Source organism: Dipodomys spectabilis, unplaced genomic scaffold (assembly GCF_019054845.1).
Source record: "Dipodomys spectabilis isolate Male_0828 unplaced genomic scaffold, ASM1905484v1 ptg000188l, whole genome shotgun sequence".
NCBI classification, from domain to species: Eukaryota; Metazoa; Chordata; class Mammalia; order Rodentia; family Heteromyidae; genus Dipodomys; species Dipodomys spectabilis.
This window is the reverse complement of record NW_024870865.1, coordinates 5203523-5443535: the sequence shown is the minus strand read 5'-3', so window position 1 is coordinate 5443535 and position 240013 is coordinate 5203523. Positions and strand designations below refer to the sequence as shown.

The following is a 240013-nucleotide window of genomic DNA, read 5'->3' as shown; positions in this document are numbered from 1 at the left end:
CCCGGGGACCCCAAAACAGCTGACAATACCCCAGGGACCCTGAGAAACCCCCAGACCCCGCCCTGGGGACCCCAAAGCACCTGACCCCGCCCCAGGGACCAGAGAACCCCTGAGACCCCGCCCGGTGACCCCAAGATCTTCCCCGAAACCCGCCCGGGGACCCCAAACCACCTGATCCTACCCCAGGGACCCCAGACCCCATGACCCCGCCCCGGGGACCCCAAGATCTTCCCCGGAGACCCCGCCCAGGGACCCCAAACCATTACCTGACCCTGCCCCGGGGACCCCAGACTCCATGACCCCGCGTCCCGACCCGGGGGCCACAAAATTCCCCGGAGACCCCCATCCCAAGGACCCCGAGAACTAACCCCGCGATTCCCAGGGCGTGAGCCCCGCCCCGGAACCCCGCGATCCTCTGGCCCTGCGTCCAGTCTGGTGAACCCCAAACTTTCCCAGGTCCGGGAGACCCCGCAACCCCACGACCCCGCGCGTCTCCCGGGGGCTCCGAGACCCCGGTGACCCCCGCTGGGGCCTGCGCAGCGACCCCGCGGCACGACCCCGCCTGGCCCCTGTACCATCATCGGTACCCCTAAAGGGGCGCCGCTCCGCCCCTGCGGCCCCCACCGCCCCGCCCCACCCGCACCCAGCCAGCCTGCGCTCTGTGCCTTGGAGAACCTCTAGGCCCGCCTGTGGGCGCGTGGGCGCTGGACACGCTGGGCCGGCCCGCCTCCTCCCAGCCCTCCCTGAGCCTCCGATCTGAGAGCCGGATTCTGGGTACCGTGGAGCCACCATGGCCGGCCGGGCGGTGTGCACAGACCCGGTCCCGGCCCTGCGGTCTCTGCGCCGCATCTCCTCCTCCTCCGCTCTGCCTGGCTTGGAGGGTGAAGGCAGAGCCTGCTGCCCTCGCCCCTAGCCCAGGCCTGGCCACCCAGGGCGCCGGCCCCAGGCTGCTCCCCAGCCCCCAGAGCACCCCCGCACCCCGAGGTGTGAGCCGGTGAGGCCCTCCGCCGCCCTCCGCGCCTGGCGTTCCAGTCACCCTCCAAGACCTCCACGAAGGTGGTGCTGCCCGTGCCTCTTTTGCTGGGGAGACTGAGGCTGGGTGAGGAAAGGTGACTGGCTGGTGCTGGCTGGTGCTGGCTGGTGCTGGTGATTCAGATGCCCCCCCCCCCCTCCCGACCCTGGGTCCCAGCTCCCCACCAGAGACGCCAAAAGGAAATAGGGATTGGAAATGAACACTTAGACCAGGGAAAGGTGCGTGGAGCAGACCCAAAGGGGGTCCAGAGGGGAAGGCTGGGAGGAACCGAACCTGGGGAGCAGAGACAGTCTTGGGGTATCAGGCGATGCCTGGCTTTTCTTGCAGAATCTTGGAGGGGGGGGGGTGTCCAAAGGACTTTAGTTCAAGGTAAGCTACAGCTCTGTTAAGGTGGGGGGGAGGAGGAGGAAAGAGGAGGAGGTGGGGGGAGAGGTTGGTGGGTTGCACAGATGGGGAGCTGGCCTTAGCAGAGGTAGCAGAGCTGGGAGCTGGAGCTCTTTGTTGGGTTATACCCGCTGTACCAGGGTTCAAATCCCAGTGATCGGCTGTGTTACACGGGATGTGTAACTGTGTCGCTGGGCCTGTTTCCTGAGCATGATACAATGATCATGATCATGCGAGTGTAAGTTGGGGGCCTACTGTGTGCAGCGCAGGCTGGGCTCTGGGGGTGCTTCTCTAGACCTTGCATTGGGCATGAGGGGTGGACAGCAGTGGTTGGGAAGATAGTTATAAAGGAAGGATCCCAGGTGTGGGCACCAGAACCTGAGCAGACCCGGGGATACACTGGCTCTGGGGAGCCCCCAAAGGGCTGTCTGTCTGTCTCCAGCTAACAGACCCCAAAGGGGCCAGTGAGGTTCAAGCAGGCGGCCCAAGGAGCCACACATCCACCGGGGGCACCAAGGGTTTTGGAACAAGTGGAGCTGGCTACAGATGGCAGGGAGAGAGGGAGCGCCTTGCCTTGGGGAGTGAGCAAGGCTTCGGGGTGTGTGTGTGTGTGTGTGTGTGTGTGTGTGTGGTCATCATAGCTCTGCCCTTCTGGTAGGGTCACCATCCTGGCAAGTTCTATGGAAATCATTGGTCAGGCTAGGAGCGCCCCCTGCTGGTTGTCTATGGCACTGTGCAGCCCCTCAGACAGCCCATCCTCCCTGGGCCTGGGGGGGGGGGGTCGTTCCCTGAAGGTCACGTTGTAAGTTCACCCAGTCACCCTCCCTGGGCCTACCTATCTACACTCAAGTCACACGCTAGTACACCCAGGGTCTCCCCCCCCAGGGGCAACTCCCAACTACCTAGATACCTGTTGGCACCTCTCCTGACACAACTCTCACCTCCCCGTTGTACCACAAAATCACCTTTCTCCGAGAAGCCCTCCCAACTCGCTCAGAGTGAGCAGAACTGACCTGTCCTGGCCTATCACCCTGATCACACCCATCCTGCACTCCTTGCTTTCAGTGTGGGAGCACTTCAGTATCCATAGAGAACAGTAGCTAGAGCTCGGAGTTGGTCCTGGGCCCCACCCGGGTCTATACACCACATTCCCGTAGCCCCATCCCCATTTTCCAGATGAGAAACCAAGGCCCTTCTCCCCAAGTAAAGCCAAACCAACCTAAGCCAGTCTCTGACCCGACTCTCAACAGTATCTCCAGCACTAGAGGTGTGCTGGGAAGTGTTTGATGAATGACAGTCACACACCAGCCCAAGGACAATCTCAGAAACTGCCTGGCACCCTTCCAGTTCCCACCAGCATGCCCAGTGGCCATCTCTCCACCCCAACCTCACCCTGGCAGGCCTGGGCCTCCTGGACCTAAGAAAGCAGCGGAGGGGGCGGGCACAGAAGACCCAGCAAGGAAGGGCTGGGAGGCTGAGCCCAATGGGAGCTCCTCCCTGTTCTTCAGTAGGGGTGGAATTTGGGACTCAAGAGAAATTGAGTCCCTTGCCACTTGTCTCATAGCCAGCAAATAAGTGAGCCCCAATTGCAATGAAGCAGTGTGGCGAAGCCCAGAGGCCTGGGGGGGGGGGGGGGGGGATTCATGATCCTAACACACTCAAGGCCTGCCAGGTCCTGGAATGGGAAACACATTCCTATCCCTTGTGGCCATCTCCACCCCACCCCCACCCCAGCCTCTCCCCCCACAGCGGCATCAGGGCCCCCACCTCCTACCCCCAACTCATTTGCTTCTGAGAAAATCGGGGGAGGGGGGTACCAGCAGCCCTGGATGGGGAGGGACAGGGAGCCCCCAAACCCAGGAGTAAAAGCAGGTCCTGGCAAGACTACTCCAGATGGGGAGACACCAAGAGCCCTCTGAAGTCAGTTTGGGGGTGAGCTGGAGCCTCGGGCTCCGGTGGAGCTTGTGCAACCCCGTGTATGGGAGCTGTGGGCTGGTGGGAGGGCCCGGGGTGGGGCACAGACCACCCAGGAAGCTGACCTGGAGGGAGGATCTCAATCCCAGAGCTGGCCAAAGCAGGGGCCTGGAGGACACCCTTGGGGGGGGCACGGCCATTGGCATGGGGTTAGCGCCAGGGGCTAGGCATCTCCTGGGGCTGTTAGCTGAAGACAGACAGACAGAGGAGCCAGCAGCGTTCAGGGCCCAAGGGGGAGAGAGGAGCAAGCCGGGTTCTGAGCAATGCCTGGTGGGGCAGGCTCAGGTTCTGCTCAGGCTAGAGGAGCAGGGGGGAGGGGGCGGGGGGGCGCGGGGGGGAGCGGTCTCCCTGAGGGGAGAGGGACCTCCAGCTAGGGTAGGGTGAGACAGTGGGTACCTTGGCACCTAATCTGCCCCTGATCCCAAGGGATCACACATGCACACCTGGTAACAAGGCCGGGGACTGCAGACAGCCTGATTTCGTTTTACAGCGATTTGTTTTTCTCCTCCAAATGGTCACCTGCCCCACAGCCAGACATGGGGTCAAGGTCAACAGAGTCAGAGGCCAGGGCGGGAAGAGAGGAAGGAATCTAGGAAGGCTTCATGATGGTGGTGGCGTGCGCTGTGGCGGGCAGGCCTGGGGAGGCTGGCGCACCCAGCCTGTGAGTGAAGGCGGAGACTTCTGGAAGCTCGTCAGCCATGAGAGCGGGCAGAGCATGCCCAGCCTCGTCCTGCTGCCTGTAAGTCCCATCTGCCCATTTTACAGGTAAGGAAAGTGAAGCCCAGAGAGAGACAGGACGGACTGAGACTAGAAAGCAGGAGTCTCACTTCTGCCCTGGCACAATTCTTTTTTTTTTTTCTCCCAGACTGGTGCTCTACCTCTCGATCCACAGCTTCACTTCTGGCTTTTTGCTGGTTATTTGGAGACAAGAGTCTCACCAACTTTCCAGCCCAGGCTGACTTTGAACCTCCATCCTCAGATCTCAGCTCCTTGAGTTGCTAGGATTACAGGCCGGAAATTCTTGACAGGTTTTTTTTTTTTTTTTTACTTCTGATGGCCACAGATCGTCTACCTGCTCATCCAAGGTCACACACAGGACTCAGAATGCCCAGTACACTACCCACACATGGGCCTAGTCGCCACTGAGGTGTATACCCTGACTTGAGTTGGGGCTTGGAGGACTGTTAGGATCACCATCTCTGCTCCGAGGCGCCGGGCTGGGCAGTTGTGGCATTGAGTTAACATGGAAGGTTGGCAGGCAGATACTGAACATGTAACTGCACCCCAACTGCTCTGTGCTAGTGGCTAATTCTATCCATCAGCCCCCTCTACTCACCCCAAGACACAATCGACATCAGAGGAGGCCTGTGGCCAAGTTCTGGGGTCTGGCACCTTCAGCCTAGCCTTGGGTGAGGTTTTCCTCAGCAAGCTGATCAGAGATGGCTTCAGGGGCCCCGGGCGCCAGGCAAGCCCCTAAGTCACTGTTCTTTGTGGAGCTTCAGTCCCCTAAGGAAGTAGGGGGTAGCTGGGGTATCTTCCTATTTTTTTTTTTTGCCTGAGCCTCTTTGTACTCAAGGCTCGCTCTACCATTTGAGCCACAGCACCAGTTCTGGCTTTTTTGAGTGGTTTATTGGAGATGAGTTGCTTTGAACCATGATCCTCAGCTCTCAGCCTCCTGAGTGGCTAGAATTTGCGCCCGGCTTGAGGTGGTATCTCGATTGCTAAAGTCAGGGCGCTGCAGGTGTCCGGAGACTCAGCTTCTAAAGTGACCGGTGTGTGTTGCACATTAATCTGGGGGTGGGGTGCTAGCAGCACTCAGTTCCTTCTAGTTGAAGGTTACTACAGTGCATTGTGACCCAGACTCATACTTCCCTCTTGGACAAGGCCTTGTTGTAGGCCAAGACTCCACAACAGCAGCACTACACACCAGAGAACTCGAGGGTTGAAGCTTTTTCAGGGCAAAGCCAGACTTCGCTCTCTGTGCGAGTCAGGAGTCTCAGGTACCAGGAAAGCCAGCCCAACCTTGGACCTTCCAACTTGAAGGGCTAGGGCTACTGGCCAAGTGTTTGCTTTAGGGTGCAGCACCCTCATGTGGCCACAGCTAGTAACTACATGAAGTCACAGGTTTCCTAATTTTTTTTGCCAGTCCTGGGGCTCGAACTCAGGGCCTGAGCACTGTCCCCACATTTCTTTTACTCAAGCTAGCATTCTACCACTTGACCCACAGTACCACTTCCAGCATTTTCTGTTTATATGGTACTGAGGAATCGGGCTTTATGCATGCTAGGCAAACACTCTACCACTAAGCCACATACCCAGCCCATAGGTTTCCTTCTTCAAGAACATGCTTCAAACTCTTCTCCATCAACCTCAGGAGAGGTGGGGCCTCCTAGGTGTCATAGAAGGTGTCAAGAGCAAGATGCATCAACAGAACACTCTACTGGGAGTCAGGAGGCCTCAGATAAAACCTTCACTTGGTTACCAACTTACAGCAAGCATGGGTCTCAAACCAAAGCCGCAGGCTGGAGCAGATCTGATCAAAGATGCAGCAGAAGCCTGATCCTTGGCTTCCAGATGTTTGAGATGGGGATATCTGCCTGTTTTGCAGCGCTGCTGTGGGAAACAGTGCCAGAGCACGTGGAACTACTTCCTGCGGGTGTTATAATAGGAAGGGAGGGGCGGGGACTGCTGGAAGTGTTGAGACAAGGTTTTACTTTGTAGCCTAGGCCAACCTGAAAGTAATCAAACTACACCTCCCAGAGTGCTGCGATTATGGGACTGTCCCACCATGCCAGGCCCTAGTTCTTTTACTCACCTAGATCTATGCGTAGATATTGGGTGAAGATAAAAGAAGGAAAAAAAAGGAAGAGTGTATTTTTGCTTTGAGACTGCAAACCACTTGTTGAAAAAGCTTCTCCAAAACAGTTGATTTAAAAGAGGATTAAGTCAGGCGCCGGTGGCTCACGCCTGTAATCCTAGCTACTCGGGAGGCTGAGATATCAGGATTGCGGTTCAAAGCCAGCCCGGCAGGAAAGTGCGTGAAACTCTTATCTTCAATAAACACTCAGAAAACTGGAAGTGGCGCTGTAGCTCAAGTGGTAGAGTGCTCACCTTGTGCTGAAGAGCTGAGGGACAGCGCCCAGGCCCAGAGTTCAAGCTCCAAGACCGACAAAAAAAAAAAAAAAAAAAAAAACGGCCATTGGTTGTATCTAGCTGGATGCTAGTCAAAGTTACAGAACTTAATCTCACTAGTCTGCACAAAGGTACTAGTCTATCTCCCCTTTTATAGAGAAAACTGGGTCTGGTCTCAGAAATACCAGGTGAGGCGTTGCATTAAACCAACCAGGCCTCGAAGAGGGTAAGGCTGGAAATAAGAAGGGTGACAACAGTCACATTTCTAACCAAGTTTTCTTCTCCGCCACCACTGAAACATACACAAGATGAGACACTAAGAAGAAAAAAAGAAAAACCCCAGAGTCCCAAGTGTGAGCAGGCCAGGGGAAAGCAAGACCACCAGCACATTAGTGCCTGGCATAACAGTGGCTAACTTCTCCACTTTGCCAGAGCTCAAACACCTTACATGAGAAACAGGACACAGGCTTCTGAGACCAGACTACAGGCAAATGTCAGAACACAGACGACACAAATAGAAAAACCCAGAGAGGACGGGGCAGGCTTTTAGAGGAAGATGACTGTGCAGACCCAACCCACGGTGGAGCCTGAGCTTCGTGCAGACAGTCTTTATTTTGAAAGCCCTTGGATTTTAGAATTTTTTTTTTTTTTGGGGGGGGGGGGGGGGGGTCCGGTCGTGGGGCCTGAACTCTGGGCCTGGGTGCTGTCCCTCCGCTCTTCAGCTCAAGGCTAGCGCTCTACCACTTGAGCCACAGCGCCACTTCTGGCTTTTTTTCTTTTTGCTTATGTGGTGCTGAGGAATCGAACCCAGGGCCTCAGGCATGCAAGGCAAGTGCTCTACCACTGAGCCACCTTCTCAGCCCTTGAAAGCCCTTGGGCAGGCCAAAACCAACATCGTGTCCCATGAAGCGGAACAGCCATGGGCTTGACACTGCTGCCCTTTACTTATACTCTACCTGTCCATCCCCTCACCCAGTAAGCAGAAAGAGGCACAGGGAAAGGGGAGATTAAAATAAAGTGCAAACTCAGATTCCAAAGTTCTGTATTTTTCAAAATAAAGATCACACGTTGTTTAGAGACAATCTACACAAGAGTTACAAAAAATAGGTGCCCAGGCATAAGCATACACAGGTTTGTTAATTATACACATATGGTTACAAGTGTGCTTGCAAAAAAGTTCATTGGAAATATACACAAGGCTCTGGAAATGTACACCGCGTAGTGTTACAATTCTATATTCAAACGAGGAAAATTGACAGTATGTTACATTCACTTACAAGTAGACAAAATGCAAAATACAGTTCATCTTCTGTACAAAAAGAAAGGGCAGTTCACACTTTACAGGTAGGTGGGTGGAGGGCTCTGATTGTAGGAAGGCTGGGCAGGGCTCAACTTTTGCACGTCCTTTTGACTGTCACAAAATAAGCAAAACATTACTTTTGTAGGGTAAAAAAGAAACAAACAAACAAAAACAAAAACCCACTATAGTGTGAACTGAGTCATCCTGAATAATATTTAGAAAGGATCTTGCTACCGCCTCACTAGCCGACAAATAAAACCAAGCTAGGTTTATCTTCTTAAACATTAACTAGGCTGTATAAAGAACATTTATTCCTTCAAAAGAAAAAAAATTTACTTCTGGTTGAAATTACAATTTACAATATACAACACTATATGCTACGACCATAAAAGGTGAGAATATACACTGAGTGCACAGGGCTGGCTAACTCTCTGTTCTTACCAAAAAACGGGTTTATGTTGATTCAAACTTCTCCACATTTACATTACAGGTATACAAATGTACAATTGTACAATCAAAAGTATGTTCGACTACTAGGGTACATTATAGATACAGATTAGACATCAAAACAAGAAAATACTACAAATTTGTATATATGCAAAGTCTACACCAAGTATACACTATGTATTTATAGAAGCAAGACCAAAAGCAGAGTTGGATTTTTTTTCTCATGCTAAAAGAATCAGATTTTGCCTTTCCATGTTAACAGAAAAAAATCCAGTAGGCAGTAAACAATGCGCCCGGCCTGGCCCGGCCCGGCCCGGCCCGGCCCTGCCTCGGCCTCGGCGTCCCCGGGCCGGCTCCTCCCCAGTGGCCGGACTACCGCCGTCAGCCCAGCGCAGTCTCCAGCAGAGCAGTTGCTGGCAAGTTTCATCAACAATGTCATAAATGGAGGCTTTAGCAACTCTGAAACATTTTCATTATATATACATATATATGTATGTATGTATATATATATATATATATATATATATATACCGATTTTTTTTATAAAGTGTTAAATTGTTAAATGCCACTTTATGGCCATTTAACTAAAATTCAAACTTCCCAGGTTTTTTTTTTGTTTGTTTTTGTTTTTTACTAAAATGAGGAGATGGGGAAGAGCTATTTGCAAAACTTGCCCATGAGGCAAATGAGTTAAAAACCTTTTTTTAAAACTTTTTTTTTTTTTTGTTAAACCAACCACCCTGAAAGTTTCTTCACATGGAATATAGATACAACATTGAACAAAATATGTGGCCTCCCATGTACATTGGTCACCTATGTACAAGTATCCTATACACCAGTAAAACAGCAGGGTAATTAGTCAATTAAAAAAAATAATTAGTACATGTTATGTGTAATAAAATTAAATTTACAAAGGCTTTCCACCTGCGGAGTTGATTGGTTTCTGGGAGGGCACAACCCTGCAGCAACCACTGGCCCGAGACGCCGGCCTCAGGACCCTTGCGGCTGCTGGTTGGATCTGCCGGGGATCAGCGAGGTCAGCGGGCTCGGGAATGGGCTGCACTGCTCAGATAATACCATTCGGGGGACCACAGATGGGCCCCAAGTCCACACCATTCTTCATGTAGTACTTCTCCAGCTTGGCCAAGATGTGCTTGCCATAAGTGTACTTGCGTAGAGTGGCGATGTGGGGCCGGATCTGTGGAGCAAGGACAGACAAGCTGTCACCAGCCCAGGAGAGATGGGTGGGCCAGAGGAAGCTTTCACCAGTCAGCCAAGCCCCTGAGCTCTCTCTAGGGAGGGAAAGGAAAGGAGATGGGGGAGGGGAGTGAAGGAGAGGGGAGACAAGCCGCTACCCTGACCCCTCAGCTAAGCCCCAGTTCTACAGCTCTAGTTCCCAGTGGATCACAAAAAGCTACAAGTGACAAGAAAAACATGCTGTATCAGGAGCCACCCCTCCCTCTGCGGGTACTAGAGTTTGAACTCAGGGCCTTATGCTTGCTAGGCTGGCACTCTACTGCTTGAGCCACACCTTTATCCTGGCTTTTGGTCATTAGTTTAGCTAGGGTCTCATTGTTGTTGTTTGGTTGGTTTTTTTGGGGGGTGGACATGGGGCTTGAACTTAAGTCCAGGGAGCTGTCTCTGAACCTTTGCTCAAGGTTAGCACTCAAAGACAGCACTACTTCCAGTCTGTTGGTGGTTAATTGTAGATGAGAGTCTTACAGCAGGTTTTGAACCTCAATCCTCAGATCTCAGCCTCCAGAGTGGCTAGCATTACAGATGTAAGCCACGCGCACTCAGCTGCGGGTCTTAATTATTTTGTGTGTGCCGGTACAGGAGCTCGAAGTCAGGACCTGAGTACTGTCCCAGAGCTCTTTTGCTTAAAGCTAGCACTTTATCATTTGAGCCACAACTCCACTTCTGGTTTTCATGATTCATTGGAGATACGAGTTTCTCAGACTTTTCTTGCCTGGGTGGTTTTGAACTCCTAAGTAGCTGAGCTTACAGGTGTGAGCCAGGGTACCAGGCTAAGGGTTTCTTCATTGGCTGGCCTTGAACTGTGATCCTTCTTCAAACAGGACTGTCGGTATGAATCAGAGTGAGGCCAACAACAACAACCAAAAAAACCCAAAACCCTGCAGAAAGCAAGCTGCAGAGTGGTGGCCTCTTAGTCAAGGGAAGGCTGCAGAGCGGCGGTCCCTTAGTCAAGGGCCAACGGTTGGTAAGGGCGGCACAGGCGTCTGAACCCAGTCTGGCTTCTCACCATCGTCTGGCGACATGCTGTGTGGCACGTGTCCCTCTTGCTCTCACTGGCCTGGGCGCTGGCTGCCCTCCACCAGCACTCCTCCCACTCCCTGGATACACTCCTGTGCCCCCACGCAGTGCCAGCCGCCCCTCCTGTGGGCTCAGGGGATGTTCTGCATGCTCAGCCATCCGTCTTTCTACATGGACCATAGAGGATCATGGCTTATGAGCCTGATCCCCGCCACAACGCCAAACTTCCTTTGGGAGAGCAAAGGCTGGGTACACGGAAACCCTGCGGTGAGGACTTGGGGCTGGCGACCCTTTGTGTGTGGTGGCTCTCCTAGAAACGAGTGCACCACTCCTCACCTCCAGCCCGAGACTGGCTGGCTGGAGAGTGGAATCAGTTCTCCTGAACGCGCGCACGCACGCACGCACGCACGCACGCACACACTGCTGTCATCCTACGCTCTACTCTCCTAATGTTCTAAAGTGAAGAAACCAGGATTATGAAAACTCCCCCTTCCCTTTCCACTCCTAACTCTCCTGCTCCGTCCCAGGCCATCACCAGCCGCGAAGCACTATTTCATGGCATCTTCTCTCCTCTGGCCAGCAGTCTCCTCCACCAAGTTACCAGGCCTGCTCCCCACGGGCAATTAAAGAGACACAGGTGTGACGTCACCGTAGTCCTGCCATCTGCCCTCCTTCCCCTTCCCAGGGGAGGTTCGTGGGACCCCCCCCCCCCCCGCCCTTGCAGTCTCCGTACTCACATTCCTGCACACCCATCACTTCTTGCCCCCAGTGGTTGGGGGTGAGGGTGACCAACAGAACCCTGTTCAGGGAGTGCCTGCTACAGAGCACACACTCTTGCTGAACAAATGACAGACCTGTCTTGAACTCCCATTCTGCCCCGGCCTCAAAACTAACCCAAGGGACTCAGGATCCCCCAGCCTGCAACTGCCATCACCAGCCCACTGGCTGCAGGGTGGGTGGCTCTGCACCAGAGGTAGCAGGGTCTTGTCTGGCTCAGAACTCGAGTCCATAACAAAGGTTCTCATCACCCAACTTTGTTCTCAGTGAGGGCAAGTGAGTCATCACCGCCAGACAGTGGCGACCCTCCACCGAGGAGCCCAAAGGCCGGGGACTCAGGTCAGAAGCCCTCCCTCACACAGCTGCAGTGGGCCATTCTTGCCCATGAGGAGCCCTGGGGTCAGAGCCCTGTGGGGAACCTTCCAGGCAAAACCTCTAGGTGGTTCCTGTCAGCTCCCCATTCACAGCCGCTAACTAACTGATCAGACTCCTGCCCGCCCTCATCGAACTCCTCTTAGCCTTGTGCTCCACAAAGCCTTCCCTTGGAGACATGGGACAGGGCCTGTGTGCAGCAGCAGTGCTTTCCACTGCTTTTCCCTCCAGACTGTGGGGCTGTGTTGTCTCTGTGCCCCCAGGGTCTGACAGCAGACGCGTGTGAGGTGGATGTGACAACAGCCAGGCTGACTTGCTGGGAGTGTAGATGTATCTCTTAAAGCCCAATCAGAGAAACAGCTCATGAAACTGTCAACTGGCTGAATGCCAGTGGCTAACACCTATAACTCCAGTTCCTCAGGAGGCTGAGATCTAAGTATTCTGATTTGAAGCCAGCCTGAGCAGACAAATCCATGGGCTTCTTACCCAGCAAAACTGTAGGTGTGGTTCAAGCAGTAGAGCAAGTCTTGAGCAAAAAGACTAAGCAAGAGCACAAGGCCCTGAGTCCAAACTCCAGTACTACCCCTCCCCCCCCCCCACACACACTTAAAAAATTGTAAGCTGAGGGTCCAAACTGGAATACTGCAGTTTGAAGTCTGCTGAGGTAGAAAAGTCTGCAACTCCCATCTCCAAAACAACAACAACCCCCCCTATCCCCCAAAAAAGCTCTCTCTGCTCTTTTCTAGCTCTTTCCTTCTCTTTGCCAGCTCTCTTCTCTTTCCTAGCTTGCTCTTTCCCACCTCTTTCCCAGATGCTCTCTTTTCCAGCTCTTTTCTCTTTTCTAGCTCTTCCCCCACCGGATGGAGGACTAAGATGGCCTGGTGCCAGCCGGAACGATGAATAAACCTACCCCTTACCTGAATACCACATGTGTGGTGCTGTTCTTACTCAGCTACCTCTTTTTAAATAATAAAATTAAAAATAAAAACAAACAAACAAACCTGAGCTAGAGGCGCAGTGGTAGAGTGAGTTTTAGCCAAACAAACAAGTCAAACAAATGCAAAGTCCTGACTTCAAGCCCCAGTACAGCTGGAGGGATGGGGAATGGAGGGTTCTGGGCACAAGACACACATAGGCAAATGTGACAGCATAACCCTGATGCATACACCTGTAATCCAGCGCTTGGGAGGCCAGCTTGGGCTACACAGTTGCCTCAAAACAGCAACAAAACATAAAACCAAGACTGACCCTGTGAGTTGCTGATGGGGTTGGCAACACCTAAGTGAGAGGTTTGTGACCCAAAAGGACCCAGGATGGGAGGTAGTCCAGTGACTACCGGACTACTGTTCAAAAAGCAGGGCTGTGTCTACCATCCTTTGTAGTCTAGAAGCAAACCCAGCCTGGCCCACCTTCTCTGACTGAAATTCTGCCCAGCCCAGCCTACCTTATGCATGACGATCTTCCGCTGACCAGGCTCTGCCACATCGATCATCTTCTGGACCACATAGTTGGCGTACTGGTCCTTCATCATGGTGTATAAGGCACTGTGGGGACCGTCGTTCATGGTGCACACCTCATCGATGAGCACAGCGCGCTCCGTGCGTGACGCGTGCGTAACACACTTCTCCACAACATTGCTGGAATGACACAGAGTGGGGACAACTCTCAGCCCCTGCCCCACCCTCAGGAGCACTCAGCACTCAGTGAGGGACCCCTTCGTCCCTGGTCTGAGCCTTCGGTGGTGCCCACCGGTAATTGCAGTCAGAGGTCAGGGCTCCCTGGGGAGGCGACTGGCCACAGCAGCGAGTTAGCTATTACTATGCCTTTCTTCCTGTGAGCTCATGAAGCAGGAACAAGGCTCCCTGCTGCCATGCAGAGCCAATGTGGAGCATGAGTTCCTAGGCTGGAATGTTTTGTCAGACCACTGCATGCTGCGTCTGGAGAGGGTAAGCACAGGAAGGACCGTAATGTCTGTCAGCACTGCTAACCACTCCACAAACATCTCCTCTTCAGAAGGAAATCACAGTTTTACTAGAATCCATGCAGGACTCGAGAGGCTGATTAAGTTCTAGGTAGCCACAGTAATGGCTACTTACTTACTAAGAGTGATCACTCACTGCTGTTTGATTTGCATTTTGGCTTTGTTGTGTCAAGGAACACCTCACAGTCTCTGCATATGGGCTGTTGGCCGCAAGCCTACTGCCTGGAAGAGATGGGGTGAGAGGCACAGAGGCTCTGGGTCCTCAAGGAGAAAAGGAGCTTTAAGACAGGTGTCGGTGGCTCACGCTTATGATCCTAGTTACTCATGAGGCCGAGATCTGAGAATTGAGATTTACAGCTAGCATGAGCAGAAAAGACCACAAGACTCTTATCTCCAGTTAACCATCAGAAAACCAGAAGTGGCACTGTGGCTCAAAGTGGTGGAGCACTAGCCTTGAGCAAAAAGAGCTTAGTGGACAGTGCCCAGGTCCTGCGTTCAAGCCTCATAACTGACAAAAAAAAAGGAAAGGAAAGGAAAGGAAAGGAATGAAAAAAAGGAAAGGAGCATCAGGGGCTAGGAAGGTGGCTCAGTGGTAGAGTGCTTGCCTAGCATGCATGAGGCCCTGGGTTTAGGTTCGATTCCTTAGCCCCACAGAAGCAGAAAAAGCCGGAAATGGCGCTATGGCTCAAGTGGTAGAGTGGTAGTCTTGAGCTGAAGAGCTGAGGGACAGTGCCCAGGCCCAGAGTTCAAGCCCCAGGACCAGCAAAAAAAAAAAAAAAAAAGGCATTTCAGAGTACATGTCTAGCTAAAACAAGATGGCAAGATAGCTATTCAGCCATGTTTTCAAAATTTCTAATTATTCTAAAGCAGCTCCCCTCCAGGGCAACATACTGTACCAGTGAGTGGCTCTGTTACACATTCCTCCTTATATACTACATCACCACATCTGGGCGCTTCTACTTTCTCTATTTTGTATGCTGCTATCCGATAAGCGTTCACAAATTAAAAGTGAACATTAAGGGGCTGGGAAGGTAGCTCAGTGGTAGAGTGCTAGCCTTGCATTCATGAGGCCGTGGGTTCAATTCCTCAGCACCACATAAGCAGAAAAAGTTGGAAGTGGTGCTGTGGCTCAAGTGGTAGAGCAGTAGCCTTGAGCTGAAGAGATGAGGGACAGCGCCCAGGCCCAGAGTTCAGGCCCCACGATCCCCCCCACACCCCTCAGAAAGCAAGTGAACATGAAGTTAGCTGCCTCTTGCTTGTAATACTAGCTACTCAGGCAGAGATGGAGAAGATTGAGGTCTGAGGCTAAGCCCAGGCTAAAAAGCTTACAAAAAAGCTTATAAGGCCCTCATCTCAACCAATAAAAAAAGCTGAGTGTCATCCCAGCTATGCAGGGAGCATAAATATATAGGAGGACTGTGGTCCAGATCCAGGCAAAACGCAGGACCCTATATGAAAAATAACAAAAGCAGAAGAGGCTAGAGAGATGTGATTTAAGTGGTAAAGTACCTGCTTAGCAGGCTCAAGGCCCTGAGTTCAAACTCCAATACTGCTCTCCCCAAGGTGTGTGTGTATATGCATACAGTCCTACTACCTTGCAATCTATTCAAAAGACCAAGAATGAAAATATCCTGAAACCAGAAAATACTCTGCTGTAGGGCAACAGGACAAACAATGGACTTAGAACAGCCACCCCAGTATCCCTGGAAAAGCCTCTGCCCTCACAGGATAGTCACCTAGCATGCCCGTGACAAGCTGGAAGTCACTAGCGGTGAGCCTGGGAAGACACTAGGCCTACATGAAGTAATGAATATCTTATAATTCCAAACAATAATCAAGTTATTTCAACATGCAGTGGACTGACACGTACTACAAAACTCTAAGGAAATGAGACATCCACCGAAGGATTTCTGAGGACTCATACTTTGTAGAACTATTTTGACTTTTAAAGCTATGTATACTATGAAAATAATAACAAAAAACTAAGAAGAAAGCAGAACAAACATTCATCCCCTCTTTATATAGCCCAAACAGTACTTCATCCTCTCTCCTGGAAAGCAGTCCACCTAACTCAAAGCACATACCTTGCAAATTTGTGCTGACTCAATACAAGCACATTGCCTCGGATCTCTGCTACAATTTTGCTTTTATCTTCAGGGCGACCATGCTCCAGTACATGTTGGATGACATAATTTCCATACTGATCCTGTTTGAGGAGCAGAAATCAGGGTGTAAATGTATGTAAATACCAGGTGTGTTACCTATGTCCTTCTTTTTTTGCCAGTCCTGGGGCTTGAACTCAGGTTCTGGTCACTGTCCCCAAGCACCTTTTGCTTGGAGCTAGCACTCTACCAACCTGAGCTTCAGTGTCACTTCCAACTTTTACTGTTTATGTGGTACTGAGGATCGGACTCAGGGCTTCCTGCATGCTAGGTAAGCTCTCTACCATTGTGACACATCTCCAGCCCTGTCCTTATTTCTAATTAACACCTATATTTCTTGAAGCACCATGACAGCTTATTGGATACCAATGAGCATTCAAGACTTAGTTTAATGAATAGGTAATAACTATTTTCCCTATTTTTATGAAACAGGAACACACTGTTATTAGATAATGGAATAGTTCTCTCTATGGATTTATGCCCCCAAGTTCTTGATGAGTTCTTTGTAAATAACTATAACAAAAATCATTTTGGAGGGGAGGAGGAGAGAGTTCTATCTCTGGGGAAAACTGTGAAGATTTATGTTTAACAACATAGGCACATCTAATTATTTGATCAGTAGCACAAGCACAGAAAGGAGAAATCGACTAATACACATAGTTCATTCAACAATGAGGACACACGTGGGATTACAGTGCTTTTCAAGTGACTGTGTGTGTGGAGGCGGTGCTGAAGCCAGCCTCCTGACTCCAGGACTGGGGCCCTATTCACTGCAAATATTCATGACACACAGACCAGGCTGCTATGCAAACATGCCCAAAGATTCAGTGGGCATCTAAGACACAATAACATCTTCCAGAGCAGATACCTATGCTGACAAAACACACAAGCCGGGCCTACAGGAGCCCACCGGTGCTGCGGCTCCTCTATGGCAGCTCCACTACCTGCACAAGCTGCTCTGTGTGCTGGTGAAGCTCCTCTAAGATAGGAAGGGTCTGGTCAGGGAGACAGTGCTCCAGGATTCTCTGAATTACACGGCAGCCATAAGGATGTGTGGACAAAGCAAATACCTGCAGGAGACAAATACAAAGAAGAAAACCCAAATGACACCCACTATTTTCAATATTGTGATAACTTTTATAAATACTAACCCATTGATCTTCACAAATGAATTCAGTTCTCTTGGAATAAGAGGTATGTAACTACTGTGTGTTAATAGACCCACTTCATTATTTATATATAGGAATTTCCAAAAGCCAGGAAGTAGCAAATAATTAGTGACCACCATGAAAAACATACTTAGCGAAGGATAGAGAATGTCAATCAATGGATCTTCCCATCAATAGGGCTAAAGACAGAAAAAGGAACAAGGTAGAGTGACTCATGCCTATAATCCTAGCTACTTGGGAGGTGGAGATGCCGAAGACTGCAGTGAGGCCAACCTGAGCAAACAGTCCTGAGATCCCGTCTCAACCAAGAGCTGGTGTGGTGGGAGGCACCAGCCATCTCAGCAACACAGGAGCTATCCAGAAGAGGCTCCATTCAGAAAATAATGGAAGCTAAGGGCTGATGGCTCAGCTCAAGTGCCTGCCTGGCAAGCTGAAAGGCCATGAGTTCAAACCTCAGTAACAGTACGTTGAACTCCCACTTCCTTTATTGGGAGTTTTCTAATTCTCTCTACTTGAATCCTGTAATACTGGAATAAATACTTTTTCTGTTCTGCATAGCTAGAAGGCATTAAATCTCAAATTTGTAATCTAGAATGACAATGCCGGATGTGGTGACACATTCTTTACTCCAACTGTTCTGGAGGTCCAGGTAGGAGAACTGCCAGTTTGCAACCACCTTGGGATACACAGTGAGACCCTGCTTCAAAAACCAACTTTTCGGACCCTCTTTATGTCACCTTTACAATAATACAAAAAACCTGCCAGCTGCCAGTGGCTCACACCCGTCTACAATCCTAGCTACTCAGAAGGCTGAGGTCTAAGGGTCATGGTTCAAAGCCAGCCCAGTCATGAAAGCCCAAGAGACTCTTATCTACAATTAACCACCAAAAAAGCTGTAAGTAGAATTGTGGCTCACGTGGTAGAGTGTTAGCCTTCAGCACAAAAGCTCAGGGACAGGGCTCAGGCTCCAAGTTCAAGCTCCAGGACTGGCATGTACGTGTGTTCGTACATACCCAATCTCCTCCCATTTCCTGGTATAGTTTTTCACTTTTTAGTGTGTATTTTGAAGATCCTATCCTAATATCAGACAGTGGTGCTAAAAACACACTTTCCACATACAAATGAGGAGGAGGAATTAGGAGTTATTTCTGGCAGTTTCATACTTAATTCAATTCAAACCAATGTACATCAATTCTCTCCAAACAATTTTACACAAAGACTACCTTGTGATTTTAAATATATCTTCACACATGATCTGCAAATTACTGAAAATGACCTGATTTAAGAAGCAATAAAAACTAATAACTAACCAAGGAAAAATGATGCTTCACACATGAGACTGCATCTGAGCCTGATTCCCACACAAGCAGATGAATGCACGAGCGGAGGCTGGCACGGAGCAGGTCCGTGGCACTTGTCCATAAAGACCTGGGAGCCTGGGAAGCACGTGGCACATATGGCACTGCTCCCAGGGGGGATGCCTACCACTATTTTCCTTACTTTGTTCCTATGTCACTTACCTGTCCCTTAAATGCATCAATGATAAACTGCAAGGACTGGGGCTGCACACATTCAATGCACTTCTGGACCACATGGTTGCCATTCTGATCTTTCACACACTTGAGGACATGGCCATCTAGTTCCCGAACCATCTCGTTCTATTGGAGACAAGGAAAGGAAATACCGCCATAATCACAGACAGCAAACACTGTGATAGCCCACACTCTCCTAGCTAAGCATCAAAGCGAAAGCACATCTGTGGCAATACCACAGCAGGGAAACACCTGAGAGCTGAAGGTCTTCCGTGTGTTAACAAAATAGTAAAATTTACTACACAGTAACTAATACCCAAAAAAGATGTCTACCTTGGAAACTTTCACAGAGGTTTAAAAAACATAGGCGGGGGTAACAATGCTCAATAGGACATGTACTCATTACTCACTCATATAACTGTAACCCCTCTGTACAGTATCTTTACAATAAAAAATATATATTAAAAACAAAAACATAGGCATCAACCAGACATAGAGACATACCATCTGCTGCTTATGTTTACAGAGGGCACTCTCCTTCCAAAGGTATATCTCTAGCAGTGAATCCCTGAAATGAATGAACAAATGCCTATTCTGCTGTACCCTAAACCCTGCCCCGGCCTCCAGGGCATCTCCACCGCCTGTCTGTGGAACTAACCCAAGGGGCTCAGGATCCCCCAGCCTGCAACTGCCATCACCAGCCCACTGGCTGCAGGGTGGGTGGCTCTGCACCAGAGGTAGCAGGGTCTTGTCTGGCTCAGAACTCGAGTCCATAACAAAGGTTCTCATCACCCAACTTTGTTCTCAGTGAGGGCAAGTGAGTCATCACCGCCAGACAGTGGCGACCCTCCACCGAGGAGCCCAAAGGCCGGGGACTCAGGTCAGAAGCCCTCCCTCACACAGCTGCAGTGGGCCATTCTTGCCCATGAGGAGCCCTGGGTCAGAGCCCTGTGGGGAACCTTCCAGGCAAAACCTCTAGGTGGTTCCTGTCAGCTCCCCATTCACAGCCGCTAACTAACTGATCAGACTCCTGCCCGCCCTCATCGAACTCCTCTTAGCCTTGTGCTCCACAAAGCCTTCCCTTGGAGACATGGGCAGGGCCTGTGTGCAGCAGCAGTGCTTTCCACTGCTTTTCCCTCCAGACTGTGGGGCTGTGTTGTCTCTGTGCCTCCGGTGTTTGACAGCAGACGTGTGTGAGGTGGATGCTGTTCAGTGAATGAGTGTTCAGTGACTGCAGGAACAAAATGGTAAAAATAACAGAAATAAAAATGGAATAGATAGCTTCTGGTTTGCCGAAATTCTCAGTATAGGTTGAAGAAAATGACAAGCTAACATTTTAATTGCTTTGACTATCAGGAAATACAAAGACTCACTTATAGAACCAAAAGGTAAGCTCTAGTCAATGAGAAGAGTGTGGAAACGACTGGTTTTAACCTAAGACACGACCCACTAAACACGTACAAAACCAATTGTGCAATCATGCTTGCCATGCACACACGTCACACTGTACAGACTGACGGGTCCACAGGCTTCACTGCACGTACCACGGAAAGACATCGAACACCAAGAGAAAAGTGAAAGGGGAAACTTACAATTACCTGCTGGTCTGAGGGGATAAATTCAAGAGCTTTCTGGATAACTCGGCAGCCATACATCTGCAGTGCCAGTGATAGGACATGGCCTCGAATCCGTTCTGCCAAAGCCAGCTTCTGTTCATGGCTGCCAAACTAGATATAATGTGTGGGTGAACACCATTACTTAGGTAGAAGGGAAGAAATCAGAGAGAGCAAAGTATTCATTATTCTGCATCAACAGTTGGCATACTCTCTTTTAGCCCTGTTACCTATGATTAACTAAGGAACCGTTGTTACTTTCCAGCTCTGACTGAGGAACCCTTTTCAATCTTAAAAAAAAAAAAAAACAAAAACAGCCACCCAGATAGCCAACACTGCCAGATTTTGCTAAACAAAGCCACTAGTTTATAATGGGTCTATACTCTTATTAACCAGGAGAATACATGTAAACTAAAATGAGTAATGTGTGAGAAACCCTTTGAGCTCACAAAGCAGATTTTGCAACAAATTCATAGCCACTGGAGTATCTGAGTCCCATGGGTTGAAAAGCTCCTTTTTATTCTTTTGGGTTCAGGTTTGAGATTTGAACTTGGGACCTCAGTGCTGTCCCTCAGTTGTTTTTTGTTTGTTTGTTTTTGGGGTCCGGTCGTGGGGTCTGAACTCTTGGCCTGGGCACTGTCCCTCAGCTCTTCAGCTCAAGGCTAATGCGCTACCACGTGAGCCATAGCACCACTTCCGACTTTTTTTTTCTTCTGTTTATGTGGTGCTGAGGAATGCGAACCCAGGGCCTCATGCATGCAAAGCAAGCGCTCTACCACTGAGCCACCTTCTCAGCACCCCGTCCCTCAGTTTTTTATACTTAAGGTTCTATCAGGTGAGTTACAGCTCCACTTCTGGCTTTTTAGTGGTTAATTGGAGTTCCCTGCCCAGGAAGGCTTAGAATTATGATCCTCAGATCTCAGCTTCCTGAGTAGCTAGGATTACAGGTGTGAACTATTGGCACCTAGTTTGGCAAACTCTTTTCTGTGGATGAAAGTTATCAAGTTCAAGGGAAGCACATATGGTCACTGTGTTATGAATTAGTGCTTTATATTCTCCAAGAATGATTTTTAAGAATTTAACAGAATTTGGATGGCAAAGTTAGTAAAATCAGAGAAAGCATATACAATGTTATAGAGAATGCTTTTTCATTCTTGGCTTTTTGTTTTCATTGGAGGCAGTGTTACTCTGAAATTAGAGAAGAATTTATGAATTATCAGCCTGTCCATTCCCAACTTGTCCATTAAGGGAAGGCACTCAGGTGGAGGGTTGCTCTCTAGTTTGCTCCAAACCCCAGCTTTATACCACTGTCAACCCAAGCTGCTCCAGCAGAAGCTGTTTTCATTTCTGTGCCAAAATGATAATACAGAGATGTCCTAAAGTCTAAAAGGGTTACATTTGAGATTGGATTTTTAGACTCTGGGTGAAGAATTTATTTTCATAAAAATGTTGAGAAGAGGGGCTGGGAAGGTGGCTCAGTGGTAGAGTGCTTGCCTTGCATGCATCGGCCCTGGGTTCGATTCCTCAGCACCACATAAGCAAAAAGAAAAAAGCTGGAAATGGCACTGTGGCTCAAGTGGTAGAGTGCTAGCCTTGAGCTGAAGAGCTGAGGGACAGCGCCCAGGCCCAGAGTTCAGGCCCCATGACTGGACCCCCCCCCCCCCCAAATGTTGAGAAGATAAAGCCTGTTAGCCAATTTTCATCTTTATACAAATGAAACAAAATATGATGTGAAAAGTTCTCAGATTTCTTCATTGGCAGTTAATTCTGAGTCCCCAACTTTGCTCTCCACACCAGATTCTTCATCTCAGTACTCTGGGCCATTGTGAATTTATAACTCAGAGTTGCCAACAATGGTAAGCAAAATATCCCTGCTTCTTGAAACACAAAGCATAACCTCATTGATTCTTTCCAAACACAGTAAGAACACACATTATTCAAATTAACTAAGGATCTCCCAAGTGTTTGGCAATCCTTGTGACTCTACTTTTATGATAAAAAGTATTGGACTTGGCAGACAACATGTCTGGGTTAAAGCTTTTACTTAAAAAGCAAAGAAGTGCCTTCCTCCCTCTCCCTTCCTTCCTTCCTGCCTACCTGCCTGCCTGCCTTTCTAAGCTGTTTTTTTCATCTGATCTCTTGATTTTTTTTCATGTTATTAGTTGACACTTTTCTTTCAACTGTTATCTACTGATTTCTACTATAGAAAATCATTCATGCCTGCCTTGTTTGCTATTAGTTTTTATATTTAGTGACCTTATAATCTTGGCTAAACTTGTTATTTTATGTACATTATTATAGTTGTGAAAATTTTTATTTGAGTTATACAGTACTGCTGAGTAAATTTTTTTTTCTGATAAATGTTGTTTTCTTTGAAAAAAAAACAAAGAAGTTCTGGACTTGGTGTTCAAAGACACCAACTACATTCTCCATAAAGGGTTTTAAGATTTTGTTTTTTAATGTTCACAATACGATTGTGGTGCTAATTTCCTCATAAGAATTATTTCCTCCATGGGCTGGGAAGGTGGCTCAGTGGTAGAGCGCTTGCCTTGCATGCCTGAGGCCCTGGGTTCGATTCCTCAGTACCACATAAGCAAAAAAGAAAAAAGCCAGAAGTGGCGCTGTGGGTCAAGTAGTAGAGCACTAGCCTTGAGCTGAAGAGCTGAGGCCCAGAGTTCAGGCCCCATGACCGGACCCCCCGACCCTACCCCCCAAAATTATTTCCTCCAAAAGTGACATGGTTAGTGAAGTTATTCTGACAAGTGGAAATAGTGCTGGGTCCTAAACAAAGACAATTATCAAATCACATTTCCAGAATAGCCTGGCAATATCTGCTTGAATATCTATCCCATATCAAATACACTGATTACTGCTAATGAATTGGAGAAAAAAAGAAAAAACAAAAAATCTAAAAGGCTCTTCAAGACTGTACTGGAATCACTAATCTTTAAAAATTCTATGAAAACAAATGCCTGCTGAGGAAATTCTCTAGTCAAAGGATAGAGAGAAGAAGGCCTTACTTCAAAGAACTTCTGGATGACATAATTTCCAAACACATCCACCATAAGTTGGTAAGCAGCCTGGAGGATCTCGTTGAACACAAGCTGGCGCTCGGCTGCTGTGGCACGCTCTAGCTTCAGCTGAATGAATCTGAAGTACAAAGTAAAGGGGTAACGCAGCTAAGTCACCTTCTGCATTTGTTTCATAGTATGCATTCTTATTAGCTGTTGCAGTGACACGTGATTGTCATCCCACACTCTGGGAGGCTGAGATTGGCAGCCCTGCAGTTCCAACAAATCCATGAGATCCCCTTCTCATCACAAGGAAAGTGGATATGTAGTGGCATGTGTCTGTGATCCCAGCTGTGGCCGTAAGCCTGACCTTACCTCAAAAGTAACCAGAGAAAAGCTGTGCTAAAAGCATGGCTCAAGTGGTATAACACCAGCTTAGCGAGCTTTAGGTCTTGACCTTAGTTTAAACTCCAGTAGTCACAAATGAAATATGCACTCACATGTACATATTTATCCTCTCACTAAACTGAACTTTAAAAAGTACATTTACATTTCAGTAGATTTCATTACAGCGCATATGCACTTAACCAAACACTTGACTTTTGCCTGTATGGTCCTTACTATATTAACTCCTATCCCTAAAAAGTGGTATTCATTATCTTCTGAAATTGTAGCTAGAACTGCTTTGTTTAGTGCAGGTGACTATATTGAGAAAGCTTTGCAATTTCTGAATCTGGTCTGTAGAATTCCAGTATGAAGAATCCTTGTGCAGCAGCAAACTGATAGGACTTATGAGAAGTGACTTCACTGAAGTCTGAGAGAAAGAGACAAATGGGAGCCTGTAGGAAAGGATGAGTGAGGTCGCCTAACTGTGCTTCACTGTAGCCTAGGCTCGCCTTCTTCTAAGTCCCTAGAGCAGCCAAACAGGAAGGGGGAAGCCATCTTCTACGAAAGCTAGTCTCATTTCTACAGCATGGGAACAAAGACATACTTGTTTCACTTCTAAACACTTAGGATCCAATTTTTATATGTGGATGTCTCACTGAGGGGGAAAAAAAAATCGATTTTGAGTTTTGTTTGGTTGTTCTTAAAGAGTCAGTATCTGGGCTTGAACTCAGGGCCTCTCACTCAGCTTTTCTACTCACAGCTAGTACTCTACCATTTGAGCCACACCTCCAGTTCCAAACACTGCAAAAATGTGTCCATGTCTTCTGATGCTGTTTCTGTTCCGTAAACTGCAGTGTTTAGAAATTCTTGTGAACCAGAAACACAGTACAGAAAGGTAAAAGGTTTGCTTGAAGCATGTGACCCAGGCCAATAAAGGTTTTCCAAACATGTTTAACTGGGATCTTCTTACCCACAGCCCTCTAAAAAACTACAAAAACAAAAACCTGAGAGCAGTATGAAAGGGACACTTGGTATGGTTTTAGTATGGTAGCTATCTAAAGCACGGGACTGAAGGCATTCATTTCAGTGATCTAAAGTGCCAAAGCCAAGTCCTCACCTGGAACCATGCTGGTCTTGGGAAAATTCCATTATATGTCCAGCAATCTCGCGCAGTTGTAAATTAGGGTACCGGTTATTTCGAAAATCTTCCAACAGTCTGCTCCTGCCAGAGGGCATGACATCAGACATTCCGTATCTCAAGCGAGAGGAAGAGAAAAGGGTGCTGCTGGGGCTGAAGAGGCTGGAGGCACTGCTCGCACTTCGGTACTTGGCTTCGGCACCAGGAGCAGCAGAGATGTATCTTCCACTGCCGTTTGTGAGTCCTCCTGTTGGTTACAGAACAAGAGAACTTAAGACCATTCTTAAAGAACATCATTCAAGGGAAAATCCCCCACACCAGAAGCCAGCAATTTTGTGTTAAGATTCTACTGTGTTGCTGCTATGATTTCCACAGGCCAACTTACCCATCTAGGAAGAAGAATGCCTTGACTTCTGATGGTAGACTACTAGCAAGAATAGGCCAGCAGCAGTGTAGCTCTTAGTAAATAAAGTAAGGAAAATATGCCCACCGTGTGAACCCAGCAGCTGAGCACTAGCATGAAGGCCCCAGAGAAACACAAAACATAGAGAGGCTGCAGTGCCTTTCAACTATGCGGAGATGCCCAACATTCGTAAATAACGTTCATTCAGTCAGTATATCCAGACCAGTATTTACATACAGGGATCTCTGGAAAAGCTTTCTGAAAGAATACTTTTGCTGCTAAGTAGAAGTTTAAAAATCACAGGATAAGCAGGTGCTAGTACACGCCTATAATCCTGGCTATTCAGGAGGCTGATCAGGAAAGTTGACGAAACTCCAACTAACCAGCAAAAATCTAGAAGTGGAGCTGTGGTTCAAGTGATAGAGTATTAGCCTCAAGTAGAAAAGGCTGAGAAAACCAGGGCCTGAGTTCAAGCCCCAGTACAGCATGTAACTGTATAAATATCACAAAGACACCCAAAGGCCAACAGCAAGCTCCTATAAAAGGAGGTACACTGTGAAAACATTGGTTATTAAATTCTTCATCACAAATGGGTAGCTCTTAATTGCAGTAGCAACAACACGTTTCCACCACAAATATGGCTATTCTAGAGCTATGACCAAAAGCTTCTCAGCAAGTCCAGCAGGGCTGGGGTGAGCTCAGTGGTGTCTGCTAGAGGCCCTGAGTTCCAATCTCACCAGCATCCAGCACAGATGGCATTTTTATTGATTTTTTTTTGGGGGGGCGGGGGGGGGGGGGTTCATCACAGAGCTTGAACTCAGGGCCTTGGCACACTGCCCCTGGGCTCCTTTACTCAGCGTTAGCACTTTGAGCCACAGCTCCACTTCTGGTTTTCCAATGGTTAATGGAAGGTAAGAGTCTCATAGCCTTTTGCCAAGACTGGCTTTGAACTGTGATCCTCAGATCTTAGACTCTTGAGTAGCTAGGATTGCAGGTGTGAGCCACCAGCACCTGGTTCCCAATGGAACTTTGAAAAGGGAATTTTAAATTCCCACTTATATAGTTGGAAGTTTAATAAGTTCAGAGACAAAGTATTCATGTAAAGATGAAATACCCATAATTCTCATGGCCAGTTGAGAATTAGGCCCTTGACCTTAGTGCCAGAGCCCCTGCAGTTACTTTCATTTTCAGGCATAGATATTTCAGATTTTCTTGTTCTCCACAACACTGCTAGGCTTGTCAAATTCCGCGTGCACGCACGCGCGTGTGTATGTGTTTCTGCTGATAACAGGTGGAACTCAGGGTCTTGCTCTTGCTCAGTTTGTGCTCTACCACTTGTGCTCTACACCATTCCTGATTTCTGCTGGCTAATTGGAAATGGGATTTAGTGGACTTTCGCCTAGACTGGCTCTGAACTTCATCCTTTAGCTCTCAATCTCCAGAATAGCTAGAATTACAGAAGTGAGTCATAGGTGCCCAATTAAAATTACATAATACCTCTATCTAAAAAGACTTATTTGGAAAGAAAACAGCAACCATGTCTGTCCTTCACTTCATTTCACAAACCACCACTCTTAGGACAAATGTGGAGAGGTACAGTAAGGCAGGGGCAGCAGGTGCTGAGTGAGAGGAGAACACAGTATGCCAAAGAAGGAACGGCACAAAACAGCTCTGAAAGCAATTTCAAGTAAATATATACTGGAAGGAAATATACTGGAAGGCAGCCGGGTCATGGTTGACTCTGCTGACTGATGGGACACACCAATTCTGAACAAAATTGCACCTCCAGCTATATGAAAAGATGATGACACTACTTAAGCTACCAGTAGCTGGGTCATTGTGGCCAAGTAATACTAATCTGAATTACAAAAGGCCAAAGGGGAAAGAGCCTGTAATGCATCTACAATACAAGTTTATACAATTGCCCCAAAGTTTTGAATTTTGGCTCTGTTTTCCACGGACAGCAGTCACAGTTTTCTGCCTTTCTGGGTATTTTTGAGGGGCTTATACTTGCTAGCTAGGTACTCTGCTACTTGACAAACACACACCACTAGCCTTTTTTGCCTTTGCTATTTCTTGAAGGTCTTGTGTGTATGCCTGGGTCACTATCAGCAACAATTCGCCTACCTACACTTCCCACATAAGACATGAGCATGCTTCTACATCCAGATGGAGGGCTCACATTTATGCCCAGGTTGGTCTCAAACTTCATCCTCCTGATCTCTGCCTTCCAAGTCCTGGGATTGTTCCAGATGTGAGCCATATACACAGGCCTAACAGATACACTGCTTTTATTACTGAGAAAAGAAATACATAAATCTCTAAACAAAGAAAGGAAATTTCCAGAAATGTACTCATTATCTTGCCCATGTAATTGTAACTCCTCTGTACGGTATTTTCATAATAATAAAAAAAGGGGGAAAAAAAGAGAAAATTTCCAAGGTACTAAATTAACTTGGCTGATTCAGACATAGTTTGTGTATACCAACTAGTATTTCTTTGAACATTAAATTAATGCCTAAATTATACCTTAAAATTAAAACTCTCTGGCTGTTTTCTGAAAAAATGCCTGGCAAATATTAGCCTCTCAGTAAGTACTTGGAAACTGAATGTTAGATTAGCAATGTGACAAAAACTTTCTAGTTCTTGTATTCAGCTATATTAATTACTATAGTTCTGAAAGTGTAAGTTGGATTTACAATGTGCTTTAAAAGGAAGCCTTTTCATAAGGTCTTAAAAGCTGCCTCTTGTTTTTCCATTTTCTACATAAAGCTGTGTCTTGTAGCAGCTTCCCAAGGAAATTTAAGGATTTAAGTGAGTTATTTAAATTAATGTGCTCCAGTTTACATAATTCAACAAAAGAGTTGTTTTTCTCATTTGTTTGTCTTAGGTTATTTTCCAGGGCCTTGTACACACTAGGGAAGTACTCCACCAATGGGTTACATCTCCAACAAGGATTTTCTGGCAGTGGGAATCTAGTCTTTGATATACTTGCCTTGTTCAATGTTCTTGATTACTAATCAATCTTACCACCTTAGAAAAATTCATAAGGTGGACACCAGTGGCTCTCTTCCTACAACTCTAGTTACTAAGGAGGCTGAGATTTATAGAAGCAAAACTGTAGAAAAGTCCATGAGCTCCATCTCCAAATTAACCATCAAAACAGCAGGTCTAGAGGCATGGCTCAAGGGGTGAAGTACCAGCAAGTACGCATGAGGCCTTGAGTTCAAACCCCTTGTGTACCAGAAAAATGAAAAGAGCATCCATCAAAATAAAATTAAACTCTCCTCAAATCATTAACATCACATCAAGGTAGTCCTAAATTAAAACAAACTATCTCTAGTGCATGATAGTAATGTAGCCAAAAAATACTAATTTTCATGTGATTTTCAAGTTAAGTTACATTCAGAGACTCAACTTAAATAGGAGGCAGCCAAAAGCAGACAGGACTTTCACTAGGAGTTGGTGGCTCACACTATAATCCTAGCTGCTCAGGAGGCTGAGATTTTGAATCTAGTCCAGGCAGGAAGTCTGTGAGTCTCCTACCTCCAATGAACCACCAAGCTCAGTGACCACTTGGGAGGAAGTGATTCATGCAATCTTGATCTGAGGCAAGTGGGGGTAGGAGGGGGTAGGGGAGATGTACCATCGGACCCTATGGCAACCAATATGCTGAACTTGGTAGTATGCATTTGTCATCTCAGCTATGACAAGAAGCGTACATGGGAGGAACAACATCCAGGCTAGCTGGGACAAAACCAAAAAACAAGATCTTATCTCAAAACTAAACCACCAGAGCAGCAAAGGGCTGACTATATGGCCCAAGTGGTAAGTTTAACACAAGCCAGTCACAGCTCACACCTGTAACCCTAACCTCCCAGAAGGCTGAGATGTGAGGGCAGCCTAGGCAGGAAGGCCTGTGAGACGCTCCAATTAAACACCAAAAAGCCAGAAGTAGAAGTGTGGCTCAAGTAGTTGAGTGTCACTAGCCTTGAGCAAAAACGTGCAGGGACAGTGCCCAGGCCCTGAGGTCAAGCCCCAGGAACAACACAAAAATGTGTAACATAAACCAAATTTACATTCAAGCAATTCCACTCTCTACACAGAGAGAGATAGCCACAAAAAAACTTACATGCAAACGTTCACAACAGCATTATTTGTAATGGCCCCAAAATGTCTTATTGGCTGTTAAGTAGAAAGGCAAAATGATTTTTCTATAAAGTAGAATACAATTCAACTAGGAAAAGGAACAATTTATTGACATATGATATATGATGTATGAATCTCCAAGTATAGGAAAAGGGAGCTGGGCACAAAAGATCAAGCCTGTTATTCTAGGTATCAGGAAGTGGAGACATGACTGGAAGCTAGTCTGAGCATAAGAGCTGGGCACCTGTAATCCTAGCTACTCAGGAGGCTGGGATCTGAGGATCATGGTTTAAAGCCAGCCTGGGCAGGAAAGTCTATGACATGCTTATCTCCAATAAACCACCAGAAAACCGGAAGTGGCGCTGTGGCACAAGCGGTAGAGCGCTCGCCTTGAGCTGAAGAGTGCAGGGACAGCGCCCAGGCCCAGAGTTCAAGCCCCACAACCGACCAAAAAAAAAAAAAAAAGTTTAAGAGACTCCATCTCAACTAAGAGAGCCTGCCATCCCAGCTACAACAGAAGCCCAGTGACTAGGACTAGGAAAGCAAGTGCCCGTCATCTCTGAATGAAATGGAGAAGCACAAGCAGGAAGGTAACAGTCCAGCCTGGCCAGGCACAAAGCAAAACCCTACTTCAAAAGCCAAGGCATACCACCTTACCCCAGTCAGAATGGCCCACATCCTAAATTCAGCCAACGACAAATGCTGGAGGGGATGTGGAGAAAGAGGAACCCTATATTACACTGCTGGTGGGAATGTACACCTGTACAACCACTTTCGAACGCAGTCTGGAGGGTCCTCAGAAAGCTAAATATTGACCTTCCTTACCCAGTCATACCACTTCTAGGCATCTATCCTGAACAACAGGCACCAGTATACAAGGACACTTGCACCTCCATGTTTATTGCAGCACAGTTCACAATAGCCAGGATATGGAAACAACCCAGATGCCCCACCACAGATGAATGGATCCAAAAATTGTGGCATCTATGCAGAATGGAATATTATGCAGCCATTAGAAAGGACAAAAAAATGGCATTTGCAGGGAAATGGATGGAGCTAGAAGAAATCATGTTGAGCAAGGTAAGACAAGAACAAAGAGACAAACGGTACCTGGTCTCCCTGATAAGTGGATGTTAACTCCAAAATGTAAGGTGATACGACAAAATTAACAAGACTTAAGAAACAAAGGTCTTCCACTCATCTGGTCGAATCACTACTAAATAACCCCATGCTGCTGATCACATATATGGTATATATGTGCTCACCAGTGGGAAATCAGGAGGACGACACAGAACTAGAGGGAATCAGGGAAAAACATACAACAGTGGGACCCATCAGCTGCACTGGACATTGGTCAAAATGAACTAAGCAACTCAATGGCAGCGATGGGAGGGAGGGAGCGAGTGGGAAAGAGTGAACAGTTGATGCTATGCAAAACAAAAGAAATGTACACACCACCCAGTGTGGAAGAAATAACTGTATTGCAAAGCTCACAGAACTCATAAATGTTATAGACCATGATAGATAATTTGCCCCATGGAGGTTAGAATGTGTTTGTAACTTTAACTAAGCATCACTATCCCACAATACTGTGAAATTTGGAAAATTATGTAACCACTTAATCACAATAAAGAATTTGAGGAAAAAAAAAAAAAAAAAAACCTCTACAAAACGAACAATAAAGAGAAAAATAAAGGAAAGAAAAAGCCAAGGCAAAAAATGGATAGAAGCAAGGCTCCAATGACAGAAGACCTGCCCAGCAAGCAGGAGATCTTGAGGGAAAAAGAACATGCACCGGGCAAAAGGACAGACATAAGAGAATATAAGAGAAACGTGACTCCATTTATATAAAACGTCTCGAAAATTCATATTCAGGGACAGTAAGCGGATGGTGTTGACTGGGGCTGGGGATGGGATTAACTAAATGGGCATAAGGGATCTTACTCAAAGGATGAAAAGTTTTGTTTTGTTCTGGTGCTGGCACCAGGGCTTGAACTCAGGCATTGGCATTTGCTTAAAGCTGGTACTCTACCTCATGAGTGATACCTCCACTTCCTGGAAATGTTCTAATGTAGAGGTTTTATGACAGTTGTTGTAACATATAGTTACTAAAATGCCTGGAACAGCATTTTTAAGTGGGTCGGTTGTGTTTCAAATGTGACTCAGTAGCCCTCTCTCCTCCCCTTCTGGACTCTAAATAATCAGCAGTTTTTCACCCACTGAAGTGGGCCTGTTCAGTTACCACAGGACCTAGGACTGTGTTTGCTAGGCAAGTGGTCTACCATGTGGGCCACACACCCAGTCCACTGATTTTTTTCTTTTTCTTTCTTTTTTGGGGGGTGGGGTAGTTGGTCGCGGGGCTTGAACTCAGGGCCTGGCCATTGTCTCTCAGCTTATTTTGCTCAAGGCTAGTGCTCTACCACTTTGAAGCACAGTGCCACTTCTGGTTTTCTGGTGGTTAATTAGAGATAAGAGTCTTACAGATTTTCCTGCCTGGGGTTGGCTTCAAACTGTGATCCTCAAATCTCAGCCTAGGATTACAAGCATGAGCCATCCAAGTAAACAACAGGGGACAGATGGGTAAGGGATGGAAATTTGCTAAGCAGCTCACTGAATCATAAGCCTGTATTTTAACAGGTCTGCCCACTGGAGGAATGGGATCATGACATGGTAGAAAAAGACCCACCCCAGTACGACAGGTAGGCTGGTTTGTGTTGTCAGACTCTTAAGAACTATGTAGAGAACTCACTCATTAAGCCAAATTGAGCTTAAGTTTCATGTGGAGTTATTCTGAATCTTCAACACACAGAACACAGTTATCAAATTCCAGTAACTCTCAGCAGTAAAGTCGTATTAACAACAGAAGCTTACGTAGGTGCAGGTGTTTGTTTATATTCTCTCTCTATCAATTTTTTGTACCAAAGTGTCCTTAGACCTTTGTATGGACTGCAGCCTTTTGTCTGAGAAAAGCTAAATCACACAAGAAGACTTTTCTCAAGGAAGCAGTTGGAGCTGAAGCAAAGCTCTTGCGGACTAGCACGTGTGCTACATATACCTGCAACAGTGCAAGCCTAATGCAAATGCACAGAAACACATTGCTTTAAAACAGGGTTAATTTGTTAAAGGAAAAAGGTTAGCCACAAATCTGCATAGGCAGTAAATCACTAAAACAAGAAATAGCACACAATAATTGTTCCCTACTTAACAAGGGAAACTTGAAGCAGAAAGAAATACATAATTTAATAACTGAAGCACTGGGAAGGGGTAGGGCATCATGCATACAAGTAATATTTCTAGTGCCATTGTCACATGCCAAGAGCCACAGCATTTAGTTGAAGACTTAAGAAACTATAGCCCACAGGATAAATCCAGTCTGCCACTTACTTTTATAAACAAAGTTTTAATAAAGGAAACTATGCACAAGTCCATTTACAGTTGAAATTCCATTAGACAAACTATATGGCCCACAAAACCTAAAAAATGGCTCTTGAGTAATAAACTAGCTAACTAACTTTAAAGATTCAGTTCAATTAGTACTTAGCATGACTGAATGACATAACTCAAATGTTTAAATAAACAAAATAAAAGGCAGTATTTCTCGCTGTGATAATATACTGTTTCAAGAGATATTCTGAGCACATAGGGTGAGGAGGGTAATACACTGAAATTCAGACTTTGGAGTAAAAACTGTTACAACTATGAGACAACCTAGGACAGATATTTAAATTCTGGACTCAGATTCTTTCCATCTGCACTGTAAGGATAACACTATTGCTAACAGGTTAAAATTAGGTCCATGAATGTTCATTCCTCCCTTCTATCCATCCATCAGCCTAACACTTTCACCTGTGCCCTCCTGATTTAGCATTAAGACACTGCTCTGCAGTGTAATACGCCCATCCTCCTCTTGCCCACTGTGGACGACTAACTGAAGAATGTCCCTAAAACTTTCCTATACTTTAGAATACACTCGAACTTAAACATAAATGCTAGTGCATTTAAACATACTTTGGCCTTCAAAATCACTGCTTTCAAACTCAAAAGGTCCCCAAAACACTCTATTATATATACATTCTAGATTTTACTTGATTTTTATGAAGTGTTTACATTCTGTTTTTCTAAATGAAAACATCCTACTCACTTTTATTTAGCCCCATTTCTGAGTTCATAAAGCCCTATCTAACCTCACTTTAAACAAAGATATAAAGGCAAATCTTCTAAGTAAATTAGCTACTCATGCTGACTTGCTCAGGACAAGTCCTGATTTAGGCCTATCATCACACAGTAATTCATAATACCCCAACTAGCTCATCAAATATGTCCACAGCCTACATTTCATCTCCCTTTCCTGCCCCCAGTCTGGGACCTGAACTTGGTATCTGATGCTTTTGCTCACTGGCTGATCCTCTACCACCTGAGCCACACCTCCAATCCCATCTACTGCATTTCTAAGATTCAGCTTTCCCTGTCTAGAAAACAAATCTGGTATCCAAAGCTGATAAACATGTAGGGGAAGGAAGTGAGAACCATGGTCATTGCCCACATCTCACAAAATTTAGAGATCCGCTCCCTAAAATTCTAACCTAACTTTCTTCTACTCTTGCAAGCTGATGCTTAGAATCCCATTCACCCATTCATTTTCCTAGGACCTAGAGAATAACATGTTGAAAATCCTGTACATAAAACAATATAAATATATGATGGAGAAAAATCTACTCACTAGCGTATTGTGTAGTTTAAAAATGTACTTACAAATATTTAAAGCATTCAGTAAGAAAAAAATTAATACAATGCTGTATGTAAAAAAGCAAGATATTAACAGCATATGTGAGACAAAAAATGTAAAAGTAAAGTAAAATACTAACTGGGGAGGCACTACAGGGTTGACAGTGGGGGATAAATTCATTCTGCATTTGGGCCCTCCAGCCTCACTGCAATGAACCTGCACTGCACTTACAGTGAAAGACTCCATAAGCAGTCAAGCACAGAACGCTCATACGAAAGCGTCAGGTGAACAAATGGGAAGTGTACCCAAGTGCTAAGCAGTTCCAAACTACTACACTAGCTACAGGTACAGCCTGAAAAACATGAGGTATTGACAGAAGGCACAGAACACCCTGGACACCTCTAAGAATAAAGGGATTGTTGTCCTTTGCTTATGCAAAGTACTTGCAAGGTGGTGTTAGAGTAATGGTTCTTACCCAGGTTTAAGCTTGAAGAGGATCCATGTGAAGAGAGGGAAGGAGGTGGTGTCTGTGAATGTCCTGGTCCCTGACTAGGGAGAGGCATGCCCACGGGTCCAGGAGAGGAGGAAAAGCTAAGGCCGTTATAAAAACTGTGTCCAATGGGGGTCAAGCTGCTCGATGTCCTCTTATAAAGGTCACTGCTGCCAGTCAGGGAGTCACGGCGGGAGCCACTGCCAGTGTTGGAGTTTGCAACTAAAATGGAATTAAAACAATGCAGATAAGAAAAGGCCTGTTCTTTGAAGAACAAGCTCAGTGACTTGCCCCTAGCACCCTGATCCAGACTCCTTACCACCGCAGATTTGTCAGCAGAGACAGCCTACTGTTAATGTAGCAGTTCTGGGGGCCGATAAAATATTAAAGAGGACATGGCTCAGGTTAACATGAACCTTATGCTCAAACCATCACATGTATATGCCAAATTTACCTTCCTTTAGTGTCATATATTCTGGGCCAGGGATGGGGTGGAGGGGAAGTTTTTAAAACTCTGGACGGCCACATAAACTATGGAAAAAGGTGAAAGGAAATGGACTAGAAAGAATGCCTTTCATTAGCCAAAAGGTTCTAATAGAAAAATGGAGTACAGAAAAAGATCCATACATGGGGTACTGCTCCACTCTACAAGACTTGCAGATGAAAGCCAGTTGTCTCAGTGGGCTCAATCAAAAATATCTATTTGCCTCCAATTCCAATTTGGCTATTGCTCTTCTATTTAGAGAACATATTGTTTTATAACCACTGCAATTATCAAACTGTTCACTGACTGCTTTCCTGCTTTTTTCTCCCATCAAAACATTGACAGAATCTTAGTCTAACATCCTTCCTCCCAGTGTTCTACAATGTCTACCTTAGTGTTATTTGAAAGACTGGAGAAAACACCCAACTCCTTAAGGTCTGCAAATCAAGCACTGGGCACAATCTCAAATGTGGAGTACGTAGCCCTGGAAACTGTGCTAAAGGCCTCCTCCCTCAGTTTAACACCCACATTTCTATAGTTCCCTCCACATGCTTCCCCAATGCCTGCAAAAATGTCTGGTTCTCAAGTCCCTGAAACAAACTGATTATGTGAATATAAATAAGAGCAACATGAGTGTGGGCCTGAAATAGGACCCAACTGCAGGACTTGATTTTCAAAGTGTATCATCTCAAAGATTATGTGGGCTGCTGGCTGGATTCCCGGGGCCTCAGTCCAGATCAGCCTGTGGTTCATACATTGTCAGGATTCCAGAAAGATAGTAAAACTCATGAAAAATCAGTTTTCACAACAGTGTCATCGGTCTAATTTCTACCTGCGGTTCCAAACCCTCCGAGGGCTGATCCCAGGGTCGCGCCAAGTGAACTGCTGCTTCCAAATCCCAAAGACGTATTGGCAGGCTGGGCAGAGCCCTGGGAGAAGAGGGAGCTGCTCTGGGAGTTGCTGCTCAGGGAGTTGTTGCCATAGAAAGAGCTGGATGCCAAGTTGTTACCAGGCTGCTGCTGGGGCTGGGGTTGAGGCTGCTGGGTTCCTAAAGGACGAAATGGTCCATTTGTTGTTCCAGCAAGACCACCAGCGGCTCCATTTGCTGAAGCTGCGGCCGCTGCAACAGCTATGAGGAAGAAAGCAAACCATTTGGCTATAAAAGAGACTGGCCACGTTTCCACACCACATTTTATCCATTTCTTTAAACACTTTTAATGCTGCCTATCTTTTCAATGCAGACACAAACCTGTAAAAGAATTGAATCTGTCTCTGAACCTTCACCTGAAGGTTCTACTTTTCATTTCTACTTCTGATTTGAAGTCAAAATTCCATGGGTGCAAGCATACTGTGTTGGCAGCTCATTGAAAGTGTCTGTACTTTAAAGAGGAGTCAAACATCAAATGTACCTATTAGATACAGCCGCTTCCTAAATCTCAAAATTCTACACATACCCATGGTGATATTTTTCTCCAAAAATTATGTCCTTCAAATTCTTATTTTAGCACACTGTTTTTTGCCAGCTATTCCCTCTAGGGTTGCTAATTTTTTAAGAGTGCGTATAGAGCTTAATATACATTACATTAGCCAGGCATGGTGGGGCATACCTGTAATCCCAGTACTCAGGAGGCAGGAGGATGGTGAGTTGAGGCCAGCGCAGGTAAAGTTAGGGAGACCCTATCTCAAAATTAAAACACAAACAAAAAGCCTCGAAATGTGGCCCAAGTATTATGAGTGCTTGCCTAGCAAATAGGAGGCCTCAAAAGCACACACTAGTATGAATGGGATTGGAGAACAACTTAAGGTAAAGATATATTGTCCTGCTAGTTCTTATAATAACTTCCTCTACCACTACCACTAAATCAAATAGTACACACACACACACACACACACACACACACACACACACACACACACACACACACACACTTTATCTGAAAAACCAATCAAATGGGTTTCTGTGAGATTAGCCTTGAAACTCTGCCAAGAGTGCCATGTTACGTGAGTAATCCAACTTCCTACGATGTCAATGGAGCCGCTCCTTGCTTCTAACCAGGTGGTACATGCCAATCAGCAGAATCAGAATCCACCAAGGTCATTTGCTGCTTCTGATTCTTTCTTTGAGATATTACAGGGTTAGATAATGCCAAGAATTATTAAATAAAGTACATTTCATCCTATTTTAAGAATACCTTCACCATCTCCCCCTACCTTTCAGACCCATCACAGGATCCCTCAAAGGAAGCTCACCTGCTTGTGCTGCTGAGGAACTAATGATGACTGGAGCAGGAGCTACAAGCCGAACAGGAGCTCCAAGGCCATTTCTTGCTCCTGCATTCACCACAAGAGCACCAGTTTGGTCATAGTAAGCAGCAGGAGCCAAAACTGGATAGCCTAGGAATAACAAGGCAAACACAAAGATATAAACTGCAGTCTCCATTTTGTCCACCATTTTACTTACCCACAATAGACTACCACGTAAAAGTATTACACAAATGATTTCTAAGTTTTCAATTTCTAAGTTTTCAATTGCATGCTCTTCTGGGAAGTACGGTGAAATCTCACAGCACTCTGTTGCACTTGCCAGGGCTGTAAGTAATCCCTCTGTCCAGTACATCAGGGCTGTGAATACTTCCCTCCTGTCAGTCCTTAGGAGCCTTCTCAATAACCACATCTGTTAACACATCAATTTGACTACTACTATTCAAGAAACGCTTACTGTTTTTGATAATGGTTCCAAAGCACAAGGAAATAATAGCAATCTGGCAATTCATAAATGCCAGAAGCCACCACAAAAAATAAAAATTCTTGACTTAATAAAAAAAGAATAAAAATTGCATGCTCAAAACTCTACAATAACTATGGTTACTAAAGTTGTGTGTGTGTGTGTGTGTGTGTGTGTGTGTGTGTATGTATTTGGAGAAAAATAGTGGTAAGAGGTCAGGAGTAATCACTTTCAGGCATTTCTACAAGCTTAGAGGCTACAAGGTTAAGGAAGCACTTACGTACTTAGGGGGAAAAAAAGTGCTTCCTGGGTACCAGTGTATTGCAAATAGTCACAATCTCAGCATTGAAGTCAGCCCTAGGTTTATATCCTGGCTCTACTGCTTAAATAGCTACAAGGCCCTGAATCTCTTGACATCATTTCCTGATCTGTAAAAGAATGATGATAACAGTAACATCTCCTTCGCAAAGAACTCAGGAAGCTGCAGTTGAGTTTGAAGGGTCTGAGGCCTGGCACACAGGAGTACATAAGAAGGGATAGTGCTATCCACTGCTGCTTGTGAAAAAAGTATTTACCTGTGCTTGCCACCAGAAAGCATGCACTACAATTTTCTGTTTTCTTTTCTACAGAAACAACAGGGGAAGGGGCTAGAAAGGTAGCTCAGTGGTAGAGCGCTTGCCTTGCATGCATGAGGCCCTGGGTTCGATTCCTCAGCACCACATAAGCAAAAAAGAAAAAAGCCAGAAGTGGCGCTGTGGCTCAAGTGGTAGAGTGCTAGCCTTGAGCTGAAGAGCTGAGGGACAGCACCCAGGCCCAGAGTCCAGGCTCTATGAACCGACCCAAAAAAAAAAAAAAAAAAGAAGTGGGGCTGTGGCTCAAGTGGTAGAGTGCTCTCCTTGAGCTTGAAGAGCTGAGGGACGGTGCCCAGGCCCAGAGTTCAGGCTCCGTGACCGACAAAAACAAAAAACAAAAAAGAAATAACAGAAGCTACTATGACCACAATTACAGTATTTGCATACCAAATAGTAATTTAAGCCCAATATCCTGTAAATCCACAGGAAAAGGCTAGACATTGTTCAGTTAACAAGGTCTATCATTGCAACAGAAGATAAAACAAATTTTAAAGATACACGAGTAACTACAGGCGATTTCCAAAACAAGCAAGCAAAGAAACCCATAAATGTTAGTAGCTAACAAAACAAATGAAGCTATGTAGGGTTATTCATAACTGAATCCGGAAGGTAGCTGTGCTTCAGTCAATAAACTGACAAAATTAAACTGAGATCTAACAAGAACTTGTTGCAATGTCCAGCCTCATACAAAGCACAGGACAGTGAGCCAAGAACACATACTCATGATACATGCACAGAGTAAACAGCAAAATAACACCCCTAGTATTTGGGGGGGATAAATCCTAGAAATGCAGAGAATAATCTTTACAAAGGATACAAGTAATTTTCTCCTAATTATACTATTCAAATACATAAGCATAAAGACTAATGGAGTAATGCTAAGCTATGCTAACAATGATGCTACCTATCCTTACTCCTCAGGGCAAAAACTGAATGGACATTCACATGACCTCCAGTAAGTAAGACTGTCAACTGGCTCAGAACAATGCTCTCATCAATGAACTATCGTCTAAGTGAGGGCAAGTGTCTATCATCCTTGCCAGTTTCCAAAACACAAGAAGTCTGGGCAAACTGAAAATAGTGCCTACTCTCCTGCATTCATCCCAAAGAAGTAGGCATCCTCTCTTACCCCTCCCAGAATTAAAAACTACCATACAGCTTTACCTGGCATGCCTGCAGCCAGACCCTGTCCAAATGCAAGTGCAGAGTTCACAGCTGCAGCTGCCACTAGTGGATCTGTTTGCTGTCCCTGCTGATTCTGATTTGGGGTCAAAGGACGCTGGCTTGCTCCTCCACGGAGAACCTAGGAATGGGAGACAGAAATAAGTTAATGACTTTCTTCTCAGGCTAAGTACTTAAAATTTATCATACACGCCCGTTGACTTGGGGAGGGGGGAGGTGCACACAGAAGGAGAAGAATCAGTCTTGGGGCTCAAACTCAGGGCCTAGGCACTGTCCCTAAGCTTAATATTAACATTCCACCACTTGAGCCATAGCTCCACTACAATAATCTCCAATCAACCAGCAAAAAGGCAGAAGTCAAGCCAGGTGAGGTGGCTCACACCTGTAATCCTAGCTACTCAGGAGATTGAGATCTGAGGATCACAGTTCAAAGTCAGCCTGGGCAGAAGAGTCTGTGAAATTCTTATCTCCAATAAACCACTCATAAAACTGGAAGTGGCACTGTGGTTTAAGTGGTAGAGCACTCGCCTTGAGCTGAAGAGTGCAGGGACAGAGTTCAAGCCCCACAACTGACCAAAAAAAAAAAAAAAGGTAGAAGTCTTACATATTTTTCTTCCCAGATAGCTTTGAACCAAGATCCTCAGATCTCAGCCTTCTGTAGCTAGGATTATAGGCATGAGCCACAGACACCCAATCTTCCAGTTGAGTTTTAAAGATTAACAGTTCTGAAAGTTTCCTCATACTGGTTTTATATAGCACAGCTATAAGGATAAAAACCCAACTACTAGCATGGTGAAATTGTGTTCTACCATTTTTAGTTATCACCTTTAGACACAGTGAGAAGTATGTAACAAGAGCTATTTGATTCCTACCATGTGGCAGATACTAGAGGGAGAGCTATGGACAAGGCAGGCAAAGCCCCTGGCTTTGTGGAGTACTTGCTCCAGTGAATAGGACAGATGACACTGAAGAATTACAGATCAGTGTTCTGACAAGAAGCCGAGAAAGAAGAAAGAACGGGCAGAGTAGGAGGGAGCCGTTTGGTAAGACGATTAACTTTTAAAATATCTGTGTTTAAACAAACATATGTGAAGCTATATTCTTTATGAGAAATACGAGAACATTTCTCTACCCTTCAACACTGTTCCTCTTTAATCAAATTCCAAATAGTGGCTAGGCACAGTGGATTATGTCTATAATCCCAGTATTCACCAGGTTAACACAGGAAAACCAACAGTTTGAGGCAAGCCTGGGCTGCACAGTATGACCCAAACATTAAAAGAACGGAAAACAAAAAACAAAGCAAGGAACTAGACACACAACTCAAGTATGCCAGACAGGAGTGAAAAAGCTAAGCAATAGCACAAGGCCCCAAATTCAAAGCCCAGCACTAACACACATGTGCATATATACACAGAAAAGCTTTAACTCATGCTACCAGGCAGAAAAGCCTATGACTCAATATTTCCAAATCACTAGCAAAAAGCTGGGAGAAAAGCCAAATGAGAGCAAGTGGCCCCGAATACAAGCCCCAGTAGTAGCACCAAATAAATAAATTAATTAATTAAAAATAAAAAATGTGAGCCAGGCACTGGTAGATCACGCCTGTAATTCTAACCACTCAGGAGGCTGTGATCTGAGGACAGTGGTTTGGGGAAAGGAATGGGGGGGGGGGGGGTCCCCCATCAGATTCTTATCTGCAATTAACCACCAAAAAAAAAAAACACAAACCACCAAAAAAGCTGGAAGTGCAGCTGTGACTCAACTGGTAGAACACCAGCTTTGAGCACAAAAGGCTGTCCTCCTGAGTAGCTAGGATTACAGCTATGAGCCAACCCCACCTAGCCTAATGTTAGGTATTTTTAAGTAAGCATTTAGGGTGGGATTTCTTTCTTTTCTTTCTTTTTTTGGGGGGAACTTTCTACTTTGCTACAACTTATAGCAATGAAGAGATATTCATCTAATAATAAGGAGGAGGGGGAAATGTTGTATTTGAGAATAGATCAACTGCTTAGCAGTTTTTCCAAGCTCAATTGAAAACTCCTATAAGTTAACATATGTATAATATGTTTAAGATTTCTGATTAATTCAATAGTAATGGTAAATAAACAGCACACATGGCTGACAACCCATCAAGCAAACTTCAATGTGATCTGAAAATTCTCAAGCGGGAACTAGAGAATGGTAACTGGAAAAACATCCCTACTACTCTGAAGACTCGTTGTTACTTGCTACCAATGTAACCTTATCTGAACAACACTTTTAAACAACTTTCTCATATCAAATTGAAGTAATATCACCTCGTCAAGTTATACTGGCCAAGAAGAGGCTGATGCTTAAAGATGTTATGCACAAAAAATTCACTCTGGGTCCGGAACACAGATACACACACAAGGAAAACTCATGTATCCAGAGGTTTCCTAAAAGGCACCACATCACCTATTAGCTACAGACAACAGTAAAAGTCATACTTGTTCCCTTTACCTGCTGCCCTCCTTGCTGAGCCTGTGGGGTGGTCTGCTGGTTAGCAGAATTGGTTGCAGCTGCAGCAGCAGCAGCTTGCTGCTGGAAAAGACTGGCAGGGTAGACTCCCCAGGGAGTGACGCCATAATACTGGTGAGGGACCACAGCGGGGCCTAAAAACAGCAAACAAAAGGTAAAGTTTATAAACTCTTAGGGTGTCCAAAGACTGTATCTGACCCAACAGGTCCTACTCTGATCCAAAATCTTAAAGTATTCATGAATTCACTGATTTGTGCTATGTAATTATTAACTGCCTTTGTAAAAACAGAAAATACTGTACAAGACCATGACAGCAAAGACTCCAGGACTACTGGACTAGAGAAAGACAAAGGGTCACAATGGTAAAGATACTGATAGGTGGATAATAAGTGCAGCAAGAAACTGGAAGTTGGACTTTAAAGATAGAGCAGAGATACAAGTGTGGTCATTTGAGAGAAAATATATGGAGGGCTTGTAGGCCTAAAGTGGTAGAAAAGAACAAAATTCAGTTGTACCATTTAAATGGTGAGCATGGCACCTGAAAGGATGGGAAAGATACCATGACGAAGTTGCATCACTAACTCCAGAAGCATGGAAACCTACCAGTCATTGTATCACAAAACCCAAAATTCAACCGAACCACTGTTTAATTTGAAACATTTGGCTGTGTTCTACTTTCTATTTTTAAAGTCACAAGAGTTATTCAACACAAGTATATACAGATGTTAATGTATGATTTCATCCCCGCTCAAGGCTAACACTACCATTTGAGCCACTGCTCCACTTCTGGCTATTTTAGTATCATGGACTTTCCTGTCCAGGCTGGCTTCAAACCACAGTCCTCAGATCTCAGCCTCTTGAGTAGCTAGGCTTACAATCGTGGCACCAAAGCCAGGTACTGGTGGCTCATGCCTGTAAGCCTAGCTTACTCAAGAGGCTGAGATGTGAGGATCATGCTTTGAAGCTAGCTCACGCAGAAAAGTCCCAGAAGTGGCACTGTGGCTCAAGGTGGTAGAGCACTAGCCTTGAGCACAAAGAGGCTCAGGGGCAGCTCCCAGGTCTGAGTACAAGCCCCAGAACTGACGAGAAATAAAATCTCAGTAAATATGAATACCAATACCAAAAAAAAAAAAAAAAAAACCACAAAAACAAAAACACAGTACCTTGACTTGTTACAGACCAGCAGAATATCCTAAATAAAGTTAAGCATACTGCTTGAATCTAAATGATCTGTTCACCTTCTTTGGCAACAAGCTACATACAGGTCCATTCTTTGCCAAATAGGGTAGGTACAGACACAGAATGTTTACCCAGACAGAAACTTAGTTGTAGCAGAAGTCTAATTCATATAATTCTCTGATGAAGATGGTGATAAAGAAGACAGAGGGAAAGTGGTGCTGTGGCTTATGTGGTACAGTACTAGCCTTGAGCAAAAAAGCAGCTCAGGGAACGTGCCAGGTCCCGGAGTTCAAACCCCAGGACCAGCGCCGCCCCCCCCCCCAAGAAGACAGAGTGTGCATGCAAATTTGCAAATCAAAAATAACATAATAAAGCAGTAATTTTGCTATATGCATTTTAAATTAGAAAATGCTATAGAAAAACACGCAAAAAGACTCAAAGCCTGCCTCTCAAATCTGCTAAAATACATCTCTAATTTAAACTTTCTTAAAGCCAAGTTCAACATCTGCAATTTGTTCATTAATAAGCTGACACTGGCATTCCACAAAGTTGCTCAAATTATAGCTATTTTGAAATAGCTAATTCTCATCAAACAACTACCACATTAAGTCAAGTAAGCTGGCTCATTTCACTCTCTGACCACATTTTAAGCTTCTAAAATAGTCTCATTGTACCGCTACCCAATAAGCTGTGACCCTGTGTATGCATGCATGCACGCGCGCACGCGCACACACACACACACACACACACACACACACACACACACACACACGCTGTTAGTATAACTTGAACTCAAGGCCTCACCTTCTTGCATGGTGTTTCCGCTCACTTTTTCTACCACATCTTTTTGAGCCACATCTCTACTTCTGGCTTTTATGACATTTCTACTGGGCTTAGCTAAAATTAACTAATTCTGTTCACCAGCAAGGGTGCCCATGGTGAAATTCAAAACCTGAATCAAAATGAAGGTACTGTTTAGAAACTATGTTATCTATTGTATTACAATAAGCAAGTGGACTCATCAGAACCATAATACTGGCTGGGCACTGGTAGCTCACACCTGTAATCCTAGATACAAAGGAGGTTGAGATCTTGGGGGGGGGGGGGGGGAGGAGACAAGACGGGACGGGACGGGGGGACACAGTTCGAAGCCAGCTTGGGCAAAGACTCTTATCTCCTGTTAACCACCAAAAAGCTGGAAGCAGAGCTGGGGTTCAAGTGGTAGAGTACAAAAGCTTAGGGACAGCACCCAGGCCCTGAGTTTAAGCCCCAGAAACAGCAAAAATAAAAATACAAACTGTCTCCAAATTGAAGAAATTGTGTTCAGACACTAATCAGGTAAAGAAAAGAATAGGGGGTGCAACCATTTTGCTGGTGCTTCCAGAAGAGTGGAATTGCCGGCTGGGCTGGGCTGGGCTGGGCTGGGCTGGGCTGGGCTGGGCTGGGCCAGGCCAGATAGGCCCCGCCGCTGAGGCCGAGGCCTGATAGGTTCCAATGGTTTCCGCCCAGTTTCTGCCCCTCTAAATTGGCTTATCTTCGGCCCACAGCTCTCCGAAAACAGGACCTTCAGGCTCTGATGAATTCATGTGGCCACTTCACCTATAGATACATGCTCTAGAACAGTATGGCCTGATGAAACTATGGGATCAAAGATTCCAGCTTCCAGGAAGCAGGTTTTGATTGTCACCTCAATGGGACTGCTATCCAGAAGAAAAACAAGGTTTCATAAAACTGCCTGATGTTCTAGCAGAACCATTACCCACAAGACCTGAGTTTGTGATAGCACAATATATGAACGAATTTCAGATTCTGAATCACTATTTCCAAAAGCGGCCAATAGCAAACTAATGATTCGAACTATAACTCAGAAAACTAAAGAATGATATGACTGGAGTGAAGGGACAGAAGCTCAAAGAGAAATGTTGCTAGAAAAGTTCATTTAACAGTACTAAGAAATGTGCTATGCTCTTCGACTTTACTGACCTGATCTGGTTTGACATTTTTTGGACCATATATAAACAATACTCTTTGAAACAGATGAACATTGACATTTGGGATTTTCTGTTGATGATCTTGGCTGCTGTAAAGTGATCTGTCATAGATTCCTGGGGTACCCACAGGTTGTAGGAAGTATCTTTACTAATGCAACACCAGACAACCATATTATGAGGAAATTAAATGGACACTAGAAGTAATGTCATTTTGTTTACAGTACTATTGAGATAACAAAAAACTGAGCTATACTTATACTTTCAGACTTCAGCATACTTATATTTAGGCATTTATTTCAATATGTTTATTTTTAGGCATTTATTTCCACATTTAAGGACTTCCCATTCACAAGTGACTTGAAATTTTAAGTGTTAATTATTCATATAAGTGAAGACATATTAACTATATCCACATTCTGAAGAATGTAGTAAAGTAACTCAGCATATGATAGCTTAATTCTACATTATTGCAAAAGCCTTGCGTTTTTTTCCCCCCAAAATAAGATAACTTATGGTTTTCACTGCAGAATTTTTATATACTTCTTAAAGATGTTTAAAGGAGATATTACATCTTCAAGCTCTTAAAAAAAATAATGCAATTGAGAATTACAAATCTGTTAAGCATCCTGGTTATCAGTTTGAATATTACTTTGAAATAAAGGTGGGCAAGTAAAGAATAAAAATAATAAATTACTATGCATAAAGTATGGAAATCTCATTCTTAGGCACATAAAAAACTTTTTTTTTTTTTTTTTGGGGGGGGTGTCAATCATGGGGTCTGAACTCTGGGCCTGGGCACTGTCTCTCAGCTCAAGGTTAGCACTCTACCACTTGAGCCACAGTGCCACTTCCGGCTTTTTCTGCTTATGTGGTGCTGAGGAATCAAACCCAGGGCCTCATGCATGCAAGGCAAACATTCTTCCACTTAGCTACCTTCCCAGCCCAATTCTTAACTCTTGATTGAAAAAGTAAGTATTTCTTTCAGATAAAACTCTGAGCTGCCAACTCTACTAATACCAACGCTTAACTCCATTACTTTACAGAAGTGCCTCATTTGTAGTTTAGATTTTCTTCTTTTAGTTTTGTATGGAGGTTTGAACTCAGAACTTCAAGCTTGTATCCAGACACTCTACACCTGAGCCATACTTCTAGCCCTTAATTATTTTTGAGACAGGCATGCACCTGGACTACAATCAGCCCTACTTTAGCCTTCGTGTTGTACCTGGGATGACTGTCACACCACCACACCCAGCTTCTGCTGAGGTGAAGTCTGAGCTTTAAACCTAAGCCTTCCGTTCTCAGCTTTCAGAGTAACTAGAGTTACAGGCATGAGCCACTGGGGCTCAGCCTTGTCTGAGTATTCTAAAAGAGCTGTATTTCACCAGTGAGTCACTTGCTAGTTTAAAAGAAAAACAAAAACTCAGGAGAAAAACAACTTCTACCAAATGACTTATTTGAAATGAGTTTTTTCTTTATTTAATGAAATGCCTACTTTCAAGTTTATTTTTGGCTACAAATGGTTGTGCACAGGATTACAATTTAAGGTGTTCGTTTATGTATACAGTGCATCTTGATCAGAGTCACCTCTCCCACCATTCTCTCTCCCTTCTACCTCCTCCCCAGCAGGCGCAGTTTCCGTCTCACTTCCTTTATCAAGTATGCACATGAGTATGATGAATTAATCCACCATTCCATTTTCCATGCAGCCACTCGCTCTCATTACTCCATTCAAAATGTTTTACCTTCCTGATACTCATGATAATAACTGTGTGAAAATTGCTCAAAGGGTTTACACCACACACTGTGCTTCAGTCTGCTTGGTACATATATATATGCATATGCCCCTGTGCATATTTACCTGGAGGTTGTGTTTTGTATCTGTGGTCCATATTTGAGGAAAAACATGCACCATTTGTCTGTGTAAGCCTAATGTACTTCACACAGTATGGTATTTTTCAGATCTATATCCTGGCAAATGAAAAGATTTTATTGTTCCTAATAGCTGAATAAAATTCCATTAGATATAATGTATATAAAATATGTATATAACTGGGTGCCGGTGGCTCACGCCTGTAATCTTAGCAATTCAGGAGGCTGAGATCTGAGAATCACAGTTCAAAGCCAGCCTGGGCAGAAAAGTTCGTGAGACTCTGATCTCCAATAAACCACTAGAAAACCAGAAGTGGCGCTGTGGCTCAAGTGGTAGAGCACTCGCCTTGAGCTGAAGAGCTCAGGGACAGCGCCCAGGCCCAGAGTTCAAGCCCCATGACAGACCAAAAAATAAAAAAATAAAAATAAATTAATTAAATATGTATATATATATATGTATATACGTGTCTATATGTATATATATATATGTATGTGTGTATATATATAATATAAAGAAACAGTAAGAAAAAAATCAAAGGCTCAATCTGTACTTAAGTTTCCTCACTATACAATAAATAGGTATACTAAGTGCTGGCAGAGGAGAGGAAATGTAACCACCTTGAAAAGATGGTGGGCACCTGCAATGGTAGTTCTATGGCTCCCCAAAAAGCCAACAAAGAACACCCAGTACTAGCACCACACCAGCACTGGGATAGTACCATAAGCATTTAGATTTACCTTTACTTATTTTAAGTGGCACGGGGCCTACAATTCAAGTAAGGAAGATATCTCAGAGCTATTAATTGCTGTGTTTAGAGCATCAAAATTCCTGCTTCCATTCCTGTGTTATCAATACAGAGGTTCCACATTTGGGTAGTTAATATTTCCTGTTATGTGGAAAGTATGCAGCCTGGCTCAGATGATGACTACAAAAAACAAGGTTCTCATCATCAAACTATCACTTCATTGACTGTCAATTATGTTATCCCTTGTTCTTTGTTTCAAGGAATATATTAATATAAAAAAGGACTTCAAAAGAAAGGTAACTCAAGATAGCACAGCCACTCTGTATGATATACTGAAGTGTAAGCATAGACTGTATGACCTCACATAAGACAGCACTCCAACTCCCAAACTGAAAATCACCATCTATGAACTCATGTGAAAGGCAAGTATGTAAGACTATGTCTGCCAAGTGCGTAAGTATGAGATAAATGTTAATGGAAGTTAACAAAGGTCACTCTACTAGAAAAAACTATTTTCCCCCAAAGGTAGAGGTGAGATCTACATTAAATATGCTCCCCTCACAAACCTAAGAAAGGCTATTCTGTACTGTGCTCATAGTTGTGATCATGTCTTATAATAAAATCAGCCATGGCACTTTCCAGGGAAAAATTGGGGAAAAGAGTCTACTAGAAAAGACTAAGAGTGTGAGGACACTGAGCTAAGCTGGAATCTGATGGGTATTGCTAACAGTGTGTGGTGTGTGCCAATGGCAGCCACTCAAGAGAAGAAAAAAGTGGCACCAACACACAAATGATCCCAATACTAATCATCAGATTATATACATTAATTTAAAATATTAATTCAAAGCTGGGCACTGGTGGCTCACACCTGTAATCCTAGCTACTCGGGAGGCTGAGATCTGAGGATCATGGTTCCAAGCCAGCCCACGAGGGAAAATCCATGATACTCTTAATCCTCAAATAACTACCAGAAAACTGGAAATGGAGCTGTGGCTCAAAGGAGGAAGAGCACTATCCTTGAGCCAAAGAGCTCATGGACAGTGTCCAGGCCCCGAGTTTAAACTCCATGATTGACCAGAGAAAGAAAGAAAAAGAAAGAGGGGGGGGGGGGAGGGAAAGGGAGAGAAAGATGGAGGAGAGGGAGAGAGAGGGAGGGAGAGGAAGGAAGGAAGGAAGGAAGGAAGGAAGGAAGGAAGGAAGGAAGGAAGGAAGGAAGGAAGGAAGGAGGGACTGAGTCAGGAAGGAAGGAAAAGAAAACCTAGAAATGAAGGGAACAAACCCAATAAACATCACACTCCAAATAGGCTATAAGGATGAACCATGTCTGACAGTAATTGATGTGTACTACATCTGAAGAGACTTTAAAAGAGTTGGGATATAGGGTGGAATGAGGAAGCTTTGTGTATATTTATGGTCAATTTAAAGAAAGCAGAGGTGGGAAAGAAGCAAGGACATTAGGGGTAAGAGACGAATAGAAAGACAGAACTATGACAGAGAAGCAGCAGTAGACCTGGTTGAGAGATTCCATTTATTTATTAATTTTATTTATTTATTTTTGGTCTAAGACCAGGACTCCAATTCTGTATCTAACATTTCTGCTCATTGGCAGGTGCTCTACCACCTGAGCCATGACTCCAACTGGAGTGGGATTCATGAGCTCTGAGAACTGGTGGGTGATCACCTCCCTTTCAACATGCTGGAGTCAGAAACACCTCCTGTATAACAGCTAAGCAGAGTTATCTAGCTAGCACATGGTTACCAATGAAAAGCAGGAGATATTTCTATTGGATATACGATTTTGGAAGAATATAAAGAATGCATGCCTCTGCCAAACAAAGAACTTTCTCGTATTGAGAAAAGTCCTTCTGTGCAGATTATCTCACCAAGCGTAGCTGCTGCAGCCAATCCAGCTGTGTAGGGGTCCGTCCCTGGGGGAGCAGCGCTGATGATGTATGGATTGGGCACAAACGCGGCAGGAGCTAAACCTGCTGAAAACACACTTGTCAGTAAAACACACCAAAACTACAGCCTTAACAAACAAATACCTACATGGTTTGGCTACCATTCTAGGCTGTACATCAGGGGAACAGAAGACAGGCTGAAACAGGAATTTTACAGGGCTTTTACAAACATAAAATAACGTTCAAACTACCAATTTATGGTAGTAGTGTTCAGCTAGTGTTTTATTTGTTTTGAAATAGGATCTTGCTATGTAGGTGAGGGTGGCCTTGAACTTGGCAATTCTCTACCTTCATCTTCTCAAGTGCTGACATAATAGCTTGTGCCATCATGCCCAGGTTAGCCTTCATTTTCACTATGGGCTCCCCCCCCCCCCCCCCGCTTTGAAGGGTAATAGTATATGCTGAGATTTGAACTCGGGATCTTACGGTTGCTAGGCAAGCACTCAATAAATTGGTCCTTTTGTACTCAGCCTTTTTGCTTTAGTTATTTTTAAAAACATGATCTACTCTTTTTCATTCCCCTGAACTAGCCAGCTTCTCTTCCTACTTATGCCTCTTTTATAGCTAGGTTTATAGGTATGCATTACCTAGCTTGTTAGTAGAAATGAGGGCTCTCATTAACTTCTTGCACTGGCTGGCTGAAAAACCCAACCTTCTTGATCTCCATGCCAGGCCCAGATTTTTGGATTGTTGTTTACATTTTTTAACTATTGCTAAGAAATACTTAAACTGGCCTACTTAACAAGTGCAAGGTCCTGAGTTTAACCTCAATGGAGGGGGAGGGGGGAGGGGAAGAAAGCTATTAAATTTTGTTTTCTAGCTGAAACCCAGGGCCTCACAAATTCTAGATAAACACTCAGCCACTAAGCCACACCTCTAGTTCCTATTTATATAGTCTTCAACTCAGTACAACTTCATCATTAAAAAGTTTTGACAAGCTGGGCGACGGTGGCTCACACCTGTAAACCTACTCAGGAAGCTGAGATCTGAGGAATGCAGTTCAAAGCCAGCCTAGGCAGGAAAGTCCATAAGACTCATCTCCAATAAACTACTCAGAAAACCAGAAGTGGCGCAGTGGCTCAAGTGGTAGAGTACTAGCCTTGAGCTGAAGGACAATGCTCAGGTCCAGAGTTCAAGCACCATGTCCAACCAAAAAAAAAAAAAGAAGAAGAAGATAGAAAAGTTTTGACAATTAGGCCTGGGTGCTGATGGCTCACACATACAATCCTAGCTATTCAGGTGGCTGAGATCTGAGGATCACAGCTCAAAGCCAGCCCAGGCAGATAAATTCATGAGACTTTTTATCTCTGATTGGCTACCAAGAAGTCTATTGTAAAGCTGTGTCTCAAGTGGTAGAGCTCAGTGACCATGCAGAGGCCCAGTACTGGCACTAAAAAGGCAACTTTTTTTTTTAATTGACAATTCATTTTATTGTTGAATTTTATTTGCAGTGCTGGGGATTGAACTCGGGGCCTTATATTATGAATGCTACGTGATCTATAATGAGCTTTATCTGTAGCCCTTAAACTAGTTTTAATTTTATTATTAAAATACAATAAGAAACATGAATCAAACTGTGTTTTCTGTAAAACTAAACATATTGATAGCATGAGAGAATACTTTGCTTAATGTGGACTTGTTTAGTATAACAATAGAGTCAATTCAACTCTCAGTACCTGCATAAAGAAGAAAGTATAAAGCTCATGAGTCTTTGATAGAAAACTAGTCCTAAGACTGGGAAAGTGGCTCAGTGGTAGAGTGCTTGCCTAGCATGCATGAAGCCCTGGGTTCAATTCCTCAGTAACACAGAAACAGAAAAGGTTGGAAGTGTCACTGTGGTTCAAATGGTAGAGTATTAGCCTTGAGCACAGAGAAGCTCAAGGACAGAGCCCAGTCCCTGAGTTCAAGCCCCAAGACTAACAGAAAGAAAGAAAGAAAGAAAGAAAGAAAGAAAGAAAGAAAGAAAGAAAGAAAGAAAGAAAGAAAGAAAGAAAGAAAGAAAGAAAGAAAGAAAGAAAGAAAGAAAGAAAGAAAGAAAGAAAGAAGAAAGAAGGAAGGATGGAAGGAAAGAAAGAAAAAATACAGTAAGACTTACAGAAGGAATTTTCCAATTAATATTTCCAATTAAGGCAGTTTTCCATATAGCATTCCATAAAGAAAATGTATGGGCAATAATTAAAGATCTACAGGTGTGCATTAGACCCAGGCAAAGAGCTTTATGCTTGGCCTTAAATTCATCCAGTACACAAGCAAGGTTTGTTTTCTTTCTCACAGCAAATCACATCTAAGACTGCTAATCTCCTCTCCACTCAATCACAGCATTTGGCAGATAAAAAGATTTCCTAGCTCTAGTTGTCTACAATTATGGTGTTGTTTGGAAAAACAAGAAGAAGGTCCACTCGGGATGAAAGCCTAGGCAACAAAACTAAAATGTCCATGAAAACTTTATTGCTACAAGAAAAGGGGACAGCTTGTTAACTTTTTCAGTGCTTTAAAAATGAATTTATAGGTCCTACTTGTTACTTAGTAAGATGAGAAACAAGCCCAATTTATATAATCGATGTTGTCCAAATGTTACCAAATGAGCGAATACTAGTCACTAATCATTTCTATAGCAAATACTTTTTAAATGCTCAAACATCTCTGTTGGAGAAAGAGCTGGATAATAAGGATATCTTGTGAATTCTGGTTCCAAAAATGTAGAATGTGACTAGACAAAAGGAAAACTCATGGGCTGGGAAGGTGGCTCAGTGGTAGAGTGCTTGCCTTGCATGCCTGAGGCCCTGGGTTCGATTCCTCAGCACCACATAAGCAAAAAGAAAAAAGCCGGAAGTGGCGCTGTGGCTCAAGTGGTAGAGTGCTAGCCTTGAGCTGAAGAGCTGAGGGACAGAGCGCCCAGGCCCAGAGGTCAGGCCCAACGACCGGACCAAAAAAAAAAGGAAAGCTCATTTACTTTGTATAGGGGATTCATGGATTTTTTTTTTGGTGGGGGGGGGGGGGGCGGTTTGGACTGGATCTTACTGGATGTACTTACTCTGTGAGAATACAAACTCATTATCCAGCCTAGGCTGACCGGAATTAACCATCTTCTTGCCCTCACTTCCCTCCCAAGTGCCGGCATCCCATCTAACCCATCAAGCATGTCCTGTGTGGCTTCTGCTTTCAGTCTGAACTACCAGGGGTGACAGCATCCAGGAATTCTGAACAGAGCTGGGCGCTGGGCTTGGGACTCACCAATGTGTGGCTGGTGTGCTGCTGCAAGGGCATACTGCTGCTGCTGAGCGGCCGTCAGCTGCTGGACTGCGAGTGCGTTGGGTCTTTGGAACAGCTGCGATAAAGAGAAAGACGTGGCATTGTGGTCAGAGGAATTGTCATCCAAAATCACTTTAAAGTCTTATTAAAATTTTCAATAAGCTCCTGTTGAGGTATGCTACCTTCACAAAACTGAATGTTCTCATACTTCATTCCCATGGGTTAGACACTTCGCAGTTCTGTTTTCCTTCCCTATCTCGACCTGTTCTGACCGCATCAGAGACTTATATGTTCCCCAAACCACACACATAAGTGCAAATACAAAAGCTCCACTCACATGACTGGTTCGAGGAAACCTAAAATGTTGAACAAAATGACTTGCCATGCTGCCCCAAGTGCTATCATCTCCCTTTTCAAGATCCAACCAGTACTTTCAATTAACTCACCTATTTGTGTTTTGGACAATGTGGAAAAGGATTTACTTTTTTTTCCCCAGTAGTCTGCCTCTACTGGAAAAATGGTATTATATACCTTCCAGATCTAGTAGCTTCTCCTACTAAATAAATGAGACAATTACCCAACTTCTGATGGCTCCTAGGATACCCATTACATACAGTGAAGAAAACAGAAGCAGAGCTACTAACAATACCTGGATTATGAGCTCATACCTAGCACACTTCTTAGTTCACAAAACAAATCAAAGACCTTACCACTAAAAATACACCACTATTTATCTTAATAGTCATTAACTCATTCATACAACATTTATGAAACAAGTAATTCTTACAGGACACTGCCCAAGGAGCTATGGATATACCAGGGAATAAAATACCTACACTGGGGGAAGGGAACTACATGACTACTTTGAATTACTTCACTTCCTAACATAGGTACAGCATCAATATTTGATGGATTATATTGCGTTATTTGATATGGACATACCAAATACTCCATAATCTTAGTAAAGCCATGCCTTCCTCATGTTCTTAGAGCCTGGTTAAGATTCAGATATATCTATCTATCTAGATATATATATCTATCTATATATCTATCTATCTATCTAGATAGATAGATATATCTGAGGCAAGCTAATGATTTCACCTTCTGTCAATTACTATTTTCTTTATTTTCATCCTTTTGTAGAAAAGGGATATGAAATTTTCAAAAACCTAACCATAGCCTTCTTGAAGATTTCATGTTAGCCTGAGTAGTACTGATACAAGAAAAGGTACTATGATTGCCTTCATAAGAAGCCCTGAAGGGACTGCCCTGAATAGGACCCTCTCTTTCTATATGAGTTTTCAACTGGCATTACTGAATGATATAAAATTATATGACAGAACATGAATTGCATCTATTCATTAAGAGATTTAAGTGCTTCAAACAATAAGAAATAAGGTCATTCTACCAGCTCAGCATAATCATCATCATCATCATCCTGGGCAAGAGAAATAATCCAAACTCTATGCCTCAAACATAAAAGTAATCTGAGTTTAAATTAGAAGGAAACAAAAGTTGAATACTTTGAATATATAATCAACTTCACATTACCATTTTCTAATAATCAGAACCAGTCTTCGCTTTTAAAGTACAAGTGTGAAAAGTAACCATAAATAAATTGCAAAAGTTTATATTACATGTTAAAGTAATGATGGTTAAAAAAAAAGGGGGGGGGGAGGTTACTACATTACAGGCATTGTTAAATATCAAGTGTTAAAGTAGAGACACTGAATCTAATGACAAGCATAGAAACATATATGGCCAGCCAGGTACTGGTAGTTCACACCTAGCTACTCAGGAGGCTGAGATCTGAGGATCACAGTTCAAAGACAGCCATGGGAGTTAAGTCAATGAGAATAAACTCCTGAAGGGAACTGGCTCAAGTGGTAGAGCACTAACCCTGAACAATAAAGCTCAGGGACAGTACCCAGGCCTTAAGTTCAAGCCCCAGGACCAGCAAAAAAACCCACCACAGTAGTATGGCCTTGAGAAACTGAGTCAGTCACTACATTTTGCAAAGTGCTTTCCAAAGCTCGCTTTCTGCTAGCTTAGCAGGAGTGAGCAGTCTACCCAAGATGGGCAGGCAGGGGACAAAAACAAAAAGCAAAACAAAACAGCAACAACAACAAAAACACAGCAAAAGCTATTGTTAAAATTGTTCCCACAGTTATCAAAATACTTCATGGTTCTAATACACATCTACTGTCTTGCTGATAGATTTCTGGAATTTTCCTGGCCTAACATCTCAGACATTCCTGCTTGCTCCTCTCTCCCCCCTCCCTTCTTTCCCCCCACTACCTAGTTTATCCCCACTACAAACAATGTAACTCACTTCACTGAAACTTTTAATTTTAATAGGTAAAAAAATAACAAGCTAAGTATGGAAGGGGCTAGGGAAATAAAGGTGGTTGAGAGTTAACTCTTGATGTTAACCTGACTTATTTTTTTCCATTTCCTGGAGTTCATTTCTATAAATATTTTATATGATCAGAGGCACATAGGCATTGTGTCTTTGTGTTCCTCCCCCTAAGAGTGTCCTCCTTTGGTTTCACTGTGTGTGAATGCCCTAGAGTCCCGTATAATTTATCATGTCCCAATGTATTTTTAGATCTAGCTTCCCCATATAAGAGAAAACATGCTCCATCTGTCGCTCTAACCTGACTTATTAATCAAAAACATAGTCTAATGCCATTCCATCTGCTTGTCTTCTCTACATACGCTTTTAATTCTTTCACATATATGTATGCTGTACCTCTCTATATAGAGGATTACCCACAACAGTAATCCCGTATTAGTGAAGAGTGGTTCTCACCATTTTGTGCTACAACAGTAATCCCGTATTAGTGAAGACTGGTTCTCACCATTTTATGTTACCCACATTTCAAAATAGGAAGTCATTACATTTCATTAAACAGACTAGTCTTATAAGAACCCTAGATCTTGTGGGTTTTGTGGGGAGTTTTTGTGGCAGTCCTGGGGCTTGAACTCAGGGACTGGGTACTATCCCTGAGCTTCTTTTGCTCAAGGTTAGCACTTTACCACTTGAGCCACAGTGGCACTTCCGGCTTTTTCTGTTTATGTGGTACTAAGGAATCAGACCTTTGGCTTCATGCATGCTAGGCAAGCAATCTACCACTAAGCCACATCCCAGCCCTATATCTTGTGTTTAAGAGATGATTAAGGGGCTGGGAATGTGGTAGAGTGCTTGCCTAGCATGCATGAAGCCCCAGGTTTGATTCCTCAGTACCACATAAACAGAAAAGGCTAGAAGTGGTGCTGTGACTCAAGTGGTAGTGTTAGCCTTGAGCTGAAGAGCTGAGGGATAGCATCCAGGCTGAGTTCAAGACCCAGGACTGGCTGGGGGGGGGGGGGGAGGGGAGAAGATTAGTATGTTTTTAGTCATTATGGTGAACAAAAGAAGAATTTTTTTCTTCTGCAGTATAAACAATTCAACAAAAGCAAATTATGGGTGCACAGCCAGTAGATTTGATTAAAGCCTAGATTATAGCAATTCTGCCATATTCTCTTTATGTAAATGGTATAATATTAACTAGAAAAATGGAGTATTCAAAATAAAATTGGGTCATTGGCAAGTGGCAGATTCCAAAGACTATTGAAAAAACTCACACAAATGCCATCTGTGGGGTATAACACTGAGGTCTATTAATATGATGGTGATTTTCAACAAAGCAAACCAACCGTGAGGTCACTATAGTGACAAATGTGTTACTGCTGAGTGCCATTCATTCAGATGGAATTCCAAAGTAGTTCAAGAGTACGAATGAAGGGAGATATGTATCCACTACTACAAGCATATCAGAGCTCCTACTCAAGGCACAATGGGAAACCTACACACTGGTTTGACTTTCTTCTCTGACCCTTACTATATGACTTCTCAAAGATAACCTATTACAGCCCAAGAGAGTGAAGATAATGCCACTGGCATCTTAAAAAAAAAAAAAAAGTTAAGGCCAGCCTGGGTTTAAAAAAAAAAGGTCCACGTGACCTCATCTCAAACATAAAAAGCTGGGTATATGGCATATGTCTATCATCCCAGCCATGTGGGAGGCTCATACAGGAGGAAAGAAGTCTAGGCTGGCCCAGGAAAAACTTGACATGCTAGATAGGCACCAGTAGCTCATGACTATAACCCTAGCTACTCAGGAGGATGAGATCTAAGGATTGTGGTTTAAAGCCAGACAGACCTAACAGGAAAGTTCGTGAGTCTCTGATCTCTGATCAACCACCAAAAAGTAGGAAGCAGAACTGTGGGTTGAGTAGGAGAGTACCTGAAAGAGCTGAAAGAACTAAGCAAAGGAGAAAAGGCTAAAAGCCAGAGAGGGAGGCCCTGACTTCAAGCCCCAGTCCTAGTACACACACACATGCATATGCACAGACTCACAAAATCATAAGACTATTTGAAAAACAATGAAAGCAAATAGGTTTAGGGTGTGCAGTTAACTGGTAGAGTATGTGTCTAGCAACTTATAAGGCCCACTCCACTGCCACCCAAAAATAAGATTCTGGGTCAATAATAATCTTTATGCCTCAATCTCCTTCCCTTTCTAAGAAGACAACAACAAAATATCTAGCTCATAAAGTTGATGGTGTTTTAAAATGAACACATATGAAGAATTACAGTTCTTTATACCTAATTTTTTTTTCTGATTAATTTAAGTGCCCCCAGACACAAGTCAACCCAGGCATGGCTTTGTGGGCAAGAGGTCTAATGGTAACTGCCACAGAAGAAGCTATCCTATCTTCACATCCAACTTTATTTATAGCCTTGCCTGAAACACATACAATGTAAAAAGTATTCCCAAACAACATTAACTAAATAGGTTTCTTCCCTCTTGGTTATTTTGTAGCCTGCTGACAGCAGTAGGTGCTCATGCTGCAGTAGTGTTTGACACTCCAAACAGACTAGGTCTACATAAAATATACAATCTTGGAAACATGCTACATCAGGCTATTTTGGGATTAACTGAATTCTAAATAACACATTACCAACAATGCGATTAAGTCTGGCTTTGTGTTTTGCAATATGGTTGTAACATATAAAATCTAACAAATCTTCTAAAATATATTTGGGAAAGTATAAAATAGGCAACAATGTAACACTTCATAAAAAATACTGCATAAGAATTATAACACAAAATGACATAAGCATGTTATGTATAAACTATGCCTGGCTGTATCCAGGACTGAGAAGACAATTAGGAAAGCAAAAAGGGCGAACAGGTCAAAGATATCAATGAGCATTTCAAGCTAAGAAAATACTCTATGCCACAGGTTCTTTATATACAATGATTGTGCTTACATAGACAATATTGCACTTCTACTTTCACAAAAGTCTATACCTGAAATTTAGCATACTCTTCTAATTACGATTATAGGTAAAAGCAGTAATATCAGCCATTCACCCATGATTCTGTTACGAATAGAAATATCATATGTGGGGTTTTTTTTGTTTTTGTCAGTCATGGGGTTTGAACTCTGGGTTGGGTGCTGTCCCTGCGCTCTTCAGCTCAAGGCGAGTGCTCTACCGCCTGTGCCACAGTCCCACTTCCGGTTTTCTAGTGGTTTATTGGAGATAAGAGTCTCATTGACTTTGCTGCCCAGCTGGGTTGGCTGAGAACCTCTATCCTCAGATCTCAGCCTCCTGAGTAGCTAGGATTACAGGCGTGAGCCACCGGTGCCCGGCTTCATATGTGTTTTCTATGCCACGTTACCTACTTCTATTTCATGCATCAGGAAGGACCAAATGTAACAATGAATTTGTTTTTAAATATCTTGGCAGCTTTTTTTTTTTTGGGGGGGGAGGGGGAGGGGAGAGGAGTTAGTCTTAGGTCCTAAACTCTGGGCCTGGGCGCTGTCCCTCAGCTCTTCTGCTCAAAGCTAGCGCTCTACCACTTGAGCCACAGCGCCACTTCCGGCTTTTTTCTGCTTATGTGGTGCTGAGGAATCAAACCCAAGGCCTCATGCATACACGGTAAGCACTCTACCACTGAGCCACCTTCCCAGCCTGGCAGCTATTCTTTTTTTTTCTCTTGTGGGAGGGGGAGGGACTAGGGGAGGGGTGTCGGTCGTGGGGCTTGAACTCTGGGCCTGGGCGCTGTCCCTGCGCTCTTCAGCTCAAGGAGAGTGCTCTACCACGTGAGCCACAGCGCCAGCGCCACTTCCTTGGCAGTTATTCATATATGACTGTCTTTGTAATTTTTCTGTATAGTATACATATAAACTTTATACAAACTCTGTGTATGTGGGGGGTTGTTTGTTTTTTGGTGCTGGTCTTGGGGCTTGAACACAGGGCCTGGACAAGTCTAGTGCTCTAATACTTGGAGCCACAGCATAATTTCTGGCTTTTTAGTAGTTAACTGAAAATAAAGAGTCTCATAGGTTTATTTGCCTGGGCTGACTTGGAATCAATCTTCCAACCTCAGCATCCTCAGTAGCTAGGATTATAGGCATGAGACACCAGTGCCCCAGAAAACAATATATTATTAAACATTCTGGACCAGTAATGCAGATGAGCAGTAGAGAGTTTGCCTGGCAAGCACAAGGCTTTGGATTTGATCTCCAGAACAACAAAAACAAATAAGAAGCTGGGCACTGGTGACTCACGCCTGTAATCCTAGTTACTCAGGAGGCTGAGATCTGAGGAACATGGTTCAAAGCCATCTGGGACAGGAAAGTCGGTGAGACTCTTATCTCCAATCAACCACTAGAAAACCGGAAGCGGTGCTGTGGCTCAAGTGGTAGAGTTCTAACTTTGAGCTGAAGATCTAAGTGAGAAAGCACCCAGGCCCAGAGTTCAAGGCCCTTGACTAACCAAAAAAATAAAAATTTTCTGGGCAGCAGCCCACAAAACTGAAGGAAGAATTTATTACACACACACACACACACACAGCCCACAAAACTGAAGGAAGAATTTATTACACACACACACACACACACACACACACACACACAACACACACACAACACACACACACACACACACACACACACACACACAGAGTTTGGACCACATTATGGCAACAAAAAGAAAAGTAACAGTGACTAGATAAGTAACTTAACAATCCAAACCCAAGGTACTGCAAATGCAGTGAAAGTTTGCAGTCACCTAAAATAAAATTGCCTTTCCTCTACTTTCAGGCCACTCCATGCTGTAAGTTGATAGTAATTTTTATAAAACCAGCTTATTACACCAGCTTATTATTACCTGACTGAAAGGAAATAAGGAGAGGTTGGGAAGACAAGAGGAAATTAACCAGAATTAACCATTCTACTCTTTGTAGCCTCTAAGAAAGATGGTCATCTTTGTTGTTCATCAAAGAAACTCAAACCAAAGAGAATATGAAAAAAACACATGCCACTATAGATCCCTAGCTCCACTATCTCAGATATAACTCTTATTGTAAGACTTATACCTGGCTCCTCTTCTCTACAGTAGTCAGCCTGTACCTCACACCATCATTCCTCTCCCCATACCTCTGCTCTCTTATCCTTTCCAACTATCCGTTCAAGATCAAACCGGTCACTGTACAGTATGTAAAAAGTGTATGTTATATATAATTTATATGTGTATATTTAATATACATAGAATATGTAACACATAGGAATATACTATGTATGCAATGTATACTATGTAAATAATTGTATATTATATAAAAAATGAACTATTTAACGAGGGTAGGGACAGAAGAGGAAAAAATGGGGGAAAACAAAGGAAAGGGTAACACTGACCAAGAAACACTGTACTCATAACCTGACTTATGGAATTGTAACTCCTTTGTACAACTATATAATAATAATAATAACAATAATAATAATAATGGGATGACACCGAAAAAAATAGGTACCAAGTAAGAATTCCAATTCCCTGATGATGAAATAAAGAACAAACATTTACATGGAAAAGAAACTTTTGACTTTTGTTCATAAAAGACTGGAGACAAACTCTTCTTAAATAACAATGGTTAAGTTGGGTAAGCCTGAGGATATAAACATTGTACAAATAATGGCAAATAATGCTTTTGCATAGAAAGTCGATTTTTATGGAGATAGGCATAACTACTTGGAACTGCACAGAGAATAGTGTACTCTCACAGTTTGTTTCCTATGGGGGAAAAAGGATTTTAATGAAAACTTATAGACTGGTGTAGTGGCAAAGGTCTGTTATCCCAGTATCCAGAAGGCAACAGTCAGGAGAATTATGAATAGTTCAAGGCCAGCCTGTACTACACAGCAAGATCTTTCTTGAAATTAAAGAGAAAAAAACCTAAATACCTATATAGGCTTGGGAGTGCAGCCTCAGTAGCAGGGCAGTCTCCAGCATGCACAAGACACTAGGTTTAACCCCCAGCAAAAGCAAAAACCATCAATAAAATATGATAAATGGATATATATTTGCATCATTCTTCAAAGGATTTTTTTCTTCTTCATTTGCTGGTCCTAGAGCTTGAACTTGGGGCCTAAGCACTGTCCCTGAGCTTTTTTTCTCAGAACTGATGCTCTACCACTTGAGCCACAGCTCTACTTCCAGCTTCTCCATGATTAATTAGAGATAAGACTCTCATGGACTTTCCTGCCCTGGCTGGCTTTAAACTGCAATCCTCAGATCTCAGCTTCTTGAGTAGCTCGGATAACAGGCACGAGCCACTTGTACCTAACTTTCTTCTGGTAAATGAACTCAGGGCTGGGGTGGTGATGTACCTTTGTTTTTTGGCTCAAGGCTAGTGTTCAACCATTTGAACCACAAAAGCTTCTGGCTTTTTGAGAGTTAATTAGAGATAAGAGTCTCACGGACAGACTTTTTTGACCAAGCTGGCTTCAAGCCACAGTACTCAGAACTCAGCCTCCTGAGTAGCTAGAATTACACACTGAGCCATAGGGTACCCAGCTATATTTTGGCAAAATGTATAATTTTACTGTCACTCAATAATCTCCAAAAACTACTAGGTAATTACTTAATGGATGTGCAATTTCTAAACTTCTGGTTGAGATTACAGTTTCTGAAACCCATAAATCTTTATGTTCCAGTCCAAAACTAAGAATTAGCAAAATTTATGGTCCATCAAACTTCCATTACAGAGAAAATTGGTAGTATATTTCAAGACTGTGGTAATTTAGCTAGCTAACTTCCTTAACTTAAAAAAAAAAAAAAGGAACATACTGAAGCACAGAACTTTAACAATGAAATCTCCCGCTACAAAACTAGAGCAAGCTAATAAAAAAAAACTAATTAATAAAAGCTGAATAATTTGATGGCAGACCTACTTTGTATACCCTCTAATCACATTCTAACTCTTGTAACAAGTAGCAGACCTTCTGCCACATTCTAGACTGTGCATAGTAACTAATGTAACATTAAGACATGACTAATAGGATGGTTTTGACACTACACTCCTCAGGCGGCAAGGGAGAGTTCAGGAAATGACATAAATCTTCAGAGTAACTGAGCTTCTGAAAGTTGTGCATTCTGCAGGCTCAGGTGAGGGAAGAACCACAGAAGTACGTCAAGCGGGTGCCCTCCTGTCAATGCTCTGGCATGTAAATTCGTTTCTTAAGAAAGGCTCTGTAACCCCCTTTTACTACTTGGTTAAGAGGAGCTGGCTAACGACAGTCCTCCCATCCCCTCAATCTTAGTTACTGGAACAAGGTGCTGTCTGAAAGGAATAGAAAAGGGTGACAAGAGACACAGTACCTGTTGTTGAGAATTGTAGTCAAAAAGTCCCACAGTTGCGGCTGCTGAGTCCACAGGTACCTGCGTGCCTGAATAATCAAACTGCAGAGGCTCCATGCCCACATGTTCCATGGGGTCCAAGGGGACACTCTGGGACTCCATGTTGGAGAAATCCTCCACGGGCTTGGCACCATTGGTGCTGGTCAGCTGGGCTAAGCCCTCAGAACCATTCTGGTTTGGACCCAGAAGATCCACTTCATTAGCAGAATTCTGGCAATTACCAGGGGTACGGCTAAACAGAGAAAGTAAAGGGCATTAAACCATATTTTGATTGGGGAGGGACACTACAGCAACCCCAACTTTAAGGATAATGTCCTTAACATAGCTTTTTATCAATAGTACTTAAAGCAACTTCAACAAAATAACCAAAGTTCCTTTACACTGCTTACAGGTTTATAACCTCCAATATCATCTGTTACTTGCCTTCCAACATGCCCACTTCTTAAATTTGCATTACCCACTATAAATTCATATTTCTTTATCAAAAGAGTCTAGATTTGAAGAACAATGGACAATTGAAAAAACTGCTATCTATAATATTCATAAAAAGAGACTGTCTACCAAAACATATGTAATGAAATACACTTCCTCAGAAACATATTTAAATGCAGAGCTAATGAACCTGGTGCTGGTGGCTGGTGCCTTTAATCCTATCTATTCAGAAGGCTGATATCCGAGGATCAAAGTTTGAAACCAGCTGGGACAGGAAAGTCCATGAGGCTCTTTATCTCCAAATAACTAGAAAAAAAGACAAAGTGGAGCTGTGGCTCAAACAGTAAAATGCCACACTTGAATGAAAAGGCTAAGCAAGAGATCAAAGCCTGGATTTCAAACCCAGCACATGCAAGGGAGAAAAATGCCAATGGAAGAAGCTGGTTTCCATGTCTTGGAAACAAGACACACATCTGAGCCTGTGTTTAAATAGTAAGTTAAAAAATTACAGCTGGGCACCAGTGACTCATACCTGTAATCCTAGCTACTCAGGAGGCTGAGATCTGAGGATAACAGTTCAAAACCAGCCCAAGCAGGAAAGTCCGTGAGACTCTTATCTCCAATAAACTACAAAAAAGGTAGAAATGGAACTGTGGCTCGAGTGATAGAATGTCAGCTTTAAGCAATTAAGAAACTCAGGTCCTGTGTTCAAACCCCAAGACATGTGAGAGAAGGGGGGGGGGGGGGGGAGAGACAGGGAGAGGGAGAGGGAGAGGGAGAGAGAGAAGGAGAGGGAGAGGGAGGAAGAGAGAGAGAGAGAATGAGAGAGAGAGAGAGTGTACAAGCAAGACCTGGTTTAGATTGGTTTTGCTGGTTCTTAAGACTAGGTAGAAAGCCAGCGCCAGTGGCTCATGCTTGTAATCCTAGCTACTCAGGAGGCTGAGATCTGAGGATCACGGTTTAAAGCCAGCCCAGGCAGGAAAGTCCGTGAGACTCTGATCTCCAATAAACCACTAGAAAACCAGAAGTGGTGCTGTGGCTCAAGCAGTAGAGCGCTCGCCTTGAGCTGAAGAGCGCACAGACAGCGCCCAAACCCAGAGTTCAAACCCCACAACTGACCAAAAAAAAAAAAAAAAAGACTAGGTAGAAATAGCTGGGCACCAGTGGCTCACACCTGTAATCCTAGCTTCTCAAAAGGCTGAGATCTGAAGATCAAGGTTCAAAACCAGCCCAGGCAGGAGTCTGTAAGGTTATCTCCAATAAACTACTCAGAAAAGGCCAGAAGTGGCATTGTGGCATTGTGACTCAAGTGGTAGAGCACTAGTCTTGAGCACAAAGAAGCTCAGGGAAGAGCCCAGGCCCTGAGTCCATGCCCCAGACTAGCCCCCCCAAAAAAAAAAAAAAGAAAAAAAAAGAAAAAGTTCATTGATAAGGAGAAATTTTAATTCTCAAAATGACTCTAATAAAGTTTTAATGTATTACTAACAATATTAAAACTCTCCCCTAAGAAACCAAAAGAAGAAAATCACTTCAAAAAATAAAAAATTAAGCCGGGCGCAGGTGGCTCACACCTGTAATCCTAGCTATTCAGGAGGCTGAGATCTGAGGATCACAGTTCAAAGCCAGCCTGGGCAAGAAAGTCTGGGAGACTCCAATAAAGCACTAAAAAACTGGAAGTGGTGCTGTGGCTCGTGCAGCAGAGTGCTCACCTTGAGCTGAAAAGCTGAGGGACAGCGCCCAAACCCAGAGTTCAAGCCCCACTACCGAACAAATTAATTAATTAGGCCAGGCGCCAGTGGCTTACTCCTTTAAACCTAGCTACTCAGGAGGCTGAGATCTAAGGATCATGGTTCAAAGACAGCCTGGGCAGAAAAGTCTGTAAGACTCTTATCTCCAATAAACCATTAGAAAACTGGCTCTGTGACTCAAGCGGTAGAGCACTCGCCTTAAGCTGAAGAGTTGAGGGGCAGGGCAGCACCCAGGCCCAAGAATGCAAGCCCCACATCTGACCAAAAATATAAATTAATTAACAATTAATTAATTCAGCATTGAGGATACTCTCCTACTCATAAGACAATCCTAAAAATTAAAACTTATATAAAATTTATTGTCCAAACTAGGATACGCCAAAAGAACAAAACTGAGCACTACTGGTAACCTGGGACACAGGTATAAATAAGGATATGCCACCACCTTATGTAAAAGCACCATAAGATTATATCATGTAAATCAAACTAGTAATAATTAACATTATAGTCAGGGAACATAGTCTATGGTTGCACTCAAGGAATATTCCTTTATATACCATCTGCCCCATCCAAATACAACAACATATTGTCATAGGCTGACTGAGACCCAGAGAGGAGAGGCTACCTGAACTCACACATGAAATATCTCAGGTGTTTGTTACCATTTGCCTCAACTTTGAAAGACTGTAATTCTTTAGGTGATCAAGATACAAAAATTAAATTAGGATTATTAAACGATTGCCACTTGTTCTACAAAAGCTGATTTAAGAGAATGATTGTGGTAGATATTAAGGACAAGGCTGTGTGCATATAAGTGAAAATACATACCCATTAGCTTTAGACTGACATTAAAATTATTATAATTTTCTACATATGTACCACTGAACAAGGATTTTGATAGATTTTTTTCCATTGTCTGCCATATCATCTAAAGTTTACCTTTATAACTGAGGAATAGTTGCCAACAGTTGAGACAAATATATAATATTATGTTAAATTATAGGGTAGGGTCTGCAAATCAATCATAACCAGAGAGAGGATGAAAGCCATCTATGAAAGGGATCATGATTAAGAACAAGTCATTTGGTCGGTGCGGTGCGGAGGAACACACCTGTAATCCCAGCACTCAGGAAGCCAAGGAGAGGACAAGATAAATTCAGTGCCAGCCTGAGCTACACAGCAAAACCTTGTCTCAAAAACATAAAATAAATGAATCAAAAAATCATTTAAACTGCCTCTCTAATTCTTCAAAATGAGGGAAATGATCCATGCCCTACAAACCTACCTGAAAGGAACTTAGGAAACTCAAATGAGATAATACACAAGTTTTCAGCACTTTTACCCCAACATGTCAGAGGGATATTACACTCTCACCACTAGTAACAGTGCTGCTCTAACATAGCAATGTAGAAGAAACATGGGGAAAGCCCTAAGGCACCTATACCAGGTGATTTCCATACTCAAGAATTACTGAAATAATCTTAGCAGAACCATTCTTCAAATTCTGGAGATCTATACAAACATAAAGCCAATCTTTTTTGCACAATACCAAGTATTAATAATTCTTTTAAAAATTTCACCCTTATCAATTTATCATTTTATGTCATGATCTATTCTAGAAATAATTCTTTTAAATAAAACAAAATCAGAATGAACAAAACCCACTGCCCACATTCCAAAACCAGAAGTGTAAAATATACAAACCTAAAATCTTTGACGTCTGCATCAATCCCATTCTGCACTGGTAAACCATTGGTCTTGTCCATCACATCACCCTCCTCCTTCAAATCTCCTAGCTTATCTCCATCAAACGCACCCTTGTTCTTCTTTTCACCTTTGTCGTTTTCATCACTGTCTGCATCCCTTGGGCCCTGTTTAAAAAATAGCTTCAGCTTCACTAATCATCAACTAATAGTGGGCAACCACTGTAGACACCAGACTACACTAGATGCTAATTAGAACAGGACAGTGTCCATGCCCTTGCAGACATTACAATCTAATTAACAAACAACACAGAGGGAGGAACACTACAGAAAGTCTTGCCAAATGAGGGAAGAGACAGACATACATTTAGAGAGTTTAGAACAGTCTTATCATGCCCACTGTCTCTAGCACCCTGTACTTTTCCCACAATATACCCATTTTCTCCCAAACCCCAGCCTAACTTTGTACTGCTCAGCCCAACTTCTCTATTCCAAATCTCTGTCTATATGATAGCATGACTCCTAATAAGTCCCAGGTATGTGAGGTAATAGTACAGAGGGAAAGTGTTAAAGTGATTAATTCTCTCTTACTTCAAACGTAGTCCAACATCATTCCTACTCAATTATTCCATTATACTTAATCTTGGGAAATATGCCCTGCCAATTTGCACCATCTCCTCCCCATATAAACCTTATAAACCTTACAGCACATGGCACTAACAATTAAATGGCTTTTTAATGCTTCAAACAAATTAAATCTAGCTGTGAAATCCTATCAGGAAAAGGACTCAGAACTATTCACCATCCTCCACTACCTGACTATTTCAAGGCAAATTAAATTAGTCTTGAGAAATAATGGGGGGGGGGGGGGTATCCTGAAGCATGTGAACTCTGAGAACGCATCTTAGGAAACACTGGACATAGCAACACAGAGCTAGACACATTTATGTTCTGCCTTCTAGGGAAAGACGTGTCTCTCTATTGGCATAGAAGGTTTTAAGTACTGGATGCATAAAGCAAATGCAATGTAATTATCAAAAGGAAAAACTCCTATGTTGATACAATAGAGAGGTTTGTAGAACCTTACAGTGCAAGACTTAACTAAGTAACTTTAACTTTTATCAAACTACAGGGAGATAATCTTGCTGTGTCTCACCTCTGATTCCTGATTTAAAAAGACGTGTACAGGGTTTCAATTCAAGCTCCTAGTAAATGCCAAGACCAAACAACAGAAGATGAGAGCTTTTGCACAGCATTTCCAGTCACCAAACCCAAGTTTTGGTAAGGGAACATCAATAATGAAGTAACAACAGTTGTGAACAGAGCACTCCTACAACACACTGACTGTAGGCAGGGGCAGGCCTACAGAGCTAAAACCAATAGATGCCTTCAGACTAGTTCTTAGAGATCACTGGCTCAGAAATAACTCTGACATTCGTATACCTTCTGGCAACTAGATCAAAGCCCATTTTACTATTAAGAGTTGATCTCTGTTCAAATGCAATAAGAAAAAGAAACCTTGCACGGATAATATGGATAAAGGAACACACAACAAGGAATTAACTTAGAAAAAGATATACACCTGGGCTTCAGGTGGCATCAAGATGGCTAAGCACAGCATTGGCAGAAAATAAAATGTGCTTTACAGGGTAGAGCTTTAAAGATGAGGGTATTTGTTAGTGATTCAAAAGGACTGAATAAAAGTCAATTGAGTATTACACAGAGATCCCAAAACAGAGATAGTAGTATGACAGAATTCTAAAGGCAAAAGGACCTTTAAGATAACCAGAAACAACCCCTGTACATCACCTTTACAATAACAATGAAAAATGCATAAAAAATAACCAGAAACAATGCCTCCCTCCATAGTACAAAAATAGAACTCATAAAATATATTCATTTTTACTTCTCTAGCACTGAATATAATGTGTGGCTTAGAAGCTCAATAAATAAGATTACAAAAAAATCAAAAAGCTAAAATATTCTATAAAAGTTCTACAAAATTCTGTAAAGTTTACCTGCCAAAAGAAGCATCTTCTTGTTGTCTTATTGACATCAAACAAGAGTCTAGACAGTGGTAACATGATCTAGATTAAAATAACAACAACAAAAACAAAAAACAGCTGGGAAGGTGGTTTAGTGGTAGAGTGCTTGCCTAGCGTGCATGAAGCCCTGGGTTCCATTCCTCAGTACCACATACACAGAAAAGGCCAGAAGTGGGACCAGGGCTCAAGGGCAAAAGCAGCTCAGGGACAGTGCCCAGGCCCTGAGTTCAAGCCCCAGGACTAGCGGGCCCCAAAAAGCAAGCTCTATTTTAATGAAAAAAAATCACGTAAACAGCAAAAAATATTACAAGAAACAATCCATTTCTACATATAAACAATCTTCTACACATCTAAAAATGAAATCACAAGTGCAAGAGAAGTAGTTCAGCTTCACTATCTGACAAATAGTTCAAAAGATCTGTGGCAAACTGCAAAGGAAACAGTGGGAAAATTCCACAAACAAGAATCTGGTAGCAAGGCATAGTCACTGGTCAAAGCAGTGCTCTACATCAGATTTCCTCAGTGACCTTTTTTGTAAGGAAGGACTTACTGAAAACCTGCTCAGACCATCTATATGCTGACTGATCAAGCTGACTGGTATGGTACGAAAAATTGGCCACTAATCACTGCATTCTCAATTATATAGCCTTCGGTTACATTTTCAAAATATTTCCATGAATGGGTGGTATTAGTTACTACTACAAAATATTGCTACCTTGCCAAGTTCTGGTAGCTCATGTCTGTAATCCTAACTACTCAGGAGGCCAAGATCTAAGGATTATGATTGGAAGCCAGACTGGACAAGAAAGTCCATGAGACTCTTCTCTCCAATTAACCACCATAAAGCCAGAAGTGAAGCTCTGGTTCAACTGGCAGAGCGCCAACCTTGGACAAAGAACAAAGAAAGAATACATGACTCACAGTCCAAACCCTAGTACTAGCACACACACAAGCACACACATACAAAGTCAGTAAATTAAAAATAGTCCTCAATAAAAGTGATTGGCCATCAAGTCTAATTTCTGAAAGTTATTAAGAATACAAGTAGAAAAAAACTAATCAAAAGATATTAAAGATACTAGTAGATTTGGATTCATAGAAATACTAAGAGCCTATAGTATATAGGAAAGGTGTAAATGGGCAGATAAATTTTAAGGTCATTTTCATATTTTATGGTATGTAAAATACTCATAGCTAAGTGGTGTTTCAAAAAATACTGATACAAGGTTCACCAAACCTATGTTCTATCTCAGCTACCAACACTTATAGGTCATAAAACTTAGGACAGGTCATTTAATCTCTGAGCTAACAACCTTAGCTAAAATAGTGGCTTCTCCTATGTAACACTTGTTTTTGACAGGGATAATTTTGTTTAGTAAAAAGTGATTAGGTACACCAATAAAATAATGCATGTGTGAAAGTTAAATATAAGTCATTTTAAACAAGTGTAACATAAATATAAGTAAAAAGAGGTGCATGGGGGCTGGGAAGGTGGCTCAGTGGTAGAGCGCTTGCCTTGCATGCCTGAGGCCCTGGGTTCGATTCTCAGCACCACATAGGCAAAAAGCCGGAAGTGGCGCTGTGGCTCAAGTGGTAGAGCGCTAGCCTTGAGCTGAAGAGCTGAGGGACAGTGCCCAAGCCCAGAGTTCAGGCCCCACGACGGGACCCCAAAAAAAAAAAAAAAAAAAAAGAGGTGCATGGAATGGTATTTCTTATGTAATACTATGTAAGGTACAAATATTAAAAACTTTAAAAATCAAAAATTACTTAGTTTATCATGCACATGTATAGAGCCTTCCTAAGGGAAGTCATTTTCACAAAGCAGTGGTTCAATGGTTAGAGCTGATCATTAAAATCTTTTTTAAGAATCTAGTTTAATTGGTCTGCAGAAGATCCCACAACTGTTATAAAAAGCTTTTTCTCAAATAGCTCTGATAAGAACCCACAACTGAGAACATAATTAAAGTCCAACATAAGCATCAAAAAAGGAAAAGTCCTATATAATTTGTAGGTGGGGACAGCAGGAAAAACTGTAAGAAAGCAAGTGATACAGTGACACTGTCCAAAAAGAAATGTGCTCATTACCCAACTTATGTAATTGTAATCCTTCTGTATATCACCTTTAACAATGCCCCCACCACCACCACACGCTGGTCTGCCATGCGTCCTGAACTCTGGGCCTGGGCTCCATCCCTGAGCTCTTCAGCTCAAGGCTAGAGCTCTAACTTGAGCCACGGTGCCACTTCTGGCTTTTTTCTGCTTATGTGGTGCTGAGGAATTGAACCCAGGGCCTCATGCATGCAAGGCGAGCACTCTACCACTGAGCCACCTTCCTAGCCCCTAACAACAATTTTTTCAAAGCAAAGTGGTACTTTAGTTTTTCTGTCAGTAAAATCTCCTAGAGTACACAACAGTATTAAAAAGCATAAAAGCAGCAGGGAATGTGGCTTAGTGTTAGAGTGCTTGCCTAGCATGCATGAAGCTCTGGGTTCAATTGCTCAGTGTCACATAAACAGAAAAGACCAGAAATGGTGCTGTGGCTCAACTGGTAGACTGCCAGCCTTGAGCAAAAGAAGCTCAGAGTCAGTACCCAGGCCCTTGAGTTCAAGTCCCAGGATTGGAGGGAAGAATAGCAGGTAAATGAATGAAAAAGGAAATAAGGAGTAACAGCATCTTTTTAGTAGAGGTTTCCTAAAGATGAATAATCCCAAATCATAAAACTGAAATATAAACAGCAGTGGTCACTTAACAGGCAAGGATAGCCAGGCACCAGTGGCTCACACCTGTAGTCCTAGCTATTCCAGGAGACTGAGATCTGAGGATCACGGTTCAAAGCCAGCCTGGGCAGAAAAGTCCATGAGGCTCTTATCTCCAATAAACCACTAGAAAACTGGAAGTGGCGCTGTGGCTCAAGCAGTAGAGCGCTCGCCTTGAGCTGAAGAGCGCAGGGACAGCGCCCAAGCCCAGAGTTCAAGATCCATGACCAACAAAAAAAAAAAAAAGGGGGGGGGGGGGCGGAGCAAGGATCAGAGCCCAACCATAATCTCTACAGTGAGACCAAAATCTCTTCTGAGACCAAAAAAGGTGCTGAGATCCCAGATAGTCACAGTGGGGGAAGAATGTGTTCCACTGCTGTGTATCAAAGCAGCCACAGGAAGAAGAGTGACTGACACACCTCTGGGGTCAAGGCCAGACTCTCGGCTCCACTTCCTCAAAAGACTCCAGAGGGAGGATCACTTCTAAGTGTGTCTCTAGTTGTTTTATTTTGGATTGTCTTGGGGCCACCCTTTTTCAAACAGTATTCAGTGGGCTTCAATATACTATTTTGTGTAGTCTCTTAGTCCATAATGAAGTCAGACGTAGAATTTCAATTCTACGTGTTGTGTGTGTGATTTTTTTTTTTTTAATGGACTTCAGTGGTTTAAGAACAAAGCTCCACATGGCAGAAGTCATTCAGTAAGATTAGGACTTTTCCTTCCTTTTTTCTAAAAGAGAGTATTTTTGGTTATCTGCTTAATCCACTGAATTGGGTGGGGGGGGGGGGGGGGGGGGAGAAGGGGAGAACCTGTAACAACTCTAACAACCTTAGCTGTAAGAGTGGCTTCTCCTGTGTAACACGTCTGTTTTTTGACAAAATACCAGAAAATTTGAATTTTAAATTCCTTAAAGTGCAGCTTAAAGCATTACTAGAATTAAGTGTGTATGTCACCCGCCAATCCTGGGACTCGAACTCAGGGCCTAGGCACTGTCTCTGAGCTTCATTTTTGTTCAAGGCTAGGGCTACTGCTTTATCACTTGAGCCACTGCTCCATTTCTGGCTTCTTTTAGTAATTTCTTGGAGATCAGAATCACATGAGGGCTGGGAATGTGGCTTAGTGGTAGAGTGCTTGCCTAGCATGCATGAAGCCCTGGTTTGATTTCTTAGTACCATATAAACAGAAAAGGCCAGAAGTAGGGCTATGGCTCAAGTGTTAGAGCTTTAAGCAAAAGAAGCTCAGGGAAAGTGTACAGGCCCTGAGTTCAAGCTCAGAACTGGCAAAAAAAAAAATTGCATGAACTTTCCTGCCCTGGCTGGTTTCAATTGATCCTCAGATCTCAGTTTCCTAAGTAGCTAGGTCTACAGGTGGGACCCACCAGTTCCCAGAGTAGTATTTTTCTTTCTTTCTTTCTTTCTTTTTTTTTTTTTTTTTTTGGGGGGGGGGGGGGTCCGGTCGTGGGGCCTGACCTCGGCCTGGATGCTGTCCCTCAGCAATTCAGCTCAAGGCTAGCGCTTTACCACTTGAGCCACAGCGCCACTTCCAGCTTTTTTCTTTTTGCTTATGTGGTGCTGAGGAATCGAACCCAAGGCCTCAGGCATGCAAGGCAAGCACTCTACCACTGAGCCACCTTCCCAGCCCAAGAGTAGTATTTTTATTTTTTTTTTATTTTTTTTTATTTTTTTGTCGGTCGTGGGGCTTGAACTCTGGGCCTGGACGCTGTCCCTCAGCTCTTCAGCTCAAGGCGAGCGCTCTACCACTTGAGCTACAGTGCCACTTCCGGTTTTCTGGTGGTTTATTGGAGATAAGAGTCTCGCGGTCTCTCCTGCCCGGGCTGGCTTTGAACCGTGATCCTCAGATCTCAGCCTACCGAGTAGCTAGGATTACAGGCGTGAGCCACCAGCGCCCGGCAGGAGTAGTATTTTTAAATAAATAAAAATTTTAGATTGATAGCCATATGAAATACTTTGATTAAACATTAAAGCATGATTATAAAAAAGGGAACCTAACTCACTAGCCAATAAAAAAAGAAAATACAGCTCAGATCTAGAATTAAAACTTTGAATTCAAGCCCCTACTTTGTAATCTTATTTTTCTCACCTGTAAATTAAGAGACAATATCTACCTTAAAGAGTATCCTAAAGATTAATTAAGGCAAATCATAAAAGTATAATTCCTTTTTTAAGTACAATTCTTAAAAATAGAAAATTCTTTAAGTACTTCTAATCTTCCCAGTTTTTCCTCATTGCGTCTTTAACAGAACATACAAGCCACCTTTAATTCCACTTCCCCAAGGCTTCAAAACAACTAGTCCTATTTATTCCTAAGACTCTAATCATTAGACTCTTGACCCTACTGGTTTTTCTGACCTATGTATAAAATCAAGCTACTACTAAATTTCATCTGTCTAAGATACTATCATTTATATGACAGCAAAAAGCAAACACTAGAAATTCAAGTATGACATGAACTCATTTGAATGGGTATCATTGTGTGCAGAATCGCCCACAATTCCTAATGTTGGCATATCTGCTGTGATTCCCATGAAGAAAAGAAAAACAAAAGGAAGTGTTTGTTTCTTTTTATGGTAAAGGAATTGTAAAAGGCTGTTATTGTTTTAAGTGATCTAATCAGCAGCTGAAAATTGTATATTACATACAAAGTAAAACATGTAGAATTATTTAAGACAAGCTCAAATCTGAAAACTAAATTTATGTTTTAAGTTTTTAATAGCTTCCTCATGATTCAGTCTTCCAAGGAAATTATATCTTAGTCGAGTGCTTATCAAACTTTAATATAAATCATAAATCATTAGGCATATCTTTTCAAAATGCAGGTTTTAAGAGCCAGGCGCAGTGATGCAGGCTATAAAGCTAGCACTAGAAGTCTGAAACTTGTGAATTTAAGGACAGTCTGGACTACATAGTGACTACTTGTCTTATTTTGTCTTCTTGAAGAAGAAGAAGAAGCATGGTACTGGTGGCTAATCCTAGCTATGCAGAAGATGGAGAGATCTGAGGATCACAATTCAAGGCCAGCCTAGTCAGAGAAAGAAGTCTGAGAGAATATGTCCAATTGCTGGACTGGAGGTCCAAGTGGAAGAGCAACACTGAGCATGAGGTCCTGAGTTCAAGTGCTAATGTCAATTTAAAAACAACCAGGACCTCAAGTGCTAATGTCAATTTAAAAACAACAACAAATGTAGCACCCCAACAAAAGGCCAGATTTTGATTTTGATTCTGTAAGTCTAAAGGACCCTAAGAATATACACTTTTAAGCAGGGCTCTGGTAGGTCACACCTGTAATCCTAGCTGCTTAAGAGGCCGAGATCTGAAAATTGCAGTTCAAAGCCAGATCAGGTAGAAGAGTCCATCAGATTAATCTCCAAATAAACACCAAAAAGCTGAAAGTGGATGTGTGGCTCAAGTGGTAGAGAGCCAGCCTTGAGTACAAAAGCTAAGCCCCAGTACGGGCACAAACGCATGTGCACACACACATACTCTCTCATAAAACAATTTCTAACAAGACTCCCAGGTAATGCTAATGATATTGATGTTGATGTTTTAACTTCCAGGAGCAAGACTTAACAGGATTTTTTCAGATGAGGAAATTAAGGTCCAGCTGAGATTCAAACCCCTGATTTTCTATCTGTATTACATTTTCCAAAGTTTTTCAACAAAAATCAAAGTCATAGCATTGATTATCTAAAATAATACAGCAAGTCTAGCAAAGAAAACCATCAAGATTTGTGACCCAAATGAATTAATAACCAGGTCAGAAAGCAGATACTTCCTACAGAATACAGAAAGATCTTTCAAGGTTGTTTTTTGTTTTTGTTTTTGGGGGGGTGGGAGGTGGGGAGGTGTTGTCTGGTTTGGTTTGCCTTTCCTGGGGCTTGACCTCAGGGCCTGGGCACTGTCTCTGAGCTTATTTCTGCTCAAGGCTACCACTCTACCACTTGAGCCACAGCACCCCTTCTAGCTTTTGCTGTTTATGTGGTACTGAGGAATCAAACCCAGGGCTTCATGCATGCTAGGCAAGCACTCTACCACTAAGCCACATTCCCAGCCCTCAAGGTATTTTTCTAAATATCTTTCTTCTACAAGATTAGAACAGTCTTTACCATAATATGAATAACTGTCTCATTTCTTTGGGTACTATAAACTATTAAGGTAAAAATTCTGATCCTATATGTTTATATTTATTGGCAGGCTTGGCTTCTATTCCAGAAAAACAGCAGGGTCCTTTGTTGGGCATCATGGGCCTCCACAATTCAGTTAATTCCATTTCAATTTGTAACCATTCTGAACTGGGTTGGGGAAGAGAGGTAAAGATCTATGCTACTCCAAGAATAAATAAATTTAAAAATACAAAAAAGGAAAAAAATAGTTGCCATTATTTTGTCATTATTTTAAAAACTGCTATTCTAGTGGTTGGGATTCATATGCAGAACACTAAAAATTTGCAACAAGTGCTAAAAACAAAATACGGTAACCAGATTCTTCATCAGTATGAACATATTCTTATCATAGAAGCCATTTACACAATCAAAGTGAACTCAAGAAGGCACAGAGTCAGTCTTAAAATATTTTCAATCATCCTATAACCAGAAAACCTCATTAAAAATGGAAAAGCTCTGGAAATATTAGTTACAAGCCTAATGTCTAGACTATCTGTTATCCTATCTGAAAGTAACCTTCTAGTACTTGCTTTGAGGTCTACAATCACTATGTCACCAGAGGTGATGGTTTCAGCTCTCAGGAGATTAACACAAGGTTCCCAAGCTTACTGGAGGCACTGGCAGTAAAGTTAAAACACCTGAATGCTCTAACACACAAACTAACAGTGTTCTTTAGAGCAATTATCCACCACAAGCAGACACCTTATTGTCTTTCTTTTCTAAATTGTGACAGACTAGATTTGTTTTCAAAAGAAACAACTACAAAGTGACTCAGGTTTCCATAAACATAGCTTTAGCCAGGTGTCAACCTAACCAACAGGCAAAGTAAAGCAGCATTAGGTATAAAATCAACAGAATATAACCCCAAAGCCAATGAACAGTTTAATGATCTTCATCCATAATGGTCTTCATCCACAAGAGGATCGTACAGGCCAACAGGCCTGATGTTACTGAGCAGTTAGGCTTCCTTTATCACTCTATAGATACAACTAAAGTCAAATACAGGATACCATTTCACTATCTGAAAGTTTCCTTCTAAGAAGAAACTAGAACATAGATTTGGAGAAATTTCATCTCAGAAGCTTAGCAAAAACTCCAGTATCCCAGACTACAAGTGTAGCCCAGTGGTAAAATGTTTGCCAAGCACATACAAGCCCTAGGTTTGATACCCAGTATCACAGGGGACAGAAAGAGAGAATGAGGGAAGGAGAGGGTAGTGGAGAGGAGCACAGGGGAGCGAAATGGTAGGGGCAGGGGGACAAGGAAGAATCCAATTGTGAGGCCTAATCTCCTCTGGACACATACTATAAAAGAGGTAACAATTATCAATCTCACGTGACAACTAAATATGAAACCCTCCTTTACAAAAATAAATCCAAGATACTAAATCCAAACATATTTAGAATCATTTAGAAAGCATGTTTAACAAAATATTAGCAATAATTCAGTTCCACCATTTTATCAACCTCATAATTCCAGTGATTCTTCTGCCTTCCAGAAACTCACAGTAATAAGGCAAATGTCTCCTAGCTAACGTCCGCAAACTAGAAACTGGTCACATACATATCAGATAGTTCACAGCCAGTTCATAGAAGGTCCCATTCATCACCACACTAGCAACTCACTAATACAAAACACTAATTTTTCTCCTCCAACAAAAGCTAAAGATGGTGTTTTAAAGGCAGTATTTCCTCAAACGAATTGATTCTTGGAAGATGAGGAAGAAAGAGTGAGCTGGGAATCAGGTAAGAAAAGTAATTCCATTCTTTCTGTTATACAGCAGGCACATGATAATTTGCCCTGAACTCATTCCTCACATCCAAAGGGTAGCTCATGTTCTTCCCAATAAGTCTCTTGGGAAGTTTCGAACATTAAAAACCAGATTTCTACTTGATCCACAAGCCACCAAGCCTGATCTAAGTCTTTGCAGGATCAAAAGACCAAGAAGCAATCAGGTCAAGCTATAGAATGGCTAGAACTCAAAAGGTATATTTGACACTTCAGGAGGCTACACCAAATATAAACTACTGTTACTTGAGTAAGTTTTAAGTGAAAGTACAAAAACAGGACCAGTGTGAAATAGGTGTCAAAAAAAAAAAGTAATAAATTTGATAGATAAATCCATAGATAAGAATATGTGTGAGAGTTTGGGGGTTGAGGGGGTGCGCGTGCGTGTGTAGAGTTACGGACACAAAGTCTTTAGTATGATTTGAGGGAAAGAACATCTTTTTTTCTTAAATGCTTTTTACCATCAGGTGGTATTGGTCCAAATGAATTTAGGGAAAAAAAGAACACAAAGTGAGTTCGAACAAAAATAAGATATAAGACATTCTAAGGATATCTGATGGCCTTCCTAATTGTGAATTACAACATCAAAGTAGTCATGAAATACTACATTAGGAAGCTTTCCATTGCTAGGAAGTTGATGACATAAAGAAATCCTTTTGAGAAAGATTACCAAAGATGCTTGAGGAAGGCTAATAAGATTCAGTACGAAGCAGCAGTAGGTAAATACTGCTCTGGGTAACATTTAACATAGAGGTCAGTGACAAGGAATTAAAAACAAACAAACAAACCCTATAGATAAAGAATTAATAGAATTTCTAATTACCTAACAGGCCAGGTGTGAGAAGCAAAGCTTTATTAGGAAGGCCAAAGGTGATTTTTTTAATTTTTTTTTTTAAATTAAAGCCTAGCTACAAAACAAGAATGATCCCACATACCTGGTCCATTTTAAGGTTCCCTGGGTACTAGCACATTATTATTCTCAGGTCTGGAATTCCCTGTTGATACCCAGTTTGGACTTTCTTTTAATTCTATGCCTTGTTTGCTCTATTGTTTTTGTTTTAAACTAAGAATGCTGTTTTCTAGCAACCAGTGAACTACACTGAGATTTAGATTTCATTTTTTACTTCACAGTACTATGTCCCCCAAAAAACACTACTTCTCCACATTTAAACTTTAGTTTACATGTACTGTATTTGCTGAGCTACATTTGCAATAAGTGTTTAAAAACACCCTGTAATGAGTGCTATGAATAGCTAACGAAACTAAACAGGCATTTATTGCTTTAGGGGGAAAGAAGAGAGAGAGATAGGAACAAGTTCCTCAAGACAACTTACAAATCCTCCTTTTCTTAGACAGGAATCGCCCGGGGATGAGCTCAACACATACTCCACCATGCTAACGCCTAGTCCCCCACTCTCCGATCGTGGGGACAGTACAGAATTGACCTCACTGTTCACATGGAAACTCTGACCAGGTCTTCTCTGCACCATGATTGGCTGGGAAACTGAATGATCTACAAAAAAGATACACAAGCATGATACAGTGCAGCCAGAGGCCCAAACAAATTATGAGTGATGTCTCAAGGATAAAGCAATAAGTAGGAATCAGGAGACCTGCCATGGCCAGATGAGCCCAAATTTCCTATTGTGTCTTTCACTAAGTACTGATAGTCTACATAAAGCTAAGAAAAGGAAACACACCCTTCATTTATCAAAGGTAGAGAAATACAATAGTTTACATAATTGGTTTCTATAGCCAAGTGCATAAATTAACATTTATCCCTTTCACATAGCAGAATTTAATAGTTTTTATTTGTAGTATCACTAAAATAAAATATAATTTTAATGCCCTTTTTAAAAGCAACAACATAATTTGATCTTTTCTGATGGTTCAGTCATCTTAAGGTTTCATTCTCGAACTTTGCTATATAATACAGCACGCACATTAGCTTTTGGATTTTCTGTCTTTTTACTCTTTGTCATCTTTGCTCCCTTCTGCTGTCAAGTATATCTGCCTCTACAAGTTCTCCTCATTTCTCTTCAGAGGAGGTCTATCACAAAGTGGCTGTGTCCAGTGACTTGATTTGGCCCCAATCACACTTAAAGATAGAGTACCCCATACATGGCATACAAGGGTAAGGGGAGAAAAGGAAACATGAACTTCAAATAGCAGGCAAGGATTTTCTAATTCCAAGTAAGCTGACAGCAGTACAGAACAAAAAGTTACAGCTAAAATTGTCATTTCAAACAAGACTAATTCTCTATGACTAGCACTTAGAAAATACTGAAGATTTGATTTTGTATTGATTAAGTTTTAATATACTGCATCATTAAGCTCCCTTATGGCAATTATATTATAGGACAGGACATTTGCTTGACATGCTATGTCACTGATAGGAAATCATGACTTTGCCAAGTGCTGAGGAAAGGAGCTCTAAGACAGGCATAAATCACAGTACAGATGCTAGATCTAGATTACCTGATGTTCCCCAGGCACTGTCTCGCCATTGATCACCCAGGAATATTCCTTTTGGTCCATCTTTGCTGGATTCATCTGTTTCCCAAAACTTTTTACCTGGCAAGAGCTGCTGCAAATTAAAAATAATAGATGCTTTTAAAGAATTCATAAAGGATGAAAGTACAGCAGTCAACACTTTCTTTTAGACAGGGGTACTGAAGATGCTCACAGTCCCAAAAGTCCTTTAATCAAAGTGTTCTGACTACACACCTAGTCAGAGCACTATTATTTATTTGGTAAAAGACACAAAGAGGCCTTCGGCAAAGGGAAACACAGACTATCCAATAAAGGCTCACCAGACTCACCATACATATCTAGAATTATCCACTTAACCTAAGCCAAGATTTTTAAGGAGGGAAGGGTACTAATGATAATTAACTGCTGTGCTAAAAAGACTTACTGAAAAAGTACCTACAACTAGTAAACACTTCTTCCTTTACATGTACTACTTTACCAAAGTTATTCAAACTGAAACATGAGCTGAGCTATAAATCCCAACTATGGAGTGCTAGAAGCAAAAACAGCTTCCTTTATACACAAGAGATCCTATTAACCAGACATTTCTCTACCACAACACTAACCTATTTGCAAGATTTGGGGGAAGACCGAAAAGCCATTCGCTCATTACTAGAAAAGAAATAAAAATCCTCCACTTATTTTAACAACACTTGGTAGTGCCACTAAAGTGACTTCACAAAATCATTCCATGTTTTAGAAATGCAGGCAACTAATCAATGAGAACATTAATTTCAACCAAAGAAATGATAAATATCCTTGTAGTAAAATGCTGTATATATAGTTTTGCACTAGCTCACAGTACCAATGGCTGTGGTCACAAAGGAAACTTCCGCGAGAACTTCATCATGTATGGTCTGGTTACCAGCTTTACTCACTAAAATGTCCCATCTTATTTCTTCTGTTTTCTTTGAAACAGCTATTACTCATACAGAAAAGTAAGGCATTTGAGACTGTATTTAAACACTACATTGGAGCATAAAAAGGCACAACTGAAGAACTGAATTTCTCACAGCCATAGGATAAAAACACCAGAAAACCCAAGACATTTGCTCTCCTCCTAGACAATAGAAGTTTACTTTCCAGTTTGGAACCTATATCCCAATAATAATGAAAGGAAAACTAAACTTTGCCTACTAAAATTGTCCTGACTTCCCAAACCTAATTTTTAGGTTTCTCAGAATATTTTAATGAGCCCACAGAAACAGCTCTAGAAAGCTATCTCATGGACTACCAGGACCAGAGCAGTTCAATACACACTTTTCAGGCCTTAACTTATTTTTCGAATCAAACAATATCATTAGCAAAACACCTGCCCTGACATTTAGCTGCACAGATACTAAGTTCCCAAAGATGATCCATTATAAGCAGCAGTCAACTCATAGTCAGGGACTCTGGTGTCTTACAAACTGGAGGGAATTGTGGAAGGGGAGGGAAGCAAGTGAAATAGACAGCCAGACCAGAAGCAAGCAGTGGAGTCAGGAAGCACTGGACTAGAGCATGCTACTGTGCCCTACAAGATACTATTAACCACCCTTCAGTCTCATTCTCTTCCTACTGATGAAGGAAATAATTTTCAGGTTGTGGTGATGATTAGAAACATTATCAATGAGTATCTATAATAAATGTGTGCCACAAAGAGAGCTGTCAATAAATGGATTCCATAACATCATATTGTGGCAAAATAATTGTTGAACCATAAAAGGAATACAGAAACTAATATAACTCATAATATATAACTAATAATTCTTGTTTTCAGCCAGGTGCTAGTGTCTCATGCCTGTAATCCTAGTTGAGATCTTAGGATCATAGTTCAAAGCCAGCCCAGGCAGGAAAAAAAATCATCTGTTATCTCCAATTAACCAGCAAAAAGCTGGAAATGAAAGCTGTGGCAAGTGGTAGAGACCTAGCCTTGAGCAAGCTCAAGGACAGCACTCAAGCCTTGAGCTGAAACCCCAGAACCAGCATCAAAAGAAAAAAAGACTCTTACTACAAGCCAATCATTTATTCCACTATTAACAATAAATCCTAAACAGATGCTAGCAGCAGCTCCAAAAGTGCCAGAACCTTGTATGTTTTCCCAAAGCAGTGGTGAGAAGATCAACTATTTATTATCAGTGAAGCCAGCAGGGCTGAGAGGCCAAGTTCAGAACAGATAAAGAAAAGGGGTGAAAGAGAAAGGTGACAACATGCTGATTAGGGACAAGCATGAGTTAGTTGCAAAGTTCTCTCTCTGCAAACTGGGAAGGTAAAGAACTGAATCAAGTTACTGGGGCAGAGACAGGAACAAACTTGGCTTACCCCTTAAATGCCTACATGCCTTACACAGGACCAAGAACTTCTCTCTACTCCAAAACACACCTATCTACACACAAGTGTGGTAAAGATCTCATTCCTTTGACTGTAGCAGGACCCAGTGACTTGTTTCTAAAGAACAACATAAAGCATGTGATGGGATGTTACAGGAGTATGCTACAGAAGTACAGGGCAACTACTTTGCTTACATTGTTCTTTTACCCTCCAACTTGCTCACTTTGAAGACAGGTGTTACACTAAGCCCATTTGGCAAGGAACCAAAAGATCTCTACACACCGTTCATTAGGAATGGAGTCCCTCAGTCTAAGTCTGTGAAGAACTGGATCCTGAAACCAGCTATGTGACTTTGGAAGCAGATCCTTCCCCACTCAACTTTGAGATGAGTATAATCCCAGGAGAAATGCTGACTGCAGCTTGTGAGGTCCAGGGACACCATGCCTGGCTCCTATATATAGAAATTGTTGGGCTTAAACAACTGCAGTATTCATTATTACATAGTGTGCTCTATAGTAAGTAGCAAGTAACTAATATAATTGTCACTATTTGCACTTCTTTAGCTTGGTTTCCAGAAATACTTAAAAAAAAAAAAAAAAATACCAGGGCTTGAACTCAGGGCCTCACGCTCTTGCTTCACTTCTTCACTCAAGGTAGGAGCTCTACCACTTAAGCCAGGCTCCAGTTCCACTTCATGTTCTATTTCTCATATCTAAAACCAAGTAGTAAAAAAGTTAGGGCTGGGAAGGTGGCTCAGTGGTAGAGTGCTAGCCTTGAGCTGAAGAACATCACAAGAAAGGGAGGGAGGGAGAGAAAAAGAGAGAAAGAGAGGAGGAGAAAGAGAAGAGAAAGAAAGAGAAAGAGAGGGGGAGGGAGGGAAGAAAGGAAAGGAAAGGAAAAGAAGAAGGAGGAGGAGGAGGAGGAGGAGGAGGAGGAGGAAGAAGAGGAGGAAGAAGAAGAGGAGGAGGAAGAAGAGGAGGAGGAGGAGGAGGAAGAGGAGGAGGAGGAGGAAGGGGAGGAGGAGGAAGGGGAGGAGGAGGAAGGGGGGGAGGAGGAAGGGGGGGAGGAGGAGGAGGAGGAGGAGGAGGAGGAGGAGGAGGAGGAGGAGGAGGAGGAGGAGGAGGAAGAAGAAGAAGAAGAAGAAGAAGAAGAAGAAGAAGAAGAAGAAGAAGAAGAAGAAGAAGAAGAAGAAGAAGAAGAAGAAGAAGAAGAAGAAGAAGAAGAAGAAGAAATAATGAAGTTTTTCTAATTGAGAAATCAGTAATTACCAGCATCAATTTCATGTTCTCCCCTATTTGTCTAAGAATTCTTCTATACTAATAGTGACAAGTGACTGGCTTTTAAAACTGTGCAAAATTAGGGGCTGGGAAGGTGGCTCAGTGGTAGAGTGCTTGCCTTGCATGCATGAGGCCCTGGGTTCGACTCCTCAGCACCACATAAGCAGAAAAGGCTGGAAGTGGTGCTGTGGCTCAAGTGGTAGAGCACTAGCCTTGAGCTGAAGTGCTGAAGGACAGTGCCCAGGCCCAGAGTTCAGGCACCATGACTGGCAAAAAAATAAAATAAAAATAAATAAAACTGTGCAACATTAAACCAACCTAGATGTGCAGTACTTATTGACCATCAACAAACATTATGTATATTTAAAAATCAACTACAATAAAACTGCGTACTGGTGGCTCAAATCTGTAATCCTAAACTACTCAGGAGGCTGAGACTTGAGTATTCAGAGCCTGCCTAGGCAGGAAAAGTCCAAGAGACTCTTACCTCGATTATGTGGCAGAATCCTAGCCTTGATCTCACCAAGGGCATCAAACACCACCACCACCAAGCCAACAGCCCCGGTAGAGCGCTTGCCTTGCATGCCTGAGGGTTCGATTCCTCAGCACCACATAAGCAAAAAGAAAAAAAGCTGGAAGTGGCGCTGTGGCTCACGTGGTAGAGCACTAGCCCTGGGCTGAATAGCTGAGGGACAGTGCCCAGGCCCAGAGTACAGGTCCCACGACCGGACCCAAAAAAAAAAAAAAAAAAAAAAAGGCTGACAAGACTCACTTTAAGAAAAGATTAGGCAATAAAAGGATTAAAAGATTTGACCACAGTGAAGCCACGGTGGCTCACGCCTGTAATCCTAGCTACTCAGGAGGCTGAGATCTGAGGATCGAAGTTTTCAGCCAGCCCAGGTGGGCAGCAAAGTCCGTGATACTCTTATCTCCAATAAACCACTAGAAAACTGGAAGTGGTGCTGGGGCTCAAGCTATAGAGCACTAGCCTTGAGCTGAAGAGTGCAGGGACAGCACTCAAGCCCAGAGTTCAAGCCTCACTACCGACCAAAAAAAAAAAAAAAAAAAAGACTTGACCATTCTAAAGGAAGTTAACAAGTGGGAACTGATCCAATCAAAGCAAAGGAGATGGATGGTATCAGACTATGGGCAGTTATTCAGTTAGTCCGTGAAGGAGTGAAAGGGGGCATATGGTCCATAAATAAGGCCAAAAAGCAAGCAGTGACTAACTTAGCCTTATCATAACTGACACTAAGTTTTCCTCAGGCTCTAATGCTTCTAACACTAACCGACTTCTTAAAAGAACTGACTTCCTCTGATGATCAAGCATGCTGACACCATTGAACACAATGATCCTGCCCACCTGAGTTATTATCTCAGCCTCATAATCACATCACTTCTGAATTAGTATTAAATGTCTGTTGCAAGACCTACAAAGTGAGAAGAAAAGCTTGGGAGTCCTACCATCCCTGGAAATAAAAGAGACCTTATCTTTCCTTGTAATGTCCCATTAAATGATGCCCCACCAAACAGGTCTGTTCTCAAATCATGGAAAAGAAAACAATTTATCCCATCATCTCCTAAACCCAAGTTATAAAAGACTTAAATCAGTAAACTTATCCATGAACTTTTATAGAAAAAAGAAAGGAATAAAGTACTGGTTTATAAGCAATCACTCACTTGGCAAAGACCTACATTTTATCTAGAAACACCTTTCTTCCATTTAACAACTATCCAAAGCTGCCACACTAATACAATCATCTAATAATCCCCTACTAGGAACCTATAAACACAAATAAAGACAAAATAAAAAGTTGAGAACATCAAGAACATGTAAGGCGTCTTTGTTATTTTAAGAAGAAACACAGTGATAGAGAGTGGGGGAGGGACACACTGGGCACCAGCACCTCACACCTGTAGTCTAAGCTACTCTGGAGGCTGCAATCTAAGGACCAAGGTTTGACAACAGACCAGGCAGGAAAGTCCATAAGACTCTTATCTCTAATTAACCACCAAAAAGCCAGAAACAGTTATGGCTCAAGGGCTAGAGAACTAGCTTTGAGCATAAAAGCTCAGAGACAGAGCCCAGGCCCTGAGTTCAAGCCCCAGGACCAGTACAGAAAATAAAAATAAGTAAATAAATTAATTAAAAATAAATAAATGCTGCGTACTGATGGCTCATGTCTGCAATCCTAGCTACCCAGGAAGCTGGGATCTGAGGATCACAGTTGAAAGCCAACTGGGGCATAAAAGTCCCTTGAGACTCAAAAACCAGACACAGAGCTATGGCTCAATGGCTCAATGGCTATGGTAGCCCACTAAGCTTAAGCAAAAGAGTTGAGGGACAGCACCCAGGCCCTGAATTCAAGCCCCACAACCAATGAATGAATGAATGAATGAGAATAATATAAATAAGAATCATAAACTTGATTTTAAACCATAGCTATGTGATTTTTAAGCCTTCTTTGCCTCTATTTTCTCATCTAGGAATGAAATGATATAAAGTAACAACACTGAGGAGTTCATAGTACCCATTCAAAGAGGCAAATGTTAGAAAAAGGAAGTAGTAACTGCACAGGGTACATCTGCCTATAATCCAATCACTTAGAAATCAGAGGCGAGAAGATCACAGATTCAAGGTCAGCCTCTAGGCAAGGTCAAATTCAAGATCAAATTAGACTCTTCTCAAAAACAAAAAAGAAAATCAGTAATTCAGCTAGTAGATAAGGTGAACATAGCCTGATGAGTGACCCAGGGCACTTTAATACAAATAAAAATAATAATAAAGTAAAAATAACAGCTCCAACAGAACATCACAAGTACCACACCTATGTCTTTGCAGAAACTGCAAAGTAGCGAACTATTAAAGACTAAACCTGCCTGACCATACCAATACCAATATTTGCACAGGAAAGTATCAATGCAGTTTTCTGATGGTTTTGACACCAAATGGGCATTCCAACAACTGCTCTACTCAAAAGACTTTAGTTAAGTGCTTACACATGCAACACAGGCTGCCAGAACTCTCAAGAGCAAAAGCTTGGTTTGTTAAGCAGTAATACACACAGAGATGCTACAACCACAAGCATGATCAGGGTTGATAGTATTGTTACCTGACGACTCAAATTTCCATCCAAGTTTAGTGTCAGTGGAATGTAATCAATAATCAAATGACTGGTAGTTAGCTGGCATGATAGAGCCAACAAAAAAGAATTTTTAATCACTTGTATATTCTCATTATACTATTCAGTACATTAAGAGGAACTAACGTTGATTCAGAGAATCTTCCAGAGCTGACTAAAGAGACCAAGTATGACAACTACTGATAACCACAGAATCTGGTCTCCCAGCATAACTTCAGTGGAATTTACAGAAGTCACTTCTCAAAACCTTAACACCCTCAGGATTTATATAGCTCTACCGTACCGCAGACTGTTATAAATCAAGTGACACAGTATACAAAGAACTGTCATAAACTAGGCATGTCTGTAATCTGAGCTGAGGATTAGTTCAGGAAGCTGAGATCTGAGGATCACAGTTCAAATACAGCCTGGACAGGAAAGACCCTGAGACTCTCATCTCCAGTAAACCACCAGAAAACCGGAAGTGGCGGTGTGGCTCAAAGTAGTAGAGTGCTAGCCTTGAGCAAAAGAGCTCAGGGACAGAGCCCAGGCCTTTAGTTCAAGCCCCATGACTAACCCCCTCCCCCAAAAAAAACTTTCATAATGCCCTATACTGATTTAAATTATTACTAAAGTCTATCAAAGTTCTATCCTATTAAAATAAAATAAATAAAGCTAAGGCTTCAAAAAAGTCATGGGCTGGGAAGTTGGCTCAGTGATACAGTGTTTGCCTTGCATGCATGAGGCCCTGGATTCGATTCCTCAGCACCACATAAGCAGAAAATAGCCGGAAATGGCACTGTGGCTCAAATGGTAGGGCGCTAGCCTTGAGCTGAAGAGCTGAGGGACAGCACCCAGGCCCAGAGTTCAGCCCCCACAAGCACAAAAAAAAAAAAGTCTTCATTTACTGTTAACATAATTTCAGAAGGACCTTAAATGAAAGGTGAAAGAGGGAGGAGAGTAAAGAAAGGGAGAGAAAGAGGAAGATGGGGCTGGGAAGGTGGCTCAGTGGTAGAGTACTAGCCTTGAGCTGAAGAGCCAAGGGACAGCACCCAGGCCCAGAGTTCAGGCCCCAGGACTGACCCAAAAAAAAAAAAAAAAAAATTGCACAGTGTCATTATGGCTAGTTATTACACCACAGTTAACTGCTTGTTGAATAGTTAATTTGTGTTCAAATTTTTTTGTTTTTGTCCGTCATGGGGCCTGAACTCTGGGCCTGGGCCTGTCCCTCAGCTCTTCAGCTCAAGGCTAGTGTTCTACCACTTGAGCCACAGTGCCACTTCCAGCTATTTTCTGCTTATGTGGTGCTGAGGAATCAAACCCAGAACCTCATGCATGCAAGGCAAGCACTCTATACCTCTGAGCCACCTTCCTAGCCCCAACAGTGTGCAATTTTTATAAAGTAAAATTAAAATGTAAAATACAAAATTATACATGTAAAGACTGCTTCTCTTCATGGAGGATCAAGACTGAAAAGGAGAAGAAAAAGAAAAATAGGTGCTGTGTTGGTAAGAGGGATTAGGAAGTACTTGTTACAAAAACTATTGTTACAGCCCAGTGCTCACATCTGTAATCTTAGCTACTCAGAAGGCTGAAATCAGGAGGATCCCAATTCAAAGTCATCTTGGGTAGAAATATCCAAGAGCGTCTATCTCCAACTAACTACCGAAAACCCAACTAGAGGCAAGGTTCAACTTAAAAGATGCGGGGGCTGGGTAGGTAGATCAGTGGTAGCCTTGCAAGCATGAGGCCCTTCCTCAGCACCACACAAGCAGAAAAAGCCATAAGTGGCACTGTAGCTCAAGTGGTAGAGCGCTAGCCTTGACCTGAAGAGTTGAGGGACAGCACCCAGGCCCAGAGTTCAGGCCCCACGACCGACCAAAAAATAAATAAAAAATTAAAGGGTGCCAGCCATAAGCAAGCAAAGACCTTGAGTTTAAGCTACAGTACTGGCAAAAACACCCCCCCCCCGCAAAAAAAATATATATATACACACACACATATATATATATGTACATAGAGAAAGAGTTATAGTTATGGTTTAAAACTGGCTTTCTAATAAAAATTGAGATCTGGTGGCCTGGAATACACTGTAAATAAATAAGGCATTTTCTCTTAAACATACATATTTCACTTCAACATAACTTCAAAATGACAAAGGTTACTATTAGAAATTAAAGAGAGCTCACACTATATGGTTTTAAATGTGTTGGGTTTTTTTTCCTCTCTGGTGGTATTGTAATTTGAACCCAAGGTCTCATGCTTGCTAGGCAGGTACTTTACCATGCAGCCATGCCTCCAGACTTTCTTTAATTTTTAAATTGTTACTATGAGAGTAATGTACAGAAGAGCTTACAATTACATAAGTAAGGTAATGAGTACATTTCTTTTTGGACAGTATCAGCCCTTCCCTCACTCTCTCCCAGTTTTCCCCTTACATCTCCATCAAGTTGTATAGTTAATTTGCAACAGTGTCTAGCAAGTACCATTGCTGCATTTGTCCACCTTTGTCCCTCCATTTCTGCACCTCCCAAATACAGATAAATGAACAAACAAGACAAAAAGACAAACAAAAAAAAAAAGTTTCCTTTTCAATTTTCTTTTTTTTTTTTTTTTGGGGGGGTCCGGTTTTGGGGCCTGAACTCTGGGCCTGGACACTGTCCCTCAGCTCTTCAGCTCAAGGCTAGCGCTCTACCACGTGAGCCACAGCGCCACTTCTGGCTTTTTTTTCCCCTTCTTATGTGGTGCTGAGGAATCAAACCCAGGACCTCAGGCATGCAAGGCAAGCACTCTACCACTGAGCCACCTTCCCAGCCCCCCCATTTCAATTTTCTGATCTATGCTTTCTAAAAAGCTAGGAGTACAGACATGAGCTATGTTTGCCTCCAATTCCTTCTAAGTTAAAAACTAAGCATACAGGGCTGGGTATGTGGCTTAGTGGTAGAGTGCTACCATGCACAAAGCCCTGGGTTCCATTCCTCAGGACCACATAAACAGAAAAGACTACAAGGACACGGTGGCTCAAGTGGTAGAGTGCTAGCTTTGAGCAAAAGACCCAGAGACAGTGAGTGCCCAAGCCCTAAATTCAAGCCCCAGGACTGGATAGATAGATAGACAGACAGACAGACAGACAGACAGACACAGACTGACAGACTGACTGACTGAGATAGATGAGCATATAAAGCAAAGACATGTTATCTCCTCTTTCAATTAAGATATGTGATATAGTTAATTTTTACTCTGTATATTTACATTTACTCATTAAGGAAATCAGCTGCATTCTCTTTAATCCAATTAGTAAGTATGAAAAAGATTTTGGTTTTTGTGTGTGTGTGTGTGTGTGTGTGTGTGTGTGTGTGTGTGTGTGTGTGTGTGTGTGTGTGTGTGTGTGTGTGTAAAAGACAAATAGGCATGTCTTACAATAATACAGATTAAACTCAGGTCTTGATGTATGCTAGGTAAGCTTTCTACTAAAGCCACTCCCCAGCCAAGCTTTCTAGTCTTGGTATGTAGCCCAGGCTTGCCTTGAACTCTCTCAATCCTTCCTGAGAGCTCAAATTACAGACACACAGGCTACCTTCGCCAGGCAAAAGGTTGTCTTTAACATTTTATTTATGTTGCTTCATTGAATTCAAATCACAAACAGAAAAAAAACCAACTATGTAAGAATCAGTATTTGGTGGGCCTTTCGTTCACAAACATTAACAGGCAAGGGGGTTTCATTTTGATGTGGCGACGAGCCCCCGCTACTCTTCCATTGCACTACTCTGCTTTCATAAATGCCAACCATCTTTTTCAACCATATTCATCTTTTTTCTTTTGTTATTAAGTAGTTGTACAAAAAGGCTACAATCCGTAAGCCGGGTTGCCTTGATCAGCACCATTGTTGTCCATTCTCTCCTCCCCCGCCCCCCGCCCCACCTCATCCCTACCCTCATCTTTTTTTTTCCCCCATGAGTGTACACATGCACACTGACTGGTCCTGGGGCTTAAACTCAGGGTCTGGGCACTGTCCCTAAGCTTTTTTGCTCAAGGCTAGCACTCTACCACTTGAGCCACATTTCCTCATTTTTGCTGAGTAAGTGGAGATAAGGGTCTCATGGAATTTCCTGCACCACCAGCTGACTTCAAAGCTCAATCCTCAGATCTTGGCCTCCTAAGTAGCTAGGATTACAGGTATGAGCCACCTGAACTGGCTCATACTCATCTTCTTTCACCTTTGTTGGCCTAACCTCATCTTGCCAGCACCCACCCCTTAACAAGAGACTTTTTGCCCCCTTCCCCCATCACCCCATTGAAAACAGCTTTCACTGAGGTACTTTATGCTGTTTTCATATATAGTTGTAGTGTTTCTCAAAATTATTCACCCTCTTTTTCCCTTTAATATTCTGTGAGCTACCATTACAATCTAGAATCTGATAATTACTACTTAAAATTTTATTGAGGCAAATGCTTGCTAATTTCAATAGTAATGGTCTTAAGGAAACCTCTCTTTTGGGTGGAAACTAACATACTCCTTGTTTTCTCTAATTATGTAGACTTTGAAAATAAGTTTCTCTTAAATGTTCATAGGGCCCTCTACCAGTACATTCTATTGAGCACTGTTAATAGATGGAGTTGTTTTGGTTTGCTTTGCTTTCTTTGTGCCAGACCTAGGGCTTTAACTTAGGACCTGTGCTCCAGACTCATACTCTACCACATTGAGCCACAATGCCATTTCTAACTTTTTGGTAGTTAATTGGAAATATGAGTCTCATGAACTTCCCTGTCTGTGGACTGATGAGCTTCAAACCATGATCTTCAGCTCTCAGCCTCCTAGGTAGCTAGGATTACAGGCCTGAGCCACCAGCACCTGGCTAATAGCTGTTTCTAATGTCTCCAAATGATACTTTTACTACAATGGATGAGATCACACAAATCACTTAGGCCTGGCAAGGTTGTGTTAACTTGGTCTCTATCTTAAAACCAACAGTAAAATCAACTACTGCAAACCAGCACTGCTTTGCCTACTATTTCTAAAGAATAAAAGCTTTGCCAGGCGCTGGTGGCTCACACCTGTAATCCTAGCTACTCAGGTGGCTGAGATCTGAGGATCACGGTTCAAAGCCAGCCCGGGCAGGAGAGACCGTGAGACTCCTATCTCCAATAAACCACCAGAAAACTGGAAGTGCCGCTGTAGCTCAAGTGGTAGAGCGCTCGCCTTGAGCTGAAGAGTTGAGGGACAGCGCCCAGGCCCAGAGTTCAAGCCCCACGGCCGGAAAAAAAAAAAAAAAGAATAAAAGCTTTGCCAAGTGTGATGTACACATTTGTAATCCCAGCACTCCAAAGCTGAGGCAGGAAGGTCACTAGTAAGAGGCAAACCAGCCTAGACAAAGTAGCAAACTGATTTCAAAAGGAAAAAAAAAAAACATTAGCTTTGAGCACTGGTAGCTCTGAGATCTCAGAATTGCAGTTCAAAGTCAGCCCCAGGCAGGAAAGTCTGTGAGACTCTAATCTCTAATTAAGCACTAAAAGAAAAAAAAAAAAAAAAAAAACCTGCAAGTGAGCCTGGCACTGGTGGCTCACACCTGTAATCCTAGCTACTCAGGAGGCTAAGATTTCAGGATTGCGGTTCAAAGCCAGCCCAATCAAGAAAGTCCATGAGATTCTTATCTCCAGTTAAACACCAGAAAACTGGAAGTGGCACGGTGGCTCAAGTGGTAGAGTGCTAGCCTTGAGCTACAGAGCCCAGGGACAGTTCCCAGGCCCAGTTAAGCCTTAGGACTGACCAAAAAAAATAAAAGAAGAAGTTGTTTTAGCATCTCAAAGACTTACTGAAGTCCACGTACTAATTTGCAGACCTAAATAAGCCACCACTAGAAGAAACCAGAGTAAAAGACTTTGTCCCAAAATAATTTAAAAGATATAACAGGATAACCAGTAATCAAAATAACTGAATTTCAAAGTATTTCAAAATAAAGACCACCTAATAATGTAATAGAATTTAAAGCTTTAGTCTAGTCCAGTCAAGAAAGGAGCAGGAACAAAACAATATAAGGCCCTACTGCACCAAGGGAAGTAGAAATGAAGGCAAGTCAAGGAGAGGCTTTGACTAGTGCCAGCTACCAGTGAAGCGGCATGGAGTACTAGAGGTAGACACCAACCCAGTGCCAGCAACAGGGCGTATTACCATAAAAATCATTTCTAAAAGACTAACCTGACAGTCTTCCAGGAAGCTCAGCGAGGGGAAAACATATACTCTGAAGTCTCCACAAAAAGGCCACTGCAAAGACTGGAGGCCTGGCTCAAGTACTGCAGTGCTTGACTAGCAAATAAAGAACAAAAGCACTGTGCAGTGACCCTAGTATGAAATGGTAAGAAAAGGGACCTACGGAAATGGGGAAATTTCTGCTAAAATGTGTCTCATCTTTCACAGCAGCCTTTTTAGAAGCCTATATAATTTTAAATTAAGAGTCACCTGAATCCTTCACGCCTGCATGGGAACCATGAAATACCCTTTCATTTTTTTTTCCAATTTCTCCCTATTTGTATCTTGTTATACTAAATAAATTCTTGTTAATAACTCCCCTCCCCCCCCAAAAAAAACATAACCTGGGGTGGGGCTGGGATGGGGGAGGTCACAATCCATGATGCTCAACAGAGAGTCACCAGGTATATGCATAAGCCAGGCTAGGCTGCCACTAAAGTTCTTCTGATTAAGAATCTATTCTGAGACAGGCATTGGTGGCCCACACCTGTGATCCTAGCTACTCAGGAGGCTGAAATCTGAAGACTGTGGTTTGAAGCCAGCCTGGGCAGGAAAGTCCATAAGATTCTTATCTCCAACAAACCATCCAAAAACTGGAAGTGGTGCTGTAGCTCAAGCGGTAGAGCGCTCGCCTTGAGCTGAAGAGCTGAGGGACAGCGCTCAGGCCCAGAGTTCAAGCCCCATGACCGATAAAATAAAATATTCTTTATTGTTATTATAAAGGGGGTATACAGAGGTCACATTACATAAATCAGTAAAGAGTACATTTTTCAAAAACAAAAAAGAATTTCTTAGGGAAATAATACAAGCATAAACAAGATTTGTGTGGTGGCACAGCCTCAGACTTTCAGGAGCTCTTGTCTCATCGTTGCCATAGCTCGGGGAGGGAGAGTCTGGGAGGAGACTGGTCCTCCATCTGCTCCAGCTGAGGAGTTTTCCAGCTGAGGAGCTACAACCTTCCTGAGGTCGCACAGCCAGGAAAAGCAGAGCCAGCCTGGGCGTGGCTATAATCCCAGTACTCAGGAGGCTGACGTAGGATTGAGTTTGAGGTCAGCCATAATGAGACAAAAATCAGCAGCAGCAGCAACAGCAACAGCAGCAGCATCTCATCCAGGAACCGGTGGCTCACGCTTGTAATCCTAGCTACTCAGGAAGCTGAGATCTGAGGATCAAAGTTCAAAGCCAGCCCAGGCAGGAAAAGTCTGTGAGACTCATCTCCAATGAACCACCAGAAAACAAGATGGGGTGCTGTGGCTCAAGCAGTAGAGCACTTGCCTTGAACTGAAGAGTTGAGGGACAGCATCCAGGCCACAGTTCAAGACCCATAACCAACCAAAAAAAATAAAGAAAAAGAAAAAAAGAATATATTCTGAGTCAGGTAATGATGGTTCACGCCTGTAATACTAGTTCCTCCGGAGGCTGAGACCTGAGGACTACAAGGTTTGAGGTTTGTAGCCAGCCCAGGCAGGAATGTCCATGGCTCTTACTGGCTAGAAATGAGGTGGATCAAGTAGCAAAGCACTAGCCTTGAGCAAAAAACGTCAGGGACACTACCCAGGCCCTGAGTTCAAGCTCCAGGACCAACACACACACAAAGGATTCTATACTGTAGCATTAAAGGAACTAACCATGAGTAAAAGTTGGATCCAAGTAATTCTAAGTATGATGTCCAGAGGGAAATAAGGTGCCTTGAATACTCAAAAGAAAAAATAAAATCAAAGAGAAACAAGAATTTGGTAACTCTCAACTTTTAAGACAACCAAATTAAAATTGCCAAGTCAGCTCTTCAGCTGCATACTATTAATCTCCAAAGTTCATAGGAGTTTTCTGTATTCTTTATGCACTGAAAAATACAACTACTGTCAATAACTCCATCCTTAAAACTAGGTATGGGTTTCCTGATTGGCTCAAGTGGCAACAGCACTAGCCGGGCAGGAGCCAGGCCCAGAGTAACCAGTTACCACCCCACCCCCAAAAAAGATACAAAAGACACTGTTAGTTCATAAAGCAAGCCCTTGAAAGAAATCCAGACATACTGGCAGCTCCTTGAACTTCAAGTCCTACACAGATCCTTTCTCCATGACACATCTCCTCCTGAGCCACATTTCAAGTTACTGGAATAAGACCAAACGAACTTTTCAGTCTTTGTAAAATTTGAAAGACTGACAAGCAGTCAAGTATATTCAGAAAAGAAACCAAAGAGGTAAGTCCACTTTTCTGTATAATACAGTCACAAACATGTTAGGGAAACAGCACTACATTATCTATTATTTTTAAGTTAAAGAAGTCATGTGTCAATAAGGTCATACGTATATAACTTTATATATATACATATATATATACACACACACACATACATATATATGCATATATCTATCATGAACTATATGGTCTGATCTACAGCATAAACTATACATGTTAAAATAGCCCTATACTTAAATAACTGCCTAATCGTACTCCAGAGCCCTGTGTGCTAAAAACATATCTAAGGTCACTTGGGAAACCTGCAAAGTTCAGGAATAAAACCATGAAAATATCTAGACTGCTTTAGAACCAACATCTTTCAGATCTCCATAGCAGCAAAAAAACAACCCAGTGGCAGAAGAAGAAATTCTTAAAACAGAACCACTCAATCTATTCACACAACCAGTCAGCCTAGGGGTATTCTTAATTATTAAACTGACAAGACAAAGATCTCAGTAAGAGATTGGAGGAGTGCTTTTTTTTTTCCGTTCCAGGAATGAAGTAACACTGCTAAGTACCAACAAAGAAAATAAACTACTTTCTATAGCACGCTATGAGAACTACAGCATACATTAATTAGCCAAAACACAAAGAATTTTGGCTTTGGTATTCAGATTTGTTATCAGCACAATTAGAATAAACAAGCAGGAATTACACACAACAGTTTAATACAAGTTTGTGCAAGCAATGCAAGTATTCCAGTTTTCTAAAGACCATTATATCTAATTATATGTATATATATTAATATGTTTCCATTCCTTGGATGGCCCAGAGAAAATGTCTTATTGATCTGATTTCAATTATATTAAAAACCAAAAACAGTTTTAACAAATATCTTCATATCAGATTCAACTTAGATTATCAGCATTGTTGATTTACTACTCATTATACAATTCTGTTTACAAAAGTAATTTGAATATTTTGGAAAATGTCCATATTTTCAGCCCTTAGGGTACAAAAGTCACCCAAGTGGAATCTACAACCAACATTTACTGAATTATACAAGTTTCTTCAAGAATGGGGTTGGGCTACAAAATAATACCAGTCACATGCTATTTCAATTCTCTCCAAAGCTTCTAGCTGGTAAAAGCAAGAATGTCTTACAGTAGAACTGATACTTAAAATTGGATTTAATTTAAATGATGAGTACTCTTAACATGAAGAACAAATATTAACAAAACTCTGGATATGAAGTGACAGATCTAGATTATCAAGCAGTAGGTCTGTGGACGCATTAGCTTTAAAGGGGATCATAGCCAGGCACACTGGTGGCTCATGCCTGTAATGCAACTTAACTCAGGAGGCTGAGATCTGGAGGTTTGTGACTCAAAAACATACCTGGCAGAAAAGCCCAGGAAACTTCATCTCCAAAATAACTAGCAAAAAGAAGGGCTAGCCCAAGAGGCTAGCCCTAGCCCTAGCCAGCTGAGCAAGTTAGCCAAGTAAGCTCAAAGAGAGTTCAAACACCAGTACTGCCAAAAAGAAGCAGGTCATAACATTGCTGACCACTGTGAAAACTGCAAGGCAAATTAATTGACACAGTACCAAAAAAAAAAAAAAATTGCATATGTTCAATATACTGCAGCAACTATTATTTCAGACTTTAACAGAATTTAAAGTCAGCTGGGTGCCAGTGGTTCATGCCTGAAATCCTAGCTACTCAGGAGGCTGAGATCTGATGATACCAGTTCAAAGCCAGCAAAGGCAAGAAAGTCCTATCAACAATTAACTATCAGAAAACTGGAAGCGGAGTTGTGGCCCAAGTGGTAGAGTGCTAGCCTTGAGCACAAAAGCTCAGGGACAGTGCAAGGCCCTGAGTTCAAGCACTACGACCAACCAAAACAAAAAGCAATCAAAAGAAAAAAACCACCTACTAGTCCAATCTCAATCTCAAAACTATTGAAACCTCAGAACTTTCCCCAAACAATACTTATGGAAAGGTCATTTCACATCCAATACACAGTTATTAAGTAAGCCGTTTACAAAGATCTTGCTCCTTTCAGCCACTTGGCCTACTTTATGTTTTCTCAAAAATAAGCGTTGCACCTGAAGAACAAGATGGCAAAAATGTCACAAAACCAAACAATGGTTAGTAAAACTAGAAAGATTAAAAACAAACAAAATTCCTATCTATACCCAAAAGCCACCAATTTTGTAATAATAAACCTCAAGGTTTTATTAAATTTTCTTCCTCGCTGCAAGAAAAGCTATAAGATCAGTCTGGCAGACAAGATATCTCCTTTCTAAGATATCCATTTTGAAGAAAATTGAGCTACTTTTATGGGAACCTACTTACAAGGAATTTTCAGTGTGGTAGCTCTTTCAGGGCTGTGATTTTCTAAGTATTTGTAGCTGATCAAAAGCCTCTAATTCTGAGACATTCTGCCATAATGAAAAGATGTGGAAAAAATTTATCAGATAATACTTACAAATTAGGTTCCCATTTGGGCCTGACTCCATAATTACCAGCCTATGATCCCTGAGGAAAACTTCAGTATCTCAGCAGCAGCTGGAGGCTAGTGTATTTAGGCACTTTAAATGAACACAATGAGAAGTTCCAGAATCTTTTTTTTAATCACACATGGGGAAGTCATTTTTTCTAAAGGGGCATTATTTAGAGGTTTTCTGGCTACCCTGAAAAAAAAAAAATCAAAACTATTCCTTTTTTTCCATCTTTAAAGACAGAAATAAAGGCAGCCTCTAAGAATCTCAGACCTGGATAATGAATTCTCCAAGTTTATTATCTTTGACTTACATATGGAAAGAAGACCAAAAATAATGAACAAGCAATAACTTCAAGACTCTGGTCCATTTCTAAGGCTCTCTCCTGTCAAGTTTTGGAGTTAAAAGCGTCTCCAAATCACTATCAAATTCCTTCCTCTACAACCATTTTGCTATGTCACACTTAGGGTAGAATTCCTACACAATGTCTAATAAAGACCTGTAGCTACGACTTAAACAAATCTCACCTTATTCTACTCCAAGTGAATAAAGCAACATTGTTCACCATTCTATGTATTGGAACACATGCAAATTTGCCATAACCATACTTACAAATCAAGGATATATGGTTTGTTTTTTCCTAAAAGATGAACAGTCATAGAACTAAATTTATACCATTTATACCATTATATCATTTATACCAGAAATGAGATGTTTCACCCTAAAAACATAAAATATGAAGACATAGAGGGAAAAAGGCCTATCATTTTTAAAAGTCAGAAAATCAATTTTTAGAATAAGAGACCTTTCTGAAAAAGGCTCTCAAAATACTTTTCAATTAGAACTCCTCATGTAAAAACCTATGCTTTTGAGGAAATGAACAACAATAACACTGCTTTTTACAGGTAATTTTTACAAGTAAAAAAAGGCCCGGTACCAGTGACACGTGTCTGTAATCCTAGCTAATTAAGGGGCTGAGATCTAAGGATTCAAGAGAGTCCATGAGATGCCTATCTCCAATTAACCTCCAATTAACCACCAGAAGTGGAGCTGTGGCTCAAGTGGTATGACACAAACCTTGAACCTAAGGGACAATGTCCAGGCCCTAAGATTAAGCCTCAGTATTGGCACACACACATGAATGCACATACTTACAGTTAGAAAAAAATAATTCCTGCAAGATCATTCACCAAACCAATGTAAAGATGGCCCAGAAACCCCTGATCTTGCTCTGTGCTAAGCCTTTTGCTAAACTACAAAGATAACTCTTAAATATGGAGTACACAGACTGATCTTTCCATGGAAAATAAAAACTGCACAAGTATAAGACTTTAAAATATTAGACCTCTTAAGTTAAATGAAGAGCCAACAAGGACTGTGGACAAAATCATTTAAAACATTTTATGTCAATTTTTAAACAAGGAGGTAGGTAAAAATTACTTGCACTGTGAGTCCTTTAGCTATCAACAACAGTACTTCATCCAAACAACAAGGTTTTGAGCATGATAGTTTAGGTAGCCAGTTCTTAGCAAGATTTCTACTAAGAAATGTTGTCAAGTACTAATCCTAACTACTCAGGAGGTGGAGATCTGAGGATCACAATTCAAAAGGCAGCCTGGGATAGACTCATCCCCAAGTAGCCATCAAAACATCAGAAGTGGCAGAAATGGAAGGGAAACTCTGGGGAAGAGCAAGGGAAAGACTGACATTGTCCAAAAGGAAATGTATTCTACCTGACTTATTTAACTGTAACCCCTCTCTGCACATCACCTATATAATAACAATAAAAAACATTTTTTTAAGCCCAAATGGCAGAGCATCTCAGGCTTGAGCAGAGAAAAACTAAGCATGGGCATGAGGCCCTGAGTTCAAACCCCAGTTCTAGGGGGAAAAAAATAAAGAAAGAAAGGGTATTAATTTTTCAAATGATCACCAAGAGACTAGTAGAAGGCATTAAAAAAAAAAGTTAATAGCTAAACAGCACAAACATTAATTACTAGATATCAGGGGATGGAGACATGGCCCAGTTGGTAGAGTGTCAGCCAGTAAGCAAAAGTGTCAGATACTGAATCTGAGTCCCAGTCTCATATCAATAAAATAACTAGAAAAATTACTAGATATCAATTACTTTCAAAGAAACCATTTCTCTTTAAATTCTAAAGGCTTGTTCATTGTACATGTTGCTTGTCCTAGTAAGGCTCCACGTACATCTACACACACACACACACAATCAATCAATCAATCAAATAACCACAATAAAAATGGCCAGGCCCCAGTGGCTCACACCTTTAATTCTTACTACTCAAGAGGCTGAGATCTGAGGATCTTGGTTCTTAGAAGCCAGCCTGGGTAGAAAAGTCGGTGAGACTTTTTATGGCCAATAAACTACTCAGAAAAAGCTCAAAGTGGCACTGTGGCTCAAATGGTAGAGCACTAGCCTTGAGCACAAAGAGGCTCAGGGATAGTGCCCAGACCCTGAACTCAAAGCCCCAGGACCTGAAAAAAAGTCCATACAATTTCCATTACCCAAAGGGTTTATATTAGTAAATAATAATGTAAGCAATCCCTTTATATACAATTCATCCTAGAGATGTTTTCTTACAAGTTAAATTAATGATTCAATTAGAAGTTAACACACTGGTGTTTTAAAACTCTATTTCACAGGGCTGGTGGCTCATCATGCCTATAATCCTAGCTACTCAGGAGGCTGAGATCTGAAGATCACAGTTCAAATTCAGCCTGTGCAGGAAAGTCAGTGAGACTCTGATATTCAATTAACCACCAAAAAAACAGAAGTGGAGCTATGGCTCAATTGGTAGACCACTAGCCTTGAGCAAAAGAAGTGTCAGCGCCAAGCCCTGAGTTTACACCCCACAAGTGACATAAAAAGAAGAATCACTGAAATGGGAGACCATAAATGTAGGTGCTCCTTCTATACTTAATGGTAAACCAATATGCTTATTTGCTTTTCGAACTTCGCTCCAGAAATGAAGAGTCTTGTACCCAATAGCCATGCATAGTTTATTGCTACACATACTGCTTCAATGTTACTAGGCAGACACAGTCAAGAGTAGGTAACTACCAATCATCTCTTAAAATACATGAACACTCACTGTGGCTCAAGTGGTAGAATACTAGCCTTGAGCAAAAGAAGCTCAGGGACATGCCAAGGACCTGAGTTCAAGTCCCAGGACTGGCCAAAAAAAAAAAAAAAAAGCATGATCATGGATGTTAGGACATTGGACCCTGTGACAATTGTGACCATTCAGACAAGTTTGAGGCAAAAATCTTGTAACAAAACAATAATCTTAGTATCAAACATCACAAGAGTTTAATCCCTAAGCACAAATAAACTTCGAATAACCTTAGAACCTACCTAGCACCTAGTATCTGGATCAAATATTGGCTAAATTGAAGAATAAACATATCTAAAGGATGGCACACATGAGAAATATACAGCAATTGTCCCTTCTTTAGAACATTAAACTAGATATAGCTTTTAAATACTAGATATAAAACAAATGTAACAAAACCTAAGGTTATTTCCTAGTATGAGAGACACAAGTAAATGTGTCATTTGTGAACCTGTGGAATCTTAATTCATTCAAACTGTATATTCTGATTGTCATCAATAATGCTTACTGACAATAACTAGGATCACCACCAGAGGTCACCTACAGTTTAAATAAAAAGAGTAAACTCCTTCAACTATGGTGAAGTCTGCCTATCAGTATAGGAATTATAATAAATTTGGTTTTTGCCAAGTTTAAATTAGAAACAAAGCCAAATTCTCACTTCCAAATTCTTTGTAAAGATGAGTAGTTTAGGTCTTTATCTTCTGTAATTATGTGACCAGAAACCTAACACCCCTCCCACTGCAAGAGATCTAAAAAACATCTTTATAACGGAACTACTCTAAAAAGAATAACTGACATATTTGATTGGCAGCTCATTTAAGACTCCCTTTTCCAACTGCTAAAGAACCTAGCCATTGAAATAGAACATTTGATGTATACAAAATTTTAATGCCTTAATTATAGCTGACTTACTAACACATAATATCTAGTCATTTGTGCTCATATTTTCATTGGTTTGTTTCATTTTTAAGCCATTAGGCTGAAGTTAGTATTCTTCCTATAATGATAGCAGTTACAGCAACATTCCCGAATGGGAATTGTGAGAAAGGCAACAAAGGAAAGCAAACACATACTTCTGGAGACTAGGTTTCGGACACATCTGATGAAAGACAACTCCAACCAAACTTCCCTGAAAACAGACCCACTTTTCTGACACATCAGCTAGCTTACCTCTCCCATAGCTCTTCCCTCCAGAGCAAGTGCTTGAAAATCATGATTTAGTTCATCCATAGAACGTACCTAGTATTCAGAATAAAGGAAGGAAAAACCTCAAGTCAGTATCTCAGTTTATATACACATTATACACAACTAAAAAGTTTCTATTTACTCTCAAATATTCACAAAGACAATAACAAAAACCAAGTAACTGAGATTAAACATCCACTTACCTCTAATCATCAGGGTTCAGCAATAATCCCTGCTTTATCCCCTCCCATTTCCTTTTATTTTAAAAAATGAAAAAAACAACTATATAAAAATTATGCTATCCATTTTTCATACATTTAGCAAGTAAATATCAACAGGCTAAGAGCAATGATGTTTGGAGATGATTATATAAACTTTATCAAGCTAATGAATGAAAATTAACATTGTTATATTCCAATTGTGAAGTTAAGTACAAATGAGAACTTATCTGACCCAATACACTTTATAACATGTATCCCAGTCAGTATTCTTCCAGAGGAGAAAATGTGTTGCGAGTCCCAAAACCAGGGAAAAGCAACAAAACTTGTCACAAGAAACCTTCCAAACCTTTCCAATCATTTGATATATTCTTATTTACATCATAAGTATTTCATTAAACTTGCATTTACTCATCTCCCAAGTCATTAGTAAAAGACCCACACTAGCATCAGGATTGTTAAAATGTGAAATACATTATTCAAAACAACTAAAATTTGCAGGGTGCTGGTGGCTCACACCAAAATCTCAGGAGGCTGATATCTGAGAATCCTGGTTTGAAGCCAGCCTAGGAAGACTAATCCAAGACTTTTTCCAGTTAAGCAGGAAAAAGCCAGAAGTGGACATGAGGCTCAAGTGGTTTAAAAAAAAGCATTAGCTGTGAGCAAAAAAGCTAGGCAAGAATGTGAGTGAGGCCAGCCAGCACAAAAAGAAAAAAAGTAATTCAAGCCAGGCATTGTAGTTTATGCCTGCAATTCCAGCAGAAGATTAAGGCATGAGGACAGCAAATTCTACGTTAGTCTATGCCATTTGTTTTTTTAAAAAGACTATCTCATAGTATTTTTTTTCTTTTTGTTAGTTGCAGGGCTTAAACTCTGGCCTGGGCGCTGTCCCTCAGCTCTTCAGCTCAAAGCAGCACACTACCATTTGAGCTAGTGACACTTCCAGTTTTCTGGTGGTTAACTGGAGAAAAGATCTCACGGACTTTCCTGCTCAGGCTGGCTTTGAACTGTGATCCTCAGATCTCAGCCTCCTGAGTAGCTAGGGTTACAGGCATAAGCCACCAGAGCCTGGCCTAATTTTTTCTTAAATTAGGCTAAAATTCAGTTATCTGAGTACAAAAAGAACAGAGACAAGGCTTATTATTGTAGCACAATAGTTTCAAAAGGCCTTGAAGTAGGAGTTATGATTACTGAAGAAAATGCAATGAATAGGTTTATAATATGTGTATAATATAAAAACAAAGAGCCAGGGCTGATGGTTGACATGTGTAATCAGCTACTCAGGAAGCTGAGGTCTAAGGATCTGCAGTTCGAAGTCAGCCCAGGCAGGAAAAGACCATGAGACTCATCTCCAATGAACTACCAAAAATCTGAAAGTGAAACTGTAGTTCAAATAGTAGAGTACTGGGGAAAAAAGCTCAAAGACAGTACCCAGGACCTGTGTTCAAACCCCAAGACCAGAACAAAAGGAGGCGGACAGAAGGAACAGAATATTAGGTGTAAACTCTGCAGTGTCATATGAAACAAGTTTAGTCCTCAGGAAAGCACTAACATTTACAAAACTCACAAATCTGTATCTGCTTTCTTCTACTGAATTTAATCTAGACATTTCTTGGAATACAAAAACTCCACAAGCATAGTTTTTAACCAAGAATATAACAAATTCTATTTATATTTCCCTATGGAAACTAAGTAGAACTAAAGGCAGCAAACATGCACTGTGCATATTTATATAATTACCACTATAATCTCACCATGATTGCTCCCATTTAGCAGACTGGACCTTAAGAAATGTCTTCTTCAATCATTGTCAATTGACAGGAAACCACAGCTCAGAGCACCTAAATGTCATTGCCAGGATCTTTTTTTTTTTTTTGGTCGGTCATGGGGCTTGAACTCTGGGCCTGGGCACTGTCCCTCAGATCTGCAGCTCAAGGCTAGTACTCTACCACTTGAGCCACAGCACCACTTCTGGTTTTCTGGTGGTTAATTGGAGATAAGAGTCTCATGTACTTTCATTTCCCGGGCTGGCTTTGAACATCGATCCTCATGAGTAGCTCTTGAGCCTCTTGAGTAGCTAGGATTACAGGTATAAGCCACCATTGCCTGGCTTATTGTCAAGATCTTATTCTGACTTTTTTTTGGGGGGGAGAGTCGATCATGAGTCTTGACTTGGGCCCTGTGCACTGTCCCTGAACTCTTTTTGCTCAAGGCTAGTGGTCCACCACTTTGAGCCACAATGCCACTTCCAGTTTTCTGGTGGTTGACTGGAGACATGAGTCTTATGGACTTTCCTTAACTGGGCTGGCTTTGAACCATGATCCTCAGATCTCAGCTTCCTGAATAGCTAGGATTACAGGCGTGAGCCATCTGGACCCGCCCAGCTCTTAATCGAATTTTAAGTCCAATGTCCTTCCTCTATCACTAAACTACCTCCATGGCAGTTGCAAGAAGTTCCCATCCCCAGTACTGCTAGAATCACAGGGATTTGTTCAGTTTCTGTGGTAGGTTCTGAAGAATGTTCTTTTCACATCTATTTCTTATTATCTCCTCTCCTACTTCTGTCCATACCCATTCTGCCCTGGTAGCATTTTCTATTCCTTTCAAGGTTATCATCCCATTACCCTTCTTTCTCTTCCCCCACTTATTTGCTGTCAAATGACTCCTAGGTCTCCTCACCTTCTTTTCTCCCCTTTCCTTCCAGATGACCTCTGCCTCACCTACACCATTAGCCACTCTTACACTCTTCATCTGCTCTTAGTTCAGTAACAGTTGCCTAGCATGAACAAGACGCTGGGTTCAATTTCTAGCATACACACACACAAAAAGGGGAAATCATAGTAATAAAGTGCATGCCACCATCCCTTCACAAAGCCCTATTTATCTTATCATTTATCATACTATATTCTTAATAGTTTTCTCATCTATAAAACTATCAAGCAAGCCTGGCACCGGTGGCTCACGCCTGTAATCCTAGCTACTCAGGAGGCTGAGATCTGAGGACCATAGTTCAACCAGCCCGGGGAACGAAAGTCCATGAAACTCTTAGCTCCAATAAACCACCAGAAAACCAGAAGTGGAACTGTAGCTCAAATGGTAGAGTGCTAGCCTTGAGCTGAAGAGCTGAGGGACAGCGCCTAGGCCCAGAGTTCAAGCCCCATGACAGAAAAAAAAAAAAAAAAAAAGATCCTGGCAACGCCATTTAGATGCTGTCAACCATTCACAAATGATTAATGATTGAGACAAAATGCCTAATACTTAAGCATTTATTCCACATCATCCACCTCCCACAATGTTCTCTATAAAGTATTCAACTATCTCCACAGTCAACCATTCTTTCTTTATACTCAAAAAGGCAATTTTTGGTCAGCCTTTCTATGGAGGGAGACATGATACTCTATTATCCAATTCACTATTTCATTTATAAAATCACTATATTTTAGAACATCAAGATCATTTAAACATCCTAGTTGCTAAAACAAAGCATAACCGATGCCAGTGGCTTGTACCTGGAATTCTAGCTACCAAGGAAGCTGAAATCTAAGGATCACAGTTCAGAGTCAGCCCAAGCAGAAACATCCATGACTCATTTCTCCAATTAACCCCCAAAAAGCCAGAAATGGCATTGTGGCTCTCAGGGTCAGTGACCAGGCCCTGAGTTCAAGCCCTACTGTTAACCTTACGTGCATGCGCACAACACATACATGTGAGTGCACACACTTTAAAATAGTAAGAAATAAGACAGAATCTGGGTGCTGGTGGCCCTCATCTACAATCCTAGCTGCTCAGGAAGCTGAGATCTAAGGACCATGGTTCAAAGCCAGCCCAGACAGGAAAGTCTACATGACTCTTATCTCCAATTAACCACCAGAAAACCAGAAGTGGTGCTGTGGCCCAAGTGGTAGAGAGCCTTGAACAATAGAGCACAGGGACAGCAACCAAGTCCTGAGTGCAAACTCCACAACCAGAAAGAAATTTTTTTTAAAAAATAGTATTTTAGTTCTGTATTTGGCATGCCTGTAATCTCAGCCTCACAGGAAGAATAACTAGGACTAGGAAGGATCCTGGCCAGGGGCCAACCTCTGGCAAAAATGGGACAACCTATCTAAAAAGTAAAAAGCAAGGTAGTCCACCTGTCTAGGAAGCTCCCCAAGTTTAGCTCAAATCTAGTATAAGCAACCATAGGTGATGCACACCTATAATCCTAGCTACTCAAGAGACTGTGATCTAAGAATCATATAGTTCAAGCCTGGCATCGGCAGCTCACACTTGTTATCCTAGCTACTCAGGAGGCTGACATCTGAGGATCTCGGATCAAAGCCAACCCCGGGCAGGAAAGTCCGTGAGACTCTGATCTCCAATAAACCACTAGAAAACCAGAAGTGGCGCTGTGGCTCAAGCAGTAGAGCACTCACCTTGAGCTGAAGAGCACACAGACAACACCCAGGTCCAGAGTTCAAGCCCCAGGACTGACCAAAAAAAAAAAAGAATCACATAGTTCAGAGCCAGCCCAGGCACATATATCCCAGAACTGGAGGTACAGCTCTAGTGGTAGAAGGGCAGTGTGGGCAGTCAGCATAGAAAGAGTAACAGTGGCTCCTATAATCCCAGCTACAGCCTTTTTGCCAGTCTGGGGGCTTGAACTCAGCCTGGGCACTGTCCTGAGCTTCTTTTGTGCTCAAGGATAACACTCTACCAGTTGAGCCACAGAGCCACTTCCAGCTTTTTCTGCTTATGTAGAACTGAGGAATTGAACCCAGGGCTTCATGCATGCTAGGCAAACACATCCCCAGCCCAATCCTAGCTAATTAGGAGGCTGAGATCTGAGGATCACAGCTAGCCTGAGCAAGAAAAGTCCTTGAGACCCAACAACCAAAAAGCCGTAAGATGAACTACTGCTCCAGTGGTAAAATGCTGGTCTTATGCAAAAGAGCTGAGGGTCAGTGCCCAGCCTTGAGTTCAAGCCCCAGGGCACAAATTCTGTTTTACTCCTGAAAGCAGCATAAGAACTATGATGCCCCTGTGAGTTCCTGTATTTTCATTAAATGCCCTCAACCTTTACTAACTAAAATAGATTTGTATACCTTAAAACTAAAGTTGCCTTCTGCTAGAATATTTATTCCACACAAAGGTAGGCTTTTCATTTAATACCTATTTGTGCTTCCCTGGAGGATTTTCCAGTACTGAAAGCCTAGATCATGATTGGTTCCAGTTCACTAACACAAAGTCAAAACAATAAGCAAAAGAGCTTATTATTGGTGCAAAGAACCATTAGAGGAAGGATATAGCAGTGAGGGGGGAAATATAATCAGGCAGAACAGGAGAAATGTAAACAATGAGAGGAGGAAATAGAATGTAAGGCTTAACCTAGGTGGGTGTAGTTAAGGGGCTGGGGGAGAAACATACATGAGGAAGGAGAAGATCTTGAACCTAGTTTAGGTTTAATTACAGTGAAAGATCTATTGTCTGTTTAAAATATAGTCTATTCCACAATGCTGTATTAACAAAGACAAAAGGCAATGGCTCCAGCCTATAATCCTAGCTACTCAGGAGGCTGAGATCTGAGGATCACAGTTCAAAGCCAGCCTCAGCAAGAAAGTCCGTCAGACTCTTATCCCTAATAAACTATTCAAAAAAGCAGGAAGGAACACTGTGGCTCAAGTGGTAGCAAGCTAGCCTTGAGCACAAAAAGGCTCAGGGACAACTCCCAAGCCCTGAGTTCAAACCCCAAGAACAGGAGGAAAAATGTTTTATGAACTCTTCTTATTAATCACACCAAAAAACAGTAATATTAACCCCATTTTGTAAGAAAAGCAAGAAATTATCTTTAAACGCAATACAGATAATCCAAAATTCTTTCCTAGTTACTAGAAGAAAAAAAAAATTGAGGGAAAAAACTGGAAGTGTTAATCACAAGTATTTCACTAATAACAACAGAACAAAACTTCGTTTCATACTGAAAAAGTAGACATCATTCCATTTCATAGATTGTAGAAACTGAGGTTCAGACAGGTGACTTATTCAAAGTCCTAAAGTCAATAAAGATCAAAAGTGGAATTCACACTCAGATTTCTTTTTAACTTTTCATACTTATTAAAAAAGTAAGTACAGGGGCTGGGAAGGTGGCTCAGTGGTAGAGCGCTTGCCTTGCATGCTCAAGGCCCTGGGTTCGATTTCTTAGCACCACATAAGCAAAAAGAAAAAAGCCGGAAGTGGTGCTGTGGCTCAAGTGGTAGAGTGCTAGCCTTGAGCTGAAGAGCTGAGGGACAGCGCCCAGGCCCAGAGTTCAGGCCCCACAACTGAACCAAAAAAAAAAAATAAAAAATTAAAAAAAAAAAAAAGTAAGTACAGCTGGGTCTGGCAGAAAAAGAAAAAAAAGGCTTTAGGTTGAAAACAGTATGATACTGTTTCCCAATATATAAACATGTCAAGTAATGTAAATGGAAAGAGAAATAGGGCTTCAATAGTTGACAAATTAAGGAAAATAAGCCTTGTTTCTAAAGTTCATCTATCTATAATAATAAGAAACACAGGACTGGTCAGTCACTGGTGGCTCAGGTCTGTAATTCTAGCTATTCAAAAGGCTGAGATCTGAGGATCGCAGTTCCCATTCAGTGTGAGACTCATCTCCAATTACCACCAGAAAGTGGGAAATGGAACTGTGGCTCAAAGTAGTAGAGTATTAACCTTGAGCAAAAAAACTCAGGGTCAGAGAGCCTCAAGACTGATTTTTTAAAAAGTACAGAGCTAGAGATGAGGCTCAAGTGGTAGAGCACTTGACTAGCAAGTGTGAGGCCCTAAGTTCAAATATCAGTACCAGAAAAAAGTCACAACAAGCACAAGATTAGGGCTGATAAAACTCCTTAAAGGGGGGCTGGGAAGATGGCTCAGTAGTAGAGCGCTTGCCTTGCATGCATGAGGCCCTGGGTTCAATTCCTCAGCACCACATAAGCAGAAAAAACAAAAGCGGGAGGTGGCGCTGTGGCTCAAATGGTAGAGTGCTAGCCTTGAGCTGAAGAGCTGAGGGACAGTGCCTAGGCCCAGAGTTCAGGCCCCATGACCAGACCAAAAAAAAAAAAAAAACTCCTTAAAGGTTCTTTTTTTTTTTTTTTTTTAAATTGTGAAAATACTGTACAGAGGGGTTACAATTACATGGGCAAGATAATGAGTACATTTCTTATCAAGCATTGTAGCCTCCTCCTTTGTTTCCCCATCCAATCCCCTCCCCCCCCTCCTTAAAGGTTCTTTACATAGCCATCCAATAAAGACTTGACTCCTGCAAACTGAACCCTCTCAGGTTCTACACTCTGTTACATGTTATACCTTTATCAATTCAAAATGACATCTTGCTATTCTTCAAAATAATATACTCCACTGAATACATCTCTTCAATATGCCCTGAATCATAATGTATTCATTTGTCATTTCTAAGTTATATATTATTAGCCAGTTGCCCAAGACGATCATCAGGGACTGATACCAAAATATATAATATATATCAACTCTTGACTCATTACTGGACATTTCCATTATTCTGTTTATTTGCCCAACAATCTGCTTATTGAAACAGCATGCAAGAACCCACTGATGAAAGGTAAATATTCCATCTTACTACAGTGACTACATGCTTAAATAAAATGTATACCAAGTATAACAGGGGCACCAAAGAAGGACAGCTAAAAGGGGAATGTTTAACAGAAGAAAAAGAAAAGATAACTTAGTGGTTTACCAATCTTGAGGGAAATAGCAGAGACAACAGCACATAGGCTATGAGTCCAAGATTCATCCCATCCCCCAGTCCCAACACACAAAATTAAGTAATTAACTAAATAAAGGTAATGGAAGCTCAAAAGGTAAGGAGGCAGCTAGGTTAGTAAGGAGAGAGGTGCTGGTGGCTCATGCCTGTAATCCTACTCAGGAAGCTGAGATCTGAGAACCACAGTTTAATGCCAGCCCAGGCAGGAAAGTCCATGAGACTCTTATCTCCAATTAACCACTAGAAAACCTAAGTGGAACTGTGGCTCAACGTGATAAGAGCACTAGTCCTGAGCAAAAGAGCTCAAGAACTGTACCCAGGCCTTGAGTTCAACCACATGAACTACCAAAAAAAAAAATAGCAAAGAGGATTCCAAGAGAGAAAACAATCAAACTAAAAACTGCACCAAAAACAAATAAATACGGCATCATCTATGTGGAGAAACTGCACAAATTATAAAAACATGTGTGTTTATAAAGCTACCAAAACTTCAGCAGACCTGATATGATGGAGCACCAGAGAAGAAAAGTAGAGAGGAGGAGGGTGAACAAATGCAGCAGTGGTACTCACTGGACACTATGTTGAAAATGAATTACACAAATTGTGGGGGAGAGAACTGGGAGAGAACAATAGAAGAGACATGGCCCAAAAGAAATGTACTCACAACCTGACTTAGGGAACTGTAAGCCTCTTTATATCACCTTTTAGTAATATAGTAATAACAAAATATTAAAAAAGAGAAAACTGGAGAGGTTAGCTGGGCCAGAACATGAAAGAACATGAGGCCTACTAAACCAAGAGAAGAAGCCTGAAAGTTAAATTAAAAGCAACAGAAAAGTAGAAGAAAAGAAATTAAGACTGTCCAGGACTGGGAAGGTGGCTCAGCTTTAGAGTGCTTGCCTTGCATGCATGAGGCCCTGGGTTCAATTCCTCAGCACTACATAAGCAGAAAAAACAAAAGCCGGAAGTGGCGCTGTGGCTCAAGTGATAGAGCACTAGCCTTGAGCTGAAGAGCTGAGGAGACTGTCCAGGTATTGACGGCTCATACCTGTATTGCTATCTACTCAAGAAAATGAGATCTGAAAATCAGTTTAAAGCCAGCCCAGGAGGAAAGTCTATGGGAATCACATCTCTAATAAACTGTTCAGAAAAAGCTGGAAGTGGTTCTATGGCTTAACTGATAAATTGCCAGCCTTGAGCCTCAGGGACAGCAGCCAGGCCCAAGTTCAAGTCCCAGGACAGGCAAAAATAAATAAATAAACTTATGAAAAATTACTTAGCCAGGCACCAGTGGCTCATATCTATAATCCTAGCTACTCAGGAGACTGAGATCTGAGGATCACGGTTCAAAGCCAGCCCTGGCAGGAAAGTCCATGAGACGCTTATCTCCAATAAGTCACTCAGAAAATCAGAAGTGGAGCTGTGCTCAAGTGGTAGAGCGCTAACCTTTGAGCTGAAGAGTTGAGGGACAGCACCCAGGCCCAGAGTTCAAGCCCAGGAAGGAAGGAAGGAAGGAAGGAAGGGAGGGAGGGAGGGAGGGAGGGAGGGAGGGAGGGAAAGAAAAATTACTTAGCTGTAATTCTTAATAAAATCCTAAGTGTTTTGGGTAGCTTCTCTGGAAAGAAAACGAAATGGAGGGTAAATAATTTCAAAATGTATTGTAATTATGTATGAAGATGGTATAAGAAATCTCCATGAACCAGGCACTGGTGGCTCATGCCTGTAATCCTAGCTACTCAGGAAGCTGAGATCTGAGGATCATAGCTCAAAGCCAACCGGGGCAGGAAAGTCTGTGAGACTCTTATCTCCAATTAACCACCAGAAAACTGGAAGTTGCGCTGTGGCTCAAGTGGTAGAGTGCTCACCTTGAGCTGAAGAGCTGAGGGACAGTGCCCAAGCCCAGAGTTCAAGCCCCATGAGAGAAGAAGAAAGAAGAAGAGAAGGGGGGGGGGGGGGGGAGGAAGAGAAGAAGGAGGAGGAGGAGGAAGAGGAGGAGGAGGAGAAATCTCCATGAAAGTTGTTACTAAACAGGAGGTTGGAAGGCAGGGAAAAACCAATAGTCTTTCTGGTCAAAATATAATATATGTACATCTGAAATACCATGACAAAATCTTCTGGTACAATTAATATGCACTTAAAAAAAAAAGAACAACAACAGGAAAACACAACAAGCTCTAGGGCTCCGTGTAGGACGGAGTAGCTGCAGGATGGGGAAGGGCTAACCAAGAGGGTAAAGGATGTACGGTCAAGGTAGTTTATTCATCCATGAAAACAACACAAACTGTCGAAAATGTTTTAAGAAGTGAGAGGAGATAAGGGATAGAGATAGAAGGGAAGGAGTCTGATTGCGATGTGTGCATGTGTGCAAATGTCACAATGAAAGCGCCCTTCAACAACTAATGTTTCAAGAACAACATTAGTTGTTCAAGAAAAGAGAAAAAAATGAAGAGAAGTATAAGTGAATTAAAAAGAAAAACACTGGGCACTGGTGGCTCATGCCTGTAATCCTGGCTACTCAGGAGGCTGAGATCTGAGGATCCCAGTTTAAAGCTTGCCAGGCAGGAAAGTCTGAGAGACACATCTCCAATTAATCAGAGAAAAGCCTGTAAGTGGTTCTGTGGCTCAAGTGGTAGAGCACTAGCCTTAAGAGTAAAAAGAGCTCAGGGACTACACATAGGCCCAAGGAGGAAAAAAGAGAAGAAACAACTTTTTTTTTTTTTTTGCCAGTTCTGGGGCTTGAACTCAGTACCTGGCTGCTGCCTCTTGGTGTTTTTCCTCAAGGCTATTGTTCTACCACTAGAACCACAACTACACCTTTGGCTTTGGGAGGTTTAACTGGTTTTCTTGCCCAGGCTGGCAACAAACAGCAATCCTCAGATCTCAGCCTCCTGAGTAGCTAGAATTACAGGTATAATACACCAGCCACCAGTGCCCAGTTCATAAAATTTTTTTGGTACCAGCATAATAAATATAAAAACAAAGGAAATGCAGAAAAATACAATGGTTCTGGTGGAAAGCATACAAGCCAGTCATATTGAACACGTACTTTCTGTGAAATCTTACAACATGACACCTTCATTTTCCAAACTATATTTCCTCATCTAGAAAATAGGAATGAGCGGGGCGCTGGTGGCTCACACCTGTAATCCTAGTTACTCAGGAGGCTGAGATCTGAGGATCGCAGTTCAAAGCCAGCCCGGGCAGGAGAGACCGTGAGACTCCTATCTCCAATAGGCCACCAGAAAAAAAAGCTCAAGTGGTAGAGCGCTTGCATTGAGCTGAAGAGCTGAGGGACAGCACCCAGGCCCAGAGTTCAAGCCCCACGGCCGACAAAAAAATAATAATAATAATAAAAGAAAATAGGAATGATAAAAGGCCTACTTGGAGTGCTGAGAGTGAAATTCAGTAGTATAGTCCCTCACAGCATGCATCATGCTTAAGCTCAACACTTAGCACCAGAAAAAAAAAAATGAAATTTCTGGTATATGGAATGTGTATGGTTATTTCTCCACAGAGACAAGTAGCACACAATACAAGACCGTTCTCTATGGACCCTATTGGATGCACTCAGTCTGTTCCTGTATCTATGCTCAGTAAGTAACACAAAAATTACTACATTGGGGGGGAAAAAACATTTTCTAGTACCAAAGTTATACTTTCAGTCAACATGGCAGATCAAGCTCTTGATAGTAAACCAGTTTTTGTTTGTTTTAGTTTTGCTAGTAGTGGGGCCTGAACTCTGGGCCTGGATGCTGTCCCTCAGCTCTTCAGCTCAAGGCTAGTGTTCTACCACTTGAGCCACAGCACCACTTCCAGCTTTTTCTGCTTATGTGGTGCTGAGGAATTGAACACAGGGCCTCTTGCATGCAAGGGAAGCACTCTACCACTAAGCCACCTCCCAGCCCCATAAACCAGTTCTTAAGAGTAAACCATATCCAGTTTTGTCTTTTGGACAACACAAATGAACTAGAAAAAACAAAAACAAAAAACAAAAAAAAATGAATTAGCTGGCTCATGTCCTAGCTACTCAAGAGGCTGAGATCTGAGGATCCCAGTTGAAAGCCAGCCCCAGCAGAATGTCTAGGAAGCTCATCTCCAGTTAACTACCAAAAAGCCTGAAGTGGACTATGACTCAAGTGGTAGAGTGCTATCCTTCCCCAAAAAAGCTCAGAGTCAGCACCCAGTCCCTGAGTTCAAGCCCCAAGACAGGCATACATTCACCAAAAAAATTACCTGTAATCTCTTCACCTATCTAAATACAGTATTTTGTAGTATTTCCTCCTATTGTTTAATGTATGTATAAATACTCTGAAGGGAGTGCAAAGGGCATAAAGACCCTTTCCTACAACTTAACAAATGCAGAACTGTATCTGCCCCATACTGTCTCCTGTGATCATGTAAATAACACTATATCCTCCTGCCCCATGTCCCCCCACCTCAGCACCCATCTCAAAATACTGAAATCCTCATTTGAAACAACTTTCCTTGTAATTGTCTCCTTGCATTAAGAAACTGCTTCTTCAGAAAAAAGAAAAATCATTTTAATTTCACTGTCTTGCTTTTTTGGCAGCACTGGAGGTCGAATTCAGAGCTTTGTAGTTTCTAGGCAAGCACTCTCTCTTGTAAGCCATGCCACCAGCCCTTTTGCTTTCATTGTTTTCTAATAAGGTCTCACTTTTTCCCCAGGCTAGCCTGAACTAGATCTTATTTATGGACCTAGGGTAAGGGTAGCTGGGACAACCAGCATAGATCACTCCACTCAGTTTTTCACTCATTAAGCTGGGGTTTCACAAACTTTTTTTTTTTTTTTTTTTTGGGGGGGGGGGTCAGTTGTGGGGCTTGAACTGGGCCTGGGCGCTGGCTCTTCAGCCCAAGGCTAGCACTCTACCATTTGAGCCACAGCGCCACTTCCAGTTTTCTGGTGGTTAATTAACAATTAAGAGTCTCACGGACTTTCCTGCCCGGGCTGGCTTTGAACCACAATCCTCAGAAAGCTTCCTGAGTAGGTGGGATTACAGGCATGAGCCACTAGCGCTAGGCTTCACAAACTTTTTTACCTGGACTGGCATCAAACCAGAATCCCACAGATTTCAGCCTCCTAAGTAGCTAGATTACAGAGTGAGCCCAGGGCCTTTAGCCTTGTTTTGCTTCTGTTATTTTTCAGATAGGGCCCATTTCTGTGCTGTGTTTGTGTTGTTTGGCAAAAAGCTGGCCACAGACTTTGACCTCAGTCCTCCAGCCTACACCTCCCACAAGAATGAGATAAAAGATGCATACCAACATGCCTAGCTTGAATGAGAAGGGAATCTCAATCACAGAGGATCTCTCCTGACCTGATTTCCCTAGAAGCTGAGCCTTTGTGCCTGGTTTATTGTTTTTGCATTTTGCATTTTGCAGCTACTAACCCATAACACTCTATCCTTTATTTGAGATAAATGGGGGAGGAGGATTAAGAACAATATGAATCAGTAAACTTAAATTAAAATGTTTCAATTAATAGTAGCTATGGTGCTTTTAAATAAATGTGACTAGAATTAGCTTAACAAACTGCTTTCTTGTTAAAGTCCTCAGAGAACTTTTTTAAATACTAAAAGCAAGCATGTATGCATGCATGTGCACTGGTGTGTGTGTTACAAAGCAGAGAACAATCTGTGCTACATACTTATTGAGAACTTATCTCAAAAATAACCAAGAGGGGCTGTGAAGGTGGCTCAGTGGTAGAGTGCTTGCCTTGCATGCATGAGGCCCTGGGTTCCATTCCTCAGCACCACATAAGCAGAAAAAGCTGGAAGTGGTGCTATGGCTCAAGTGGTAGAGCCCTGGCCTTGAGCTGAAGAGCTGAGGGACAGCATCCAGGCCCAGAGTTCAGGCCCCACAACTGGCAAAATAATAATAATAATAATAACCAAAAGAGCAAGGCAATGGTAGCTCATGCCTGTAATTCTAGTTACCCAGGAGGCTGAGATCTGAGAATCAGGCTCCAAAATAGCCCGGGGAAGGAAGTCTATGAGACTCTTATCTCCAATTAACCACTGTTTGAGACTCGTCTCAGAGACAGTGCCCAGGTCCTGAGTCTCAGGACCAGCACCAAAAGAGAGAGAGAGACAGAGAGAGAAAAGAGAGGACAGAAATTAATTGATAAGGCTGGGAATGTGGTTTAGTGGTAGAGTGCTTGCCTAGCATACATGAAAGCCTAGGTTCAATTCCTCAGTACCACATAAACAAAAAAGCCAGAAGTGGTGCTGTGGCTCAAGTGGTAGAGCACCAAGCCTTGAGCTGAAGAGCTGAGGGACAGTGCCTAGGCCCAGAGTTCAGGCCCATGACAACAAAAAAAAGTCTGCAACTCCCCAAACACACCTGTTCTCTAGTTTGAGCATTCTTCTTCCCAGAGTTGTGAAGAATTTTATTTGTATTGCCAATCTGCAGATACTTTATTTATAGAAAAACAAAACTTGTTGCTCACTTGGAAAAAATCCAAAGCCCTAGTATAAAGTTGCAGATAAACTAATATAAAATACTTCTAAAAAGCATTAGCAGTTCTTTCAGTATTTTTGTCATTGTGTCTCTGTCCATTCGATTTTTTTTTTTTTTTGGTCAGTCGTGGCTCAAGGCTAGCACTCTACCACTTGAGCCAGAGCTTCACTTCCGGTTTTATGAGTGGTTTATTGGAGATAAGAGTTTCTTGGGGCTGGGAAGTTGGCTCAGTGGTAGAAGCGCTTGCCTTGCATGCCTGAGGCCCTGGGTTTGATTCCTCAGCACCACATAAACAAAAAGGAAAAAAGCCAGAAGTGGTGCTGTGGCTCAAGTGGTGGAGCGCTAGCCTTGAGCTGAAGAGCTGAGGGACAGCGCCCAAGCCCAGAGTTCAGGCCCCACGACCAAACCCAAAAAAAAAAAAAAAAAAGAGTTTCTTGGACTTCCTGCCTGGGCTGGCTTTGAACTGCGATCCTCAGATCTCTTCCTCCTGAGTAACTAGGATTACAGGCGTGAGCCACCGATGCCGGCTCATTAGAGATTTTTGGACTATAGCTCAATGATTAAAGTGTGTGTGTGTGTGTGTGTGTGTGTGTGTGTGTGTGTGTGTGTTTTGGACTATAGCTCAATGATTAAAGTGTGTGTGTGTGTGTGTGTGTGTGTGTTTTGGACTATAGCTCAATGATTAAAGTGTGTGTGTGTGTGTGTGTGTGTGTCTGTCTGTCTGTCTGTCTGTCTGTCTGTCTGTCTGTCTGTCTCAGGGCTCTGGATTCAATTCCTAGCACCACATAAATGAATAAACCAACAGAACTAAATGCATGAGGCCAAGGATTTTTACACTGAAGTGGAAGATCAGATCTGGATGGTGCCACCTTGGCCATATGGTGGATGGTAGGGTCTGGCAGCTTCTCTTCACGATGGAGGAAAGGTGAAGCCCCTGCCTCCCAGGTGATGGCTGTTCTTGAATTCCTGGAGGAAGGGGTGGGGACCTGAATAATAAGTTACTAAACCTGTCACCCCATGCCTAGGATTTTCTTGTGACCCTGACCCTCGTTATTTAGGATGGGAACAGCTCATGCCACATGTCTCCCTGTGTCCCCCTGTGTCCCCTTGTTCCTGTCCAGTCTCCTGGCTCTTCTCCCATCACCATGGCCTCTCACTTCAGCTCTCCTTGGAGCTGAATTGGTTTGTGGTATTCTTTTTGTTCTTTCCTCTCCAGCCTTCATGAATCAGTTTCCTAGCAGTGTTAAGTGTATTTGCAGGCTGCAGGTCTTTGTGACAACTGGCTGCCTGGGTACTGCTAACGCTCCAATAAAGACTCCAAAATTCGACCTCTCAAAATGTTGCTTCTCTGTTTCCTCGTGACAGGATTTATATCTCATTTAAAGTACAACAACACAAGGTTCCAGTATAGCATTATTCATTAGAGCAAAAATAGAAAACAACTTACAGGTTTATGAACTGATAAAATATGAGCAATATATAAGAAAATATTACTCAGAAATAAAAAGAAGTGAAATGCTGACATACAAAAATATAAATGAAGTCTCATTTCTCCCCAGTACTAGGGATCCAATCCAGATCCTCAAATATACTAGACAAATGTTCTACACTGAGCTATATCCCCAGACCACTAAGCTATATGCTTTATTCCCATATCTTGTATGAACCTTTAAAACACTGAGCTATATGGCCCCTGTCCTGCCTGCAATCATGACTACTCAGGAAGCTGAGATCTGAGGATTATGGTCCAAAGCCAGCCTGGGCAGAGAAGTTTGAGAGTCCAATTAACCAACCAGCAAGCTGCCAGACTCAAGGTGTATGGCTCAAGCGGTAGGAGGGCAACTGGGAGCAACAAAGGAGAGGAAGAGTGCAAGGCCCTGAATTCAAGCATCCATATCAGTACCAAAAAAAGAAAAAAATGTTCAGGTGGCTCACACCTCTAATCCTAACAACACAAGCCCATATGAGACTAGTATCTCCAGTTAACCACTCAAAAACCAGAAGTGGCACAGTGGCTCAAAGTGATAGATCACTAGCCTTAAGCAAGAGCTCAGGGACAGCAGCGACCTGGCCCCAGGCCCTGAGTTCAAGCCCCACAACCGACAAATCACCACCACCACCACCACCACCACCACCACCACCATCATCATCATCTAAGTGAAAGAAGGCAGCCGCAAAAGGCCATGCAATGTATGAAGTAAAGACTTCCTAGGAGCCGGCGCTGGTGGCTCACACCTGTGATCCTAGCTACTCAGGAGGCTGAGATCTGAGGATCACAGTTCAAAGCCAGCTGGGGAAGAAAAGTCCATGAGATTCTTATCTCTAATGAACCACTAGAAAACCGGTGTGGCTCAAGCAGTAGAGTGCTCGCCTTAAGCTGAAGAGCTGAGGGACAGTGCCCAGGCCCAGAGTTCAGACCCCATGACAGACAAAAAAAAAAACACAATTTCCTAGGGTCAAAAAATAAATAACTGCTACCAGGTAAAGGTTTTGGGAGGTGATGATGAAAATGCTCTAAGACTGATTATGATGATGGTTAGACACCTGTGTGAATGGGCTGACAAACACTGACTTATATACTTTACATGAATAAACAAACAATAAAGCTCAGTGGTAGAGTGCTTACCTATTACGTACCAGTCCTTGCATTAAATTCTGACCATAGCACACACACACGCACACACACAGTTTTACACATACAGCTGGATATTTAGGCACATGCATACAATCTTAGAACTCAGCAAGGGGCTGGGAAGGTGGCTCAGTGGTAGAGCGCTTGCCTTGCATGCATGAGGCCCTGGGTTCGATTTCTCAGCACCACATAAGCAAAGAGAAAAAAAGCCGGAAGTGGCGCTGTGGCCACAAAGAACTCAGCAAGATAAGGCAGGAGGGTTAAGTTCAACCAGCAGAGACTACAAAGAGAGAATTAGTCTCAAAAGTAAAATTAATTACTTAAACTCACCAAACTTATTACCAACCCCTGCATCATTTCTCACCCTTCTGGTGGGGAGCAAAGTGTCCAGCAGCCAGAGCAATACACAGTACAACTACAAGCTGAGCTCAAACCATAGCCTTCTTATGTTTCTAACCACAGAAGATAAAGAAGCAATGAAAATATAAGGGATAGAAATCCCTTTTTAAAATGTATTTCCAGGGCTGGAAAGGTGGCTCAGTGGTAGAACGCTTACCTTCCACGCATGAGGCCCTGCGTTCGATTCCTCAGCACTACATAAGCAAAAAGAAAAAAGCCGGAAGTGGTGCTGTGGCTCAAGTGGTAGAGTGCTAGCCTTGAGCAAGAGAAGATCAGGGACAGTACTCAGGCACCAAAACTGGCAAAAAATAAAACAAAATAAAAATAAAATGTATTACCAAGTCAGGGGCTGGTGGCTCATGTCTGTAATCCCAGCTACTCAGGAGGCTGAGATCTGAGGATCACAGTTCAAAGCCAGCCTGAGCAGGAAAGTCCATAAGACTCTTATCTCCAATTAACCACCAGAAAACCAGAAGGAGAGCTGTGGCTCAAGCGTTATCTAGGGTACTCTTGGCACTCACTCCTCTCTAGGCAGTACATGGTCAGTCTTATGTTTCTCTGTACGTTATTTCACAAGAGTGACTATCCAGATGGTGTTTTCCACAACACCCAGAAGCATAATTCTGTATTCAGGTTTAGTCTGTACAAAGTATTCAGTAAATGCTGTTGCCTAGAAAGAAAATGATATGTCTCTTCTAAAACTACAGAAAAGCATGATTTAAAAAAAGAAAAGGGGCGCCTATAATCCAAGCTACTCAGAAGGCTGAGATCTGAGGATCGTGGGTCAAAGCCAGCCCGGGCAGGAAAGTCTGTGAGACTTATCTCCAATAAACCGCTAGAAAAACAGACCACTAGAAAAACAGAAGTGGTGCTGTGTCTCAAGCAGTAGAACACTCACCTTGAGCTGAAGAGCACAGGACAGCGCCCAAGCCCAGAGTTCAAGCCCCATAACTGACAAAAAAAAGAGAGAAAGAAAAGAAAAGGGGGGGAGAGGCTGGGAAGGTGGTTCAGTGGTAGAGCGCTTGCCTTCCATGCATGAAGCCCTGGGTTCGATTCCTCAGTACCATATATACGGAAAAAAACAGAAGTGGCGCTGTGGCTCAAGTGGTAGAGTGCTAACGTTGAGCAAAAGAAGCATGGGAACAGTGACCAGGCCCTGACTTCAAGCCCCAGGACTGGAGAAAGAAAAAAAAAAAATTTAAAGTGGGAGGCTCTGAGTTCAAGCCCTGATGCCAGTACAAAAATTCTCATGATTCATCTCACCCCCCTCCACTTTATTTCTTAGCCAAAATGATATACAGAGCAAATTCTTTTTTTTTCATGGGGCTTGAACTCTGGGCTTGGGCACTACCCCTCAGCTCTTCAGCTAAAGGCAAGCACTTTACTGCTTGAGCCACAGCGCCACTTCCGGTTTTTGAGTGGTTTATTGGAGATGAGAGTCTCACAGAATTTCCTGCCTGGGCTGGCTTTGAACCACAATCCTCAGATCTTAGCCTCCTGAGTAGCTAGGATTACAGGCGTGAGCCACCAGCACCCAGCTTTCAGAGCAAATTCTGATCTGTACTTCTGATTTCCTATTTACCCCCTATCATTGTCCTAACATAGCTTTATTGTTCCATAGTGCACATCACTACCATCTATCCTAACTTTGTTTCCAAACTTCACACTAAAAACCTTCTGAAACTAAATAAGTTGCCGACTAGGAAGCCCACACACCCAAATGGCATACAACATTGAAAAAGCACATCTAACTCACAGGGGATTTTCTGTTTTATTTGTCTTTTTTTCTCTTGGTGCTGGGATTGAACCTAAAGTACCTGTGCAACTGAGCTATAACTTCCAGCTGGAATGAAATGTGATCATTCTTTTTTTTTTTAATTTTTTTTTTGGGTCCAGTCGTAGGGCCTGAACTCTGGGCCTGGGCACTGTCCCTCAGCTCTTCACCTCAAGGCTAGCACTCTACCACTTGAGCCACAGTGCCACTTCCGGCTTTTTTTTTCTGCTTATGTGGTGCTGAGGAATCGAACCCAGGGCCTCATGCATGGAAGGCAAGCGCTCTACCACTGAGCCACCTTCCCAGCCCCAATGCGATCATTCTTAAAGCTAGATTCAAATAAGGCTGCCAGTGATTCTTTTGACCAAGTATATAATGTTTAGCCAGTAAACTCAAGAATATATTGATAAGTACAGCAGGCATAAAAGAAAATCAAACAAAAATGAAATATGGATTATTTAGCTGCATTTGTTGTATGTGTGTGCATGTGTGCACATTGAGGTTTAAACTCAGGGCCTCTTGCTCCCAACTGGTGCTCCCAACTGGTGCTCTACCACTTGAGCCACACCTCTCCTTCTGGCTTTTTGCTGGTTAATTGGAGATAGAGTGTCTAGAAATTTATCCTCCCAGTCAGAGGACTGGTTCTGAACCATAGACTCCATCCTCAGATCTGAGACACTGGAGTAGCTAGAATTATGTGAGCCACGGTTGCCCAGTGGATTACTTTGCTTTAAGGCATATTAACTAAATGCTATCGGCCCATGTGCTGAGATACCTAATATATAACTCACAGCACTGGAGAGTAAGAAAAGTCCCATGTCAAAGAGGGGCATCAGCATACCACAGGAAGATGGCAGCACCGTGTATAAGAAAAAGCAGTACAATACAGTCAGAGAATAATCTACTCACTGAACTGTGCCTAGCTATCTACAATTATTTCCTAGTTTATGAGCCTATACTCCATACTAATAGATCCCACTGCCAAAGACTGCAAGCAGTAATGAGTAAACTCTAGAACTGTCTCATCCCCCTCAGTGTCCCCACACTTCCCCTGTAGAGCTTCTACCTATGTCTGCCCTTTATAATCCAGGCCAGAGTTCAACCATGAACCTTAAAACTGCTTCCCTATTTCATCACCCACTTTATCTCACAGCAGTTTACACAGAAAACTATTTCACAATAAAAGAATAAAATAATCACAACAAGTCAAAGATGTGACCTTCTGTTTTACAGGATGAAAACTTCCAATGCTATTCAAAGAAATTTTCTTAAATTATAAAAATCACTATTAAAGCAAGTAAGCAAATTTTAAAATACAACACATTCAAATGGAGATGTGTTTTCTAGTATTCTCTAGTATTCTGATCCACATCTATTGTTCTTAATCCTACTATGGATATAATTTTAGAATTCCCACTCCCCAAAACAATTCACATTCCCTCACTCCCCTCAACTTTCTCAAAAGTAGGGACTTTCAGTCAGGTGCTGGTGGCTCACACCTGTAATCCTAACTACACAGGAGGCTGAGATCTGAGGATCGAGATTCAAAGTCAGCCCAGGCAGGAAAGTCCATGAGACTCTTATCTCCAATAAACCACTCAGAAAATCAAAAGTAGCACTGTGGCTCAAGTGGTGGAGCACTAGCCTTGAGCTGAAGAGCTGAGGAACAACATTCAGGCCCTGAGTTCAAGCCCCATGACTGACGGGGGGGGAAAAAAAGTTGAGACTTTGAAGTTTTATTTATTTTTGGTCCAGATGTGGGGCCTGAACTCTGGGCCTGGGCACTATCCCTCAGCTCTTTAACTCAAGGCTAGTGCTCTACCATTTGAGCCACAGAGCCACTTCCGGCTTTTTCTGCTTATGTGGTGTTGAGGAATCGAACCCAGGGCCTCATGCATACAAGGCAAGCGCTCTACCACTGAGCCACCTTCTCAGCCCGAGACTTTGAAGTTTTAAAGTATAACAAATACAGTGGTTTTTTAAATAAGAAGCTAAATTATACTAAATGTATTGTATTCTATCTGGAGACAGGTCCCATTATATAGTCCAGGCAGGCCTGAGATTCACAACCCTTCTGGTCTCCACTTCCCAGGAGCTAGGATTACAGGTCCACACAACCCAACTTAGCTTGCTAGATTCTTAAGGTAGAAAAGGAAAAAAAAAATAACTTGTTAATGAAAGTATAGCTGAGGGCTGGGAAGGTGGCTCAGTGGTAGAGTGCTTGCCTTGCATGTATGAGGCCCTGGGTTCGACTCTTCAGCACCACATAAGGAAAAAAAGGGGGGGGGCTGGGAAGGTGGTTCAGTGGTAGAGCGCTTGCCTTGCATGCTTGAGGCCCTGGGTTCGATTCCTCAGCACCACATAAGCAAAAAGAAAAAAGCCAGAAGTGGCGCTGTGGCTCAAGTGGTAGAGCGCTAGCCTTGAGCTGAAGAGCTGAGGGACAGCGCCCAGGCCCAGAGTTCAGGCCCCAGGACCGGACCCAAAAAAAAACAATAAACCCAGAAGTGGCATTGTGGCTCAAGTGGCAGAGCACTTGCGCACGCGCACGCGCACACACACACACACACACACACGTATAGCTGAGAGCTAGTGACTCACACCTGTAAGCATCGCTACTCAAGAAGTTTAAGATCTGAGGATTGTGATGCAAAGCCAGCCAGGGCAGGAAAGTTCACCAAAAAATGCCAAGATGTAGGTAGGGCTGTGGCTCAGATTGTAGACTGATAGCCTTGAGCACAAACGGTCAGGTAGATAGATGTGACTGCTCATAAACAGCAATAATTGTGAGAAAAATAGATTTCAGATTCCTGGTAAAATAAATAGTTCCATCTCCTCCAAATCTATTGGCTGCCACCATAGCCCTTAATAATTTTTCACCCACTAGTTACATTCTAACAATTTCATCTTCAACTTAGTTCTATTTCGCTAAAAAATCATTAAAGAAAGGGGGGAAGGCTGATGAGGCCACAGCCACAAGAAGGAAATAGCCCAGTATCATGGTAGACAAGGCCAACAATCAGACCACTTTCTGCCAGGCACCGGTGGCTCATGACTGAAATTCTAGCTACTCAGGAGGCTGAGATCTGAGGATCATGGTTCAAAGCCAGACTAGGCATGAAAGTCCCTGGAATCCTTATCTCAGTTAACTACCAAAAATGCCAGAAGTAGAGCTGTGGCTCAAGTGGTAGAACACAAGCCTGGAGTCAAAAATCTCAATGGTAGCACCCAGACCTTGACCTTGAATTCAAGCCTCAGCACTGGCACATACACAAAAAAAAAAAAAAAAAGAACAGGAGCCTAGCACAAGTGGCTCATGCCTATAATCCTAGCTACTCAGGAGGTTGAGAGCTGAAGATCATGGTTCGAAGCCAGCCTGGGTAAGAAAGTCGAGGAGGGGGCTGGGAAGGTGGCTCTATGGTAGAGTCTTGCCTTGCATGCATGAGGCCCTGAGTTTGATTCCTCAGCACCACATAAGGCTGGAAGTGGCACTGTGGCTCAAGCGGTAGAGCACTAGCCTTGAGCTGAAGAGCTGAGGAACAGCACCCAGCCCAAAGTTCAAGCCCTAGAACCGTAAGAAAATAAATAAATAAATAAATAAAAGACTTTAGCATAACTACTCATATGGGAAAGGAAAAAGACTCCTGTAATTATGTAAGTTAACTACATTTATATTTATCTCAAGTTCATAATTTTTCTACCTATCTAGCACTATTGTAGCAAAAAAAAAAAATCCTTTGATCTTAGTTTCATTTTGAGGTAATAGTTCTCTTCTGTCTGTTTTGTCTTGCCTTGGAAAGCAAAACAGTAACTAGAACATGTGCGGTGGAACTAAAAAGACCTTTCAAAACCAGGTTCTACCTCATAACTAGCTTCAGTGCTTGTCTCTACTTCCCTCATAGGACTGTTACAAGGACTAAATGCACGAACCACACAGTCAGTGCCAAGAACACAAGTGTTCAGGAAACGTTGCCAGGGTCAGTGGTTCTTCTCCACTCAGACCAGACAGATCGAACAGTCTCTCAGGGAAGAGGTAGGTAAGGGCAGAAATTTGCCACCTAGAGGTATGCCCCCTTTGTTCTCTTCTGGCTGAGGGAGGGGTCCTGCTTTGTTTTTCTCACTGCATAGCAGAGTCTGGCAGGACACCACACCCAGCACCCTCTTTAAAGGCCCTATGCTCACCACTTTTCTTTGGTGGCACAAATAGTTTCTACCAATTGCCTTGTGTTTTCCAGGGCATCTGAGCTGTAAAATTCACTCCTTTACCTAAGGGCAAAACTGTAGAACTGGTTTTCTCTAATTCAGTGAACATAAAATTTCAGAACACCTCCTGGGAAAGGGGCATAAGAACCCAGCAGCCTCTGTCCTAGAACTGCTCAGTCCAGTAAATTAGGATGTACTATAATGACTGCAGACAATATCAGTGAGTAATCCAGACTATTCTCTAACATTTATCATCTTGTGTCCAGCACAACAGAATTACGTGGTGGTAATAAATGCTGATTTCAAATTGCCCCTGGGTAGGGACCAGGTTTTGCCATCTAGAGTTTACTAAGTGAGCTACACAAAACTGCTCAGTATCTCAGATGTGATTCTTTATGACAAGGTTCCACCTCAGACTGACAAGGGTAAACCTTCAATAAACACTGTTGACTTGCAGTCAACAAGGACTGATCTAGAGTTTGACTCCTTCACTTAGCCAAAGACAGACTAAGCACCTTGATTTGACTCTTGCTTTTCACCCAGCAGCCTATCATTAGGAAAACTAAGATTTTATAGCTCTATAATACGTAATACGTATTTTTAAAACCAAGGTTTATGACTTAAACAAAGCCAAGCCAAATAAGGCAGAGATAACAGGCTTTCTACTTTGCCCCTGATACCTTCCTACCTTGATTTCCCTATAGCAACTGCCTACAGTATAGCTTATTCAACTTCACTTCAAATCCAACACATATACTACCAACTTTAATCACCTATGCCCTGGGCACCCTCTGTATCCCATTACATCACTTTCCCATACCCAAACTTTCTAATTCAACCAACAACTCTTCACATCTCAGTTCCATGCTTTTCTTTCCCTTTATTTCTGCTTTCTAACAGATCTGACATGACTGGTATAAGAAAAAAAGAAAAAAAAAAAAGGCTCAGTGGTAGAACTCTTAGCAATCAATGGTCGATTCCCAGAAGCACCAAAAGAAAATAAAAGCCAGACACTGGTGGCTCATGCTTGTAATCCTAGCTACTCAGGAAGCTGAGATCTGAGGATCACAGTTCAAAGCCAGCACAAGCAGTAAAATCTGTCTGTGAAATTCCTATCAACAATTAACCACCAAAAAAGCCAGAAGTTGGGGCTGGGAAGGTGGCTCAGTGGTAGAGCACTTGCCTTGCATGCATGAGGCCCTGGGTTCGATTCCTCAGCACCACATAAGCAGGAAAAAAAAAGCCGGAAGTGGCGCTGTGGCTCAAGTGGTAGAGCACTAGCCTTGAGCTGAAGAGCTGAGGGACAGTGCCCAGGCCCAGAGTTCAGGCCCACGACCGGACCCCCAAAAAAGCCAGAAGTGGTGCTATGGCTCAATGTGGTAGAGCACTAGCCTTGAGCAAAAGAGCTCAGACAGCGCCTAGGCCCTGAGTTCAAGCCCCCTGACTGACTTCCCCACCCCCTACCCCAAAATAAGAGAGAAGGAGAAAGAAAAAAGACTTTAACAAGAAATTAATGCAATGCCCTAAGTACATAATAAACATAAAATGTCCAGGTGCTAGAAGCTCCCAGTACCTACTTCTGAGCACCCCTGGCCTGTACATGTTTATGAAGCTGTACTGATTCGGAGGGTTGTGCCAGTGAAAGACTTGGGAGATTCAGCTCAGCAGCAGTTCAGTGGTGGCACAGCAGCAGCAAAAGAAAAACAAAATGTTGTTAGTGAGGAGATAGAGGTGGGAGCTGGAGGGGCTGAAAAGGTAAAAAGAAACTAGTAAAAACAGGGGCAAGAAAATAAATTTGCTTTGTTTCTACTATGGTTAAAAAAAAAATAGGGTCTGAAGTGGTGCTGTGGCTCAAGTGATAAGAGCCCTAGCCTTGAGCTGAAGAGCTCAGGGACAGCGCCAGGGTCAGAGTTCAAGCCCTATGACCAACAAAACAAAAAAAAAAAATGGTCATTGGGCATTCTGGAAGGATCAAGGAAAGCACAACTGAGAACTCAGATTCACAGGTGTGCTTAAATGGCTGTTTTTGAAGCAGAAGGAAAAACAGAAGATTAGTGAAAGATGTTCATTCCTTTTTTTTTGTTTGGTCGGTCATGGCCCTGAACTCAGGGTCTGGGCTCTGTCCCTCAGCTCTTCAGCTCAAGGCTAGCGCTCTACCACTTGAGCCACAGCACCACTTCCCTCTCTCTGCTTATGTGTTGCTGAGGAATCGAACGCAGGGCCTCATGCATGCAAGGCAAGCGCTCTACCACTGAGCCACCTTCCCAGCCCCAAGATGTTCATTCTTTTTGCTAATCAGCACTCAGACTGGCATCAAATAAATCTTTGCCAATTTAACCTACACCCAATTTCTAATAATCTGAGTACCCTTTCATCAGGAAACACTGATCAAACCAAACTCTTGTAAAATATAGTCAGACTCCAACTTTGATTTTGGATAAGATTAAAGAGGTTTAAATTAAGATTGGGCATGGTGGTACACTCCCATAATCCCAGCTTTTTGAGAGACAGAGATAGACAATCTTACTGTCTCTTTGAGACCCAGTCTCAAAAACAAGTCAGGCACAAATGGTTTATGCCAGTAATTACAGATACCTGGAAGGCTGAGATGGGAGGACTTCAATTTGAAGACTACTCTAGCAGAAAAGACTGCCTCAGCAAGAAGATATGATGACATGTCATGCAGGTATAGTCAGAAGTAAAAAAAATCCAAAAAGATCACTGTCCACACATGTACCATAACAGGAAACAAGAGTCTATCTGAAAAATAACCAGCACAAAAGTTGGGCAGGCACTGGTGGCTCACATCTGTAACCTAGCTACTCAGCAGGCTGAGATCTGAAGATTACAGTTTAAAGCCAGCCCGAGCAGGAAAGTCCATGAGAAACTCATCTCCAATTAACTACCAGAAAACCAGAGCTGTAGCTCAAAGTTGTAAAGTAAAAGCCTTAAGCAAAAGAGCCTAGGGACAGATCCCAAGCCCTGAGTTCAAGCCCCATGACCAACAAAAAATAAATAAAGGGGTTGGGAAGGTGGCACAGTGGTAGAGCACTTGCCTTGCATGCCTGAGGCCCTGGGTTCAATTCCTCAGCACCATATAAGAAAAAAGAAAAAAGCCAGAAGTGGCACTATGGCTCAAGTGGTAGAGCACTAGCCTTGAGCTGAAGAGCTGAGGGACAGCGCCCAGGCCCAGAGTTCAGGCCCCACAACCGGACCCAAAATAAAATAAAATAAATAAATAAAATAGCCAGCACAAAAAAGGGCTGAAGGTAGAGCCCTCGCTTTGAGCTGAAGAGCTGAGGGACAGCGCCCAAGCCCAGAGTTCAAGCCCCATGACCCACAAAACAAAAAGGGGTGGGGAGGCCTTGAATAAGTGGCTCAGCAACTGATAACTTGTATCTCTTTAAAAAAAAAAAAATGAATCCACAAGGACTAGAAGATATATAGCTCAAGTGGTAAAACCCTAGGTACCTGGGCTACCTGGATCCCCAGAACCACAAAACGAAGGGGAAAGGGAAAGAGAAACATTAAAAATTAACTAGATGGGGCTGGGAAGGTGGCTCAGTGGTAGAGTGCTTGCCTTGCATGCATGAGGCCCTGGGTTCGATTCCTCAGCACCACAAAAGCAAAAAGAAAAAAGTAGCAAGTGGCACTGTGGCTCAAGTGGTAGAGCGCTAGCCTTGAGCTGAAGAGCTGAGGGACAGCACCCAGGCCCAGAGTTCAGGCCCCACGACCGGACCCAAAAAAATAAATAAATAAATAAAATTTTATTTTTATAAAATAAAAATGAGGCCCTGGGTTCAATTCCTCAGCACCACATAAGCAGAAAAAGCCAGAAGTAGTGCTGTGGCTCAAAGTGGAAGAGCACTTGCCTTGAGCTGAAGAGCTCAGGGACAGCGCCCAGGCTCAGAATTCAGGCCCCAAGACAGATTTAAAAAAAAAAAAAAAAATTAACTAGAACTTCTAGGTGTCAGTGGCTCACACCAGTACTCTTAGCTACTCAGGAGGCTGAGATCTAAGGATCACAGTTTGAAGCCAGGCTGGGCAGGAAAGACCATGAGAGACTCTTATCTTCAATTAATCACCAAAAAGCCAGAAATAGAGCTGTGAATCAAGTGGTCCAGCACTAGCCTTAAGCAAAAAAAAAAAAAAGCACTGGGACCCAGGCCCTGAGTTCAAGCCCCATGACTGGTGGGAAAAGAAAAAAACGCACTAAAAGGCACAACTAGTCCTTCCTACTGGTTCAATTTTTCACTTCAGTTGTTTTTTGTTTGTTTTTGGGTTTTTTGGGTCCGGTCGTGAGGCCTGTACTCTGAGCCTGGGCACTGTCCCTAAGCTCTTCAGCTCAAGGCTAGCGCTCTACCACTTGAGCCACAGCACCACTTCCAGCTTTTTTCCTTTTTTCGTTTGGGCTTTTGTTTAACTTTATTTTTTTTTGTCTTTTCTTTTTTGGTACAGGGGATCGAACCCAGGACGTTGCACTTGCTAGGCAAGCGCTTTGCCACTGAGCTACATCCCAGCCCTTTTTTCCTTTTGTCTTATGTGGTGCTGGGGAATAGAACCCAGGGCCTCATGCATGCAAGGCAAGCACTCTACCACTGAGCCACCTTCCCAACCCGGAGAAGATGACTTCTTATCACTACTTTCAACTCTTTTTTTTTTCCCCTGTCCTGGGACTTAAACTCAGTGCCTATAAGCTTTTTTGGCTAGCTCTCTACAAGAGTCTCATGGCCTTTCCTGCCCCAGCTGGCTTCAAACTGAGATCCTCAAATCTCAGCCTCCTGAGTAGCTAGGATTCATTACAGACATGAGCCACCAGTACCTGGCTCTTTCAGCTCTTAATGTTTAAAGTAATAAATAAGCTAACTACCAGGGGACCAATGGCTAATGCCCTTAATGTTAGCTAAAAAGGAGTCTGAAGGGCTGGGAAGGTGGATCAGTGGTAGAGCACTTGCCTTGCATGCCTGAGGCCCTGGGTTTGATTCCTCAGCACCACATAAGCAAAAAGAAAAAAGCCAGAAGTGGTGCTGTGGCTCAAGTGGTAGAGCACTAGCCTTGAGCTGAAGAGCTGAGGGACAGCGCCCAGGCCCAGAGTTCAGGCCCCATGACCGGACCCCAAAAAAAAAAGGAGTCTGAAACCTCAAGGATCATGCCTGAAACCAGTACAGACAGAAAAGTCTGCAAGACTACATCTCCAATTAACCAGTAAAATGTTGGAATGGAGGCATGGTTCAACTGGTAAAACATCAGCAAGAAAGCCAAATGAGAGTGCAAAGGCCTGAGTCTAGGCCAGCAACAAGCACAAAAATAAATAAAATCACCAAAAGCCAACAGAGAAGACTTTAATATATGTATTTTCCTATAAGCAACCCAAACAATTCTTAAAAGGCATGCTAATATGGCAGGGGGGAAATATTTTTTGTTAAACAAATATCTCTGGAATATAGTGTGCACATTAAACAAATTGGCTATTTACAATGTTGCAGCAGAATGGTAAATATCCAATCACAATATTACAATCATCATTTCTTAAAACAAGTGACTCATTTGTTTAGACCAAACTAAATTAACAATTTAAACTTTAAAGACATTCACTGGAAGTGAACAGTGATTATAAGAGTTTCAAAGCTGAAATAGTGAACTTTTTTTACCTGATGTTCTGCATGAATGTTATCCCCAGTAGGCCATCGATGTTTGCTATTATTATAGCCGCCTCCACCACTTCCTCCTCCCCCAAGCTGCTCACCATGCTGCCTCTGAAAGAAGTAGTCCACCATAGCGTCGTCCTGGGAACGGCCTGCAACTCCTATGGATCCTGGGACAGGGCTGGAGTGTGTCCCAGCTGCAAGAGCCTGATTTGCAGCAGGCTGTGGCTGCGCTTGCGACCCTGTTCCAGATGTCAAAACAACAGGCATGTTGGGATTAGCTGTTTCTTGAGGGTGATGTTTCAGGTGGGGGCTGAAAGAGTCCTGCCAAAGCACTGCTTTTCTCTTCAAGACACATGCAACGCTCATTCCACCAACACCTGAGGACAAACAGGTTACAAATGTTTAATATTCACATTTTAAGTAAGTTGGTATGTACCAATACAACTAGGAATTTCAGGGGCTGGGAAGGTGGCTCAGTGGTAGAGTGCTTGCCTTGCATGCAAGAGGCCCTGGGTTCCATTCCTCAGCACCACATAAGCAGAAAAAGCCAGGAGTGGCACTGTGGCTCAAGTGGTAGAGCACTCGCCTTGAGCTGAAGAACTGAGGGACAGTGCCCAGGCCCAGAGTTCAGGCCCCATGACTTGGGGGAAGGGGGGACAACTAGGAATTTCATTTCTTCTGTAATACAATTGCACATTAACAGTTTCTACTGAGCAGCTCAGTGTACTATAAACAAACATACAATTTCCTAAACTGAAAACTCCACTTTTAAGCTACTAAATCTGAGTATATGGAAATGAAAGTTACTGGTAACAGGTACTCTGGCAAGACATTGAAATCTGAGCCCAGGCACCAGTGACTCACACCTGTAATCCTAGCTACTCAGGCTGAGATCTGAGGTCTACAGTTCAAAGCCAGCCAGGGCAGGAAAAGTCTGTGAAACTTTTTTTTTTTGGCGGGGGGCGGGGGGGGGGAGCCTTGAATTCTGGGCCTGAGCACTGTCCCTCAGCTCTTCAGCTTACAGTGAGCACTCTACCACTTGAGCCACAGAGCTTTTTCTGTTTGTGTGGTACTGGGGAATTGAACCCAGTGTTCATGCATGAGAGGCAAGTACTCTACCACTGAGCCACCTTCCCAGCCCCCTGTGAAACTCTTATCTCCAATTAGCCACCAAAAAGCCAGAAGAGCTGTGGTTCAAGTGGTAGAGTGTTAGCCTTGAGATAAATTTCAATGTCTTTTTAACTTATAAACTTACTTTCTCTTTAAGCCAATTGTGCTGATAGTTTTTAAATGAAAAAGGAGCTTTATTTAACTCATAACTTCACAGGCTTAAAGGTGCAGCTTGATGAGTTAGAATGCTTTATTAGCAGGAGGGCCTGGGTCTCATTCCCAACATCATGCACAAAAAAATAGCAATTTTTAAAAATCACAACTTTATAGCCAGGACAGACATATGCCAATAAAAAAACAAAAACCTAAACCTCAACTGTAATTACCAAGCTGGGCACAGATGACTTATATGGAGCTGTGGCTCAAGTGGTAGAGCACTAGTCTTGAGCAAAAAAGCTCAGGGATAGTGCCTCAGCCCAGAAGTCAAGCCCTAAGACTAGCACCCAATAATAATAACAACAACAACAATAATAATAATAATATACTAAATACACACACACACAGTGGCTCAGATTGTCTAACTTGAAAGGACCCTTTAAAATGTCCAAGATACTCAGAGGATAGTCTTTGAGAGACAATTAGACATTTTGGCTAACCATACCACCACAATGTTCTTAGTTTAACCCTCTTCTCAGTTGCTATTGACAGGGACAAAACGAAATTCAAGACATTTATCCATAACTTACAATCATAGTGTAATCACATGATTATTCCATTAGTGCTTCAACTCCTAGAAACGGGATGAGACAAGCCAAATGCACTCATTTTACTAGTACAGAAACCTCCTCACTATAAAAACCTCACCACAGTAAGAGTGTAGCAAATATAGCACAGACATTGTCTCATCACAAGACATTGAAAGATGATACCCATTTTACTGAGAATACATTAAGATATAAAAGTTGTATGATGTGATGACATATAGAGGCTTTTATGCATATAGACACAAACTGACTAAAGGATGGTATACTCAGGGGAAAAGTCCAAAGGTTTAACTCTTTTGAACAACTAATGAACTGTTTAACAAAATACCAGGAAGTAGAAACGTGGGGGAGTACACGTGGGTACACAATCATGAGTACACGATTGGAGGAAGGAGTGAACAAATGCAGTCATTATAGTCCATGTTTGTTATGTAAAAATTGAACTACTATATAATTTGAGAGTAGGGATGGGAGGGGGGGAAATGAAGGAGATGGAAAAAATGATGGACCAGGTGACACTAATCGAGATGCAGCGTACTCATAACTTAATAGAATTGTTAACTTTTTGTACAACTACTTAATAATAAAAAATTAAGTTATACGTGTGCCAGGTGCTAGAGACTCACACCTGTCCTAGATACTCGGGAGGCTGAGATCTAAGCATCATGGTGCAAAGCCAGCCAGGGAAGGACAGTTCATGAAACTCTTATCTCCAGTAACCATCAAAAAGCCAGAAGTCGGGGCTAGGAAGGTGGCTCAGTGGTAGAGTGCTTGCCTTGCATGCATGAGGCCCTGGGTTCTATTCCTCAGCACCACATAAGCAGAAAAAGCTAGAAGTGACACTGTGACTGCTCAAGTGGTAGAGCGCTAACCCTTGAGCTGAAGAGCTGAGGGACAATACCCAGGCCCAGAGTTCAGGCCCCATGACCAAAACAAAAAACAAAAAAAAAGCCAGAAGTAGGGCTGGGAATATGGCTTAATGGTAGTGCTTACCTAGCATGCATGAAGCCCTGGGTTCGATTCCTTAGTACTACATAAACAGAAAAGGCCAGAAATGGTGTTGTGGCTCAAATGGTAGGGTGCTAGCCCTGAGCAAAAGAAACTCAGGGACGGTGCCTAGGCCCTGAGTTCAAGCCCCAGGACTGGCCAAAAGAAAGAAAGAAAAAGAAAAGCCAGAAGTGGAACTATGACTTAAGTGCTAGATCACTAGCTTGAGTCAAAAAGCTCAAGGAGGGATTAGAAGATAGCTCAGTGGTAGAGTGCTTGCCTGGCACGCATGAGACCCTGGATTCGATTCCTAAGCACCACATAAACAGAAAAAGCCAGAAGTGGCGGCTCAAGTGGTAAAGCACCCACTTTAAGCTGGAGAGCTGAGGGACAGTGCTTAAGCCCAACGACAAAAAAAAAAAATCTCAAGGAAAGTGCCTACACCCCAAGTTCAACCCTAGGGACCAGCATACAGGCACAGACATACACACACACAATTTTTATGATGTGCCCATTCAGCTAGTGAGAACCAGAGAAGGGCCTCCTCCTTCAATCTGGTCTACACCCAAGCCTAGCTACTTTCACCATATTGTCTCTCACTATTTACTGTCTTCTGTTTCTCTGCAAGACCAACAAAGAATCAAATGTTACTAGGAAGCATATCATGTACCTTCCTTAATGACATTTGTATATACAAAGTACGTCAGTTACCAGTTAGGACACATTTCTGCAACCACTGCTGCCAAAAGCTATCATTCCAAAAGTCACTCCATGTGCCTTATCGTTCCCATTCCAAAAAGACATGAGAAATTCATAATTGTTCTATATACAGTAGCATCTACATCTCACAACCAATTCATGTTCTGAAGTCAAAAGTAAGCTAACAAAATGGAATTTGTAATCTGCTCAAAACCTAATTGGAAATGCCTGATCTAAGTTAACAATTCCAATCCATCAGAACCTCCGTGACACCAGAGTAGCTGTCTATACCTCAGTTTCTGTGTTCATAAATAAAATCTTGTTTATGTTCAAGTACCAACACCAGAAAAATCACAGCTACTTCACCACCTTTGCAATGTACATACCAGACTAATCCCTTCCTACTTGCTTTTCAAAAGGACTCATTACCCTGTTATTACACCATCCCATTTTCATCTACAAAGAAATACAATTGCTAACAATTACAGTCAAGAGTCCCACAATCCAAGTTTCACTACTAAGCTAACAATCTACAAGCCTGATTCAGCATCTAGAAAATTAAAGAAATCCTCCAAGCCTCAGAATTTTTTGTAAATCAAAATAGCTTAACCTCTTTTTATATAAAAGGGTTTTGATCACTAATGCCAAAGATTCACAAATTTACTCATCACCAGTTAAGGAAAAGGAGCACCAATCTCTTAAGGGAATTCCTAAAATAGTAAATAAAATATTTTCTGACATAAAAGACTTAAAAAAAAAAAAAGACTTGTCAAAATAGTTTTGGAAAAAAAATTTCCAAATGAAAAAAGTTCATCACTGAAGAACACTAAATACAATCACACTCTAAAAACAGACTAGGGGGTGGAGATTCCTATTTTAAAAAATGTTCAAGCAAAACAATTGGCTTTTGTGAAGGTATCAGTAAGGCCCTGAGACTTCCTGCTTTACCTAATGAGGCCAGACAGTTTCTCCAACTAATGTAAACGTAGCAAAAGGGACAATCTGAAAGTGAGCAAATGCCTAAGCAATTAACATGTATCTTGGTAATTTTGCAATACTTTGGCAACAATGGAATCAACTTAAAAAAATCAGAAAACATTTAAATTGCTGAGCTCCCCAAGTGAGATACGGCATTTGAAATGTAATTTTTTCACAAATGACACTTTATAAAAGTATCTTAATCAACTGTCTACAATTTTGTGTGCATGTGTGTTGGTTCTGGGGCTTGAACTCAGAGCCTGGGCACTGTCTCTGAGCTTTTCTGATCAAGGCTCATGCCACAGCTCCACTTTTCACTTTTGGGTGGTTAACTGAAGAGTCTCAGGAATTTCCAGCCTCTGCAGGCTTTAAACCCATGATCCTCAGATCTCAGTCTCTTGAGTAGATAGGATTACAGGTGTGAACGACAGGGTCCTGGCAACTGTATACAATTAAGTGCCAATTCTAACTACTCTTCCACAATTTTCAAACTGTTTACAAGGTGTAGTTTGGTTTGCTTTTATATATATATACATATCACTAATAAGAGGGTAAATACTTCAAACAAAAGAGAATGATTTCTTGTATCTCTTTTTACTAAAATGCTTAGTGGCTAAAAAGATGGTGTTGTTTTCTTTTACCACATGAACCCTCTGTGATCATAAATCTATCCTAAAACAGTTCATCTTAAACCCAAACAAAACAAATTCCAACTTCAAAAAGTTACAGCCTCGGAGAAAATGAACTCAACCACGTTAAAGACAAGATACTAATTTAAGGTTCAGAATCCAGTATTCCCAAAAGATCTAGATAAAAGAATCAACAGCCTCTAATGTTTTACAAAGTTAAAATTAGCAAGGGACCAAAATGTTTGTTTACTAAAACTGTATATAGGAAGCCACCTATTTTGGAGGATTGTCTCGATGGTTGGTTTAGTATCTCTAAGAAAATAAAAGTTAAACCTAGGAAACTATGGTCTCAGAAGTAACTTACTTTAAAACAGAATCCCTTCCCCTACAAGAAAGAAAAAGAAAGAAAGGAAGGAAGGAAGGAAGGAAGGAAGGAAGAAGTCGTATAATAACCTCATGAAGTCGTATAATAACCCCAGTAATAATTCCAAGTGAGCAAGAACAGTGTTATTTTAATTGAACAATGAAGGGACTAATTTTTCAAAGTTATGATGAAGGAAAAGCCTTCTCTGGTCATTTGAGTGTGGGTTCCCTGGCTAGGTTCGGTTTTTGTTGTGGGGTGGGGGAGGGGAAGGAAGGAGTAAGGGGGGGGGAGGCGGTGAACTATAGTGGAGAAAAGTTACGAGCGAGTATTCCTCGCGGGCCGTGGGAGTGGTACTGACAAGTCAAACAAATGACCTGTGTGTTTACCAAGCACGTTCGTGAGGAAGAAAACTACCTAGCATTGTGCACCTAGATGTTTTTCCCACTCCAGAGGGGTGAAACCCTGAGTGAGGAGTCACCGCAACACAAGGGAGGCTCAAAAAGAACCCACCAGAAAGAAAAAAAGGGGGGGGGGGGAAGGAACACAAGCTCTCCCGCAAACAAAAGGCCAGAAAGCACACGGGAGCCCCCAGAGCGATCTGAAACTTCCCCGATCACCGCTCCTGCACATCGAAGGCTTGCAAAGTTCCCCCCGCGGCGGCTCTGGCCCGGGGACCGGGGCCACGGCCGGCTTCTACACCCATGTATTGTTCCTCCTCCAACAGGCGCTGCCACAAACGCTCCAGAAGTCCAAGAAATCCGGGGTGGCAGAGAATTACACTTCGTGACCACACTCGAGACGACTCCGGGCTCCGCCAGCCCACCAAGATTCTTTTTTTTTTTTTTGTAATTCCTCTTTAATTTGAAAATAAAAAGCGACCCGAATGGCAACACCAGACCTCCGGGGACTCCCCGGAGGGCCGAGCACCGACACAGAGCCGCCTCTAGGCCCTGGCCCCGGGCCTGCAGCCCCGGCGCTCGCCTGGCGTCGACCCCGCTCCCCACCCCCTCCCTCCTCTATAACAATAGGGGCCTTGCCGCTGACTCCCAAACATGTACCCGGAGCAGCGAGTGAGGAGCCTCGGCCAGGGCCCCGGCGGCTTTTCCAGAACCCTTCTCGCCCCCCCAGCCGCCCTCAAACGCCAATACGAAGGGAGAATCTGCTCGCTAGGGGTCCAGAGCATCGTTTGGGACCGGTGGGGTGCGGATACTCACGGGCGGAGCGGTAGGATGAAGATGGATTTCAGCCCCCCGATCTTCTCTCTCCAGCGCTCTCGCTCCCCCTTACCTTTCACTCCGACAACATGGCGGCCCACTGGGGACAGGGCTGGCGCGGTGCATCATGGGATAGGCTCTGGCCCCGGCTCCGGCGGTGGCAGCGGCGGCGGCGGCGGCGGCGGCGGCGGCGGCAGTGGCGGCGGCGGCGGCAGCGGCAGCGGCGGCGGCGGCGTGTACGAAGGCAGGCAGCTCTGGAACAGGTTGCCTGGTTGCCATGCCAACCCAGGGCCTGCGTGAACTTGGGGAACTCGCAGGCAAACACCATCGCCGCGCGCGCCGGCGTGCCCGCCTGCTGCTGGGCGAGAGCGCGCGCCGCCGCGGACGGGCAGGCGGGGGGCGGGGAGGGGTCCGTGGGCTGCACCTGTGCGCGCGCGCCCGACGCTCGGGGTCGGGGGGTTGGGGAGAGGGGCCCCACCGGGCCCCCCCCACCCCGCCCCGCCCCGGGCCCAGGGCGTCTGCACCTGCGTTCCCCCCACACACCCCCAGGTTATCACAGCCTCACTGATTTTTAATCTTCCTGCCTCCGTTTCCCCATTTGCAAAATAAAAAGGGATGCACATTTCTTGGGGCGGAATGTCCCCGAGGATGAAGGGAATCCCACACAAGTAATGAAAACTTGGGATGCGCGTTCTGTACACTGCCGGGACTGGTGAGCGGGTTGTCAGATCTGCAACAAAGTAACGCGGTGACGCCCCTGGTTCTTTACTGTTACCTTGCGCGAGCCACTGGGTTCCCTTCACATAGTAACAGTAACGCGTCCCAGGAGGTTACTTTCACACAGTAAATGTTACATTCTGTGTGCCCGAGGGGTGGCTCAGAGGTACATCACCTGCCTAACAAGGACCCAAGTTCAAACCCTGTACCATCTAAAATTTAAAAATAAAAAGGAAGTGGAAAAAAAATAAGCCAAACGGGGAAAAGACCTTCAGTTCGAGCCCCAGTGTCTGTACAAAAAGAAGAAAAGAAAAAGAAAGCGTTAGAGAGAGGGAGAGAGGGAAGGAAGGAAGGAAGGAGAGAGACAGAGAGAGAGAAGAAAGAAGGAAAGAAAGGAGAGAAACCAAGCCAGGTGCCCGCCCGTGGCTCATGCCTATAATCCTAGCTACTCAGGAGGCTGAGTTCTGAGGATCTGGGTTCCAAGCCAGCCCTGGAAGAAAGTTCATGAGACTCTTATCTACAATAAACCACCAGAAAACCGGAAGGGGCACTGTGGCTCATGAGCTGAAGAGCAGAGGGAGAGCCCAGGCCCAGGGTCAAGCCCCATCAACAACAACAATGAAAGCCAGCTCGGGAAAGCAGCAGGAAAGTCCAAGAGACTCTTATCCGCCAACTAAGGACCAGAAAACTGTGGAGCTGTGGCTCAAAGTGAATACTAGGCTGGAGCAAAAGAATTCAGAGCCCGGCACCAGTGTCTCACGCCTGTAATCCTAGCTACTCAGGAGACTGAGATCTGAGAATCACAGTTCAAAGCTAGCCCAGGCAGGAAAGTCCGTGAGACTCTTATCTCCAATAAACCACCAGAAAACCGGAAGTGGCGCTGCGGCTCTTGAGCTGAAGATCTGAGAGACAAAGCCCAGGCCCACAACCGACAAAAAAAAAAAAAAGAATTCAGGAACCCGGCCCAGGCCCTGAGTTCAAGCCCCATGATTGAGGAAGGGGCTGGAAAGGTGGCTCAGTGGTAGAGCGCTTGCCTTGCATGCATGAGGCCCTGGGTTCGATTCCTCAGCACCACATAAGCAAAAAGAAAAAAGCCGAAGTGGCGCTGTGGCTCAAGTGGTAGAGCACTAGCCTTGAGCTGAAGAGCTGAGGGACAACGCCCAGGCCCAGAGTTCATGCCCTACGACCAGACCCCCCTCTCCCCCCAAAAAAAAAGTATTTCAAAGAATATTCAAGGGTGGAGAAACAGTGGCTGCTGACCTGCATGAGGGCAGGTGGCCGGGTGGCTGGGGAGGGGACGGGCATCCCGGTGGGTATTGAGGAGGGGCCTGGTTCTCACAGGCTGGACTGTGTGGGTACAGGAGACTGGGTAGGCAGCTGTTGGGTGACTGTGCCCCCAGAGTACAGGCCCCACAACCGGACCACCCCCACCTCAAAAAAAGAATGTAATCAAGCTGACCTAGGGAGAAGATTAAAGTGTATTTGTAAAGTATATTTTAAACCTAATCAACAGGAACCTAATCCATACTGTTATAATCTAATCAAAGAAAAACTTACAGAAAATTTTAGTGGAGGCATTCAAATAGAGCACTTGCTTAGTTCCCCAGTACCAATAGTGTGTGTGTGTGTGTGTGTGTGTGTGTGTGTGTTTTGGTCAGTCATGGGGCCTGAACTCTGGGCCTGGGCACTGTCCCTCAGCTCTTCAGCTCAAGGTTAGTGCTCTACCACTTGAGCCACAGGACCATTTCCGGCTTTTTCTATTTATGTGGTGCTAAGGAATCGAGCCCAGGGCCTCATGCATGCAAGGCAAACACTCTACCACTGAGCCACCTTCCCAGCCACACACACACACACACACACACACACACACGTATGTATGTATTTTAAATGCAACAAAGTTGGCCTTCACTCACTTTAGAAAGCCCTGATACAAGAATTTCAAATAGGGGCTGGGAATGTGCCTCAGTGGTTGAGTGCTTGCTTTGCATTTGTGAGGCCCTGGGTTCAATTCCTCAGCACCACATAAGCAGAAAAAGCCAGAAGTGGTGTTGTAGCTGAAGTGGTAGAGTGCTAGCCCTGAGCTATTTCAAATGGTATCTTTCCCTTCATAAGCTAGTGGTGCTCCCCTCTGATCTGAGATCAATCATTCAGCAGGTTGGCCATGCTGACAACTGAGAACAAATACCCTACAATTCAAGAGACTTCCATTCTCTCCTAGAATAATGACTAGCTAGTAAAAATTACTATAAGCAACACTTGAATCCTCTAAATTCCTGGAAGGATGTTTTCTTACTAATATTATTCAACTATATTACACTTACATTCTAGTTATATTTCTGAGAGCTCTCTTAGATGGTAATTTCCTTCATTATTTCAGTCTTTGGTCAACTAATTGTCATCCTGTTAGCATTTCCACTGTGATTTTATTTCTTTGAAGACTGGAGTTATTAGAGTGTTTTTTATGTAGGAAAGTGGAAATGATGAAGGGAGGGTGTTTTGCTTTCCACTCTTGGTGAGCAGATAATTCTGAGCAACCTTCCCACTGAGAGAAAACTGGGGGAAACACAAACATATACACACATATTCACACACATATACACATACCTGCTTGGCACTATTAGATAACTAATAAGGTTGTGAAGAATAACTGAACCTGGTTCTGAGAAAAAAAAGTAACTGAGAGATGTAAGCATACTTAGCAGGCCAAGCATTTCCTGAGAGATTAGCCAAGAGAATGCAAAGAGTTAACACAACACTGCTGTTCAGAAGCTACTAAAGCAGAGGGCCGCTGATAAAGCATTCACAATAAAGGTAATGGTGACAGAGTTGACAAGCCCTTAACTGGCTTTGTGTGGACACTGCCCTACTAAGATTGCAACTTGACTTTAACCCAGTTAACTCTGAAATTGTATTAACAATTGTACCAAGCCTTGTACCAAGGCTTCCAGATAGTCAGCCCAAAACAACTCTCTGGAAAAGGACTATCATCCTAGACTTGCCCAAAACAACTCTCTGGAAAAGGACTATCATCCTAGACTTATAATTATTTTCATGGAGAAATATGGCATAGCGCTGGTGGCTCATGCCTGTAATCCTAGCTAGTCAAGAGGCTAAGATCTGAGGATCACAGCTTGAAGCCAGCCTAGTCGGAATGGGATTCTTATCTTCAACTGATCCTCCCCCGCCAAAAAAAAAAGCAGAGCTATGGTTCAAGTAGTAGAGCACCAGCCTTGAGTGAAAAAAGCTAACCAAGACGTATAGGTGCTGAGTTCATGCCCCAATAGTGGCACCAAAAAAAAAAAAAAAATATATATATATATATATATATATACAAAAATACCATATAATTAATATGAAAAACATCACAGCAAAAACAGTAAAGGAGGGCTGGGAAGGTGGCTCAGTGGCAGAGTGCTTGCCTTGCATGCCTGAGGCCCTGGGTTCGATTCCTCAGCACCACATAATCAAAAAGAAAAATACCGGAAGTGGCGCTGTGGCTCAAGTCGTAGAGCGCTAGCCTTGAGCTGAAGAGCTGAGGGATAGCGCCCAGGCCCAGAGTTCAGGCCCCACTACCAGACCAAAAAAAAAAAAAAAAAATTAAAAACAGTAAAGGAAAAGGAGTCACAGAACTGCAAATATTAGAGTGACTGAAATGTTTATTATTGTCAAGAACATAACTGAAAGGTTGAAACCCAATGGATTGGGTTTGGTTGAAGATTCAACACTGATGAAAAGGGAATTTGTAAATTTAGAGATTAGTCAGAGAAAATATCCAGAATGAAAGATAAAGAGTCTAATGGAAGATGAGTCAGAGAGGAGAAAATGAGTCATAACAGAGATAAACCAGAGGCCAGGAAAGAATGAGGGGGACAGGGGAAGGTCCACTGTAAGGGCTGGGATGTAGGGAACAGCTGAGGAGGTTTGTTGTCTTTTCAACCCACCACAGAGTATCCAGAAGCCAAATAAAGGCAGTAAAGAATGCCCTGGTAGGCCTGGGAAGGTGGCTCAGTGGCAGAGTGCTTGCCTTGCATGCATGAGGCCCTGGGTTCCATTTCTCAGCGCCACATAAACAGAAAAGGCCAGAAGTGGCACTGTAGTAGAGCTCTAACCTTCAGCTGAAGAGTTGAGGATAAGGGTCCAGGCCCAGAGTTCAGTCCCCATGACTGACAAAAAAAAAAAAAAAAAAAAGAATGCCCTTGTGAGCCGTCATGCCTGTAATTCTAGCTACTCAGGAGGCTAAGTTCTGAGGATCATGGTTCAAAGCCAGCCCAGGCAAGGAAAAAGTCCATGAGACTCTTACCTCCAATTAACCACCAGAAAACTAGAGGTGGAACTGTGGCTCAAATGGTAGAGCTGTCGCACTTGCTTGTGTTGAGCTGAAGAGCTCAGGGACAGCACCCAGGCCCAGATTTCAAGCCCCGTGACCAATAGGAAAAAAAATGCCCTGGTGAGTAGAGAGGAAGCAAACCCTATATATGCAATTAATGAGAAAATAAAGTATATTGTTGGCAAGAGAAGAAAAGTTAGTGGCCAAGGAAAGGAGAGGCCAGTGGCTAGCTCAGTGGTACAGCATTTGTTGAACAGACCCAAAGCCCTGGGATTAATCCCTAGCAGAAATGTGGGGGGGGGGGGAGGGAAGAAGGGGGAAGAGGAGAGAGGAGAGGAAATGAGTGAAAGGAGGAGAATACAGGGGAGAGGAGAGAAGGGAAGCAAAGGGGAAAGGAAAAAATGAGAGGAAAGGAAAGAGTTCAAAGATGGAAGGGGAGACAAAGGGAATGAACATGACTGGGGATGTGCCGCAGTGACACAACACTTGAGTAACATTTGTAAGGTCCTGGATGCTTAGACTTCTAACCTCCAAAAAAGATGGAAGGAAGGAAGGAAGGAAGGAAGGAAAGGAGGGAGGAAGGGAGGAAGGAAGGAAGGAAGGATAAGATCTTAACATATTTAAGGAACACAACCTGTTTTTAATTATTAAAGAGCCAAGTACTAACCAGGCGCTGGTGGCTCATGCCTATAATTCTAGCTACTCAGGAGGCTGAGATCTGAGGATCGAGGTTCAAAGCCAGTCCAGGCAGCAAAATCTATGAGACTCCCAATAAACCACCAGAAAACTGGAAAAAAGAAAAAGAAAGAAAGAAAAAGAAAAGAAACAAGTGCCAGTAGCTCATGCCTGTAATCCTAGCTACTCAGGAGACTGAGATCTGAGTATCACAGTTCAAAGCCAGCCATGCAAAAAAGTTTGTGCAATTCTTTTTCTTTTCTTTTCTTTTCTTTTTCTTTCTTCTTTTTTTTTGCTGAACTCAGAGCCTAGGAGCTATTTTTATGCTCTTTGAGTCTCTTTGTGCTCAACGCTCGGGCTCTACCACTTGAACCACAGGGCCACTTCCAGCTTTTTTTTTTTTTTTTTTGTCAGTCGTGGGGCCTGAACTCTGGGCCTGGGCGCTGTCCCTGAGCTCTTCAGCTCAAGGCTAGCACTCTACCACTTGAGCCACAGTGCCACTTCCAGCTTTTTTTTTTTTTTTGTGGGTTGTGGGGCCTGAACTGTGGGCCTGGGCTCTGTCCCTCAGCTCTTTAGCCCAAGGCTAGCACTCTACCATTTGAGCCACAGCGCCACTTCCGGGTTTTTCTGCATATGTGGTGTTAAGGAATCGAACCCAGGACTTCAAGCATGCAAGGCAAGCACCCTACCACTGAGCTACCACCCCAGCCCAACTTCCAGCTTTTTCTGCTTATGTGGTGCTGAGGAATTGAACCCAAGACCTTATGCATACAAGGTAATCACTCAACCACTGAGCCACCTTCCCAGTCCCATGCTTACAGCTTTTTTGAGTAGTTTACTGGAGATAATAGTCTCATGGGAATTTTTCTGCTAGGGCTGGCTTCAAACAATGATCTTCGGATCTCAGCCTCCTGAGTAGCTAGAATTACAGGCTTGAGCCACTGGTGCCCTGTGTCTGTGATATTCACATCTCCAATTAATCACCAAAAAAAAAAAAAAAAAGCCAGAAGTAGACCTGTGGCTCAAGTGGTAGAGCACTAGCCTTGAGCCAAAGAGCTCGGAGTTAGTGCCTAGGCCCTGAGTTCAAGCCCCAGGCCTGGCACTAAATAAATAAATAAATTAGAATAAACAAACTAGAGGGAAAAATATTCCTCTTGTAGCTATGTTGTCAAAATACAAATAGCCAGTTCCTTACTTAATATAAAATGATGTAATACCTGGGATTACTTGAAAATAACTGAATTGGGATCATAGAAGAGAGTCCAAATGAGTGGGACTGTCTATGAATCAGTAATTTTGTTGGAGTTGAATTTTCAATATATGTGAGTTTTGTTATATCAAGAATAAATGGCCAAGAACTACTTTTTCATTTTGTTTTATCAGTTGTGGGGCTTGAACTCAGGGCCTGGGCACTCCTTGAGCTTTTTTGCTCAAAGCTAGCACCCTAGCACTTTGAGCCACACTCCATTTCCAGTTTTCTGGTGGTTAATTGGAGGTAAGAATCTCATGGACTTTCCTGCCCAGTCTGGCTTGGAAACTGGGATCCTCAAATCTCAGCCTCCTGGGTAGCTAGAATAAAAGACGTGACCCTCTAGCACCCAGCCTAATTTGTTTTTGTTTTGTTTGTTGGTTTTTTCTTTTTCTGGTACTAGAGCTTGAACTCAGGTCCTGGGCACTATCCTTGTGCCTCTCTGTGCTCAAGGCTAGCACTCTACCACTTGAGCCATAGCACCACTTCCAGTTTTTTCTGTTTATGTGGTACTGAGGAATCAAACCAGGCCTTGAAGCATGCTAGGCAAGCACTCTATTGCTAAGCCACATTCCCAGCTCCCCAGTCTAAATTTTTAAAAAGTTGTTTTAATGTAGAAAATTTTGAATATGGGGCTGGGAAGGTGGCTCAGTGGTAGAGTGCTTGCCTTGCATGCCTGAGGCCCTGGGTTCGATTCCTCAGCACCACATAAGCAAAAAGAAAAAGGCTGGAAGTGGCGCTGTGGCTCAAGTGGTAGAGCACTAGCCTTGAGCTGAAGAGCTAAGGGACAGCGCCCAGGCCCAGAGTTCAGGCCCCATGACCAGACCCCCCCAAAAAAAATTTTTTTTGAATATATGTAATGGTTAGCTAAAACTTTAAAATTTACCTGAGTATCAGTGGTTCAGACCTATAATCATAGGTGTTTAGGAGGATGAGCTCTGAGGACTGGATTCAAAGCCTGCCTTCACAGGAGTCCATGAGATTCTTATTTCCAATTAACAACCAAAAAGCCAGAAATGGTGCTGTAGTTCAAGTGGTAGGCCACTAGCCTTGAGAAGAAAAAGCTAAGGGAGGCTGAGAAGGTGGCTCAGTGGTAGAGCGCTTGCCTTGCATGCATGAGGCCCTCAGCACCACATAAGCAACAAGAAAAAAGCCAGAAATGGTGCTGTGGCTCAAGTGGTAGAGTGGTAGCCTTGAGGTGAAGAGCTGAGGGACAGCGCCCAGGCCCAGAGTTCAGGCCCCATGACCGGACCCAAAAAAAAAAAAATCTAAGGATCAGGTCTTGAATACAAGCTCCAGAATAAGCATGTACACACACAGAAAGGAAGGAAGGAAGGAAGGAAGGAAGAAAGGAAGGAAGGAAGGAAGGAAGGAAGGAAGGAAGGAAGGAAGGAAGGAAGGAAGGAAGGAAGGAAGGAAGGAAGGAAGGAGAAAGAAAGAAAGAAAGAAAAAAAGAAAGAAAGAAAGAAAGAAAGAAAAGAAAAGAAAAAAAGGAAAGAAAAAAAGGAAAGAAAGAAAGAAGAGTGAGTCTCATGGATTTCACAGCCGGGGCTGCCTTTGACCCGTGATCCTCAGTTCTCAGCCTCCTGAGTAGCTAGGATTACAGGCGTGAGCCACTGGCACCCTGCTTTGTTTTGAGTTTTTAAAAGACATTTTCCTTTTTTACTATGAAATAATTACAGACTTACAAAATGTATTAAAATATCCTGAAATAACCTTTCACCCAATTTCTTCAATGGCAACATGTTATATAACAATAGTGCAATTTCAAAATAAGAAAAAAAATGGCCTTGGTACAATCCATACAACATACTCACCCACATATGGCTATACGTGTGAATATACTTATGCAGTTTAATCACAGCTGTGAACAGCTGTAACCACCACCACAATCAAGATACAACAATATTATATAGGACTGATGTCTGCATCAAGTCACAGAGTGACTGCTTAGCAATCAAGAAAACCTGTGTTCACCAGGACACCAGTGGCTGATGCCCATAATCCTAGCTACTCAGGAGGCTGAGATCTGAGGATCCCAGTTGGAAGCCAGCCCAGGCAGAAAAATCCATGAGACTCTTATCTCCAATAAACTACTCAGAAAAAGCCAGATGTGATGCTGTGGCTCAAGTGGTAGAGAGCTAGGTTTGAGCACAGAGAAGCTTAAGGACAGTGTGCAGGCCCTGAGTTCATGCCCAGAAAATAACTAAATAAGTAAATAAATAAATCAGCTTTATTGAAGTATAACATATCACTTTACTTCTTCCATTTAAAATGTACAAATCAGTGCTTAGTGTATTCATAGATGTCAGCATCTACTAGTACAGTTGTTTTTAGAGCATTTTTATCACCCCCAAAAGAAGCTTTGGACCCTTTAGCTTTTTCTCTAGCCCCTCCATTTTCCCCATCCACTACCCAAAGCAATCATTCATCTTTTTTTTTTTCTTTTTTTTTTGGGGGGGGGGTTTGATCCTGGAGCCTGAACTCTGGGCCTGGGCACTGTCCCTCAGCTCTAGGTTAGTGCTCTACCACTTGAGCCACAGCGCCACTTCCGGCTTTTTCTTTTTGCTTATGTGGTGCTGAGGAATCAAACCCAGGGCCTCAGGCATGCAAGGCAAGCGCTCTGCCACTGAGCCACCTTCCCAGCCCCATTCATCTTTTTTCTGTCTGCATAGATTTTCCTATGGACTTCCATGCGATCAGAATCATGCAGTGGGTAGTCTTCTGCATCTAGTTTCTTCTACCTTGAATAATTTTATTTGTGTGTATGCCAATCTTGGGGCTTGAATGCGGGGCCTGGGTGCTCTCACTGAACACTGAACTTTATTTCCTCAAGACAAGCACTTTGCCATTTGAGCCACAGTTCTACTTCTGGCTTTTTGGTGGCTAATTAGAGATAAAAAATATCACAGACTTTTCCTGCCTGGGCTGGCTTTTTTTTTTTTTTTTTTGCAGTCACAGGGCCTGAACTCTGGGCCTGGACGCTGTCCCTCAGCTCTTCAGCTCAAGGCCAGAGCTCTACCACCTGAGCCACAGTGCTACTTCCAGTTTTCTGAGTGATTTATTGGAGATAAGAGTCTCCCGGACTTTCCTGCCTGGGCTGGCTTTGAACTGTGATCCTCAGATCTCAGCCTCCTGAGTAGCTAGGATTACAAGTATAAGCCACTGACACTCAGCTCACATAATATTTTTGCTTATGTGGTGCTGAGGAATCGAACCCAGGGCCTCAGGCATGCAAGGCAAGCGCTCTACCACTGAGCCACCTTCACAGCCTCTCACATAATATTTTTAGGTTCCAACATTATTCCTTTTAATCACCTAGCAATATGCCATTGTACAGGTTACCTCCATTTGTTTATCTCTTCATACATAGTTGAATATTTAGATTGTTTCTTCCTTTGGGGTATTATGAGTAATATTGTTATAAGCATTCATAGATGAGTCTCTGCATCAAGCTGTGTTTTCATTTCTCCTGGGCCTACACCTAGGAGTGGAACTCCAGGTTTGGTTAAATAGTAACATGGTATTTAATCATTTGAGGGAACAGCAAGACTGCTTTCTAAAGTGAGTGAACCATTTTGCACTCTACCTGCAACAGATCCAGGCTCAGATTTCTCCACATACAGCATTTCTGGTGGCTTCATTTTTAGTAAATGTTCTATAAACTTGAGAAGAATACGTGTTCTCTATCAGTTGAATGCTTGGTTCTATGTAAGTCCATTAGGGAAAGTTGGTTAATCATGTTAATCAATTTTTTTAACTTTGCTGTGTTTTATTTTGTGTTTTGGTTAGGTTGTTTTGTTTTGTTATGGAAATAGCAAAATAGTGCAACTCCCAGACTGGAGCACAGTGGCTTATGCTGTAATTCTAGCTACTCACAAGGCAGAGATCAGAAGATTGCAATCTGAAATCAAGCCAGGCCAAATAGTTACTAAGACTGTCATCTCCACCAACAAGTGGGGTGTAGTGGTTTACCTATAATCCCAGCTATATGGAAAGACATAGGGTAGAGGATTATGGTTTAAGGCCAATCCTGGGAAAAAGTAGAAAAGAGTGGTAATCTTGATGAACAAGGGACAACACCCAGGCCTAAGTTCAAGCCCTACAACTAACAAAAGAAAGAAAGAAAGAGAGAGAGAGAAAGAAAGAAAGAAAGAAAGAGAGAGAGAGAGAAAAAGAAAGAAAGAAAGAGAGAGAGAGAAAGAGAAAAAGAAAGAAAGAAAGAGAGAGAGAGAAAGAGAGAAAGAAAGAGAGACAGGAGGCTGGGAGGTGGCTCAGTGGTAGAGTGCTTGCCTTGCATGCATGAGGCCCTGGGTTCGATTCCTCAGCACCACATAAGCAGAAAATAAATACAAAAAAAAAGAAAGAAAGAAAGGCAGTGAGAGAAAAGAAAAGAAAATATACAATCTTCTTAGTAAAGTGAACCTCTTTTTAAGGTACAGGGGCTTGAACTCAGGACTTGGGCACTGTGTGTTAGCTTTTCACTCAAAGCTGGTGTTCTACCGGGCTGGGAAGGTGGCTCAGTGGTAGAGCGCTTGCCTTGCATGCATGAGGCCCTGGGTTCGATTCCTCAGCACCACATAAGCAGGAAAAAAAAATCAGGGACAGTACACAGGCCCAGAGTTCAGGCCCCACGACTGGACCCCAAAAAAAAAAAAAAAGAAAAAAAGCTGGTGTTCTACTACTTGAATCACAGCTATACTCTCAGCCTTTTTTTTTTTTTTTTTTTGATGGTGGGGTGGGGGGCAGTTGTAAGGCTTGAAGCTTGAACTTGGAGCCTGGGTACTGTCCCTGAACTTTTCTGTGCAAGGCTACCACTTTGAGCCACAGCTCTACTTCCAGTTTTCTGGTGGTTTATTGGAGATGAGAGTGTCATGGAGTTTTCTTCCCTGGGCTGGCTTTAAATTGCAATCCTCAGATCTCAGCCTCCTGAGTAGCTGGGATTACAGGTATGAGCCACCAGCCCCTGGCTCACTCTCAGCTTTTTGCTGGTTAACTGGAGATGAGAATCTCAAGTACTGTCAGGCACTGGTGGCTCAAGCCTGTAATCCTAGCTACTCAGGAGGCTGAGATCTGAGGATCACAGTTCAAAGCCAACCCAGGCAGGAAACTCCGTGAGACTCTTATCTCCAATAAACCACCAGAAAATCGGAAGTGGTGCTGTGGCTCAAGCGGTAGAGTGCTTGCCTTGAGCTGAAGAGCTCAGGGACAGCGCCCAAGCTGAGAGTTCAAGACTCATGACCAACAACAACAACAAAAAAAGAATCTCAAGAACTTCCCTTCCCAGGCTGGTTTTGAACCTTGGTCCTCAGATTTCAGCCTCCTAAATAAGTAGAATTCCAGGCAGGAGCCATCAGCTTCTCCGCTTAGAATTTTTTGTACTTTTAAGGTATTTTTTAGAGCTGGTACCCTTCTTCTACCAGTTTTCAGGTAAGAAGAGAGAGATGAAAGGGAGCCACTAAACTACAAAGCTCATTGGTCCTGGATACCTGAGACAAGACCTGGTGGCAGCTCATTGGTGAAGGTGCTGGGGCTGAGCCCGCGTCCTGTCTGGAGAATCTCCTGTCAATCATCACAGTCTGGATGAAGGTTGAAGATAAACTTGGTTACAGAACTCATGCATAGCTGGAAGGAGAAATCTCTTCATATTTATCTCAGATAAGCCTCAGCCCCCTGCCTCCATTACTTCCCAATTCTGGTTTTATCTGTCAAGAATGATTCTATCCTGGCACAACTTTCCCATCCACCAGGGCAGACTGATTGCTTAGTGCTCTCTCACCATGCCCTACAGAAACATTTGCATATGATGGGCACTTGTGAATTAAATGAAAGATGCCTTTTCTAAGCTTTGGGGCTTGAACTCAGGGCCCTGAACACTTGCCTATCTTTTCCTCTGCTATGTGGGCCACATCTCTATTACCAGCTTTTTGCTAGTTAATTGGAGGTTGTTTTTTTGTTGTTGTTTTGTTTTGTTTTTTTAAATCTTGGGGGCTGGGAAGGTGGCTCAGTGGTAGAGTACTTGCCTTGCATGCATTAGGCTCTGGGTTCGATTCCTCAGCACCACATAAACAGAAAAAGCTAGAAGTGACACTGTAGCTCAAGTGGTAGAGCGCTAGCCTTGAGCTGAATTGCTGAGGGACAGTGTCCAGGCCCAGAGTTCAAGCCCCACAACTGACAAAAAAAAAAAAAAAATCCTGGGGATTTTCCTGCCCAGGCTGGTAGCTTCAAACTTCGATTCTCAGATCTCAGCCTCCTGAATAGCCAGGAGGTTATAAGTTTGAGCCACCAGCTCATCCCAAGCTTTTTAAAGATTCAATACCACTAAAGGACTTGAAGTTCCACCAATGCAGACATGAATATCAAGAAAAGCATGTGCTTGTAACTGGCCAAACTGCCTTGGTCAGGACCAACTAAGGCGTCTGAGACTTTCATTCCATACTTGCTCTGACTCAGCTTTCCTCACCAACCGTATCTGTCCCCCAAGCAGTAGCCAGGGACCCCTGGAATCAATGGAAAAAGCCAATGCAACTCGGGTATGATTTCAGGGATACTCCTGTTGTTAGTATTATGCCTACCTTTGGTCCTCAGCTCCACCCAGAACTGAGCTCCTCCCAGGCTGGAAGTACCCACCATACTATTGGCCCCTCCCTCTCTCCACCTAGACCCACCTAAACTCCCATCTACCTCACTTCCTACCCCCAGACCCTGCTGCTACCTAGATAGTGGAGGATGCCAAGTGCTTCTGCTCTGGGGGAAATATGGCTCCTCTAATAAACCTTGTAATCATCTTTCTCCAGTGCCTGCCTCTGTGTGTCCCCCTGGGATGGATGTGATGATTCCTTTCACCTGTAATCCCAGCACTCCGGAGGCTAAGGCAGGAAGATCAATAGTTCATAGCTAGCCTAGTATACATTGTGAGACCCTGCCTCACAATAAACTAAGAAAGGACTAGAGATGTTGCTCAAGTGGTAGAGTAATGGTCCTGGAGCTGGATTTTTTTTTTTTCCAGAATACAAGACATTTGGAGCCTTGATGTGATCCTAAATCTTAGAATTGTCCAGGCATCAGTGGCTCACATGTTTAATCCTAGCTACCATCTGAGGATCATGGGTTAAAGTCAGCTCAGGCAGAAGACTCTTTTTTTTTTTGGCGGGGGGGGGGGGGGGGGGGGGGTCCAGTCATGGGGCCTGAACCCTGGGCCTGGGCGCTGTCCCTCAGCTCTTCAGCTCAAGGCTACCACTTGAACCACAGCATCACTTCCGGCTTTTTTCTTTTTGCTTATGTGGTGCTGAGGAATCGAACCCAGGGCCTCGAGCATGCAAGGCAAGCACTCTGCCACTGAGCCACCTTCCCAGCTCCAGGCAGAAGACCCTTATCCCTAATTATTCACCAAAAAGCCAAAAGTAGAGCTTTGGCTCAATTGAGAAAAACCCTTAGAGACAGCACCTAGGCTTCAAGTTAAGGCCCCACTACTGGCGCACACACACACACACACACACACACACACACACACACTTAGGGCTGGTTTTCACCAATATCCCATTCACTATTACTTCACTGATGGTGTCCTTTAGCTCAGCCATTACATTTCTCACAGATAATATTTCTACTTGACTCTTATTTGTCTTTTTTTTTTTTTTTTTGGGTCCAGTCGTGGGGCCTGAACTCTGGGCCTGGGCGCTGTCCCTCAGCTCTTCAGCTCAAGGCTAGCGCTCTACCACTTGAGCCACAGCACCACTTCCGGCTTTTTTCTTTTTGCTTATGTGGTGCTGAGGAATCGAACCCAGGGCCTCATGCATGCAAGGCAAGCACTCTACCACTGAGCCACCTTCCCAGCCCTCTTGTTTGTCTTTCACAGTGCTCATACTTTTCTCCTGTCTATTGTATTTTTTCCTCATTATTTTAGAGGCTTTTTTTTTTTTTATTCCTTCTTCTCTACAGTGCTGGGGGTGGAATCCAGACCTCTCTACATGCAGGGCAAGCACTGTACCACTGAGCTATAGCTCCAGTCTGCCCTTTGTTTTGAAGACTTTGGTTTCTGACAATAGAATAAGCAGTGTGTTGTTTTTCTTTTGAATAGTTAAGAGTCATCTGATGAGTCCTTAATTAGACAGCAGATCTTCTTTCCCAGGGGTGGTTGACTCCTCTGCCGGAAAGGATGAATGAGGAAGGGGAATGGGGGGGGGGGGGGAGCCATCACCCTCCGCCCAGCCTCAGAGGGCATTTTTGGTTTTACCTCTGAACCTTGGAGAAACACGCTGTAACTGCAGATGGTGGTTGAGGTGTAGTGGGATGGGAGAGCCACCATCCAATGCTGGTCAGTCACTACCATACTGTGACCACTGTGGACCCTGCTCCCGCAGGACTGGACCACGACCCCCAGACTTCTACAGTAGGCGGCCAGAGGATGACTGAACCAAGACAGTGAGGAGAAGAGACGTGCAGAGCTTGAACTGCTTCGTGCTCATTTCTTCTTTCCTAGTCTTGCAGGCCACCCAACCTCAGACACCAATGCGTTCGTGTGTACGCATGCGCAGAGTTGCACACATTGGTCCAGTCTTATTCGATGGTTTCCTTTCTCTAGGTTCCTTATCTTCTGGGTGTGTTTCCAGAATTTTCAGGAAGTGATACCATGTACCCTTTTTAAGCAGGAAGTAGAACCTTGTTGTTCATCTTGATTCTGAGCTAGATAAAAGTTAAAGGCTGGGAAGGTGTCTCAGTGGTAGAGCGCTTGCCTTGCATGCATGAGGCCCTGGGTTCGATTCCTCAGCAACACATAAGCAAAAAGAAAAAAAGCCAGAAGTGGTGCTGTGGCTCAAGTGGTAGAGTGCTAGCCTTGAGCTGAAGAGCTGAGGGACAGCGCCCAGGCCCAGAGTTCAGGCCCCACGACCAGACCCCCCCCCCAAAAAAAATAAAAATAAAAAAGAATGGAGAGTGTACCATCCAGGTGCTGGTGGCTCAGGCCTGTAATCCTAGGTACTCTGGAGTCTAAGATCTGAGTATATTGTGGTTTGAAGCTGGCGAGGGCAGGAAAGTTCATGAGACTCTTACCTCCAGTAAACTACTCAGAAAAGGCTGGAAGTGGTGCTGTGGCTCAAGTGGTAGAAAACTAGCTTTGAGCCAAGGAAGCTCAGGGAGTATATCCAGGCTCTGAGTTCAAGCCCTAGGACCGGCACCTACCTACACACACACACACACACACACACACACACACACACACACACACACACACACAAAAGGAAGGAAGAGTGAGAAGATGTATCAAATAACACAGAGATCAAATTAGCCACTAAATTTAACAAAGCAGAGCTAACTGGTGACCTTGCCCAGAGCCAGCTAATGGAATGCAGGCTTTCCATTTTAAGCAGAGCAGGCTTAAAAGAGAATGAGAGAAGTAATTAGAGTGCAAAGACTCAGCTCTTTGGCAAAGATTGGCTTCAAAGGAGCTATAAGTGGCACACAGATAGTGCAAAGAGAAGTTTCTTTTAAAATAGTGGAAAGTGAATGTAAACAGATAAAATGACCCAGTAGAGAGCAACAAGACAGGAAGAACTAATGAAGCCGAGTTCTTAAGTTTACTGGCTTAGAGGAGAGATTTTCTTTTGATAGAAACAAAGAAAGCTAGTAGAGGATAGATAGGTGAGTGTAGAATCTGACTTTCCCACTGTTTGCTTGACAATTTCTTTCTTGAAAACTGGGGACCTTGTACCACCATTCTACTTTTCTACTTCCTTATTCATATCAGAGCTCTACTACTTGAGCCATATCTCCAACTCAGTGTCTTGCTAGTTAATTGAAGATAGAGTCTAATAGATTTTTCTGTATGGCAGGTTTTGATCCTTTATCCTCAGATTTTAGCCTCTTGAATAACAAGGATTATAGGAATGATCTACTAACACCCAGCTACTTGACCATTTCTTTAACCAAATCTCCATCTTATTATCAAAACAAATGGACCAATATTTTGTTAGATTAGAACATAGCAAAACATTGATGATGTCATCATGCTCAATGAAGAACAGAGATGATAGTAGTATTATTTGTGTTTTAGTTGCAATCTCTGGCCGCTCTCCATTGGCTAGTTCACATCTCTATCTGTCCCTTCATAGCCAAAGTCCTTCAGTTGGCTGCTACTCATCCTGTTTCTGCTCTGTCCTTGCTCACTGTGGAACCATTGACATTCCAGTTCACTCTCACCACTCCCAATAAAATCCCTCAAAGGTCTGGGAAGGTGGCTCAGTGGTAGAGTGCTTGCCTTGCATGCATGATTCCTGGGTTTGATTCTTCAGCACCACATAAACAGAAAAAGCCAGAAGTGGCGCTGTGGCTCAAGTGGTAGAGCACTGGCCTTAAGCTGAAGAACTGAGGGACAGCGCCAGGCCCAGAGTTCAAACCCCATGACCAACAACAAAAAACTCTCAATGCAAGATCACGTGACAACTCTGTTCTGATTCCCTTAAATCTGTCCTCTGGCCCTGAAGACTTGTTCTCCTGGCTGCTTTCTCTTCCTTTGCTTCCAATAATTAACATTCTTATGGTGGGACTATCTTTTACCCCTCAACTCACTCCTATCTTGACTTCTGCCAAGGGCTTACCTCTGTTGTCTATATAAAGGTGTTTGTAGCTTTTGTATCTCTATACAGTCCCCCATCAACAGCTAGGAACATCTTCATTTTTCTACAGAGAAAAGTCCTTCCTCCATTCTCCATCTTCTTAGTTCTGGTGATGCCAAACCCACTGCCAACACAGGATAAGATTCTTACTCTAGGTTGTTTATTTTTTTGGGGGGGGGGGGGGGAGTAGGGGTGGTTGTTGTTGTTTTGTGTGTGTGTGTGTGTGTGTGTGTGTGTGTGTGTGTGTGTCTGAACTCTGGGCCTGGGCGCTGTCCCTCAGCTCATCAGCTCAAGGCTAGTGCTCTACCACTTAAGCCACAGCACCATTTCTGGCTTTTTCTGCTTATGTAGTACTGAGGAATTGAACCCAGAGCCTCATGCATGCAAGACAAGCACTCTATCACTGAGCCACCTTCCCACCCCTTAGGTTTTGTTTTTGTTTTCCTGGGGCTTGAACTCAGCATCTGAGCACAAGTCCCTGAACTTTTTTTGTTCAAGGCTGGTGTCCTACCATTTGAGCTACAGTTCTACCTCTTTATTTATTTCCTGGCAGTTTTTTTTTTTTTTGGGTGGGGCCTGTACTCTAGGCCTGGGCACTGTCCCTCAGCTCTTCAGCTCAAGGCTAGCGCTCTACCACAGCGCCACTTTCGGCTTTTTTTCTTCTTTTTGCTTATGTGGTGCTGAGGAATCGAACCCAGGGCCTCATGCATGCAAGGCAAGCGCTCTACCACTGAGCCACCTTCCCAGCCCCCTGGCAGTTTTTTAAAATTGTTGTTGTTATTATTATTATTGGTGGTGGTGGTGGTAATGGTCATGGGGCTTGAACTTAAGGCCTGGGTGCTATCCCTGACCTGTTTTGTTCAAGGCTAGCATTCTACCACTTTGAGCCACAGCTCTACTTCTGGTTTTCTGTCTCATGGAGCTATGCACTGATGGCTCACACATGTAATCTTAGCTACTCAGGAGACTCAGATCTGGAGACTGTAGTTTAAAGTCAGCCTGGGCAGGAAAGTCCATGAGACTCTTTTTTTCTTTCTCTTATTTCTTTCTCTATTCTTTCTTCCTTTCTTTCTTTAAATATACTTTACTATAAAGATACTGTACAGAGGATGTACAGAGTAGTTACAGTTACATGAGTAAGATAATGAGTACATTTCCTATCAAGCATTGTTACCCCCTCCTTTGTTTTTCCCCTACCATCCCTTCCCTCCCTTTTCTCTCTCTCTCTCTCTCTCCCTCTCTCTCTCTTTCTTTCTTTTTTCTGCCAGTCCTGGGGCTTGAACTCAAGGCCTGGGCTCTGTCTCTAAGCTTCTTTGTGCTCAATGCTAGCTCTCTACCACATGAGTCCCAGCAACATTTCCAGCTTTTTCTGAATAGTTTATTGAAGGTAAGAGTTTCATAGACTTTCCTGCCCAGGCTGGCTTCAAACTATGATCTTCAGATCTCAGCCTCCTGAGTAGTAGGATTATGGGCATGAGGCACTGGTGCCCAGCTTGAATTATTTTTTAAATCAACATCACATGGAATGATTCTGTCCATGTAACTACAATTATTTATTTTTCCCACTTCACATATGCAGGGTATTTCATGTCAATTAAACTTGCATATTAATTATGCTCCAGTTTAAGCTTCTAATACAGATGGGTCAGACCAGCTCCAGCCCACCCAGCTACCAACTGCTATTTGACTCTTGTCCCCAGATATTCTAGATATTGACAACCCAGTATGTCTAGACCTTCACAAATCATCTTCTTCCTCCTTTAAGCCTAGTTTATTTTCAGGTCTATGAGTGGCACCACTCTCCACCCAGGTACCAAGGCAACCAATTACCCAAAAATCTCAGGCTATTGTATTTCTTTTATGTCCTTCTTTCCTTCCTTCAATTCACCTCTGGGTTTGTAATGAGAATGAAATGAGAGAACACATTCAAACTATTTAGAAAGTTCTGGTCCATGTCAAAGTCTCCAGAGAGTAGTGTGGGCCTTGGTATGCTGGATGAATGAATGGGTAATCTAAAGATGGATTGTAGTGGCCTTGAGGAACACAGGAAAAAAGAGCCAATGGGAAGAGCTTCGAGAGAAAGAATACAGAAAAGAAGGTGGCATTTCACTGGACACTGATGGCTGATGCTTGTTATCCTAGCTACTCAGGAGGCTGAGATTGGGAGCTCATCGTTCAAAGCCAGCCTGAGCAAGACAGTCTGTGAGACTTTTATCTCCAATTAGCTGGAGTGGAGCTATGGCTCAAGTCAAAGAAAATAGCCTTGAGTAAAAAAAAGCTAAGCAATGTATCTCAAGCCTTGAGTTCAAGCTTCAGTACTAGTACCAAAAGAAGAAGAGGAAGAAGAAGAAGAAGAAGAAGAAGAAGAAGAAGAAGAAGAAGAAGAAGAAGAAGAAGAAGAAGAAGAAGAAGAAGAAGAAGAAGAAGAAGAAGAAGAAAAGGAGGAGGAGGAGGAGGCAACAAAGTTGGATCAGGTACCAGTAGCTCATGTCCATAATCCTAGGTAGTAAGGAGGTTGAGACCTGGAGGATAAAAGTTCAAAGCCAGGGGCTGGGAAAGTGATTCAGTGGTAGAGTGCTTGCCTTGTATGCTTGAGGCCCTGGACTCAATTCCTTAGCACCACATAAGCAGAAAAAGCTGGAAGTGGTGCTGTGGCTCAAGTGGTAGAACACTAGCTTTGAGCTGAAGAGCGGACGGACAGTGCCCAGGCCCAGAGTTCAGGCCCCACGACTGGCAAGAAAAAAAAAAAGTTCAAAGCCAGCATAAGCAGAAAAGTCCAAGAGATTCCATCTTCAATTAACCAAACTAAAATGCTGAACTGGAGACCTGGCTTAAGTGGCAAAGTGCCAGTAATGAACAAAAAGGCTGAGGGAAAATTCAAGGCCCTGAATTCATGCCTGAGTACAGACATAAAAAAACCAAACAAACAAAACTACAGATGGAGTAGGATGAAAATTTACCTTCAGTACCCCCACACTCAATAAATGATGGATTTCAAGAAAACTAAAACTCATTAACCCAAATTGTTTCTTGATTGTCAATATATCCAACTATATCAATTCACATATTGAATAGCAACTGACAGTATCCATTTCAAATAAGAACATTTAGAGGGGCTGGGAAGGTGGCTCAGTGGTAGAGCGCTTGCCTTGCATGACAGAGGCCCTGGGTTCGATTCCTCAGCACCACATAAGCAAAAAAGAAAAAAGCCAGAAGTGGCACTATAGCTCAAGTGGTAGAGTGCTAGCCTTGAGCTGAAGAGCTCAGGGACAGTGCCCAGGTCCAGAATTCAGGACCCATGACCGGACCCAAAAAAAAAAAAAAAAAGAATTAGGACTAGGAGTGTAGCTTAGTAGTAGAGTGCTTGCCTCTACTACTGGGTTTGATTCTTCAGTAGCACAGAAGTGGCACTATGGCTTAAGTGGTAGAGAGTGTTAGCCTTGAGCCAAAGAAGCCCAGAGAGAGCTGGGCGCTGGTGGCTCACGCCTGTAATCCTAGCTACTCAGGAGGCTGAGATCTGAGGATCTCGGTTCAAAGCCAGCCTGGGCAAGAAAGACCGTGAGACTCCTATCTCCAATAAACCACCAGAAAACCGAAAGTGGAGCTGTAGCTCAAGTGGTAGAGCGCTCGCCTTGAGCTGAAGAGCTGAGGGACAGCGCCCAGGCCCAGAGTTCAAGCCCCACGACCGACAAAAAAAAAAAAAAAAAGAAGCCCAGAGACAGTGCCCAGGCCCTGAGTTCAAGCATCAGGATTGGCAAAAACAAACACACACACATACCCCAAAAAAAACAAACATTTAGAATTAGCTAGGCTAATCAGGAGGCTGAGATCTGAGGATTATGGTTCGAAGCCAACCTGGGCTGAGAAGGCTATGAGACTCATCTCCATGTAACTATGGAAGTGGAGCTGTAACTCAACTGGTAGAGCACTAGCCTTGAAAAAAAAAACTCAAGGACAGCACGTAGGCTCTGAGTTCAAGTCCCAGGACCAATACACACACACACACACACACACACACACACACACACACACACACACACACACACACGCAGATTAAGTTTTGGGAAACAATCAAGTCTTTTTTTGGGGGTTGGTTGTGGGGCTTGAACTCTGGCCCTGAGCACTGTCTTTCAGCTCTTCAGCTCAAGGTGAGTGCTCTACCACTTGAGCCACAGTGCCACTTCTAAACCAGATCTTTTAGGCAGAAAAAAAAATCACTATATCTTGATTACTTCATCATATCACAAAAGATTCTTCCTATATTTTGTCTGCATTGCAAAGTCTGGGGTTGGGGAAGAGTTGAGCAATGCTAGGGTAACCGCGAGTGTGAAAATTAGCAGGGTCTGGTGGTGTATTCCTAGTAAACGTGAAGAACATGAACTGTAGAAGTGCACACCACCCAAACCAAGCTGAAATCCGATTCCTTAACATGTATCTCCATGTCCATGTGGGAAAGAGAGAAAGCAGGAGTTGTTATTGAAACGTGATATTTATGATTCAGATTTTGGTCAGGAATCTATAGCTCATTCGAACGAGCTGGTGTATGTGATACTGGAGACTCTCCATATTGAGCAAAAACTAGAACAAATTCTGATACAATTATGGCAGAACATCATACAAAATGTAAATATTGACACACAATGCAATCACACATTGTTTAAGGAATGAAAGACAAAACTAATTTAAGCCAGGGGCCTATGTTCACATCTGTAAACCTAGCTACTCAGGAGAATGAGGACTAAGGCTCTAAAGCAGCCCAGCAAGAAAAGTCTGAGAGATTCCATGTCCAATTAAACAGCAAAATGCTAGACCGGATATTTGACTCAAGTGGTAGAGTACTAGCTATCAGCAAGAGGGCTGAGCTGGAGGCCCTAAGTTCAAGATCTGACACAAACAAACAAACAAACAAACAGGCTGTCACCTGTAATCCTAGCTTCTCAGAAGGCTGAGATCTGAGGATCAGGGCTCAAAGCCAGCTGGATCAGCAAAGCCCATGAGACTCTTATCACCAATTAATTAACTACCAAAAGCCAGAAGGTGAGCTGTCATTCAAGTGGTATAATGCCAGCTTTGAATAAGAAAGCTAAGGAATAACTTAGGTCCTGAGTTCATAGCCCCAGGACATTATACACACACACACACACATATAAATAATTAATTATATATATATATATAATTGTTATATTTTTTATTTAATTTTATTGTCAAAGTGATGTACAGAGGGGTTACAGTTACATAAGGTAGTGAGTATATTTCTTGTTGAAATTGTTACCCCCTTCCCTCATTTTTCTCCCATTTTCCCTCTCCCTTATATAACATTTTAAAAAAAGATTTATAGTTGGATATCAGTAGCTTACAACTGTAATTCTAGCTACTCAGGAGACTGAGATCTGAGGATTGTGATTCAAGCCAGCTGGGGCAGGAAAGTCCCTGAGACTTATTTCTAAGCACCAAAAAAGCCAAAAGCATAGTAGTGGCCCAAGTGGAAAGTACTAGCCTTGAGCAAGAAAGCTCAGAGACAGTGCCAGAGGTAGGAGAAGCTGGTGCCCAAGAGCAGTTCGCTATCTATTGAAATCTGTCTCAGAAAAAAAGAAGAAAGAAAACTTCAGTGTAATTCTGTGTGTGTGTGTGTGTGTGTGTGTGTGTGTGTGTGTGTGTGTATGTGTATGTATGTGGAAGAAGGGGAGAGAAGCATTATTGAATACCAGGACCTTGAGCATGCTTTATAAGAGTTCTATCAAACTGAGTTATCTGCCCAGCTCTGGGTTTTGTTGCTTTTAATTTGTTAAGCAAAAATGACAGGGAGCCATTGTTTTGGACCGACCTCCTGTACTAGGCCCCAGAAGACCAGACCAAAGCAGAATGGAGTGACTCATACTAAAGGATGCAAAATCAAACTGAAGTTTTAAGGAAGCAGACAGATCCCAAAATGAACCAGTTGTTCCAGAAAACAGGAGATTCCAGTCCTCCTGAGTCAGGGTAATAAGGAAGTCCCCTGGGCTTTAACCCCGACCAAAAATGGCAATCTATATGTTAACTCGTCAGCTCTTTTTCTTCTTTGGTACTGATTCCATCACCCCGTGTGGTTAAATAAAAGCCAATTCAGACCATAACAAAAATCAGTTACAATTTTGCCATTTGACAAACGCAGAGAAGCTCTGCCAACGCTCCACGAGTGGCTTCCCATTGCCCTGGGGACATAGGTCAGAAATCTCAGCCAGGGCTTAGCTTCCTTTGTACCCTGGCCTCAATCCCTGCCTCCCTTCTCCCCCTACCCCCAGCTCCTCCAGGACCAGATTCTACCAAGCTCTCCAAAGGCCCCCAAGGTCCAGATCCTGTTTCCTAATCTGGACTTGTCATCTTCCCTCCCTCAGAAGGCTCTTGGCTCTCCCTCATTCACAAACCTTTGTAACACATCACATGCATGAGTCCTGCTAAGCCTCTGCACTCCTTATTGGCTCTGCCCCCACAAGCCCACCACACCAAATTTAGGAGATACTTGGATAACCCCCAAGGGTCAAAATTGGTTCACTCCTGTAATACTAGCTACTCAGGAGGCTGAGATCTGAGGATCATGGTTCAAAGCCAGTCCAGGTGGGAAAGTCCATGAGACTCTTATCCCCAGTTAACCACCAGAAAACCAGAAATGGAGCTATGGTTCAAAGTGGTAGAGCACTAGCCTTGAGCAAAAGAGCGCAGGGACAGATCCAGGCCCTGAGCTGAGGCCTTTTGACCAACAAAAAAAGAGACAAAAAGGAAGAAAAAAATAGGCTAGAGGTTTGTAGCTGGGTAGTAGAGCACTTACTTGTTTAGCATACACAAGCCCTTAGTTCCATCCCCAACACTAAAAAAGAAGAAAGAAAGAGAGAGAGAGAGAGAGAGAGAGAGAGAGAGAGAGAGAGAGAGAGAGAGAGAGACAGGTGCTGGTGGCTCAAACCTGTAATCGTAGCTACTTAGGAGGCTGAGATCTGAGGATCACTGTTCAAAGCTAGCCTGAGCAGGAAAGTCCATGAGACTCTTTTTTTTGTTTGTTTGTTTTTGGTCCGGTCGTGGGGCCTGAACTCTGGGTCTGGGCGCTGTCCCTCAGCTCTTCAGCTCAAGGCTAGCGCTTTACCACTTGAGCCACAGCGCCACTTCCGGCTTTTTTTTTTCTTTTTGTTTATGTGGTGCTGGGGAATCGAACCCACGGCCTCAGGCATACAAGGCAAGTGTTCTACCACTGAGCCACCTTCCCAGCGTCCATGAGACTCTTATCCCCACTTAACCACTCAGAAAACCAGAAGTGGCTCTGTGGCTCAAATGGTAGAGTGCTCACCTTGAGCTGAAGAGCTGAGGGACAGTGCCCAGGCCCAGAGTTCAAGCCCCATGACCGATTACAAAAAAAAAAGAAAGAAAGAGAAGGAAGGAAGAAATGGAGGGAGGAAAAGAGAGAAAGAGAAAGAAAGGAAGGAAGGAAGAGAGAAAGAAAGAAGAGAGAGAGAAAGAAAGGAGAAAAGAAAAGAAACCAGACCTCGGTAATTTAGGCAATCTGTGTTTTCTTCCCTAAGGCTTTATTCTTTATTCATCTGAAGTAATTATATGTTCAATATAAATACTTCAGACAAAATTGCAAAGCCATACATAGAAGTTCCTTCTTGTTGCACATCTGTTGTTACGCAACTCAAAATTATTTGTACTTTATAAAGTATTATGGAATGTACACCTAGCTCTACTATATTTCTTTAATTTTTTTATTTTTTTTGCCAGTCCTAACCGAGGGCTTCATGCATACTAGGCAAGCACTCTACCACTAAGCCACATTCCCAGCCCTGCTGCATTTTGTTTGTTTATTTATTGTTGGTCTGTGGGGCTTGAACTCTGGGCCTCCGTGCTGTCCCTCAGCTTTCCAGCTCAAGGCTAGCGCTCTATCCCTTGAGCCACAGCGCCACTTCCGGTTTTCTGGTGGTTTATTGGAGATGAGAGTCTCATGGACTTTCCTGCCCAGGTTGGCTTTGAATCATGATCCCCAGATGTCAGCCTCCTGAGTAGCTAGGATTATAGGCGTGAGCCATCGGCGCCCGGCTGCATTTCTTTTAAATGCTGCATAGTAGTTCACAACAGAATTATTGACCTCAGTCTTCACAATGTAATTGTTTCCTCTTGCGTCCTCTTTGGAGGATGAGACGTAAGACAAAGTTCCCTAGGTAGCCAGATTGGATCTGAACTCACGCTTCTTCAACCTCCACCTCCTAACTCCTGGATTACAGATATGTGCTTTACCACTGTCTTTTATTCATCCCTTTTCTGGAGGATATTTTGTTTATGATTTTCTTTTTACTGTCTCAGATAATGCTTCAATAAATAAATATTTTTGTGGAACTACCTCTTCCCTCCTATGAAAATATTTCTCAAGCCAGGTGCTGATGGCTCATGCCTGTAATCCTAGCTACTCAGGAGGCTGAGATCTGAGGATCATGGTTCAAAGCCAGCCTGGGCAGGAAAGTCTGGGAGACTCTTTTTTTTTTTTGTCGGTTGTGAGGCTTGAACTCTGGGCCTGGGCGCTGTCCCTCAGCTCTTCAGCTCAAGACGAGCGCTCTACCACTTGAGCTACAGCGCCACTTTTTTGGTTTTCTGGTCGTTTATTGGAGATAGGAGTCTCAGGGTCTCTCCTGCCCGGGTTGGCTTTGAACTGTGATCCTCAGATCTCAGCCTCCTGAGTAGCTAGGATTACAGGCGTGAGCCACCAGCGCCCGGCTTGGGAGACTCTTATCTCCACTAAACCACTCAGAAAACCAGAAGTGGCACTGTGGCTCAAGTGGTAGAGCACTAGCCTTGAGCTGAAGAGCTAAGGGACAGCGCCCAGGCCCAGAGTTCAAGTCCCATGACTGACAAATTAAAAAAAGAAAATCTTTTCCTTTAAAGTTTTTCTTTGTTCTATTGTGTTAATTCTTTTTTTTTTTTAAAGTTGGAGTTCACTTTGTTTACCTATTTAGCCATCCATTTAGTCATGTAAAGATGAAGGCTTGTAGTTTTGTCCAGGCTGGTCCCACACTCTGGGGTGAATCTGTCTCACCTTCCCAAGAAGCTGGGACTGTACCACCATATCCAGCAGCTGCTTTGTGTTTTGGGGTATGAAGGTCAACTCAAGGGCATATTATGTGCCAAGCATGAAGTCTACCACTGAAACTTACTTCAGCCCCAAGATCATTCTAAAACTGTACTCTCTCTCTTTTTCTCTCTCTCCCTCTCTGTTTTTCTTTCTCTCTCTCTCTCTCTGTGTGTGCGTGTGTATACATACTAAGGCCTGAATTCGGGGCCTTGGTGTTGTTCCTTAGCTTTTTTGTTCAAGACTGGTACACTTGAGCCACAGCTCCTCTTCAGGCTGGACTGGCTTTGAACTTTGATCCTCAGATCTCAGGTTCCTGACAGGCTAATTACAAGCATGAGCCACCAGTACTCTGCTGTCATTTTTCTTTTAACTTAGATTTAGACTCATATCATGTGAGTTTTTTTTTTCTTCCTCTTTTCCAAATTCATTGAATTTTTACACTGTGGCAGGTTTTGCATTCATTTAAGAAACCTGCTTCAACATTCTCCTCCCCCACTATAAATGTATGCCTGTAACTCTGTGCAGATATAATTTGCCTATAATTCTTTGCAGAATATTGATAGTTGTACATTTACATCAGTACAGGACCTGGACTTCTTCCAGACATGGTCCCTACCTGATTCCTCCTCCAGTCCTTCTTTGAGAGAGGCTCTTGTCTTACAGCTCTGACTTCCCAGCTTTGGAAGTCAACACATACCGGGCCATTCTCACAAAAACAATTATTTTCCTTATAATCCTGAAAAAAAAGAAAATCACTGCTAGCTGTGGGAAAGTACCTGCCCGTGTGCCCTCCAGCAAGCTTTGACTAATCCATTAAAATCCGCCCTTTGTTCTGCATGCCTGCTTCTTCCTGTATCCATCACCCTCACCTGGCAATTAGAGGATGGGAAGGCCTCCGCAGCTCAGTCACCTGCACTTCATTCCCACCACAGTGGATGCTGTGCACCACGCCTTCCCCCTCCCCCCATGCCAATGCCCAGTGAATCATACTGGGAACTCGAGTCCCATGTAGTAGGCCCAGTACACAGAAGGTGCTCCATAAATGTTTATTTAACTAATGTTGTCTTTATCTACACGTATATATTTGTGCGTGCATGTGTGTGTGTATGTGTGTGTGTGTGTGTGTGTGTGTGTGTGTGTGTGTGTGTATGTATATGTGGGTACTGGGGCTTGAACTCAGGGCCTGAGTACTCTCCTTTAGCTTTTTTTGATCAAGACTGGCCCTCTACCACTTCCAGCACTTTTTGCTGGTTAATTGGAGATAATAGTCTCATGAGATTTCCTGCCCAGGCTTGTGATTACAGGCCTGAGCTACTGGTGCCCGGCTACATTTTAAAGTTCATAAGAAATAAATTTGTTTTTACATACCTACTTTATATCATCTGCTTTCTCTTTGTCTGCTAATCTTTTTCCTTCCTTTCTCCTTCCTTCGTTCCTTCCTTCCTTGCATTTTTTTTTTTTTTGGTCAGTCCTGGGATTTGAACTGTGGTCCTGGGCTTTGTCCCTGAGCCTTTTTGTGCTCAAGGCTAGCACTCTACTACTTGAGCCACAGAGCTACTTCTAGCTTTTTTTGAGTAGCTTATTAGAGATAAAGGTCTCATGGACTTTCTCCTGCCTGGGCTGGCTTTGAACCACAACCCTCTCAGATCTCAGCCTTCTGAGTATCTAGGATTGTAGGTAAAAGCCACCAGCACCTGACTTGTCTGCAGATCTTAAGATATTTATCATCTGGAACAGAGAATGGTGGTGCTCAGTGATCGTCCCAGCTACCTGGAAGGTTGAGAGGCAGGTATCTCACTTAATAGAGGAGTTTGAGACCAGTGTGGGCTTTAGTAAGTCTCTCTCTCTCTCCCTCCCCTCCCTTGGGCAACAGCAATTTGTTGTACAAGAAGGTTTTTAGACATTGGACATACCCATTTATGTATGCAATGAATGCTGATTAGAGTCATCCCCTTATTCTTCTCCCTCATCCCCTTTCCAAGATTCTGTCTCATTAAAAAAAAAAAAAAATACTGGGCTGGGAATGTGGCTTAGTGGTAGAGCGCTTGCCTAGCATGCATGAAGCCCTGGGTTTGATTCCTCAGTACCAAGTAAACAGAAAAACCAGGAGTGGCGCTGTGGCTCAAGTGGTAGAGTGCTGGCTTTTAGCAAAAAGAAGCTCAGGGACAGTGCCCAGGCCCTGAGTTCAAGCCCCAGGACTGGCAAAAAAATACTAACACTTTATAGAAAAAGGTTGTCAACCCCCACGTTAGTGTAATTTCTCAATCTTGGGAAGAACTCTATGAATGCTAACTATTTATTATAATAACAAGAGATAAGCATTTTTATCTCTATGTTAGAGATGGTGAAATTGAACTTTAGAGACAGGAAATGAGAAGGCCTCTCCTTATTCCGGCAGGCTCATTCTGGGATGTCTCAGCCTCTGAGGCCTCCTTAGCTATGTGTTGCCAGTGGACTCCTTGGATATTGTATTAGAAGAGACTTACAGGACCCCTGGCCTCAGCATTGGAGAAGGAGGCACAAACTCGATGTGTGTGTGTGTGTGTGTGTGTGTGTACGCAGGCGTGCACATGCGTGTGTATGCCATAGGCACCACCACTCCACTTTTGGCTTTTTGCTGGTTAATTTGAGATAAGAGTTTCATGGACTTTCACAGCTTCAAATTGTGATCCTCAGATCTCAGCCTCTTGAGCAGCAAGAATTACAAGTGTGAGCCACCAGCACCCATCTCACAGATTCATTGACTTGTGGACTTACTCATTAAATCTGGAAACCCAGAGACTCTAGCAACTCAGCATCATCCATCCATCCTTCATACACTCACGAAGCAATTATGCTGTGATTCCGGCACATCTCCTGAAATTCATGAATTGGGGACTTGGTACCCAGGTTCAGCTGTGTTAAAAGGTAGAATCAGGCAAGTCTCCTAGCACTTAGGAAACTGAGGAAGCAGGATTGCTAGTTTGAGGCCACACTAGGCTACACAGTGAGGCCCTATCTAAGAGAAAGGAAAGGGTTATATGTGTAGCCACTTAGAAGGCTGAGATCCAGAAGATTAAAGTTTAAAGCTAGCTCAAGCCGAAAAGAGCTGGGAGCAGGTAGCTGACTCCTATAATCCTAGCTGCCCAGGAGGTTGAGATCTGAGGATTGCAGTTCCAAGCCAGTTCAGGAAGGAAAGTCCATGAGATTCTTCCCTCCAATTAAGCACCAAAAAAAGCCAGAAGTGGAGCTGTGGCTCCAGTGGTAGAGTACTAGCCTTGGAGGCAAAACAAAGCTCAGGGACAGCATCCAGGCTCTGATTTCAAGCCCCAAAACAAGCACTCCCCCTAAAAAAAAAAAACCCTCAAGATTCCATCTCTAAAATACTTAGCAAAAATCCTGGTTGGAGTTGTAGCCAAGTCAAACAAGTGAGCTGAACAAGTCTGAGGCCCTGAATTCAAACCCTGGCAGTAAAAGAAAAAAAAGAAGTGAGAACTTGGGCTCCTGCCTTCATGAATGCATTAGCCACCCATGGGAAAAAGATTTATCAGGTCAGTGCAGAAGTGGCTTTATTCAACAGACGGGCCTCTGCATGCTGCTCCATCAAGTGGTACCCAGCAGCAGTTGAGGATGAAACTAGCAGGTCCTCATCAATGTTGAGTGGATGTCCACCCTGTGCTCTAGACTTTACAGACTCCAGAACAGCAAGCCAAACAAACTTCTGCTCTTGATACACTGTCTAACCTCAGGTATTTCATTATAGTCACATAAAACATACAAAGACAGTGTATTTTGTCTTGGGTGTTGTTCTAAAGACTGAGAACTCAGTAATGGATAACACTAAGTCCCTGGCCTCATGAAACAGACCAGGAAGCTCCCCGGGCCTGTGATCTTGACAATCAGCACAGAAGCCTTAGTCATGGCTCGTCTGTCCTCTTCTCTCTGCCTAGAATTGGATCTGGTAGGAAAACCTTTCTTCATCTCCTGTTTCACTGCCTGGGTTTATGGGATGCACTGTAGATTTTGACTTTGATATTTTGACCTTATGTAAACCCTAGATACTCACTCCAGGGCTTAACTAAACTTGCAATCTAAAGCTACAGTTTTCTAGATACTATCTTTGCTATAATTGTGTGTGTGCGTGCATGCACACATGCATGCACCAGTCCTGGGGCTTGAACTCAAGGCCTGGGCTCTGTCCCTGAACTACTCTTTCTCAAGGCTATCACTCTACCACTTGAGCCACAGCACCACTTCTGGCTTTTTCTGTTTATGTACTAGTGAGGAAATGAACCCAGGGCCTCGTGCATGCTATGCAAGCACTCTACCACTAAGCCACATTCCCAGTCCTTTGCTGTAATTTTCAAAAAGTCTTATTTGAGTTGGGAACCAGGGGCTGGCACCTGTAATCTTAGCTACTCAGGAGGCTGAGATATGAGGATCACAGTTCAAAGCCAGCCCAAGCAGGCTATGAGACTCTTTTTTATTTTTATTTATTTATTTTTTGCCAGTCCTGGGGCTTGAACTCAGGGCCTGGGCTCTGTACCTGAGCCTCTCTGTGCTCAAGGCTAGCATTCTACCACTTGAGCCACAATGCCACTTCCAGCTTTTTCTGTGGTATGGAAGAATTGAACCCAGGGCTTCATGCATATAGGCAAGCACTCCACCACTGAGCCATACACCTAGCCCCTAGGCTGTGAGACTATCTCCAATACTCTACTGAAAAGCCACAGATGGAGCAGTGGCTTTAGTAGTAGAGCACTAGCCTTGAGCAAATAAAGCTAAGGGACATGATCCAGGCCCTGCGTGCATGTGTGTGTGTGTGTGTGTGTGTGTGTGTCCATGAGTATGTGGGTACTGGAGCTCAGGATTGGCAATACATACAAAAAATATTATTTGGATTCCAAAGGCCAAAAATTCTGAACCTTTGTTATATACTGCGACATTCTCCCCCAAAAAAGTTTGCTTAGATTGATAACTATAAGAGCAATAGGGAGCCGGTCATCAGTGGCTCAGGACTGTAATCCTAGCTACTCAAGAGGCTTAGATCTGGGGATCGAGGTCCAAAGCCAGCAGGAAAGTCCATGAGACTCTTATCTCCAATAAACTAATAGAAAACCGGAAGTGGAGCTGTGGCTCAAGCAGGAGAGCGCTTGCCTTGAGCTGAAGAGTGCAGGGACAGTGCCCAAGCCCATAGTTCAAGCCCCACAACTGACAAAAAAAAAAAAAAAGCAATAGAGGCTGGGAATGTGGCTTAGTGGGGAGAGTGCTTGCCTAGCATGCATGAAGCTATGGGTTCGATTCCTCAGTACCACATGAACAGAAAAGGCTGGAAGTGGCACTGTGGCTTAAATGGTAGAGTGCTAGCCTTGAACAAAAGAAGCTCAGGTGCAGAGCCCAGGCCTTGAGTTCAAACCCCAGGACTGGGGGAAAAAAAGAGCACTAGGTTCAAAGATGACAGTGCTGCTTGCTGGGTCCTCCTCTGTGTGTGTGTGTGTGTGTGCCCTCACACTTGATAGGAAGGTGTTCTGCTGCTGAACCACACATCTAGCCCAGAAGAACTTCTTTAAACACACGCGTGCACACACACACACACACCTTTACCCATTGGCTACAGCATCATCACATTACCACAAGGAAGTCTGGGAAATGGGGCTTGGTGCTCAGCTGTCTACTGGGGATTCTATTCACTAAAGCAGGGAGAATGGGTAATGGAAGACTATCCACAGGCTCCTTTGAGCCAGAGTAGCAGATGAGTGGATGGAAATTTTTCTTTTTGTTTCAGAATTGGTCTCAAAGTGAGACAAAGAAGAGTAAATGCTCAGTTGTCAAAAGGACCTCAATGGTGGCGCAGCCTCAGGGAGGCCAGCCTCCAGTCTTGAGACCTTCACCACCAGGAAGGCCCTAGGGCTTGTTTAAGGCTCTGCAGTTGCAGTCTTGACATTCTTCAGATTATTGGTACTGTGTCTTCAGGGGAAATCCAATGGGATAAGGAAGCTTGTGCAAGAACAAAGGAGATAAGTGTGGGAGGGTTCCTGCGGCCCCTGACCTGGCCTAGAGGAGGGATATGGAGGGAGGGAGGAAGGGCCTTTATTATCCTACCTGGAAAGCGCGTAGACAGGGGAGGTGTGGCTGAGAAAGTGGCAGAGCTCCAGCCTTGTGCAAACCAAATCAGAGCACAAGGCCCTTAGTTCAAGCCCTGGTATAGAGAAAAGAAAGAGGGAAGGAAGGAAGGAAGGAGAGAGTGAGAGAGAGAGAGAAAGAGAGGAAAAAAGAAAGGAGGAAGGAAGGAAAGAAGGAAAGAAGAAAAGAGGTTCACTGATAGGAAACCACCACAGCAAGAAACTTTTTTCTTCCTGAACGCGCAAACTGCCAGCGCACAGGAGATGGAGGAAAGTCGAGAAAGAAGAGAAGAAAAAGAGGGGGAGAGGGGGAGAGGGGGGAAGGGGTGGGGACTTGTGGTTGAGAGCCATTAGACAGGGAAAGGCAGGGAGGAGGCGTAGCCACAGCGGGTGCTGGAGTGATCTCAGAGACTCAGGAACCTCTCACTGTCCCAAGGAGGCCTGATGGGGAGGTTCAGGAAGTGACCTCAGAGGAAGCCGTGACCTCAGAGTCTGGGGTTCTTTGCTGACTCACAGTCAGGTGATTGACAGGTGGCTACTGGTTTCAGGCAGGTGATTTCTGGTAAGGCTACTGCTGTCTTTCACAAAGAGGAAGGGGGAAGGGGGCTGTTCTCCAGGGCAGACTTCACATGGAGGGTTTATTGAGAGAGAGGAGAGCAACTGCCAGCCCACTTAAGATGGAGGTCTGCAGAGCAAGAGAGTTGATGGCAGGAGAGAGAGGAAATAGGAGAGTGGGGAAGGGGTGTGGCCACAGCGGATGCAGAGGTGACCTCAGAAGATGGGGAAATGACCTCAGAGCCTGGGAGACCTTCCACTGCCTGGGTTACAGGTGGGGACTTCTAGGGACAGAACTAAGGGTAGGGACCGTTTCTCCCCACCTGACTGGAGGGAAGAAAGAGAGGGAGGGAGGAAGGGAAGGAGAGAGAGAGAAAAAAACAACTCTAGCTAGAGGCCTGGTTAGTTCAACAGCTCACTGGCATCATCTAGAAACCATGCTTCAGGCTGGGAATGTAGCTCAGTGAAACAGTCGTTCTGAGCATGAGCAAAGCACTGGATTCAAACCCCACAGCACAGAACCAAAATGCACCCTGTTCTTTCTCCAGTTCTGCTGGCCTTCCTGAGGCTACAGGCTAACTCCCTCCTGGAGCTAAAAGAGAGCTACCCTATCTCTCCCCATCCAGTGCTCCTCTTCCATAATTGCTGAACTTGCCTCCAGCTTCCCACAAAGGAGATTCCTCTGGGGCAGTCAGGGTACTCAATATCATGCATTGGAATGACCAGCCAAGAAGGCAATGTTGTTTCTTTCTTTCTTTTTTTTAACTTTTCCCTCCTTCCCTTCCTCCCTCCCCCCCCCCCTTTCTTTCTTCTGGAGCTTGAACTCAGGACCCCATGGGTCCTGTTCTTTAGATTTTTCACTCAAGGCTGGCACTCTACCACTTAAGCCATAGCTCCACTTCCAACATTTTGGTAATTGGAGGTAAGAATCATACAGACTTTTCTGCTCTTTCTGGCTTTAAACTAGATCCTCAGATCTCAGCCTTCTAGATAGCTAGGTTTATAGACACTAGCTACCAGCACCTGGCTGACTTTTAATTTTACTATTGTAAAATATACATGACCTAAAAATAACCATTTGGGCCACATTGAAGTGTACAGCTCCAGATATGAAGTTCATTCACACATGCACAGCCTTCAGACCTCCAGCTCCAGAACTTTTCTTGTATTCCTTGATGGGATCTCCATGCTCCGGAGGGAGGCTAGGAAATCAACGTTGAAATAGATTTCAAACTAGAGATGCATTTTCTCTTCTCTTTCCCTCTCTCTCCTCCTCCCTCCCTCCCTTTTGGCCTCTCCTTTCTTTCCTTTTTCTGTCTTCTCCTCCCCCCTCACTCCTCTCCTTCTTTTCCTTCCTTCCTTCTTTCCTTCCTTCTTCTTCTTTTTTTTTCTGGTCCTAGGGCTTGGATTCGAGGCCTGGGCACTGTCCCTGAGTTTCTTTGTGCTAATGCTCTACCACTTGAGCCACAGCGCCACTTCTGGCTTTGAGTAGTTTATTGGAGATAAGTCCAAACTGTGAGTAACTAGGATTACAGGTGTGAGCCACCAGTGCTCAGCTCAAAAGGGGTTTTACATGCTGATTCACGGGTACGACACATCTTGACCAAAGTTACCTCTTCCATCATTCTCTCAGCCCAATCTATCCCACCATTACCCACGTTCTCAAATTCCCTAGCTCTGTTTTTATATGTGTACATTGAGTGTTATGGCTGAATTCTCCCACCATTCCCCTTTTCATCCCTCCATGCCCTCCTTCTAGCCCTTACCTACTCTCAGTCAAGCAATGTTTCAGCTTCCTGGTATTTGCTGAACTGCCCCTTAATTACGGTCTTGTTTTATTTGGTGGCTTCTCCTCCTCCTCCTCCTCCTTCTTCACTTCTTCTCCTCCTCCTTCTTCACTTCTTCTTCTTTTTTGGTGCTGCGGATGGGGATGAGATCTCAGGGCCAGGACCTTGCACATATTAAGCCTGTGTGGTACCCTCACCCAAGAGGGTTTCAGAAGTCTGCCTGGTGCTGCACACACACTGGACTGTGTGGAAATGGAGTGTCTACTTCCGTGTTGCCATGGCAATAGGAGAAAATGACCATGCATCACTACAGCAGTGCCCACTAGTAAGCACACTGTGAAACTGTCATCAAGAGGAGGGGACACAAATAAGTCAGATGTGAGTAGAAACCTAAAGGAACAAATCAGAAGTAACATATAATCGTAGACCATATATTTTTTGTCCGGGAGAATATTTTCACTTTTAAAAAAATTAGTTTCCCTATGGAAATATCACAGTAAAACTCCTTTGTACTATTAATGTGAGCTGGTAGCTCACTCCTGTAATCCTAGCTACTCAGGAGGCTGAGATTTGAGGATTGTAGTTTGAAGTCAGCCTCAGAGGAAAGACTGTGAGATTCTTTTTTTTGCTGGTCATGGGACCTGAACTCGGCCTGGGCACTGTCCCTCAGCTCTTCAGCTCAAGGCCAGTGCCCTACCACTTGAGCCACAGCGCCACTTCCAGCTTTTTCTGCTTATGTGGTGCTGAGGAATCAAACCCAGGGCCTCATGCATACAAGGCAAGCACTCTACCACTGAGCCACCTTCCCAGCCCCCGTGAGATTCTTTACTCAATTAACCTGAGGCTCAAGTGGTAAAATGGTGGCCTTGAGCAAAAAAAAAAAAAAAACCCAAAAGCTAAGAAACTAAGCTAAGCCCCAAGACTGGCACAAACACACACCTAAATCCATCAAGTGATATTTAGGAAATATGATTTCTAAATGACTGTGATCATCTTTTTTGAATATGTGTGCTTAGGGCTCTCTAATTTATGATAGAATTGGGGTGCTTGAATAAGAACCAGAGTTGCTTGAAATATCGCCAGAGAAAAGCAGAATCAGATCTTGTGTTTTCAAAGATTGCACAGTTTAAGAACTATGTGTGTATGTTGCAATCCACTGATCCACTGCTCACTGTTTCCTTCTATTCAAATGATTTTTTTCTTTTTCTTTCTTTCCTTTTTTTTTTTTTTTTTTTTTTGGTGCTGTATTGGGGCTAGAACTCAGGGCCTGGGCACTGTCCTTAAGCTTTTTGTGCTCAAGACTAGTGCTCAGCCACCTGAGCCACAACTCTACTTTTGAGTAGAGTTAAAGAGTCTCAATAGACTTTCCTATCTAGGCTGGCTTTGAACCACAATCCTCAGATCTCAACCTTCTGAGTAGCTAGGATTTCCAGCGTGAGCCACCTGTGCCTGGCTCATCCAAATGTCTTGATGGGTTACAGACCCAAGAACAATAAAATAAATGTGTGCAGCTGTGTATAGCAAGCATTCTTCCTCATTAACAGAGGGAACTGTACTGAATATATTTTCCAACAATACAAAATGAAAAAATTTAAATAAAAAAACCAACTCGTAGTTATTATTAGGAAACAAGAAGAGCAATAAAACCCCACTCCATAGGTTAAGGAAATCTTGGAAAGTCAGTTCATTTCCCACGGAGAGATGGTGATGTTCTTTGTTGAGGGGACTAACAGTTGTTCCTGCTAGCTTTCAGCCTCTGGAATCTCAGGCTGTTGAGTGTAATTGGACCAGCCATTTTGTAATCTTTATTCTACTCAGATTCCTGAGTGAGGCAAAGGTGCTGATCCTGTGGCCTCGGATGGATTGGACAGGGCAGAGAGGGGCAAACTGGAATGGAGTCATGTGGCCCTATGTACAGTGAATGACCCTTTACACTTCAGCCCTACATAGTACTACATCAAAGCAATGCTCACAAGCTAAATATTGTGAAAGACTTTTAAAACTTGCTCTAGCTCTATTCTTTTTTTTGTGCCAGTACTGGAGCTTGAATTCAGGGACTCACACTCTCCCTTGGCTTTTTTGCTAAGGGCTGGGCACTCTTATCTCTCGAGCCTCAGGTCCCTTTTTGGCTTTTTAGTGAGAATTAGAGATAAGGTTCTCAAGGACTTTACTGCCTTAGCTGGCTTTAAATTTTGATCTTCAGAGCTCAGCCTCCTGAAGAGCTAGGATTACAGGCCTGAGCCACCTGTACCCACCCTCCTCTATTCTTTCTCTTGGAGTGAGTAATGTACAAATGTCAGCACAAGGTCATTTTTGTTTGTGCTTGTGTGCTGGTCTAGAACTCAGGGTCTTTCTCTGCTGTTTTGCTCACAGCTGGTATCTACCACTTGAGTCACACCTTTACTTACAGGGTTTAGCAGGTTAATTGGAGATGAGATTTTTAGAGACTCTCTGCCAGGCTGGGCTGGCTTCGAACCACAATCCTCAGATCTCAGCCTCCTGTGTAGCTAGAATTATAGGTGTGAGCCACCAGCACCTGGATCTTGCTTTTGTTGTTGTTGGTGGTGGTTATGGAGCTTGAACTCAGGACCTGGGCACTGTCCCTGAGCTTTTTTTCACTCAAGGCTAGCGCTCTACCACTTTGAGTCCGCAGCATCACTTCTGGTTTTCTGGTGGCTAATTGGAGATGAGTCTCACAGATGGGCTGGGAAGGTGACTCAGTGGTAGAGCGCTTGCCTTGCATACCTGAGGCCCTGAGTTCGATTCCTCAGCACCACATAAGCAAAAAGAAAAAGCCGGAAGTGGTGCTGTGGCTCAAGTGGTAGAGCGCTAGTCTTGAGCTGAAGAGCTGAGGGACAGCGCCCAGGCCCAGAGTTCAGGCCCCATGATTGGACCCCCCCCCCCAAAAAAAAAAAAAGAGTCTCATAGACTTTGCTGCCCAGTCTGGCTTTAAACAGTGATTCTCAGATCTCAGTTTCCTGAGTAGCTAGGATTACAGGAAAGGGCCACCAGCAGCCAAATTCTTGTTTCATTTTAATGTTATTATAATATGGTTTTCAAGCTTGTTGTTTGTATATTGGACTGTTTGAGCCATCATTAGGTTCTAAAGCATGCTTTATTGTTCTATTTTAAAAATCAACACAAAAAACAGCTGGGTGTCAGTGTGGATCACAGTTCAAAGCCAGCCTGGGTAGGAAAGTCTGTGAGACTCTTATCTCCAACAAACTGCTCAGAAAAAGGCAGAAGTGGCACTGTGGCTCAAATGGTAGAGCACTAGCCTTGAGCACAGAGAGGCTCAGGGACAGCGCCCAAGCACTGAGTTCAAGGCCATGCCAACCAAAAACAAAAAACAAAAGCAAAAAACACACAAAAAAAGTATCTCTTAGATAATACTAAGAACTGACTCAGAGAGAAAAGACAGAAGAAAAGAAAAAGAAAGATAACTAAGATATGGAGCCCAGAATGAGAACATCCAGGAACTAAGAGTGGAGTGAATGACCGGGCATAGTGATGCAAGCCTGTCATTCTAGCCAGCATCAAGAGGCAGAGGCAGGAGCAAGATGAGTTTGAGGTTAGCCTGAGCTACACAGCAAGATCCTCTCGCAAAAGTAAATACAATGGAGCAAAATAAAAGACAAATGGCAAAGAGACAGAATTTAAGGGATTAAGGTCTGACCATTTTTCCAGAATAAAAGCAACCTTTAGACTAAAAGCACCCAATAAATGTGAGTCAGAAAACACAGCAAAACCATGGGTGGTGACCTCTACAAAGTCAGGATGCTGAAAGCAGGTGCCAACCTTAGCTGCCACGCATCCATCTCTACTAGGCGATGGGATCTGTGTATTTTATGCACAGTTGGAACCATCTTTAAATGGATCTAAGCAGGCTTAGAGTTTCTGAGAAGCCAGTAAGTTGGATATCAGAAGAGAATGCTTGATTGACTAGCTCTTTGAATTACCACATAGGACAGGAATGAATGCAGAGATCAGCTCCTGGCTACCATGAACTCATGACAGGCCTGATGTGGTAACAAGCAGTAGCCCTTGAAGCAATCTGATAAAGCTAGGCTGACACTATTCCTACTTCACAAAGATCAAAGTCTGAGCATGGCACCAGTGGCTCATGCCTGTACTCCCAGCTACTCAGGAATCTGAGATCTGGAGGGCCAGCCCAGGCAGAAAAGTTTGCAAGACTCCATCTCCAAAATAAATGGCAAATAGCTGGCCTGGAGGCATAGGTCAGTGGTAGAATGCCAGCCATGAGCAAGAATCAAGCAAGCACCATGCCCTGAGTTAAGCTCCCATACCAGAAATAAATAAAGAAAAAGCTTGGATTCCCAGATACTCAGTAGTTGACATCTGTAGGATTAAGTGAGAGGCCAGACTGGTCAGAAGAGTTTGCTGCAAAAGCAGAGCTGGAGGCATAACTCAATGAGTGGCTTGTCAGCTGAGCAAATCACTCTGCCTGGCAGTGGTAGAGTGCTTGCCTAGCATGCATGAAGCCCTAGGTTCAATTCCTCAGTACCACATACACAGAAAGAGCCAGAAGAGGTGCGGTGATTCAAGTGGTAGAGTGCTAGCCTTGAGCAAAAGACTCAGGGACAGTGCCCAGGCCCTGAGTTCGAGCCTCAGGACTGGCAAAAAAGGAGGAGGAAGGGGGCGGGAGGTGGAGGGGGAGGAGGATCTTGTAATAAGAACTACCCTGAGTATTAAATGAGATAATACAACAAACACACTTGCACTGTGTCTGACACTTAATTCTCAAGTGTTAGTGTTAATTAGTAGTTACCATATAAACAACATCTGTTTTGCTGGTACTGTGAGGCTTAAGCTCAAGGCCTGGGCACTGTCCTATACCTTTTTGGCTCAAAGTTCATGTTCTACCACTTGAGCCACAGCTTTACTTCCTGCTTTTGGGTGGTTATTTGGAGATAAGAGTCTTTCCTGTCCAGGCCAGTTTCAAACCTCAATCCTTAGCCTCCTGATTAGCTAGGATTACAGATTACATGCATGAGCTACCAATGCCTGGCTTGGTAAATGTTCTGTTTTGTTTTTGTTTTGTTGGTCATGGGGCTTGAACTCTGGGCCTGGGCACTGTCCCTGAGCTCTTCAGCTTAAGGTGCGCACTCTACCACCACTTGAGCCATAGCACCACTTCTAGTTTTCTGGAGGTTAATTGAAGATAAGAGTCTCATGGACTTTCCTGGCCAGGCTGGCTTTGAACCATGATCCTCAAATCTCAGCCTCCTGAGTAGCTAGGATTACAGGTGTGAGCCACCAGCACCTGGCTTGGTATAGGTCTAAGGTTAAAAAAAAAAAAAATCTAGCTGGGCACTGGTGGCTCAAGCCTGTAATCCTAGCTACTCAGGAGGCTGAGATTTGAGGATCGAGGTTCAAAGCCAGCCCAGGCAGGAAAGACCATGAGACTCCTATCTTCAATAAACTACCAGAAAACCAGAAGTGGCGTTGTAGCTCAAGTGGCAGAGCACTCGCCTTGAGCTGAATTGCTGAGGAACAGTGCCCAAGCCCAGAGTTCAAGCCCCATGACCGACCAAAAAAAAAAAAAAATCCAAGCTAGGCACCAGTGGTTTATACCTGTAATCCTAGCTACTCAAGAGACTGAGATCTGAGGATCATGGTTCAAAGCTAGCTCAAGCAGGAAAGTTCCTCAGACTTGAGTAAAAGAGCTCAGGGACAGTGCCCAGGTCCTGAGTTCAAGCCCCAGTACTGACAAAAAAAAAATCCCTGGGTGGGCTGGGAAAGTGGCTTAGTGGTAGAGTGTTTGCCTAGCATTCACAAAGCCCTGGTTTGATTCCTCAGTATCACATACACAGAAAGAGCCAGAAGTGGCACTGTGGCTCAAGTGGTAGAGTGCTATCCTTGAGCAAAAGAAGCTCAGGGACAGTGCCCAGGCCCTGAGTTCAAGCTTGGGGGGGGGGGGGGAGCTTGGAAGGTGGCTCAGTGGTAGAGTGCTTGCCTTGTGTGCATGAGGTCCTGGGTTCAATTCCTCAACACCACATAGGCAGAAAAAAGCCAGAAGTAGCACTGTGGCTGAAGTGGTAGGGTGCTAGCCTTGAGCTGATAAGCTGAAGGACAGTGCCCAGGCCCAGAGTTCAAGCCCCACAACTGACCAAAAAAAAAAAAAAAATCCATGGGCAAAATGAAAACAAAATTCCAGCCGGGCGCCGGTGGCTCATGCCCGTAATCCTAGCTACTCAGGAGGCTGAGATCTGAGGATCACAATTCAAAGCCAGCCCAGGGAGGAAAGTCTGTGAGAATCTTTTTTTTTTGGGGGGGTGGGGTGGGGGAGGTCTGGTTGTGAGGCCTGAACTCTGGGCCTGGGCGCTGTCCCTCAGCTCTTCAGCTCAAGGCTAGCACTCTACCACTTGAGCCACGGTGCCACTTCTGGCTTTTTTTCTTTTTGCTTATGTGGTGCTGGGGAATCAAACCCAGGGCCTCATGCATGCAAGGCAAGCGCTCTACCAATGAGCCACCTTCCTAGCCCTGCTCTGTGAGAATCTTTTTTTTTTTTTGGTCCAGTCGTGGGGCCTGAACTCTGGGCCTGGATGCTGTCCCTCAGCTCTTCAGCTCAAGGCTAGCGCTCTACCACTTGAGCCCCAGCGCCACTTCCGGCTTTTTTCTTTTTGTTTATGTGGTGCTGAGAATTGAACCCAGGCCTCAGGCATGCAAGGCAAGTGCTCTACCACTGAGCCACCTTCCCAGCCCCCTCTGTGAGAATCTTACCTCCAAAAAACCACTAGAAAACCAGAAGTGGCACTGTGGCTCAAGCAGTAGAGTGCTGGCCTTGAGCTGAAGAGTGCAGGGACAGCACCCAAGCCTAGAGTTCAAGCCCCACGACTGACAAAAAAAAAAAAAAGAAAACAAAGTTACTTCTATACCGTTAGTTGTCACAGTAGGTCAGGTTCTAGTTAGTTTCCATTTGGTACATTCAATAGTTAAAACCCAGTAGTCCTTGCCAATTTGCATGGATCTAAGTCAACAGGGCATGTGGGAGCTACAGCAGCTGTGGGAGTGGGAAGGTGACCCTGCGTGAATCCAGGAAAGCATTAGATAAGGAACAGTTCCATAGTCAGAACTGTGATGCATTGGTGTGGTACCACTTAGAGTGCCCCAAGAGAGAAATGTCTACAAGAGCATCCAAGATTCCAAGATAATCTTCTGGGGATGAAATGCTCAAAATGGTAATGAATTCTTTGAACACACGAAATGTTTTGGAAACACTGCATAAGTCTCAGTATTTATGGCTCTGACAGGAAAATGTGCAGTTACACATCAAGAATTCCTTCCATGGGCCGGGCGCGGGTGGCTCAGGCCTGTAATCCTAGCTACTCTGGAGGCTGAGATCTGGGGATGGCGATTTAAAGCCAGCCTGGGCAGGAAAGTCCTTGAGACTCTTATCTCCAATAAACCACTAGAAAACCGGAAGGGGTGCTGCGGCTCAAGTGGTAGAGCGCTCGCCTTGAGCTGAAGAGCGCAGGGACAGCGCCCAAGCCCAGAGTTCAAGCCCCACAACCGACAAAAAAAAAAAAAAAGCATTCCTTCCATGGGGCTGGTTAGGTGGCTGAGTGGTAGAGTGCTTGCCTCACATGCATGAGGCCCTGGGTTCAATTCCTCAGCACCACATAAGCAGAAAAAGCTGGAAGTGGTGCTGTGGCTCAAGTGGTAGAGCACTAGCCTTGAGCTGAAGAGTTGAAAAACAGCTCCCAGAGTTCAAGCCCCACGACTGACCAAAAAAAAAAAAAAGAGAGAGAGAGAGAGAAAGAAAAGAAAAGAATTCCTTCCAGCTGGGTGTCCCCTAGCTCATACCTATAAGCCTAGCTACTTAAGAGGCTGAGGTGTGAAGATCATGGTTCAAAACCATCCTGAGACTTTCTTATCTCCAATTAACACTAGAAAACCAAAAGTGGAGCTGTGGCTCAAAGTGATAGAATACTAGCTTTTTTTTTTGGTCCATCATGGGGCTTGAACTCTGGGTACTGTCCTTCAGCTCTTCAGCTCAAGGCTAGCGCTCTACCACTGGAGCCATAGTGCTACTTCCAGCTTTTTCTGTTTATGTGGTGCTGAGGAACCAAACCCAGGGACACACACATGCAAGGCCATAGTGCTAGCCTTGAGCAAAAGAGCTCAGGAACAAAGCCCAGGCCCTGAGTTCAAGCCCTATGACTGAAAAGAAAAAAGAAAAAAGAATTCCTTCCAAAGCTGGGTGCTAGTGGCTCATACCTATAATCCTGGCTACTTAGGTGTCTGAGATCTGAGAATCCAGGTTCAAAGCCAACCCTGGCAGGAGAGTCTGTAAGACTCATCTCCAATTAACCACCAGAAATCAGGAAGTGGCTTGTGGCTCAAAATGATAGAGCACTAACCTTGAGTAGAAGAGCTAAGGGGTAGAACCTGGACCCATGTTTCAAGCACTATGACAGACGCAAAATACACAAGTAAATAAAAATAAAAATTCCTTCTAGCCAGTGATGTGAGGATAGCTCATTGGTGAAGGCCTCACCCAGCATGTGTGCGGCTCTGGGTTCAATCTCTAGCACTGTAAATAAATGAGCAAATAAATAAATAAATAGTTAAAAAAAAAAAAAGAATTACTGGGCTGGGAATGTAGATCAGTGGTAGAGTGCTTGCCTAGCATGCATGAAGCCCTGGGTTCAATTCCTCAGTGCTACATACACAGAAAAAGGCAAAAGTGTTGCTGTGGCTCAAGTGGTAGAGCACTAGCCTAGAGCATAGAGAGTCCAGGCCTGCACTGAGTTCAAGCAAAAAAAAAAGAAAAGAAAAAGAATCACATTTGGACAATTCAAGTGTCAGATAGTACATTGTTTTATTTAAGAAAAACTTTCCAAGTTGCATGCCAGTGACTTATGTCTGTAATCTTGGTGCCCAGGAGGCTGAGATCTGAGGATCATGGTTTGAAGCCAGCGTGTACAGGAAAGTCCATGAGGCTGTTCAGTAAACCACCAAAAAGCCAGAAATGGAGGTGTGGCTTAAACAGTAGAGGGCTAGCCTTGAGCAAAAAAAGCTCTCAAGAACAGTACTAAGGGGGCTGGGAAGTTGGCTCAGTGGTAGAGTGCTTGCCTTGTATGCCTGATCCCTGGGTTCGATTCCTCAGCACCACATAAGCAAAAAGAAAAAAGCCGGAAGTGGTGCTATGGCTCAAGTGCTAGCCTTGAGCTGAAGAGCTGAGGGACAGCACGCAGGCCCAGAGTTCAGGCCTCACGACCGGACCCAAATAAAAAAAAAAAGAACAGTACTAAGGCATGAATTCAAGCCCCAGTACTGACCCAAAACAAACAAAACAACAGCCGTGCAAAAAGAATTTCTCATTAAATACAGACAACAGCAATGGTAAATGTGCAATCAGAAGTCTGAGACAGGAGAATTATTGTGAGTTCAAGGTCAACCTGGGCTACACAGTAAGACCTTGTCTGAAAAAAAAATAAAAAGCACAATTTGCAAAACACTGGTAGCTCATACATATAATCCTAGTTGAATCTTAAACCAGCCAGGGAACAGCCAAAACAAATCTCCTAATTCTACTGAGTTCTCCCCAGAACTCAGGAGATGGTGAATGAGTCAACTATGGCTTGGGAGGATGGAGGAGGGAGCTAGGATGCAGAGAACCGTTGCAATTCTATTTTGAATAGTATTATCTCTACAGATTTCTCTCCTCCATACACCACCAACACATCCTTTCCTGCCTTCCTTCCTTCCTTCCTTCCTTTCTTTTAATGATTTTTTTCTCCTTTTATTTCTTTTCTGTGTATGTGGTACTGAGGAATAGAACCCAGGGCTTCATGCATGCTAGGCAAGCACTCTACCACTAAGCCACATTCCCAGCCCCCCAACACATTCTTCTGTTTTGTTTTGTTTTTTGGTTGTAGGGCTAGAACTCTGGGCCTGGACGCTGTCCCTCTGCTCTTCAGCTCAAGGCGAGTGCACTACCACTTGAGCCACAGCCCCACTTCTGTTTTTCGAGTGGTTTATTGGAGATCAGAGTCTCACAGACTTTCCTGCCCGGGGTGGCTTTGAACTGTGATCCTCAGATCTCAGCCTCCTGAGTAGCTAGGTAGGATTACAGGCGTGAGCCACTGGCGCCCAGCCACATTTTTTTTTTTAAATTTTAGTTCCTATGTTATTCTAGGTCTAGATTCTGTATATGAGAGAGAACATGTACTGTTTGTCTTTCTCAGTCTGGCATATTTCACTTCACATGCTGGATTCCACTTCTGCCCATGTCTCTGCAAACAACTTAATTTCATTCTTCCTTCCAAAGCATGATCTTTCAACTACCCTAAGGACAAAGCCACCACCAAGAACAGAGAGAGAGGGTCACACGGCAGCCCATGTTGGTCGTGGGGCTTGAACTCAGTTCTTCAGCTCAAGGCTAACGCTCTACCACTTGAGCCACAGTGCCACTTCCGGTTTTCTGGTTTCACGGACTTTCCTGCCAGGCTGGCTTTGAACCGCAATCCTCAGATCTCAGCCTCCTGAGTAACTAGGATTACAGGTATGAGCCACCAGGCCGGCCAGCCCGTGACCATCTTTGACATAAAGTAACAAGTCTTCAGGGCATAAATGTACAGAATGGGATTTTTGTTTTGTGAGTGGTAATGAGGCCTGCAGACTTCCCAAGTGGGTTCTGGATCCACGGGTAAAATACATTTGCTAGGCTTTGCCTGAGAATTCACACTATTACAGTCATGTGTGAGCACAGGTGGCTGAGAGTAACTCCCAAAGGCCCAAGGGAGACTGGAGCTTGTGTAACAAGCTTGGCTTTATGAGTGAGAGCGTAAACATTACAAAGGGAGGATAATGTTCTTATCAGCAGTGAAAAGTTACCGAAGGCACCCGGCCCAGCAGGATACTTGTGTATCTTGGTAGACATCAGGTAATGCCAAGGTTCTGTGGTCCTTGTTGTACTGAATTGCTTTTAATTCCTGCAAGGCAATCTCTCTCTCTCCCTTCCCCCCATCTGTCTTTCGGTTTCTTTCTCTCTTCCTTCCTTTCTCTGTCTTTCTCCCTCCTTCCCCCCTTTCTCTCCTCTCTCTCTCTTCTCTCTCTCTCTTCCCCCCCCCCCATCCCCCTCATGCCAGTCCTGGGCTCAAACTCCGGGCCTTAAACACAAGCATCTGGCTAATTAAAATAATTTCATTTATTTATTTATTTTTGGCCTGAACTCTAGGCCTGGGCACTGTCCCTCAGCTTTTCAGCTCAAAGCTAGCACTCTACTGCTTGAACGACAGCACCACTTCTGGCTTTTTCTGCTTATGTGGTGCTGAGGAATCAAACCCAGGGCCTCATGCACGCGAGGCAAGCACTCTACCACTGAGCCACCTTCCCAGCCCCTAAGAGAGTCTTATCGCCAATGAACTACAAGAAGCTGGAAGTGGCTGGGCACTATTGATTCATGCCCACAGATCCTAGCTACTTAGGAGGCTGAGATCTGAGGATGATGGTTCAAAGCCAGTCTGGGCAGGAAAGTCCATGAGACTCTTATTTCCAATGAAATCTGAGGATATGGGGCTGGCAAGGTGGCTCAGTGGTAGAGTGCTTGCCTTGCATGCCTGAGGTCTTGGGTTCGATTCCTCAGCACCACATAAGCAAAAAGAAAAAAGCCAGAAGTGATGCTGTGGCTCAAGAGGTAGAGTGCTAGCCTTGAGCTGAAGAGCTGAGGGACAGCATCCAGGCCCAGAGTTCAGGCCTCACGACCAGACACCCCCCCCCCAAAAAAAAAAAAAAAAAAAGAAAGAAATCTGAGGATATGGTTCAAAGCCAGTCTGAGCAGGAAAGTCCATGTGATTTATTTCCAATTAACTATCAAAAAAAAAAAAAAAAAAAAAAAGCCAGAAATGGAGGTGTGGCTCAAGGGGTTGGGGTCCTTGAGCAAACAAAGAAGCTAGGAAAAGGGACTGGGGAGGTGGCTCAGTGATAGAGCGCTTGCCTCACATGCGTGAGGCCCTGGGTTCCTCAGCACCACAGAAGCAGACAAAAGCTGGAAGTGGCGCTGTGGCTCAAGTGGTAGAGCGCTGGCCTTCAGCTGAAGAGCTGAGGGACAGTGCCCAGGCCCAGAGTTCAAGCCCCATGACGGGACCTCCCCCCCCAAAAAAAAAAGCTAGGAAAAAGCACCCTGAGTTTAAACTCCAATACTGACACCAAATAAATAAATAAAATACATTCTGGTTTTTTGTTTTGTTTTGTTTTGTTTTGCCAGTCATGGGGCTTGAGCTCTTGCCCTGGGTGCTGTCCCTGAGATCTTTAGTGGTGAGCACTCTACCACTTGAGCCACAGCACCACTTCCAGTTTCCTGGTGGTTCATAGGTGATAAGAATTTCACAGACTTTCCTTCCCCAGGCTGGCTTTGAACCTCGATCCTCAGATCTCAGCCTCCTGAATAGCTAGGATTACAGGTGTGAGCCACGGGCGCTCAGCTCACCATAACTTTTTGTATATCTCTAGACAGTTTGCTTTCTTCTAGGCCTTTTCTCCACTGCAAAACTGAGTTAGTAATAGCAGTAACTTCATAGATTTGTCTTGAGGATTGAGGAGATACGCACATCTACCAAGAGTCATTTCATTCCCAAGACACAATCCCAACTCAAACTACCTTTAAGCTATATATATATATATATAATCCTTAAGGCCAGGAGAAATAGCTTCAGGCACAGATGGATCTAGGAGCTTTAATTTTTTTTTTTTTTTTTTTTTGAGTTCGGTCGTGGGGCCTGAACTCTGGGCCTGGGCGCTGTCCCTCAGCTCTTTAGCTCAAGGCTAGCACTCTACCACTTGAGCCACAGAGCCACTTCCGGCTTTTTGCTTATGTGGTGCTGAGGAATCGAACCCAGGGCCTCAGGCATGCAAGGCAAGCGCTCTACCACTGAGCCACCTTCCCAGCCCGGATCCAGGAGCTTTAATGGTATCATCAGAAGCAAATTTCAAGAAGCTGCTTTCTTTTGCACTGTCTCCATCCTCAAACAGACTGTGTCAAAAATTTTTCACCACAGCTACAGCCCTAGGCCAAGCTCTGTATTCGTGTGTGTGTGTGTGTGTGTGTGTGTGTGTGTGTGTATGTGTAGGTCCTGGGACTTGAGTTCAGGTCCTGGGCATTGTCCCTGAATTTTTGTGCTCAAGGCTAGTGCTCTACTACTTGAGCTCAGCTCCACTTCAGAGTTTTTAGTAGGTAATTAGAAATAAGAGTCGCAATCTTTCCTGCCCTGGCTGGCTTCAAACAATGATCCTCAAATCTCAGCCTCCAAGTAGCTAGGGTTATAGGCATGAGCCACTGGCCCTCAGCTCCAAAGCATCTTCTCTACCTCCAAGAAGGTAACAGTCTCTCTTTTTTTCCTCTGCCACTTTCCCCCACTCCACAGCTCTCTTACCCAACAGCCACAAGCCCATGGCTGACTTACTTCGGTCCAGATCGCCCCGCCCCGCCGCGAGCCGTCAATCACACTGTTGCTAAGGGGCTGCGTTGTTCTGATTGGTTGAGCTCGAGAGTCACGTGCTCCAGAGCCGCTGGACGTGTGGGCTGAGTGGGGGAAGCCAGATCTCTAGAAAGGCTGGGGTTCTCCTGTTACTAGAAGGGCGAAGTCATGCTGGCAGTGAGAATAACAAATGTGTGTTTGTGTGGTGTTTGCACACCAGCTGACAGATATTTAAAAAGCAAAAAACAAAACAAAAAACCAAACTGCCAGAAGCCAATCAGATTGAACTGGCTGTGGGAGCCCCAGGAGGATTTTCTTCATGAACAGTTCTTCATGTGACAACTTCGTATTGTTATCACTCATTTCCAGGCTTTATCCAAAGGGAATCTGCTACTCTCTTGAATCAGAATGTGATAATATACTAAATGATGAGCCTTGTCTCGAGCTGTGCCTGGCATTCACTCAACAATATTTATTAGGCTTTTATTAGCATTAGAGAGTTGCTGCAGCAGATGACAGCTGCGAAGGCCACAGCAGTCACTCTCCCTCTTGGGGCTTTTATTGAAGGGGGAGGAGAGGAAGAGAGATAATAAGGCGCCCTAGCTGTAATCCTAGCTACTCAGGATGCTGAGATCTGAGGATTGTGGTTTGAAGCCGGCAGGGACAGAAAATCCCCTGTGAGACTCTTATATCCGACTAAGCACTCAAAAACAGGAAGTGGCACTGTAGTTCAAGTGGTACAGCCCTAGCCTTGAGCACAAAGAGGTTCAGGGGCAACACCCAGGCCCTGAGTTCAAGTACCATGACCAACAACAGAAAGTTCAACTTAAATAGACACAAGCACTTCCTAAGACTCCACTCCCTGAGACTCTGCTTTACTTTGTAGTTTCTTGTACCACTGGAATTGTCCAATCGTAGTAAATCAGTTATAAAAGTAATGGCATAATGAGCTGGGCACCTGTGGTTCATACCTGTAATCCTAGCTAGTCAGGAGGCTGAGACCTGGAGGATCAGTTGGAAGCCAGCTGGGGCAGAAAAGTTTCTAATTAGCCAACAAAATATTGGTAGAGCTCCAGTCATGAGTAAGAAAGACTAGCAAGAGCATTATGCCCTGAATTCGACACACACACACACACACACACACACACACACACACACACACACACACACACACACACACACACACACCATGCCTTAGTTAAAAATTAAAAATAAAAATATGACAAGTGAAAGCCAGGTGCCAGTGGCTCACACCTGTAATCCTTAGGAGGCTGAATTGTGAGGATCATGATTCAAAGCCAGTCTGGGCAAGAATTATCCATGAAACTCTTCCAACTAGCCAGCAAAATGTTGAAGTAGAACTGTAACTCAGGTAGTAGAGTGCCAGCCTTGAGCAAAAAGCTAAAAGACAGTGCTCTGGACCCAAGTGCCACCAGCACACACATACACACACACACATTTTTAACGAAAGCCAGGCACCTGTGGCTCAGGCCTGTACTCCTAGCTACTCAGGAGATTGCCATCTGAGAATTAAGGTTCAAAGCAAGTCCAGGCAGGAAAGTCTGTGACTCTTATCTCCAGTTAACTGAAAGCTGGAAGTGGCACTGTGGTTCAAAGTGGTAGGGCATTAGCCTTGAGTGAAAAAGCTCAGGAACAGGGCCCAGGCCCTGAGTTCAAGACCCACGACGCTTACAAATATCAAATAAGTAAACAAAAAATTGAAAGTCAGATAGGGGTCTATTACAGAAGTGTGCCACAGGGTGTGAGGATGTGGCAGAGTCCAAGGAAGGCCCTTACTGAGGAGTAATCTCAAAGGCAAGATTTCTCAGGGCCTCCTCCTCTCCCTGATAGCCGAATCAAGACACGTGTAGTGAACGGCAGAGAAAGGAGATTTATTACATGACGATCGTGGGAAGACAGCACTTCAGAACATCTTCAGTCTTCCTCCCCAAAGAGACATCTGCTATAAGCAGGCAGAATTGGGGACACAGGGGTGAGGGGTCTGCATGGGCCCACCGCTGTCACAGGCGAGGCCCACCGATCAGTCACACTCTCAGGCCTTGTACTGGGAAGGAGGCTGGAGAGGCTATCACTGAAGGAAGAAGCATCCCGGTCTGGATAAAGACATTTTTGGGGTCTGGCGGGTACCTCCAGACTTCCAAGATGGCTGCAAAGACAGCATGGCTCGTGGCAAAGGGCAAGGGAGCCGGACCTCAGTGCCGCACTCGGGCTTTTGGGGACCCTTCCGGGGCGCACTGTGGCTGGCATTTTCCTGGGAACCGGGACCTGGGCCCCGCCCTGCGTGGGGGGGGCTGGGCCAGGCTCTGGGAACAAAGGAAGTGCTCGCGCAGCGCCCGCACAGCCCACCGCCGGGGCGGGGCGGGGGCCGGCCCCAGGTCGGCGGCTGCACCACGGGGCGCCCGCCCGGGCCGCGGCGGAGCTGACTCCTTGAGGCCGGAACCCCAAGGCTCCAGAACAAAGAGGGTCGGTGGGGCCCGGATCCCGTGAGCGGAGGGGCGTGGCTACGCCTGGCCGACCCACCAATCAGGGCCACGAATCCAGTGCTACCGGATGAAGGGCGGGGCCGGGGAGCGGAGTGGGCGGGGCCTGCGAGGACAGGCGGGAGGGTAGGGCGGGGCCCCGAGCTTTGTGGCTAGACACTCTTTAGGGACTCTGGGGTTGGTGGGGGCTGAGGCAGGGGTTTGGGGGTACAGAGGCGGGGCCAGAGCTCCAGGAGGGTGAGGCAGGGGGCGGAGGAAACTGGAGTGTCTCTGTCTGGGAACACAGGGGTTTAGAGGGGGGTAAGGAAAGGGAGGGGCCGGTGGGGAACCACAGACACTGCAGGTTGTCTATGGGGGGCGGGGACACAGGGACTTAGAGGGGTCGGAGGTGGGAGAGGCGGGAGGGGTGCAGGGCCTGGCCTCGGGCTGGATTCCCAATGCCCAATGTGTCCCCTGCCGCCACAGTTCCCCGCAGGTCCGCCTCTCTGTCCTGCCAGGAGTCCCTTCCCCGTGGGTGCAAGGCCCACTTGTCACAGGGTGGCTGGATTCGGGCTGAGAGAATGGAAAACCCCCTTCGTTAGCACCTGCTTTGAACTTAACAGGAGAACCAGCTGCTTAGGAGGCTGAAATCTGAGGATCAAGGTTTGAAGCAAATCTGAGCAGGACTGTCAGTCTTGGGGCTTGAACTCTGGGCCTGGGCGCTGTCCCTCAGCTCTTCAGCTTAAGGTGAGTGCTCTACCCCTTGAGCCATAGCGCCACTTCCGGTTTTCTAGTGGTTTATTGGAGATCAGAGTCTCAAGGACTTTCCTGCCCAGGCTGGCTTTGAACCATGATCCTCAGATCTCAACCTCCTGAGTAGCTAGGATTACAGGCGTGAGCCACTGGCACCCGGCTCCAAGACATTCTTATCGCCAATTAGCCATCAAAAAGCTGGAAGTGGAGCTGTGGCTAAAGTGGTGGAGTTCTAGTCTTGAAGGGCTCACACCTGTAATCCTAGCTACTTCAAGAGGCTAAAGTTTAAAGGGCACAGTTTCAAACCAGCCTGGGCAGGAAAGGTCAGGAGACTCATCTCCAACAAAAGGGGCTGAACCTCAGCTCAAAATGGTAGCGAGATGAATGAATAAACAATATCCCTGAGTGGTTAATTGGAGATAAGAGTCTCATGGATTTTCCTGCCTTGGCTGCTTTGAACCCCTATCTGTAGATCTCAGCCTCCTGAGTAGCTAGGATTACAGAGGTGGGTCACCAGTTCCCAGCTTTCTTAGCTTTTTTCACTCAAGGCTGATCTCTACCCTAGAACCACAGCTCCACTTCTGGCTTCTTGCTGGTTAACTGGCTGTAGGGTCTCATGGACTTTCCTGCCTGGGCTGACTTTGAATTTTTTTGTTTTTTGTTTTGTGGTCCTGAGGCTTGGACTCAGGGCCTGGGCTCTGTGAATGAGCCTATCTGTGTGCAAGGCTAGCACTCTACCATTTGAGCCACAGTGCCACTCGGCTTTTTCTGATTAGTTTATTGGAGATAAGTCTCACGGACTTTCCTGCCCAGGCTGGCTTTGCACTTCGATCCTCAGATCTCAGCGTCCTGAATAGGCAGGATTACAAATGTGGGCCACCAGCTTCCGGCTGGCTTTGAACTTAGATTCTTAGGTCTTAGCCTTTTCAGTAGCTAGAATTACAAACATGAGCCACCCACCCCTGCCTGGCAAGTTTTGACTTTGGTGCTCGGTGCCAATGGTTCATGCTTATAACTCTAGCTAGTCAGTAGGCTGAGGGTTGAAGGGCTTTTTTTTTTGTCAGTCATGAGGCTTGAACTCGGCCTGGGCACTGTCCCTTTTCTCTTCAGCTCAAGGCTAAAGCTCTACCACTTGAGCCACAGAGCCACTTCCGGTGTTCTGGTGGTTTATTGGAGAGAAGAGTCTCACAGACTTTACTGCCCAGGCTGGCTTTGAACTGTGATCCTTAGGTCTCAGCCTCCTGAGTAGCTAGGATTACAGGCGTGAGCCACTGGCGTCCTGCAGGGTTGAAGTTTTGAGGCCAACCTGGCAGAAAAGTTTGGTAGACTACAGCTGTCCTTCCCCTTCCCACCCCCACCAATAAAAAAATAAATAAATCCAGCTGGTGCTGGGTGCTGATAGCTCACACCTGTAATCCTAGCTACTCAGGAGGCTGAAATCTGAGGATCAGTGTTCAGAGCTATCCTGAGCAGGAAAGTCCATGAGAAAACTGGAAGTGGCACTGTGGCTCAAAGTGATAGAATACTAGCCTTGAGGAAAAAAACCAAAACAATAAAACCAGCTCAAGGATAGTGTTCAAGCCCTGAGTTCAAGCCCCACAACCACTACCACCACCACCACCAAAAGTCCAGCTAGAGGTGTGACTGACTGGGTTACTGGCCCTGTGGCTCGGTTCACCTCTGATGTCATTCTTTGCTGGTTTCTCTGTTCTCTTGTCCAACTCAAAATGAAAGACCCTAGGACTCTTCAGCCCTCTCAGTTCACACCTACTCCCTTGGTGACTAGACCCACCATTAAGATCAACACCAAGAATTATAGACTGTCTTCAGCCCAGAACTTTCCTCAGATCAAACTGCCATCTTCCCGTCTTCATTCACCTCGGCATCTCAAACTGCATATCCACACCCAAGTGCCAGAATCCCCAAACCTGCACTGTTGCTCTCATCCCATGGCAACGCCGTTCTTCCACTTGCTCAGGCCCTAAACTATGGTCCTCTGTTCTTCCCTTTCAATATCTCCCAGATCCAAATCCAGCAGCAAGTCCTGTTAGTCCCTCTCAAAAACATATGCATTGCCAGTCCTGGGGCTTGCACTCAGGGCTTGGGCACTGACCCTGAGCCTCTTTGTATTCAAGGCTAGTGCACTACCACTTGAGCCACAGTGCCACTCCTGGCTTTTTCTGCGTAATTTATTGGAGATGAGAGTCTCACAGACGTTCTTGCTCAGGTTGGCTTTAGACTACAGTCCTCAGATCTTAGCCTCCTGAGTAGCTAGTATTACAGGCGTGAGCCACCAGCGCCCAGCTCCAAAAACATATGGGAATCCAGCCACTTCCACCTCCTCCATGTGAGCCACGAGCATCTCTCATCTACATTACATAGAGGCCATCCAACCTTGACCATCTTCAGTCTCTTTTCCATGCAGGAACCAGGGCTGTTCCTCCAGCTTCTCATTCCATGCAGGACACTCAAGGGCAGCAACCTTTCTGATGAATTATTCTGCCTTCATCTCCCATGCTTTGAACATCATAGGCTTCCTTTGCATCTCTTCCATGTTTAGGCATGCTCCAACCTCAGAGCCTTTGCACCTGCTGTCTCTTTTGTTTGGCTCCAACCTAACTTCTTGGGGCTGGGAGTATGGCTCAGTGGTAAAGTCCTTGTCTAGCTTGCACAAGGCCCTGAGAACCATCTCCAGCAATTAAAACAGCAAAAATAACAAGAGAAAGCCAAACAAACAAACTCTCTCTCTCTCTTTCCCTCTCTCTCACACACACCCAAACAAATGAAAAACAAAACAAAAACAAAACAGAAAAGTCTCTGTCTACCTAACTTCTTCAAGATTTATATCAAAAATCTTTCTTAGTAAGCCCTTCCCTAACTGACTTGACCTACAGTTTAGACTGAACAAGGTTCTGGGTAGTTCCCAGCACTGCATATAATCACAACATAATAGTAATACTAGAATGGAATTTGTCACCATTCCCATTTGTTACATGACGCTTATTGGATATATCATATTTTGCTTGCTTATGTGGTGTGTGTCCTCTTCCTGCAGGGATAAACTATTGACTATTTTGTGTGTCTTTTTTTTTTTTTTTAAACCAGGGCTGAGAACCGAACCCACGGCCTTGCGCGCGCCAGGCGGGCGCCCTTCCGCTGGGCTAAACCCCCAGCCCCACTATTGACTATTTTGTACCAGTGTTGGGGCTTGAATTTAGAGCCAGTACGTTGTCTCTTAGCTTTTTCCTTCAGTACTGGTGCTCTACCACTTAAGCCAAAGCTCCACTTATAGCTTTTTGGTGGTTAATTGGAGATAAGGATCTCAGACTTTCAAACTGTGATCCTCAGGTCTCAGCCTTCTGAGCAGTGAGTCACTGGCTACCAGCTTATATTGTCTGTTTTTTTTGTTTTTTGTTTTCCCTTGGTCAGTCATGGCATTTGAACTCTGTGCCTGGGCCCTTCATCTCAAGGCAAGCACTTGAGCTTCAGCGCCACTTCTGTTTTTTGTTGTTGTTGTTTTCCTGGTGGTTTATTGAAGGTAAGTCTCACGGACTTTCCTGCCCAGGCTGGCTTTGAACCGCTATCCTCAGATCTCAGCTTCTTGAGTAGCTAGCATGATAGGCATGAGCCACTGGCACCTGCTATATAGTGTATGTTTTATTCACTGCTGAATCCTCAGTTCCCAGCATATAGTAGGTATATAGTAAACATCTGAAGGATGACTTCACCTGCGTGGTGTGGCTGGAGCTGAGGATCTTTAAGAAAGTACCCCAGGCTTCGTCTGAGTAGAATGTCAACAGAAAGGCCTCTGATCATTCATTGTACCCAGTCTTCTGGTGTCATCCAGGGCATCGGTCGCAGATGCCAGATGGGAGGGATCCCCCGTGGTCACAGAGGAAGGACTGGAAGCCAGGTGTTGGCTGGGCTGTCTGCAGTTGCACTTGTCTGGACCTGCTGGCTTCAGGGCAAACTGAAAAGCATGCTGGGGCGGGGGCAGGGATGGGGCAATGTACACCTGCCAGCCATCCTTACCTACTGGAGCAGAGGGTCAGAGGAGGGAAAGACAGGACCCCTAATCAGCCTCCCTTCCTCTGTGTGTGTGTGTGTGTGTGTGTGTGTGCCTATGCGCATGCGTGCGTGCGTGTGCACACGCACACACACTGGTAATGGGGCTTGAACTCAGGTCTTGACCACTATCCCTTAGCTTTTTTTTGGGGGGGGGGTCAGTCATTGGCTTGAACTCTGGGCCTGGGCACTGTCCCTCAGTTCTTCAGCTCAAGGTGAGTGCTCTACTACTTGAGCCTCAGCACCACTTCTGGTTTTCTGGTAGTATATTGGAGATTAGAGTCTCAAGGACTTTCCTGCCCAGGCTGGCTTTGAAGCACAATCCTCAGATCTCAGCCTCCTGAGTAGCTAGGATTACAGGCGTGAGCCACCAGCACCCTGCTCCCTTGGCTTTTTTACTCAAGGCTATTGCTCTACCACTTGAGCCACAGCTTTACTTCAGCTTTTTGCTGGTTCATCGAGATAGTTGAACAGGTTTTCCTGTTTAAGCTGGCTTCCAACTGGCCCTCAGATCCCAGCCTCCTGCATAGTTAGGATTACAGGTGTGTGTCACTGGCACCCAGCTACAAGACTTTAAAAAAAAGAGGGGGGGGAGGGAGGGCTGGGAAGGCGGCTCAGTGGTAGAGTGCTTGCCTTGCATAAATGAGGCCCTGGGTTCGACTCCTCAGCACCACATAAACAGAAAAGGCCTGAAGTGGCACTGTGGCTCAAGTGGTGTAGAGCACTTGCCTTGACTTAAAGAGCTGAGGGACAGTGCCCAGGCCAAGTTCAGGCCCCACGACTGACCAAAATACACACACACACACACACACACACACACACACACACACACTGTAGCTGATTTCTATTCTAGTATTTCGAAGACTACTTTGGGCACTTTGAAAACTGAGCAGTGATTAGAAGGCAATTTGTCCTTCCTGGATGATTCCAACACACACAGGCTGCTGGGAGGTGGCCGGGGAATGGCAGGAACTGGGGTGCAGCCAGCTGTGCACTTTCTGGGCCGACCAGCTCCACCGGTTCCAAAGTGGTGAGCTGGGGAATAAGAGTGGGCCTACCTGATTGCCACAGGACCTGCGGGCGCTACCTGCTGCTGCTCCCGTGCTCACCAGGCACCGGCCGCCACCACACATCCTCCTCCCCGCCTCCTGCAAGCAGCCCAGCTTCAAGCAAGCAGCTTTTGTGCAAAATCCTTCAAAAGCGCTCTCCCTCCCCCCCCCCCCCCCCCCCCCCCAGTGCTCTTGGACTGGGCTAACGTAGCCTGGTCCAAAGTTCAAGGCTCCATAATCTAGGAAACACTCCTTCCTTGGGGGAAGAGGAATAATGCCCCTCCCACAAAAAATGTCTGCATTCCTACTCCCCAGGCCTGTGACTGGGCAACCAGAAGAGATGGTGTGATGGGGAGATCATCCTGCGTTATTTAGGTGGATGGATCTAATGATGTGATGCCTTAAATGCAAAAAATCAGCCAGGCACCAGTGGCTCACACCAGTAATCCTAACTACTCAGGAGGCTGAGATGTGAGAATCACAGTTCAAAGCCAGCTGGGGCAGAAAAGTTCATGAGATATGTATTTATAATTCCTGAGGCTTGAACTCAGGGCTTGGGCACTGTCCCAGAGCTTTTTTTGCTCAGACTAACATTAGCATTGCTTCTGGTTTTCTAGGGGTTAACTGGTGATCAGTCTCACATGCTTTCCTGCTCAGGCTGGCTTTGAAAAGTGATCCTCCAAACTTGGCTTCCTGAGGCTCTTAGGTCCAATTGACTACCAAAAATCTTGAAGCAGAGCTGTGGCTCAGGTGGTAGAATGCCAGCCTTGAGCAAATGAAAAGCTCAAGCAGAGCATGAGGCCCTGAGTTCAAGCCCCAGAACTGGTACAAAAAAAAACAAAAACAAACAAAAAACCCAGGATTTTGGTGAAGGGATGGAAGAATGTCAGAGAGCTGGGGTGTTGCTGGCTGGAAAGGTGAGGAAGAGCTCATGAGCTGGAGATGTGAGTGAAGTAGATTGTGCAGGCATCTCAATTTTAGCCCAGTGAGACCCACAAAGGGCAAAACTCCCAACAAATATGCTCTGTTTTAGGTTTGAGACATTAAAATCAATCCACTATGTTCAAAAAGGAAGGGAGGCAGTGGGTGCCGGTGGCTCACGCCTGTCATCCTAGCTACTCAGGAAGCAGAGATCTGAGGATCGTGGTTCAAAGCCAGTGCAGGCAGGAAAGTTCGTGAGACTCTTATCTCCAGTTAACCATCAGAAAACTGGAAGTGGTGCTGTGGCTCAAGTGGTAGAGCGCTCGCCTTGCACTGAAGAGCTGAGGGACAGCGCCCAGGCTGAGTTCAAGGCCCACAACCAACAAATTTAAAAAAAAAAAAAAAGGAAGGGAGGCAAGCAAAAAAGAAAAAAAAAGAAAAGAAAGAAAAATAATGACACTAAGGTTGTGGTAATTTGTTATGACAGCAACAGGAAATGAATCCATTCCCCACTGAAACTTCCTCCAACGAATTTCACTTTTGCCCCAGATACCATGTGCTCTCCCTCTGCTGTTCCCCAACATCCTCAGCCTCTTGGGTCTCCTGAGCTGCAATAATGCCTGTGTCTACCATAGCGATGACCCTCCCCCAAAAGAATATAAAATGTGAAGTTAGAAACTCAAAATTATTGATTATTAAGAATAGGGTGAAGCTTGAAAGGCAGGATCTCCCTGTAGAAAAAAAAGCTCCAGGCTAGCCATTAAAAGGAAAAATCCCAGGGGCTGGGAAGGTGGCTCAGTGATAGAGCGCTTGCCTTGCATGCATGAGGCCCTGGGTTCCATTCCTCAGCACCACATAAACAAAAAGAAAAAAGCCGGAGGTGGCACTGTGGTTCAAGTGGTAGCCTTGAGCTGAAGAGCTGAGGGACAGCGCCCAGGCCCAGAGTTCAGGCCCCACAACCAGACCCCACCCCCCACTCCCCCCAAAAAGGAAAAATCCCAAAGATAAAGGCTTGAAGTAAATTAGTGAGTTAAACACCAGGCTATTGGAATTCGGTCATTAACAGTGAAACTCCTAGAAGGTGGTTTGATTTGGGGTGTGATAATTAAGAAGTTTGCTTTGCTTATTGAGAGTGTAATTGCTATTTCACTAACTTGCTTCTTTGCTGGGAAGATTTGGGATAAGAACTCTGCCTTGATGACTTATTGCCTTGGTTATTGGAATGACTGGACTTGTAACTGCCATCTGTAATCATTAACTGCTAGCTCTGCGTCTGTACCTTGCTTGTCAACTCTGAAACTACCACTGAACACTTGCAAGTGCTCCCCTCCCCCCCCATCCATGGATCTTGCCTTTACATACCTTGAGCTAGTTGACTTTACTGCTGTTCTTCACTGTCTTGGTATAGTGAGGGGCAGTCGCTGTACCTTAGATTCCTAGCCTACTGATTGTTGGTGACTCCTTTTGCTGATTGTGGGTTGGAGTCCCACTGGCCCCAGGAAGTTGGGTTACTTCACCATCCCCTCATTTGTGCCCACCTCCCGTTACCCTCTGCCCACACACTCAGCAGGCTACCCATGGGCCAGGAGCCCTTGGAAAGCAATGTCTGACTTACTCTTCTCTGGACCCCAAGACTCAAGGTTGATGGAGTGGCACAGGGCACCAGGTTGGGTTTGTGTGTGTGTGTGTATGGAGAGTCCTTATGTAAGAAGTCACCAGGGAAGAGCGGGTGACAGCACCCATTAGGGAGATTCCTTTCTTGTGGGTTGTGGGACTTGAACTCTGGGACTGGGCGCTGTCCCTCAGCTCTTCAGCTCAAGGTGAGCGCTCTACCACTTGAGCCACAGTGCCACTTCTGGTTTTCTGGTGCTTTATTGGAGAGTCTCATGAACTTTCCTGCCCGGGCTGGCTTTGAACCTCCATCCTCAGATCTCTGCTTCCTGAGCAGCTAGGATTACAGGCATGAGCTACCAGTGCCAGGCTCATTAGGGAGATTTCTAAGATTCAGGTAAGTGCTAGTACTGATACCCAGGCTGTACCCCCATCAAAGGATCCAGCATGTAGGATGCAGGAATCCAGCCATGTGCAGGGTACTGGCTGCCCACTCTGGCCAGGCCAGGAATTCCATTGTCACAAAGGGAAAGAGTCAAGAAGTGAAGGAGGCCTGGGAACACAGACAGGACACACACGGAATCAGAAAAACCCAAGGCTTTCTAGGGAGTAGGAAGTGTGTCTTTTTTTGTTTCTTCTCTTGTGGCAGTACTGGGATTTGAATTCAGGGTCTTGCACTCAAGTTTGCTTGCTTGGCTGACACTTGACCATTTGAGTCGTGGCCTCTGCCATTTTTTGTGTGTGCACAGGTACTGAGGCTTGAACTGAGCTGTCCCTGAGCTCTGTTGCTTAAGGCAAGTGTTCTACCACTTGAGCAACAGCTCTACTTCCAGCTTTTTGGTGGTTAAATGAAGAGTCTTACGGATTTTCCTGCCCAGGCTGGCTTTGATCCTCAGATCTCAGCCTCTTGATAGCAAGGGGTAGTGACTTGTCCACAGCCAAGTGGAGGTACAGAGGCCAGGGCAATCCAGTCATCGCTTCCTGGTCTTGACCCTTTGGAGGGCTTCCTGACCCAGAGGGCAGCACAGGCAGAGAGAGAAGAAAACACCATCTTTAATCAGCCCACCTCCATGGAAACGAGGGGAGCCTGCAAGGTCCCCGTGAGAAGGACACCGGGATCTCTTGCAAAAACCAGCTTACAAAAACAAAAGGCTTTAGAGCACCAGTGGCTAAACCCTTGGAGGAGAAAGAGGCCTGGGAAGTGAGGTCAGCAGACCAAAAGTGGAGTCGCTGCCCAGCCCAGCTCAAGGAAGACTGGAGGAGAGCATCTGTGGTCATCGTAGCTGGCCTCTCTGGTGTGTAATCCATGGTCCATGGCCTAGGCTTCCTTCCCAGTCCTCAAGCCTCCGGGCCTCCTTCCTAACCCAGGCCCTTTCACAAACAGGAATACAGGCCTGATCCGCTGTCTGTCACTCACCAGCCAGTGTGCAAGACATAGGGACCTCAGAGTGTCTGTGGAGGGAGGTGGGGAGGCCGGCCCTCCTGGACCATTCCCTCTCAGAACACCTGGGCTTGCTGGGGACACTGGAGGGGTCACAAACACTGGAAGGCCACACACGCCAGCATCCAGGCAGGGACAGTCCTCCTCCTCTGGGGCTCACAGTAAGTGAGGGGTGAATGGAACCGTCAGGGGTTACTAGGGAGGAAAATGGAATTATGGGAGTAGGAGACCTGGCCCCAGGGACCTGGAAGGGTGGGTGAGTTGTGGCCCTGTCTTCCTGGCTCAGATTGGCCAGGGTTGACAGAGGCTGTCTCAAAAGGCTTCCTTGTGGATCAGGCCAAGTTCCAGGCTTTGGGCTGTGTCCATCCGGTCCCCAAGGGGACGAACGGGTGTATTGCTTTGAGCGTGGTGGTGGCAGTGTGTGAGCATGGACGTGTCCCGACTGGAAGAGGGCTTGGAAATGGGATGGAGAGAGCTGGCGCTGGGCGTGGCCGCTGCGTCAGGGAGTGTACGGGGCTCCAGGCCCACCTCCACCAAAGCGGTGCTGTGTGATCTCAAGCAAGTCTCTTCACGTCTCTGGGTCTTAGTTCCCATATCTACAGAGTGGGAGTTAGAATCCCAGCCTAGCTGAGGGAACAGAGAGTCAAATGAGAAAGCTAACAGAGTCCATCTGCTAAGGGATCACTTTAGTTCCTGGAGGTGGGGAAACTGAGGCCCAGAGAAGGCAGGGGGCTTCGTCAGATGTCACCCAGGGTGGCTTGTGGTGGAGTGTGATTGGAACCCAGGACTCCTGCTCCTAGTTCACAGTATGTTTGCCCAGGGCTGATGAATGAGTGGTGGGATGGGGGTGAGTCTGTCTGTCTGTCTGTCTTGCTGTTTCTCTCTCTGGACCAGAGAGCAAGATGCTGGGTAAAAGGGAGAGGCTGAAAAAGGGAGGAAGGCCCTGGCCCACGCCAAGATTGAGATTAAAAAAAAAATACAAACCCCCCCCATCCCCCTCCCCGCCCCTGAAGTCCTGCAGTCCCACTGTCCAGGGCCAAGAGCGAGTCCAATCCAAGCGCAAGTCCACTCCTTGGGCTGCAGTGTGCCCGCGCGCCGGCAGGGGGCGCGCCTGCGCGTCGCCGCCGGGCCGGCGGCGGCCGCGGGGTACCCCAGCCCGCGCCGGCCGGGGTGCTGGGTGCGGGGCCGGAGCTACCCGGACCTGCGGGACACAAGAGGCGGGTTAGGGGGTTCGGATAAGTGCCGTCCGGCTGCACCCCCGCCCCCCGGCCCCACCCAGCCGGGACCCACGTGTACAGAGGCTGCAGTTGTAAATGCGACGTCTTCTGGGGCGCCTGGTATCCGTAGGAGTCAAAGCCACCGATGAAGTCAACTGCGGGGGGGGGGGGGGGGGGGGTTGAGTTAGGAGAGGGGGGACTGCGTCTTGAGGGAGTGGAGGAGGGCGCAGGGGGGTGGGCTGGGGGGGATCCCATCCCCAGGACAGGATGGAGGGCTGGCAATGCCCACCCCATCCACCCACCCTCCCGCCAAGCCCTGTCCGAGGTGCTGACATGCAGGCCGTGTTGGGGGGCGAGGAGGGGGGGGTCCTCACACCCCTAGGGGCTATACTCACAGCTGTCCTCCTCCTCCAGGAAGACCTTGCTCACGTAGCAGGCGAACACGAAGCCGAAGAGCTGGGTGCAGAGATGACACATCAGTTTTGTTTTGTTTCTCCTTCACAAAACATTGTCTAGCCAAATGGGGTGGGGAGGAGGCTTAAAGTTCAACACACTCCAGGTAAGAGTCAAAAATATAGCTGGATGCTGGTGGCTCACGTCTGTAATCCTAGGTACTCAGGAGGCTCAGATCTGAGGATCATGATTCTAAGCCAGACCCAGCAGACTTATTTCCAATTAAACACTCAAAAACCATTAGTAGAACTGTGGCTCAAAGTGCAGGGTGCTAGCCTTGAGTGAAAACAGCTCAGGCCCAGCACCGAGGCCCCAAGTTCAAGCCCTATGACTGACAAAAGGAAAACAAAACAGAAAAAGGCTTAGAGAGAAAGTGACTTACCCAAGGGCCCAGGGGTGTTCTAGGTATTTAAACAGGATAGACTCATGATCTGATGTTCATCCTCTTCATGAACTTCTCTTCCCCACACAGACAAGATTGGGTGAAGGGAGGTAACATGAGATAAGGAAATAGATCCAGGCAGAGGTACAGACAGCTGGAAGACTTAGGGCCCGATCTTTTTTTAAATATTTTTTTAAAGGGTGATACTGGGGTTTACACTCAGGGCCTGGGCTCTGTCTCTCAGCTTTTGCACTCAAGGCTGCTTCCTTTCCATCTTTTTGGTGATCAGAGATAAGAGTGTCACAGACTTTCCTGCCTAGGCTAACTGTGACCTTCAGATCTCAGCCTCCTAGGGAGCTAGGATTACAGGTCTGAGCCACTGGCGCTAGCTCTTAACTAGGGATAAAGAAAAGGGCTAGGGTAGGTAGTTGGAGAGCAGATCTTACCGCCAGGAAGATCTGCAGGGCACTGCTAAGGGCTTCTATGTAGGGATAGTCAAGCAGGCAGCCAGAGACGGAGATGACGTGGTGGTCCTCCAGGGCAAGGCGGGAGTTCAAAACAGGAGTCACCAGACAGCCGGGCCCATTCTCCATCCACCAGGAGCGGTGCAGGGATGTATTGAAGGTCATGATGAAGTCCCTGTCCTGGGAGCAGAGGGCCTGGGATACTGAGCAAGGCAGGGGAGGGACCGGGAGATCCCTTCCCAGACCCTACTTCACATCTGGACAGGCTGCAGCTGCAGCCTCCCCTCTGGCTTGCTTTGTGAAGGGAACAGAGGAAGACTAAACCTGCATGTTCACATTTGGCCAGCAGGTGGCACTGGGTGGTCGTGTTTCTATCACTGAGATGGAAAGGGGTTGGAGCTGAACACACAAGAGCCTTTGAATTTCACAGAGGTCGGGACAATGTGGGAAGTCTCAATTCTCCAGCCACGGGTGATATTCAGTAGAGACCCCTTCCCAACCAACGTGGTCTCCTCTATTCTCCCTAGGTGTGAGCCTGGGCACCTCCTCCCTCTGAAGGTCTGTGGTCTCAGGAGAAGTGGATGGTCTAGGTCCTCAGCCTCTCATCCAGAGTGAGCAGCCCAGGAATTGGCATCTGGGCTCTCCTCAGACAGACCGAGATTTGCTAATGGACTGGGGGCATGGTTCACGTGGTAGAGTGTCTGCCTAGCCAGCAGGAGGCAAGCTGATCAGGTGAAGCACTTGGATGTGTGATAGTTTTGTCTCTGTGGTGACTGCAGGCAGTAGCATTCCTGCCTCCACTGTTTAGAGGAGGAAACTGAAGCTCAGAAGACACGATTTTTATTTTTATTTTTTGGTCTTTTTGCCCAGGTTGACACTGCTGGGAAAAGTTAAGAGCTAGGATTGGAACTGAGCAGGGTCAAATCACAAAGCCAAGGCTCCTGTTCACAGATTTGGCTTCCTTTATTTCTGAGAATAGAAGTCCTATCTCTGGGCTTGCTCTTCTTCGAGCCAGATAATCTCCCATTTCAAGAGCTCTTTGTGTGACCTGGGCCACTCAGTTTCCCTTGAACCCACACAAGTCTCTCTCCCTTCTGAGGAAGAGTGAGCAGCATGGGACCCAAGGGAGCATTTTCCCCAACTTGCTCCAAACACCCAACTACGATTCACAGGGTCTAAGAGCAGGTTTCCTGGCCAGCACAAGCTGCTGCTTTTTCACTGAGCTTGGGATCCACCGGGCTCCCCAGCTGCCTCTTCACACGGACCACTCCTCATCTGTTCCGTTATTGTTTATGAGAAGGGTAGGGCTTGGAAATAGAAGTGGAGGGCACGGATTATTCGGATGTGTAGAGGAAGGGGGAAATCTCTTCAAAGAGATGATCTTCCAAGAACTAGAGGCTCTGCTGTCGGGATGGGAAAGGTCTGGGTGCACCCTAAGGCACAGCCAGGCCTGAGGCTTACCTGAGACAGCTGTCCAACCTCCAGGTAGAAACAGATGATGAACGCATTCCAGCCAACCCAGAGCACCAGCCAGGCTGCGTACTGGGGAAAGCAGAGGGGAGTTCAGGGTGGGGGCTGGGGTGGGGTGAGGAGGGGACGAGTCAATGGAGATAGAGCTCAAGGGCAGTAGGGCTCAGCAGGGAAAAGAAGGATGATACTTCAGAGAGCATGTTCAGGTGTACAAGTGCTAGCCACATCCTATAGGGCAGACATTGATGTCCAGACATCACTAATCTAAGGCTGAGAGGAGATCGAAGCATCAGGAGATCACACAGCTAGGGAGAAGGAAGACTGGCCCTGGAATCCATGTATTCTTCACTCTGCTGAGAACAACATCCACTGGACTAACTGGCAATCTCTAGTACATACTGGAGTCACTCTGGGAATAGTGGTGGTACCTGGAGTCCCAGCAACTCTAGAGGCTGAGGCAGGAGGATCACTTGAGTATCAGAGCCCGTGGTCAGCCAGGACAGTACTGTGAGACCATGTCTTGTTTAGAAGTAAAGACAGATTCCTGAATGATACCTCCAAACTTGTGGAGACTTTGGGATTTTTTGTTGTTGTTGGTTGTGGGGCTTGAACTCTGGGCCTGGGCACTGTCCCTCAGCTCTTCAGCTCAAGGCCAGCGCTCTATCACTTGAGCCACAGCGCCACTTCCAGTTTTCTGGTGATGGATTGGAGATTAAGAGTTTCACAGACTTTCCTGTCCATGCTGGCTTTGAACTGTGATCCTCAGATTCACCTCCTGAGTAGCTAGGATTACAGGCATGAGCTACCAGTACCCAGCTGGGATCATTATTATCATTGTTATTATTTTTTGAGGCGGTGTCTCACTAAAGCCGACCTCAAACTCAATCCTGTGTCAGCTTTCTGAGTGTTGGGATTATAGCTACACCCAGGATACCTCTGCTTTTCCTAGCTTGTGTGGCCTCAGGAAGGCTGATCCTCAGCTCCTCAGCTGGAAAACACAGATGGAGGACCAGTCTCCTCCCAGACTCTCCCTCCCCGAGCTATGGCAACGATGAGACAAGAGCTCCTGAAAGTCTGAGGCTGTGCCACCACACAAATCTTGTTTATGCTTGTATTATTTCCCTAAGAAATTCTTTTTTGTTTTTGAAAAATGTACTCTTTACTGACTTATGTAATGTGACCAGCCTCTGCACATCACCTTTATAATAACAATAAAGAATTATTTTATTTTGTCGGTCGTGGGGCTTGAACTCTGGGCCTGAGCGCTGTCCCTCAGCTCTTCAGCTCAAGGCGAGCACTCTACCACTTGGGCCACAGCACCACTTCTGGTTTTCTGGTGTTTTATTGGAGATAAGAGTCTCATGGTCTTTCCTGCCCTGGCTGGCTTTGAACCGTGATCCTCAGATCTCAGCCTCCTGAGTAGCTAAGATTACAGGCGTGAGCCACTGGCACCCGGCAAGAATATTTAAAAATTTTCTCTTTTGAGTTTTGTTTTTTTTTTCCCTCAGGAAAATTCTTTATGGAAAACACCAGCGTGTTCTCTGAGATTCGGGCACTAGTGGTCCCAGCTGGGCCATGGGAGTGGGGAGAAATTCTGTGGGCCGGGCAAGGGGGACTAGGGACAGGGGTGGAGAGAGGCAGCTTGGGATTGGGTAGAAAAGCCATACCAGGATGAGGTACCGGGAGCGGTACTGCACGGTGCCGAAGATGCCCAGGATGACCGCCATGATGTGCAGGAAGTTGGCCAGGATGGGGGCCCACTGGTAGCCCAGGAAGTCAAAGATCTGCCTCTGCAGTGCAGCCACCTGTGGAGAGACCAGCTGAGTCGGCTGCACCTCCCTGACCCTGGGGAGCAGGTGACCCAGTTACCATGGTGATGAGACCCAAGACTCTCAGTACCAAGGGGATGCTGGGAGGTAGAGCAAGTCAATGGGCGAGGGTCGGGGGGGCCCCCAAGTTAGATTGGTCATTACTTTGAGGAAAAGCAGGAGCCAAGGTTCAGAATATCTTCCTTCTTGCTCAGGAGACCCTCCCCACAAGCCACTGGAGCGCCTATCCCTTCCCCTCCTTCAGAAGCTGGGAGACTCAGGGTAGCCTGACCCCGCCAGCAGGTGAACTCCAGCCAGAATCCCTGCAGAACTCCAGCAAGGATCCCTGGCTGGAGGCCGTCCTGGTCTATGGGATCTCTGGGCCATAGAGAAAGGATGGTTTTCATTCCCCTTCCCTAGACCAACGCGAAACGAGTCTCATGCGCTTCCGCTTCCTGCTTCTGGGCCTAGAGGTGGTCTGCTGCACACTAATGTTGTACTGGGTCCATCACCTGCTCTGCTCAAATGGGACTTCAGAAAATGAACACAAGTCGGGTGTGAATGGTGCGGCTGCACTGGAGTTTACCCACTGCTGTCATCCTAACAGAGACCACTGCGTGAAGAGGCCAGAGCTGACCGTCCAGACACACACGGAAGAGAAGCAATGATTGAGCCAGTCAATCATCAGACATGTGATTCAGGCCAGCCTAGATCATTCTTGGGCTTGCCAACCCACCAGCTGACCAAAGATGCTAGGCCCAGATCAGAGCCATTTCACTCACCCACAAAATCCTGAGCTATTTTAAGTCACAATTTGGGATGATTTGTTATGCAGCAAAAGCTAACTGATACATGAAGGGCTCAATCACCACTCTCTTCCCAGCAGGTCTCGGTTTAATCTCATCTGACAAGCTTAAGAATTAAGGTGCAGAGGATAACTATTGTGTTTAACTGTCTGCTATCTCTTTCTCAAATGAATCTGTCTGCTTTGGAGAGCCACCTCCCACCACATGTGCTTGTGGCTTTAGGAAAGGCTGATTCTATTCCTAATTTTAGGACAGAGCAGCTTAACCTAGGCATAGCCAAATAATCAATGACCGAGAGATGGAGCCAGGTGCTCACACTGGTAATCCTAGCTACTCAGGAAGCTGAGATCTGAGAACTGCAGTCTGAAGTCAGCCCAGGCAGAAATGTCTGTGAGACTCTTATCTCCAATTAGCCAGAAGTGGAGGTGTGGCTCAAGTGGTAGCAAAAAAGCAAAAGGGGTATGCCCTGCCCCTGAGTTCAAGCCTTAGTACCAGCACAAATAATGGGAGACAAAGAGATGGTACTTGGTGCCAGTGGCTCATGTCTGTAATCCTAGCTCCTTGGGAAGCTGAAATTTGGAGGACCATAATTCAATGCTAGCCCCAGTAGAAGTCCATCAGACCCCAATTGAGAAATAAGCAGCAAAATGCTAGGCTGGATGTATAGCTCAAGTGGTCGAGGGCCAGCCAAGCCATCAAGATAAGCAAGTGCAAGGACTGAGTTTAAACTCTAGTAATGGGGGTGGAGGGAGAGACATAGAGACGGGGGTCAGGAATGCGCATGCGCCTGTACCTGCTCCTGAGGACCACTGGGTATCTGTGGAGACAACAGAGACACAGCTGCTCTGTCTCTGCCAGGGTATTGAATGGAGCTGTGTGGCTACCTCTGTTTGCCCCCTTGGGAGACAGGGCTGTCTCAGGAGGAGAATGGTTGCAGGTCTAGGATCTAGCCGTTCCTAAAACATTCTCCCTCCCTCCACTTTTTTTTTTTTTGTACTGATACTGAGGCTTGAATTTACATCCTTGCACTCTCTTTTTCGCTCAAGGCTTGTGCTCTACCACTTGAGCCACAGACCCACTTCCGGCTTTTTGGTGGCTAACTGGAGATCAGAGTCTCACAGACTTTTTTTTTTTTTTTTTTTTGGTCCAGTCGTGGGGCCTGAACTCTGAGCCTGGGCGCTGTCCCTCAGCTCTTCAGCTCAAGGCTAGCGCTCTACCACTTGAGCCACAGCACCACTTCCGGCTTTTTTCTTTTTGCTTATGTGGTGCTGAGGAATCGAACCCAGGGCCTCAGGCATGCAAGGCAAGTGCTCTACCACTGAGCCACCTTCCCAGCCCAGTCTCGCAGACTTTTGTGTCCAGGCTGGCTTCGAACCTCAGATCTCAGCTTTCTGAGTAGCTAGGATGACAGGCATCCGTCACCAGCACAGATCCCCCTCCCTGTACCTCTGAAATCTGTGCCTTGCAACCAAATAAAGCAGAGGGGAGAGAGGTGCTGGCTGGGGAGCGGAGGGGAAGAGGCCTGGTCAAGTGAGGAGTGCTCAGAAGCCTTTTCCTGGCAAGGAGGCGGGAGGAGGAGGACCGGATGCCACCACGCAGATGGCGAAGCTTGGGCAGAGACCAAGGAAGCTGCAGGCTTGAGCAAGGGAGAGAGCGGAGTCTGGCAGCGCCTGGTCCAACCCTGGCCTCTTCCCATCTGGCTTGCCGCTGGTTGGTGGTTCTCCTGGCAGGGCTCTTTCCGAGTTCATCTCTTTCTGGCTGTTCCTTGGCATAGGCCAGGACTGGGATTTATCTCATCTTGAGACTCAAGAGGCTCGAAGTGACGTGGCCAAGGTTGCCCAGCAGGATGGTGGCAGAATAGGCCTTTCTCTGCCACCTGTGTGTCATCAACGCCCCAGTGTATCTAGAGACACAGGTTGGGTGGAGCGTCTGTCTCTGCTCAGCAGCTTTGGCAGGTCACCATGACCGTGGTGTCTCAGGCTCCTGACCCACGCATAGCAACCAGGGCACCAGGTATCCACAGATAGCCAACCCTGTGTGTGTGTGTGTGTGTGTGTGTGTGCTGGGACTTAGCTCGGGGCCTTGCCCTCTTGTGGATTACAGGAATGAGCCACCAGCACCTGGCAGATAATCCAGCTTTGACTTCGCATGGTCTGTGACCTGTGGACAATCCGCTGCCCCAAGGTGTGCCCAGGGCACAATGCCACAGTGTCTCTGTCGTGTTCCCCTCTGCTCTCTCATTTTCCTCCCTTCACCCGGACTCTACCTAGCTTGGTGGTTTGGGTGCACCGGGTGCTTACACGTCATCTGGTGCCTGGTCCTAGGGAAGAAGGTCCTCATCAGAGGATGGGGGATGGGCAGGCTGTGGCAGAGCTGTGCTCGAGCATGGTGTGGCTGAGGAGACGCCCTGCCCAAATACATCCAAGTGATCTTACCCCATCCCCACCTGACCCACGAGATCAAAGCCCCTCTGTTCCTGCCACCTCACTAAGAACATCAACATCGGGGGACAGTTTTAAAAAATAATAAAGCAGCACAGCTGCTTTGGAGTTACCCAGATTCGGGTTCCAAGTCTAGCTGTGTTGTATAATTCAGGGCAAGTTCACTTTCCCACTCTGAATAGATAAGCCCTCCCCAGAGAAGGTGTTGTGAGGACATGGAGATATCACAAACCGACAGACAATTAGACGTGATAAACAGTGGCTAATTAATAGACGACCTCACAGTCTAAGCTTCTTAGTTTGGCACTAAGGTCTGAGAGGATCCGGCTCAATCCATCATTACCTCAGTCCCTGCCTCCAAGAGTCTTACACAACAGCTCAAATCCCCTCTTTCGCTCCTTTCTTTTTGTTCTATCTACCTCCTTGGTCTAAGTGCAGCTCCACTCCCTCCATGGTGTGTGCTTGGGTCCTTCAAGACCCACCAGGAGCTCCTGTCCCTGAACATGGCCACTGGCTGGCCCTGACCCTCACAGCCATCCGCCCGTCTCCCCATTCACGCCCAACCTTTCCTTCCTTCCTGACATCTATTCACCATCCACCTGACACATGACACCCTCTGACCTCCAAATCTCACTGTTTACATATTCACAGAATGGTTCATCTATATGGGGTTCTGTACTGGCCCTGGGAGTAAGTTGGGGTCCCTTTTGGGGTCACCATCCTAGTAGGGGTGGTAGATAGGAGATCCATAAAACCCAGTGTATTCAGCACCATAAACAGGACCAGGTGATACAGACTTAAAGATACCTTCCCTATTTTTATTTTTTTGTTGGTCATGAGGCTTGAACTCAGAGCCTGGGCACTGTCCCTGCCTGAGTTTTTTTTGTTCAAGGACAGCACTCTATCACTTAGAGCCACAACGCCACTTCCAACTTCCTTGGTGGTTAGTTGGAGATAAAAGTCTCACAGATTTTCCTGCTTGGGCTGGCTTCAAACCGTGATCCTCAGATCTCAGCCTCCCAAAGAGTTAGGTGATGCATACCTATAATCCTAGCACTTGGGAAGTAGAAAAGGAGAATGAAAAGCCTGAGCTATTCCAGGCATTAGCGGCTCATGCTTGTAATCCTAGCTAGATCTTGGATTTCAAGAGGCTGAAATGTAAAGATCAAAGTTGGAGTCCAGCCTGAACAGACAAATCTGAGAGACTCTTATCTCCAATTAACCCCCAGCAGATTATCATCTCAATGGCACTGTTAGCAGTGTTGGAGAACCCAGGGCCTCTTGAAGGTGAAGTGAGTGCTCTTCCAATGAGCTACACCCAGGCCTTCACGTTACTGTTTCAGTGGAAAACCACGTCGAATGCTCAGAGCTCTGCTTGTGCCGGGTGACAGCCGCTGGTTGGCAGCGATGGAAGAAGGCCGGCCCCTTGCCCACCGGGGTGCAGCAGCTCAGAAGCAGGCCTGGTGACTGTCAGCCTCCGCTCCTTTCTTATACCTTACAAGCCAGCAGCACCCCCGGCCCCTGCCCTGCCTGTCCTTCTCCCCTCATGCTCCTCAGGCCTGAGCTTGGGGTGGTGCCCGCCCCCCCCCCCATGCTGCATCCAGGCCACATAACCCTGTGGCCCTGAGCTTCAGCACCTGTGGCTCCCTGGCTCCTTCCACGGCTGACCACATCAGCCACTGGGCTCCGGTGTTGCCCCAGCTCTAAAAACACACTTGACCTTCCAGCCTACTCTGGCACCTGGATGATTGTGTCACATGCCTTCCCATGACCTTCCTTAGCCCCACCCACAGCCCTGCCTCTGGCCCCAACTTACCTCCCAAGGCCCTCAGGACGCTGGTCCAGTTTCATCCCACAGTCCCAGCGCCTCAGCCTTGCCCTGGGCCCACAGCACCTCCTCCGCGCTCTCCACACCTGATCAGACCCCATGGGCTCACAAGAGCTGCACAGCGGCGCTAGAGTCGCTCTGGGACAGCATGAGTGCGCTGCAGAGTGCTACTGACCTCTGAGGCTCCATCCTTGCTCCCTCCCCTCTTCTTCCTGTCCTCTCCACTCCTGAACGCTCACTTTGTCACTGAAAAACCACCCTGCCTTGCTCATGTAGCTAGCTCTAGACTGTACATGGCGCCCCTCTGCCACCACCATGCCCACTTTCTGCTCAGCCAAGGAAACCTGTGGCCTCAGTGTCACCAAATCCAGCAGACACATTCTGTGCTCAGCGTCTTGGTCTTTCTTTCTTTCTTTTGGGTGAGTCATGGGGCTTGAACTCTGGGCCAGGGTGCTGTCCCTCAGTTCTTCAGCTCAAGGCTAGCGTTCTACCACTTGAGCCACAGTGCCACTTCCGGTTTCCTGGTGGTTCATTGGAGATAAGAGTCTCATTGGGACTTTTCTGCCTGGGCTGGCTTTGAACCGTGATCCTCAGATCTCAGCCTCCTAGGATTACAGGCGTGAGCCACCAGTGCCTGGCTTTCCTGGTCCTTCTTGACTGCAGATGCCTCCTCCCGCCCATGGCGCCCTTCTCTGGTTTTTATCCAGAGAGCCTGGATTGGAACCCTGGTGCCACTGGACATGGCACAAACTTGGGCAAGTCACTAAATCCCCCAGGCCTCAGTTTCTTTGCCAACATAATGGGTGTGATTTGGCCATAGGGCTGGGCATAACAAGAATCAGAATTGTTTAAAATTGTATTCCTCAGCAGAATTCCCTACCTCCCCCAGCTCCAGATTTTACTTTTTCCATGGCTCTGATCTTTAGCTAAAGTCCACACCTTCCTACAGCCTGGATGGCAAGGCTCCCTGGGGGCAGAGATTCCTGCTTCTCACCCACTGAGCTCTTCCCAGTATGCGGAACACAGGTTCTAAAAACTATACCTCCTTCTCTCCTCTCCAGCCACCACCCTGGATCTGGTGCCAGCTCATCTTCTTACAGTCCGGGCCCTGAATAGCCAAGAGCTCAGGCCCATACCTCACCCCACTTCCTGCTCGCAGGAAATGCAGGTCCCCTAAAAGCCAGGAATGGCCCACCCAGGGCAGCCCTTTTACAATTCACAATTCACTGGTGGCTCAGGGCGGACTTTCCATCTCTTTGCCGCAGTGCTGGGAAAGGAACCCAAGGGCTTGAGCATCCAGGCACTGAGCTATGCATACCCAGTTGTTTTGTTATTGCTGAGACAAGAACTTGCAAGCCGATGGCTGACGCTTGTCATCCTAGCTACTCAGGAGATCTAAGGATTGAGGTTTGAAGTCAGGCAGGACAGGAGAGTCTGTGAGATTCTTATCTCCAATTAAGTGTCATCAAAAGCTGAAGTGGAGCTGTGGCTCCAGTGGTAGAGTGCTAGCCTTGAGCAAAATAGCTCAGGGATAGTACTCCAACTCTGAGTTCAAGCCCCAGAATCAACACAAATACACACAAAGAACTCACTATGTGGCCCTAGCTTGGCAATCCAGCCTGAGTGCTTGCAATCCACAGGCGTGTACCATTACACCTAGTATGTACACACAGTGACCTTAACATGCCCAAATGGGGCCTTTTACCAGCATTCTGAGCTCTTATATCATCCACTCACGTGACCAGCTTCAGGGTTAGATCCTCAACCTCATCTCCCTCCTCCCAGTGGCCAGGTATCATGAACTTCTGCACAAAAGTCCCATGGGGCCACTTTTCTCCCATGTTTCCCCTCACCTGGCAATACCAACTCCCCTCCCCTAGCCTTCTCAGACTATCAGTGCCCGCCCCCCCCCCCCCTCCGGTGCAGCCTAAAGCCCCAGACTCCTCTGCTGCCCCTCCCCCGCTCAGCTCCCAGCCCCCACCCCTGATTATTTATTTATCGGGTAGTTGCCAGCGGAGGGGGATGCAGTTGCCATGGGAACCTTCAGCCCCGAGTCAGGGCTGCCTCTGTTCTCAGTAGGATGTGCTTGTCTAGACGCCAACCCCAGGAGCCTAACCCCAGGTGGGGGGTGAGGATGAATTATGCAGATGGGACCCACCTCAGCCCCAGGAAGCTGGTGAGGGGCGAGGGCAGGGAGGGGGCCGGGCTCAAGGCCACCGAGCCCATCAGAAGCCTCTGGCACCCAAGCCCTCCACAGCCAATTCTGCAAGTCAACTGCTTCCTGGGCCAATTTTCTAGCTCTGTCTCTGTAAGTCTTAGACACAGTCTAAGTCTGGTCATCTGGGGAAAGACAGAGAGGTGCCCAGAAGTTTCTGGAGGGAGGCTTAGTCCAACCCAGGTCTGGGTCTTAATGATTTTGGTTGGCTGAGGCAGGGGTGGGGGTGGGGTGGGGCCCCACACAACCTCTGGGTCTTGGTTTCCTTATTGTTTCCAGTATCCTCAAGATTTATACAGTCCACATACAGCTCTACATCAGCCCATGTTTGGCACCTGTCTTAAAGTATCCTAAAGATTTATGCAGTCCACATACAGCTCTACATCAGCCCATGTTTGGCACCTGTCTTAAAGTATCCTAAAGATTTATGCAGTCCACATACAGCTCTACATCAGCCCATGTTTGGCACCTGATTGGTGCTCAGGACATGGCCACAGCCTTCACGGTACCCTCAAACTCAAGTCCCTCCCCCGGCCACTTTCCTAGTAGATTTCTGAGGCAGCTGAAAAAATGAATCTCAACTGAGCCCCTCATGCGTGAAATGAGGGGCTGGGCTGAAGCCGGCAGCAGGCTGGTGGAAGAAGCCCTGGGGATCTGCTGGCCCAGCCCTCATTAGGGACAGGTACAGTGACAGCAGGGAGGGACAGCCCTTTCATAACCCACTCCACTAAGGGAAGGGCCCCTCAGGCCTAAGCTGGTCCCCACCTGGGGCTGGAGCCATGTCTGCACCAGCTGAAAGAAACAGTGAAACAGAGCCTCACGGGAAGAGGCACAGAGGGGTGTGTGTGTGTTTTGTGTGTGTGTGGGGGGGGGGTAGTGGGGGGAACGTGTCTTTGGCAGGGGAAGTGGAAGATGGCTGGAAGGGACTCAATCCATTGAACAGAGACTTCTTGGCTCCTCCTCTATGCCAGGCCCTGGGCTAGATACCAAGCGTGTGGCCTGACTTAGCGCAAGCTCAGAGCAGATGAAGCTGGCCTCATGAGTCTTGTGACAGCGGGGCCTCCTCTATCCAGCAATGCCTGCCTATCCCCCCAGAACCCCTCTCTCTCTTCCAGAGCTTCTGTGTCCCAGGATAGTGGCCAATGGCCAGAGTGATCACTGTCAAACAAAGAAAGCTGAAGAATAATCCAACTCTATTGTTAAGGAAGGAAGGAAAAAAAGACTCCAAAGGTATAGGAACTAACTGCAAAATCTAGAGCCAGAGAAAGATGACATTGTCACGAGAAGAGAGACTCCTACATATACACACTCCTGTAATTTTAAAGATTGTTATTACTATTATGAATTTTTTATTTTTGCTGGCCCTGAGGCTTGAACTCAGGGCCTGGTCGCTGTCCTTGAGCCTCTTTGTGCTCAATGCTAATGTTTTAACACTTAAGCTAGAGCACCATGTCCGTTCTTTGAGTGGTTAAATGGAGATAAGAGTCTCAGGGGACTTTTCTGCCTGGGCCAGCTTTGAATCGAGATCCTCAGATCTCAACTTCCTGAGCAGCGAGGATTACAGGCGTGAACCACTGGTGCTCAGCTAATTTCTGTAATTTTTTTTTTTTTTGGGAGGGTCAGTCGTGGGGCTGAACTCTGGGCCTGGGCGCTGTCCCTCAGCTCTTCAGCTCAAGGCTAGCCCTCTACCACTTGAGCCACAGCACCACTTCTGGCTTTTTTTCTGCTTATGTGGTGCTAAGGAATTAAACCCAGGGCCTCATGCATGTGAGGCAAGCACTCTACCACTGAGCCACCATCCCAGTCCCTAATTTCTGTAATTTTACAACAAAGTTGAGCTGGGGACACAGCTAAGAGGTAGACTGCCTGATTAGCACGTGTAAGGCCCTAAATTCAAACCTCAGTACCACCAAAAAAAAAAGAAGATGAAGAAGAGGAAGAGAAGGAAGAACAGGAGGAGAAGAAGGGGGAGAAAGCCAGGTGCAGCGGCTCAAACCTGTAAATGTATGCTATTTGGGAGGTAGAGATGGTAGGCAGAGATCAAGACTAAGGTTTACGGCCAGTCCAGAAATAAAAGCTTGTGAAATTCTTTTTTTTTTTTTTTTTGTTGGTCTTGGGGCTTGAACTCTGGGCCTGGGCGCTGTCCCTCAGCTCTTCAGCTCAGGGCGAGCGCTCTACCACTTGAGCTACAGCGCCACTTCCGTTTTTCTGGTGGTTTATTGGAGATAGGAGTCTCACGGTCTCTCCTGCCCGGGCTGGCTTTGAACCGCAATCCTCAGATCTCAGCCTCCAGAGTAGCTAGGATTAAAGGCGTGAGCCACCAGCGCCCGGCAAGCTTGTGAAATTCTATCTCAAGCAATAGTTGAGTGCTGTCAAACCAGCAATGAAGGAACACAAAAACTGGAAGATTCAAGCCCATGCTAATCTAGGCACATAAAGCAAAAATCTCGCTAAAAAATAATACAAAGTTGGGCGTTGGTGACTTATGTCTATAATCCTAGATACTCAGGAGGCTGAGATCTGAGGATCACAGTTCAAAGTCAGCCTGGGCAGGAAAGTCTGTGGAAGTAGAGCTGTGGCTCAAGTGATAAAGCACTAGCCTTGAGCAACAGAAGCTCAGGGAAGCCTGGCACGCATGGCTCGTGCCTATAATCTTAGCTACTCAGGAGGCTGAGATCTAAGGATCACAGTTCAAAGCCAGCCCAAAATCTTATCTCCAAGTAACCACACACACACACACACACACACACACACACACACACACACACACACACACACACACACACACACACACACTGATACAGTGCTAGGTTTGAGTGAAAGGATCTCAGGGACAGCGCTTAGGCCCTGAGTTCAACCTCAGGAGCTCACAAAAATAAAATTTAATTTTTTTTTTTTTTTTTTTTTGTCAGTCGTGGGGCTTGAACTCTGGGCCTGGGCGCTGTCCCTCAGCTCTTCAGCTCAAGGCGAGCGCTCTACCACTTGAGATACAGCGCCACTTCCGGTTTTCTGGTGGTTTATTGGAGATAGGAGTCTCACGGTCTCTCCTGCCCGGGCTGGCTTTGAACCGCGATCCTCAGATCTCAGCCTCCTGAGTAGCTAGGATTACAGGCGTGAGCCACCAACGCCCGGCATACAAAAATAAAATTAAAAAAAGATATTAGTAGACTGGCAGACCGGCTGTAGTGGCAGAACGCCCATTTCGCAAGTGGGAATCCCTGAGCTCATATGCCAGTACTACCAAAAAAGAAAAGTGAATTAAGTAACAGCATTTTCAAATTTGGCTCATTACTTTGTTGAGTGACAGAACACTAGAACTAGGCTTGGTGGCACACCCCTATAATCCCAGGAGGCCAAGGCAGGGAGATCAAGAGTTTAAAGCCAAACGGAACTACATAGATCCCAACTTGAAACAACAAAACAACTGGGCATTTTGGAAGCGTATCTATAATCCCAGCTATAGGAGAGGCATGGATAGAAGGATTACATGTATAATCCTAGCTACACGAAGAGTGTAAAAAGGAGGACTGCAGTCCAAAGCCAGTCCCAGGCAAAACTCAAGACCCTACCTGACAATCAAAGCAAAAAGGACTGGAAGTGTAGCTCAAGTGGTAGAGAGCTAGAGAGCTGGTTAGCTAATATGAGGCTTTCAGTTTAAACCACAATATCACAAAATAAACAACAAAGAAAACCACTAGAGCATCAGTAGGCCTCTCTAGTGACCCCAGGCAAGACTCTTCCTTGGGACCTGTCTTTTCTTTTCTTTCTTTCTCTTCTTTCCTTCTCTTCCTTCCTTCCTTTTCTTTTTGGTCATGGGGCTTGAAGCCTGGGCCTGGGACCTGTCCCTTAGCTCTTCAGCTCAAGGCTAGTGCTCTACCACTTAAGCCACAGCGCCACTTCCAGTTTTCTGGTGGTTTATTGAAGATAAGATTTTCATGGACTTTCCTGCCTGGCTGGCTTTGAACTGAGATCCTCAGATCTCAGTCTTCTGAGGTTAGGATTACAGGGGTGAGCCAACAGTGCCTGGTTTTTCTTTTTTTCTTTTACCAGTCCTGGGGCTCTAACTCTAGGTCTGGTGCTGCCCCTAAGTTCCTTTATTTTTTTTCAAGTCTAGCACTCTACCACTTGAGCCACAGCACCACATCTGGCTTTACCTGTGATTAACTGAAGAGTCTCATAGACCTTCTTGCCTTGGCTGGCTTTGAATGGTGATCCTCAGATCTCAGCTTCCTGAATAGCTAAGATTACAGGCTTGAGCCACTGGTGCCTGGTGGTCCTGTTTTCCTCTGCACAATGGAGATCTCTTAGCTCTACTTCCACTTGTCTGCAGGGTGTGGTATTGGTGAGGCCTTTTTAAGTGGGCGCGGGGCTGGGGGAGGGAGCCTGGTCCTAGGGCCCTAAGAGCTCTGCTGAGGGTTTGGTGGTCCTGCTTCCCCAGGGGGCTAGCCCTGCCTGTTCCCAAGTTCTACCTGCTCCTCACAGCCCTGGCACAGTGGCTCTGATCTGTGGCAGTCAACAAGTCTGAAGTTGCCAGTCAGGAGGAAGCAGAGCCAGATGGGGAACCTGGTTTCTTTTCTTTTTCTTTTTGTCTGTCATGGGGCTTGAACCCTGGGCCTGGGCACTTGACCCTCAGTTCTTCAGCTCAAGGCGAGTGCTCTACCACTTGAGCCACAGCACTACTTCCAGTTTTCTGGTGGTTTATTGGAGATAAGAGGCTCATGGACTTTCCTGCCTGGGCGGGCTTTGAACCGTGATCCTCAGATCTCAGCCTCCTGAGTAGCTAGGATTACAGGTGTGAGCTACTGGTACCCGGCTGGATCCTGGTTTCTTTACCCACTTGTGTCCCTCCCTGCTAGAGAAGTGGAAGGGACAGTGCAGGGGCAGAGCCTGCTCAGGATGGCTCAGCTCCCAGAGGACAGCCACACATGCTGGGACTAACATTTATTTATTCATCTCTCCCAGCCAGATGCAGTTCTAAGCACTTGGCATCAATTCACGCATCTACTCTACAGATGTTTCTGCATCCTTTGTGATTTAGGTCCTGAGAACTCCCTGTGAGAACCATGGACCCAGCCCAGAGAGCATGCAGGAGGGAGACGCATCCTTCCCATGGCAAATGACATAAACCAACACTCCCGAGGCTGACAACTCTTTCCTTACTGAGAACCTGAGGCATCTATTTCCACACTCCTGCCACCTCTCAATCCTACTGCTGTGTACACATATGGAAATGGAGGCCCAGAGAGCAAGGGGACACAGAAGCACTAAGACTCCAACACCAGTCTGTTTGGGCCAAGCCCCGGAACTCTCTCTGAGTCTGTTAGCATGGTCTGGAGTCTGGGGATCTCACCCTCTGCAGCCCTCCTGAGGCAGGGGGTGTGGGGTGGTATCTTCTACTCCAGCCAAGCAACCTCCCTCTCCCTCAGGACAAATCCTTGAGCCCTCAAGCCCCAGACCACCATCTGTCTGTCCTCACGCCCTCCTGCTGTGGCCCAGCCCGCTGCTGCAGTGAGGCCTGGGGGGAGCCAGGGAGCAGCTGGTCACCACCTTCCGCATAATTAGCCCTCAGAGACCGGCTTGGAGCTGCAAGGAAGTCCAGGGCTGTCTCAGCAGGCTGATCTGGCCAGCGCCGGTCCTGTCAGGAGGCAGGGGCCTGGCCTCCATCTCCATGGCAACCCCATCCCTTCATCTCAGTGACCACTGACCCGTCCACACCCCCTCCCCAGCAGGGGGCTCCGCAGACCCTTTCAGGGCAGAACTGTCTCCCTACACCTCGGTGCTGGCAGCTCCATTAGAACACGGGTGCCTGGGAGTGATCCAATTAACATACATCTACATTAATTTGCATAAAGTCTGGCCCAGCGGCCCAGGGTGGGGCCAACCAGGGGGAAGTCTAGCAAAAATCAGAAGTCCTTTCATCCCCCTGGACCTGTTTCCTCATTAGCCATCTGGTCCAAATTCACAATGGTCACAAGAGGAGGCAGGGGGAAAGGGTCTTGAGGCCAGTGACTGATTCAGTTTCCTCCTCTGGAGATGGAGACAGGACTCTTCCAAGCCCAGGCCTCACCAGTCTCCCCTACAGAGAGATCTCTCTCCCACCTCTGGAGCTCCTTGCTTTCTGCCTGTGAGCAAGCCCCTCTCACTGGCCCAGGAAGATCCTCAGCGAAGTCAGCGCAAGAATCTGAGCCCACACCTACTGGCCTTTTTCCTCCTTCATTTCTGGGTTCTGGGCACACATGACCTCCTAAGGGCTTTGTCCCTGAGCTGATGTGTCCCTAGAAGAGCAGGAGGCATGTGACTGGGCTCTGGCCCCAGCACCCCCTACTGTGGACAGCCAAGGAGGTGGTGTAAGAGGGAGTTCTGGAGTCACACCATTCTGGTCTAGGTTTGTGCCCTGCCACTTCATAGCTGTTTGAGCTTGGAGTCATTTTCCATGTAAGCCCCAGCCTTCCCATCTGTAAGACGGGGGATAAGGACTCTCTGCCCCCTTTCCTGGAGTGGCAAGATTTATTATTTATTTTTTTATTTTTTTGGAGTGGCAAGATTTAAAGGGGATAAGCGCTGGCTGTCATAGACATGGTAAAGAGGAAAACCCTAGAACCAGCTGGAGGGCTGAGATAGGAAAAGATGTTTTAGATTGGCTTTGAGCTGAATACAATAGTAACTAGAAAGACCCGCTGTCCTTCAGAAGGGGACAGAGTAAATTGTGGTGAGTGCACCTGCAGGTGTACACGCAGACATTCCAGGGGGCTGTGGAAAGAAGGCGGAGCAACACCGTCTGAAAAGGCAGGCTGTACAGTGAGGAGTGGGAAGAAGTAAAATTAGAGGAGGAAAAGGAAAAAGATGAAGGAGTCAATGAGGGAGAGAAGGAAGGAAAGAAGGAGGGAGGTAGAAAGACCGAAGGAAAAGAAAAGTTATCAAACTGTCAAGTTGCCCAACCCAGTGGCTCATGCCTATAATTCTAGCTACTCAGGAGGCTGAGATTTGAGAATTGCAGTTTGAAGCCAGTCTGGGCAGGGATATCCATGAGATTCTTATCACCAATTAGCCAAAAGTGGCACCATGGCTCAAAGAGCTAACCTTGAGCAAAAGAGCTCAGGGTCAGCTCCCAGCCCCTGAGTTCAAGCCCCATGACCCACCCACCAACCAACCAACCAACCAACCAACCAACCAACCAACCAACAAATAAACAAACAAAAAACCTGTTAAGTCATTAACTCTGGGGAGAAGAATTTAGAAGGGTTGACCAGATATATCTCTGTAAGGTTTGTACCTCAAGGAGTAATATTTTACAAGACAACAAAATAAAGGCATTAAAAATGGCTGCTAGGGGAGCAGTGAGCTGTTCCTGTCTGCTTGGGTCTAACTGGTTTCTTGGAGTGAATCATTTTTAGGGACACACCCCATAAAGGTCTGGGCAAGGTGGGAACTGTCGCTGGATAGTTTGGGATGGTCCTGGATGGAGGCAGTGAGGAAAGGAAGGAAGGAAGGAAGGAAGGAAGGAAGGAAGGAAGGAAGGAAGGAAGGAAGGAAGGAAGGAAGGAAGGAAGGAAGGGTGGGAGGAAGGGATAGAGCTAGATCTCAGGCCCTGGGCTTTATCTGTTGGCCTTGAGAAGGAGGGAAGGTGAGAGCAGACAGCCCTGGGAACTAGTGCTCAGGAGAAGGCTGAGCTGGAGGTGGACGTGATACGGAAACACTGAGGCCTTTCCTGGCAAGCTGGGAGCAGACCCCAGAATCCTCCATGCCCGGGTCCTACTCTCCCAGTACACTCTGAGTGTTCTGCCCTTTGCGCTGAAGATAGCTGCAGGGAACATAGTCGAAGCAGGGAAAAAGCACGAACAAGGGCCTCCCAGGAGATGCGGCTGCAGACAAATGAACATTCGGACAATTAAAATGATGATTAACCAGATTCTCCAACTAAATATAGGGAGTACCAGTATATAATTAAGCAAAAAGGAAAATAAAACAAAAAACAAACAAAAACTACTTGTGGCAGAAAGCACCTGAATGGAGTGGGCACTTTGGCAGAGAATTCATTACAGCAGAGTTCAGAATTTCAGAAAGATGAAGGCGGGTGGGAAAGACCAGACTGAAAACAATCAGGTTATTCCTTTCCTTTCCATAGGCGGAAAAATTGAGACTTAACGAGGTTTAAACGCTTGCTGAAATTCACATCGAGTAACCAATGGAAGCTAGATCTAAGCAAAACCCACCTCAGCCATCATGGGTGACACACACTTATCCGTTCATATTGCTAAGACACCAGTATTTTCAAACTGATTGACAGATTCAATGCAATCTCTACCAAAATACCAACCATCTGAGCCAGATCCTGGTGACTCCTATCTGTAACCCTAGCTATTCAGAAGGCTAAGATCTGAGGACAGCAGTTCAAAGCCAGCTAGGGCAGGGAAAGTCCATGAGACTCTTACCTCCAAATAACCAGCAAAGGCTGAAGTAGAACAGTGGCTCAACTGCTACAATACGAGCCTTGAGTGAAAAAGCTAAGGGACAGCGTCCATGCCCCGAGTCAAGCCCCAGGAGTGGCAAACACACACAAAAAAGAAATTGTAACCACCTCCTTTTTGTTGGTCTTATGATTTGGATTCAGGCACTTGAAACACACCCTGGCAATCTCTTTTTCTTTTTGCATAAATGGATATGCTTGTCTTAAAATTTATATAGAAGATCTGGGCGTTGGTGGCTCACTCCCGTAATCCTAGCTACTCAGGAGGCTGAGATCTGAGGATCGGGGCTCAAAGCCAGCCCAGGAAGCAAAGTTTGTGAGACTCTTATCTCCAATTGACACCAGAAAAACTGGAAGTGGCACTGTGGCTCAAGTGGTAGAGCACTCACCTTGAGCTGAAGAGCTGAGGGACAGTGCCCAGGCCCAGAGTTCAAGCCCCACGACCGACAAAAACAAAACAAAACAAAAATTTATATGGAAGGAATTCAAGGAAGGAGCACAAGTAGTAAATAACTCTGGAAAAGAAGAAAGTTGGGCCAGGTACTGGTGGCTCATGCGTGTAATCCTAGCTACTCAGGAAACTGGTATCTGAGGACTGAAGTTTTAAGCCAGCCCAGGCAGGAAAACCCATGAGATTCTTATAATCAACTAACCACCAGAAAACTGGAAGTGATGCCGTGGCTCAAAGTGGTAGAACACTTGAGTGAAAAAGCTCAGGGATAGCATGCAGTCCCTAAGTTCCAGCCATACGACTGATAAGAGAGAAAGAAAGAGAGAGAGAGAGAGAGAAAAGAAAGTTAGTTGGAGGATATGCTTTCTGACTTCAAGACAATGAGAAAGAGCATAGTATGGGTATAATGTTAGACACAGATCCACAAATAAAAAATAAACCCCTATGTTTGTGGTCAATTGGTTTTCAAGAAGGATGCCAAGCACAGTTTTCTTAACCAAGTAGTATCAAGACAACTGAGTATCCATACGCAAAAGAATGAAGCTAGGTCCTACTTTTTACCGTCTACAAAAAGTTTCTTGAAATAGACCAAAAACCTAAATCTAAGAGTAATAACTGGCATTCACACTTGTAATTCCAACACTTGGGAGGCAAAGGCAGGAAGATCATGAGTGCAAGGCTATCCTAGGACACATAACAGGGACTTGGTCTCAGAAAACAACAGACAAGAGAGGCAGGGCCTGTCAGCCCAGCTGCTTAGGCTAGCACTCTACCACTGGAGCCACAGCCACAGCTCTGTTGGGGCTGGAAATGTGGCTTTGCAGTAGAGTGCTCACCTAGCATGCATAAAGCCCTGGGTTCAATTCCTCAATACCACATACACAGAAAAAGCTGGAAGTGGCTCTGTAGCTCAAGTGGTAGAGAGCTAGCTTTGAGCAAAAAAAGCTCAGAGACAGCACCCAGGCCCTAAGTTCAAGCCCCAAGCTGGCTTTGAACCATGATCCTCAGATTTCAGTCTCCTAAATTGCTAGGATTATAGGCTTGAACCATGGGCACCCAGCTAGAAATCTAAATTTTTAACGAATCCTCTCAGCAACTCTAATGCAGGCTGGAGTTTGTGAACTTTGGCCTTAGACTGCATCGTCAGGTTTTGAGCAGAGGGAGCCGGGTCAGTGGTGCATTGTATTAAAACCACAGATGCTGAGGATGGGTCCAGGGCAGCCTGATAAGGGGCAGTGGCAGGCTGCCTGCCAGGACCTTCACCTCCAGCTGGACAGCCTGTTTCAAGCCTCAGAACAATGTAGCTTCCCGTGTGAGGGAGGGGCCCTGGCCATGAGGATGTCAGAGGTCATGGTGGGCAGAAGGCCTGTTGTCACAGTAACCACCTGTCGCTTGGAAATAGGGGGGAGGGTCCCACAGAGAGGATGGGGAGCTGGTTGTCAAGGCAACCTCCAGTCAGGTGGGGCAGGGAAAGAGAAGGCTGGTTGTCCCAGGGAGCCCACGAACCCTAAAGCCCCAAATGCCTCCTCTGACGCCATCAAACCCATTCCCTCACCTGTAACTTGGGGCCCCACGTGGCACACTGCTCTCTTCTCCACCAGGAAGCCACACCCACCGGGTCCCAGCAGAGACCTGGAGGGCTGTCTTCATGGTCACAGCGCTAGGAACCGCCGTGACTCCCGGCAAGAGGGCAGGACCTCCCATCTGCCAGGCCCTCTCCTCTCTTTTGGCAAGGCGGCTTGGGACGCAGCGACCTGTCTGGGGTGGGTAACTCACACCAGTGGCAGGGCTTCTCACTCTGCGCTCAGCTGGCCCAGGGCTAGAGGAAGAGGAGCAGGGGGTGGGTCAGGGAGGACCGGGGAGAATGACAAAAGGGGTGACACTGATCAGGATGCAGTACAGTCATAAACTGCTTTGTTGAATGGTAACTGCATTGTACAACTACTCAATGGTAATAAAAATATAAGTTAAAAAAAAAAGAAGGGCTGAGAAGGTGGCTCAGTGGTAGAGCGCTTGCCTTGCATGCATGAGGCCCTGGGTTTGATTCCTCAGCACCACATAAGCAAAAAGAAAAAAGCCGGAAGTGGCACTGTGGCTCAAGTGGTAGAGCGCTAGCCTTGAGCTGAAGAGCTGAGGGACAGCGCCCAGGCCCAGAGTTCAGGCCCCACAACCGGACCCTCCCCCCCAAAAAAAGTCGGGCACTGGTGGCTCACGCCTATGATCTTAGCTACTCTGGAGGCTGAAATCTGAGGATTGTGGTTCAAAACCAGCCTGAGCAGGAAAGTCAGTGAGACTCTTATGTCCAAATAACCACACACAGAGATACAAAAATCCAGAAGTGGAGGTGTGATGCAAGTGGTAGAGGGCTAGCTTTGAGCAAAAAAAGCTCAATAACAGTGCCCAGGTCCCGAGTTCAAGCCCTAGGACTGTCACCAAAAAAAAAAAAGTAACAGGAGACATGGTATGTTTAACTACTGAGCAGTCTTCCAGAGACCCTTAAGCAACGCAGTTCAGGACAAGTAGGGCCCATTTTTTGTCTTGCCTGGCTTGAACCCACAATACTCCCTTTCTCTTCTTCTTAGTATCTGGGATGACAGGCTAGAGCCACCACGCCTGGACCTCAGCTCTGCGTCTTTGCCCTGCTCTTTGGAGGAGGAGGTATGTCAACTCCTGGTGGCTATTTCTAACTTGTAGAACACCTTGTGGGAAAGAGCAATGGTTCTGTGGTCAGAAATGTTCCTAAGGGGGGCTGGGAATGTGGCTTAGTGGTAGAGTGCTTGCCTAGCATGCATGAAGCCCTGGGTTTGATTCCTCGGTACCACACACACAGAAAAAAACTGGAAATGGCGCTGTGGCTCAAGTGGTAGAGCGCTAGCCTTGAGCAAAAGAAGCTCAGGGACAGGGCCCAGGCCCTGAGTTCAAGCCCCAGAACTGCAGGCTCATGCCTGGAATCCTAGCTATGCAGGAGGCTGAGATCTAAGGATCACAGTTCAAAGCCAGCCTACTCAGCAAAGTCCCTGGGACTCTTATCTCCAATTAGCCACCAGAAAATCGGAAATGGCATTGTGGCTCAAGTGGTAGAGCACTTGCCTTGAGCTGAAGAGCACAGGGATAGTGCTCAGGCCCAAAGTTCAAAGCCCCATGACCGAAAGGGGTAAAAATGTTCCTATTGACTGCTGATACTGATCACTGTCATTTTTTGCTTGTTTTGGGATAGGGTCTCACTATATGGTCTCAGCTGGCCTTAAAAATCATGTTCTTCCTGACTCAGCATCTGGAGTGTATACCATCATCCTTGGCTTGGTACTATTCCTATTAATCATCTAGGCAACGGAGTCCTTGCCTGGTAAATAGCTTCCTCTGGGTAATGCATACTTCCTACCATCCTTCTTGCTAGCGAGCAGGAGTTATGTTCTCTTTCCTAGATTTTTTTCTTTTTTGGTTGTTGGTTGTGGGGCTTGAACTCAGGGCCTGGACACTGTCCCTGAGCCTCTTTGTGCTCAAGGATAGCATTCTACCACTTGAGCCACAGTGCCACTTCTGACTTTTGAGTAGTTATTTGGAGATAAGAGTCTTGTGGGGACTTTTCTTCCCGGGGTTGGCTTTGAACTGCGATCCTCAGATCTCAGCCTCCAGAGTAGCTAGGATTATAAGCGTGAGCCACGGGTGCCCGGCTTGTTTCCTAGTTTTCCTGCAATGGCTCCCCTGGTCCTTGTCAGGGCATGACCAGGTCTTCTCTAATTCAGCATGTGGAGCTCAGCATGCAAGGCACAGTCCTCTTCCCCAGCTTACTCCAGTGCTTCTAGAGCGAGGTCCTTACCCACTGCCAAGGGTGCCCCTATCCCTGTGGGTGAGCTGGAACAGAGTGGCTGCTGGGGCTACAGGGAATCCCAGGGCTGCCCCAAGCCCCAGCCACCCTCCACCCCTCCCACCCGGCGCTGATAATAGGAGTGGCTCTAATTATACTCTAATTGCTTTCTTCCAGGCAGTTTCTCTGGAGCCAAGGAGTTCAGAGTTCATGAATAAATGAAGAAGGAGGAAGCAGGAAGGGATGTTTATTGATCCACAAATCTCTACGTTCCAGTCTGCCCCACAAATGCTTGGTTGGGTCTGCAGCGCTGTGCAGTTCCGATCGCGTGCAAACCAGCACCCGGTCCCAGCTCCCCCCTCCCAGGAACAGATGGTGGTGCAGCATAGGAGCCAGGTCACAAGAAGCTCCTAAGTTGGCCTGGGGTCTCAGTCCCACTGCTATGGCTGACTTGCATTGTGCTCCTCTTTTCAAGGCTTCAGTATTCCCAGCGAGACAGTATCGGGGTAAAACCAATGAAGTGACAGCACCCCCCAGAAATGTCAGTTCTTCGCATGCCAGCAGAGGAATCACGCAGCTAGCAGAGACCTGGGCCAGGTGAGCACTGCCCCCACCTTGCCCCTCCATCCAGTTCCTCATTCTCCAAGGAAGCAATAGGAGAGACAAGCAAGTGTGAGCAAGACCTCCATGCAGGTGGGCACCTGGAGGGCAGATGCCCGCTCTGCCACTCACATACCAAGACTTGGACAAGACGCTTAAGCTTCCAGAGCCTCTAGCTGCTCCATCTCTCAAATGGGAATGAAAAGATGTGTTGTGAAGGTTCCTCTAGGGCAGGTAAGGGCCTTGCTGTAATTCCTAACCATGCCAATAGCCCTGCAAGGTACAGACTGCTGCCTGACTTATAAATGAAATGCCTCAAGTACAGGACTGGGGCCTTACACCTAGCATAAGAAAGCTTATGGTTCAATCACCAACACAGGGGCAAGGGTGGGGGTGGGAGAGCTATGGTTTGGAAATAAAGTATTCCCCAAAAAGGTTTATTGATAGCTTGATTCCCCATTGGATGGTACTATTTTGGTAGATTCGTTTATTTATTTTGGGGGTGCTCATCCTGAGAATTGAACTCAGGACCTGGGTGCTGTCTCTGAGCTTTTGTGCTCAAGGACAGTGCTCTATCACTTAAGCCATAACTCCACTTCTGTTTTTTTCTGGCAGTTAACTGGAGATAGGAGTCTCATAGACTTTCCTGCCTAAGCTGGCTTTGAAAGGTAATCCTCAGAACTCAGCCTCCTGAGTAGTTAGGATTAAAGGCATAAGTCATTAGCATCTGGCCATCTGGCTTTTAGAAGGTTCTTAAAACTGGGAAGCAGATTTTTTTTTTGGGGGGGGGGGTCCATCATGGGGCTTGAACTCAGGGCCTGGGTGCTATCCCTGAACTCTGCACTCAAGGTTAGCGCTCTACCACTTTGAGCCACAGCGCCACTTCCAGTTTTCTGGTGGTTAATTGGAGATAAGAGTCTCCTGGACTTTCCTGCCTGGGATGGCTTCACACCACAATCCTCAGCTCTCAGCTTCCTGCATAGCTACGGAACAGGCATAAGCCACCGGTGCACAGCTAGACGGTGGATCTAGCTGGAGGAAGTAGGCAACATGGGGCATGTCCTTGAAGGCTATTATGTCCTCCCAATCCCTTCCCCTCTCCTTCTCCTCCACATGCTCCCATTATCCTGACGTTCTGTCTCACCAGACCCAAAACACAGTCAAGGGACCATGGGCTGAACCCCCTAAACTGTGACTCCAAATAAGTCTTTCGTCTCTTAAATCGCTTTCCCTCAGGCATTTTGTGAGCAGCAATGTAAAAGCACACTAACATGGAAAACTGGTCACAGAAGTGGGGTTATTGTTGTCACACTATATGACCACATGGTGCAGAACCTTCGGAACTGGTTTGAGGGAGGGACTTGGAGGAGTTTGGAGCTCCAATTAGAGACTCTACGATGCGGTTAGCAGAGCTTATTGGGCATCTGGAGCAGGAGCTCAGGAAGAGGGAATGCTCATTTGAGAACCAGCGGTGATTGAGGATTGAAGGCAAAGCTTTCCTGTTATTTTCATGCTCTACATTTTGTCCGTGTCCTGAGACTTTGTGGGAGGCTGACTTTCAAGGCGATGAGCTAATTTATCTGGTAGTTGGACATTTCAATGCTATGTTTCAGGCTGTGTCATGGTTATTGATGGCTGCTTTCAAACAGTTTTACAGTGACAAGCAGGAGAAAAAGCAGAATAGATAAGACTAGAAAAACTTCCTTTTAGTTTAAAAAAAAAAAAAAGGGTGGGGCTGGGAATGTGGCTTAGTGGTAGAGTGCTTGCCTAGCATTCATGAAGCCCTGGGCTCGATTCTTCAGTACCATGTACACAGAATAAGCCGAAAGTGGTGGTGTGGCTCAAGTGGTAGAGTGTCAGCATTGAGCAAAAGCAGCTCAGGGACAGTGCCCAGGACCCTTGAATTTAAGCCCAGGATTGGCAAAAAAAAAAGGGGGATATAAAGTTGGGGATTAGGGAGGTATACACTGGGCACTGGTGGCTCACGCCTGTAATCCTAGCTATTCAGGAGGCTGAGAACTGAGGATAACAGTTCAAAGGCAGCCAGGCAAGAAAGTCTGTGACTTTTTTTTTTTTTTTGCCAGTCCTGGGGCTTGAACTCAGGATCTGGGCATCGTCCCTGAGCCTCTTTTGCTCAAGGTTAGCACTCTACTACTTGAGCCACAGCTCTACTTCTGGTCTTTTCTGTTATTATGGTACTGAGGAATTGAACCCAGGGCTTCATGCATGCTAGACAAGCATTCGACCACTAAGCCACATTTCCAGCCTATCTGTGAGACTCTTATCTCCAATTAACCACCAGAAAACTAGAAGTGGCACTGTTGCTCAAAACGGTAGAACACTAGCCTTGAGCAAAAGAGCTCAGAGATAGAGATAGTGCCCAAAAGCCCTGACATCAGACCTCACAACAACAACAACAACAAAACACAAAACAAAAAGTAGGTGGGCCTAACCTGAGTAAATTTATCACTGTGGAATGGGGGGTTGTCCTTGGGGGCTACATCTTGTCTGTCTCTTTCTCCCTTCTTCTCCCCTACTACTTCCTGTCCACCATGAGGTAAAAGTCTCTTCCACCACATGCTCCCAGGAGTCACCAGGAAGACAAATGACTGTGGATGGAATCTTCTGAAATTGTGAGCTAAAATAAATCCTTTGTCCCTATGATGCTTTTCTCAGGCATTTGGTCATAGCGACATAAAGTTAACGAACACAAAGGTAGAGAGAGATCAAGTGACCTGCTTAGTATCAGGAATTAAGTGGCCTACTCTGTTTGACCCTCTTGTGTACCCAGGAGCAGAGCCCCTAGCCAGACTCGGGCTTCCCCAGGAGTATGAGATACTTCAGTGAACATCCACAAAAACCTGTCACCACATCTGGACATGCTGCTTGTGCCTTAAAGACACTGAGGTACTGCACCCTTCAGATACTATCTTGTGGCTCTCAGGCTGGCTGGTACACTGAGGTATATTATTTAAGAAGACCTGACCTACCTTCCTGGCCCACCTGGTCTCTTCACATCTAACTATAGAGGCTTCAGAAACAATCCAGGGGTCCAGGAGCAGAAGAAAGCTACTTGTCAGCTGAGTATGGCGGTGGTGCGCTTGTCTCCATGGTAACGGCGCAGTGTAAAGGCATCCTGGCATCATTAGGAAGCGCGCTGAGTAGTATAAACAGAGGCTGCAGTAGATTACACGCCTATTATGAGCAGTCTCGGGCTCTGAGCACTGGTAATTATGCCTAATTGTGCATTTAATTGTGTAATTGAAAACTCACATCTCTGGTTCAGGCTGGGGCTGTAGAACCTACCCCCCTCCCAAAAGAAAAGAGGCTTAGGAGCCAACCCTTGCTCTAAAGATCTTAGGGCTGCCTTTCCTCTTCAGGCCAGGGGTGGCCAGAATGAGCTAAGGGGTAAGCTGCTTGAATACTCCTTTTTCCCTGCTTCCTGGGCCTAGAACTGGGCCAGGTTGTGATTTGGGGTGAGGAATGGGGCAGAAAGGAGCAGGCTATGGCAGAGGGGCATGAGAAGACCATGCGATGTCCAGGCTTCCCATTATTCAGAGCAGACACTATTTGTGCTACAGACACTGTCCTCTCAAGTCCTTGGAACCAGCACCTGGTAGGTCCAGGGACCTGGGCGATTATCAGGTTGATTACACGTCTAAAAAATGTCGTCCAACCTACACAAATTCTTCATCACTGCCCAACAGGAAACTCACCACCTGGCTGTTGGTCCTACCTGGGCTGAACCTTGGTAGAGTTTGAAAACAGAGATTGAATTCTACACCCTCCTCCAATTTCCCATTTCACAGACTGAGAAAAATAAAGCCCAAAGAGGGCCCAGGGCCAGCTCAAAGTTGCACAGCCACAGAGTCTAGTTCTGATTTGCAGCTACAGCATATTTCACACCTTAAGGCAACTCTGCACCTAGAATCATGCCTGAAACTTTGTGGGCGCTTCATAAACATTTCTGTATGTAACTGTGGGTGGGGGTTACCTGCTAGCATTTCATAATTTTCAGCCCAAGAGCTCAAAATCTCAGCCATCATGGCTAGGGGTTAGAACAGGGCCAGAACTCTTATTCCCCACCCGCAAGCCATGCTGAATCTCTGTGGTCTGAGGTTTACTTTCACAGCCAAGTATGCCACAAGGGCATTTGAGGTGGAGACAGTGTAGATGGTCATAGAGTAGGCAGACAGGAGAAAGAAGGGTCTCCTGAATCCCTGACAACTTGAAATCCAAGTGTGAAGCCTACAACAGGCCACTAGGGGCAGGAAACTCCTCCTCTGCTCAGGTCCTCTGCTCAGCAAGGTGGCGACTCCAACTTCTGCTGGGACCTCAGGTTGCATGTGTACGTGTGTACGTGTGTGTGTGTGTGTGTGTGTGTGTGTACGTGTGTGTGTGCGCGCACGCATACACTGGTTCTAGGGCTTGAACTCAGGGCCTTCCTCCCTTAGCTTTTTCTGCTCAGTGATAGCATTCTTCCACTTGAATCACACCTCCACCTCCCAATTTTTGGCGATGAACTGGAGATAAGAGTCTCACAGACTGTGCTGCCCAAGTTGGCTTCAAACTAAGATTCTCAGATCTCAGCTCCTGAGTAGCTGGGATTACAGGCGTGAGCCACACTAGCTTCTGGCCTCAGGCTGTACTATCATTCATCACATTTTACAGAGTGAGGGGCAGCAAGACCAAGACCAGGTGGGTTAAGCAAATGGCTGCTCCATCCTGGCCTTCCCTGGCTGAGAAGGTGGGCATGTACCATTCCAGCTTTGCAGAACTGGCTGCCTTGTACACAAGCCTCTTGAGCTCCTGCTCATCATATCCAATCTGCAAGGAGCTTCCCCGGCCACTCTGGGGGCAGATTAGCACTATCCTCATTTATAGAAGTGTACACAGAAGCTTGGAGAGGTCAAGGTCTTGTCCAAGCCCATCCACTACAAAAAGGTAGAGCTGGTACTCAAAGCCCACCTCCATGCCCCTGCATCTGCTAGCTGCTTTGATAGGTAGGCCAAGGAGATCCATTCAAACCTGCAGTCACAGCTCACAGCTCTTCACAAGCCTTGGGGTTCATTCCCTCACCCTGTTGGCAGAGGCTCGAGTCCCTGGCAGGTTACTTTGCTGTTTGAGCCTCTCCCTCAGACTCCAAATCATCACAGCACCTCTCCAGGTCAGGGAAAGCCAAGGCCAAGGCCAAGACACAGAACTAGGCTTTCTGACCCAAAGCCAGGTCCAACCCATGGTTTGGAACTAGTTTTCAAAAACGTATCTCTGACCCAGGCACTTGTGGCTCAAGCCTGTAATTCTAGCTATTCAGGGCTGAGATCTGAGAATTGTGGTTCAAAGCCAGCCTGGGAAGAAAGTCTGTGAAACTCATCTCCAAGTAACCAGCAAAAAAGCTGAAGGTGGAGCTGTGGCTTAGCTGGTACAGTGCCAGCCTTGAATGAAAAAGCCAAGCAAGGCTGGGAGCCGGTGGCTCATGCCTAGCTACTCAGGCTGAGATCTGAGGATCGTGGCTCAAAGCCAAGCTGGGCAGGAAAGTCCATGAGACTCCTATCTCCAATTAGCCACTAGAAAACCACAAGTGGCACTGTGGCTCAAGTGGTAGAGTGCTAACCTTGAGCTGAAGAGCTGAGGGACAGCACCCAGGCCCAGAGTTCAAGCCCTACAACCAGCAAAAAGCAAAAACAAAACAAAACAAAACCCCCAAAACAAAAAGCCTAGCAAGGACCCAAGGCCCTGAGGTCAAGCCCCAGTACTGGCACACACACGCACACATGCACACACACACAAAAGAACCTATGCAAAATAACCTGTTCTAGTTAGAGCTGACTATTTCCGCCTGGTCAGTTTGCAAAAACTGTTGTCAAACTGCTTTCAGTCTATGACACAGCTGATGCCCAGAGCGGATCTTCTGCTGCCTTGGTAACAAACTTCATCCTTCTGAGCTTCAGTGTGTCCATTGGGAAACAGGGACAAATCTACCTTCAGGAGAATACGGGTTGCTAAGTTGTCCGTGCGGGTTAGTTTCTTCCCTGGGTGGCTTTTTCCTCAGCCTGCACTGCTCCCTTTAGCCCAACACAGAGCCAGGCATGAGAAGAGCTGGGGAGAGGCTGCATGGGAACAGTAGTTCCAAAGACCCAGCTTCTAGTAACACCTGATGGCTGAGGTGATTTTCATTACTGTTTCAGTATCCTCACAACCCTGGGGCGGGGGGGGGGGGGGCAGTCCCAGATCTAGAGTCAAATCCTCATTACACACACATACACACACACACACACACACACACACACACACACACACACACACACACACACACACACACACACACACACCAGCACTGGTGTTTGAACTCAAAGCTAGGAAGGCACTCTACCAAGGAGCCACACCCCCGAATCATAATTCTGTACCTACTATTTATGTGGCCATGCTGACCACAGATAAACCAGATAGTACTGAGAGCCACAGTATGTAAAGTGCCTAGTAAACCAGGCTTGGTGGTACATGCCCATAATCCCAGCACTCTGGAGGCTGAGGCAGGATGATCTCTAATATGACACCAGCCTGGGCTGCACAGCAAATTCACAGCCAATCTGTGAACTACATAGAGAGATGCTATTTAAAAATAACAACAATAATAGAAAGAGCCAGGCACTGGTGGCTCACCCCTGTAATCCTGGCTACACACAGGAGGCTGAGATGTGAGGATTGTGGGGCTGAGCAGGAAAATCCATGAGACTCTTATTTCCAATAAGCCATCAAAAAAGCCAGAAAAAGGGTCATGGCTCAAGTGGTAGAGCACTAGCTTTGAGCACAAAAAGCTCAGGGACAGTGTGGGCCCTGAGTTCAAACCCCAGGATTGATACAAAAAAAACCCCCAACCAACCAAAAGAAAACAAACCAACCAACCACAACCTAGCAATACTAAACCAAAGGACATTATCTCCAGCCAGGCCCCATATTTATTTCTCCTATAAGGAGACGGAGACTTGGAGCATTCATGGGAAGGACTTTGATCATTAAGACCTCTAATTTAGCTGGGTGCTGGTGGTGCCTGTAATCCTAGCTACTCAGGAGGCTGAGATCTGAGGGTTGTGGTTCAAAGCCAGCCTGAGCAGATAAATCCACAACCAACTAATCAAGCAAAAGGCCAGAAATGGACATGTGGCTCAAGAGGTAGAGCACTGGCCTAGAAGGGCAAGAGGTCGAGTTCAAGCCCTGTATTGGTGTGTGTGTACACCTGTAGACACATTCACACTTTAATCTGGGTGGAGATGGAGCTGCCCAGTCTAGCACACTATGTAGAGAACCCAGCAGTGTATCAGATGATTCACTTCACCGATTCCCCACAATGCTGTGGGGCAGAAGCGACTGTTTGGACTTCACAGTAAGGAGATAAGAGGTTCAGAGAGGGTGAGGGACTTTCTGGGAGTCACAAAGCAAGGCACTGAATCTGGGCTTCTGACCCCTGTTGCATATCTCAGAGCAGGTGCCATTTTCCTCTGTTTAAATACAAAACACACACACATCCCTGCAAAGGAGCCCGCCCTGACTGCCCCCCATCCCTTCATTCCACTCCACCCCTGAGTCTCACTGTCTACTACCTGAGAGCTTCAGGTCATTCATCTGCAGGTCCCCATGCTGCACAAGGGGGAAATGAGAAGCAGAAGAAGCCAGTGTGGCCAGCCCAGGACCCTGAAGCCAGCCCCACATTCCTCAGCCCCAGCCAGAGCCAACCCTCCAGAGCAGCCCTGTAGATGCACAGGCCCCTCCCTGCCAGAGCTGCCCCCTCAGTCTACACCATCACCATCGCTAATAACAACATCAATCAGTTGACCGTGTTTCACACCATTACTCGCAGCTCAGCTGGAAGCTGCAGATCTCCCCCCCTCACCCACCCACCCACCACCTTCCAGAAGGCCAAGAGCTTTCTAGAAGGGAAAAAACAATGCCACTAAGGTTTCTGCAGGTGCTGATGATGAACCAAGCACGTAGCTATAAGGACTTTCTACACCGCTGCGGGGCGGGGATCATGCTTTGTCCTATGCAGGAAGAAGCTGGTGCCCGGAGTGAGTTCATGAGTCCAAGATCACATGGAGCAAGGGTGAGGGGAGAACCACCACAGGAGACCACCAAGGCAAAGATCTATTAGTGAGCACTCACCAGGTCACAGGAAACTGAGGCTGACCCATCTGAGGTCACACACTGGTCACCCCAGAGCAGCTGAGCGGTCAGGCACCAGTGGCTCACACCTGTAATCTTAGCTACTCAGGAGGCTGAGATCTGATAATCATAGTTCAAAGCCAGCCCAGTCCAGGAAGGCAGTGAGACCCTTATCTCCAAGGAACCACCAAAACATGGAAGTATTGCTGTGTGGTTCAAATGGTAAAGTGACAGACTTGAGCAAAAAAGCTAAGGAATAATGCCTGGGCCCTGAGTCAAGCCATAGTGCTCACACACACACACACACACACACACACACACACACACACACACACACAAGTGCGCATGCATGTGCGTGTGTGCACACAAGTACACACACACACACACACACACACAAAGCAGATGAGAGGCAGCAAGTGCTTCTGCCATGAATAGTTTGGTGACCTTGAGCAAACCCCCTCATCTCTGGGAGCTTCAACTTCCTTCTCTGAAAAGAGGGGTGATAAAGTGTCCATCCCACTGTACGCAATTCCAACAAGCAAGATGAAGATGGTAAAATGGCCAGCGCTTATTGATCATTTAACATGTGCCAGGCACTTTGCCAAGCACTTTACATATGCAAGCTCATTTGGTTAAATGAGGTAATGCATATAAAATGCTTAGCACAGGCCTCCAGAAACAGGAGTGATGATCATGATGATGATGATGAAGAAACTGATGACAAATCTCTGGGGCAAATGTTCCTGGTTAGTCCCCTTCCCTTCAGGAAGATAAGTGTGACTACAGCTGGAGGATGGAAGCGCATAGATTAGACAGGGAAGGGAAGGAAAAAACAAGAGTTAGGGAGTGGAAAGAGTTAATAATGTCAAGATGAGGAAGTGTAGTCAGGCACTGGTGGCTCACGCCTGGAACCCTCGCTACTCAGGAGGCTGAGATCTGAGGATTGCGGTTCAAAGCCAGCCCGGGCAGGAGAGTCCATGAGACTCTTTTTTATTTTTTTATTAAAGCTTCCTTTTAACTACCTCCAAGATTTTAGTTTTGTTTATTTGTTTGGTCAGTCATAGGGCCTGAACTCTGGGCCTGGATACTGTCCCTCAGCTCTTCAGCTCAAGGCTAGCGCTCTACCACTTGAGCCACAGCGCCACTTCTGGCTTTTTCTGCTTATGTGGTACTGAGGAGTTGAACCCAGGGCCTCATGCATGCAAGGCAAGCACTCCACCACTGAGCCACCTTCCCAACCCCTATGAGACTCTTATCTCCAATTAACCATCAGAAAACCGGAAGTGGCGTTGTGGCTGAAGTGGTAGAGCACTCTCGTCTTGAGCTGAAGAGCTGAGGGACGGTGCCCAGACCCAGAGTTCAAGCCCCACAATCGACCAAAAAAAAAAAAAAAATGAGGAAGTGGAAGTGTGGCTTTTAGCCAGGTGCCAATGGCTCACACCTGTAATCCTAGCTACTCAGGAGGCTGAGATCTCAGATTGCGGTTTGAAGCCAGCCTAGGCAGAAAAGTCTGTGAGAGTCTTATTTCCAATAAACTACTCAGAAAAAGCTGAAAATGGACTGGGAATGTGGCTTAGTGGTAGAGTGCTTGCCTAGCATGCATGAAACCCTGGGTTTGATTCCTCAGTACTATATCAACAGCAAAAGCCAGAAGTGGCACCGTGGCTCAAGTAGTAAAGTGTTAGCCTTGAGAAAACAACATTCAGGGATAATGCCCAAGCCCTGAGTTCAAGCTCCAGGACTGGCAAAAACAAAACAGAAAAAGCTGAAAGTGGTGTTGTGGCGCACGTGGTAGAGCATTAGCCTTGAGCATAAAAAGGCTCAGGGACAACGCCCAGGCCCTCACTTCAAGACCCAGGACTGGCAAAAAAAAAAAAAAAAAAGCCACGTTTAAGCCAGGTGCTGGTAGGTCATGCATGTAATCCTAGCTACTCAGGAGGAAGTTTGAAGCCAGCTCAGGCAGGAAAGTCCATGAAACTCTTAGCTGCATTTAAACACACACAAACACACACACACACACACACACACACACAGCCAAGTGAGAGCATGAAGCCTTGAGTTCAAGGCCCAGTTCCAGCACTAATAATAACAGTATCAAAATGATACACCAAATAGGAACCAGGAAAGCAAGGGACATACAAGTTCTATAGAACAGACCAAGAAGCAATACAAGTTTCACACCAGCCCAGGCAGGACCCCAGGAAGCGGGATCAAAGGCTCTTCCCACTTAACAAATAGAAAAATCAAGGCTTACAGTGAGGTACAGACTTGCTCAACTTTACAGGATGTCAGTGGTAGTGCAGGGCTTGAATCCAGGTTTCCTGCTTCTCAGCTCAGTGCCCAACTATCAGCTGCTTCCCACAAGATACAGAGCAGGGGGGCACCTAAATATGCCTGGGCCCCAAGTCTGGGAAAGAAACCCAGAGTATGGTTCTTTTATTCCCCCCAGTCCTGGGGCTTGAACTCAGGGCCTAGGCACTGTCCCTAAGCTTCTTTTGCTCAAGGCTAGTACTCTACACTTGAGCCACAACACCACTTCCGGCTCTTTCTGCGTATGTGTTACTGAGGAATTGAACCCAGCGCTTCATGCATGCTAGGCAAGCACTCTACCACTAAGCCACCTTCCCAGCTGTATGGTTCTTTTTGAGTGTGTATATGCCAGTACTGGAGCTTGACCCAGGGCCTTGCTTTTAGCTCAAGGCTGGCACTCTACAATTTGAACCATAGCTCTGCTTCTAGTTTTTGTTTTTTTTTTGCTTGTTAATTGGAAAATAAGAGTCTCTCAGACTTGTCTGACAGCTGGCTTCAAAACCTGATTCTCAGATCTCAGCCTCCTGAGTATTTAGGATACAGGTGTGAGCCACCAGTGCCAGTCTGATCTGGATTATTGAGAGAGATAATACTGAAAAGCTACTGTCTACATAACAGAGTGCTCACTGTACCTGGCAAGGAGAAATAACTACATGCATTAACCCTCCTAATAACCCTAAGAATAACTCCTGTTATTATTTAACAGTTGGCAGTTAAAAGGTCAGCAACTAACCCATCCATGATCAAACCCCAGAAAGTAATGGGAGTGGGACCTAGAACCCAGGTCCATCTTGACAAACTCCAGAGCCTTAGCTCCTGCCTTACATAGGTCATGTCAATGACACAGTTCCTATCTTTTCTCCAGACTCCCAACTCTCAGGCTCTACCGTTTCACTCAAAGCAAAACTAGTCCAATACAGAAAAGTGTTTGAAACTGGTCTGCTTCACTGTAATGCTTAAAACCCCATTTGTAAGAAAAACGGCAGTTTCTCTTCTTAAGTTTTTCAGCTGAAAAATATTCAATCATCTCTTTCATCCCTCAGTTCTTTGGTGGAGACAACAGAGCCCTCCCTCTCTCCCCTCAGGCTGGTGAATTTAGCATCCCAGGAGCATTCACTCTATGGGAGCTGCCAAGCAGCCTAGGCTCCAGGGGGCTAGTGACAGCTGGAGAGACCCTCTTTGCAATCAACTCCTAACAGCGGAGCCAGGAAACCAATTTTCAAGTCCTTCCTCAGAGCACCCTCCAGATTGTCTCATGAACCCTCACAGGCTGCCCTGGCCACCCAGGCAGGCCCTGGCAGAAGCTGAGTTCCACCCAGGTCCTTTGCAACACACCGGGGGGAAGGGGACTGGTGGTCAAGTGGCATTTGTTTAGTGGGGTTCAAGAGCTATGGAGGCAGGTAAATGGGGGGCAGGCAGACCCTCCAAAGTGCACGAGGACACAGGGCTGGGAAGGTGGCTCAGCGGTAGAGTGTTTGCCTCGCATGCATAAAGCTCTGGGTTCGATTCCTTAGCACCACATACGCAGGGGGAAAAAAAGCTGGAAGTGGCGCTGTGGATCAAGTGGTAAAGCGCTACCCTTGAGCTGAAGAGCTGAGGGACAACACCCAGGCCCACAGTTCAGGCTAACAACCACCACCACCACCAACAACAACAACAAAAGAAGGTAACAGACCGTGGGCGATCCTGGCTCACGCCTTGTAACCCTAGCTACTCAGAAGGCTGAGATCTGAGGATCATGGTTCAACACCAGCCCAGGCAAGAAAAGTCCATGAGACTCTTATCTCCAAGAAACTACTCAGAAAAAGCTGGAAGTGGCACTGTGGCTCAAGTGGCAGAGCACTAGCCTTGAGTACAGAGAAGCTCAAGGGAGACAGTGTCCAGGACCTGAGTTCAAGCCCCAGGACTGGTTAAAAAACAACAACAGGTAAAGTACCAGCTTTGAGTGAAAAAGACAAACGAGAAAAAGGCCCTGCGTTCAAGGCCAGTTTTGGCATGCATTTTCACATATACACAGATATACACACACACACGAACACACACACACTCACTCACATGGCAACAGAAGAAGACAGATACCAGGATCCCCCCATACAACTCTGAGCAAGTAACATCATAGCGTTGCTATGAAGGCTACATGACTTGATCCATGGAAAAGCATTTCCCAAAGCTAACCCATGTCATCAGCAGCAGGAGAGAATGAACACAGAATAAACTGCTAACAGATTCAACTATGAATCTGTGCTTAGGCACAGAAAGGAGAAAACTTACTTTTATCTTCTTTACTATGTGCTTATTTACTCATTTATGTATGTTACTTTTATGTGCACGTGTGCCGATTGTGGGGCTTGAACTCAGGGCCTAGCTGCTGTCCTTGAGCTTTTCTGAATCACAGCTCGACTTTTAGCTTTATTTGTTGTTGTTCTGTAGTTTATGAAAGAGAAGAGTCTACTGGACTTTCCTGCCTGGGCTGGCTTTGAACTGTGATGGTCAGATTTTGGCCTCCTGAGTCACTAGGATTATAGGGATAAACCACTGGCAGCCAGCTATTATATGTTACTTAAATAAATTAAAAAAAAAAAACAACCAGAAAACCTAGCTTAACAATATATATATAAATTAGCAAACCTAGAGAAAGAATTTCCTGAAAGGTTTCAAAATTTCTTGGCATTTTGTTTACCTCAAAGTAGATTAAAAGGGGGGCTCCTAGTAGGAGCCAGACATTGCCAATAACGAATTCATTCATTTATTTTCCAAATATTAATGGCATGTCAGGCACCATTCCAGCTGCTGAGGATTTAGCAGGGAACAAACCAGGCCGTTTCTGCCCTTTTGGAGTTTCCATTCCACGAGGTGGGATGAATTCCCTCTGCCATCAGCACCCATAGACATTCCGTGGACAGACCCAGGCGGCCAGCTGAGGAAGTCACTGGGTTTACAATGTTCAGATCCCAAGGTTTTGCACCGCTGCCCATGAGGACAGGTTTATGGATGGCCTAGCTGGGGCAGGTGTCCCCAAAAAGGAGAGAAGCAAGAGAAGAGGTCTGTACATCTCCCCAAAACATGACGGCTCTCCTTATCCTCTGCACCTGTAGAAGGCAGAGGGGAGTCGCGTGCAGGTCAGAGCCGGGACCCAGATGAGGAGGTCCAGCATCAGTGAGGTTCAGATGCCCACAACTCATCTTAAGATCGGAGTGCTGCCCTGGGGATCTGCGAACAGCTCTGCCAAGAGTAGGAGACTCTCAAGTTCCCTTTGGGGTCCTGATTCCAAGAGGGGTTGAGACCCTGGCCACCTCCCGAATTCATAGGCAAAGGCCTCCCTTAAAGGCCACACAAAGTCACTACCCCTGGCCTTCCAGAGACAAGGACCCGAGTTCTCCAGCCCGAGGCAGACACTTCCTCCTTACCCGCTCTGATGTCCCCAGGCACCCAAGTATCTTTAGATCTGCTCTGCCCGGCCCCACCCCGCTGCTCTGGTGGAACTGTGCCACACTGAGTGGCCAGGGGCTGGCCAAAGCAAGAGGGTGGTCCTGGTACCAGGCTAGATCAGGATGGCCCCGGAACTCAGGGGCAGTTCGTGGTGACCCTGTCTAGGGAGGCGGCTCCCCAGCCCGGGCCACCCCATCCGGAGGGTGACGGGAGGCCCAAGTCGCACAAAGGAGGGCTGAGCTTTCTTGGAGTCTGAGATCGCAACACATGGATGAACGTGGACCCGAAGCGGTCGGAGACCCAGAGACGCGCCCGAGACGCGCACCCGGGCGCGGACACGCTGCGATGGCTCCGGAGGAAGGGACATCCGCACCGACCGCGACCTGGTGGGAGACCCGCGCCGCGGACCTCCGCGCCCCCGCCGGGCGGGCTCGGACACGCCCCCGCCCGCCCCCAGGGAGCCCGGGGCCCCGCGCGCAGCCCCCAGCGGGAGGGGACACCAGGCCCCCGCGGGCTGGGCGCGCAGATCCCGGGCACCGGGCGGGCCGGGTCCCGGGCCCCCCCACCCCCGCCCCGGCGCAGGGGGCGACGCCGGCGGAGCGCGGGGCACAGCCGCCAGGAGCGCACACAAAGAGCCGGCCGGGCCGGCGGCGGGAGCAGGCTCCGCCCGTCCTTCCCCCGCGCGGGACCCGGCCCGCCGCCCCCCGGCCCGCCCGGCCCCGCCGCCCCGACGGGGCGCGCGGCTCACCCCGCCCCGGCCCGCCCCGCCGCCCCGACGGGGCGCGCGGCTCACCAGCTGCAGGCAGCAGAAGGCGACGAGCGTGCAGCGCCCGCTGCACTGGCCCATGGCTCCGGGGCCGCGCGGGCCGCGCGCCTCCCGCTCGGCGGCCGCCGCCTGCTCGCGCCGCGCGGGCTCCGCGTCCTCCGGCCGGCGTCCCGGGGGGGCGGCGTGGCCCGCGCCTAGGGCCGGGCCCGGGAGCGCCGGGTCCCCAGGGCCGGGGCCGGCCGCCCGCGCTCCGAGTCCATGGTCCCCCCCGTCTCCGGCCCGCGCGCGGGCTCGGCCGCGCCTCCTTTGTCTGCGGGCGGCCGGGAGGCGCAGCTCCGGCCC

At 45.2% G+C, this 240013-nt stretch overlaps 2 protein-coding genes, 3 non-coding genes and 1 pseudogene across 22 annotated transcripts; 1 reads left to right on the top strand and 5 right to left on the bottom strand.

The window, feature by feature from the left end:
* Positions 1 to 7548: 7548 nt before the first annotated feature.
* On the bottom strand, positions 7549 to 137866 carry Pum1 (pumilio RNA binding family member 1). 18 transcript variants are annotated; one of them, XM_042695709.1, is made up of 23 exons: positions 137720 to 137818; positions 132831 to 132874; positions 130978 to 131351; positions 101859 to 101927; positions 79856 to 79964; positions 78712 to 78890; positions 66610 to 66776; positions 62687 to 62957; positions 52960 to 53053; positions 49648 to 49752; positions 41962 to 42113; positions 39460 to 39598; positions 37189 to 37332; positions 35771 to 36067; positions 34440 to 34676; positions 24666 to 24933; positions 23171 to 23300; positions 20130 to 20264; positions 18526 to 18663; positions 16781 to 16906; positions 15759 to 15880; positions 13138 to 13330; positions 7549 to 9468 (listed from the first exon to the last, which is right to left on the bottom strand). In XM_042695709.1, the coding sequence occupies exons 3-23, from the start codon at positions 131338 to 131340 to the stop codon at positions 9337 to 9339; spliced, it is 3570 nt and encodes a 1189-aa protein (XP_042551643.1). In that variant the 5' UTR covers positions 131341 to 131351; positions 132831 to 132874; positions 137720 to 137818; the 3' UTR covers positions 7549 to 9336. The 18 variants fall into 18 exon arrangements, with proteins under 18 accessions (XP_042551643.1, XP_042551645.1, XP_042551647.1 ...); XM_042695711.1 differs by lacking the exon at positions 132831 to 132874 and having other exon boundaries at positions 137720 to 137866; XM_042695713.1 differs by lacking the exon at positions 132831 to 132874 and having other exon boundaries at positions 49648 to 49749; positions 137720 to 137866.
* Positions 11532 to 11616, bottom strand: LOC122121523. The gene has a single exon (XR_006149960.1). It is a non-coding gene; the product is annotated as a small nucleolar RNA SNORD103/SNORD85 (small nucleolar RNA).
* Positions 19289 to 19373, bottom strand: LOC122121522. The gene has a single exon (XR_006149959.1). It is a non-coding gene; the product is annotated as a small nucleolar RNA SNORD103/SNORD85 (small nucleolar RNA).
* On the bottom strand, positions 39267 to 39339 carry LOC122121518. Its single transcript, XR_006149955.1, has one exon. It is a non-coding gene; the product is annotated as a small nucleolar RNA SNORD103/SNORD85 (small nucleolar RNA).
* LOC122121418 lies at positions 42540 to 45347 on the top strand (annotated as a pseudogene).
* Positions 137867 to 199775: 61909 nt separating the features above from the next.
* Positions 199776 to 239789, bottom strand: Nkain1 (sodium/potassium transporting ATPase interacting 1). The gene is made up of 7 exons (XM_042695738.1): positions 239699 to 239789; positions 204250 to 204387; positions 202574 to 202654; positions 201095 to 201292; positions 200209 to 200269; positions 199887 to 199968; positions 199776 to 199797 (listed from the first exon to the last, which is right to left on the bottom strand). The coding sequence occupies exons 1-7, from the start codon at positions 239750 to 239752 to the stop codon at positions 199788 to 199790; spliced, it is 624 nt and encodes a 207-aa protein (XP_042551672.1). The 5' UTR covers positions 239753 to 239789; the 3' UTR covers positions 199776 to 199787.
* Positions 239790 to 240013: the final 224 nt, after the last annotated feature.

Excerpts from the sequence above, each read along its gene's own strand:
- Pum1 (XM_042695711.1), bottom strand. The coding sequence starts at position 131,340 with ATGAGCGTTGCATGTGTCTTGAAGAGAAAAGCAGTGCTTTGGCAGGAC. Across the intron at positions 49,753-52,959 it reads AGCACACCAGCCACACATTG|CAGGTTTAGCTCCTGCCGCG; the intron begins GTGAGTCCCAAG and ends GTGTGTTTTCAG. Across the intron at positions 24,934-34,439 it reads CTCTTCAAGCTTAAACCTGG|GAGGACTCACAAACGGCAGT; the intron begins GTAAGAACCATT and ends TGTAACCAACAG.
- Nkain1 (XM_042695738.1), bottom strand. The coding sequence starts at position 239,752 with ATGGGCCAGTGCAGCGGGCGCTGCACGCTCGTCGCCTTCTGCTGCCTG. Across the intron at positions 204,388-239,698 it reads CCTTCTGCTGCCTGCAGCTG|GTGGCTGCACTGCAGAGGCA; the intron begins GTGAGCCGCGCG and ends GTCTCTCCACAG. Across the intron at positions 199,969-200,208 it reads CCTGGAGGAGGAGGACAGCT|TTGACTTCATCGGTGGCTTT; the intron begins GTGAGTATAGCC and ends CCCCCCCCGCAG.